General features: G+C 36.3%; 2 protein-coding genes across 5 annotated transcripts; both read left to right on the forward strand.

The window, feature by feature from the left end:
- Positions 1 to 11401: 11401 nt before the first annotated feature.
- Positions 11402 to 231859, forward strand: TMEM196 (transmembrane protein 196). Of its 4 annotated transcripts, none has more exons than XM_061197709.1 (5): positions 11402 to 11487; positions 125604 to 125688; positions 223383 to 223439; positions 227455 to 227709; positions 231756 to 231859. In XM_061197709.1, the coding sequence occupies exons 1-5, from the start codon at positions 11468 to 11470 to the stop codon at positions 231813 to 231815; spliced, it is 477 nt and encodes a 158-aa protein (XP_061053692.1). In that variant the 5' UTR covers positions 11402 to 11467; the 3' UTR covers positions 231816 to 231859. The 4 variants fall into 4 exon arrangements, with proteins under 4 accessions (XP_061053692.1, XP_061053693.1, XP_061053690.1 ...); XM_061197710.1 differs by having other exon boundaries at positions 227515 to 227709; XM_061197707.1 differs by lacking the exons at positions 11402 to 11487; positions 125604 to 125688 and adding an exon at positions 181344 to 181508.
- A 13094-nt stretch (positions 231860 to 244953) lies between these two features.
- On the forward strand, positions 244954 to 266318 carry POLR1F (RNA polymerase I subunit F). The gene is made up of 4 exons (XM_061197711.1): positions 244954 to 245245; positions 249832 to 249973; positions 262636 to 262844; positions 264163 to 266318. Exons 1-4 carry the CDS (start codon positions 244992 to 244994, stop codon positions 264551 to 264553), a joined length of 996 nt encoding a protein of 331 aa, XP_061053694.1. The 5' UTR covers positions 244954 to 244991; the 3' UTR covers positions 264554 to 266318.
- Positions 266319 to 288358: the final 22040 nt, after the last annotated feature.

Genomic DNA, 288358 nt, shown 5'->3' on the forward strand with positions numbered 1-288358 from the left:
CTGTGAGTTTGAGGAAGTGTTGAAGGGACTCTAGTTAATCTGACCAAGATTTTAATTTTAATTTAACCTCTTATCTACCTATGTGACATGTGGCAACTCATTTTCTTCCTGCAAAAAAAATGAGATAGTAGCACCCATCTCAGTGTGCTGTTGTAAGGGTTCAGTTATTAGCAAAATACCTAGCCCAAAGGTCACAATAAAAGGTCATGTGATTAAATAGTAAGATAAAGGTAAATTACTCTTGCCTTCTTTTCCATCATTGCCTCCAACCCAGTGAAGCAAATGATCGCCTTAATAAGAGCCTCACACAGAATCCTCTCCTACCCCATTCTGCAGTCATTTTTCATACAGTTCAACTAACCCACTCAACGCTGCATCAAGAAATCTCGTATATTAAGAAAAATTTCCCTTCAGCATTTCTATTTTTTCCAAGCCATCTTCGCATCTTTTTCACCTCTTTGACAAAACTAGCTCTCCAGTTTTTCTTTGTTTTCTCTTTTGATAACCAATAGAGCTCTTCTAGCTCTTCTGACTCACAGGGAAAAGAACAGTGTCTTCTTTGCTGCCTGTGGCAATGTTTAGCTCTCTACCCTCTCTTTGCAACAGCCCCTGCTATGAAACTGACAGGATTTGCTCCTCTGACCTTCCTTTATTTTAATACCATGAAATTCAAAGACCTTGCCTATACTCTTTCATGTTTCTATCTTAATGTTTCTATTCACTGTCATTCTGCTCTGTGATTTCAATAGCTATATGATAATCAATTAATACATATGTACCTTATAAGTAAGCAAATCTTGTTGTATTTTGTTTTTTTGTTTGTTTATGAACATTAGAACATTTTCAGAACCACACAATAGCGGAGATGGGCTGTCAGCAGCCATTTCCTCTTCTTGGGCATGCAGGTAGACGATATTTTCCAGCCTCCTTTACTGTATGGCCACATGGCTGAGTTTTGTCCAATGCAAAGTGAGTGATGCATGCCATGTAGAGGCCTAGATCATCAAAACCTCCTATATATTATTCTGCACGCTTTTACCCATCCACCCATTTAATGCTGATGAACACACTGAAATTAGAAGCCAAGAAGGCAGAAGTATAAAATAGAAGGTGCCTGGAACTCTAAATCACTACTGGGAAGGGGGAGTTCTTACTAATCTTGTATTTGGGTTTTATGTGAGTGAACAAGAAACTTGTGCGGTGCTTGTGCTATTGTACATTTGGGGGGTTGTTGATTACAGTACCTGGCATTACCTTAACTAATACATTTATCAGTTGTTTATATGATGAATATATATTATTCAAAATTTAGTAAGAATGGACTGATATTTAGGGGCCATTTTATTCATTTTTAATTGTTTCCTGCTTTATTGAATTTTGGAGCTTGGTTTTGGAAATTAGTCATTAATTCCTTGCGAGGACAAGGTAGAGAAGTTCAAGAGGAAAGAACAGTATGTGCAACAAATAGAGAATTAAAGTGACGAGTGTTCAAAAAATCACAAATTGTAAAGTGGAAGAAGCTAACAGGACATAAAGTTGCAAGGGTAGTTTGTGGCAAGATCATGAAGAGTCTTTTATATTAGCCAAAAAATTAGTAATGTGACAGTCAGACAGTCAAGGAAAATGGCTCGTGTCCCCAAGTACTTCCTGCCCACCTCTATAACTACATTACTCACATTATATCATAATTTTATATGTCAAACATTACTTTCTAAGGCTTAGCTCTAATATGTCAGTGGTTCTAAATTGACCACAGAATGAATTCAAAATCTTTGTTTAAGTTGCCCTTGTTCCTGTTTCACCCTGCTTCACAGCTGTTATCCTAGGACTGGGTTTCTTAACTTCCTTGGCACTACTGATATTTTGAGCTGGATGGTTATTTGTTGTAGGTAGCTGTCCTGTACACTGTAAAATGTTTAGCAGCATCTCTGGCCTCTATCCACTAGATGACAGTAGCACTCTGCCCACTGCCCCACTTGTTATATTACATTGTCTCCAGACATTGTCAAATGTCCCCTGGGAGACAAAATCACTCTCAGTTGAGAAAAAGTGTCCTAGATGTCCCATCACCATATTTGGGGGAATTCTTTTCAGTTTTGTTTTGTAGGGAATCTTTTTTATGGATCTTTTGTTTTTTGGATCCCCTCCTTTCTTCTTTCTTAGTTAACCTCTTCATCTTAGTTGATTATATTCTCCTGCACCTTTCTGAGATAGAATGCATGGGTGGGTGGTAAGATTACTGCAAATTTGCATGTCTTTAACTTGGGATAGTCTACCTCATTTAATATCTTGACTGGATATACAATTCTTAGTTGAAAATTCTCTGAGAATTTTGAAGGCATTCCTCCACTGTGTTCTAGCTTCCAGCATTTCTATTGAGAAAACTGATATTCTGATTCCTGAATGTAGGCTCTTTTTACTCCTCTTGGAAAGGTTCTAGAATCTTCTCTTTGTCCCCATGTGTTCTGAAATTTCACAGTGATATGCTTTTGTGTAGTTCTTATGTAACCTTGTGCTGAGCACTTGATGAGCCCTCTCAATGTGGAAATTCATATGGTTCAACCTGGAAAATTTTTTAAACATTTTCTCTGATAAATTTCTTTTCTTCATCTTGTTTTGTTTTTCTTTCTGAAATTCTAAATGTACAATGTTTTAAGTCCTGGAATTATATTCTAGTCTTTTCTATTCCTTTTTGTCCCCTGCTTTCTGAGAGGTTTCTTCAACTTTGTCTCTAACCTTTCTATTGGACTTTCTTATACTGTCATAATTTTACTTTCCAAGATTTTAGTTTTTCTGTGCGTGACATTTTAAAAAATTACCTCATGTTCTCATTTTATGAGTACAATAACCCTAACCTATCTGAAGATCTAAAGTGCCAGTTTAAAAAAAAAAAAGTCTTCTGCTCTTCTGCTTCTTTGCTGAGATCCTTTTGTTTTTGTTTTGTTTGTTTTTAACTTTTTATTTTATATTGGAGTATAGTTGACTAACAATGTTGTGTTAGTTTCAGGTGTACAGCAAAGTGAATCAGTTATACATATACATGTATCTATTCTTTTTCAAATTCTTTTCCCATTTAGGTTGTTACATAATATTGAGCAGAGTTCCCTATGCTATACAGTAGGTTCTTGTTGGTTATCCATTTTAAATATAGCAGTTGTTACTTTTGTTTACTTCCATCTTTATTCTTTATGTTAGAGGCTTTCTTCAAATGCCTGGTTTTATATGACTTTACATTCAGATTTAAGAAATATATATTAAAAATTGATTGAAGGTATGTATGAATATGTGGGTCTTATCCAATGGTAGAATTGACTGTGTAGTACTTAATTTGGTTTTACTGGAAGATCTGCATTTGTCAATATCTGCTGTTCTATTCTTGTATATTTCTTCAGAGAATATTCATTCATCCTCCTGCCTGGGATGTATCAACCTGTGAATAAGTGTTTTTAGAGCCAACTGGGAAAAGTTTTCTGGGTTTCAGTGATAATTAATGAATACTCTTTATTTTCCATGTAGTGTCATTTCCTTAGCAATGTTCAGTGTCCCTGAGCCCACCACATTAGAGGAGGAGCTGTGATCTGACTGCCAATGTTTGGGAAGATGATCTGAGGAAACTCATGATTTCTCCCATGGCTAACCAATTCTCTTGATTTCCACCCCACCAAATAGCCCCATTGTCAAGGTACCTGAGAATAAGTGTGTGTTGTTTTAAGCCATCAAGTTTGTTGTAATTGTTCAAAGCAGTCATAGGAAACAAACACACTAGCCATCCACCTGCTTCCTAGTTTCCAAAACCATGTTGTAGTCACTTCCTTATCATATTGTCTTTTTTTTTTTTATTGAAGTATAATTGCTTTACAATGGTGTGTTAGCTTCTGCTTTATAACAAAGTGAATCAGTTATACATATACATATGTTCCCATATCTCTTCCCTCTTGCATCTCCCTCCCTCCCACCCTCCCTATCCCACCCCTCTAGGTGGTCACAAAGCACCGAGCTGATCTCCCTGTGCTATGCGGCTGCTTCCCACTAGCTATCTATTTTACATTTGGTAGTGTATATATGTCCATGACACTCTCTCACCCTGTCACATCTCACCCCTCCCCCTCCCCATATCCTCAAGTCCATTCTCTAGTAGTTCTGCAACTTTATTCCCGTCTTGCCCCTAGGTTCTTCTGACCATTTTCTTCTTTTTTTTTTTTTTTTTTGATTCCATATATATGTGTTAGCATACGGTATTTGTTTAATTTCTTTCATCAGTGTCTCATAATTTTCTGCATACAGGTATTTTATCTCCTTAGGTAGGTTTTTTCCTAGATATTTTATTCTTTTTGTTGCAATGGTAAATGGGAGTGTTTTCTTAATTTCACTTTCAGATTTTTCGTCATTAGTATATAGGAATGCAAGAGATTTCTGTGCATTAGTTTTGTATCCTGCTACTTTATCAAATTCATTGCTTAGCTCTAGTAGTTTTCTGGTAGCATCATTAGGATTCTCTATGTATAGTATCATGTCATCTGCAAACAGTGACAGCTTTACTTCTTCTTTTCTGACTTGGATTCCTTTTATTTCTTTTTCTTCTCTGATTGCTGTGGCTAAAACTTCCAAAACTATGTTGAGTAATAGTGGTGAGAGTGGGCAACCTTGTCTTGTTCCTGATCTTAGTGGAAATGGTTTCAGTTTTTCACCATTGAGGACGATGTTGGCTGTGGGTTTGTCATATATGGCCTTTATTATGTTGAGGTAAGTTCCCTCTATGACTACTTTCTGGAGGGTTTTTTTCATAAATGGGTGTTGAATTTTGTCGAAAGCTTTCTCTGCATCTATTGAGATGATCATATGGTTTTTCTCCTTCAATTTGTTAATATGGTGTATCACGTTGATTGATTTGCATATATTGAAGAATCCTTGCATTCCTGGGATAAACCCCGCTTGATCATGGTGTATGATCCTTTTAATGTGCTGTTGGATTCTGTTTGCTAGTATTTCGTTGAGGATTTTTGCATCTATGTTCATCAGTGATATTGGCCTGTAGTTTTCTTTTCTTTGTGACATCTTTGTCTGGTTTTGGTATCAGAGTGATGGTGGCGTCGTAGAATGAATTGGGGAGTGTTCCTCCCTCTGCTGTATTTTGGAAGAGTTTGAGAAGGATAGGTGTTAGCTCTTCTCTAAATGTTTGATAGAATTCACCTGTGAAGCCATCTGGTCCTGGGCTTTTGTTTGTTGGAAGATTTTTAATCACAGTTTCAATTCCAGTGCTTGTGATTGGTCTGTTCATATTTTCTATTTCTTCCTGGTTCAGTCTCGGCAGGTTGTGCATTTCTAAGAATCTGTCCATATCTTCCAGGTTGTCCATTTTATTGGCATAGAGTTGCTTGTAGTAATCTCTCATGATCCTTTGTATTTCTGCAGTGTCATTTGTTACTTCTCCTTTTTCATTTCTAACTCTTTTGATTTGAGTCTTCTCCCTTTTTTTCTTTGTAAGTATGGCTAATGGTTTATCAATTTTGTTTATCTTCTCAAGGAACCAACTTTTAGTTTTATTGATCTTTTCTATTGTTTTCTTCATTTCTTTTTCATTTATTTCTGATCTGATATTTATGATTTCTTTCCTTCTGCTAACTTTGGGGGTTTTTTGTTCTTTTTTCTCTAATTGCTTTATGTGTAAGGTTAGGTTGTTTATTTGAGATGTTTCTTGTTTCTTAAGGTAGGCTTGTATAGCTATAAACTTCCCTCTTAGACTGCTTTTGCTGCATCCCATAGGTTTTGGGTCGTTGTTTCTAGGTCTTTTTTGATTTCCTCTTTGATTTCTTCAGTGATCTCTTGGTTATTAAGTAGTTTGTTGTTTAGCCTCCATGTGTTTGTATTTCTTACAGATTTTTTCCTGTAATTGATATCTAGTCTCAAAGCATTGTCGTAGGAAAAGATACTTGATACGATTTCAATTTTCTTAAATTTACCTCTAATAGTATTTTAAACAGAGAGAATAAGGAGAAAAAGGAGAAGCAGCATTAGAAGAGAAAAATAGTGAAATTTTATAGAATTTATGAAAGACAAAGACACTTATATTTAGAATGTCCAATGAATCCCTAAATATGAAAATGCAATCCAGAGAAGAACAAATCAGGGAAATGGAAATCTAAATTAAAATGAGATATTATTATACCTACCAAACTGTTACAAAATGTAAAAGCCTGAACATACCAAATGTTGGTAAGACAGGAGTGATGAGAACCCTCAAACTGCTGGCACACTCTAAGTTGATATGACTGTTCTGGAAAGCAGTTGGGCAGTATCAGTAAAAATTAGAACTATATGGACACGTTGGCTTCAAAATCCTACTTTTAGAATGTAACCTACAGAAATGATAGCACCAGTATGCAATATTCATATGTAATGTTACTTCAACTTTGCTTATAGAGGCAAAAATTGAAGGAAGAAGAGAGGGAGGAAGGAAATGTTGTGATGATGAAAACATCATTTATAATATGGTCCCATTAATGTAGATTCATATGAATGCATGAAGAGATTCATGAAAAGACTATCACAAAATATTAATGGTGGTTATCTCAGGGCACTGGATTTCCTTTATGTTTTACTTTATCCTTTTATGTATTATTGAAAGCTTGTCAACAGACATGCATTGTAAAAACATAAAAATAATAAAGCCATTTTTCCTTGTGGAAAAATAAGGAAAAAAACAAAAAAGGTGAATATTTTATCAGGCCTATTTTTGCTATGTTGATGTGCAGTAAGTTTAATTCTGTTCAGCCCTTTGTATAATTAAAACTGGATCTAATCTTATAAAATGAGTAAGCAACCTTTAACTTGATTAACAAATACAGTCATCAATCACCTTTCAAGGTCAAAAAGAACAGAAACAAAATTTTTAAAGTAGTTGCATACCTAGTGATGGTTTTACTTATTTGACAAAGAAAAAGCTACTTCAGAAAGAAGGTTACAATCACATTCTTTGGCATCCGCATAGCCATTGATAAATTCATTCATCAATTCAAATTTAACCTCCGTTACACTGTAAGTGCCGTAAAGACAAAGGTTTCATTTGTCTTATTCTCGGTGTTTTACCCGGTATCTAGCACAGTGGCTGCCTCATCATAGAAGTTCAATCAGTATTTACTAAAGGAGTGAATATATTCACACATTCATACAAGACATAATTTTGTGCTTTTGTTATTCTTTTGTTATTTAATATTCATTCTAAATTCTTCCCACTAGTATTTGTTTAGTAATTACAATGTTCAGAGGAACTAAAAATAAATATTAGAGTTAGTAATAAGAACAAATGCTAAATTAATATTTCTGTGTGTCATGTTGTTCTAAAGGGTTTATGTATATTCACTCATTTAATCCTCTCAGCCAGCCATTATTACTCCCATTTTACAGATGGTATCACTGAAGCACTTAATTTGTATAGGTTCCATAGCTACTGAGTTGCAGATGCTGGGTTTAAGTCCAGGTGGTCTAGCTCCGGAGTCCAGCTTTCCCTACAGTCATGTATCTCATCTCTGACAATATAGAAATGTCAACAATTCAAGATCAACTCATTGATAACCGATACACCTAATTTTCTCTGCTAAGATGTGTTTCATTTCCTACTTAGGTAGCACCAGAGCTGTGCAGTGCATGGAGGTGGTTGGTTTGGGCAGGGTACAGAACTGATGTGAACAATATGCCATGGAAACCAGATGTGTAAAGATAATTAACAAGAGAAAAACCAAATGATGCCATGAATCTAGGGAGGCAAAGGGCAAAGGCCAGAACAGAAGGCCAGAGGACAGGTGTGAGGATAAATTTGTGAGGACGAAGATTGACTGTGGTCAGGAGGAGCAGGCAGACATGTAGGTCCATGTACACATAAATGCAAATCAGAATAATGAGAGAAAGAAAGAGCTCAGCCCAGGAAGATTGCTGGGACTTAAGTATCGGTTCAGGGTGATAGCAAGAACGAGAACAGCAGGAGACTGGCGATAGGTGTGCGGGTCCAGCAGCAGCAAAGAGACTGATGCAGAACCAAAGGTTTTCTGAGGTACAACATACTGTACCCATTTAGCCCGAGGTAAGAATTGGCTTTGGCAGGCAAGTAGGTTTGAGAGAGAAGGTGGCACTGTCAACAACACTTGGATGGAGTACAGAATTGAGGAAACAGCAAGCAAAGCGTGTTTTTCTGTAGATTTAATTTTTGTTCATTTTTATTTTTTAAATATTTACTGAGTAATATGTGTTCACTGATAAGCAAAAAAGAGTGAAGAAATGTCACAATACCACCACTCAAAGATATTACTGTTAAAAAGTAGCATGAAATCTTGTGTGTTTAAAAAAAAAATGCTCTGAAAACTTTTCAAACGCACAAAAGTAGAAGGATGAGTGTGATGCACTGTCATGAACCCATCACTCAGCTTCAGCATGCCACCATTCTTGTTCTTCTGTCCCCTCCCACATTTTAATACGTTCACACACACAGAAACAGAAAAGACTGTCATGCCACTCAAATGTCATAAATGTCCTTTTTCTTAATACTATAATCATCAATAAATTGCCATGTTAATAAAAATAAATTTAAATGATTATTTTTTTCTAGCTTCATAACACTGTAGTCTTTGGATATATCATGCATAACCACATTTATTTATGCTTAGTTTGTTCCCAGTCTTAAAAATAAAGTGCTGCCTTGATATATACACATATATATGTACACACACAATATATATATGATATACATATACAAACATAATAAAGCGCTTACCTTTCTGCATATATATGCAAGATATATATGTATATGTGTATATATATGTATATGTGTGTGTGTATATATATATACATATATATATATATAAAACATTTGTACACTATTCCAATTATGTCCTTAGAATAAACTATTAGACATGAAAATTTCTGGGTCAAAGAGTAAGTCTATTTTTAAGTGTTTTTATATTTATTATCAAATAACACTCCAGAAATTTCCTACTGTTTTACGCTCTTAGCAACAGTGTATAGATATGCATATATTTCAATTGCCTCGGTAATACTGAGTAATTGAAATTCTTTGTAATTTTTTCAAGTTGATTATTTTAGGAGGTATCATTGTATAGCTGTATAATTCTTTGAATATTACTAATATTAGATATTTTAGTGTTTATAAGCCAAAACACACTTGCCAAAAGTAAAAGGCTGATTTCATAAACTACACATTTCTTTTTTTCATATATTGATTAACCTTATATGTGTATTTTTCTAGATATACTTCCCAAAGAAAAAATCTGCATTCCAAAAATAATATATGTAATAGTGTATTTAATTTTCTGAGAAGGTATAGATTGCTTTAAAGGAGATTGCTAGTAAATTAGATTAACTATATTTAGCATTCAATTCCAAAACCATTGAGGTTTATATCCATTAAATATGAATTTGTACCTGAATACATTTTGTTGCTCTGTATTGTTGTCACTTCATGATTGGCTGTTTTCCATTTTAGAAGGTTTAGTATTTGAGTAGGTCAGATAATGGTTTTGTAGCTTACAAAACTTTAGAAACCAGCCACTGAAGCACTGAGTAAATTACATCTATATATAACCTCATTTCAAAAAATAAGACTATGTGATAGTAAAATGAAGTATGTAAAATATCATTTGGTCTAATGACTGTGTTTTTATTTTTCCAAAGATAATTTATCCGTGACTGTTAATGCTTTGAAAAGCTTTGCTGTCAAAGTCAATTGGTGGAGGGGGAGTCAGCATGCTCAACTATTTTTCTGAATAATAAAAATGCCCAAAATAGAATCTAGCAATGAAAGTCAACAGGGAGTGATGGAAAGAGGGGAATCTAGGCAAATTGTTTTATATTTTGCATAACTGAAGAGCCAGATGGTTTAACTGGATTTTTATTTTCAGAACCACCCACTGCAGCATTTTAACTAAGTCTCAAGTCAAATACGTTACAGTACTGCCAAATTGAGTTTAACACTGTAGACCAGAGCCCATTACCTTATCCAGGCATTCCCAGCTTCCTTTTCCTTGTGGTGCTGCCAGACCTATCTGCCCTCTTTATACTGGTTTAGAAACAATTTTACACTAACTCACTACCTCTTCCAGGTAGAGATGAGATAAAGCAATAGGTATGGCACATGCTCAGGAAATGTTCACGGTTCTGCTTTTGACTTTTCTTGTCTAATATCAATCTGGCAGTAATATTTAATCAGTCTTATCCAGTTGTCATTTTTATTCCATTTTGAAGAATCTTATAATGAGCATCTTGCTCATCAAAGAGAAGCAAGAAAATTGTTCCGACATGTCAAACATACACTAGTGTCATATTTCATTGTTCAATTTCAGGGAATATTTGCTCTCATATTGTTTTTAATCATCAATTTTAATCAGTAACCTAAATTAAAGTATATAAATTTTGTAAAACATATTGCTTACAAAACTTTTATTTTCTTGCTGTTGTCTTTTTAAGGTCTTCACTTGATACACCAAAAGAATTCAATTGTCCCTTTCCTAGTTTTAAAAATTTCTGCTATTTCTTTTTTTCACTTTTTGCATCCCGTTTATCCCTATCTTTAACATGCTTAAATTCTGGCAAAGAATCGGAAGCTAAATGGCCAAATTCCTCAGGAAAGTCTGTACTTTTGGTATTTCCTGACCAACAAAAAACATGTTGGACCATGAGTCTAGCCAGAAAAAACAAATAGCTGTTGAAAATGATCCAGTCCGATTTTGTAGGTCCAGTCTAGAAAGGGATTTTGAGCTTCAGGTTAATATCCAAACTTTGTATGTCAGAATGAAAGCAAGTCTACTAGGGTTTGATCATCATCAGTTAAACCCAAAGAGCTGACTGGTGAAATATATGCATACTTTCATTCCAAATGGCTAACACTAAATGTTTTTATGAGGTTGAGTCACTTTTCTAAAGAATGTTGCAGTAAACCAGTTTTATGTCAGAACGTCATGAAGGAATGGACTTTGGCATCTGCTCGTTTGGGCTTCTATCTCGTCTCATATCTACTTTAAGGAATCTAGATTAGATTTGTCCTACTAGCTTCTCTGCTTCAATCTTCTTTTTATAGTTCATTGGCTGCTTGAGTCCCTGGCTCAATTGGGAGCATCAGACAACACTATCCTGCTCTGGCCTCCCCGTTTGGGTACCTTCCAGTGTAGCCAAATTCCCCCTGGAATACAACTATAACAGCATTAAACATGTCAGGCTTGGAATAATTTTGCTGACTCAGTTCAGAATTGGATTGAATGAACCATAGCTGCCATTAACAAAATATTTTATGTTCTATTACACTTAGGGATGAGAACAATGCAAAAACACAGGAGCTTAGACTAACCATGTGTATCATTTTACATACAGGAAGAAGAACCCTTTGAGCCTGAGATACTGGTGTGCCTAAATCATAAAGGAATTAGCTTTTGGCTTCTGAGTATCAGCCCGGGCACTGCACTGCATGATCCTGTTGAACAGAAGGTAAGTGTGACAATTTCATCTCCTGATAATTCAGCCGTGAATTACTTTAAGCACATTTTTTAGTTCTGTATATTCAGAAAAAAAAATTTTTTTTCAAACTTATATTTGGCTATATCTAACTTTTAAGAGGAGCAATCATGAAAAATCAAGTGGGATAATCCTGGGTTACAAACTTACTGGTTAAGAAATTAGGCTGTGAAGTAACAGAATTGAAATTAATATGCCATTTCCACCACGTGCTAGCTGTGTGATTTGGGCCAAATTACTTAATCTCTCTTAATTTCAATTTATCTATTGACAAAATGAGTATAGCAGTAGAACTTAATTGTTGTGAGTATTAAAGAAAGTAATCCATCTGAAGACTCAAGAGCATGGCATTATGTGCTATGTAAGGGATCACTGTCAGTTTTAGTAGAGTTTATAGGGTGGGGGAATTGGAATGAATCACAATTACCTTATCTTACTCCACCATTTTGGCCTCCATGTGCCATCCCTGGTTTCATTAGACACACGTGAATTGTCAAGAGTGGGTCCTGAACTGTAGTTTTGTAAGTCTCTTAACTTGGATCTTTCATTCTAATTCAGTTTGTTGAGAATACTTTAAACTTTTATGTAACACCTCAGAATGCTGTCAAATGCTTCAAGTTTTCACTTTCTTTTGGAGCTTGCCAGTATTTGGTGAACATGCTCTTTGTTTCTTTCTTTTTCTTTTTCTTTCCAGAATGTGTCTTCTCCTTCTATGGGATCAATCTCTTATACTTATTGTTACATTCTTTTCTTTCTCCTTTTCCTGTCATCATTCTCTATCCTTTATTCTCTTGGTGAAAGTTTAAGTTCCCTTCCTCCTTCTCAGAGTCATATAACTTCATCCTTCCTTTCCAATATAATTCTATGCACTGTATTTAAAAATTTTCATTTTCTGCAATAAATCTTATTAAACATTTCTTAATTCTCTTCATCTTCTCCCTGACTATGGCTATTAGCTAGAAAGAAGTTCTTATTCTCAAAAGGAAAAAGACAGCATATCTCACAAACTATAGACTAATAACTTTATCTCAGCAAGATTCTAGAGTACATTTTAAACGAATAGTTTTTGAGCACCTAGGGAAAAAACAATCATGAAGTATCAGCATGTATTCATTTAGAACAAGTCATGATGGGTATAGTTTATTTCTTTCCTTGATAGGATTACTAAACAGATGGTCAGTAAATATATTAAGCATGACATATCTAGGCTTCAGCAAGTGATTTAGAAAGATTTCTTGAAGAGTTCTTTTTTTTAAAAAAACACTACTTTTTAGAGCAGTTTAGGTTTACAATAAAGTTGAGAGAAAGGTACAGGATTTCTCATTCCCTGCTTATAGACATAAATATCCTCCCCCCTTATCAATATCACTCACCAGAATGGTACATTTTTTACCAAGGATGATCCCACATTGACAAATCATAATCACTCAGTGCATAGTTTACCTTTAAGTTCACTCTTGGTGTCCTACATTCTTTGGGCAAATGTACAATGACATATCCATAATCATATACCATACAAAGCATTTTCACTGCCCAAAAAATTCTCTGTGCTCTGACTGTTTGGGCAAATGCACAATGGGCAAATGTACAATGACATATATCCATAATCATATATCATACAAAGCATTTTCACTGCCCAAAAAATTCTCTGTGCTCTGATTGTTCATCTCCACTGTGTCCCTCCACCCTCCCCCAATCCCCCAGTGGCAAACACTAATCTTTTTATTACCTCCACAATTCTTACTTTTCCAGAATCTTATATAATTGGAAACATACAGTATGTAGCTTTTTAAGATTGGCCTCTTTCACTTAGTAATATGTATTTATGTTTCTTTCATGTCATTTCATAGCTTGATAGGTCATTTCTTTTTAGTGCTGAATAATATTCCATTGTTTAGATGTATCACAGTTTATTCATCCATTCAGGTGCTGAAGGATTTGGTTGCTTCCGAGTTTAGACAATTATAAGTGAAGCTTCTATAAACATCTGTGTGCAGGTTTTTGTGTGGACAAAAGTTTTCAGTTCCTTTGAGTAAATACCAGAGCACAATTGCTGAATCATATGGTAAGAATATATTTGCTTTTGTAAGCAACTTCCAAGTGTCTTCTGAAATGGCTGTACCATTTTGCATTCCCACCAGCATTATATGAGATCTCCTGTTGCTCCACATCCTTGTCAGCATTTGGTGTTGTCAGTGTCCTGGATTTTGCCCATGCTATTAGTTGTATCTCATTGTTATTTCATTGTTGTTTTAATTTTCATTTCTCTGGTGACTTATGATATGGAGCACCTATTTATATGCTTATTTGCCATCTGTGTATCTTTTTTTGGTGAAGAGTTTGTTAAGGTCTTTGGCCCATTTTTTTTTTTTTCCTTTAGCATGGCCCATTTTTTAAGTGGGTTGTTTGTTTTCATATTGTTGAATTTTAAGATTTCTTTATATATGTTGGATAACAGTTTTTTAATCAGATGTATCTTTTGCAAGTATTTTCTCCCAATCTGTGACTTGTCTTTTCATTCTCTTAATATTCTCTCACGGAGCAGAAGTTTTATATTTTAATGAAGTCCAAATTACCAATTATTTCTTTCATGCGTTGTATATTTGGTGTTTTATCTAAAAAGGCATCACCATAGCCAAGGTCATCTAGGTTTTCTATTATGTTGTCTTCTAGGAGTTTAACATTTTTGTGTTTTACAGTTAGGTCTATGATCCACTTTGAGTTAATTTTTGTGAAGGGTTTAAGGTCTGTGTCTAGATTTATTTTTTTGCAGGTGGATTTCCAGTTGTTCCAATACCACTTGTTGAAGAGATTTTCTTTGCTCCATTGTGTTGCCTTTGCTGTTTTGTCAAGGACCAGTTGACTATATTTATGTAGGTCTATTTTGGGGCTCTCTATTCTGTTCCATTGATTTGTCTGTTCTTTCATCAATACCACACTGTCTTGAATACCATAGTTTTTAAGTAAGTCTTGAAATCAGGTAGTATCAGTCCTCCAATTTCCTTCTTCTCCTTCAGTATTGTGTTGGCTATTCTGGCCTCTCCATCTAAACTTTAGAATTAGTTTATAGATATTAGAAAGTAATTCAGATTATTTATAGATCATTGGAAAATCCAACCAGAGAATTACGTAAATTTGACATCTTTAAAATAACTGGAAACAGATTCATGAAATCCTTTCTGAACCTTGAATCAGTTCTGCAAGGTTGTAAAATACGCAGTCAACACACAAAAGTCAGTTGTGTTTCTATACATAAGAAATGAAAAAAAGGAAGTAGAGTTGGAGAGAAAGAAGTAAACGTATACATATGTGCTTAACTGATTTTTGACAAGTGCCAAGATCATCAGCAGTTAAAAAAGTTTCTTCAACATGTGATGCTGGGACAACTGTATATCCACATACAAAACAATGAAGTTAGGTCCTTACCTCACACTGTATAAAAAATTAACTCAAAAAAGTTGAGTAAGCTAAATATAAGTGATAAAATTATAAAACTCTTATACGAAAACATAGGGGTAAATCTCCATGGCCTTGCATCTGGTAATGAATTCTTAGCTATGACAACAAAAGTAAAAATATATTGGATTTTATCAAAATTAAAAACTTTTGTGCATCAGGGCACTATCAAGAAAATGAGAACACAAGCTAACACAACATTGTGAATAAACTATACTTGAATAAAATGTTGTTTGTTTTGGGAAAAAAAGAAAGTACAAACACAACCTACAGAATGAGATAAAATATTTGTGAGCCATATATCTGATAATGGTCAGGAATCCAAAATATATAAAGACTTCCTACAGCACAACAAAAAATTAAACCACCCAATTTAAAAATGGGAAAAGAACTTAAATAGACGTCTATACAAAGAAGATATAGATGCCCAATAAGCACATGAAAAGATTCTCAGCATCATTAGTCATTAAAGAAATGCAAATCAAAACTATAATGAGATACAACTTCACATCCACAAGGATGGCTACAATAAGTATGAAAGAAAAATAACAAGTGTTGACAGGGATGTGGAGAAATTGGAACCCTGTACGTTGGTGTTGGGAATGCAAAGTGGTTCATCCGTGGAAAACAGTTTTGTGGTTCCTCAGCAAGTTAAATACAGAATAACCATGTAATCCAGCATATTCCACTTCTCAATATATGTCCAAAAGAATTAAAAACATATACGCAAACAGGTTTTTGAACATGAATGTTCATGTACCATTCACAATAGCCAAAATGTTGGAAACAACCCAAATGTCCATCAATGGATAAATGGGAAAAAAATTGTGGTATATATCTATATATCAATACACAATGGAATATTATTCAGTTGTAAAAAAAAAAATGAAGTACTGATACATTGTAAAATGTGGATATACCTAGAAAACATTATGCTAAGTGGAAGAATCGAGACACAAAATGTCACATAGTGTAAGATTCCACTTATATGAAATGTCCAGAATAGATAAATCTGTATAAACAGTGAGCAGATTGGTGGTTGCCAAGGTCTGAAATGGGGGAGAAGGGTCAAATGGGGAATAATTGCTTAATGTGTATAAGGTTTTATTTTGGAGTAATGGAAATATTTTGGCACTAGATAAAGGTAGTGGTTGCACAACATTGTGGATGTACTAAATGTCACTGAATTGTTCATTTTAAAACAATTTTATGTTACCTGATTTCACCTCAATAAAAAAATAAAATTTAAACTAACAATATGGAGTTACAGTCATCCCTCAGTATCTTTGTGAGATTCTTTCCAGGAAACCTCTTGGATACCAAAATCCAAGGATGTTCAAGTTCCTATATAAAAGGGCATAGTATTTGCATGTAGCCTATGCACATTCCATATACTTTAAATCATCTCTAGATTATTATAATACCTAATACAATGTAAATGCTATGTAAATAGTTGGTGGTGTGTGTCAAATTCAAGTTTTGCCTTTTGAAACTTTCTGGAATTTTTTTCCCAATATTTTTGATTGGTGGTTGGTTGAGTCCTAGGATGTGGAATCCAAGAATTCAGAGGGCCAACTGTGTACTCATTTTACACTAGGATTTCCATTGCAATGTTGAATGGCACTGGTGAGTGGGGATATTTTTGCCTTTTTCCTGATATGAAGGGGGTTAAGCATCCAGTCTCCCATTATTAAGTATCATGTTACCTATAGATTTTTTGTAGAAATTCTTTTTCAAGTTGACATCGTTATTGGAGTATAATTGCTTTACAATGGTGTGTTAGTTTCTGCCTTATAACAAAGTGAATCAGCTATACATATACATATATCCCCATATCGCTTCCCTCTTGTGTCTCCCTCCCTCCCACCCTCCCTATCCCACCCCTCTAGGTGGTCACAAAGCACCGAGCTGATCTCCCTGTGCTATGCGTCTGCTTCCCACTAGCTATCTATTCTATATTTGGTAGTGTATATATGTCCATGCCACTCTCTCACTTTGTCCCAGCTTACCCTTCCCCCTCCCCATATCCTCAAGTCCATTCTCCAGTAGGTCTGCGTCTTTATTCCCGTCTTGCCCCTAGGTTCTTCATGACCATTTTTTTTCTCTCTTAGATTCCATATATATGTGTTAGCATACGGTATTTGTTTTTCTCTTTCTGACTTAGTTCACTCTGTGTGACAGACTCTAGGTCCATCCACCTCACTACAAATAACTCAGTTTCATTTCTGTTTATGGCTGAGTAATATTCCATTGTATATATGTGCCACATTCATCTGTTGATGGACACTTAGGTTGCTTCCATGTCCTGGCTATTGGAAATAGAGCTGCAATGAACATTGTGCTACATGACTTTTTTGGATTATCGTTTTCTCAGGGTATATGCCCAGTAGTGGGATTGCTGGATCATATGGTAATTCTATTTTTAGTTTTTTAAGGGACCTCCATACTGTTCTCCATAGTGGCTGTATCAATTTACATTCCTACCAACAGTGCAAGAGTGTTCCCTTTTCTCCACACCCTCTCCAGCATTTATTGTTTCTAGATTTTTTGATGATGGCCTTTCTGACCGGTGTGAGATGATATCTCATTGTAGTTTTGATTTGCATTTCTCTAATGATTAATGATGTTGAGCATTCTTTCATGTGTCTGTTGGCAATCTTTATATCTTCTTTGGAGAAATGTCTATTTAGGTCTTCTGCCCATTTTTGGATTGGGTTGTTTGTTTTTTTGATATTGAGATGCATGAGCTTCTTGTAAATTTTGGAGATTGATCCTTTGTCAGTTGCTTCATTTGCAAATATTTTCTCCCATTCTGAGGGTTGTCTTTTTGTCTTGTTTATGGTTTCCTTTGCTGTGCAAAAGCTTTTAAGTTTCATTAGGTCCCATGTGTTTATTTTTGTTTTTATTTCCATTTCTCTAGGAGGTGGGTCAAAAAGGATCTTGCTGTGACTTATGTCATACAGTGTTCTGCCTATGTTTTCCTCTAAGAGTTTGATGGTATCTGCCCTTACATTTAGGTCTTTAATCCATTTTGAGTTTATTTTTGTGTATGGTGTTAGGGAGTGTTCTAATTTCATTCTTTTACATGTACCTGTCCAGTTTTCCCAGCACCACTTATTGAAGAGGCTGTCTTTTCTCCACTGTATATTCTTGCCTCCTTTATCAAAGATAAGGTGAGCGTATGTGCGTGGGTTTAACTCTGGGCTTTCTATCCTGTTCCTTTGATCTATATTTCTGTTTTTGTGCCAGTACCATACTGTCTTGATTACTGTAGCTTTGTAGTATAGTCTGAAGTCAGGGAGCCTGATTCCTCCAGCTCCGTTTTTCTTTCTCAAGATTGCTTTGGCTATTCCGGATCTTTTGTGTTTCCATACAGATTGTGAGATTTTTTTTGTTCAAGTTCTGTGAAAAATGCCAGTGGTAGTTTGATAGGGATTGCATTGAATCTGTAGATTGCTTTGGGTAGTAGAGTCATTTTCACAATGTTGATTCTTCCAATCCACAAACATGGTATATCTCTCCAACTATTTGTATCATCTCTAATTTCTTTCATCACTGTCTCATAATTTTCTGCATACAGGTCTTCTGTCTCCTTAGGTAGGTTTATTCCTAGATATTTTATTCTTTTTGTTGCAATGGTAAATGGGAGTGTTTTCTTAATTTCACTTTCAGATTTTTCGTCATTAGTGTATAGGAATGCAAGAGATTTCTGTGCATTAATTCTGTATCCTGCAACTTTACCAAGTGAATTGATTAGCTCTAGTAGTTTTCTGGTAGCATCTTTAGGATTCTCTATGTATAGTATCATGTCATCTGCAAACAGTGACAGCTTTACTTCTTCTTTTCTGACTTGGATTCCTTTTATTTCTTTTTCTTCTCTGATTGCTGTGGCTAAAACTTCCAAAACTATGTTGAATAATAGTGGTGAGATTGGGCAACCTTGTCTCGTTCCTGATCTTAGTGGAAATGGTTTCAGTTTTTCACCATTGAGGACGATGTTGGCTGTGGGTTTGTCATATATGGCCTTTATTATGTTGAGGTAAGTTCCCTCTATGCCTACTTTCTGCAGGGCTTTTATCATAAATGGGTGTTGAATTTTGTCGAAAGCTTCCTCTGCATCTATTGAGATGATCATATGGTTTTTCTCCTTCAATTTGTTACTATGGTGTATCACATTGATTGATTTGCATATATTGAAGAATCCTTGCATTCCTGGGATAAACCCCACTTGATGATGGTGTATGATCCTTTTAATGTGCTGTTGGATTCTGTTTGCTGGTATTTTATTGAGGATTTTTGCATCTATGTTCATCAGTGATATTGGCCTGTAGCTTTCTTTCTTTGTGACATCTTTGTCTGGTTTTGGTATCAGGGTAATGGTGGCCTCTTAGAATGAGTTTGGGAGTGTTCCTCCCACTGCTATATTATGGAAGAGTTTGAGAAGGATAGGTGATTAGCTCTTCTCTAAATGTTTGATAGAATTCGCCTGTGAAGCCGTCTGGTCCTGGGCTTTTGTTTATTGGAAGATTTTTTTTTTTTTTTTTTTAACATCTTTATTGAAGTATAATTGCTTTACAATGGTGTGCTAGCTTCTGCTTTACAACAAAGTGAATCAGTTACACATATACATATGTTGCCATATCTCTTCCCTCTTGCATCTCCCTCCCTCCCACCCTCCCTATCCCACCCCTCTAGGTGGTCACAAAGCACCGAGCTGATCTCCCTGTGCTATGCGGCTGCTTCCCACTAGTTATCTATTTTACATTTTGGAAGATTTTTAATCACAGTTTCAATTTCAGTGATTGTGATTGGTCTGTTCATATTTTCTATTTCTTCCTGGTTCAGTCTCGGAAGGTTGTGCATTTCTAAGAGTTTGTCCATTTCTTCCAGGTTGTCCATTTTATTGGCATATAGTTGCTTGTAGTAATCTCTCATGATCCTTTGTATTTCTGCAGTGTCAGTTGTTACTTCTCCTTTTCCATTTCTGATTCTATTGATTTGAGTCTTCTCCCTGTTTTTCTACATGAGTCTGGCTAATGGTTTATCCTTTGTGTTTATCTTCTCAAAGAACCAGCTTTTAGTTTTATTGATCTTTGCAGTCGTTTCCTTCATTTCTTTTTCATTTATTTCTGATCTGATCTTTATGATTTCTTTCCTTCTGCTAACTTTGGGGTTTTTTTGTTCTTCTTTCTTTAATTGCTTTAGGTGTAAGGTTAGGTTGTTTATTTGAGATGTTTCTTGTTTCTTAAGGTAAGATTGTATTGCTATAAACTTCCCTCTTAGAACTGCTTTTGCTGCATCCCATAGGTTTTGGGTCATCGTGTTTTCATTGTCATTTGTTTCTAGGTCTTTTTTGATTTCCTCTTTGATTTCTTCAGTGATCTCTTGGTTATTAAGTAGTGTATTGTTTAGCCTCCATGTGTTTGTATTTTTTACAGATTTTTGTCCTGTAATTGATATCTAGTCTCATAGCGTTGTAGTCAGAAAAGATACTTGATAGGATTTCAATTTTCTTAAATTTACTAAGGCTTGATTTGTGACCCAAAATATGATCTATCCTGGAGAATGTTCCATGAGCATTTGAGAAGAAAGTGTATTCTGTTGTTTTTGGATGGAATGTCCTACCAATATCAATTAAGTCCCTCTTGTTAATGTATCATTTAAAGCTTGTGTTTCCTTATTTATTTTCATTTTGGATGATCTGTCCATTGGTGAAAGTGGGGTGTTAAAGTCCCCTACTATGATTGTGTTACTGTCGATTTCCCTTTTATGGCTGTTAGTATTTGCCTTATGTATTAAGATGCTCCTATGTTGGGTGCATAAATATTTACAATTGTTATATCTTCTTCTTGGATTGATCCCTTGATCATTATGTAGAGTCCTTCTTTGTCTCTTATAATAGTCTTTAAAGTCGATTTTGTCTGATATGAGAATTGCTACTCCAGCTTTCTTTTGATTTCCATTTGCATGGAATATCTTTTTCCATCCCCTCACTTTCAGTCTGTATGTGTCCCTAGGTCTGAAGTGGGTCTCTTGTAGACAGCATATATATGGGTCTTGTTTTTGTATCCATTCAGCCAGTCTATGTCTTTTGGTTGGAGCATTTAATCCATTTCATTTAAGGTAATTATTGATATGTATGTTCCTATTACCATTTTCTTAATTGTTTTGGGTTTGTCATTGTAGGTCTTTTCCTTCTCTGGTGTTTCCTGCCTAGAGAAGTTTCTTTAGCATTTGTTGTAGAGCTGGTTTGGTGGTGCTGAATTCTCTTAGCTTTTGCTTGTTTGTAAAAGTTTTAATTTCTCCATCAAATCTGAGATCCTTGCTGGGTAGAGTAATCTTGGTTGTAGGTTTTTCCCCTTCATCACTTTAAATATGTCCTGCCACTCTCTTCTGGCTTGGAAAATTTCTGCTGAAAGATCAGCTGTTAACCTTATGGGAATTCCCTTGTATGTTACTTGTTGTTTTTCCCTTGCTGCTTTTAATATTTTTTGTTTGTATTTAATTTTTGATAGTTTGATTAATATGTGTCTTGATGTGTTTCTTGGGTTTATACTGTATGGCATTCTCTGTGCTTCCTGGACTTGATTAACTATTTCTTTTCCCATATTAAGGAAGTTTTCAACTATAATCTCTTCAAATATTTTCTCAGTCCCTTTTTCTCTTCTTCTTCTGGGACCCCTATAATTTGAATTTTGGTGCGTTTAGTGTTGTCCCAGAGGTCTCTGAGACTGTCCTCAATTCTTTTATTTTTTTTTTTTTCTTTATTCTGCTCTGCAGTAGTTATTTCCACTATTTTATCTTCCAGGTCACTTATCCGTTCTTCTGCCTTAGTTTTTCTGGTATTGATCCCTTCTAGAGAATTTTTAATTTCATTTATTGTGCTGTTCATCATTGTTTGTTTGCTCTTTAGTTCTTCTAGGTCCTTGTTAAACGTTTCTTGTATTTTCTCCATTCTATTTCCAAGATTTTGGATCATCTTTACTATCATTATTCTGAATTCTTTTTCAGGTAGACTGCCTATTTCCTCTTCATTTGTTTGGTCAGGTGGGTTTTTACCTTGCTCCTTCATCTCCTGTGTGCTTCTCTATCGTCTCATTTTGCTTAACTTACTGTGTTTGGGGTCTCTTTTTCACAGGCTGCAGGTTCATAGTTCCCGTTGTTTTTGGTGTGTGCCCCCAGTGGCTAAGATTGGTTCAGTGGGTTGTGTAGGCTTCCTGGTGGAGGGGACTAGTGCCTGTGTTCTGGTGGATGAGGCTGGATTTTGTCTTTCTGGTGGGCAGGTCCATGTCTGGTGGTGTGTTTTGGGGTGTCTTTGGCCTTATTATGGTTTTAGGCAGCCTCTCTGCTAATGGGTGGGGTTGTGTTCCTGTTGGTAGTTGTTTGGCATAGGGTGTCCAGCACTGGAGCTTACTGGTCGTTGAGTGGAGCTGGGTCTTGGCATTGAGATGGAGAGCTCTGGGAGATTTTCACCATTTGATATTACGTGGAGCTGTGAGGCCTCTTGTGGACCAGTGTCCTGAACTCGGCTCTCCCACCTCAGAGGCACAGCCCTGATGCCTGGCTGGAGCACCAAGAGCCAGAATAAAAGGAAGGAAGGAAGGAAGGAGATAAATAAAATAAAATAATTATTAAAATTAAAAATAATTATTAAAAAAATTTTTTTAAATAATAAAATGTAAAAAGAAGAAAGAAAGAAGAGAGCAACCAAACCAAAAAACAAATCCACCAATGATAAGAAGCACTAAAAACTATACTAAAAACTAACAAACACACAAACAAAAAACGGACAGACAGAACCCTAGGACAGATGGTAAAAGCAAAGCTATACAGACAAAATCACACACAGAAGCATACACTCACAAAAAAAAAAAAAAGAAACAAATATACATATATCGTTGCTCCCAAAGTCCCCCTCCTCAATTTGGGATGATTCGTTGTCAATTCAGGTATTCCACAGATGCACGGTACATCAAGTTGATTGTGGAGATTTAATCCGCTGCTCCTGAGGCTGCTGGAAGAGATTTCCCTTTCTCTTCTTTGTTCGCACAGCTCCTTTGGACCCGCCTCTGTGTGTAGGTCGCCTTAGGGCATCTGTTCCCCGCCCAGACAGGACGGGGTTAAAGGAGCAGCTGCTTCGGGGGCTCTGGCTCACTCAGGCCGGGGGGAGGGAGGGGTATGGATGCGGGGCGAGCCTGTGGCGGCAGAGGCCGGCGTGACGTTGCAACAGCCTGAGGTGTGCCGTGCGTTCTCCCTGGGAAGTTGTCCCTGGATCACGGGACCCTGGCAGTGGTGGGCTGCACAGGCTCCCGGGTGGGGAGGTGTGGAGAGTGACCTGTGCTTGCACACAGGCTTCTTGGTGGCTGCAGCAGCAGCGTTAGCGTCTCATGCCCCTCTCTGTTGTCCGCACTGATAGCCGCAGCTCGCGCCCGTCTCTGGAGCTCCTTTAAGTGGTGCTCTGAAGCCCCTCCCCTCGCACACCAGGAAACAAAGAGTCAAGAAAAGTCTCGCTTCTTTGGCAGCTCCAGACTTTTTCCCGGACTCCCTCCCCGCTAGCCGTGGCGCACTAGCCCCTTCAGGCTGTGTTCATGCAGCCAACCCCAGTCCTCTCCCTGGGATCCGACCGAAGCCCGAGCCTCAGCTCCCAGCCCCCGCCCGCCCCGGCGGGTGAGCAGACAAGCCTCGCGGGCTGGTGAGTGCTGCTCGGCGCCGATCCTCTGTGCGGGAATCTCTCCGCTTTGCCCTCCGCACCCCTGTTGCTGCGCTCTCCTCCGTGGCCCCGAAGCTTCCCCCTCCGCCACCCGCAGTCTCCGCCCGCGAAGGGGCTTCCTAGTGTGTGGAAACCTTTCCTCCTTCACAGCTCCCTCCCACTGGTGCAGGTCCCATCCGTATTCTTTTGTGTCTGTTTTTTCTTTTTTCTTTTGCCCTACCCAGGTACGTGGGGAGTTTCTTGCGTTTTGGGAGGTCTGAGGTCTTCTGCCAGCGTTCAGTATGTGTTCTGTAGGAGTTGTTCCACATGTAGATGTATTTCTGATGTATTTGTGTGGAGGAAGGTGATCTCCACATCTTACTCTTCTGCCATCTTGAAGCTCAGAGCTCCATTATTGTTAAATTGTCTTCTCTGTTTTTTTCTTGGTTATTCTAGCTAAAGGTTTTCCAATTTTATTGGTATTTGCAAAAACCAGTTTTTGTATTCATTGCTTTTCTTCATTGTTTTCCTGTTTTCAATTCCATTGGTTTCCGCTCTAATTTTTAATATTAATTTTCTTCTGCTTTCTTTATTTTTAATCTGCTTTTCTTCTCTAGTTTCCTAAGGAAGAGTATAGATTTTTTAAATTTTAGATCTTTATTCTTTTACAGTTATACTTTTAATGTTATAAATTTCCTTCTAAGTACTACGTTTGCTGCATCCTACCATTTTTGATAAGTTGTTTTTTGTTTTCAATTAATTAAAAATATTTTTTAAATTGCTCATGAGCCTTCTTCTTTGACTCATGTTATTTAGACATTTGCTATTTAAACTCCAAGTTAGGGTTCTTCCAGCTATCTTTCTATTATGAATTTCCATTTTATTATCATCTGAAAACAAACTTTGTATTGTATCTATTTTGTAAAATTTGTTAAGGTATGTTTTATGACCCCAAATGTGGTCTATTTTAGTGAATACTCCACTTTCACTTGAAACAAATGTATATTCTGCTGTTGTTTAATGGCATATTCCATAAATGTCAATTATATAGAGTTGATTGATAGTGCTGTTCAGATCATCTATATCCTTACTGATTTTCTGCCTGCTTGATATTTCAACTATTGACAGAAGGGCTTTGAAGTAACTTTAATCATGGATTTATCTATTTCTCTTTTCAATTCTATCAGTTATAGCCTCATGTATTTTGGCACTTACACTCTTAGATGAATACGAAGTTAGGGTTATTATGTCTGCTTGGCAAATGGACACCTTTATTACCATCTTGTCTGAAGTTAATATGGCTACTTAAGCTAGCTTTTGATTAGTGTTAAAACATATAGTATTTCTTTCTCCATTACTTTATTGTTAACCTATCTGAGTATTTACATTTAAAGTGAGAAATTGTAGGTAATATATGAGTGAGTCATGTTTTTGTTTTAATCCACTCTGACAATCTCTGTCTTTGTGTTGATGTAGTTAGATCATTCACATTTAAAGTGATTATTGATAGATTTGGGTGTTCGTAAATGGTTTTCTATTTGTTGCATTTGTTACTTGTTTCCCTCCCGCCTTGCTATTTTTACACCTTCCCTTGTTTCAAGTGAGACTTTAATATGATTCCGTTTTATCTCTTCTTTTAGTGTATCAGTTACACTTCTTTAAAATTTTTAAAATGTTGTCCTACAGTATACAATATATGTTTTTAACTAATCTATTTTCAAACACTATACCAGTTCACATGCTGTGCAGTTACCTTATAATGGAGTATTTCCAACTCCTTCTTCCCACCATTATGACACTGTGTCATTCATTTAATTTATCTGTGTTCTATAATCACCCAATACTTAATATTTTTGCTTTAACCAATAGTTATCTTTTAGATCAATTATAAATAAGAAAAGTATAACATTTTGTTTTAGCTTTCTTTATTATTTCTCTGATGTCCTGCCTTTCTTTATGTAGATCTGATTTTCTAACCCATATCCTTTTCCTTCTGCCTATATTACTTCTTTTAATGTTTCTTGCAAGGATGGTCTGTTTGTGATGAATTTCATTTTTGGAGGGGTGCACTTGTGAAGGGCAATTTTACTAATATAGAATTCCACATTGATGTTTTTCTTTTCCTTCAACACTTAAAATATTTCACTTTACTCTCATGCTGTTTACATAGTTTCTTATGATAAGTAGCTGTTATTCTTGTCCATGTTCTTCTATAGATAATGCGGCTTTTGTTTTCTGTATTACCTTTCTCTTTGTATTTGTTTTCTTGCAGTTTTAATCTGACATGCAATTGTGTGGTTATTTGGTATTTATCCTGCTTGCTGCTCTTTGAGCTCTTAGGTATGTAGTTTGGCATCTATGATTAATTTTGGAGAGTTATTGACCATCATAACTTCCAATATTTCTTCTGCTCCATCTACAATTTCTTCTCATTCTAATTTTGTATATTCAAATTACGTGTATGTTACACCTTTAATATTGTCCCACAGTTCTTGCATCATCTGTTATGTTTCTTTCTTTATATTTTGTCCTCACATTCCAGTTTAGGAAATTTCTATTGACTTATCTTCAGGCTTCACTGATTCTTTTCTCAGCCATGTCATATCTACTGATGAGCCCATTGAAAGCATTGTTCATTTTTGTTACAGTGTTTAAAAATTGTCTAACATTTCATTTTGATCATTTCTTAGTGTTTCCATCTCTTTACTAAAATTATCCATCTATTCTTTCATGTTGTCTACTTTTTACATTAAACCTCTTAATATATTAATCACAGTTATTTTAAATTCCTTGTCTAATAATTCCAAAGTCTGTGTTGTATCTGAGTCTGGCTTTGATGATTGGTTTATTTCATTGCCTTCTAACATATCTTGTAATTTTGGGTTGAAAGCAGTACATGTCATGTTGAATAATAGAAACTGGTAAGTAGGCTTTTAATACAAGGATTTATGTTAATCTGTCTAGGAGTTGGGCTGTGTTTAAATTTTTCTGAAACTATAGGTTCCAGAGACTTGAAATACCTCTATTGTCCTTGTTTTTTCCTCCTCTTGATGTTAGGATTCCCCAAATACTCTTCCTCAAAGAGAGTCTATGTCTTGCAGCTCTTTCAGCTATAATTCACTGTGATTATACTGGAAACGTGTTATTGGGTGGTACAGTATGAAACAAGGTTTGACTCATAATTGTCTTATGATTAAATCACCATCTGTTAGTAGTATTATGTCTCATGGATGCAACCTTCATGAGTGTTTCTCCAGTACTATAGCTTTTCCTCTCTGCCTCATGTTCCTTTCCCAGTTGCAAAATTTCCAATCCATTTCCTTGAAGCCCTGCTTCCTGTTGATTATATTTTGTTTCGTGTTGTGTTCCCTGTAGGTGAGAATTAGCTCTGGCAAAGTGTTTTCCCTTATATACTAGACTAGGCATTTTTTATGTAGAACTTTCTGGGTGAATTTTACGATGATTACCTTCTTTCCTTTCTCCTAACCCCCATTCTGTACAAGACCCATGAGGGTATCTTTCCTGTATCATCACCATGACAATCTGGTGAGGTCCTGGAGGCAAATCCTACAAAAACTTGGAACCCTTCTGAGACTGAGCTGCAGGAGCTTCTCACACTCAAGCTGGTTCACACTCAGCCTCCCATGATATATCAAAATTACCATGTAAGAATGCCTACTAGTTTTTTACTCCAGTGGTTTCTGCTCCAGTTCTTTGTCTCTCTAGATATACCTTTCTTTACTGATTTCAAGGTAGCAATTTGCCCTGCAAACTCTGTGTTCTGTTGAATCCAAGAAAAGTCATTGATTATCAGTTTGTCTAGTGTTTTCTGTTTGTAAGTATGAGAGCTTATAAATTCTCTTCATGTTAGACATGAAACAAGAAGTCCTTAAAACGCAAGTTTAAAAAAAAGTTATAATACACATACTGTGAAAACATTTGAAAATATACTAGCTAATGAAATACAAATGAAAACATGAAGAGGTGCTGTTTTTGATAAAAAAAGGCAAGTTGAAAAATATGAATAATATGATTTTAATATTGAAAAATGATATATGTATGAACAAATATCTTTGTGAAAGAAAGTGCTACATTCTATTTCTCTCAAAGAACTAAACATTGAATCTGAGCAGAATGGGTGGATCAGGTTCCCCCTTCATGCCTCGTACGATGAGTAACCAAGGGCTGCTACTGGCTCCCAGAAATAATAACTATCAACTTGATGTTTGGCCAGGATCAGTCAAAAGAAAGGGAATTTCCCAACTATAGCATGCCATGACATTTTATTGTGATATTTGTTGCAAATGATAATAAAAAATACTTTATACATGTAAGAGTTCAAATAAAATGCAATTAAGTGATGAACTATATCAATCACAACACAGCCTGTAAATGTTAGGAACCTAATCATCTTTGCTTGAAATCTGAAGAAATATGGAGGGCTCTTGGGAGTATCCACAAAACAATAACAGGTCTTTTGTTTCTCCTATATTTATTTTTATTTGTTTGAGTGAATTTTTTGTTAATGGCTATGAAAAGAGGAAATTTTCTGAATCAGAAAGGGGTCATATTCTATAGCCACAAGCATGGATTACAACCTCATTAATTTTACCTCTTACTCTTGAGGATAGTACTGATTGATGGAGGATGATGAGTATCTCTGAAACTTGAAAATTTTAACTGCGTAACAACCTTGAAATATCAGGGAAAGCCCTTGGGGTCGTACTAAATTTAAGAACTAAAATGACACTTGAAGAATTTTTGAAATCTTTTTTTTCGTTGTTTATTTAATGAGGGATCTTTCACACTGAAAGCAGTCCAGAGGTCAGGATGAAGGGACGATATTGCTTGAGAAACAAGAACGTTTGTTAAATCTCGAATTGTTCTTATTTTATTATTCCGATTTTCATGTTGCATAGCTTAATTTAGTGGACTAGGTAACTAGTCAAAATGGGAGACTTTGAGAGAATATTACACAAATCAGGTAAATTCAGTGAAAGCTGTATCACCAAGTAACTAGAATATGAAGTATTTGTGGGAAAGGTAGAGACAAGGTTGTCACCACCAGGTACCTCTTGTTATTACCTTTATTCACTTGTGCAACATTGGGTATAGATGACCACTCCCTTCGTTTTAAGAACTTTTCCTCTTGTGGCTTCTGCAATACCACACTCCCCCAGTTTCCTCTAATATCATCAGTTGCCCAATTTCAGTTTTCTTCCCATGCTCTTTCTCTGTACCCATACCATTTTCTGTTCTGGATTCATACATTCTACGTCATCATGTCCCATACTTTTCAGTTCTGTCTTTGTGCCCTGACATCAAAACCTCTATCTCCATCTCTGACTTTCTAAAAAAACACCAGACTGTATTTTCTACATGAGTATGTAGTGATCTGTAAAAAAAAAAAAAAAAAAAAAAAGTAATTATTTTTTGTAATTTTTTGTAAGATTTTTCAAGAACTCTTGATTTCTCAACCCTAAATCTGCTTTTCCCTCAGTATTCCATATCTCAGCCTATCACATCACTCACGCTAACTTAGGTCCAAAATCTGAGAGTCATCTTTTATTTCTCTCTTTTCTTCATCTAATTCTTCAGTTTATTCTTTTGGCTCTACCTCCATATTATGTGAAAAACTCTTAAGTTCTCTCTGTTTACACTATATACTCCTGATATTGTACAAGTTATCATCCTTTCTATCTGTATTATAGCACTAACTTTTTAATTGGTCTTCCTGCTTCTGTTCTATCTTTGCTGTAATATACTACGCGTAGAACAACCAGAGTGATATTTTTAAAACACAAATTGGATCTTGTCAATGTCTTGCTTAAAACTCTCCAATGTCTTACTGTTGTACCTATTTATTACCATACTTCTTCCTCTGGCTTACAAAGCCTTTCATATTTAGGTCTTCAACTACCCCCTTTAAATTTATCTCCCTCCACTCTTCACAGAGCCCTTCTCTCTGCTACTTGAGCTCACAGGCTTGTCTCTGTAGGGTGGTGAAATTTATATGAAATATTCTTCTGCATGATGACTCAGTGGCAACCTCCCTTTTATCCTTAAAATCTCAGTTTAAAAGTTATGTCTTCAGTGAGGCCATCCTTTACCACCCAAACCAAGGTAATCATTTGATCTCATCCTATCATGTCACCTGTTTTAGTTAGCTGCTTAGCTTTTTCACTATATGATATGTAGTCTTATTAGAGCAGAGAATATGTCTATCTTATTCACTGCTGGTTGTTTAGCATACAGAATAGTCTCTAGTTATAGAAGTTGGTCAGTAAATCCTTGCTTGGGAATTCCCTGGTGGTCCAGTGGTTAGACCTCAGTGATTTCACTGTCATGGCCTGGGTTCAGTCCCTGGTGGGGAACTAAGATCCCACAAGCCACGCAGTGCTACCAAAAATAAAAAATAAATCCTTGTTTAATAAGGCAGATAGGAGCAATATTAATTCATTGAACAAATTGTAAGGGCTGTCAAGATAAGGGGAGGACATTGGGGAAAGATGGAGAGGTTAGGGTAGAAAGTTGAAAATTTTGCTTAGTTCTCAGTTTAGCCTAAACTTAACACTATGTACTGTTAGCATTTCTTTGTTATGTACAATATTCTGTTCTCACTCTCATTCTGTTCAAAACTCTTTCCATCCATACCCTCCATTTTAATTCCCACCTCTATCAAGATAACTCACAGTTTTGTATTTCTAGCCAACATCTTTCATCTGTTCTCCAAGTCTCTATATGCAAATGCTTACTTGGTATTTCTTCTTGAATATCTCAAACTCATTTCAGATCCAACATGTCCCATATATACTCATGATCTTTTCCTCTCAAATCTGATTGTCTTCCTGTATTCCTGTGACTGATGCCTCTCTCTATCCCATTATGCAAGGCACAATCCAGAAATCTTTCTTGAAAGTTTACCCTTAAGCCTAAAAGCCAATCTAGCAAGTAGTCTTGCTTACTCATCCTAAATATATGCTGATTTTCCATTGCATCCCCACCTCTACCTCCTTAAAAGAAATAGCTCAAATTAACAGAGCACTTACTGTGTGCCAGCACTCTTCTAAGAGCTTTTTATTTATTAACCCAATTAATCATCTCAAACACTCTGTGAAGGAGATTCTGTCATTATTTCCATTTTACAGATAAGGAATCTTGACATAAGGTGTTTATGTAAGTTGCTGGAAAGGAGTAAAGCCATGTGCAAACCTGAGCAGTTTGGAGCTAGAATCCATGTGTTTAAACATGGCACTCTCTGATTCCAAGAACCCAGTTACCTTTAGCCTTAACATGCAATAATCTTTTATGGGATGTACCGTCATTGGCTCCAGCTCCAATTGGATTTCTAATTGGATTTCTAATCTGCAGCCTGATTAATGTTTTCAAGATACATATCTCTTCATTTCACCTATTGTTGAAAACATTTTAATATTTTACATTGTTTTTGGTGTAAAAATGAGTGTTCTCATTGTTACTTTCAATGTTTCTCCCTTGGCAAATCCTTCCTTGGCCTTCCTGACCAGATCAAATTCCCTATCTCATGTATTGTTAACTCATGATCCCAGCCTCCTCCGAGTTCACCTGTACCTGCGATGTACAGTTTCTGTGCACACTGATCTTCTCCCATCTCAGGTGTTTGCATCTTTGTTTCTCTGCTCAAGGGCTTGCTTGGATGCCACTGGCAAAACCCTGAAGTTGCCTAGAATTTAATGTCCCTAGAGGCAAACCTCATCCAGTGAGGAACAATAGTTTGTTGATAAATACCCCATGTCCCCCATATATTAGTGGGGTACTTCTGACTTGTGTTCCAGAGTCTTTTAACCCTTTAAAGCATCTCTAACAGAAATGAGTCTCAGTTGTCCACAGAGGTAGCTCATTCATGAAAGCACTCTTTATTAATTTTTTCCCTCCCTACGTCACTTTCTCTACTACCTCACTTGTGCTTCTGGGGTTAATTCCCAAATAAACCACCTGCATTGAGTTCTTATTTCAGGGTAAGCTTTTGGAGAAACCTAAAATATGGCATCCCCATAGTTTACCCTTTAACATTACCACGTACCTTTGCTTCATAGCACATGTAGAGTTTGTTCAGATGCATAGAAGGAGGCCTGGAATAGTGTTCACCAAATGGTCATTTTTTTGGAGGATGGAATTTTTTACTTTCAGTATTGCTTTTTTATTTTATAGGCATTATAATTTTAATAAACTCAATGGCATAAAAAATTTCCAGAGCCATAAATATTAATAAAATGATATACTTTGCTTTTAGTAAGACTGTCTATAGAATACAAACTTCCAACTTAAATAAACTTATTCTGCATGACATACATGTTCACTTTATTATTCATATACTGACTGAAGGAAATAGCTTCAACTTCAGTGGTGAGAATATTTAATTACCACAGCCTAGAAAGGGTCCCCTTATTATGCTTTGTATGAGGTTTTGCTGAAGTAAAAATTGAAAAATGCAGGTGGCTAAAGAGATAGTATTTTGTCATACTTGAATTTTTCTTAAAATAGACTTAATATGTCATTTTGTCTCTATTATGTAGTCTAAATTAAAAAGAAACTATCTTGGTGTCTATATTTCATAGTTAAACCATTAGCTTTGCTGCTATAAACAAACATTTTAAAGAGGAATGAATGCAGCTATATTTAGACAAAGTAGTATTGAAGTCTGGCCCTCAAGCTAATATGAGATTAATGGCTTTTCCTCCTTCTTTTTAACTGAAGGTAAAGTAAAAATAGAAAATGGAAAGAATTTAATCCACTCAGTATGACCCCAACAGAAACTCAAAATACCATTAAGGCTAAATTATCTACTTGGAAATATGTTTTGTTCACCACCAATAAGGCCATCACACATAAATCCTGCTTTTTAAAATAAAATGTTTGAAGAAAATAGGGTCCATGGGAGCTTCAGAGAATAGATATTTACAGATCACAGATTTTTAAAATGGCTTTGTAGTCAATAGAAAGCACAAGCCTTCTTTGGTTAATAAAAATGTTTCACTGAAGCCATGGAAAACTTTTTTGTTTGTTGTGACCCTAAAAGATTAATTCATAATAAGTCACTGAAAATATTATATTATGGAAATACAAGGTCCTAGAGGAGCCTCTGGAGTCAGAAGATATGGGTCTAGTAATAAATCAAATGTGTTTTTCCTCTATTCAATTTTTAAAGATTAAAAATATTAATATTTTATGTTGGGAGAGGTTGGGACAGTGAAGACACTCACGAATTTCCAAGGGCCTTATACAGCTGGAAAATCTTAATGTGCATCTCCTTCTACTTAAAAGTATTTTCCTATGGAAGGGAAATGGAAAAATGCTCAAAGACCTAGAGAGAAGAATGTTTTCATAATATGGCTTATTACAACCAGCATTTTTTTTCTTAAAGAAAATCACTCAAATGTACAATCACGAAAGAGTTAAATAAATAATTATACATCTGTGTAATGAAAGATTTGCTAGCCTTTAGAAATAATAAACAAATAGTCATTGACAGGAAAAATGTTCACGATCTATTGTTAAGTGAAAAAAGTATGTTTCCAAATATGTAAGATATAAAGTCATGTTTAACAAGGACATATGTCTTCATATTTGAATATGTAGACAAAATCTGAATGAAACACAGTAGTCACCCCTTACTAGTGGGGGATACATTCCAAGATGTATCTGCCTGAAACTGCAGATAGTGCAGAACCCTATATATACTGTTTTTTCCTATACTAATGAGGGGTAGCATATACAGTGTGGCTACATGGGACAAAGGGATGATTCACGTTCCAGGCGGGAGAAGAGTAGGATGGCGTGAGATTTCATAACACTATTCAGAATGGCCCACCATTTAGAACTTATGAATTTTTTATTTCTGGAATTTTCCATTTAATATTTCAGACTTGGTTGACCATGTGTAACTAAAACCAAGGAAAGCAAAACAGCAGATAAGGGGGGACGAATATATACAATATTGTAAATCATGATTGATTTAGTATAAGATTGCAGCCTTCTTTTTTACTCTATTTTTAACTATCTATATTTTCTAATTTTTCTGCAATGACTATTACTTCTATAATAACAGGTAAATAAAAGTTACAAAAATAAGACGTAACTCGACTATTTATATCTGAGACATTGGACAAGGCACTTAATTCTCTCTTTTTGTATTATAGTGAAAATTAACTGAGAAACACGTGTGAAACCTTGGCAGAGACTGAGCACTTAATAAATTTGACTTTCATGGAATCTGAAAGTCATGCCTCTGCCACAATTTAGGAACGTGACCTTGAGCAAATTATTTAACTTCTTCAAGTTTTATTTAACCTAATGGATAGTATTAAGGAGCTACACTGATTTTAAGGCTTCTCTTCCAATCATTTTATTTTAGAGAGAATCTAGTGTAACAAAATGGATGTAGCAATATTATTTTCAATATATTAAAAAAGTATATATGTTTATACAACCAGAGGAGGGGAAAATGAAATACGAGGAGTGGGCTTTTGTCAATCTGTAGAAATGTTTATGCTAGAATCAACAACACATCGCACCTAAAGCCCACATGAATATAATTCAGAGCGTAAAGTATGGGAAAGTTGAGAGGAGCAAGGGAGATGAAGTAATAAGTTTGCCAGGCTATCCTAGAAAAGAACTAAGCCAAGACAACTCAACTATTGCAGCCACTTAAAAGGTGGCTGCACTGCTGGCCACTTCCATGGGTCTAAAGGAATAGCATTAAAGAGAGAGATTTCAAAATTTAACCTTTATGATATTCAGAAATAGACGTAAAGTCCAACATTCCATGGTAAGATCCCAAGCAAGAACCCCAAGGCAGCCACCCCAATTATTCTTCTCAAGGGATGAGCCAGGCAGGTTGACAATTAAAAATCTCCCAGTCTTGAGTAGCTTGGGTATGCCTTCTGTTCCTGGTTCCTGAATTGATTTTAAAAGGAAACAATGGGAAATATATTGGATCATTGGTTTCAAACATCCCCAGCTCTTTGGTAGGAGCTAGATGAATACTACATCCTATTCAACATAAAACTATTTAAGTGAGAATAGATTGTTGGTGAAGGAGAATATTAGTTCTAGGAGTTTCAATGGAAAAGGTCACGGGTGCCTCTATTTGTGCCCAAATGAAATGTGAAAAAGAAGTGATGATATAGTGAATGAAATATTCTTAAATTGGCAGTGCAGAAACTTGGTTTTTAGCCCTAGTTTTTCTACTAACTATGCAATTTTATATGAGTTATATCACCTTCATGAACTTCGGTTTCCTTCTCTAGATAAACAGACTTCATACTATGTATTTGTTTCCTATGGCTTCCATAACAAATACCACTGGCTTATAATTACAGAACTTCAGTCTCTCATAGTTCTGAAGGCCGCAAGTCTGAGATCAGTTTTACTGGGTCAAAATTAAAGCAGAAACTAACACACCATTGTAAAGCAATTATACTCCAATAAAGATGTTAAAAAATAAACAAATAAATAAAATATTGGTAATGACAAAAAAAAAAAAAATTAAGTTAGCAGAGCCACACTCCCTCTGCAGGCTATAGGGGAGAATCTATTCTTGTCTCTTCAGCTTCTGGTGGCTTTTAGTATTCCTTGGCTTATGGCTACATGACTCCAATCTCTGCCTCTGTCTTCACATTGACTTCTTGTGTGTGTGTGTGTGTGTGTGTGTGTGTGGTATGGAATCTTACTCTATGTCCTTTTTATAAAGATATATAGGGAACTTAGGGCCCACCCAGATAACTGGACCCTCCAATCTGAAGATCCTTAACATAATCAGATCTGTGAAGACATTTCATAAAAGGTAACAGAAGTTCTTGGAATTAGGATGTGGATATTTTTTAGGAGGCCATTTTTTGACCTACTATCACCACTTGGTTGACAAGGTCCAGTTTTATAATTCAGTAACTCTTTAGGGAGAAGCACTTTGTTTTTTAAAAATTCCGTGGAGTCCTAGCGACAGAATGAGAAGTCAAACAGAGCTTCTTGGCTCCATTCTACTTCTCTTTCCACCCCAAACTATCTATTTCTGAAAAAAGGCACAAATGTGGGGGGGTGGTAAAAATTAAATTCCTCCTTTAGCTATATCACAGAATATTTTAAAGTAGCATTCTAAAACCCAATCTTGCAGAGGAAGCTGTGTAGACAGCCCATCAAGTATCTAAGTCAAAAAAGTATTTAAAAAAAAATCTTAAATGAGATTTTTTTGCCATCTTTGCTAGCAGATCTGAAACTCATGAGGGTACAAAATATATTTATAGGCCATTTTCACAGTAAGTTAGAAAGAATAATAAATGGAAACTTCGGTTGCAGAGTATAATTTCAAGATCAATTTCTCTCCAAGGTTAACCGGAGGGATCTAGAACTCCTGAAAGTGATTTCCTGTGACTTTTCCAGACAACATGACTGATGGACAAGGTTGGATTCAATGCAGATTCAGTAGAGCATTCAAAAATATAGTGCAAGTGGAGTAAGGATGCCATTAATCATCCAGCTGGGCTCTGAATTCAGGGTAAAGGAACTGAGGTCTAAGACTTAGCAGCATTCGGTCTTAGACTTTGGAATGTTTTAAAGTGACTGCTATGAAATATGAAATATATTAACTAAATAGCGTACCATCACCATCATCACAAATTTGAAATGATGGACCATTATTCTGATGATAATTCTGGAGTGTGGTGAGTGAAGAAAAACATCTAACATTCTATTCCCTTCCACCCCCACTACAGGCTCTTTTCGAAGCCTTAAACAATAAATATGCATTCATTTATTCGTTCAATATTTATAAAATGACAGCTCTACGATATGGAAAACACTGGGAATAGTTTGACTTCATCTTTGTCCTTAGAAATTTCCAACTAATCAAGGTAGACAAACTAAAAAACTGAGATTCTGAGGATTGTAAACGGTTTTGAACAGAGAGACAGGGTTGATTAAGTCTGCTGGGGAAAAGTAACTTATATGTGTATGGGGAGAATGTCCCAAATAAGGTGTGATAGAATGTGAATAAGCATAGAGTTTAGAGATGTAGGGTAGCAAGGCAACAATATGCTTCTTCCTTGAATATTGGAGTTAAGGAAGAGATGAAGGGGGCGAGGTTTCAATGTTAAGGAAGAATTTTGAAAATTTCACATCAAATGATCATAATAAAATAAAATATGAAGTTGTCTACTGAACACAATGGAAAAGGAAATTGATGTTTAGAGAAACATAGAAATGATTTTAAACAGAGCACAGTGGAATCCACAGACAATGGAAACACGAACAACAAAATCCATGACGTGTTTAAAAAAAAAAAAAAGGAATACTAAGTAGTAATGAGGAGCCAACTTGAGAATTTTAATTATGTAGTGGAAAATTGTAGAATTATTAGAATAGAAAACATAACTGGCCAATAAATTAGAACAGATGAAATAAGTATTGGAGATTTCCTGGTGCTAGTGGTTGGAAAGGTTAGAAACCTAAAGGTCTGCTAAAGGATGAATAAACCAGGGGCAGTAATATGGGCAGTCATTATCAAAATGATTGTAGAACCCATTCTGTGAGAGAAGGGGCTGAATGGGAAGGAAGGGTAAGAAATGGAATAATAGCCTGGGAGACCAGGTTGAGGTTAAGTAACCAGGAATCATAATCAAGATAGTGACAAGTGCAGTTGGTTAAAAGGATGGGGACAAGTGAGAATGCAAGGAGTTGTATTCAGAAAAGGGAATTGCAGAGCTGGGAGGAGTTTTAAGTACAGCTTTTTCATTAAATAGTTTGAGACACTGAAGATAATGGAACCTGTGTGGCTAAGGTAAGCAGATGTGTTGCTATTTAAATCATCGAAGGTAACAGAGGCCAGAGTTGAAAGGAAAATGAAGAGCCTGGCACTGAATTCATTGAAGATAGTGAAATGCTTTCATGGAGGTCAATGGCTATTTGTGAACACTGGGCTAGGGCAGGGCATTATTGCACAAATACTTATTGCCTACTCTGTGCCTGGCATGCTTCAGTAGTGAACAAAACTATATCAATACAAAGTCCCTGCTCTCATATAATACACATTCTAGTTGGAAAGACAGAAAATAAATAAATGAGCAAACAAAGTAATGTCAGGTGGTGGTAAGGCATATGAAGAAAAATAAAGCAGGGTTATTATACTGTGATATATAAGCTTAGGGAAGAACTCAAATAGGGGATAACATTTGACATTAGAGGTGTGAGACCTGATGAAAGAAAGTCAGATGGATATCTTCAGGAAGGGTGGTTCAGACAAATAAGAAAGCAAATACAAAAACCCGGGGGCAGAAACATGATTGGAACATATGACTAACAGCAAAGAGGCAAATGTGACTCATGTACAGGATGCTTAGGTGTGGAGGCAGAGGCAGAAGTAAGGGAGAATCCAGAGGAAGAGTGTGTTGGGCTTTATAAGCCAAAATAGCGACTTTGGATTTTACTGTGGGTGAAATGGAAAGTTGGCAGTCTAATTAATAAACTGTAGGGAGGGGAAGGGTGAGACTAGGGGAAATTATTAGGAAAGCAATTTAATACCTGTTGGCCAGTTTTGGTTGCTTGGGCTCTGGTGGCCTGGTGAAGATGATGAGAAGTGGTTGGAAACTGGATACATATTACTGAAGAATTGGATGTAGGGGGCGGGGAGTGGTTAATGTTGACTCTAAGGTTTTTAGCCCAAATAAATTACCACTGGACTGGAGAATACTGGGTGATGGGCAGGTTAGAGGGTGAAGAAAAATCAGTGATTCATTTTTGGTCAGGTTAAGTATGAGATGTGACCAAGACAACCTTAAAATTCCCCTCAGATTGACTAAGCTTTAGGCAGATTTCTTCCTGACTGTAGGCCCCTGACATCCCTTTTTAAAGAGCATTTATTTTAGAAGTATGCAAGAGAAAACTTCCTCTGCCCCTTTGAGATGCGAATCTTCTACAATCCAGAAGTCTTTCTCAAGGACCTGGGAAAAATCTCTTTGAAATAATCAAGGAAGCAACCTTATCTCACAGTTTCTGTGGGAGGTTTGGAGCCTATCTACAATAAGCACAAATTACCACAACTGATGGCCTAGTCACCTTGACCAACCTCACCCCAGTCCTTACCTACTCTTGCTTTTGTTTCAGCAGAAATGAGTTCAGTCTCTCTCCCCTATTGCAATAGTCTTGAATGAAGTCTTCCTTGTCTAACTGGTCTAATGTGATTTTTCTTTTATATATGTTTATTAGATATCTAAATCAAGATATCAATATATGAAGGCATATAAGTCTGGAGTTCCAGGGAGCGGTTCAGGACAGAAATATAAATTTAGAAACTTTCAGGGTAGCAATCATATTTAAATCTGTGAGACAGAGGCAGATCACTTGGGTTAGAGGATGGAGTTCTGCAATATTCCAGTATTTAGAGATATGGGATATGGAAAGGATTAACCAAAGGAAACTGAGAAGGGACAGCTAGTTTGGTACTCCAAAGGTCAAGTACAGAAATCGATCCAAGTAACAATGATCAACTGTATCGAACAATTCTGATTGACCCAATTGGATAACTGATAAATGACCACTTGATTGTATAATACAGAGGTCTTTTGTGCCCTTGGCAAGAGCAGCCTCAGTGGAGTGGCAAGTATACAAGTCTGAATGTAGTGGGAACAAGAGGGCATGGGAGGAGAGGAAGGAGAAACTGCCCTCAAAAACTCTTTTTGAGAAATGTTGCTTAAAAATAGCAGAGAAATGGGACAGAAACTTTTAAGGAATATAGAATCAAGGAAGATTTCTTTAAGATGGTATGTATTTGTATACTAATAGAAATAAACCATGAAATAAATAAAATAGAAAATAGGCCATAGCGAGAGCAGTGACCTTGGGTATACTGAAGTGGATGGGTTCTAGTACTTAAGTGAATGGGTTGGCCTTAGATAGAAAAAAAAAGGGTAATTTTTTCCTTGACTTTCAGGCAGAGTATATGGGTCTTGATGTTGGTAGACATGGTGGTACGGGCATCTGGGAATCTTCTAATTGCTTCCACTTCCTCAATGAAATCAGAAGCACACTCATTCGTTGAAAGTGTGGTAGGGGGAGAAGGTGGTGGAAGTTTTAGGAGAGAAAATTATGTTAATGATGAGATTTAGGTATGACCATAACTGAGGTGGGATAGAGGCAATAGCACTGGATAGTGAGGCCATGTATTGGAGTAATAAATTTGTGGCTATTGAAATCAATAAGAAGTATGAGAGGAAGAGTCATGGAGAATAGATAACTGGGAACTAAAATCTCCAGAGAATTACGACAGGCAATTCAGAGGCCTGTAGATGGCTGAGTCAAAGAGAATTACTGGGTGTTAAATGTGTTGGACAGCATCACATTCATAGAAATGGGGAGTTTTAGGGAGAAGGGAGGGGTCGTCAAATGAAAAAGCAATGAGTAGGAAGGAGGATACCCTATCTTCAGTGACAGTGATGTAAGACATATGAAAAGATATTGGCAGATATCTCTTCAGATGGGCAATAGATGGCTTTCAGCAGGGACTTGTTTTACAGTTCATTATCTGTATTTATTCAGTGTTCTGTGAAATGTTAAAATTTGATATGGTACTTTGAAAATTAGTGGATATAAGAAACATCCAAGGAACTTGCTTTAAAACGCAGATAGATACTCAGTCAGGTGATCAACTTTAACACCATAAGTGATGTCTTGTTGATCATGTGTACCATTGCTACCTATGACGTGATGAGCGTGGCACTTCACTTCAGTGGTCTTCCTCCCCCAAACCCATAACCACGTTACAATGATAAGAAAAATGTCACACAAACTCCAATTGAGGAACATACTACAAAATACCTGATCAGCGTTCTTCAAAATTGTCAGGGTCATCAAAAATAAGGAAAATCTGAGGAACTGTCACAGCCAAGAGGAGCCAGAGGAGACCTGATGATTAAATACAATGTGGTATCCTGAAACAGAAAATGACATTGGGTTGAGGGGGGACTAAAGAAATCTCAATAAATTATGAGGTTCAGTTAATAATAATATGTTAATATTGGTTTACTGGTTATGACAAATGTACCATAGTAGTGTAATATATTGACAATGGAGGAGATTAGGTATGGAGAATACAGGGACTCTATGTATTACTTTAGAACTTTTCTATAAATCTAAAACAATTCTGAAATTAAAAGTTTATTTTGATAAATGCAGATGCTTGGGTGGTAAGACACAAGAACATACCTTTTAAAAAAATTGAAGTATAGTTTACATGCAGTGAAATGCTAAGTTCTTCTTCCATTTAATCAGTTTTTATGAATGCATATCAAGATATAGAGCATCTCTATCACCCAAGAAATCTTCCCATGCCCCTTCCCAGTCAGTATCTCCCTCCCAGAAGCAACCACTGATCTGGTATCTATAAACACAACTTAGCTTTTCCTAGTCTACAAAGCCATATAAGTGTATCACATACTGTGTACTTTTTTGCATCAACTTCTTTCTCTCAGTACATTTGTGAAATTTATCTTTGTTTTTAAGTGTGTCAGTTGTTTGTTCTTTTTATTGCTAAGTAGATTTCTATTGTGTGAATGTGCTCCAATTTATTTAAAAATCCTTCTATTGATAAAGAATTATTTTTAATAACCACAGAAGTTATTTTGAGGCAGGTGGTCCACAGATACCTTTTGCAGAAACCTTACTGTAAAAAGTAGATGCTCACTCCATTGTCTCTTCATTAATAAACTTTTCCAAGCATGAAAAGATAACTGAATATCTGAGGACCTTAATACACCTGCAAAATAAAGTGTCAAGCCTGTCTTACTAGCCAGATAAAGCTGAAAAATTAGCAACAGTAGTCTCATAATGAAAAAGCAAGATATATTAGAATGTCTACATAGGCAACAGAAAGAATTTGCACTCTACGAGGTCTCATTTGTCTTTAGTCAGTGGATGGTGTTGATTTGTTTATCGGTCTTCAGAGGCTGATGAGAACAAAGGATGAATGCAGGCAGTGTGCTTCTGATGAGGTAGTAAACATCACTGGCAAGGGTTGGGTGGTCGGGCCAACACCAATGACAAGGTAACCTTCTGAGTCTCTGCAACACCATGTATTAGACATAATATGCACACTGCGCTGAGTCTTTACATGAATGATGTGGGAAAGGAAACAGCCTGATAAACTGCAGGGAAGAAAAAAAGACAAACAGTTGGAAATAATACACATCTTAATTCAAAAGACAGGAAGAAACAAGGAGTTAAGGGTGCAAACTTGTTACTTATAGCTCTCTGGGGTGCAATAATTGAGACTAAGAACACAAATAAATATTCTGAATAGGAAAAGAAAGCCCTTGCTGAAACTCTTGTTTAGAACGTATATTACTGTGGCAGTAAGCTTCTTCTGTTCCCATAGAGACCCAGATTCTCCAGCCTCAGACTAACTAAGCATTTGGGACTATCTTCATCAGCTTCATGAGAAATGCAAGAATGAATTGAAATCTGTTTGTACTCTTTCCATATCCAGTGGCTGCAATTTTTCCCTCATGTGTATTTTCTCTTTTGTTCATTCTCATTATCTCTTTTTTCTCTTCTTTTGTTTGGATGTTTTATCTTGTGTATATCCTTTTAATTTTAAATTTTTACTTTGTCGATAATATTTCTAAAGCTTATGTTGGTATTTAAATGAAAATTATATTTAGTATTTTGAAGTAGATTTGGAGGAATTAGGAAGTCCAAAAACCTAAGCCATCAAAGAAATGATCTGTATGGCTTTAAAAGAACATTTGTTTCCTCCTGTAGTATAGCAGCATGAATCTGAAATGGTGATGCCTTGTAAATGACCTCAATCCCTAGGGAAAAACCTAAGGGCCTTCCCTAAATTTCACAAGGAAGTCAGTTGATGAGAATCAGCCAGGATTAGCCAACCTTGCTTTCCAGAAGCAAGCATGATCTCATTTGATTAGCTGTTTAGATAGGCTGCAAAATGCCCCCAAGATTATGTGATGGTTTAATGCTTGGCCTTGTTACACAGTAATAATTTGGTTTTCTAATGATCTGTGGCTATTTCGTATACAGCCTGACTTTGGCACACTAGATTCAAGGGTAATTCTTACACAGCTGGAAGTAAAAATCTCCAAATCCTGGAGTTTGTGTGGACAACTGAGGTAATTTTAATTATCAGCAGAATCAAGAATAATGTGCTGAAGGATTATGAACCATGTCTAGAGTCAAACTTTTCAATGACTTCTCATTCAGCTCAACAAATTCTTACTTCTTGGATATAATGCTTCTTTATGTCTGCATGCACATCGTTACTATGGTGATGGGTGTGTCAGGCTCAGGATTTCTTAAAATCTCTGACCATACAATGACTGCAAAGTAGGCCACAAGACTATGCCTTACCTTGGAATTTTCTTGTTTTCTTTAGCCTCTATGCTGCAGTTAGGGCATATTTCCTCCTTTGCTACAGCTAGCTGGTCAGGGTTTAGTTAAGAGGCTGTATCTCATGCTTAAAAATGAATAGTCAGGAGCCAAACTTGTGTTGGGTTCAAATCTCTCTCTGCTATTATCTCTTCAAGTGCCCTGGGAAAGTTGTTTAAGCTCTCTGTGTCTCATTTGCTCCATCTTTAAACCAGGAGATTAAAATAATATACACAAGTAGTGTACAACATTCATTTGATGATTGAATGAGTTATTACAAAGCACTTGGAACAGTCATAGCGTGTAGGAGGGGGTTACCACATGCTAGCCATTAGTGTTTTTGTTGCTTTAATGTTTTTTTTCTTTCTATCACTTCTATCTTAGTTGGCAGGATGCCTTTGATTGGTGATTTTTGTCCTACTCAGAATGCATCCCATTAAATAAACATGTGTACACATCTCAGGATTTACATAGAGCTTACTGCAGCATTCTTAAGTTGCTCATGGTCATGGTGATGTTTACTAGATTGCTTACTACAACTCTCTGTGGTGTATCAACATTAGAGCCTCCATTTCAGAGACGTGTGAGCTATAGCCAGAGAGGTAATATATACTGAGCAAGGTTGCCCAATTGGTTACAAGAACTCGTCTCGTAGCTAACATTTTCAGACCCCTTGGGGAAAGACTTTAGACTAATCCATGAAGAACCTAATTTGCTAAAGAATACTCTGAAAGAAAAGAGCTTGTTTGTTTGAATGGTGTACTTATGGCCAATTTTTATAATTTATTTCTGACACTGCAATGATGTCATTTGTACAATATAATTTTTCAACAAGAAATAGTGCTATTTTCTAATATCTATAATGACAATAAAGGAGGTCAGTTAATTCTGTCTGTCTTTTTCTATTTATTTGTTTGTATGTTAGTCAGCTCAGGGTTGCCATAACAAAATACCATTGACTGTGTGGCTTAAACAACATGAATTTATTTTCTACAGTTCTGGAAGCCAGGAAGCCCAAGATCAAGTTACAGGCTGATTTAGTTCTTCAGTGAAGGCTCTCTTCCTGGCTTGCAGATGGCTGCCTTCTTGCTGTGTCCTCACGTGGCAGAGGGGGGTGGAGAGAGAGAGAGAGAGAGGTAGTTAAGTTTATATGAGGTCATGAGGGTGGAGCCTTCATAAAGAGATCAGTGCCCTTATAAGAAGAGACACCAGAGAGTTAAAGGATCCTATGTTTTTAAGCCTAAAAATACAGTATAAATATGAGCATCAATTTTACTGAGAGAGGTTTAATAAAAGCTAAGCTATTTGAATGTGAGAAGTCTCAAAATATTTGTATTAAGGGGCAGACACATAAGGTAGACACCTTCCACATCAGATACAATCATAGTAAAAGTTGGCAGGTGCCTAGATGATATTATAAATCATGAGTTTCTTAAATTCCCTCTGTCTTTCTCAAAGCCAGTCAATTGCTAGAGTCTGAAATTACCACTGTGTGAGGGTCAAGATTGCAGTGTGAATATGTTCCCTGGAGAGTAGGAGATCGTAACTCCTAAGCACAGGAAATTTCTCCTTCACAAGAGAGAATCAGAGAGAAGGGAACTAGGGAATGGGGTATAGTATTTCTAAGTTTGGAAATGGAGGGAGAAGAGAAGGGTAGGGGCGTGACCCTGGGGTGTTCCATTAGAATCCCGTGGCAGGCCAGGAATAGGACAGACAGAATGAGATCCTCTAGATGCAGAATGGTGCCTAAAAGATATCAAGGGCCCGTATTGGTATGGTTGGTTTATTAATGTTTCACATATAAAAATAACCTGATGACCATCGGGAAACCATCATAATATCACATTTCATGACTATTGCTGTTTTTTTCAGATAGGCAAAAAGTTAGAGATGTGGAACTTCAGTTCTCTTTAGCAGGTAATTAAGTATGTGACAATCAGATGAGGAAAGGCTTTAAAACTGAAAAGTGTACACTTTGGTTTTCTTAGAAGGAACTCTTTGGGTTTATGTTCACTTGAAATGCTGAGCAGCTTAAATGGTATTTTATAATAACAATAATGAGAGACTCTCTGTAAATCTTTAGTTGTTTCCAACAAAAGGGAGGGCCTAATTAACTATCACTCAGTTAATTTACAATTAATAATTCATATTTTAAAATAGGCTTAATATGGGAAAATACTAAAAGTGAAAAGCTCCATTCCAATTTTATTGTGAAGTTGCATCATAATTAGAATTTCACCAGAAGTTATGTTGTAGCATTAGCAAACTGAGGCATGAAATAGTAAATAACAGCTGTAAGGATTTTGGTAACTTCCTAAACTCTTAGTGATTAACCATTCATAAAAATTATGTATAATGTTATTTTTATTATGTCACCAAGTAGTTAATATTTCAACATGGTTATAACCCAACTAAAAATGTGAGTTTTCCAGTTAAAATCAGAGCAGCAAAAATACCTTTTCAGTTAGTAGCAGTATCGCCCAATAGAGTTCCTGTAAAGCAAGGTTTCTCCACCATGGAATTATTGACATTTAAGAGTGGGTCATTTTTTGTTGTGTGGGCTGTCCTATGATGGTAGGATTTTTAGCCGCATCTCCAGGCTCTACCCACTAGATGCCAGTAGCAGCATCTTTTCAGTTGTGACAACCAAAAATGTTTCCAGAGACTGCCATTTGTCCCCCAGCCTGGGCCAGGGGGAAGGGAGATGGCCCCTGGTTAAGCACTGCTATAAGGGGGTAAATATTCCTGGTTTTTACATGGTGAAAGGCTTAGTCTTTGGTGGTTGGCCCAAGAATAGACTTAGATTTTATGGCCCTGAGTCACACTTCACGTAGAATTATCTCATCTGACTCATTCTGAACCTAAGCTAGTAGAGAGCAATGTGCGCAGTTCTCAGGATTACTAATTTTGATGACTAAGTGCTTTAATGGTTCCATAATTCATACTGTCTCTGTTGCTCGCTATATATGCACCTTAAGGAAATTACGAAATTTGAAATGACATTTCTTCTAAGCATCATGAAGAGTGACAGAGACAGCATGATTACAACAAATATACAAGGATTTTTAAAGGTGTTTTTGTTCGTACATCTTTTTGGCACATTGGGCTAGTATCTTTCTGGACCTCTTTCATTGGCCCAGCTTCTTTCTTTAGTCTGATTCATTTTCTCAGGGATGTATCTATGAAAACAAAAACACACAGGCGTTTCCAATTTTACTGAAGGTTCATTACACTGAAGATGGGGTCTAATGGATCAAGTGATGGATTTCTGTCTCTATCTCACACACACATACACACACACACACACACACACACACACACATTCCTGTGGGTGATGGAAAGCAAACATATAAAATTTGAAAGAAAAATCTGAAAAACTATTTAAAGGTTTTGGTTTTTTTAAAATGACAAAGGGAAAAGCAGTATGGAATTCTTTCTATAATAGCACTAACCAGATGTGAGTACACACAAAATGGCCGAATCTAGGAATAAAGTGCTCCCAAAGATAAACTCTACTGGAATAGCATTACTCTTTACCAATCGCTATTTTTCTAAAAAATTGCCCTTTATATTAGACTAAAACTTTTCACTGTAGGGTTTTAATATGTTGTGTTTTAATGTTAGCAATAAATGAAGAATGCATGGGTGGTGTAGATTTGCTTAAAGACAATTATTTTAAAACTCTAGTCTGTCAACAGTGAAAGAGCATGTGAGATCCTTTAAGGTCTTTAGTGTACCTACTTTTAGAGCACCAATGGTGGAGGAGTAGAAGGCAAGGCTGGGAAAGGAAACAGAATAATTTTTGAGAGCCTTCACCCAACATAGGAGCACCTCAATACATAAAGCAAATGCTAACAACCATGAAAGGAGAAATCGACAGTAGCACAGTAATAGTAGGGGACTTTAACACCCCACTTACACCAATGGACAGATCATCCAAACAGAAGATAAATAAGGAAACACAAGCTTTAAATGACACAATAGACCAGATAGATTTAATTGATATTTATAAAACATTCCACCGAAAAGTGACAGAATACACTTTCTTCTCAAGCGCACATGGAACATTCTCCAGGATAGGTCACGTCTTGGGTCACAAATCAAGCCTCGGAAAATTTAAGAAAATTGATATCATATCAAGCATATTTTCTGACCATAACGCTATGAGATTGGAAATCAAAGACAGGAAAAATAGTGTAAAAAACAGAAATACATGGAGGCTAAACAGTGTGCTACTAAATAACCAAGAGATCACTGAAGAAATCAAAGAAGATATAAAAAAATACCTAGAAACAAATGACAACAAAAACATAACGACCCAAAACCTATGGGACGCAGCAAAAGCAGTTCTAAGAGGGAAGTTTATAGAAATTCAATCTCACCTCAAGAAACAAGAAAAATCTCAATCTAACCCTAGGCTTAAAACAACTAGAGAAAGAAGAACAAGGAAAACCCAAAGTCAGTAGAAGGAAAGAAATCATAAAGATCAGAGCAGAAATAAATGAAACTGGAACAAAGAAATCAATAGCAAAGATCAATAAAACTAAAAGCTGGTTCTTTGAAAAGATAAACAAAATTGATAAACCCTTAGCCAGACTCATCAAGAAAAAAGGAAGAGGACGCAAATCAATAAAATTAGAAATGAAAAAAGAGAAATCACAACTGACACTGCAGAAATACAAATGATCATAAGAGACTACTACAAACAACTATATGTCAATAAAATGGACAACCACGAAGAAATGGACAAATCTTGGAAACGTACAATTTTCCAAGACTGAGCCAGGAAGAATTAGAAAATATAAACAGACCTATCACAAGTAATGAAATTGAAACCGTAATTAAAAATCTTCCAACAAACAAAAGTCCAGGACCAGATGGCTTCACAGGTGAATTCTATCAAACGTTTAGAGAAGAGCTAACACTGATCCTTCTCAAACTCTTCCAAAAAATTGCAGAGGGAGAAACACTCCCAAATTCATTCTATGAAGCCAACATCACCCTGATACCAAAACCAGAAAAAGATATCACAAAAAAAGAAAATTATAGACCAATATCACTGATGAACATAGATGCAAAAATCCTCAACAAAATACTAGCAAACAGAATCCAACAGCACATTAAAAGGATACACCATGATCAAGTGGGGTTTATCCCAGGGATGCAATGATCCTTCAATATACACAAATCAATCAATGTGATACACCACATTAACAAATTAAGGAATAAAAATCATGTGATCATCTCAGTAGATGCAGAAAAAGCTTCTGGCAAAATTCAACACCCATTTATGATTAAAAACTCTCCAGAAAATGGGCATAGAAGGAACCTACCTCAACATGATAAAGACCATATATGACAAACCCACAGCAAGCATCATACTCAATGGTGAAAAACTGAAAGCATTTCCTCTAAGATCAGGAACAAGATAAGGATGTCCACTCTCACCACTCTTATTCAACAGAGTTTAGGAAGTCCTAGCTACAGCAATCAGAGAAGAAAAAGAAATCAAAGGAATACAAATTGAAAAAGAAATAAAACTGTCACTGTTTGCCGATGATATGATACTATACATAGAAAATCCTAAAGACGCCACCAAAAAACTACTAGAACTAATCAATGAATTTGGTAAGGTTGCCGGATACAAAATTAATGCACAGAAATCTCTGGCATTCCTATACACCAACAACAAAAAATCAGAAAGAGAAATTAAGGAAACACTCCCATTTACCATGGCAACACAAAAAGAATAAAATACCTAGGAATAAACCTGCCTAAGGAGGTAAAAGACCTGTACTCAGAAAACTATAAAACACTGATGAAAGAAATCAAAGATGACATAAACAGATGGAGAAATATACCATGTTCTTGGATTGGAAGAATCAATACTGTGAAAATGACTATACTACCCAAAGCAATCTACAGATTCAATGCAATCCCTATCAAACTACCAATGGCATTCTTCACAGAATTAGAACAAAAAATTTTACAATTCGTATGGAATCCAAAAAGACCCTGAGTAGCCAAAGCAATCTTGAGAAAGAAAAATGGAGTTGGAGGAATCAGTCACCCTGACTTCAAACTATACCACAAAGCTACAGTAATCAAGACAGTATGGTACTGGCACAAAAACAGACATATAGATCAATGATACAGGATAGAAAGCCCGGAGATAAACCCACGCACACATGGTCACCTAATTTATGACAAAGGAGGCAAGAACATACAGTGGAGAAAAGACAGCCTCTTCAATAAGTGGTGCTGGGAAAACTGGACAGCTACATGTAAAAGAATGAAATTAGAACATTCCCTAACACCATACACAAAAATAAACTCCAAATGAATTAAAGACTTAAATGTAAGATGAGACACTATAAAACTCTTAGAGGAAAACATAGGGAAAAACACTCTTTGACATAAACCACAGCAAGATCTTTTTTGACCCACCTACTAGAGTAACGGAAATAAAAACAAAAATAACCAAATGGAACTTAATTAAACTTAAAAGCTTTTGCACAACAAAGGAAACCATAAGCAAGACAAAAAGACGTCCCTCACAATGGGAGAAAATATTTGCAAATGAAACAACAGACAAAGGATTAATCTCCAAAATATACAAATAGCTCATGGAGCTCAATATCAAAAAAAAAAAAAAACAGTCCAGTTAAAAAATGGGCAGAAGACCTAAACAGACATTTCACCAAGGAAGACATACAGATGGCCAAGAGGCACATGAAAAGATGCTCAACATCACTAATTATTAGAGAAATGCAAATCAAAACTACAATGAGGTATCACCTCATGCTGGTCAGAATGGCCATTATCAAAAAATCTAGAAACAATAAAAGATGGAAAGGGTGTGGTGAAAAGGGAACCCTCCTGCACTGTTGGTGGGAATGTAAATTGATACAACCACTATGGAAAACAGTATGTAGGTTCCTTAAAAAACTAAAAAATAGAAAAGCTTCCTTAAAAAACTAAAGAAAGAACTACTGTATGATACAGCAATCCCACTACTGGGCATATACCCTGAGAAAACCATAATTCCTAAAGAGACATGTACCGCAATGTTCATTGCAGCACTATTTACGATAGCCAGGACATGGAACCAACCTAAATGTCCATCAACAGATGAATGGATAAAGAAGATGTGGCACGTATATACAATGGAATATATTACTCAGCCATAAAAAGAAACGAAATTGAGTTATTTGTAGTGAGGTGGATGGACCTAGAGACTGTCATACAGAGTGAAGTTAAGTCAGAAAGAGAAAAACAAATACCGTATGCTAACACGTATATATGGAATCTAAAAAAAATAAAAATAAAAAATATGGTACTGTTGAACCTAGTGGCAGGACAGGAATAAAGAGGTAGACATAGAGAATGGACTTGAGGACACGGGGAGGGGGAAGGGTAAGCTGGGATGAAGTGAGAGTAGCATCGACATATATACACTACCAAATGTAAAATAGATAGCTAGTGGGAAGCAGCCACATAGCACAGGGAGATCAGCTCAGTGCTTTGCGACGACCTAGAGGGGTGGGATAGGGAGGATGGGAGGGAGACTCAAGAGGGAGGGGATATGGGGACATATGTATGCATATGGCTGATTTACTTTGTTGTACAACAGAAAGTAACACAGTATTGTGAAGCACTTATACTCCAATAAAGGTCTATTAAAAAAAAAATAACATGCCTTGTGAGGAGATGCCCTAACTATGTACTATGCACTGTATCTTTCTGACTAATTCCTTTTGGTCATTGCTCATAAAACTGACTTACACGTACAGTGGTTTACGGGTTAAAATTACCTCCACACTCTTCCTAACATTTGTTTCTCACTACAACCCTAATTTGTGTAAGAGTAAACTCCCTTAGAGGGGTTAAGTTACTTAGTTTGCTAGTAACATGTAATGGTAGGATTTGAACACAAGTCCTCTTGACACCAAACCCCACTACCCTTGTGTTCTCTCATCATTTATTTTGAAGAAATGTCACCCCTTTGGAGCCAGGAAAAGGAGAGAGCTCATTATTTCTCAAAGCACGCGAGCGAGGAAGAGAGTGAGTCAGGCATGCATGTTTAGGAAGTTTTCTCTCAGAGGTTTATCATAATCAAACTTTTAGCCTTTGCTTAGGAAATAGACTGATTAATATTGTGCAGCTGAAATTCTAAATTTAATATGTTAAAAAAGAAAATAAAAGCCATATAAAAAGAAAAGTAATGAGAGGACTATACATTATATATATAAAGATATGCATTTGTAATACACTATAAAATTCATTAATTGGTGTATAGTAATTAGTTACACCAATTAAAACAGTTTATTATTTATGAACGAACAGATCAATGGAATCAAGTAGAAACTCCAGAGACAGTCCTAAAGATATCAGAATTTAGTATATGTTAAAGGAAATACTTCAAATCAGGGTGAAAAGATTAAATTTAATAAGTATTAGGAAAACTGGGCATTCATCAAGGAAAAAGAAAGTGAAGGGCAAGATAAGGGAAGGGTATTAAGAGGTACAAACTATTTGGTATGAAATAAATAAGATATAGGATGTATTATACAGCACAGGGAGTATAGTCAATATTTTATAATAACTTTAAATGGAACATAATCTATAAAAATATTGAATCTCTATGTTACACAGCTGAAACTAATATATTGTAAATCTAATACTAATAGATATTACTATACTATTAGATAGTTACTAATATATTGTAACTATCCTTGACTAAAAAATAATAATAAAGAAACCATAAAAGTATTTGAAGAAACCATGAAAGAATTCTTTATAATTTTAAATGAGAAAAACCTTTCTAAATATGGCATGTAACCCAGATGCCATAAAAGAAAGAAATATTTTGACAAATTCAACTACCAAACACAAACACACACACTCATACTCACACACACACACATCTTCATTCATTGAAAAATATACTATGAAGAAAGAAAAACACAGGCAAAACCAGTAAAAAGTATTTACAACTAATACTAGACCAAAGGCTAATTTCTTGATTAAAAATAAGAGTTCCAATAATTGATAAGAAAAAGACCAACAAACCCAATGGAGAAAAGAACACATTTTATAGAAAATAAAATGGGAGTGGCTTATAAGCATGTAGAAACTTGCCCAACCTCACTCATAATAAGAGAATTACAATTTAAAACTATATTGAAGTACCATTTTACTCTTTGAAAATATTTTAAAGCATGTTGGATCATGCATTGGTTTTTTTCTAGGACGTGGGGAAATATGAATTCTCATGGAAATGTAACTTATTACAACTTCTGTGGAAAGCCATTAGGCAATATCTATGAGAATTACAAACACATGTGTCCTTTGACCCAGAATTGCCCTTCTGAAAAATATTAAGTATATAAACTTTGTGTATGCAAGATGACTTGGGTACAAGGTTACTTATTGCAGTTTTGCATGTAAAATCCAAAAATGGGAAATAACCCAATGTGCCTCAGGATGGGACTGGCTAGATATACTAGGTTGTATCTGCTGCCATAGGAAAGAATAAGGAAGTTCTTTATGTACTGACATAAATTAGTTTCCATGATTTAGTGATAAAAGTGTGTGTGTACACATACATGCACGCTCACATATACATTTATTCACATACTGTACACACAAAATTACTCTAGAACCAGATGTGGACAAGTGATTCATAGTTGTTGCCTCTGTGTAAAAACTGGGTACTCAGGGACTGGTGTGGGAGGGAGATTTTTTTTTTTTTTTTTTACTATAAACACTTTTGTACCTTTGGAATTTTGTGCCACGTGAATGCATTGACTTTTAAAAAGTCAATTCTGAATTTTTAAAAAAGGATTTGAAGTTGGGCCTCAGAAGACTTGAAATCCCTTCAGAGCCCACCGTTGCTCAGGTGACTGCAGTAGCTCCGAGTCTGCTGGCGTAAGAGCATTTTGATGGTCCTTCCAGTCGCTGTGAGCAATTAAAGTCACTAAGTTACGTTATCTGGCTCTGCTTGATTCCTTGTGTTCTTGAGCTTCTTCTCTTCTTCTCAGTTCCTTCTGATTCAGTGTTTCTGATTCAAATCCTTCTAGAAAAACTGCAATGTTGGCCCAGTTATTTACCACTATCTCTGTAAGTCAGTTCTTTTTTTTGTCAGATCATTATTTGCTATATTGGTAAGTCTATATATTGTCTAACCTTGGGTCAGTGGCTCATTCTTTTTTTTTTTTTTAACATCTTTATTGGAGTATAATTGCTTTACAGTGGTGTGTTAGTTTCTGCTGTATAACAAAGTGAATCAGCTATACATATACATTTATCCCCGTATCTCCTCCCTCTTGCGTCTCCCTCCCACCCTCCCTATACCACCCCTCCAGGCGGTCACAAAGCACTGAGCTGATCTCCCTGTGCTATGCGGCTGCTTCCCACTAGCTATCTATTTTACATTTGGTAGTGTATATATGTCCAGGCCACTCTCTCACTTCGTCCCAGCTTACCCTTCCCCTCCCCGTGTCCTCAAGTCCATTCTCTACATCTGCGTCTTTAATTTCAGTCATATGTGGTTGGAATCCTTTAGAGAGTGATTGCTATCAACTCCATTTCTCCTGCCAACAATCACCCCATTTGTTTGCTTCCCTTGCAGCAAACCTTCTCAAAAAACAAATAAATGAAAAAACAAAACTACTTAATCTCTCAGTTTCTTTCTTCTCAACTGTTATTAAATCTATTCTAATCAAGTTTTAGCCCCTACTAGTATATTCATACTGCTTATCTCACAGTCACCACAGACCTTTGCTAAATTGCTAAATTCAAAGAAAACCGTCAGTCATTTTATTAGACTTCTCAGCTGTCTTCACTGACTATTTGGCAGGCTAGCATTTGGAAAGAGGGACAGATAGGACTGTCTCTAGAAATTCTACTTTATCTGTATTACTTGAATATTTTAGGAGAATATATGTATATATTATTTGTAAAATTTTTTTAACTTTAAAAACAAAATACTTTTTTGTTAAGTCTTAGAATATTAATTTAGAGCATGGCTGCATTCAGGGATTTAATAAAAATCCTAATTACTAGTCTCTCATTCTTAGTTCTACTCTTCTTTGTTTTAATTCATTTTCATATTGTCCCTACTTTATTGCAGTATGTCTGCCATTTACCCCAAAATTGTTACCTATTCTCAGCAGTTCTGCTTTCCTCAACTAAGAGGTTCAGAAGAGTCCTGGAAATGAGTCTCATTGAGTTATGACTGGGTAATAACCAAGCAGGAGATAATTACTTTAGTCAGGTGTGTTACTCTGATTGGCCAGGGCAGATCATATGCTTCAGTAACACCACATGAATTAGGAGAAACAGAGAAACCATTTTCAGAAAAAAAATCAGGGTGCTGGCACTAGAAGAAGTGTAGGATGTTTTAACTACTACCAAACCTATCTATTTTCCTTTAACTTATTAATAACATGTGTTTTTTTTTTCTGAACTTGTAAGGCTCAGCTTAAATCAGTGTAAAAGGCCTTCATCTACATTCCTACCAACAGTTTATAAATAAATGTTACACTCTAAGGCTGTACTCAGCCTTTAAGAAACGTATCTGTTTTTTTCTTATATGATTTTCAGGTATCGTCTGCCAATAAATTGACAGTGAAATGTCTGATTCCTAGGGCACCATTGGTCAATGGGAAGAAGCAGAGTAATTTATTCACCAGCATTACCTTCTGAATAAAAATGCAAGATACTAATTTGACTGATCTTAAAGAAGAAAGTGTAATTGTGTTTTTATTTTATAAAGAATTTTTACTTTCAGGTCAAATATGCCTAGATTTTAAGCAATGTGGATAAGAGTATTATTTGGGTAATTCCTCTTAATTGGTGGGAGGTAAATCCCCAGCCTGTCTCATCCCAATAAACTCTACATCTGTGTATCTTAATTGAAATTGGAATGAGTGCAAAGGGAAGAATGTGATGTGAAAGATAAACTGCTAGAAGCCATTAGCATTTATTATGACCATCCCTACACATTGGCCAACAGATATTTTTAGAAAAACATAAATTAATGAATACAGGATCAGGCTGCCATGATTTAATGAAACATATCATTTTTCTTTCCCTGCTGGTTTTATGTTAGTGTGGAGGGAATTGTTTGGCAGAGCCTCTGTTTATCTCATGGAGCCAGCCAAAGTAATCTCATGTGCAGCTTTTATGCAATTTCTGCAGTAAGTCAGGTGAATAAGAAGGTTACTGAAAATTACACCAAAAACACCAGTACCACCACAACAAATCTATGCTGAGCACCTCTTATGTTGAAGGCCTTGGGGATACAATAGTGGGACAAGAAAAAACAGTCATGACCACAAGAAGCTGACGGTTTAGGGCTACTGAAGAAATAAAATTAGGGCAGAATGAGGCCAACTCAGAGGACTCTTCAGTCTTACTTCAGGAAATCATGGAATAAATTCTTAGACAAATTGTGGATTTATCTTCTTCTCTGCCTTTTCATCCTCAGCAAGCATTGAGATGATTTTATATGAACAAAATTGCTGGTGATTTCCCGGTGCCAATATAAGTGCGTAAGTCAAACTCCCAAGTGCCACAGCAGGTGGAGAAGGAGAAAGGATCCTTAGGCAGACCCAAGTTAACCCTAGAATCAGTCAGAAGGGATTCTTCTGCATCTGTCCACTCACACACACCTATATAACTTGTCATAACCTCAGCCTGAAAAAGCCACAGGGTGCTGGTGAAAACAGAACAGAAAAATGCTTGCTTCCTGTAGATGCAAAGCCTATGGAAATAAAATCCTTAAGATGATATTGGACTTCAGGTCTCATATCATGTGGATGGAAGGAGTAAGGCATGCATTTGCAAAGGAACAATCCTTCCTTTTTATTATCTCACCTAAAACCTCTTAAAATTGAAACATATCGACTGGCAGTCTCCCCAAACAAACCAAAACAAAGTTAAATTTAAAAACTTTGTGTAAAGTATTGGTTGATGCACAGACTCCCTGAGACTTCTGCAAAAACCTGGCCTAAGAAACCCTGCTCTAGACCTAGGGTGCTCCTCCTTCCTGAAAAGCAGAAGAATAAGGACTGTTGGAATGGGGAGATGAGGAAAGTAAATGGGATCAACGTTTAAACTCATATTTGTTTTAAAAATAAGAATTGTAAAAAATTTTTTTCAACACTAAAATACTAAGGTTTTAAAATAATAGCTTTATTGAAATGTAAGCTATGCATTCATAAAATTCACTCTTTTAATATATACCATTTAGTGTTCTTTTAGTATATTCAGAGTTGTACAACCATCACTTCTATTTAATTTTGAACTATTTCCATCACCCTCAAAAGAAACCCTGTATGCCTTAGTGGTCACACTCCCCATTCCACCCACCCCTTAATCTCTCAAAGTAAATCTACTTATCTACTTTCTGCCTCTCCGTATTTATTCCTCTATGTATTTCTTTTTTTTTTTTTTTTTTTTTAAACATCTTTATTGAAGTATAATTGCTTTACAATGGTGTGCTAGCTTCTGCTTTACAACAAAGTGAATCAGTTACACATATACATATGTTGCCATATCTCTTCCCTCTTGCATCTCCCTCCCTCCCATCCTCCCTATCCCACCCCTCTAGGTGGTCACAAAGCACCGAGCTGATCTCCCTGTGCTATGCGGCTGCTTCCCACTAGTTATCTATTTTACATTTGGTAGTGTATATATGTCCATGACACTCTCTCACCCTGTCACATCTCACCCCTCCCCCTCCCCATATCCTCAAGTCCATTCTCTAGTAGGTCTGTGTCTTTATTCCCATCTTGCCACTAGGTTCTTCATGTCCTCTTTTTTTTTTTTTTTTTTTCCCTTAGATTCCATATATATGTGTTAGCATACTGTATTTGTTTTTCTCTTTCTGACTTACTTCACTCTGTATGACAGACTCTAACTCCATCCACCTCATTACAAACACCTCCATTTCATTTCTTTTTATGGCTGAGTAATATTCCATTGTATATATGTGCCACATCTTCTTTATCCATTCATCCGATGATGGACACCTAGGTTGCTTCCATGTCCTGGCTATTGTAAACAGAGCTGCAATGAATATTTTGGTACATGACTCTTTCTGAATTATGGTTTTCTCAGGGTATATGCCCAGTAGTGGGATTGCTGGGTCATATGGTAGTTCTATTTTTAGTTTTTTAAGGAACCTCCATACTGTTCTCCATAGTGGCTGTATCAATTTACATTCCCACCAACAGTGCAAGAGTGTTCCCTTTTCTCCACACCCTCTCCAGCATTTATTGTTTCTAGATTTTTTGATGATGGCCATTCTGACCGGTGTGAGATGATACCTCATTGTAGTTTTGATTTGCATTTCTCTAATGATTAATGATGTTGAGCATTCTTTCATGTGTCTGTTGGCAATCTGTATCTCTTCTTTGGAGAAATGTCTATTTAGGTCTTCTGCCCATTTTTGGATTGGGTTGTTTGTTTTTTTGTTATTGAGCTGCATGAGCTGCTTGTAAATCTTGGAGATTAATCCTTTGTCCGTTGCTTCATTTGCAAATATTTTCTCCCATTCTGAGGGTTGTCTTTTGGTCTTGTTTATGGTTTCCTTTGCTGTGCAAAAGCTTTTAAGTTTCATTAGGTCCCATTTGTTTATTTGTGTTTTTATTTCCATTTCTCTAGGACCTGGGTCAAAAAGGATCTTGCTGTGACTTATGTCATACAGTGTTCTGCCTATGTTTTCCTCTAAGAGTTTGATAGTGTCTGGCCTTACACTTAGGTCTTTAATCCATTTTGAGTTTATTTTTGTGTATGGTGTTAGGGAGTGTTCTAATTTCATACTTTTACATGTACCTGTCCAATTTTCCCAGCACCACTTATTGAAGAGGCTGTCTTTTCTCCACTGTATATGCTTGCCTCCTTTATCAAAGATAAGGTGACCATATGTGCGTGGGCTTATCTCTGGGCTTTCTATCCTGTTCCATTGATCTATATTTCTGTTTTTGTGCCAGTACCAAACTGTCTTGATTACTGTAGCTTTGTAATATAGTCTGAAGTCAGGGAGCCTGATTCCTCCAGCTCCATTTTTCGTTCTCAAGATTGCTTTGGCTATTCGGGGTCTTTTATGTTTCCATACAAATTGTGAAATTTTTTGTTCTAGTTCTGTGAAAAATGCCAGTGGTAGTTTGATAGGGATTGCATTGAATCTGTAGATTGCTTCGGGTAGCAGAGTCATTTTCACAATGTTTATTCTTCCAATCCAAGAACATGGTATATCTCTCCATCTATTTGTATCATCTTTAATTTCTTTCATCAGTGTCCTATAATTTTCTGCATACAGGTCTTTTGTCTCCTTAGGTAGGTTTATTCCTAGGTATTTTATTCTTTTTGTTGCAATGGTAAACGGGAGTGTTTTCTTAATTTCACTTTCAGATTTTTCATCATTAGTATACAGGAATGCAAGAGATTTCTGTGCATTAATTTTGTATCCTGCTACTTTACCAAATTCATTGATTAGCTCTAGTAGTTTTCTGGTAGCATCTTTTGGATTCTCTATGTATAGTATCATGTCATCTGCAAACAGTGACAGCTTTACTTCTTCTTTTCCGATTTGGATTCCTTTTATTTCTTTTTCGTCTCTGATTGCTGTGGCTAACACTTCCAAAACTATGTTGAATAATAGTGGTGAGAGTGGGCAACCTTGTCTTGTTCCTGATCTTAGTGGAAATGGTTTCAGTTTTTCACCATTGAGGACAATGTTGGCTGTGGGTTTGTCATATACGGCCTTTATTATGTTGAGGAAAGTTCCCTCTATGCCTACTTTCTGCAGGACTTTTATCATAAATGGGTGTTGAATTTTGTCGAAAGCTTTCTCTGCATCTATTGAGATGATCATATGGTTTTTCTCCTTCAATTTGTTAATATGATGTATCACGTTGATTGATTTGCGTATATTGAAGAATCCTTGCATTCCTGGAATAAACCCCACTTGATCATGGTGTATGATCCTTTTAATGTGCTGTTGGATTCTGTTTGCTAGTATTTTGTTGAGGATTTTTGCATCTATGTTCATCAGTGATATTGGCCTGTAGTTTTCTTTCTTTGTGACATCTTTGCCTGGTTTTGGTATCAGGGTGATGGTGGCCTCGTAGAATGAGTTGGGGAGTGTTCCTCCCTCTGCAATATTTTGGAAGAGTTTGAGAAGGATAGGTGTTAGCTCTTCTCTAAATGTTTGATAGAATTCGCCTGTGAAGCCATCTGGTCCTGGGCTTTTGTGTGTTGGAAGATTTTTAATCACAGTTTCAATTTCAGTGCTTGTGATTGGTCTGTTCATATTTTCTATTTCTTCCTGGTTCAGTCTCGGCAGGTTGTGCATTTCTAAGAATCTGTCCATTTCTTCCAGGTTGTCCATTTTATTAGCATAGAGTTGCTTGTAGTAATCTCTTATGATCGTTTGTATTTCTGCAGTGTCAGTGGTTACTTCTCCTTTTTCATTTCTAATTCTATTAATTTGAGTCTTCTCCTTTTTTCTCTTGATGAGTCTGGCTAATGGTTTATCAATTTTGTTTATCTTCTCAAAGAACCAGCTTTTAGTTTCATTGATTTTTGCTATTGTTTCCTTCATTTCTTTTTCATTTATTTCTGATCTGATCTTTATGATTTCTTTCCTTCTGCTAGCTTTGGGGTTTTTTTGTTCTTCTTTCTCTAATTGCTTTAGGTGCAAGGTTAGGTTGTTTATTCGAGATGTTTCCTGTTTCTTGATGTAGGCTTGTATTGCTATAAACTTCCCTCTTAGAACTGCTTTTGCTGCATCCCATAGGTTTTGGATCGTCGTGTCTCCATTGTCATTTGTTTCTAGGTATTTTTTGATTTCCCCTTTGATTTCTTCAGTGATCACTTCGTTATTAAGTAGTGTATTGTGTAGCCTCCATGTGTTTGTAGTTTTTACAGATCTTTTCCTGTAATTGATATCTAGTCTCATAGCGTTGTGGTCGGAAAAGATACTTGATACGATTTCAATTTTTTTAAATTTACCAAGGCTTGATTTGTGACCCAAGATATGATCTATCCTGGAGAATGTTCCATGAGCACTTGAGAAAAATGTGTATTCTGTTGTTTTTGGGTGGAATGTCCTATAAATATCAATTAAGTCCATCTTGTTTAATGTATCATTTAAAGCTTGTGTTTCCTTATTTATTTTCATTTTGGATGATCTGTCCATTGGTGAAAGTGGGGTGTTAAAGTCCCCTACTATGATTGTGTTACTGTCGATTTCCCCTTTTATGGCTGTTAGTATTTGCCTTATGTATTGAGGTGCTCCTATGTTGGGTGCATAAATATTTACAATTGTTATACCTTCCTCTTGGATCGATCCCTTGATCATTATATAGTGTCCGTCTTTGTCTCTTGTAATTGTCTTTATTTTAAAGTCTATTTTGTCTGATATGAGAATTGCTACTCCAGCTTTCTTTTGATTTCCATTTGCATGGAATATCTTTTTCCATCCCCTCACTTTCAGTCTGTATGTGTCTCTAGGTCTGAAGTGGGTCTCTTGTAGACAGCATATATATGGGTCTTGTTTTTGTATCCATTCAGCCAGTCTGTGTCTTTTGGTGGGAGCATTTAATCCATTTACATTTAAGGTAATTATCGATATGTATGTTCCTATTCCCATTTTCTTAAATGTTTTGGGTTTGTTATTGTAGGTGTTTTCCTTCTCTTGTGTTTCTTGCCTAGAGAAGTTCCTTTAGCATTTGTTGTAAAGCTGGTTTGGTGGTGCTGAACTCTCTCAGCTTTTGCTTGTCTGTAAAGGTTTTAATTTCTCCATCAAATCTGAATGAGATCCTTGCTGGGTAGAGTAATCTTGGTTGTAGGTTTTTCTCCTTCATCACTTTAAGTATATCCTGCCACTCCCTTCTGGCTTGCAGCGTTTCTGCTGAAAGATCAGCTGTTAACCTTATGGGGATGCCCTTGTGTGTTATCTGTTGTTTTTCCCTTCCTGCTTTTAATATGTTTTCTTTATATTTAATTTTTGATAGTTTGATTAATATGTGTCTTGGTGTGTTTCTCCTTGGATTTATCCTGTATGGGACTCTCTGTGCTTCCAGGACTTGATTAACTATTTCCTTTCCCATATTAGGGAAGTTTTCAACTATAATCTCTTCAAATATTTTCTCAGTCCCTTTCTTTTTCTCTTCTTCTTCTGGGACCCCTATAATTCGAATGTTGGTGCGTTTAATGTTGTCCCAGAGGTCTCTGAGACTGTCCTCAGTTCTTTTCATTCTTTTTTCTTTATTCTGGTCTGCAGTAGTTATTTCCACCATTTTATCTTCCAGGTCACTTATCCGTTCTTCTGCCTCAGTTATTCTGCTATTGATCCCATCTAGAGTATTTTTAATTTCATTTATTGTGCTTGTCATCGTTTCTTGGTTCCTCTTTAGTTCTTCTACGTCCTTGTTAAATGTTTCTTGCATTTTGTCTATTCTATTTCCAAGACTTTGGATCATCCTTACTATCATTATTCTGAATTCTTTTTCAGGTAGACTACCTATTTCCTCTTCATTTGTTAGGTCTGGTGTGTTTTGACCCTGCTCCTTCATCTGCTGTGTGTTTTTCTGTCTTCTCATTTTGCTTATCTTACTGTGTTTGGGGTCTCCTTTTCACAGGCTGCAGGTTCGTAGTTCCCGTTGTTTTTGGTATCTGTCCCCAGTGGCTAAGGTTGGTTCAGTGGGTTGTGTAGGTTTCCTGGTGGAGGAAACTAGTGCCTGTGTTCTGGTGGATGAGGCTGGATGTTGTCTTTCTGGTGAGTTCGTCCACGTCTGGTGGTGTGTTTTGGGGTGTCTGTGGCCTTATTATGATTTTAGGCAGCCTCTCTGTTAATGGATGGGGCTGTGTTCCTCTCTTGCTAGTTGTTTGGCATAGGGTGTCCAGCACTGTAGCTTGCTGGTCGTTGAGTGAAGCTGGGTCTTGATGTTGAGATGGAGATCTGTGAGAGATTTTCGCCGTTTGGTATTACGTGGAGCTGGGAGGTCTCTTGTGGACCAGTGTCCTGAAGTTGGCTCTCCCACCTCAGAGGCACAGCCCTGATGCCTGGCTGGAGCACCAAGAGCCTTTCATCCACACGGCTCAGAATAAAAGGGAGAAAAAATGGAAAGAAAGAAAAAAAGAGGATAAAATAAAATAAAATAAAGCAATTATAATAAAAAATAAGAAAAAAAATTATTAAGAGTAAATTTATTAAGAAAAAAATTTTTTTAATTTTTAAAAATAGATTTATTAATTTTTTATACTAAAAATAAGAAAAAAATTATTTAGAAAAAATTTATTAAGAAAAAAATTTTTTAATTTTTTAAAATAAAAAATATGAAAAAACTTATTAAAAATTTTTTTAAAAATAGAAAATAAGGAAAAAATTATTAAGAAAACATTTATTAGGGAAAAAAAATTTTTTTAAGCCAAAAAAAAAAAAAAAAAAAAAACGGACGGACCTAACCCTAGGACTAACGGTGAGAGCAAAGCTATACAGACAAAATCTCACCCAGAAGCATACACATCTACACTCACAAAAAAAAGGAAAAGGGGAAAAGTTAATATATCCTGCTCCCAAAGTCCATCTCCTAAATTTGGGATGATTCGTTGTCTATTCAGGTATTCAACAGATGCAGGCACATCAAGTTGTTTGTGGAGCTTTAATCCGCTGCTTCTGAGGCTGCTGGGAGAGATTTCCCTTTCTCTTCTTTGTTCGTACAGCTCCCGGGGTTCAGCTTTGGATTTGGACCCGCCTCTGCATGTAGGTCCCCTGAGGGCGTCTGTTCCCCGCCCAGACAGAACGGGGTTAAAGGAGCAGTTGATTGGGGGGCTCTGGCTCAGTCAGGCCGGGGGGGGGGGGGGGAGCGGTACGGAGGAGGCGGGGCGAGCCTGCGGCGGCAGAAGCCGGCGTGACGTTGCAGCAGCCTGAGGCGCGCCGTGCGCTCTCCCGGGGAAGTTGTCCCCAGATTACGGGAGCCTGGCCGTGGCGGGCTGCACAGGCTCCCGGGAGGGGCGGTGTGGAGAATGACCTGTGCTCGCCCACAGGCTGTTTGGTGGTGGCAGCAGCAGCCTTAGCGTCTCATGCCCGTCTCTGGGGTCCGCGCTGATAGCCGCGGCTCGCGCCCGTCTCTGGAGTTCGTTTAAGTGGCGCTCTGAATCCCCTCTCCTTGCACGCCGCGAAACAAAGAGGCAAGAGAAAGTCTCCCGCCTCTTCGGCAGCTGCAGACTTTTTCTCGTGCACCCTCCCGGCTAGTTGTGGTGCGCTAGACCCTTCAGGCTGTGTTCACGCAGCCAACCCCAGTCCTCTCCCTGGGATCCGACCGAAGCCCGCGCCTCAGCTCCCAGCCCCCGCCCGCCCCGGCGGGTGAGCAGACAAGCCTCTCGGGCTGGTGAGTGCTGCTCGGCGCCGAGCCTCTGTGCGGGAATCTCTCCGTTTTTCCCTCTGCGTCCCTGTTGCTGTGGGATCCGCGCTGATAGCCGCGGCTCGCGCCCGTCTCTGGAGCTCGTTTAGGCGGCGCTCTGAATCCCCTCTCCTTGCGCGCCGCGAAACAAAGAGGCAAGAAAAATTCTCTTGCCTCTTTGGCAGCTGCAGTCTTTTTCCCGGACTCCCTCCCGGCTAGCACCGAAGCCCGAGCCCCAGCTCCCAGGCCCCGCCCGCCCCGGCGGCTGAGCAGACAAGCCTCTCGGGCTGGTGAGTGCTGGTCGGCACCGCTCCTCTGTGCGGGAATCTCCGCTTTGCCCTCCGCACCACTGTGGCTGCGCTCTCCTCCGTGGCTCCGAAGCTTCCCCCCTCTGCTACCCGCAGTCTCTGCCCACGAAGGGGCTTCCTAGTGTGTGGAAACCTTTCCTCCTTCACAGCTCCCTCCCACGGGTGCAGGTCCCGTCCCTATTCTTTTGTCTCTGTTATTTCTTTTTTCTTTTGCCCTACCCAAGTACATGGGGATTTTCTTGCCTTTTGGGAGGTCTGACGTCTTCTGCCAGCGTTCAGTGGGTGTTCTGTAGGAGCAGTTCCACGTGTAGATGTATTTCTCATGTATCTGTGGGGAGGAAGGTGATCTCCGCGTCTTACTCTTCCGCCATCTTGCCCCTCCCCCTCTCTATGTATTTCTTGACATTCCATATAATGGAATCACAGAATACATGCTCTTTTGTGCCTGGCTTCTTTAACATGTTTTCCAGGTTCATGCATATTATAAGATATAGCAGTACTTCATTCCATTTTGTGGCAAAATAATATTCTAGCTTATCAGTTGATGGGTATTTGGGTGTTTTGACTTTTAGGTGATTATAAATAATACTGCTTTGAACATCTGTATAGAAGTTTTTGTGTGAATGTATGTTTTTAATTCCCTTAGGTGTACAGCTAGGAGTGGAATTGCTTGGTCATATTGTATCTCTACATTTAAATTTTGAGGCTATCAGCCCGGGTCACCTTTGAGGTTGTCTCTATTAATTGTCTTTTCTCTTGAGAATGGATCACATTGTCCACATTCTTTGTATGCCAAGTACTTTTGAATTACAGTCTAAGGTGTTTGCCACCCATATAATAAATAGGCAGAATACATACTGTGCATTTGATTGCTGTGCTGTAGAACAACATGTTGGCATATTGGGTCGAGATCAGATTTTCTTATACTTCTTTGAAGAGTATTGGTTATTTTTCAAGCAGGATTTGGACTCAAGCAGGTTTCTTTTGATTGGACTCAAATAGCAAAATCTGGCTCTTAAATGGCAGCTCAAATCTCATTGCAGATCCTTTTCCTTTATTTGGCTTCTGTTCCGTATATGCACGGGTCAGGGATTAGCAAGACACTTAGGGAGTGTTTATATGCAAAATTTGATTTCAAATTTATCTTTGGTCTTCTTTTAAAATTTTTTATTGGAGTGTAGTTGATTTACAATGTTGTGTTAGTTTCAGGTATACAGCAAAGTGAATCAGTTATAGATATATCGCTTTTCAGATTCTTTTCCCATATAGGTTATTGCAGGATATTGAGCAGAGAGTGTACTTCCTTGTCTTCTTCCTGATCTTAGAGGAAATCCTTTCAGTTTTTCACCATTGAGAATGATGTTAGCTGTGGGTTTGTAAATATATGGCCTTTATTATGTTGATCTAATATTTTTAAAGACAGTGTCCCAAGAGTTCTATCAGATGAAGAGCTTTAAAGAGAAGTCATCTTGTCTTGAGTTTATCCATGTGCCTGTTCTCTCTCAAGCGTGTGTGTGTGTGTATATATATATATATATATATATATATATATATATATATATGCTTAGGGGGTCTCTCTCACATACGTTATCTCTAATATGTAGAAAGAGGTGGATATTCCAATTGCACTAGTGCTCTAGAGGTTTTCTCTAAAACACTAAAGCACTTGAAATATCTAATTTTCAAACACATTTGTAGAATCGAAATTAGCTCACTTAATGTAACAGTCAGTAACAAATTCTGAAGTGGTTTTTGCATTGTGATTTTTTTTCTAATAGATTTAGAGCTATAGCTTCCTTCCTTGAATCTTCTATGGCCAATGTTCTTAGAGGCTCTGATTTGATCAAGCCACTATAAAGCAAACTTTCTCTTGAGTTTACCTTCCTCTTATGTATCTAAATGGTCTTATTCATTTTCCAACTTTATTTTTTAAGTTGGTTCTTTCTCAGCTATTTCCAACTCTTCCAGGGTATTAGTATTATGAAAGGAAGCCTATGCAGTGACGGAAAAATTGTTTATCCTCATTAGGTTGAGATTGCAGTGGTGTATAAATTTGTTAAAAATCAACTGAATGTATACTTGAAGACTGGCAAACTTTATTGTGTGTAAATTAAACATTTTGATTTAAGCAAAGATACCCAGAAATATTACAGGTCTTAAAGAGATTAAACTATGCCAATAAGTAGTTTGAGAATAAAAATTAATGAAGTAACCGTGTCCACCTCAGCTCTAGAATAGTAGAAATTGACTTCTGGTGTAAGGACAGTGGTGTTGCCTGGATAAGACTGCAGAGCCACTGAGACCTCTTAGAGCTGCTTGATATTTGCCTGCTCTGAGTCTTGTTCTCCAGTCTCTTGTTCTGTGAAGCTCCCCATATCCAGCCACATCCTTGTAATACTTTCCATTTCAGTCAGAGTCTGTGTCTGTTGCTCTCAGCCGAAGCACACTATAACAATCTACCTTAAAGAAAACATTAGTTAGAAGTGAAGCTTCAGTAGTTGATAATGAGTTGCCAAATTCTCTCAACTTGGACATTCATAGATACCAGCATTAATTAATTTTTGTAAGAATTTCATTTCTGTTTTGTGGGGTGGAAAAAGAATTATTAAGTACCAGTTCAGTTTTGTTTTTAGTGCTTAGTGAAGTATCTGGCAAATAGTAGGTGTTCAATGTGTATTTGTGGACTCTATGAACAAGCCAAAAATATTCCTGATACAAGGGGTATCAATAATCAATGAACAAGGAAAGGACAATTTAAAACACTGGTGGAGAATTCTGGTGAATAACTTAATTTTTGAACAAAAGGAAGAATTGTCAAATGAAGCCATAAGGTTACAAAGCATTTGGACATTTGTTTATGACTTGATTTCTTTGTTTAAATGTGGGAAGCAATGGCAATTGTCTTTGAATTCTTTTTCACCATCCCATTTTCTGCTTACAAAAATTTAAGTGACATTTCAAAATCATCAGTACATTGTCACTGTCTTTTTGTACCTTGTAGGTATGAGCAAAGCTAATTTAGGAAGGAAACCACTGTCCTCCTGAGGGTTTGGTTTTAACCAATGATAGATATAATTTTTTTTAATCATTGTCTCTTGCTCAGACTCTTGGCTCCAGACCTATGTGGTTATCCACCTGCAAACCTCCATTGCAGCACTGCTGACTCTGCACTCAACTATGCTGAGAAATAAGCTTCTTTGACATTTAGGGGCCTAAGGCTTCTTTTCTCTTTGCAATAATTATGTAAATTAGCTACAAGCGGTTTTGTCTGCTCATATGGTTTTAAAGCAGGTGGTAAATTCTCACCTCAGCTGGACGGTGAGGCCCTCAAAACATTTAGCAGTATCTATTGGTTGAATTTTAACTGCTTGTGCTTGGGGGGCCTTTGAGAACATATGATTAACAATCACAGATATCTAAATCTAGGTAGTGGACAATATCAACTTCAAAACTAAAGCAAACCAATAACTCATGGTTCTGTTCCTGATTTAAATCAAAGCCACATAATTTATCCTAAGCAGATGTAACAAAATCTCATTTAACTGAAATGTATCAAGCAGGAGATCCCTGGGACTCCCTTTCCTTGCAATTGTTTTACTCCTGACCCTTTGCAAGCTGTGGTAATATGACTTCACTCTGGTTGTGTTCACCAAGGTTATCTCACCTTTAGCTTTTTTATTGCTTATATTCTATTGGAAATTAGTTTAGTGTAGGAGTAATAGCTGCTGTGGACTTCATATCTTTTCACTTACAAGATTTGTATTTTTATCCATGCCCTGACGATACCATTTCATAACTCCTAGGAGATGGGGACAGCTTTTCTTTGCTGCAATGCAATCTAGAGGGTGTGAATATTTCTATAATAAATGTACACCTGATGTACACCATAGTTGTTTGCACAATCACTATTCTTAGTGAACAAAGAAAAAACACATTGTAACCCCTTTCACCTCTTCCTTCATTCTTAATTCTAACAGTCATATTATTCTTAATTATAACTGGTGTGTATTATCAGTCTAATCAGTCGCCAGTAAAGATGACAATGTGATTTCTATTTAAGGTTTTATTTTGATATTTTGATACTTACTTGAAGTGAATCAGGACCATGTGGTGCCTGCATTGGTCTGTAGTCGCATTTGTGATTTTTTTTTTTTAAACAATGAGGACATGAATCAATCCTAAATGAGAGAATGTTTATGTCTGGAGTTAGTGAAGTCCCATAGTTCGTGTCTTTAGAATGTTTCTAACGAATTTATATATTTAAAGATTGTCTTCTAACAGCAACAGCAGAGTGGATATAGAAGGAATATGCTGAGAAGTTCAGGAAGTGCTGTTAGAAAACTGCCTCTACTGTTGAAGAACATCTGTCTTAACGTGCTGTAGGTCTTCCATACAAAGTTTTGCAGATGGCCTCTTGTAGAATGATTTTTTAAAAATAAGACTTAATATTAAAAATTTATCCCTATAAAAAGCAAAGATTAATGAGGAAAATTGTATTCATTTCACACATGGCAAATTTTCAGTTCTCAATCAGCTTATTATTACTTGACACAACTGACCATTCCCCTTTTTAACATGAATTCTTCCCTTGGCCTCTGAGACACCATTATGCCAATTTTCTCCTACTTTAACGGTTATTTCTTAGTCTTCTGCACTTGCTTCTCCTTCCCTTCCCAACTTCTACAAACTGAAATGTCCCAAGATTCAGTCCTTGGGTATCTCTTTCCTGTCTATACTTACTCCCTTTGTGATCTCCATTAACTATTCAGTTGTGAATACCATATGTGTGTTGATAATATTCAAATTTCTATTATAAGCTCCAACCTCTTTTATGACCTTCAGGCTTTTTATATTAAATTACTTACTAAAAATTTCTTCTTAGATGTTCAACAAATATCTCATATTAAATATTACCCACAGTGAACTCTTGATTACCACACTCACCTCAAATCTGCCGATGTCTCAGACTCCCTAATCTCAAATAAATGTCACACTGCCATTTACTTAGTTATTGAAACAGAACCTTGAAATCACTCTCGACCCCTGCTTTTATTTTAGAGTAGTACATTCAAATAATCAGTTAATCCTTGTTAGTTCTTTGGCTCCAGTATATTTTTGGAATTGAATAACTTCTCATTTCCTTCAATGTGAATACTCTAAACCACCATCATTTCCTACCCAGTTTACAATGGCTTGTTAACTGGTCACAGGGCTTCCATTCTCGCCCACTGATTCTCCATACAGCAGCCAGATGAAATTTTTAAAAATGTAAATTGGACCATGTCATTTCATTACTCAAACCCTAAAAAGGCTTCCAATATTTCTTAGAACAAAATTCAAATTTACCATGCTTTTAATACACACACACTGGACATTGCCCATAACCAACCTCATTTCTTACTAATCTTCCTCTTTCTTATTCTATTCTAGCCATGTGGCCCTCCTTGGGCTTTCTTGAATCTGTCAAGAAGGTTCCCACCTGAGAGACTTTGTTTTTTCTATTTCCTATGTCTAGAATGCATTGCCTCAGGTATTATCATGGGTCATTCCTCACTGCCTTTCGGTATGTACTCAAGTATCACCTCCTCAGAAGAGTCTTCCTTGAAACTATTTGAAATAACATCTGCCACCCCATCACTTTATCCCCTCACGTCCCCTTATATTTCTTCTTAACAATGGTCATTTCCTGGTATATTTCATGTATATTTGTATATGTATATATGTAGGTATGTTATTGGACTTCCATACTAGAATTTAACCTCATTGAAGGCAAGGACATTATCAGTTTTGTTCATTTCTGTTCCCAATGCCAAGAATTGTACCTGACCTATAGTAGATATTGAATAAGTAATTGTTGAATGACTTAAATGCCAAAAATGCAGTGAGAACACTACAATTATTGTCTACTACGTAGAGCCTTCAAGTGACCATGCAGAGGTGCTTTTCACGCTGAGGAAAGTGCCCTCTGGCCTTTAGCAGAGTCCTCACATTGTGATCGACTGTTGAATCCACCTACCTAGAAGAGCATAGTCTAAAGAAACTTGCTGTGATAATGGAAATGTTCTGTACTACCCATTTTAGTAGCCACCAGCAACTGTTTTAGCACTTGAAATGTGGCTAGTGCAACTGAAGAATAGAATTTTTAATTAATTTAAATTTTTCAAATTTAAATTTAAATAACCATATTTGACTACCCAATTGGACAGCACAGGTCCAGATCATAGAAAGCAAGTGATTGCCTGCCTCAGACAACCTTGAGCTGGGTCTTTTTCAGTCAATGTTAAATGAACCTAAATTTCCTGGTTCCATTGTCTTATTCTTTGCAGCTTGTGTGTGCTTAGCTCATACGAGCAATACAAAAGGAGAAAATAAAACATAAGTCTTTTTAAATGTGCTCAGAGCAGAAGGCCAGTTCCCCAGCATGAGAAAGATGATGCTGGCAGAAGGCTCCCTTGCAAATACGGATTAGGCAAGAAAACACAGGGCACAATTGCTTTCAGTAGAGCCAGTCAGCAGAGCCATGGGCTTTTGTAGATTCCCGCTTAATTATACATTGCTTTCTTCCTCTGCAGCCAGTGCTGGTTTGAATCTGTGGATATACATGCATTTACTGAGCGTTCCTGGTTAGAAAAGGATATACAAAAATGAATATTTATTTAACATCTCCCTTACAGTAGTACATGGTTGCCAAAATTTGACACAATATAATTTAAAATATATGATCCTTACAGCTAAAGGGGCTAATCATTATAACAGAAATAGTTCCACTCCTTCTCCTAATAAGAAATAAATTAAAAAACAGTATTAAAAACATGTACAATGGAAAAGGAGAAACGGATATCTATGTAACTTACTTTCATATAGAGTGAACACAGGGTAGAGAAAAGACACATGCTTCTCTTTAAGTCCTCTCCTCCATCCAACCTCCTACAGCCTGATCTGCCTTCTGAGGAAACAGATCAGAGGCTGTCCCAGATTGGTGGAATAAATGTCAAACATCCTAACTTTCTCCCTTTAAATCAAGCTGATCTACCGTTTACCAGATGACTACCCTACATTAAGCTGGGTTTCTCAACCTCAGCACTCTTGACAATTTGGGTGGGATAATTCTTTGTTGTGGGAGGCTGTCCTGTGCATGGTAGAATGTCTAGCAGTGTCACTAGCCTCTACCTAACAGATGTGAAGAGGAGCCACCCTCTAACGCCCAGTGTGATTACCAAAAGTGTCTCCAGATATTGCCAAATGTCCCCCAGGGGTCAAAATCATCCCAGGTTGAGAACCAGTGAAGAAGAAGACAGTCTAGGGCATCAAAGCCTACTCTTTTCCTGTCTTTACCTGGGTCTTGACCTTTTAAGCTTCATCTGCTCTCAACCCCATGTTATTCTCTTGGACCTGAAAACATCTTTTCCTTTAATTGTTTGACCTTGGCATTCTCTTAGATGCAATTTTGGACTTGCCTACAGATGTTGCTGCCCCAAACACCTTTACCTCAAGATTTAACCAACCCTTAACATTTGCAGGACCTATCCTCAGGGTGGGCTTTCCTGATTTGTGTCTCTAACGGATCTGCTTGGGATATCAAAGGCAGATTATACAACCCTCTGGGAGAAAACTGATCTAATTGCTGGTGACCTCAGTTCTAGTTTCAGCTGGTTATTGCCTTGTTTCTGTATCACTTTATATCAGTTATGTAAATTCCTTGGGCCTCAATTTATCAATACTTATCTTCAAAATGGAAGTACTGATTTTGATTCCAATTGCCTCAAAGGTTTGCAAAGTCTAAATAAAATAACCAATATTAAAATGGTTTGGAAAAATAAAAAACCTTTTTCTGCAAATATAACTGAGGGTAACGGCAGTAAGCTTCCTTACTCCATGGAAGCTTACAGCAAGGTAAAGATAGATGAAGACTGGTAGCTCTCAAACATACTGCGCTATCAGTACACATTTTAAAGTGAACATGAGCTTGCTCCCGTCTTTTCTCACATTATAACAGTGTGCTGGAATTTTATGGAATGGTAATGGTGGGGGGTTTCTCTTTTACTGCCTTGCCAGCACCAAACTCGACTGGCAAAGTTCAGCTTATCAACCCAAGTACCAAGGTCAAATGGGGTTTGTAGTCCGCCTCAGGGAGAAAAATATTTTGGGTATCCACTCGGCGCTGGATTTTAAAGGACTGCAGACCTCTCTCTGCTGTCTTCTTAACTCCCTCAGCTCCTAAAAAATGGAGGAACACTCCCATTTCCTCTCATGGTCATGGGATATAACATGAGGAATGCTTGGTAGAGGCATCATGGGGTATATTCCAACATGTGGTTCTGTGGTGGCTTTCTAAGCGGACATAATATTGATATATTTGACTTGAGGGAGTCACCACATTCTTACCCCTAACCTTTAAAGCAGCTCCACTAGACCCCTGTGCACGATGTGTGTGTGTGCTTCTGTGTGCATTTATATATGGACACACTCAGAATCAAGATTCCTTTAGGCATTTGGGGAATGCAGAACCGGAAGATCAAGCATTCCTAGAACACATCCTTGATTTTATAAAAAAGGAAGAGGAGAAGGTGACTTGCATTTAAGGGTCTCTTTCCCTGTGAATGATGTTTGAGAAGTGCCTTCTAGAACCACTGCGCATATGAAGCAGGACTAGACTTCTCCAGTCAAGAGGCACCACTAGCACAACAGGAAAAGTAAACTCCACAAGCCACGTCTGAGCTTGCCAAGAGGCTAAGCCTTTATTTCAGGGTCATTAGCCACCTTCTTTTACCCAACTTGGTAATGAAGAAAATATCTGCATAGTATTCAGATGACTCATCCTGAGGAATGTGAACATTGAAGATAACCAAGCAAGGGGAAATAGATCAAAAGATATTGCACATAGTTAAAAATAGCCACCACAGAAAATGTGTTAGTATTTGGCATCATGCCTCTTCACATTCACTTTAATTGGCCGTTTGGCTCACTGTACAAAGCAGACAGATTTTCACACCTCTGTGACATGGGGGTTATGGATCTCTGCTGGCTGCCTCAAACCACACAAATTAGAGACTATGGCAATTATTTCTACAATTGACACTAAAATTGTTTTCCTTTCATGTCAATAATAGTCCATTTCCAATGCAAAAAAGATCACACCTTCTCTGCCGATCACTGTCTGCAGAGGAATCATTCTCTGTTAAAGGTTCCCCTCCCTACTTTCTAGACCCCTTCTTGCATGGTGTCAGATGATGTCACATGTCTAACCTTCTATTACACTCTGGCTGAGCCAACACAGCTGGATTCTCAGTCAACTATGAAGTTTAAATTGGTAACTTCAAATCTGTTCTATAAATTCCAGCAATAGCTGATTTGGCCAGAATTTCAATATCTTTTAATTGAAGTATAGTTGATTTACAATGTTGTGTTAACTTCTGCTGTACAGAAAAGTGATTCAGTTATACCAGTGTATACATTTTTTTTTTTTATATTCTTTTCCATTATAGTTTATCATAGGAGATTGAATATAGTTCTCTGTGCTATACAGAAGGACCTTGTTGTTTATCCATTCTATATATAAAAGTGTAAATCTGCTAACTCCAAACTCCCACTCCGTTCCTCCCCCACCCCCCTCCCCCTTGGCAACCACCAGTCTGTTCTCTATGTCCATGATTCTGTTCCTGTTTCATAGATCGGTTCATTTGTGTCATAATTTAGATTCTGCATATAAGTGATATCATATGGCATTTGTTTTTCTCTTTCTGACTTACTTGGCTTACTGTGATAATCTCTAAGTCCAACCATGTTGCTGCAAATGGCATTATTTCATCCTTTTTATGGCTGAGTAGCATTCCATTATATGTATGTACCATGTCTTCTTTATCCATTCATCTGTCAGTGGACATTTAGGTTGTTTCCATGTCTTGCCTATTGTGAATAGTGTTGCTATGAACATAGGGGTGCATGTATCTTTTTGAATTACAGTTTTGTCCAGGTATATGCCCAGGAGTGGGATTGCTGGATCATATGGTAATTCTATTTTTAGTTCATAATTTCAGTATTATCTTAATGTCTGAGTTAAGTCTCAATGACTTACCTAAGAGAACGTACAAACCATCACATTCAGCTCTTTTTGTTTCAAAAGAACTTTCCCATATATTTTGGGTCCCTCTTGCATATTCTGTAATTTATTATAAGTATAGAGCCAACAAACTTTGCCAATGGCTTAGGAAACTGTGTAACTGTGTATTTATAACTAGACAAGTACATAATGTGACTATACCGTTTTTTAAAAAAATAATTTTATATTAGAGTTTTGAACTCAAAAAATAAAGGATGTTATTTTGCTTGTAGCAGAGCCATAAATCAGCATACGCTTAAGTAATCTGGAGGGAACAGCACTGTTTGGGGGAAATGATCTATCTACGATAACTAGTGAACAGAGCTTTTTAGGAACTAGGAGTTTGGGGGCTTTATAAAAAGCACTTCAGAGGACATTCTGGCATTTGTCCAAAAGGACATGACTGTTCTAAGGATAGCTATAGGGTGTCAGTTGTTTTAAATTACTAAACTCTCCCTCTGGACTCCTTCTCTACCTCTCCAAAGATAACATTAGGCTATAGCCCTATATGTTTGAAAACACATTTCATAGCATATCCATCCCTGGGTTGCTATAGACGCCTGCCTGGTTACTTGAGTATTAGTGGACCCCATGGAATGAGGTGGTGGGACCCAGCTGCAAGCAATTACTAAAGGGTTTTGAAAAGCAATAACTCCAAATTATGTTGATTTGAGGATTATGTGAGGAGAACTATTGTAAAACTGGCAATGGAATAAGAAGAGAAACAAGCTGTCTGCTGGTCTGTTAATTTTCTTGTTTGGAAATAGGGAATACCTTGAGGATTTCCTTAAAAATAGAACTTGTATATTTAAGGGACAAAAATAATGCATGAGTATAAATAATATTCCCTTCCTCGTGGTCAAAACAGATACCTTGTTTACAAGGTATTTCAGGATCTCTACACCACTAGAGATCCTGGAAATGGATGACTTTTCTTGTTATGTTCGCTTCTCTTAGTCATTTCACACATTTTCTGGTAATATATGCTTAAATTTATCTATTTGTTCTTGGGTATCCTAAAAACAATTTTGACCTTTTTTCATCATAGAGGCCTATTTTTCCAGCATTTAATAAAATTACATTTGATTCATGTAGTAAGAAAAAGTGAAATAAGTGAGGAGAGATTAAGGAAATATGAAACATAGGGTACCCAGAGAGTTAAAGGATGCTAAACTTTCAAACAGAATGTAATATGGCTAATTTTTCAAAGAGAAGCAATTGCAAAGTTTACATAGATATTGCATCTTTTTATGAGTTTTGAGTCACAAACTAATTGTATAAAAGCACTCTTCTCAGGATAATCCATTAATCATTAGTGGTTTGGGAGGGAATAGTTTGTCAGAGATGCTGTTTTAAGACTGACTGTATCATATTGGCTTAGAATGTAATTAATATGACTAAGAATATGACTTGGTTGGTCACTGCTTAGGCTGAAGGGTTGAGAGCAAGGAGAGTGAATTGCACTGTATCAGAAAAACAAGATATTCAAGAGATGAAGTATGGGTTGGAATCAAATAAGCAACTAGGAATAATAGTATTGACAACATTAATAATCATAATAGCTAATATTACTGCCTGCTTTATCTATGCTAGGCGCTGTGCTAAGTTACTGAATTATCACCACACATCTTATGAATTAGGACCTTTTGTACTATCCAAATTTTATACATAAATGAACTGAGGTGTAGAATATACTTAGTTTTGCACTTTTAGGGCTTAAGTTTCTATAATACATCCAAATGGAGGCATCCAGTAGGCATTTGGAATATGAGCTAGAACCTCGGTAGAAAAATCTGGTCTGGAGATAGAGTAATAGGAGCTATTGAATTATAAATGATAATTCAGGTCACAGAAGTAAATGAGAGAGAGTTTCATGCCACTGGATGATAAAATAAAATAGGATGGGAAATTATCTTTGGTTATTAATGATTATAATAAAAACTATTTGGAAGAGTGGAAGGATCACAAGCCATATTGTGCTGGACTAAAGAATGAACTGTACTCTTCTGAGATGTTTACCAACCAATAAAAGGAGAGAAATAAATTAATGACTCTTGGGTTTTAATAAAATATCTGACTGTGGAAAGAGAGATTTCAAAGAGACACTTTGACTGAGAGTATGTTTCAAGTGCCATCATCTCATTTTTTGTTAACCCAAGGCCTTAATTAACTTTTGAAAGTAGTAGAAATACAGAATTAAGGAACTGTTATTTAAAATTGAGCTGATTCTTGCAAGTCTCATGTTAGCTTAGGAAATACATACCACTGAACAACCCTGTGATGAAGTATATTATTAGCAGACCCTGGAGTCTTTTTACCTAGACCCTAGCCAAAACAGTTATGAATTCTCCAAATCAGATGTTAACAGTGAGTACTGACAGATGGAATTCTGAAGAACTATGTTTATTATATAGAGATCATCACTTGAAAATCTCATTATTTATGAGAACTTACCCCTTTATTTGTTTGCTTTTTTGAGTTTTATGACAGTCTCAATTTAGTCAATTTGAGATTCAAGTACTAAGCAATACTGTAATCATATTAGAAAATAATTCTTTCGAAAATGACTATACTACCCAAAGCAATCTACAGATTCAGTGCAATCCCTATCAAACTACCAATGGCATTTTTCACAGAACTAGAACAAAAAATTTCACAATTTGTATGGAAACACAAAAGACCCCGAATAGCCAAAGCAATCTTGAGAACGAAAAATGGAGCTGGAGGAATCAGGCTCCCTGACTTCAGACTATATTACAAAGCTACAGTAATCAAGACAGTTTGGTACTGGCACAAAAACAGAAATATAGATCAATGGAACAGGATAGAAAGCCCAGAGATAAACCCACGCACATATGGTCACCTTATCTTCGATAAAGGAGGCAAGCATATACAGTGGAGAAAAGACAGCCTCTTCAATAAGTGGTGCTGGGAAAATTGGACAGGTACATGTAAAAGTATGAAATTAGAACACTCCCTGACACCATACACAAAAATAAACTCAAAATGGATTAAAGACCTAAGTGTAAGGCCAGACACTATCAAACTCTTAGAGGAAAACATAGGCAGAACACTCTATGACATAAATCACAGCAAGATCCTTTTTGACCCAGCCCCTAGAGAAATGGAAATAAAAACACAAATAAACAAATGAGACCTAATGAAACTTAAAAGCTTCTGCACAGCAAAGGAAACCATAAACAAGACCAAAAGACAACCCTCAGAATGGGAGAAAATAGTTGCAAATGAAGCAACTGACAAAGGATTAATCTCCAAGATTTATAAGCAGCTCATGCAGCTCAATAACAAAAAAACAAACAACCCAATCCAAAAATGGGCAGAAGACCTAAATAGACATTTCTCCAAAGAAGATATACAGATGGCCAACAGACACATGAAAGAATGCTCAACATCATTAATCATTAGAGAAATGCAAATCAAAACTACAATGAGATATCATCTCACACCGGTCAGATTGGCCATCATCAAAAAATCTAGAAACAATAAATGCTGGAGAGGGTGTGGAGAAAAGGGAACACTCTTGCACTGTTGGAGGGAATGTAAATTGATACAACCACTATGGAGAACAGTATGGAGGTTCCTTAAAAAACTAAAAATAGAACTACCATACGACCCGGCAATCCCACTACTGGGCATATACCCTGAGAAAACCATAGTTCAAAAAGAGTCATGTACCAAAATGTTCATTGCAGCTCTATTTACAATAGCCAGGACCTGGAAGCAACCTAAGTGTCCAACATCGGATGAATGGATAAAGAAGATGTGGCACATACATACAATGGAATATTACTCAGCCATAAAAAGAAATGAAATGGAGGTATTTGTAATGAGGTGGATGGAGTTAGAGTCTGTCATACAGAGTGAAGTAAGTCAGAAAGAGAAAAACAAATACAGTATGCTAACACATATATATGGAACCTAAGGGAGAAAAAAAAAAAAGGCCATGAAGAAACTAGTGCAAGACGGGAATAAAGACACAGACCTACTAGAGAATGGACTTGAGGATATGGGGAGGGGGAAGGGTGAGATGTGACAGGGTGAGAGAGTGTCATGGACATATATACACTACCAGATGTACAATAGATAGGTAGTGGGAAGCAGCCGCATAGCACAGGGAGATCAGCTCGGTGCTTTGTGACCACCTAGAGGGGTGGGATGGGGAGGGTGGGAGGGAGGGAGATGCAAGAGGGAAGAGCTATGGGAACATATGTATATGTATAACTGATTCACTTTGTTATAAAGCAGAAACTAACACACCATTGTAAAGCAATTATACTTCAATAAAGATGTTTAAAAAAAAAAAAAGATATGCAAACTTATGTTTATTGTAGCATTACTTACAATAGCCAAGATATGGAAGCAACCTAAGTGTCCATCATAGATGAATGGATAAAGAAGATATTGTGTGTTTACACACACACACACACACACACACACAATGGAATATTACTCAGCCATAAAAAAGAATGAAATAATACCATTTGCAAAAACATGGATGGACTAGAGGATATCATGCTAAGTGAAATAATTCAGACAGAGAAAGATAAATACTGTATGATTTCACTTATATGTGGAATTTAAAAAACAAAATAAATGAACAAACAAAACAGAAACAGAATCATAAATATAGAGAACAAAGAGGTGGTTGCCAGAGGGGAGAGGGGTAAAGGGAGGAGAGAAATAGGCAAGGGAGATTAAGAGGTACTGACTTCCAGCTACAAAATAAATGAGTCATTGGTATGAAATGTATAGTGTGGGGAATATAGTCAATAATTATGTAATATATTTGTATGGTGACATATGGTAACTAGACTTATTGTGGTGAGCATTTTGAAACACATAGAAATATTGAATCACTATGTTGTATAATAGGAACTAATGTAGGGTTGTAGGTCAGTTATACTTCAAAACCCACCAACCAACCAACCAACCAAACTCATAGAGAAAAAGATCAGATTCTGGTTGCCAGAGGCTGTGGGTGGGGGAGAGGGAACTGCATGAAGGCTGTCAAAAGGTACAAACTTCCAGTTATAAGATACGTAAGTACTAGGGGTATAATATACAACATTATAAGATGATTAACACTGCTGTATGTTACATATGAAAGTTGTTGAGAGTAAATCCTAAGAGTACTTACTCTTCACAAAGAAAAAAAACCTTTTTTTCCTATGTCTTTAATTTTATATTTATATGAGATGATGGATGCTCACTAAACTTATTTGGTAATCGTTTCATGATGGATGTAAGTCACATCATTATGCTGTACCCCTTAAACTTATGCAGTGATGACATATACAGTATGTCACTTGTATCTCAAAACTGGAAGGAAAAAAAGAATCGATTTGCAGATTGAGTTTAATGTGTCAACATTAGAGTTAGTGCTTGTTAGGGGAGCATAGAAAACAGGATTATGAAAAGGAAGAACATTATTGTGTAAAAAAATATAAGATTATTTGGAGGGTTGGAGCTTTTGGCCCAACCAAATGCTTATCTCTGAAATTATTGATATCTGTGATTATGCTAGTTTGGGCAAAAGAATGGAGGGGAAGTGACAAAAGAGATCCGTATGAACTGGTGATCAGATACCCACTAATAAAAGCTAGAGGAGATTGTATGTGTATATTTATATAAATATTTAAAATAATATTTTAGCTATTGCCAATAAGTAGATGTTCTGATTGCAACTGTGTAAAGCTAACTTCACAGACATAACAATAACAAACCGTCTTTAACTTTTCAGGCTCATGGTAGAAATACATTTATATTTTTAAAAGGGTCCAGGGAATGCTGAAAAAACAGTACCATAGAGAAAAATGTTAAGCAAACTGATAGAAAACAAAAATCATTATTTAACAGAGATAGTAGGACACATATGCTAACAAATAGAGATTTATCTTGAGTTATAGTATATAGGAAGGTATTTAAGGTAATCAAAAAGAGCTTCCATGAATTGTTCCTGGCATCTCAGCACAGACTGTCTGACAAGAGCCTTTTGTGAATGTAGCTGCTCATAAGGGACCAACTTGTTGACAATGCCTAGCAACAAGTCTCCTCAAATACCTTCTGTTGACAATGCCGTCTTGTCCAGGATGTGTTGCCAGCAAGACCTATTAATCAGTGTTCATCAGTTCGCTCTCTCCTGTATATCAGAAATAGGTTTTTGTTAGATTATTTCATTTTTTCAGTACTAAATAAACCTTGGAGTTTTCTTTATTTGATTTTTGTATTAATTGTTCAATGGCCTATGCCATTTTATTTAAAATTTTTAAAAATTTTTTATATTTTATTTATTTATTTATTTATTTTTGGCTGCACTGAGTCTTTGTTGCTGTGCGCAGGTTCCCTCTAGTTGTGGCGAGCGGGGGCTACTCTTCGTTGTGGTGCATGGGCTTCTCATTGCGGTGGCCTCTTGTTGCGGAGCGTGGGCTCCAGGCATGCGGGCTTCAGTAGTTGCGGCACACGGGCTCAGTAGTTGTGGCTTGCGGGCTCTAGAGTGCAGGCTCAGTAGTTGTGGTGCACAGGCTTAGTTGCTCTGCGGCATGTGGGATCTTCCCAGACCAGGGCTCGAACCTGTGTCCCCTGCATTGGCAGGCGGATTCTTAACCACTGTGCCACCAGGGAAGTCCCATGGCCTATGCATTTTAAAAACAGATATGCCTATGTAAAATATTTCATTTTAGTTTATTAACTCCATGAAAAACAGGAGCCATTGAACTGGCATAGTCATGGACATATTCTGAATAAAAATAGTGGTAAATAGAATGTTGCAATGAATACTTATCATTAGTTACCTTAGTTAATATATCCTCTCACTGAGCACCATCTGTAAGCCAGGAACCAAATTTAATCCACCTAAAACTCTATTGTATACTCATTATTAGACATATATAGATAAGAAACAAGATCTCAGAGAAACTGTGAAACTTACTCAACTTCTCAAGGACAGTAATAAAAGATTAGGACTCAATCCATGGCCTTCTAACCCCACCCCCCAAATCCTAATAAAATAAAGTTTTATTTCTTGTTTATTTTACAGTCTAATGTGAGTTTTTGGTGGCAAGTGCTTGGTTCCACATAGACATTCAGGTAACCAGGCTTCTTTCATCTAGAAACTCCACTCAGATCTTCCTTGGGCCTGAAAGACTATTTAGAACGCAGCAAACAACAATAAACAATAAAGTATATACATACTTTATAAAAAATCTTTTTTATTGAAGTACAGTTGACATACAATGTTGTGTTAGTTTCAGGTGTACAGCAAAGTGATTCAGTTATATATATATAATATATGTATAATATATATGTATTATATATATATATTCCTTTTCAGCTTCTTTTCAATTATAGGTTATTACAAAGTATTGAGTAGAGTTCCTTGTGCTATACAGTAGGTCTGTGTTGTTTATCTATTTTATATATAATAGTTTGTATCTGCTAATCCCAAAATCCTAATTTTTCCCTCCCCCACCCCCTGCCGTTTCCCCTTTGGTAACCATAGTTGTAAATCCCCCATCAAATTTTCACACACACAGAAAAAATCCTCTGTTTATTCTAGGGCTTGAAGAAAATTTCAACAGCTTTAAAGGACTGATGTCCTAGAAAACATTTTCTCTACTATAATGAAATTAAGCTAGAAATTATTCTGAATTGAGAGATAATGCAAATAACATGTGCCAAAATTGTGAAAACAATAAAAAACATTTCTTTGATGAAATGTACAAATGTAAATGTTTTTAATAAGATCATTTAATTATTAGTGAACTCAGTATCTATCTTAAAGTTTAAAAAGATGTAAACCTAAGAAAAATAGAAGAAAATAATGGATCAAGGTGAGTTATCACAGAAGTTCAAGGTTGTTTTAACACTAAAATAATTAACTAATACAAAACAGTAATAGATTAAAGAGAAAAATTATATGATTGTCTTGATAAAATGATGAAAAAGCATTTGCTGTAATTCAACATCAGTAAATGCCTTTAAAAAACTTTATAAAATGTATTTTCAAAAACTCTATGATAAACATTATAGTAAATGGTAAAATTACAAATCATTTTCTTTAAGGAACAATTTAAGGTACTATTTATCATTATTTCTCTTCAACATTGGAGATTGTAGCTAACAAAGTAAGATTAAAAAAAGAAATAAGAAGTCTAAATGATGGAAAAAAAGAGACAAAACTATTATTCATAATGACATAATTATATTTAAAATATTATTAGATTTACTAAAAGGGTTTAGCAACTTTTCTAGATGAAAATCAGTATTAAAAATTAATTCAATTTCTGTACTTCAACAAGTTATAAAATAATATGTTATTAAATATTAAAATATTTCAAAAGGTATAACTTTTACAAAAAAAGCATCAAAAATGTAAAGTGCAATTTTGTGAGTAGGACCTTAAGGGAGAAAAGTATAGGACTTTATTTAACACATTAAAGATAAAAACAAATACAGAGAAGTACAGTGTTCATGTACTGACAGCTCAATAGTTTAAAGTTGCCAGTTCTTTTCAATAATTTTTGTGTCTGTGTGTGTGTGAGTGTGCAAATTGAAAAGATATACTCTTTCCATTTTCTAAGGCTGTTCACTATACAAAAATCCTTGAAAAGATAGTGTGCACCAGGTCTTTCAGAATATGTGCAGAAACAGGCCTATGAACTGTCTCCCAACAAAGGGAAATAAATGATTCTTGGACAACTCACTAACCACATGCAGAGAAATACAACTGAACCCTTAACTCACAATATTAATATAATTACTTTAAAGAACTAAATATGAAGGGTAATATTATTAAATTTTTAGAGAAAATATAATATCATTATAATGTCAGATATAAAGGATATCTTAAACAGGATGCAAAAATCTGTAAATTATTATGTTGAACTACATGAAGTTGTAGACATTCAATAGTTTTTGGACAAGAAAAATGAAAATCTGTGGTTCTTAATAACAGAAAATGTAATTTGGGGTTTAAACTAATGTAAATGAAAAAGATTGATAAATTTGACTACAATAAAATGAATAATTTTTGTTCCTCAATATCCACCATATAGAGAATTAAAAACAAGCTATAAAGTAGGAGCAAATATTTGTTACACATATACAAAGTTGGTAAGTATCCAGAATCTATGAAGAATTGCTACAAATCATTAAAGGGTAAATTTGCAATAGAAAATTGAGCAAAGACTTGAATGGGAAAGGGAAACACGGTGGTCAATATCCATATGAAAAGATGCTCAACCTCATTAATAACCAAGGGATTGCATGTTTAAACAACAGTGAGTTGTTTACATGCACTAGATTAGTAAAAATTTAAGTCTGTCTATATAGTGGGTTGACCACAATATCAAGTAATAGGAGTTCCCGTACATTGGCTAGTAGAAGTCTAAATCAATGCAACCACCCTAATTATCACTACTAGATAAATAATAGTATACTGATACAACAAAATACTATATAGTGGTGAAATAAACTTCAATTTCCCACCTCAAAATGTATGGAACTAAAAAAGCTTAATATTGTGCCAAAGAAGTAACTCTCAGTGGAATAATGAAGTCTGATTCCATTTATAGAAAATGAACAAGCAATCAAAATAAAGCAATATATTGCCTAAGGAAACATACATCAGTAGTGAAACTATGCATTTTTTCAAAAAAGCACGGGAAAGATTAGTAAAACTTCTGGAGAGTCACTGGTTGGTGGAGAGAGAGGAAGAGGTAAATGAAGGAAGAACCCAAGGGGACTTAGCTTATAGGAATACTCTATTTCTTCACTCAGCTGGTGAATGCACAGATGTACACTTCTATTATTTCAGTTTTTTCATGTTTTTTATATTCTTCAAACCATATTTCATTGAAAAAACAAAAATTTTTAAGGTCAAAGGCCTTTGACCTACTAGTGAAATGGTCATCATCTTGAAGATCCCATGAAGGCCTAAGTAATCCCATCACTGACGTATAACCATTTCAGTGTGCAATGAGCTAGTAAAAATTTTTTAAACTCTCAACTATGAAGCCCCTTGAAAATAAATTAAGAACCAGTAAGCAATACTATATCAGAAATTATGAAGTGCCTTAGTCACTATACAGATTAACCAAAGAGAAGATGTGGACACTACATATAGTGTCCAGTCACTCAGCTCTGACTGATCTTAGGAGTCCCTGACTCAGGAGATCCTGACTTTCTCCTCTATATGTTTTCTTCGTTATTTCCACTGTTTGTTTCAAATAGTGTCTATGTTTTAGTGAACTAAGTGGGCAAGCTAGTGACTCAGGATATGATTGCCATGGCAGCCATATGTTTTGGACCAAGGACTAGTGAAAGGTCAGTACTCCAAACTAACCATCTACCCCCTCTTCCTCCTGTGGGACTCTTAAGGTAGCCTACTCCTACTTCTCAGGATTCCCAGTCTTGAGAAGTCACCAGGAGCAAAGCAAAAAGAGCAGAGCTGAAAGTCAAAAGTCTTGGTCTTTGTTCAAGAGTTGCTCATGACTTGCTTTGAGAAGCCATTCATCTTCTCTGGGCTTCAGTTTCCTTATCAGTTAAAAAAAAAAAAAACTGTCCATTGGCTTAAATGATCTCTTTCTATGCCTCTAGGGATTCTGAAATAGTTTTTTGAAGTCCAATATCATATGGCCTATGGGAGCATATGGCAGGATTAAAGACATGTAGATTTCTTCGAAATGATCCTAATCCAAAAATGTTCAGGTATCTTGCTTAATATAGTGTTAAAGCCACAGCTGGGTTTTGACCAAATCCCTCCTCGTGTGTTTTATCCCACTGGAAAATTCAAAACCAGGTTTGTTTTTTGTTTGTTTTTTTTTTAATTGCTGTCCCCTTCTGGGAGAGGACACTTTAAGACAGAATAAGACCAGCTGTTCTGCTGTGTGACTAATCCTAACACTATTTGCTGTTTCTGAGTAAATCTTTTCTGTTCCAAAGGAGGGTATCTGAAGAAGGACAGTATAAATTGCTCACTGTAGCGTTACCTTTTATAGTCTCTACATGCCCTCAAGGATGTATTCAGACTCAAAGATTCAATTTACACCCCCTTGGCAGAAGACATAGCAAGGTCTGGATGATTTTTATTCTCTTGAGAGAAGAAGGTTTATTAGAACAAAATTAGAAGATGATTATAACAAGAGATTTTTTTAAAAGGTAAATCATAATGTCCCCAAACTGGAATCCATGAGTTACTTTATTTTTTATTTTTATTTTTTTTAACATCTTTATTTGAGTATAATTGCTTTACAATGGTGTGTTAGTTTCTGCTTTATAACAAAGTGAATCAGTTATACATATACATATGTTCCCATATCTCTTCCCTCTTGCATCTCCCTCCCTCCCACCCTCCCTATCCCACCCCTCTAGGTGGTCACAAAGCACAGAGCTGATCTCCCTGTGCTATGCGGTTGCTTCCCACTAGCTATCTATTTTACATTTGGTAGTGTATATATGTCCATGCCACTCTCTCACTTTGTCACAGCTTACCCTTCCCCCTCCCCATATCCTCAAGTCCATGCTCTAGTAGGTCTGTGTCTTTATTCCCGTCTTGCCACTAGGTTCTTCATGACCTTTCTTTTTTTTCCCCTTAGATTCCATATATATGTGTTAGCATACGGTATTTGTTTTTCTCTTTCTGACTTAACTTCACTCTGTATGACAGTCTCTAAGTCCATCCACCTCACTACAAATAACTCCATTTCATTTCTTTTTATGGCTGAGTAATAGTCCATTGTATATATGTGCCACATCTTCTTTATCCATTCATCCGATGATGGACACTTAGGTTGCTTCCATGTCCTGGCTATTGTAAATAGAGCTGCAATGAACATTTTGGTACATGACTCTTTTTGAATTATGGTTTTCTCAGGGTTACTTTAAAATGAAACTGAATGATTTGTTAGTAGGTTTGTTCCCTCTTTAAGACCATATCATTGAGTCAGAAATTTGTCAAATTTCCATCAAGCCGTTCTTTTCTTGAGGGAGACTCAGAAAAACAAGGATTGAGAAAAAACCAGCTGACAATCATTAACTACAAGCCTGCATTTTTGTAAGCCTCTGCAATCCTAAATTACAGAACAAAGTAGAGGTCATACAATGTGTCAGCACCAATTTCCACTTTGTCCCTGACTTGCTTTCCCAAAACATAGTTTGGCTTACATAAGCATTCTGTGATTTGTTATCAGACTCAAGTAAGTTTGGAATAAAAGCTAAACTTAATTATTGAGAGTCTGAAAATAAATAATCTGGTACCCAATTTTCCTCATGTCATTAGAGTAAAGGCTGCATTTCCTAGCCAATAACCAATGATCTGTACCTCCTGGCCCCCTCAGTTAATAATTTCCCAGTTTCCACAATGCAGTAATGGCCATAGCAAAAGGTGATACTCTTCGTGTCCTTAAAACGCTCTGCTACATAACTTTCAAAAAAGAAAAAGACCAACTTTTTCATACACATAATATGTGATAGAAGTCAAGATATTTTGGGTACAACCAATTAAGTTAGAACAGGTTGCAGGACTTAGAAGAAAATTCAAAAGATAGGAAACCTAATGGTGATAGGATCAGATCTTAAGTTCATTTAGTGGGATGTCTTAAGACAATAGAAAAGAAGACTTCACATTTTTCCCCTTGTGGAAAATTTTTACATAGAATTTATTTTATTTTTAACGTGCTTGAAGCATGAGAAGTCATACATATTGTATACACCTTAATATAAAATGTGTTTTATATATATTTTCAAAAATATGCCTCCTGGGTTAGACTTACCTTATATTTAAGTCATTTTGAAGTCTTGCCCTTTCATTTTTGAATTTAGTTTGAACAGCAAAGTTCGATTTGGACAGAATGCTAACTTGAATTCTGAGCCTGACTGGATTAATGCTAATTTTGCTGTCACAGAGTTCACCAAACAAAACTTGCGTTTTTTTAATCTTAAAAAAAAAAAGGTGTGGAAGAGGGGGTTTTAACAAAGATTGAATAATTCTTCCTGAAGGATAACCTCACAATTGCATGTTTCAATGTTCCTGTAAACTAGCCTTTTAAAGATCGTTTTCAAAAGCAATAAAAGACATACTTTGATTATGGAGAGCATAGACAATCTAGCTACAGGCTCAGCTGACTTTTTACCTACATGCACCACTACAGATGAAGCAGTGGTCAAAATATGGCAAAAAATTCTGTGGTTCATAAATACCTATTGCTCAGAGCCCCAGTCCTGCCCTGGTTCCTCCCCTAGAACCCCACGGACCACCACATGACCCAGAAACAAAGGAAAGGATGGTGCCTGGCACGAGGTTGGCAGGGAGGGGGCAGGGTCCAGAACTCTACTTCAGCACTGTGGTCATTTCTATCCTTACAGGGCATGAAAATACCAATATTCTGAATGCAACCTTTAGCTGTAGACCATGAAGTAAACAAAGATGATGATGATGATGGTGGTGGTGGTGTAGTTGGGTACTTGTAGTATAAAATATCCAGTGAAAGTATCAAGTATGAACTTAAGAGCTTCTGAATTTCAAACAACTTAGAATGAGCATGATAGGCTGTTTAGAAATGTGTTCGATGAATTCAGAAATGGCTTCACTGATTATTAATATTCCAGAGTTGAAGATGTGTAAGAAAATTTGAAATAAAATTGATTTATGAATGTAAAGGGTAGAAAATTGATATTTTAATTAATTAAATTAATTAATAAATGAATGTTTCCAATCCCTTATCTCAAATCTTTGAGATGAGTAATATTTTGAAATTCAGACTTTAGAAAGTGCATATACTTTATATTATGTTATAATATAATATAATATATAATATAATATAATTATAATACATATGATATTATATATATTGCAGCAGGTCTGGGAAAAACACTCTATAGTCTAATAATCAATGCTTATGGAAATAAATTTATGAATATTCATATCAAATGAGTTATAAAAATCTTCATTCTCATATCCTTATACAATTTGGATAGACAGATAAGGAGTTATAGAGTCATATGTTATTTTATATATTTAATATGTTTTAAAATATGTATATGTATGAACTAATTAAATATTACAAATCAATGTTTGAGTATTTCATTTGAATTTCTAATGATTTTTATATCTATATTAGCCACTATTATTTTGCTAGGTTGGTTTTCGTTAGGAAACTAGAACAGTTGCCTTACATTTTTGTATATATTTCTTGCATATATCATTGAATTAACTCTTATTTTGTAACTTCTATGTGCAAACAGTGTTAGAAAGTGGGAAAATAGACATGAATAAGAAATGGTGATGTTTTTTAAGCTACTGAGGCATAGAGCAAGCATAATGTCATGTGATAGGACTTTAAGAACAGATCCCCTGTCTATGTTTGTGCATATATTTTCATTCACACGATAGGAACACAAATGTTTGATGATTTCATTTAAATACAAGAAATATGAGCAGAGTACTGGGAGGACTCAAAAAATAGCAATTAATCTACTTTGGAGGACGTAATACTTAAACTGCATCTTAGAAATTTAAGTAGGAGCCCTCTTCAGAAAAATAAGGAATGGCATTCTGGGAAGGGGAATATCATGTGCAAAGGCAGGATATTCATGATCAGCTGTACTTCGCTGAGACAAAATAAAACAAATAGACTGCTAGTTATTTCCACAGAAAGAAAAAAAAAAAAGGTTTATTTGAGATCAGCAAAGAATTGCACTCTGGGGTCTGCAACCATAGCAAGTCAGGTGCAAGTCCTCGCAGGCAAGGGAAGTCTCTTATAGAGGGGAAAAGGAAGTTGCGGGTGGCAGATATATTAAACAGAGTCTTGGCTGTTCATTGGTTGAGTTGTTGCCAGAAAAGTAGCCTCTCTTCTTCCTGTTGGACTCTGGTATCATCGCAGGGCATGAGAGCTCCCTCTTCTGGTTTCCCAATCCTATTTAATTAAGGTTTCTTGTTCATAAATGTTTTACCTGTGCTTGGAATACCTGGGAATTCAGGGCGGGATGGATGTCAGTATGAGAAGGAGTTGGGAGGACAAAGAAGTACTTTTTCTCTAGATCCTCAGACCTTATTCATCTTACAGGTGAAAGTCTCCACGCTTGTACCAACCTCTTACTATTTCTCCTACCCTCCAGCCCCTGCAAACACTTTTCTCCTCTGTTCCATGAGTTTGACTGTTTTTGTTGTTTTATCTCTTAGATTTCACATATAAGTGATACCATACAGCATTTGTCCTTCTCTGTCTGGTTTATGTCACTTAGCATAACGCCTTAAATTTCATCTGTGTTGTTGCAAATGGAAAGATTTCCTTCTTTCTCAATGGGCTGAATAATATCCCATTGTGTGTATGTGTGTGTGTGTGTGTGTATGTATATATATATATATATATACACCACATCTTCTTTATCCATTTATGTGTTCATAGACACGTTGTTTTCACATCTTGGCTATTGTGAATAGTGCTGCAATAAGCATAGGAGTCCAGATATCTCTTCCATATCCTGTTTTCATTTCCTTTGGATATAAGTGTGAAAGTGGGATTGCTGAATCATATGGTAGTTCTATTTTTAATTTTTTGAGGAACCTCCATACTGTCTTACATGGTGGCTGTATCAACTTACATTCCCACCATCAGTGCACAGGGGTTCCCTTTTCTCCAGATCCTTGCCAACATTTGTTATCTTGTCTTTTTTTTTTTTTTTGCCACACTGCACGGCATGTGGGATCTTAGTTCCCTGACCAGGGCTCGAACCCATACCTACTGCAGTGGAAGCTCAGAATCTTAACCACTGGACGTCCAGGGAAGTCCCTATCTCTTGTCTTTTTGATGATAGCCATTCTAACAGGTATGAGTGGTATCTCATTGTGGTTTGGATTTGCGTTTCTCTGATGATTAGTGATTGTAAACACCTTTTCATGTCCCTGTTGGTCATTTGTTTGTCTCCTTTGGAAAAATGTTTATTCAGTTCCTCTTCCCATTATTTAATTAGATAGTCTGATTTTGTTTGTTTTTTTGCTATTGAGTTGCATGAGTTCTTTATATGTTTTGTATGTTAACCCCTTATCAGACGTACAATTTGGAAATATTTTCTCCCATTCCATAGGTTGCCTTTTCATTTTGTTGGTGGTTCATTTTCTGTACTGAAGCTGTACTGTCCCACTTTTTTTTTTTTTTGCTCATTGCCTTTGCTTTTGGTGTCAAATCCAAAAAAAGTCATTGCCAAGACCAATGTCAAGGAGCTTCTTCCCTACTTTTTTTTCTAGGCATTTTAAAGTTTCAGGTCTTACATTCAAGTCTTTAATCCACTTTGAAGTAATTTTTGTGTATGGTATAAGATAGGGGTCTAGTTTCATTCTTTGCATGTGGCTGTCCAGTTTCCCCAGAACCATTTATTGAAGAGACTGTCCTTTCCTCATTGTATATACTTGGCTCCTTTGTCACAAATTAATTGACTTTTGAGCCCCTTGGTTTTAAACTTTGCCCTTTAGGATCTCCACATACATAGGTTGGGAGAGTAATGACTTAACTTTCAACACATGCTTTTGCCATGATGTATATATTTCAAAGAAAGAATTAATAGTAGAGCAGATAAATCCAGTACAGTTTTATTTTATTTTTATCAGTTGAAAGTCTTATGGGCTATATAAGGATGATTTCTCCAGATAATGCTCCAAGTGATTTTTACATCCTATTTTAGTCTCTGTCATATATATATATAGTTCAGGTTTGGTAAGAGTCCCTAATTGCTTTCGTCACATATGTTAACTCAATTCCAAATTACCTAAAAGGTTTCAATGATGGAGAAACACATTTTAAAGGCAAAACATTATGGATAGGCAGACTGTTTATAGTTCCTAGTTTATGCTTGGCAAAAACAAAAAGTAAAATCACACACACATGCAACCCAAACAATTTTTGCAGTGCATTTAAATACTGAAACTGTTTTAAAAATGAAAATAACAAAATTACAATTTGGCTCACTTCTAGAAATTTAAATACATTGTGATTTAAACGCATATACTCTATAAGTTACCCCCAAATAATTTAGAACTATCTTCATAGATATTTTTCTGGGTTCTATATAACATGAACACTAAACAAGAGGTTATTACTAAGAAGCCACACACACATGAAACATCATATATGATCATTGTCAATAGCGGTTATAGCTGTCACTGTGTTCTCTGTAGTGCCTAGCTCTCTTATTGGTGTTAATTTCATTGTGGGTTTTGAAACCAAAATAATTACTGGAACTAAGTTTTAGGAAATCAAAATACCAAAAATCTAGCAAAATGATCAGTGCCATAAGCAAAAAGGAAACATGTATCCTGCTTTGCTTAATATACTCTCAATGGAGAAGAGAATGTGTAAAAGGGCCTGATAACTACAAACTCATTCATATTTGTGAAAAAAAAATGTGCTTTCATGGTATTTACTTTTTTCTCTAATTCAAAGATAACATTACAGAAAAGAAACATGGGATTGATTTGTGAAATACTACAAGTCACAAAAGAGTAGTCCTTTACTCTTTTTTCTTTTGAAAATAGAGTTGAAGACAGCTTAGCTGCAATCATGGACTTGTTGATAATTAGAAAGAGAATAAGAAGGTTATTCAAAATTTTCATATAGCACAAAGAGGAAACACAAGAGATTATAATATCTGGTATTTTTTTTAAAAGAGCCAGCTTCAGTATAGAAATTATAAGGGAGAATATTATGGGTAGATTAGTATAAAAATAATAAATAATTATATTAACTAGATCCTTAAAGAAGATGATAAGGAAGCTTTGACTAAGATATTGGTATCTAAGATTATGTATTCACATCATATAACATTATATGTTTTAGAGTACACTGACCATGAAAAATCTGTTCTTATAACTTACAGAGAACATTCAGGAAAATAGCTATTAGAGAGGAACCAGAAAATAGCTCTGTGGTGGTAGTCTCCAATATTATACAAAAGATGTGTGTCTAAGAAAATCCTATTGTTAATCAGATCTATAAATCAAACTCCTAGGTATCCATGTGATTCTTTTTTTTTTCTTTTCTTTTCTTTTTTTAATATAATGCCTCTGCTGAACTTTAGCTTAATGGGACAAACACTGTTGCCCAATTCCCTATGAGACTTTTGCTAGACCACTTTCTATAGCTCAGTACCAAAATATTACAATGTAGAACCACTGAGAGTTTCCATGGTAACATTTGTATGTTCCCATCTGAATATGCCATGGCTACAGACACTTAATCATCTGTCAGCTGATTCAGAAGACCCAGAGCTTCTAGGGAGTCCCACTGCCTTGGAAGAGGTACTAGATAAAGGTATGAAAAGGCAAGTTTTTCAATAGTACTTGAAGACATGGCCTTGCGTAAAATGGTGTACAGGTACACTCATAGGATCCATATATATAATCAAAATTTCCCTATTTTCCTTCTTATTATTGTTTTAAACCCAAGAGTGTCAGTTTTAGGTTTGTTAGAATAGCCAGCAAACCCTGCATTTAGTTTAGTAAAATTCTGTGGATTCAGCAGAGAGGCAAAAAGAGTATGGCCCACTACACACATTAATTACTTTTCTTCAATTGTATATTGAGAACTGTCATAGGAAAACTGTGAAGAGGAAACCCTCACTTTCCTCTTCCCACTTCTTGTGATGTTTTTAGAGCCCTTACCTATTGCCCTGAAAGGCTAATGTCTTAAGTGTTGCTTCATTCTCCTTTTCATAAAACCTATTTCCCCAAAACAATATGGACCTATTATGCCAAGAAGTGAATGACTGATAATGTTAGTTCTTACTTCTCCCTAGATTTCAAGAATTTCTGATTCAGTGGTCTTTGCCTAGTTTGCTGCCCTCCTATTGCGTAATTGTGAAATAGTTAAAGGAGACATTCTAAGCTTCTGCACTTTGATAACTTTCAAGGGAAGTGACTTATACCTGCTTGTGGACACAGGTGGCTCCTCTTGAGCTCAAACTTGGTTTAGAAGTTGCCAACATTCAAAGTAGTAAATTTACCTGCTATTTTGACGTGTGGCAGAAAAAAAGAAACAACTGAGGAAATTAAAAGGGACACAGGATTGAGTGATGGAACAAGGAATCCTTCCGTAGAAATTCTTCCTTTCCAATGAATAAAGGAGCAGCATTAGTGGACCATGGCCTCCTCAGCCATCATTTAATAATTTCTCTGTATTTGGGGTGGAGGTATAGGACCAGCCAAGAATGATGATACCCTATAGTTTTTAACGTGCAAACATTCCATTAAAGACCAGGACAGGTCAGAACCCAAGGGGCACCAAGATGGGGAGCAAAAGAGATGAAAACTTTGGATTGAGCCATCTATGAATATGTCCTTATTCTACCTGGCTAATTTTTAACCAATTTGTGGACAAGAAGAATTAAACATTTGCATCAAAGCTCTTCTAAATGTCCATTTTATTGTTCTTGTATATAATGTTATATTTACAGTGTGATAATCTATGAAATTCTAAATCTATTAGATTTAGAGGGACAAGCAGACTAAATGAATCTTTTCATTATTTTACAAAATCCCAAGTTGTGGAAACCTTAAGTACTGTTATTGATAGTCTTATTTTGTTTTGTTTTTTGCTTTTGTCATTGTTTTTCAGTTGAGTATGCCCCAGTTTACTAATGCTATCAAAGCGCTGGTGTCCAGAATGGGCAGTCCAGGCAAACATCCCACCTGGAAAAATGTTCCTTAAGCTATTTACTTCTATGTGGTTCCTCATTATAGACACACACGCTGAAGGAACAAACTTTAATTTTGGGATATCAGGGATGAGTGAGGAAGCAAGGAGATAAAAGGGTTTCCTAGGAGAACAATTCCCTCCTTTGCCACAGAATAAAACTAATCAATTAGTATGCCCCAATTTTAATATTCTTAGCTAATTGAATAGAATACTTATTTCCCTGTACGAGAAACATAAAAAGTACATTAAAACAAATGAGCAAATCCAACTTCAGGCTTAGAGATATACTTTTAGTCAGGACTGTGGTTGCAATTGACAGAAAGTTAACTTAAACTAAATCAGAGAAATAGGAAAATGTATTGCTTCTTGCAAGTAAACTGCAGGAATTTCTGGCTACAGCTAACCTCAAGGTCAGTCAGTACCAGGACCTAGAATCCAGAATGATTCTCTCTGCAGCCTTTAATTTCTGATTCTCTTTGTGGGTTGCTTCTACTTTCTTCAGTTTTTCTCACATTGTTGGAACAGCCACCAACAACTCCAGGTTCATATATTCTCCACAGAGAATGACTAAACTCACTTTAAATGTTCCCAAGTTTAAAAATACCGAGGAAAGGATCTGATTAATCCTACTTCAAACAGGTACCCATACCTGGATCAATCAATTGTGGCCATAGGTGCAGGGTCTGAAAGTGGGACCACACACTCCTGAACCATACTGTTAGCAGGATCATTTCTCAGAAGAAGGAAGGTAGGAAAGAAATAATGTCCACTACAGGTTATGATGTTCCATACATGGATAATGCCCCATACATATCAATAAGGTTTTTGAAGATAAGTTATAACAAACTAATGAACCAAGAATTGGAAACTTGGGAAATTCTGTCTGTCCAGATGTAAGTATCTGTGCACATGTGAGTGTGTGTGTGTGTGTGTGTGTGTGTGTTGGCAGATGAATGACAGGAATAGGGTGAAAGAGAGAAAAGAAAGGGGGAGGGTAGATGAGAGGAGAGTAGATCAATAATGGCATTGGAGAAAGCCCATATTCAGCACAGCCTAGTAATATAAATGTTGAGGAATCATGTGTGAGTTATACTTACTGAGAGATAGATCATTAAGCAGTATGGAATTCAAGCAGATTCCTCTAGTAAATGGAATAAATTCCATTATGAGGTGATGAAATATAAGAAGTACAGATTTCAGTTCATCTCTTGTAGACGTAAGGCGCAGTCCAAAAATGAAAATAATCTAACATGAATCCATTCATCTGTAGGTGTTTGCATTTGAATTTTTATCTTTCGGATAGAAGTATAAAATGACAGACCATGGTTTATATGGCACCGTAGACTATACTTTTGGAATTGTTTTATAGTTGTAGAAGAGAAATTGTTTCTAAATCTTGCTATCTCAATTTTTAAAAATAGCCCTTTTCTAAACATACTGTTGCTGCTTCTCTACCCCCTTACCCAAACACAAAATAATTAAAATATAGTTTTCTAGATTGGTTCAAGATGGCGGGGTAGAAGGAGGTGCATTCACTCCCTCTTGTGAGAGCACCGGAATCACAACTAACTGCTGAACAATCATTGACAGGAAGACACTGGAACTCACCAGAAAAGATACCCCACATCCAAAGACAAACAAGAAGCCGCAATGAGATGGTAGGAGGGGCGCAATCACAATAAAATCAAATCCCGTAACTGCTGATTGGGTTACTCACAAACTGGAGAACAATTATACCACAGAAGTCCACCCACTGGAGTGAAGGTTCTGAGCCCCACATCAGGCTTCCCAACCTGGGGGTCCGGCAACAGGAGGAGGAATTCCCAGAGAATCCGACTTTGAAGGCTAGCGGGATTTGACTCCAGGACTTCAACAGGACTGGGGGAAACAGAGATTCCACTCTTGGAGGGCACACACAAAGTACTGTGCACATCAGGACCCATGGGGAAGGAGCAGTGACCCCACAGGAGACAGAACCAGACCTACCTGCTAGTGTTGGAGGGTCTCCTGCAGAGGTGGGGGATGGCTATGGTTCACTGCGGGGAGAAGGACACTGCCAGCAGAAGTTCTGGGAAGTACTCCTTGGCATGAGCCCTCCTGGAGTCCGCCATTACCCCAACCAAAAGGGCCTGTAGCCTCCAGTGTTGGGTTGCCTCAGGCCAAACAACCAACAGGGAGGGAACTCAGCCCCACCCATCAACAAGCAAGTGGATTAAAGTTTTACTGAGCTCTGCCCACCAGAGCAACACCCAGCTCTACCCACCACCAGTCCCTCCCATCAGGAAGCTTGCAGAAGCCTCTTAGATAGCCTCATCCACCAGAGGGCAGACAACAGAAGCAAGAAGAACTACAGTCCTGCAGCCTGTGGAACAAAAACCACATTCACAGAAAGATAGACAAAATGAAAAGGCAGAGGACTATGCACCAGATGAAGTAACAAGATAAAACCCCAGAAAAAGAACTAAATGAAGTGGAGATAGGCAACCTTCCAGAAAAAAGAATCAGAATAATGATAGTGAAGATGATCCAGGACCTCGGAAAAAGAATGGAGGCAAAGATCGAGAAGATGTAAGAAATGTTTAACAAAGACCTAGAAGAATTAAAGAACAAACAAACAGAGATGAACAATACAATAACTGAAACGAAGAATACACTAGAAGGAATCAATAGCAGAATAACTGAGGCAGAAGAACGGATAAGTGACCTGGAGGACAGAATGGTGGAATTCACTGCCATGGAAAGAATAAAGAGAAAATAATGAAAAGAAATGAAGACAGCCTAAGAGATCTCTGGGACAACATTAAATACACCAACATTCACGTTATAGGGGTCGCAGAAGGAGAAGAGAGAGAGAAAGGACCTGAGAAAATATTTGAAGAGATTATGGTGGAAAACTTCCCTAACATGGGAAAGGAAATAGCCACCCGAGTCCAGGAAGCGCAGAGTCCCAGGCAGGACAAACACAAGGAGAAACACACCAAAACACAGAGTAATCAAACTGACAAATATCAAAGAAAAAATTTTAAAAGCAACAAGGGAAAAACGACAAATAACATACAAGGGAACTCCCATAAGGTTAGCAGCTGATTTCTCAGCAGAAACTCTACAAGCCAGAAGGGAGTGGCACAATATATTTAAAGTGATGAAAGGGTAGACTCTACAACGAAGATTACTCTACCCGGCAAGGATCTCATTCAGATTCAATGGAGAAATCAAAAGCTTTACAGACAAGCAAAAGCTAAGAGAATTCAGCCCCACCAAACCAGCTCTACAGCAAATGCTAAAGGAACTTCTCTAAGTGGGAAACACAAGAGAAGAAAAGAACCTACAAAAACAAACCCAAAGCAATTAAGAAAATGGTCATAGGAACATACATATCGATAATTACCTTAAATGTGAATGGATTAAATGCTCCAACCGAAAGACACAGGCTTGCTGAATGGATACAAAAACAAGACCCATATATATGCTGTCTACAAGAGACCCACCTCAGACCTAGGGATACATACAGACTGAAAGTGAGGGGATGGAAAAAGATATTCCATGCAAATGGAAATCAAAAGAAAGCTGGAGTAGCAATACTCATATCAGATAAAATAGACTTTAAAATAAAGAATGTTACAAGAGACAAGGAAGGACACTACATAATGATCAAGGGATCAATCCAAGAAGAAGATATAGCAATTATAAATGTATATGCACCCAACATAGGAGCACCTCAATACATAAGGCAACTGCTAACAGCTATAAAAGAGGAAATCGACAGTAACACAATAATAGTGGGGGACTTTAACACCTCACTTACACCAATGGACAGATCAGACAGAAAATTAATAAGGAAACCAAGCTTTCAATGACACAATAGCCCAGATAGATTTAATTGATATATATAGGACATTCCATCTGAAAACAACAGATTACACTTTCTTCTCAAGTGTGCACGGAACATTCTCCAGGATAGATCACATCTTGGTTCAAACATCAAGCCTCAGTAAATTTAAGAAAATTGAAATCATATCAAGCATCTTTTCTGACCACAAAGCTATGAGATTAAAAATAAATTACAGGGAAGAAAACATAAAAAACACAAACACATGGAGGCTAAACAGTACGTTACTAAATAACCAAGAGATCACTGAATAAATCAAAGAAGAAATAAAAAAATACCTAGTGACAAATAACAACAAAAACATGATGATCCAAAACCTATGGGGTGCAGCGAAAGCAGTTCTAAGAGGGAAGTTTATAACAATACAATCCTACCTCAAGAAACAAGAAAAATCTCAGATAAACAACCTAACCTTACACCTAAAGGAACTAGAGAAAAAAGAACAAACAAAACCCAAAGCTAGTAGACGGAAAGAAATCATAAAGATCAGAGCAGAAATAAATGAAATAGAAACAAAGAAAACAATAACAAAGATCAATAAAACTAAAAGCAGGTTCTTTGAGAACATAAAGAAAATTGATAAACGTTTAGCCAGAATCATGAAGAAAATGAGGGAGAGGACTGAAATCAATAGAATTAGAAATGAAAAAGGAGAAGTTACAACGGACACCGCAGAAATACAAAGTATCATAAGAGACTACTACAAGCAACTCTGTGCCAATAAATGGAGAACCTGGAAGAAATGGACAAATTCTTAGAAAGGTATAACCTTCCAAGACTGAACCAGGAAGAAACAGAAAATATGAACAGACCAATCACAAGTAATGAAATTGAAACTGTGATTAAAAATCTTCCAACAGACAAAAGTCCAGGACAAGATGGCTTCACAGGTAAATTCTATCAAACATTTAAAAAAGACCTAACACTCATCCTTCTCAAACTCTTCCAAAAAAGTGTAGAGGAAGGAACACTCCCAAACTCATTCTACGAGGCCACCTTCACCCTGATACGAAAACCAGACAAAGATACTACAGAAAAAGAAAATTACAGACCAGTATCACTGATGAATGTAGATGCAAAACTCAACAAAATACTAGCAAACGGAATCCAACAACACATTAAAAGGATCATACACCATGATCAAGTGGGATTTATCTCAGGGATGCAAGGATTCTTCAATATACCCAAGTCAATCAATGTAATACACCATATTAACAAATGGAAGAATAAAAGCCATATGATCATCTTAGCAGGTGCAGAAAAAGCTTTTGACAAAATTCAACACCCGTTTATGATAAAAACTCTCCAGAGAGTGGGCATAGAGGGAACCTACCTCAACATAATAAAGGCAGTATACGACAAACCCACAGTCAACATCGTTTTCAATGGTGAAAAACTGAAATCATTTCCTCTAAGATCAGGAACGAGACAAGGATGTCCACTCTCACCACTATTATTCAACATAGCTTTGGAAGTCCTAGCCACGGCAATCAGAGAAGAAAAAGAAATAAAAGGAATACAAATTGGAACAGAAGTAAAACTGTCACTGTTTGCAGATGACATGATACTATATGTAGATAATCCTAAAGATGCCACCAGAAAACTACTAGCACTAATCAATGAATTTAGTAAAGTTGCAGGATACAAAATGAATGCACAGAAATCTCTTGCATTCCTATACACTAACAGCAAAAGATCAGAAAGAGAAATTAAGGAAACACTCCCATTCACTATTGCAACAAAAAGAATAAAATACCTAGGAATAAACCTACCTAAGGAGACAAAAGACCTGTATGCAGAAAACTATAAGACACTGATGAAAGAAATCAAAGATGACACAAACAGATGGAGAGATATACCATGTTCTTGGATTGGAAGAATCAATATTGTGAAAATGACTATACTACCCAAAGCAATCTACAGATTCAATGCAATCCCTATCAAATTACCAATGGCATGTTTTACAGAACTAGAACAAAAAATCTTAAAATTTGTATGGAGACAAAAAAGACTCCAAATAGCCAAAGCAATCTTGAGGGGAAGAAGCGGAGCTGGAGGAATCAGACTTCCTGACTTCAAACTATACTACAAAGCTACAGTAATCAAGGCAATATGGTACTGGCACAAAAAACAGAAATATAGATTAATGGAACAGGATAGAAAGCCCAGAGATAAACCCATGCATCTATGGTCAACTAATCTATGACAAAGGAAGCAAGGATATGCAATGGAGAATAGAGAGTCTTTTCAATAGTGGTGCTGGGAAAACTGGACAGGTACATGTAAAAGAATGAAATTAGAACACTCCCTAACACCATACACAAAAATAAACTCAAAATGGGTTAAAGACCTAAATGTAAGACTGGACACTGTAAAACTCTTAGAGGAAAACATAGGAAGAACACTCTTTGACATAAATCACAGCAAGATCTTTTCTGACCCACCTCCTAGAGTAATGGAAATAAAAACAAAAATAAATAAATGGGACCTAATGAAACTTAAAAACTTTTGCACAGTAAAGGAAACTATAAACAAGACGAAAAGACAACCCTCAGAATGGGATAAAATATTTGCAAACAAATCAACGGACAAAGGATTAATCTCCAAAATATATAAACAGCTCATGCAGCTCAATATTAAAAAAAGAAACAACCCAATCAAAAAACGAGCAGAAGTCCTAAATAGACATTTCTCCAAAGAAGACATACAGATGGCCAAGAGGCACATGAAGAGCTGCTCAACATCACTAATTATTAGAGAACTTCAAATCAAAACTGCAATGAGGTATCACCTCACACTGGTTAGAATGGGCATCATCAGAAAATCTACAAACAGCAAATGCTGGAGGGCGTGTGGAGAAAAGGGAACCCTCTTGCACTGTTGGTGGGAGTATAAATTGATACAGCCACTATGGAGAACAGTATGGAGGTTCCTTAAGAAACTAAAAATAGAATTACCATATGACCCAGCAATCCCAGTACTGGGCATATACCCAGAGAAAACCATAATTCAAAAAGACACATGCACCCCAATGTTCATTGCAGCATAATTTACAGTAGCCAGGTCATGAAAGCAACCTAAATGCCCATCAACAGACAAATGGATAAAAAAGATGTGGTACATATGTACAATGGAATATTACTAAGCCATAAAAAGGAGCCAAAATGGCTCCTTAGCTCACATATCTGGTGTCTCCACTAAGATGGCTGAGATGCTTTAGGGCTGACTGCAGCATTTCAACTGGGGTCATATATCTAGGGGTCTCAGTTCTTGGTGTCAGCTGAGCTGACTTCTATGCAGACTCATCAGGGTGGGTGGAGTTCTTATATGATGGCTTAGTACCCACAAACCACAAAAGCAGAAGCTTGCAGGTCTCTTCAAGGCTTAGGCCTGAAACTGGCAATTATCACTTCTACCTTACTCTTTTAGTTTTAGCAAGCCACAGGCCCAGCCCAGATGTAAGGGATGAGGGCTATACAAGTGCGGGGATTTGAGGAGATGAGTTTCGTTAGGGACCACTGCTGGCATTACCAGGTAAAATACAAGACACTTAGTTAACTTTGGATTTCAGATAAACAACAGAAATTGTTTTAGTATAAGTATGTTCCATGCAATATATAGAACACCTATTCCGAAACATTATTCCTTGTTAATCTGAAATTAAAATTTAACCACGTACCCTGAATTTTTATTGTCTAAATCTCCAATTTTTATTGGCTAATCATAGTATCTACCAGTGCAACAGACTATCAATGAATATAGACTGATATCTCCTTAGACTCTCTAGGAGCACATCTATAATGTGTAGTTTAATGAGACCATTCGCCAGCCCCACCTGTATCTCCTAGTTCATTCAGTGTGTACATAGGTACTTAGCTCCATCTCTGAGTTCAGTAAAAGTGATCATGGTAGTCAGATGAATTAATCAATGAAATGGGGTTGAGCTACTGGGAGGAAAGGTGTTGCACTCATAAAGCCATAAAGAAACTAGAAAGATAATTTAATATAGGTTTCATACCTGGAGTCTTCTGAAAAGTTTGCTTATGCCCACTGGTTATTTTTCTGGTAGCTTTTGTGTAGGTATTAGGTAGCATTGCAAGAGAATGATATTTTTTATTGTTGCTCTTTCATTTAAAGTGAATGAGATTATTTGAAAGTAGTAACATCATAACTGCATGAGGCTTGTAGTTCTTATTAAAGAATCTCTTAAAACATTTATATAAATAATTTAATGCCTTTGTTGCTATTACTGAGGAAGAGCTCCTAATCCAAAGGGTTTATTTTTTTTTATTATACTTCTAATAAATCATGAGTTAGAAATGCTGCTTTCAAAGATTTCCAGAAGAGAATAACTAATCTGCCAGGAATGTGATCTAATCAACACTGTTTAAATCACCAGTGGTCATTAGAAATCTTCCCACCTCTGCCGGGAGCCTCTTCTCCATGTGATGTTATAAGGTCAGATGCCTTAACAATTATGTGGGAGACTGTATATAATTTTCTGGCACTTGCATTAATTTCACCAGTTATTTGGCGTTTTTCAATTTAAAATATAATCGCCACCCATTGGGTTAACACTTATTTATCCAATATTTATCAATTACCCGCCACACTTGACTCAGTTTTATAACCACATTTTCAAAAGACAGACACAGTATTACATAAAAAAGAATAAAGAAGGAGCTTGAGCCAGCCTAAAGTCTTTTCTAGGCCCAAAATCTTTTTAAAATCTTCTACTCTTACTACATCTCCTGTCCTTCCTGTTATAAGTTGATATATCTAGCTAAGCTTGATATTTAAGAATACTTAGGATTGGCTATTGGGCCTATGCATGGGAATGACCCACTATGTGCAGTACAGTCTCCCTAATAAATATGGAACCTCCCCAACACTCAGAGGATTTGGGAGTAAGAACATACTGCTGTATAGTATTTGATTCTGAAGGAATTCTTTGTGAATCTTTCTCAGCTTGCTGAAGACATGATCTCCCAAAGATATGAATGAGAACAATTTAAGTGCAATGATACAAGAAGTTATACAATTTTTGATAGCAGTAAGTTCTGAAAGATTATCTGACCTAGCTGCATGATTTTTCCAATGAGGACCATGTCACTCAAAGAAATTCAGGGACTTGTCCAAAATCATGGCAACACTGAGACCAGAAGGCAGGGCTTCTTTAAACAAGTGCTCTTCTAATTAAAGCATGTCCCACAATCACTAAAACAGTACCTGCTCGCTGAAATCAATACTTCTAAAAGTTCTTTTGTTTTAATGTCTACATGTTTTGTGCCTTCATGGAAAATGTCTGAGAAACACTCCTGAAACCCTTGTATTGATAATTTTGCATTCCTTTAAGGTCTTTGGCACAAGGCTGAGGTTTGAAGCTTGTGGCTTCAGTTAAAATTTCTAATCAAGCATGAGCATACAATGATCTGTTTCCACAATGGGATTTCATTGTAAACATATGCTAATTTTTATTTAAACAAGGTTCCATAGGTGATCATTTAGGTTTTTCCAGTCTTTTGCTATTAAGTATATTGTTTAACTTATGTGGAAATATATCAACAGATAAATTCCGAGAAAGGGAGCTTACTCTAAATTAATTAATAATTAATTTAACCTGCTGAGCATGATTTTTGGAATACTTAAGCAATTAATAACTCAAGTAGTGATGATGATCATTATTAGTTGCCAGCTTTTCTACTTGAAAAGTGAAATGATCGGGCTTCCCTGGTGGTGCAGTGGTTGAGAATCTGCTTGCCAATGCAGGGGACGCGGGTTCGAGCCCTGGTCCGGGAAGATCCCACATGCCGCAGAGCAACTCGGCCCGTGAGCCACAACTACTGAGCCTGCGCGTCTGGAGCCTGTGCTCGGCAACGAGAGCCCGCGATAGTGAGAGGCCCGCGCACCGCGATGAAGAGTGGCCCCCGCTTGCCACAACTAGAGAAAGCCCTCGCACAGAAACGAAGACCCAACACAGCCATACATACATACATACATAAAAAGAATGTAAGCAGACAAGAATAGCATTAAAAAAATAAAAAATAAAAATAAAAAAGTGAAATGATCAATTGTCTTCATTTTTTTTTCCCTGGATAGATGACTAACATTTAAGCACATTTCTTGTTTGAATTACCATCTCCATTTGGTCCTAATTATTCAAGCGGTAAACCAGCTTCACATGGAGGTAGAGCTGTGAATTTTCATAGCTCATGAAATATGGAAAAAGGGCCACCAGTGACGGTACAAAGACACATTAGTTTCAGAACTGATTTTGGGTAGGAACTCATTGAGTTCTCAGCTCAAATTAAGTGACATAGCAGTTAAAATCAATTTAAGAGCTTCCTGGAATACCATTTAGAGCAAGTATGCAGACATCTTCTTATTTAAAACCTGGAACACTGACAAACTCCAGCAGATTGGGTCTCATAGGCATTGAAACTGTGGGAACAGGCACAGTAACAGTAAATCTGCTTCTCATTTTCTAGATTCCTAATGATTTAGCCATGAATATAATGCAGCCATATGCTTAGTTGAATCTATTGGTTAAAATAAAGCTTTGGATTAACTGGGGATTTCAGTTAACTGTTCTATCCTTACTTCTTTAATTGAAAATCTCATTTGTCTTGATTATAGCCCTATTTGCCAAGTATTTTACAAAATGAGGAATATAATAAAAGAGGACAAGTCAGCATACGTTGGCACATGTTAGAAATTTTAAATTATTTAACCACAAGATAAATTTTTTTGAAAAACTAGATTTCAACCTTAGTTACTTCAAAGAATTAATTCATCCATTTAATATAAATGTTTTTATTTATTTATTTTTTAACATCTTTATTGGAGTATAATTGCTTTACAATGGTGTGTTAGTTTCTGCTGTATAACAAAGTGAATCAGCTATACATATACATATATCCCCATATCCCTTCCCTCTTGTGTCTCCCTCCCACTCTCCCTATCCCAACCCTCTAGGTGGTCACAAAACACCGAGCTGATCTCCCTGTGCTATGCGGCTGCTTCCCAATAGCTATCTGTTTTACATGTGGTAGTGTATATATGTCCATGCCACTCTCTCACTTCGTCCCATCTTACCTTTCCCCCTCCCCGTGTCCTCAAGTCCATTCTCTACATCTGTGTCTTTATTCCTGTCCTTCCCCTACGTTCTTCAGAACCATGTTTTTTTTTTTTTTTTAGATTCCATATATATGTGTTAGCATATGGTATTTGTTTTTCTCTTTCTGACTTACTTCACTCTGTATGACAAACTCTAGGTCCATCCACCTCACTACAAATAACTCAGTTTCATTTCTTTATATGGCTGAGTAGTATTCCATTGTATATATGTGCCACATTGTGTTTATCCATTCATCTGTCGATGGACACTTAGGTTGCTTCCATGTCCTGGCTATTGTAAATAGAGCTGCAATGAACATTGAATGTATTTATTTTTAAAAGTAATGGCCTTATTTCTTCATGTGCTTTTCAATTGTATGCCTTTTTGTTTGGCTAAAGGAAAGGAAATATCATTAGGTATAATTTTGGACTGCATCCCAGTTCAAACAGCATTCTCTAAAGCTCTGTTTTATTGAGAGTATTTCATAGAACATAAGCCTGAAGCGATGCCTGTGTAAAAAAGAAAAGTTTCTGTGGCTCAGTGTGTTTGGGGAACTGCACATAATACTAAAATCAAGGAAATTCTCAGTATCCATTAGATTTGAACTCCTAACAATTTCCCAGGTGATGCTTATGCAGCTGGTGCAGGGTCTGTACTTTGAGGACGATTATCTACAGGCTTCCCCCTCAGAAAGGTACTAGACCTCTAGAAGCTCCATGGAAACAAGTACCAATTAAATAGGTAAGATGAGCAAACCTGGTGAAGTGTGGAAGTGGTGGATCAGAAAGATAGGCTGCTCGTCCCCTGTGCCAAACAGTTGCTATCTATAGAATCAGACCTCATTATTTCTATCATGCTGGAGGAAGGTCTGATCTTCTCCATTCATAAATCCTGAGTGCCAAAATAGGGCTGGAAGCAAGGTTTCCATTATGTCATGGCCAGAGCTTTAAGGCTTGCATCCCAGTCTCACATAAACCAGGAGGGGGTAAGTTGTTTTCCAACAATAAATTCTGAGGTGGAAAAATTGGGTTGGAGGCAAGGTTTTCTTTACTTCGTGCTTTCATCTGTTGGCTGCCAGCTCCTGACCATGTCACATAGCCATAGGCTAAAGTCTCTTGCTTAGTCTAATATCCAGTTCTACTAAATGATGTATCTCATGGTAGCTCAATCCTGTTTTATAAAAAATACTTGGACATGGGAATGTGCACCCCACAAACATCAAAGGGATGAATGTAATCCAACTGTACATAAAACAAGAAGAATATTAAGGGGCATATCATCAAAAGTTGAAGGCAGTTTCAAACCCACCATTTTATTCCTTCGCTATGAAATTAGAATAGCAAAGAAGTTAATTAGATGGAGTTGCTCCCAGGGCAATCAGCAACCAACTGACCCTGTAATCTGAGAACTATGTGATAATTCAGCTCATAAGTAAAAGATATTGTTTTTCCAAAGGCAGGTGTCTCCTACATAGATTAATCAGTAAATTCATGATTTCACTTACTATTTGCATTTAAGGTATTACCCAAATAGAATATGAAATTTTCTATGCAATTGTGTTGATCATTCAAGCAGATGTGTTTCACATAACCAATATATCCTATAGAATATGAATTAACCAAAAAGGTAGAACAGTTGTCTCCTGCATGCAGGATATGTAATATAATTTCCTGAGGCTTTCAGTGTCATTCTTGCCCTCCCTTGCCCATTTTTTATACTAATCATCCTTCAGCGTTGTTGACAGTGATATTAGCAGCTATAATCTCAGATATTAAGTATTGAAATGATATAAGTTGATCAAAGAGTAGAGCATAGTGTCCAACCCTTGGGTCAGGAGAGTGATATGAGAGGTAAGGGTTGATTTGATTGATTCATTGCAAGTAGGACTCAAAGTTGACTTTTGTGTTAATATTTATAGAACTATACACAAATGTGTCTATTTTACTGTATAATAATTTAATAAGTTTGTTGAGCTTTAGTGTTTTTCTTCCTGATTTTTATGTGCTTTATTTCTTTTTCTTGACTTACTAACAATGGCTAAAACCTCCAATACAATATTGACTAGAAGGTGTAGAAGTAGGCATTATTGTCTTTTTCTTGATCCTAGTGTGGGGAGGTGAATACTTTAGTCTTTCATGAGTAAGTTTAATATTAGCTTTAGGTTTTTTGTTAGAGGCAATTTATCAGATTGAGAATACTCTCTACTACTCTTTTTTTTTTTTAAAGATTTTATTGATTGATTGATTGCTATGTTGGGTCTTCGTTTCTGTGCGAGGGCTTTCTCTAGTTGCGGCAAGTGGGGGCCACTCTTCATCGCGGTGGGCGGGCCTTTCATTATCGTGGCCTCTCTTGTTGCGGAGCACAGGCTCAGACGCGCAGGCTCAGTAGTTGTGGCTCACGGACGCAGTTGCTCCGCGGCATGTGGGATCCTCCCAGACCAGGGCTCGAACCTGTGTCCCCTGCATTAGCAGGCAGATTCTCAACCACTGCGCCACCAGGGAAGCCCCTCTACTACTCTTTATTTATCATGTATTGCTAAACATTTTTATGCATCCATTAAAATTATCATATGGGATTTATCCTTTTTCCTCTTAGTTTTGTGAATTAAATTTTTGATTTTCAAATGGTAAGTCAACCTTGCATTCCTGGAATAAACACAATTTGGGTTTATAATCCCTTTCATGTATTGTTGAATTTGATATGGTAATATTTTGTCAAGTATATATTTAAGTAAATATTGTATTTGTTTATATTAAGGAGGGATATCTGTTCATATTTTTAAATGCCTGTTTGTGGTTTTATTGAAGTAAACTTTACATATGGTGAAGTGCACAGATTTAGACGACGATTAAATATTTTGATATATGATTATACCCATGAGCCTACACTCCAGTAAAGACATAGACCATTTCTTTAATTCCATAAAATTTACTTATGCCACCTATACAACCAGTCCCTACCCCCCATAGATTAGCCTGTCATAATCAATTTCTATTAAGCTAAATGTGTTTTGCCTTTTCTTGATCTTCATATAGATAATATAGCACTCTTATGTACCTGACTTCTTTTGCCCAACACATGGTTTTTGAGATTCATCTATGTTGTTGCATACATCAGTGGTTCATTCATTTTTATTGCTGAGTAGTATTTTATTGAGTGAATATATTACAATGCTTTTAAAATCTTTTATCCTGATGGACATTTGTATTGTTTCCAGTTTGGCAATACTGGAAATACAGGTGACAAGCATTTTTGTGTAAGTCTTCCATGGATAAATTGCTTCCTTTTTTGGAGTAAATACCTAGGAGAGAATTACTGAATCATAGAGTAGGTATATGTTTAAATACATAAGGAAATATCAAGTGGGACTAATGGAGATGAAGGTCAAGAAGCTAAAAGATTCTAATGAAAGTCACCCCCTCACCTGATAAAGGTGTGGTAAAGAGGAAGGCTGGAAAATATAGCCCATGGACTAAATCTGATATTCTACCTATTTTTGTATGGCCTGTAAATGAAGAATTTTTTTAACCTATTAAAATGTAAAGTGTAAAAGGACTATTAGCTCTTTGGCAATAACAGTTGCTTAATTTTGCTTCTTGGGCCCCAAAGACATAAATACTTGCCATTTGGTTCTTAGAGAAAAATTTTCTGACCACTGGGCATAGCTACAGTAGTAATACAATGAATATTTTTTTAAAAATTCTAAGAATGATAATGTAGATTGTCTAAAATAAACAATACAGTTTTGAAGCAAAGAAAAAAATGATCGTGGATCAGCTATATTGATCCAGAAATAATAAATGACAAAATTATATTCAAAGATAAACTAGATGGTCTACCATCACCAACAATACCAGAATTATTAGTCATTATGGAAAATTAAACATAGAAAATGATAAAGAAATAAAAATAATTAGAAAGAGGAGAGTGAAACAGAAAGACCACACCCAACTAAAAATACTGTATCCAGAGCAACACTGGGCAAAAAAATAAAGGAGGTTTTAGACAAATAATGATGATGATGATGATGATTAGGAGGAGGAGGAAGAAGATGAGTATTCCTCAGAATAAAAATAATTAGGATTTCAGATGGAAAACCATCTGGCAGTCACCAGGTTATAGTCATGTCAGGGGCAATTGCAACTCTCCTATAGTGATCATTTGTATATAAACACACTAAACAGTTTAAATAAATCCCAAAATATATAGAATCAATAGATACAAGATGTCCACTAATCATAATCATAGGTGAATTTAGTCATCAGGAAAAACCTCATGAGCACAGCAGAGAAAGGTTGGAAGAATCTATAATAAAAAGGAGCATGTAATATCTTTACTAGATTGAGCTGCGATTATTAATAACTCAGTACATAACTTATGTTGATAAAATGTTAGTAATGGGCTTCCCTGGTGGCGCAGTGGTTGAGAATCTGCCTGCCAATGCAGGGGACACGGGTTCGAGCCCTGGTCTGGGAAGATCCCACATGCCGCGGAGCAACTAGACCTGTGTGCCACAACTACTGAGCCTGCGCGTCTGGAGCCTGTGCTCCACAACAAAAGAGGCCACGATAGTGAGAGGCCTGCGCACCGCGATGAAGAGTGGCCCCCGCTTGCTGCAACTAGAGAAAGCCCTCGCACAGAAACGAAGACCCAACACAGCCAAAAATAAATAAATAAATAAATAAATAAAAGGAATTCCTTTAAAAAAAAATGTTAGTAATGTTTACAAGTAAGTAATTTTTACTTACAATAATGTACTACATATAATTATCATGATCATGGGAAACATAGTATTTGCAAAGTGGGGAATGGTCATTAGCATGAGAAAAAGTACAATAGGCAGGAATCTCAATACATTTCTTAAGAATAATTTGATTATTCAAGAAAGGAAAAATATCCTCATCCATTAAGCAGAAAACAATGGAAATGGCTATTCTAAAAGATGAAAAGGAACTTGAAGTTGTGCCATCTATTTGTTGTTGTAAAAATAAATTCTTACTTGGGAATCCTTATATAAGATAATAAGAAAATCCCAATATTTTAAATGCATAAAAAGGGATGAAAGAATATTGCAGAGAGTCAAGCATATGTTACAGTTTTTCTATGGCTCTGATCCTTACACCAAAGTATAATGACTTTAAATTAAAGGAAGTAACCTTAAAAAAGAATGGATCCTGGTCTTCACAGCTGCAACCATTAGGATTCAGGCTTGAACTATGTCGATCAATTGGTTTTTTGAAGTAAAAAAAGTGATTGACATAATAGCTTGGTACTCTCTGTTAGAAAAATTGGCACCAGTCATTCATAATGCCTAAATAACCACTGAGTTCTTAACTGGCTCTACCTCTGTTAATTTTAGAACTCAAGTGCCAGTCATACAGTAGGCCAAATAGCAAGATAACAAAAGAAATGGCTCAGCAGAATACCCATATTAAAATGTAAAGGGGACATCTTAGGATGAGACAAATCCAACCCTTCACGTGTCTAAGACTTGCATCGTGAGATTGCTACTGTTGAGATTGCTTTGCTGAATTCGGATTAGATCTGAAGGCTTCACCCTGGTCTGAATTCACAAATGACCAAGAGAAAGAATCTAGCTCTTGGATAGAGGAGCTGTGCTTACAGTGGAAGGCATGAAAGGCAAAGCGGATTCCTTCATCAATGGGTAGATATTCAGACTCAGATAATATATTCTATCTCTTCTACAGTTGACTGGAGCTAAGATATCTGCTCAGCTTTTTCACATTTCCAGCTGTTGTTTTCCACTAGACTTCTTGGAATTTTCCTTGTGCATTCATTCAAAGATCAACCAAAGATTTGAGGAAAGTGTGTATGCTGAGTTGGTAACTCTTTCCCTCTGGTGCTTTGCTTCTCAGGATTTCCCCCTTCTATTTATAGCTCCTCTGGTAGCCCAAACTCTGTTCTCTGACACCTCAACCTGATAAAACAGCAGATTTCTGCTTGAATTATAGCTCCCCTATGCTATATGAAGTGGGAATTGCCTTCGGAGAAAAGTCAAATAAGTGTGGATCTGACTCAGTGGCCATTTATTCTTTCAAAAGTTGAAATATTCCATGATTGCTGCCTGCCTTTGGACATTCTAAAAGTGCCTTCAACTTGGTTTATAAATTATTTTTTAATAATTATTTGTAGGAGAGTTACCCTTATATAAGCTACTTATCTTTACCACAGCCTGCCTTTGGACATTCTAAAAGTGCCTTCAATTTGGTTTATAAATTATTTTTTAATAATTATTTGTAGGAGAGTTACCCTTATATAAGCTACTTATCTTTACCACAGTCTGAACTCATTTTTCTTTCCAAAGGCATCTCTCCATTGCCTTCCAACATTGAAAGTTCCTTTGAATTTGAACCCAGGTTAATTTTTGTCCCCTATCGTAGTTAACTTTGTCTTTTTGCCTTGACTTCAAAAGGATTCTCTCTTGATACTGAAGGAGAGTGACTTGATATCTCTCGCACATACTACCACATACCAGTTCATTCATTCTGCCAATATTTATCACCTACTGTGTGCCAGCTATTAAAAAAATTGTTGGGGATACAGCAGTGAACAAAACAACAAATTATAATAGGAGACCTGTTTTATAGTGAGAAGAGAGGAAAATAAACAAAAAAGTGTAAATGATCTTAGCAATAATAAAGTATAAGGATATAAATGCTATGGAGGGGATATTTTAGAATATGTTTTAATATTTCTTCTACTTTTTTCTTACTCTCACTATCAGTTTATACATACATCTTAACTGATAATAATTCAAAGTAACATGCCATTTCCTTCTTTATGTTTATCTAAAAGAATCCTAATTTACCAATGACAAATATATCATTCGCTTCTGTGGTGTTGGGGTTTTTATAGGTTTGTTTTTTTTTTTTTTTTGAGTAATATAATTGCCTTCCACAAAAATTTTTATCCCATGACTTTTAGGAAAGTTGGTATTTCATATTTTATATTCTTCAATCCATGCATGAATATTCATCAGTATTCCTTGAATAAAATTCCCATGCTTGAATCTACATTTTTTACTGTGCTAAAAAAAAAGTCTGCCTTTTTAGAAAAACAAATAAGATGATCTTGTTCCGTGCTTACAATGGAACAAAGTGGAATTTAAAACCAAGTAGAGCCTGTCCTCCACACTCTACTTGGTTTTAAATTCCACTTTGTTCCGTTGTAAGCACGGAACAAAATCATCTTATTTGTTTTTCTAAAGAAAAACAGGTAAATAGAAAAATAGACCATGCTCCTAACTAGTAAAGCTAAGTAAAATAAAACACTTTCTAATTCAACATATAGGTTTCATATAAAGCCAATTTAAATCTTTATGGGATAGTCTCAAAGTATCTCCCCCAAGACAGTTATTACTTAACAACAACAACAAAAAAAACTAAGTAGAAACAACTACTTCCAAAGTTACCAGGACTGACTGATGCATGAATATAAATGGTCAGATATCAGTGCTAAAAGAATGCCATAAAGAAATTTCCCTTGGCTTTGGAATAGACTGCATATTTACACATGTGTGTGTGTGTGGGGGGGGGTGTGTTTGTGATATTAGCACATTTTCCAACAATTCAGCTTTCTTTCTGCTTTATGTTAAAAGTTAGTATTGATATATACATGAAACTTCACAGAATCAAAATTAATTTTACATAGTGACAGGTAAGATTATCTTACTGTTAGTGATGAATAATATATTAATTGCTATAGTTTTCATTTTTTAGTCTTAAATTAGCCTCTCCTTCTATCTGCCTCATATCATCTCTGTTCAACGTTTCTTCATTTTAAAATAACTTTTAAAATAGAGAGAATTTCCCTTGAAATCAAGTATTATATCTGGGGCTTCTATGTAGGCTACTGATTGCTCTCCTGCTGATTCTTCCTCTACCCATCATTCTCTTGCATTTTGCATGCCTCCTGCTTCTTTTGCTTTTTCTATCTCTGGACAAGGAAAAGCAAAGTTCTGTCACCTTTCACGAACTCTCAGGCTGTGTCCACATTATCCTAGAAAGAGCTGGTCAATTCAGTCACACCGTAAGTTTAAAAGATGTCTGTTCTAACTCTATTGATTGGTTACTGTAGAAGTGATAACACAGAATAGATATAAACAGTCTGACTCAGTCTGAGCTTGAGCCAGTTAGGAGCACAGACCTGTTAGCCCAGGGCTTCCAGTTTCAGCCTCTTGTTCATTGTCCTGTTTCAGTCTTTCCCGGTTTACCTCCACCACAATGCTCTGAAGCTGAGAAGGGACTCTTTAATCCTATTCTTTTCATTTATTTGTCTCAGCTTTCAAAAAGTGATGGGTGAAGATAGGAATGTAGGGTCTTTTGAATCTCAGAATCACAATATCATAGAATATTAAGGCAAGAGTGGAACTCTGGTGTTCATCCTATCCATTTCCAAACTTTGGTGAGTGGATTTCTAGCATTCTCTCAGGGTTGTCTCACAGGCTAATAGGTTTGTGTTCATGATCAAGGTGGGTGGGAGTAGGAGGTGGGAGGTGTGACTCAAAGGATGCTTGATAGACTGTATTTTCTGCCTCTCTTGGGGGCACAAACGCCCACTCCCATACACACATAGACAAGTAGGCCCATTTCATGCACCTGTTCTGGTTTTATCAGTTTTTTCTAGTGGAGTTCCATAAGATTATTTTTGAGAATATTTCTTCTAAGAAAATATTTTAGCACCAATGATTTAGTTCAAATCTGTCATTTTACAGACTGAGATACTTAAAATCACAGGGATGTGACTATCCCAGCGTCATGCTGCTATTTAATGTTCATACTATACCTTCCAACACTGAAGAAAAGCTTGCTCACTCAGTCACTGAACCAAATCATAAGAATTTTCTCGGGCACAGATCTCTATATAAACAGGAAAACTAAAGAAAAGATGAAGATGTTCATTTAAGTCGTGTGCTCACTGGAGTGTCAGAAATTGCTCTTGTTACCTGTTCGACTTCCACCAGATACGCATTTCATTAGGTCTAAATCCTCATTCATCCATTCAAAAAGGTTGATCATGTATATACCACATGTCAGATGTTGAGGACATAAATATGAGAGAAAAAAATGACATAGTCTCTACCTTTACAGAGACTATGTCATTTTTTTCTGTCATATTTATAGAGACTGTCATACCTTACATTTTACATAAAATTATATGTATATGTACTGTAAGGCATAATTTTTTGTAATTTAAGCAGTAATAAAAATAGCTACTATTTTTTGAAGGTCCAGCTATATAAGATATATAAGATATACATATTTTATTATTCTACAAGATAGTTATTATTTCCATTTTACAGGCACTTGGAGGGTTAAGTAATGTATCCAAGACCATACAACTAATTGAATGCTACATCTAGGAGTGAAATTCAGGTTGGTCCACTTCTAAACTCTCAGCTGGATGTAAGGGATTTTCTGTCTTTAAGAATCTCTAATAAAAATTCTTTATAAGGGGAACATTTTAGTCTTTAATTGACACATTGGGGAAGGTAAGGGGAAAGCGTAAATGGTTGCAGTGTTATGCCTGGATCTGAACATTTAAAAAAGCAATAGGAATGTTAGAAACATAACATTTTACCTAATTCATGTTTTTACCAGCAAATTATGCCTTAAAAAGCAAAGTTCTGATTAATAATTAAATGTCTTTCAAATATGCCAAAGTATGTAACGTATGTAAATCTGTAATGAACCAAGCCCCTAATTTCAACTTCTGGAAATTAAATATTAATGGAAAAGGTTTGCTCCACAAATGCATTAAATCCTCTGGAGATGCTGCACACATTTGCAAGCTGTAGTTGAATAATGGCCCTTTGAACACATTAACACTTTTATTTCCCTTTGCTGTCAATTCTTGGTGTTCAGTATTCTCAACAGGAAACAATTATGGATGATTAGTTAAGCTTGTATCCCCAGGCACCTAAAATAACTCCTGTGTCTATAAAGGCAAAGCCTGTAGCAGGCAGCTAGAAAGAAAAAAATATTTTAAGGACTGATGAGAAGATTTTCTAGATTCCTTTTTTTTTTTTTTTTAAACCTTGATCCGAAAACAGCTTAATCTAACGTTAACATTAGGATGACATTAACCTAGCCTCTAAATTTTCTTAATAATTTTGCTTTTGTAAGGATATGAGTCCATCTTCCATACAGCCTTGATATACTTACTATGATAATTGGTACAATTTATATCTTATAATTATACATTTTTGTTCATATGAAATAACATTTTTATTATCAGTGGTATGATATTTAAACAGATCTCAATTATACATTTGGTAATAATGTATTTTATCAAATCTAAGATATTATTGACTGTAGACAAATTATTATTTTATATATTACTAAAAAACAAAAAAAGCACTGCTGCTTCAACTATAATTCTGTTATCTCTTAGCGTTTTATATTATCCTTAAAAAAACTATTTTGGATGTATTTAGACATGAATTTTTAATCACCTGTCACTCTTATGTGTATATGAAGAGATAAATATAAGCAAATAAGTTGTTTATAGTATTTCTAAAATTTTTCTCAATCAGAAGTATTTGATGCTTCTGAATCACTTTTTAACTCAGAATCATTAACGTCCAGATTTTTCTCCCAATATCATCTTCTTGAAATGAAGAGCAGTGGTGATGCAGCATCTCTTAAAATAATGGAATTTATTCTAAGCCAAACATCACACATTGCACCAATATTAATGGTAGAGCTTCCTTATCTTGCAAAATGTGTTAACAATTTTTTTTCCAACATGTTGCTGGTATCTTGCTGTATTAGGCCCTACAAAGTACTTCGTCTTTGCAAAAAATTATGGAATTGTAATTACTTCTACAGTTGATATCTGCTTCACTGATGCTAGCACCCTGTTGTTCTATTTCTGTAATTGAATGAGTATATAATAACTTTCTGTTTCAGTGACCAAAGATTGTGTATAATCATTTTAATGACATTTAAGATGTTAATTAAATTCAATATATGTAGTACTGATGGTGTCAATAATTATTCTAAAATTTCATCAATATGAATGGCTTTGACCACATTCATGTATGTGCAGGCCACGACAGCAATTTTTTTTATTAAAGTATAGTTGATTATAATATCATGTTAGTTTCTGGTGTACAGCAAAGTGATTCAGTTATATGTGTATATTTTTTCATATTATTTTCCATTATAGGTTATTACAAGATACTGACTATAGCTCCTTGTGCTATACAGTAAATCCCTGTTGCCTATCCATTTTATGTATAGTAGTTTGTATCTGTTAATTCCATATGCACAATTTATCCCTCCCCCCTTCCCTTTCCCCTTTGGTAGCCCTAAGTTTGTTTTCTATGTTTGTAAATCTGTTTCTGTCTGGTATGTAGATTCATTTGTATTATTTTTTAGATTTCTGTATTTATAAGTGATGCCATATAATATTTGTCTTTCTCTGTCTCATTTCACTTAGTATGACGTTCTCTAGGTCCATCCACATTGCTGCAAATGGCAATGTTTCATTTTTCTTTATGGCTGAGTAATATTCCATTGTATTCAATATATAGATATGCCACATCTTCTTAAGCCAATCTTCTGTTGATGGGCACTTGGGTTGTTTCCAGTCTTGGCTATTGTAAATAGTGTTGCTATGAACATTGGGGTGCATATATCTTTTCAAATTAGAGTTTTCATCCTTTCCAGATATAAGTCCAGGAGTGGGATTGCTGGATCATATGGTACCTCTATTTTTAGCTTTTTTAAGGAACCTCCATACTGTTCTCCAAAGTGGCTGCACCAGTTTACATTCCCACCAACAGTGTAAGAGGGTTCCCTTTTCTCCACACCGTCTCCAACATTTACTATTTGTAGACTTTTGATGATAGCCATTCTGACCGCTGTGACGTGATACCTCATTGTACTTTCGATTTGCATTTCTCTAATGATTAGCGATGTTGAGCATCTTTTCATGGGCTGGTTGGCCATCTGTATGTCTTCTTTGGAGAAATGTCTATTAGGTCTTCTGCTCATTTTTTTGATTGGGTTTTTTTGTTTTGATATTGAGCTGTATGAGCTGTTTGTATATTTTGGATATTAACCCCTTGTTGGTTGCATCATTTGCAAATATTTTCTCCCATTCAGTAGGTTGTCTTTTCGTTTTGTTGATGGTTTTCTTTGTTGTGCAAAAGCCTTTATGTTGGGTTAGGTCCCATTTGTTTATTTTTGCTTTTATTTCTTTTGCCTTGGGAGAATGATCTAAGAAAATATTCGTGCAATTTATGTCCAGGAATGTTTTGCCTCTGTTTTCTTCTAGGTATCATGTCTTATATTTAGGTCTTTAAACCATTTTGAGTTTATTTTTGTATATGGTGTGAGGGAGTGTTCTAATTTCATTGCTTTACATGTAGCTGTTCAGCTTTTCACACCACTTGCTGAAGAGACTGTGTTTTCTCCATTGTACATTCTTGCCTCATTTGTTGTAGATTAATTGGCCATAGGTGTGCGGATTTATTTCTGGGCTCTCTATCCTGTTCCATTGAGCTATATGTCTGTTTTTTGTGCTTATACCACGCTGTTTTGATGACTGTAGCTTTGTAGTATTGTCTGAAGTCTGGAAGGGTTATGCCTCAAGCTTTGTTCTTTTTTTATTGCTTTGGCATTTCTGGGTCGTTTGTGGTTCCATACAAATTTTAGGATTATTTGTTCTAGTTCTGTGAAAAATGCATGACAGCAATTTTAAGATGCCATAAACTGTTTCACAGATAGATTTCAGAGATGCTAAAAAGGAGGGAGGGAGAGTGTATCCTAGAATCAATGAAACAAGATAATGGAACTTTATATTTTCAAGTAGACTATATCTGAATAAAAGATTTATATGTGAAATAGAGTATTTATATAATCTCTGACAATTGGAAATAATTAATTTTTGATGCCCCTACAATAATTTCCAGAAACAAGTATAAAAATTCTTAGTCATAAACAAAGCACCCATAAAATTTTGTTCTTAATAATGCCAACTATCAAACAGGGTTCTCCTGATATTGCAGGATATCATGAAGCAAAGGTAATGGAAGGATCACAAACTTTGGGATCATAAATAGCCAGCATAAAATATTGCTCTATGCATGACAAAGAAAATATTAATTAACCTCTCTGACATTCACCATCTTCGTTTTTAAAATAAGTGTGATAACACCTGTTTTTTGCGAGTATTAAGGATCATGTGAGGCCTATTGCACTGTGCCTGGTACATGGCAGGCACTTAATATATTTCTAATGCTAATATTAGGAGAAATAGGAATACTTTGCCAGTGAGTAGAAAAAGTTATGCAAGCTGTTTTGAGTTTTGAGATTGTAGTAGATTGCAGCTTTACTTTTCTCTTCTAAGTTTAGCCACTATACTTCCTCAAATTTATTTTAATTCTATTCCAAAAGGAGCACCTTATTCAAAGGAGAGGCAGAGACTTCAACCCTGCTTAGCAGAGTCTAGTTTTGGCTGTTACCTCCAAGCACACAAAGCTGTGCAGAAGCCTGAGTGCAGTGCCTTCGGATCATGCCCATAGTGCATATGGGAAGCACATAGGATAAAACAGGCCTGTGGCATAAGTATCACAGTTTACAATGAAGAGATTCAGAAGAGCTTTTTTCCCAACTTCCCAAACAGGTACAGCTCGCCCTTCATATTCACAGGTTATGCATCCATGGATTCAACCAACCATGGAACGAAAATAATAAAAAAAAAAAATTCCAGAAAGTTCCAAAATGCAAAATTTGAATTTACTGTGTGCTGGCAACTATTTACATAGCATTTTCATTGCGCTATGTTTTGTAAGTAATCTAGAGATGATTTAAAATATACAGGAAGACGTATGTAGATTATATACAAATACTACTCATTTTATATAAGGGACTTGAGTACTCTCAGATTTCAGTATCTGAGGGGGGTCCTGGAACCAATCCCTCACAGATACCAAAGGATGGCTATACTATATTTTGACATTCTTGTTTGGTCAAATTTTACATGCATTTTATAAATTATTTTTTTCAACACCTTAAACTTATACAGTGCTGTATATCAATTCTATCTCAATAAAACTGGAAGAAAAAAATGTATGAAAAATCAGGCTTTGGCAATTAATTTTTATCTCTTTAATTCCCTCCTTTTACTTATTTCTCACAACATTACCCTGTAGTAGTTTGGAGTCTGTCGTAGATTGGATTGAAAGATAGCCATGCAATTCCTTACAACTCCATTAGAGAATGAACAATTACAATGTTAAGGGTGAAGACTTTGTGGCACAGGATCTCACAAATTGGTGTCTGAGATAATCTATTACCTCACACATAAATGCCTGAGGTAGAGTTGGTTTGTTGGACAACAAACCTATTTTCTCTTCTTCCTAAGCACACAGCTAGGTAATATCTTCTCATCCTGCTCCCAGGAAGACAGGGCCATAAGTCAGAATTGTAATCAGTCGAATGGGAATTGAGGTGATGGGTGCCTCTCTAAGCCATAAAATCTCCCTCACAGTCACCCTTGCTCTTTCCCTGTCCACTGGCTCACAGAAGATGATCAGGTTGAATGTGGAAACCACATGATGAAGATGGTAGAGCCCAAGATGGAAGGATCCTGGATCTCTGAATTATCACTTAGAGGAAAGTTGCTCTGAGATCAGGAATATCTCAGAACTTTTGTGAGTGAGCTGTAAACTTCTATTTGAGACACTATACATTTTTTTGTATGTTTATGCAGGGTTAAAAGTGATATTTGTTGTGTCATTTTGGTAAATTGTCTACCTATAATTAAATATTTTACCTACTTGAACGCACTGGTAAGAGACATTATTTTACTTCAAGTGTCATTTTGCAGCTAAAAAGATGGATGAAAAATCATAAACGGTGTGCTAGAGGCATTGTTTAATACTGCTATATATGTAATAAAGTTCTAGGTTGTGGGACTTAGAGCATGCATCTCAAACCAAATCTGTGCATTTGAATAAATGAAGGATTTTGTTAAAACCACATTCTGATTAGGTAGGTCTGGGGTAAGGCCTGAGATTCTGCATTTCTAATAAGTTCTCAGGTTCCCCCATGCTGCTGGTCTGCAAACCACACTATATATAAGGAGCAAGGCTGTAACTAGAGCATTCTCTTTCCCTCACTGGATATGAAACCTCTAGTCTTCTCTACATGTTTAACTCTTCTGGTCAAGTCTTTTGTTATGGATTGAATTGTGTCGCTCCCCCACCTCGCCACCCCCCAAAAGAGTTGTTGCTGACCTAACTACCAGTACCTGTGAGTGCGACCGTATATGGAAATAGGGTCTTTGCAGATGTAATCAAGTTACGATGAGGTTATTAGGGTGCACCGTAATCCACACGACTGGTGCCCTAATAAGAAGAGGGAAATTTGGACACAAAATCTAGCAGTGAGAACACCATGTGAAGACTGATGGGGAGACTGGAGTAATGCATCTACAAACCAGAGAATGCCAAGGATTTCTGGCTGTCCCCAGAAGCTGAGAAGCATGGGACAAATTCTCAGAGTTCTCAGATGGAACCAACCCTGCTGACACCTTGGTTTTGGACTTCTGGCTTTCAGAGCTGTGTGACAAATTTCTGTAGTTTTAAGCCATTTAATTCTGAAATACTTTGTTACAAAAGACCTAGGAAACTAATACACTTTTGTATGCTGTAATGTCAAATTGCTGTGATATTTAGCATGATACTTATCAATGAGAGGATGAAAGGAGATGGATGAATATCTTTTTTTCCTTATCTTTATAAATAATAAAGGAATTTAAAATGATTCATATCTTCTCATTACCCACACCAAAAGTTTTTTCTTTTTTTTTTTGTCAGTGAATCATTGATTACTCAGGATATCAGGAATGTTTAACTGCTTTGTGAAAGTTAAGCATGAGAAGTCTTTGTGGGGTTTTGTTTTGTTTTTTTTCCTGACATACAGTTTACTTAGTGCATTTTCTACCGGACTGCCTCCTCTGCATGGAAAATAGCAAAATGACCTAAAACTGCCCTGGGGGCTACAGAACTGTTACGCTTCTGAGAAACTGAGCCCTCAAACTAATTTTCCTCAGATTCCCAAGTGATAAAAATGTTAAGTGTATTTTCCCCTTTTTTGGTAATGAGTCAAATGGATGTCAGTTCATTAACACTCTCTATTCCTCTTGTCTTCCTGCTGTTTCCTGGAGCTCTTCACACAGATATAGCTAGGCAAAGGAGGGTGGGATCGTTTTTCCTCTGTCAGCTGTATGAAGGGAAATTACTGTCTACTTCTCTATAGAAAGGGGGACATTTGGTGGAACTAAATAAGGAATCCAGGGTAATATAGCATTAAGAATATTTTCCCTTTATTATCCAAATAACCATCCTGAAGGAAAGATGATAACACATTTTCATAATTTAAATACAGGTGAGTAATTGCAACAGTGAAAGTGATATTTGTTGTTCTTATTGCTTTGGGAAAGTGCCTATCATTAAATACTTTATCTAATTATACATATAAGCACTGGTAAGAGACATCATTTTATTTCAAGTGGCACTTTTGCAGCTTGAAAAATAAAAGAGAAAAAAAAAATAAACACTGTGCCTGTGGGGATAGATTATACCAAGGCAGAACAAGAAACTATGTTAAACTTAATCTGTGGATGCTGGGTTCTCTTGCTCTTTGGTGAATATATTTAACTCAAAGTATTTTCCCCTGGATTTTCTGATAATGAAGAATAATGGCATAAAGCATGGCCCAGTGTTCTGCTCTTGAATTGACTTAGTTTGTGTGTGGATGCTGTGCAGCACCCTTTCAGGATGGAGGCACTCATTCCCTCAGGTGCTAGAAATTTTCGTCACTCAGGGCCATCAAAGCCCAAGATTTCTTTCTCAAGGTGAGACAACTCTGGAGGACCTCCACAGCTCCCTGTGGGATTGTCCAAGACCTTGGCTGTAATTGTATCACAGTTCAACATGTATCCTATGATCTTCACTCACTGACTGGCGTTGATCCTAGGAATGCTCCTAGCAAAATCTCAGAATCTCAGTCTGTTTTTCAGGTAACCAAGTTTCAAAAGCTTATAAATTAAAGCAATGTGAGATAAATAGTCAAGGCTACTGAATGGTGATAGTGAATACTGGTACTGGTAGTGATATTGAATATTGATAGTGAAGGACTCTGATACTTGATCTAGTAGATATGTTAGATAAAATAATGATCTCCCAAAAGATATCCATGCTCTAATCCCTGGAACCTGTAAATATGTTACCTTACATGTCAAAAGGGACTTGGGAGATGTGATTATCATTAGGATCTCCAGATGGGTAAATTATACTGGATTATCCAGAGGGGCCCAATGTAATCTCAAGGGGCGTTAAAACTGCAGAAAGGAGACAGAAGAACTCAGAGAAAGATATGTGACAATGGAAACAAGGTCAGAATGATAAATATGAGAAGGTCTCAAACCACTGCTGCTGGCCTTTAAGATGGAGAAAGGAGATCACAAACCAAGGAATGCAGGGCAGCCTCTAGAAACTGGAGAGTCAGAGCCTACAGCCTCCACAGAGAAATGGAGCTGACACTTTGATTTTAGGACTTCTAACCCAAAGAACTGTAAGGTAATAAATTTGTGTTGTTTTAAGCCACCAAGTTTGTGGTCTTTTGTTAGAGCAGCAATAGAAAAGTGATACAGTATATTTCTTATGCATGTTCAATTATGTAAACTGTAAAATCAGTGTCATCATTTCATAATCACTGACATTGGATAAAATGGCCTGCCTGGGGTACTGAACTTGCTCTGAGTCCGTTCTTCACTGCCTGCCCCGTTCTGGTGATCACATTTTATTCTCAACCCTATATGCTTACAGTGTGATTTACAGCCAGCTGGACCATACCTGGCTGTGTCTTGACAAAACACCACAGGTTCAAAAATGCTGTTCGGATGACAGTGTCATAGGACAGTCTTTGTAGTTCTTTGGACCTAGGTCCAAATCCCAGCACCATAATTTACTAGCTGTGTGGCCCTAGTCAATTGCCCAACTTCTCTGAGCTACCTTTCCTCATTTACCAAATTGGGGTAATATATAACTTACAGAGTTGTTATGAGTATTAAATTACATCATGTTCTAACACATTGTCTGGTATAGAACAGGCACTTAATAAACATTAGTTATTTATGTTATTACAACATGGTTCAATGATTCATTCATTCAAGAAATATTGTATGAGCCCTTACTGTGTGCTAAGAATTGTTTTCCCAAGTTGCTTAATGACCACGTAGAGATAGAACTGAAATTGGTCTTCAGGATTTGAGAATCGTAGGTCACAGGTACAATACCCATTACTGTATCCACAATTAACTGATTTAATGTTTAATTAATTAATTAATTAACAAATGGCTTTGATCATTTTTATTCAGTGTGGACGGACTTAATGTTATCCAGTGGAGGCCGTATGAAAATACCTTGCATCAGCCCAAAACACGTAAACCACACACGGAGTATCTAAAGAAAACAGCATTTTCCCTACAGTTCTTGAAAAAATGTGATTGTGGTAGACTTCACTGAAAATGGAGGAGAAACTTCAGAGCTGAGAAACTCTGAGAAATACTGAGAAACTTCAGTATTTCATTAAAAAAGCACATTCCTGCTCAGAGACATAACAGATATATTTGCAGTGAAAGAATTTTATTTATTTTCCTATTACAAACTCTGCTAGAACCACATGGAAAAAGACCAAAGGATTTAATACCTTTAAAACCCATTCATCTAGTTTTGAAAGACTTTTTCTAAATACTAGTTGAAATGATTGTATTACTTTCAGTTCTTACTGAAGTGTTTATAAAGTCATCAAAGAAACAATTATCAAAATATAAGACAAAGAGGAGTATAACTATATAGGCTCAATAAATCAAATGCAACGAAATGCCTTTTATTAATCAAAATTGTTGAAAAATAAAAGGAAAATTGTAGAAACTATTTTGTGAAACCTAAAGAGTCATTATAGGGGTGAATTTAAGTTTAGTGTTTGATTATAAGTAAACCTTTAAACATCCATTTATTTCATTTACAAAGAAAGGGCCCAGTGAAATCAAACACACAAGAGGAAAGAAATAGTAGGAAATGTTTTCCTTAGTGGGCTTGTATTATGATGGTTAAAGTCTCTATTCTCAGGGGAGAATAGTGCCATTAATAGATTTGAACATGGCGAACATAATTCTTTAGGTATTTCAGCAGATTCCAAAACCAATTCCACAATCTTATACCATTAAGGCTAATGTGAAATTATTAACAAAATTACAAAGAGAACTGAAGGAGCCTTCAAAATATGCTAGTAGAAACTTCTCATTTTATAGAAAAGGGAATTGAAGCCTGAAGAGATATACTACAATCCAATTAATGAGTCACCCAAAATTAGAAGATCCAATATTTAGTTGTGGAACCTTGTTTTTGACCGCCAGTGTGTTGTCCAATTTTATCACCACCTCACTTAACAGACTGTTCAAAATGCCTTTTGACTATTTTCCAAGATCCAGTCCACAGTCAAGTGAGATTTGCTTCTAAAGTTTCCTAGGTATGTGCCCCAAGGTTTTGAAAGTAATTCTAAATAAAAGTAACAAATTGTTTCCAAGGGAAGTTAGTATTGTCTAGAGCAGCACAATCCAATAAAAATATTTTCTAATACATTGAAAAAGTAAAAAGTAACAGATGAATAAATTTTAGTAATACATTTTATTATTTAACTCAACATATCAATGATTTCAACATGTAATAAATGTTTTAAAAATTAAGTAGATATTTTATATTCTTGTTTTATACTCAGTCTTCAAAATCAGTGTGGATTTTACATTTACTGCACATATCAATTTAGACTAGACGTATTTCAAGTGCTCAGTTGCTAATCATGGCATGTGGCTACCATATTGGACAATATGTATCTAGAGTGACAACCATTATTCAAATCCTTCATTAAAATTAAATTACTTTAGTCTAATTATAAGCATGAATAACTGTTGAATAAATAATGGAACTGGCAATTTTGGATTCCCTAAATATTAGAAATTATATTTATATTCTGGACTTCATATTACATGTATATTGAATATCTTGTCTTTTCTCTTTTTTTCCTTTTGTTTCTCTCTTTCTTCTTTTCTGCTGTGTTCTGGGAGAATTCCTCTAACTGCCCTTCTAATTCATGGCCTTAATTTTCCGTAGTATCTTATCAGTTCTTCAAGGTCTCCATTGCACATTTAAATTTGATAATTTGGTTTTTTGACAGGCTCTATTTCTTGATCTTGGATGATTCTCTTTGATAGATTTAATTTACCCTTCGCTCTCCCTGATATTATAAAGTGTTTATTATTAATTTTCTCCCTTCTTTGGATTTATTTCATTTGATTACTGAGAATACATTTCTCCTCTTTTATACTGTGTAATCTTTGTATAATAAATATTATATTGGTCATTTATTTCAAAGTTCTGTGGCAAAACAGTGGAGTACATGTGTGGAGGCCCAGGTAGTTAAGGTTTGAAGCAACTAAGCACACGGCTTCACCAGCAAGGGGTTTCAAATGACATTATTTAAATGTACCCCAGAGGGAACAGCACAATAAAGATTGTTGGAAATTAGTTTGCTGAATTTTAGTGACACTCAAGATATGCAGGTCATCGGAATGGCAACACATCTCTGGCATGAACAATATGTAAATATCCTGTTTTTTCAAATAGGATACTATCCAGTATCCCAGGTGCTGAACATCTTTGGAGTAAAACATGATACTAGACACACTGTGCAAGGTCTCTGTTACAAAGAGGACTGTGTAGTCAAACTCAACTAAAACTAGGCTCATTCTGCTGTCACATGTGTTTGCATTCTTGTCAGTGTGCCTGAGGACAGAAGATACATCCCCACGTTTGCAAGAACTTGTATGATGTTTTGTATCTTCCTGTTAATAAATGTGGTTCATTGGCATATTTGGTCTAAACTTACTTTTACTTTAACAGACCACCTGATAACCAGATGCCATGCAGTATACACTCAACTCTAATCTCCAAAGGCCACCGAATGTTGAATAGCCAGCTGGATCAGGTCAGTTTAAAATGATTGGTTTGGTCTTTTTTTCCCGTTGCTTTCTTAATCCTCATGAAGAAAAGTCTGAAATTTTGTCGTTGTCATGTAAGTACCTGTTAGATGTTATGTGGGTTTCTGTTAAAGAATAGTTCTTAACAAAAGGGAAAGAGGAAAATTTCTCCTTTCTCTAGTTTTATTTGGTAGTTTGTATTACTTGTGTGGTGCGGAGAGGGAGTATATAGTTAGGACAGCTAAGAAGCAGCAAGCTAAAAAGCCAATCACCATCTCTGATTGGCTTGCCTGACTATGCAGGTCGTATACCTGAGGCAGACAGGTATTCTTCTTCCAGGACTGGGGCAATCCCCACAATCTTACGTGTAGTCAAGATTGTCTGTGTCCCCTGCATCCTGCAAAAGTTGCTCACAGTTTCTGCCCCTCACTGTTTTCTCCTACCTGTGCATGTAGCAACGACTGCTTGGTGTTCCATGATATTGTGAACCAGATACAGACAAGTAAACTCTAAGGGTTTTTATTGATCACATGGTAATTTTCATCCCATGAGGGAAAGGCAAGAAAAGATTTTTAAAGTCTTGATATTACAAAATACTTTCCAGCATCATTTCAATGTTGGCTCTTCCTATCACACTACAGTCCAACGAGATTCCATTAAATAAGGTCAAAGGTGTATAACTTTCCTTTTATCTGGTCCTTCTGTAGTCTCCATCCTTGGCCTACAAGCACAGCATTATATTTGAGATGACCTAGGATTATATTGATTCTACAGATCCCAGGGGATGAGTTCCTTCAGAAAGCCATAAATAAAACATCTATAACTCCACTCTTGTTACCTTCTGAGGCATAACTGAGATAGCAGAAATAATCTAAAATGTTTATTAGTTTCCAATAAGGGAAAGTCATTAAACAAATGTAGGGCCATTCACAGCAAATATTCATCTTAAAAACACGGGGCAAATTAGATCAGTTCTTTGCAAAAAAAAAAACAACACACACACAAAGGATTTATATTTTGTACTTGCATTTACATGTTTGCTAATTCATTCCAGTTATGTTTTAATTGTAAGCATCTTTATAATCAATACTTTATCTTCATCATTTCAGGCCTTCAAAGTTTTGTTAGTCTTCTACACTTTCAAATATGACTGTTATTCTTTTATTTCACATTTATATGATAAGTATAAGGGAATTTAGGAAGGAGGAAAGTTCAATGTCAAATGGAATTAAAATCCTAACTTGAAAAACGTGCTAGAGAGCACTCACAATTCTTGACTTTTTCATCAACTCCAATTTCAAATATTTGTTGTACGATGACTTTACTTTTTCCTTTCTCTGCCCTGGAAGAAAAGCCGGCAATATTTTAATATTATGAAGCGTTATATTTGCTCTTTTGGTTGATTCTCAGAAAATGCCTGCACAGTCTCACTGTATGCCCAATGCACAGAATTTTTTAAAGGCGTTGTTTTTCTTCAGGCATGTACTTGATAATATGAAAACTGCTTGATTACTAAAAGACTCAACTCAAAGGAAACTGATTTCATCTTCTCACGTCTATGGTTTCATTTGTAAAAGGCTGAAAATGTGTACTCCCTATATGCATGAAAAAGAGCCCAACACGTAATCTTTTATTTACTCCACACAGCGTTTCCTATTTTGAATCTGTGGATTCTAATAGGATCAAATTGTTTTCCCTTGTGATGATTTTGTAATGAGGATGCTGCATAATTGGAGGAGTAATTGATTCAAAAGAACTGGGAGTTGGGGAAAATAAGTAAAAAAAATTCCTGGAACTATTTACCCTAAATGACTCCAAAAATGATACTTTACATTCTAAATGAACATAAAAACAAAACACAATGCTGTTTTTTGCTCAAAATATTTTAAAGCATTGTATTTGAGGCCCAGTGAACGCAGAGCTGTTTGAAAGCTATTTGCGAGCATTGCAGCAACAGAAACAGAAGCATGTAGTTCAGGTAGAATGAACATGAATGTCACAAAGGCTTCTGTCAGAAGGAAAATTCTGAACCTTGATAGTTCTCACTTCCAATTATAGTAGCAGATACAGTATCAAGAAAAGACTGCAATGAAATTCAAGTGCTGTACTCAGCTGATGGCTATTCTTGTGTTGCTTTCTCTTTTAGCAAATTAGTCCTTCCAGGACCTATCTATTGTGTAAAAGTCTTGCATTTACGTATATTGATTTTCCCTCTTCTACAGTATGTTATTATATGTGATCAGCTGATTTCTCCCTGAGTCTTTTTTGTATGACAAGGTAGGATTTCGGACATTCAAAATCAAATGTCTAGCTGTTACATTTCCGGTAACTTCAGAACAAGCTTGAAATATGAGAAATATTGGTAAAACTATCTGAAGGTTGATGAATCTCCATAGAGACAAAAATAATGCAGAAATAGATCAACAAATATCATTAATACTCCACCCTAGTAAACAAAAGGAAAAGTCATTAAGATAAAACTCAGCAGAAGATGAATAGACATTTTCCCTTCAATCTAAGTATGTAATTATTCTAGAACTGTAGGTATATAAAGTATATGCTATTATTTTGTTTGCAGTTACGTATGCCAATGTACTCAAACTCAGTGACCAAGGAACCTTACTGAAATGGTTTTTAGCTTTAATTTTAGGTCAAAGGGACAAATGTAAAAGAAACAAATTAATACAATAATTTATTTTTTTTAAATACAGGCATTTATAGGTGTAATGAAAGTTTACCTGTGCCCTTTATGAGTTACATGAGAGTAACTCCATAAAACTATAGCATAATGACACTAAGTCCTCAATTAGTTAATAAAAGTTAATTATGTTTAATATTTAATTTTCGTTACTATGACAAGAAAGCAATAAAATAGCTGATAGATCATTTTAATCACAAGGTTTGAAACCAAAGGGTAGTATGGAATTAATCAACAAAATTAAACTAAGCGCTCTACTCACCTGAAGTTTAAAATGGTGCTGGACTTTGAGACCTATTTTATTATCATTTAGGATTATTTTTGTTAAATTACATGAAGATAACTATGTATTTGAGAATATGAAAATTTTTTCAACCAAAATTATGTAAAGGATAAACACATGAGCTCATAGCTGATGAGTATAATAAAATATTTTTCCCTTGACCTTTTCTATTTTATCTAGTTTGATCATCTATTTGAGGAAAAGCTCTTGAAAAGCTATTTAATAAGTAATAAAGTATCCCTTTCCAAAAGGCATAGTCCTAAGGATTTAGAAATGTAGTCCTGAGGATTAGAAAGAATTTACTTAGGAGGGAAATTATATAGCGATTAAAGAACACTACTGCTACAAATTATACCAGGGATTTTACAGAGGGATTCTATTTAACTCCTTGAATACTGCAGCATTAAAGCTTAGCGTATGATGTTACCAAAGTGATTATATTATTAAAAAGATTGGTAAAACCCAGTTACCAGTATGCGAGAATGACACTGTTGTTTTAAAGGATAGCCAGGTTGTTCAATATTATTAAAGTCAATAATAAACAGAGTAGAAAGTAAGCAAAGGAATTCATTTATCTTGTACAGCTGGAAAAATACCTTTATATTTTGAATTACAGAACTTACACACACACCTACACACACATATTCTTTTTTTTTTTTTTTTTTTTTGAGGCCCACAGAAATTTTATTCATTAAATTCCCAGGAATTTGTTTTACAATGAATTCAACAACTGAGGGTGTAGCCCTTTCCCTTCTCATTGTCTGAGCTCTTATATGTTTTAATAACTCACACATCATTCCCCATACCGGTTATTAGAGATTCAGCTCTTCAGCAGGGGCAATCTCATTAAAAATTAAAGCTAAACCCAGGGGAAAGACTAGGAGCACAGCTGGTACTTCCAGTGTGGCTGTCTGGTTACCCCACAGACCCTGCTCTCTGACGTTGCTCAAACATCACACTATCACAGAGGTGCAAAGTAACAGCACTGAAATGCAATTAATAACATCCATGAAGACTGAGGCATATCAAAGATTCAACTGGTATTATAACTAATAACATCCAAATCTGATTTATTTGATCAAAAATTTTTCCAAATGGAAGATTCCAGATTATCCTAAATACTGCTTAGTATTATTACTGCCATACATGTTCTGCCCACAACTCCAGTGAGGACCTGGACAATGACACCTGTCCTGACATTGGGCATCCCTCCATCCCCCTCAGTACACACATAGCCCATGCATCTTTTAGAGGTCATTGGACTTCCCTAAGGTTAAACGTGGGGCATATATTCTTTTTTTTTTTTTTTCACACACACACACTGTACTTAATTTTACAAGAGATAAATAGACTGACACCAAGCATTGTACATGGATGACCACAACAAAAGCAACAATGATTGCAATTACCAAACATGAAACACACTCATACTATGTCATAATATTGACATTCAGTCCAGTAATCCTCCACTGTAACAGCTCCTTTACTTTGCAGTGAAAATTGATTTGTATATTCTTTGCCTCTGAGTCCTTGTGGGATTTTTTCTTTTTTTAAATTCAAACAGAAAGTCACAAAAATTATACTCATCCTCATCAGTTCACTCAGTCCCATGTAATTAATTTTTTTTTTTCATCTTGATCTTTTGTTAGCACTTTTATGAGCTCATCAGTTTTTCATTAGAGTTCTGAAAATGCTTATTCATTCAGTTCAGCAGTACAGTCAGGTACCAGAAACCTGTACTTGTCAGAGTCTTTTCCATGAATTTCCTGAAGGTGAAACCCTTTTATAGGAACATATTTACAAAAGCATCAGAGTACACCCAGAACTGTCTGTAAATGACAAAAGACTTAAAAATGACCATGGTTAAAGATTTGATGAAAGTTCATAATAATGCAGTTGACAAGAAAATTAGTTATTTCTGAGATATACATTTTAAAGTAATAACTAGGATTATGACTTATAACATTATACCAGAACATATAAGATTTTTAGAAATTTCATGTAATGTCTGAAACATTTATATTAACATATTTCCATACAAATAACCCAATGAAAGTTTAGTATTAGTTGTTTTGTTTGTTTGTTTATACTGCAGGTTCTTATTAGTCGTCAATTTTATACACATCAGTGTATACACGTCAATCCCAATCGCCCAATTCAGCACACCACCATCCCCACCCCACCGCAGTTTTCCCCCCTTGGTGTCCATATGTCCGTTCTCTACATCTGTGTCTCAACTTCTGCCCTGCAAACCGGCTCATCTGTACCATTTTTCTAGGTTCCACATACATGCGTTAATATACAATATTTGTTTTTCTCTTTCTGACTTACTTCACTCTGTATGACAGTCTCTAGATCCATCCACGTCTCAACAGATGACTCAATTTCGTTCCTTTTTATGGCTGAGTAATATTCCATTGTATATATGTACCACAACTTCTTTATCCATTCGTCTGTTGATGGGCATTTAGGTTGCTTCCATGACCTGGCTATTGTAAAGAGTGCTGCAATGAACATTCGGCTGCATGTGTCTTTTTGAATTACGGTTTTCTCTGGGTATATGCCCAGTAGTGGGATTGCTGGGTCATATGGTAATTCTATTTTTAGTTTTTTAAGGAACCTCCATACTGTTCTCCATAGTGGCTGTATTAATTTACATTCCCACCAACAGTGCAAGAGGGTTCCCTTTTCTCCACACCCTCTCCAGCATTTGTTGTTTGTAGATTTTCTGATGATGCCCATTCTAACTGGTGTGAGGTGATACCTCATTGTAGTTTTGATTTGCATTTCTCTAATAGTTAGTGATGTTGAGCATCTTTTCATGTGCTTCGTGGCCATCTGTATGTCTTCTTTGGAGAAATGTCTATTTAGGTCTTCTGCCCATTTTTGGATTGGGGTGTTTGTTTCTTTAATATTGAGCTGAATGAGCTGTTTATATATTTTGGAGATTAATCCTTTGTCCATTGATTCGTTTGCAAATATTTTCTCCCATTCTGAGGGTTGTCTTTTCGTCTTGTTTATGGTTTCCTTTGCTGTGCAAAAGCTTTGAAGTTTCATTAGGTCCCATTTGTTTATTTTTGTTTTTACTTCCATTACTCTAGGAGGTGGATCAAAAAAGATCTTGCTGTGATTTATGTCAAAGAGTGTTCTTCCTATGTTTTCCTCTAAGAGTTTTATAGTGTCCAGTCTTACAATTAGGTCTCTAATCCATTTTGAGTTTATTTTTCTGTATGGTGTTAGGGAGTGCTCTAATTTCATTCAGCTGGAAAAATATCTTTATATTTTGAATTACAGAACTTACACACACACCTACACACACATATTCTTTTAATTAACTCATTCACAGAGACTAATTAATATGTCAGAAAATTAGCACTAGTTATAGTGTCAATAACTCAGCTCTATTGAATTTTAATCCTAGCATAAAGAGGAATCATTTCCAGGGAAAAAATAATACTTTTAAATTAAAATTCCTTGCATTTTCAAAATTTAATAAGACAGTAAGATGGAATTTGGATTCTTCAGTAATTCAGATAAATCCAAACATCTTTAAAAGACTAAATGATTTCAATCTAGGAACCAGCCTAAACAAGTTTTGACCTTTGATATCTGAAAGTTGTTATATCAGCCTTGTTTATAGAAAATAAGAAAGTACTTGAAAATTAGGACATTATAAAGAGAACAAAACTGTATTTAGTCTATTGAAGCAGCTTATCAAAAAATTAACATGAAAAGCATTTTTGTTATAAAATTTTTAAATAATACAAAGCTTCATGTTCCATAAGGAGCACACTCAACCAAACCTGTTTATGACTTCATATCTTATAGTTTCCACTGGAAAATCATCTCTATAATTATAGGCTTGGTCTTTCATAATATATAACTATAAATATACAATATATATTCATCTATCTCCAATATGCAACTTGGAAAACAAGAGTGCTTTGACTCTTTGAAATAGAGGGATATTAAATTAAAAAATCAGGAATTCCCACACCTGCCAGAGATGTAACTCTTCTTTGTTGTTACATGTCATAGATTTGGAAAAGTTTCTGACAAGAGTATGGATGTCAAGGGAATAGGCTACTAATTTCATTTCCATACTGATTGATAAAAGGTTATGAGTTGAGTCACATTTGTCAAGTAACATAGATCCTTTTTTGATTTTCCTTTTCTTCAGTGCCTGGAGCTTGGTAATAGGTGCTTTAAAAACATTTATTTAAATTTTAAAAAAAGGTAGAAAGACTATTTCTCATTAATCTGGAGGAATAACACAACCTAAAAAAAAACAAAAACAAAAACAAAAGAGGAAGAGGCATCCTGTTTCACCCAAGGTCATGGTGATGATACCTTTGTAAGAGCAGAAGACATTACTGACCTCAGCCTGGTTTGTATTTGAGAATATTCTATATATTCCTTATGACAGTTCAAATTCAATAAAAACCACCCCTCTAGGGAGGTATAGAAATGTACTGAAATGTGGTTATTATACCTGGCTCCATTATTGCAATTCATGCCTGTCTTCAGCTTTAGTACTATTGAGGAGATCAGGGATACTGGGCTTATCTTTTGTATTTTCATACTATGAGATGACTCTCAAGTCAATATAGCTAGCTGTACTTTTCCTTTTAAATCAAGAGTTGAATTCTCCATTGGACATCGGTACACCTGACCAATATCAATTGTATATTCCCTAAGACCAACAGCGTACCATGTTCAGTTTATCCAAAAGTAAATACATTAACTCCTCCTCTCCCCTACTCTATCCCACACCTAATATTCTTTCACTATATACTTTTTCTTGTTGGTTACAAGACACTTGTAAAGAAAGTAATTGTCCTTCTAATACCCATTTCTCCTTCTTGTTTGGTAACCCAACATTAAATATATGCAGAGTGGCAAAGTGTTCAGATAAAGTACACTTCCCAGCCACCCTTGCCACTGGGTTTGACCATGTTACTAAGTTCTGGCCAAAGAAATAAATGTGGAAGTTGTTAGGTGAGTATTCTGTGAGCCTTTTAAAAGGGAGGGAAAAGGCTGTGCTGTGCTCATTTTGGCTCTTTCACTTTCTGCTCCCTGCGTGGTATATGGAAATGGTACTTGAGCTGCAGCAACCACCCTGGACGATGCAAAATCTAACGAAGAAGAAACACAGATGGTGGAGCAGCAGGTTGAAGGAGCCTGAGTCTCTGTTAACACTGCATGGCTATCATCTAGGCCGAGAATGCTTCCCGCATTCTGCTCATTGCAGAGAAATAAACTGCTGCTTATTTTAGCCACTGTTATTTCTGCTATCTGTTACTAACAGTAGAAAGCGATTCCTTACTAACACAGTACACAGAGCTCCCAAGAGTCCTTCTAGAATTTCTCTCTCCTCTGTAATCCACCCCAACAACCAGTTAATCACCAAGTCCTGTCACTTTAATTTCTTAAATTTATTTCAAATTTTCTGCTTTCTCTACATCTCCACTTTCATTGCTTTAGTTCATCTGTCATCTGATACCACACCATTAGTTCACTTGTCATCTGATACCACACCATTGCTGTGGGCTCTAATTTACCTGCTTTCGGCCTTACTTCCCTAGGGCATAGCATCCCCACTGCTGCCAGAGCGTTCTCTGAAATGATGATCTGATCATAATCCTCTCTGCTCCCCCTCAGGTTCAGATACCTTCCGTGACTAATTTCCAACCAGGTAATGATTTTTTAGAGTGCCAAAAAAATATGAATCTTGAGTGTTGGCCTTGTCTCTGGTCTTATGCTCTAGAAGTACCAAAACACTGGTAGTTCCCTGAATACCCCTCCAATTCCTTGTCAGTGCTGTTTATTCTCTGGAATACCTATTCTCAGGCTGTTGGTTATAAAACTGTTATCAATTTAAAACATGTTTAAGTTTCTCTTTGAAGATTTCGTGACTCCTGACTTGATAAACACAATCTTCACTCGTAAAGTTCATTGTACACAATTCTATTGTTTTATATCACACTATCATTATTATTTTTTTACATGCCTGTTTCATTTACAAGACTATGGGCAATCTAAGGACAGATAGAATGTATTTCTCATTTTCATACCTTGTACCTCCAGTTTCTGTCTCAGTGTCTGGGGAATAGTTGTACAGGCCACTCAGGAAGTATTTGAGGAATCTGGATTGTAGTATAGCTCCTTTCTGAGATACTATTAGTTAACAAACTCCCAAGAGATGATGGCATCATAGGTCACCCTAATGGAAGCCAAAATCATTCAGGATTATTATCTACATTAAATGACCATTGGGACTATCTTGCACTAAGCTACTGTTATGTTTGGGCTAGTCAAAGAGCAAGGGTCTTGGAAAGTTAGAAGAAAAACAGGTGGTGGCATAATGATGTAAAGACTATTTTGCTACTGTAAATGATAGCGACATTAGCTCCCCTTTGCAAGTAAATAGAACAGGTTAATTATGAATTAATATTTTACTAAAATTCTTCTCTATCAAGCTTCATTAAAGAGAATTCATCACTCAGCCCGTTTTCATAGGTTTAGTTCTTCTCCATATCATTTGGTTGTGGTTATCTTATCATTCAGGCCCAGCTAATAGATAACAATCATTTCTATTTTTTGAAATTCAGCAAATTTAGCTACTCTTAGTACTTAATATGTTTAAATGTCTTAATGTTTAGGAAATACTTAAAACAAGCTTTACTGCTCTGAAATACAATCTCCTTACCAGACACATTTAAAAAATTATTTTAAGAGGAATAAGTTAGTTTAAGTACATTAGATAAAATCTTTGGCATTCAGTCTTCAGAATTTAGTGGTTAGTAGAAAAGCAATCATTTTCTGCTAATGCTTTACTTATTAGAATTGGGTATTTGATTTCCCCCATTCTAGTCTATGATAATCACTATCAGAGGGGCCCAATTTGGAGAACAACCCATTATTTCCACAGTACTATTGGTGTCCTCTCTGTATAGTAAATCAGAAAAACAAAAAATTTAATTTGGAACCTTACTCAACAAATAACCTTGCTGACTGATCTACTTATTGCTCTGCTCTTGCAGAAATACTGCTGTGTGAACTCTGATGTAGGTAAAGTCAAATAAAACATTATTTCTTGCACCCTCAAAGACTCCAGGCTGTCTATGTACTTTTCGTTGTAAATAAAATAGATTTTTTAAAGTCTATAGAGATGCATGTTTCACATTTGTGGTAGAATTTTTTTCCTCTGTGCTTCAATATTGGCTTTAATAGCACGAAAATTACTGGTAGAGAAAAAAAAATTCTAGTCTTACTCCCCAAAGAAAATGAAATTTGAGTAAACAGGCATGAGGATTATTTGATATTTCGTGATATTTGAACCTGCTTTTTAACCGTATGCCATGGCAGTTTCCCTAGCTGAATTTTAAGTTACTTTCCTAGGGTCATAGAGCAAGTAACTATTGGAGGTAGGATTCACTTCTAGGTGAGCTGGTTCTGGAGTTTCCACATTAAACATTTTTTTCTGTAGTGTCTCCAATGGACATTATATTGATATTTAACAAAGCATGTTCAATTCAATTCAAAATGATTCAAAAGAATTTATTGAGAACCTACTATGATCTAGGCCCAAGATGCCTAACTCTGTAGAGCTCAAATCTGAATAAGGAGGTACGATGGACAATTAACCTAATAAATAAATAAATAGGTAATCTACTCTTTTAGAAGATTGTAAGCACACTATGGGGGAAAAAAAAGACGAAAACAAAAACATAAAGAAGAGCAGGTGTAAGGGAGACTGAAATATTTGGGAATGGATTATTTCTGAATTGTTTCTTATTTGTTAACCTGTATCCTCTCTGAGTGACAACTTTATCAACCAGAGAGCAGTGCTTGTATACAGTTTATATAGATATAATAAAATGAAGTCTTCCAGCCTCCACTCATTTCCAAAGTTATTTAGGTTAGCATCTTTTCTCCTACCCCTTCAGTGAGGTTATGCCATATATTGTATATAATCAGATGTTTTAAATCACAGTCTGCATTCCGTCCTGGGATCTGATTTCCTAAGCGATTTTGGTTTAAAACAAAGTTTTTCCACTAAGGTACACTTTTTCTGCTATAAAGTTCTATGAGTTTTGACAAATGCACACTGTCCTGTAGCCATCACTACAGTATCATACAAAATACATTTTCCCCACAGCTTATGGGCAGGCTTCCTGCTGGAATCCAGAATGCAGTCAGCAGGAACCACATCCTTTTACTGCATGGGCTCTTCTTGTATCTTAAGTCTGCCGGCTTTCAGACTGGAACCTATACCATTGGTTCTCCTAGTTTCAGGCCCTTGGACTCAGACTTGACCTAAACTTTGATTTTCTTGAGCTTGCCAACTGCAAATCTAAGGACTTCTGAGCCTTCATAATTGTTTGAACCAATTCTACCTTCTGTTATATATTCTTCTGAATATATATATATATGTATATATACACACACACACATATATGTATACATCCTATTGATACCCTATTTTTATCTGGAAAACCCTAACTACTAATACGATAACTTGTTTCTTTTTGTATTTATATTATATTGTATGGATGTACTCATTTGTTTATCCATTCACCTATTGAAGAACATCTTGGTTGCTCCCAGCTTTTAGCAATTATGAATAAAGCTGCTGTAGACACTCATGTGTAGGTTTTTGTGTGGACATAAGTTTTCAGCTCGTTTGAGTAAATACCTAGGAGCACAGTTGCTGGATTGCATGCTGAGACTTTGTTCAGCTTCCTAAGAGACGATCTTCTGAAGTGGCTATACAGTTTTGCATTCCCACCGGCAATGGATGAGCTCTCTGCAATCCTCACTTCACCTGGTATCGATTTTTTTGCATTTAACCATTCCAGTAGGTGTGTGGTGGCATCTCATTGTTGTTTTACTTTACATTTCCTTAAAAACAAATTATTTTGAGCATTTTTTCATATAGCTATTTACCATCTGTCTATCTTCTTTGGGGAAATCTTTGTTTATATCTTTAATTATTTCCTTATTGTTGAATTTTAAGAGTTCCTTGTATATTTTGGATACAAGTCCTTTATCAGATATATGATTTTGATATTTTAAAAATACTTAAATATTTTGATATCATATTACACATTCAGTTCTCTGTCTTTGGTTTATCTTTTCATAACATATTTTTTTAAATGGTTAACCTCCTAGTTTCCAGGATTGTAATAGTTTGAAGCAGCCAGGAAGCAACAGCACTGAGATCTCAGTGGACTTGTTGACAATAACTTTATGGAGGTAATTTTTTCCGAGGATGAGAGCTCTGGTCCAAGGCCCAAGTGATACAGCTGCTCAGCCCCCTGGTGGTATGTTTAACATTTCTACAATGTTATTATCCCACCAAGTGCATGGGGAACAGTAATTCCAGGTCAAGCTAAGTCAGGTATCACAGTAGGGGAAGGATGTTATGATCCATCGGTCCTGGAGGAGGAGAACAGGCCCTTTTCTGCTGATTCAGAATTGTGGTCTTTTCAGGTGATAGATGATACAAAGAGAAGTCATTTCGATGTTATAATAGTGAAAATCATGATAATGAGTCAGAAATGCATCATCTTAAATACTTCAGTGGGAAAAACATAGAGCCTCAGAGTCTCACTTCAAGCCTCGAATAAATTTCAATCTTTTCCTATTCTCAAGAAACAACTGAGATAAGAATAATTTAGGGAGCCTCAAAACTAGTATGAAGAAATACATCTCCAGTAAGACAGAGATCCTTCTTTACTATCTCCATTCCTTGCCTGTGTAAGGAATAAGAGCCATGACTCACCCTCACACACACTCACAGAGGCAAATCATTAGATATATAATAGTCTCAGGGTGTAGGGGTTAAGCATTACCTCTGGAGGGACGGAGCCTAGACCTCTTACCATCCTAAACAAAGGCAGTCATTCTTCCTCCTCAATCCTCTTAAAATTTTACATTTAAATGATCAGAAACAAGATGGAATGCAAAGTGTCTTTGCTCAGTATCTGTTCAGACTTATCCTCTAGAACTCATGAGGTGATAATTTCCATACCCTCACTGCCCCATCTGAGAAGATAAGAACTTTGCTGCTAAGATGTTAGGGATGTTAAGGAATCTGCAATACAGCTAGAAAATAAGTAGCTCATATTCATTTCCTATTCCCTGCTTTTTCCCTATGAAATACGAACCAAATCCATGACACTAGCCACTGCCATTATTTAGAAACAGGTTTTCTGACTTACAGCTGAAGCCTCATGGACAGCTATGACACCTTCATTTGTGGCTTACATTTCTCTTTTGTGGGGTGGGTAGAGGGGAGGCGCTCTATTTTGTTAAAACAACTAAAAAACAAAAAAAGAACTTCGTTCGTTATTTAGATGCTTTCTATCATAATATATAATCTAATTCTTAAGCTCACCAAGACAAACAAAAATTAATGTATAAGAATTATTACCTTAACTAGAAACTGCTGCAAGGAACACAGTATTATGAAGTGTGTCTAAAGAAAGTTGAAAATCAGACAATATAAACAACTTGAATGCCAGAGACTAAACTGACATCCTAAAACCCTCAGTAATGTGCCCCAAAATGCAGCTGAGCTAGCCAGATCCTGATGAGACACACATGATTCCATAGTCAGCATGCTCATGGTGTGAGTTTTCCCCAAGTGTCCAAGCCCAAGCATCCAAGTCCAAAGGAGCAAACTTGGAATCTTTGGCAAAAAGATTCCAAGGAGAATCTTGGAATCTTTTTGTCTAGGATCTGGCTGCTGTCCCATTAAGATTTCAATTTATCTTGCCCATTCTGTGAATGCCATTTAGCAGCTCTTCTTAATTTAGATGTTAACAAAGTTTCCTTAGCACAGTTTCCTTGTGCTGAACAGAAAGAAGAGAATGCAAATACTTGGAATTCAGAAACTGTTTTCAGACTTGCCAATCAGGTCTCCAACTCCCAGGAGAGTAGCCACCGTCTCCACACCTGGATGTCATTAAATTTCATATTGTTGTTTATGCCAAGATGGAACCTGAGCTGAATTTGGACACTCAAGATTTAGTAAGCACCTGGGACAACATTGCTGAAAAAGTAAATTTTGGAAATTTTGTTCTCTAAGTTTATACCACTATCTTTTCACATAAGGAAATAAAGAACACTGCCTGTTGCCACTGCTTAAGTGACAACACTTTTAATTCAGAAAGAGGAGGTACGTTCTCCCATTGTCTTTAATAAATGAAGTCTTTAATAAATGAAGTCTTTAATAAAGTGAAAATTAAATAATCATCTTATGAATTTGATCACAGTAGGCATGAAAACTTCTAGCTAAACAGTACCTCCAATGAGTTGGGCAGGAACATTGTCCTTGACCGGTATTTTAAGTTTACTGACAACATTTGCCTGGAGGGGGAAAAAAAAAAGCATGTACATAAATTAGTGTTTACTTTTCAGTTTCCCTCCCACATTGTCTGTATGACAGTGTTTCCAATCAGGAAAAATTACTCCCTCCGGGGAAAGTATCAGAATCTTGAAGAGAAGCAAGTATAGCTTGTTCAATAAGGTACATTCAAATTAAACTATTATAAATTTGGAAAAAAATAACTCTTGCTCTTTTAAATGTGAACACATAGTAATACTCCACAAAACATGCCCTAGGCCCTACACAAGGGAATACATCAAAATCTCCTGGGGGAAAAAAACATGATATTTTTATATTATAATAATAACATGCAGCCAAGGGCTTAAAAGGTTTTAAAATAATTTACTGCAAGGTATGACTCTTTAAATAACACTCTTTTTAAAATAGACATATCGCATTTTACATGTTTTCAAGGACCTTCAAAGTTTCCAAAGGACTATGACCTAAATGTTACCATTACAATGTTGCTCAAAACAGTTGCAAATTTTCGTCTGGAAAAGTCTAATGTAACTGATACACAAGACAGGAAAATCCATCTCATTCCATTATAGCCATATATACCTATTACCCATTTTTGTGTAACTTTGCAGGGCCATTGATTTGTCCCTGCCGCATTCTCTGTTTACCAAATCATCTTGTATTTAATATAGTAGTTTACTAAGAACTTGAAAAGCCTACAAAATGCAAATCCCTGTGCCCTAACCTCAGAAATTCCTATTCATCTAGGTATTTTGGATAATTCTGAGGTAGTTTATGGGGAACTTTGGTAAATATTACATTAATGGATGGAAATCTGCTTCCATTAAGGAAAGCTAGATGATCATGCCAAAGGTTCTGAAGACTTTTCCAAAAAAATTCCCAAGTGGTTTTGGGCAATGACACCATTCCAACAAGTGCATGGTCTCCCTTGTTAACAACCTTCAAAGGCGAAATTTCCCTGGATCTATGAATTGTTACAAGTTTATTTTTCTAAGAAATCCACAGTGTAGTCACTTATGCTATAGTCTGTGGTATGCTATTTCTGGCTAGCCTGCTGGTTGCCTCTTTTCTCTCTGCCAGAAAACTTCTGGACCTAGCTTGTCATCCCTACATGAACTACTGTCTTCTGTGATTTTTGCTACCTGCGCTCTGCCTGGCCTTCTTCCACAGCTCCATAGGAATGATGGATTACCTCCACCCCAGCTCCCCCACACCCCTTATTTGGAGATTCCAAGCTAGCATTAGAGTCAGACTACTATGAGCAATGACCACCATCCACTGAGTAACAAGCAGGGGAGCAACTAGATGATAATCACTAAGTACACAACATCTTCCTGAGTATAGCATGTTGCCTGGAGATAGAAAAAGAGGAAGTAGCTCTAATGATTTTTGTCAGTTAAGCACTTGCTTTAGATGTAGAAAAACTTTTGGCACTAAGGATCATAAAACCCTGAATGTGTAATAGCTTTCTCCAGAAGTCTCTAGGGTGGTTAACATGAAATTCTACTGGAAGTCACAGAGATAAGTTAGAGTTATGAGAGTTTTGTTTTCTTCTTATTATTTCTTTTTACCAACTGAGAATGATTCCATTAACCTGGACTTCTCCTGCTTATCAATAAAGGCTAAATATCTTTGGGTTCCTTAGAGTGAGAGTTAAGGATCAGGGAGAAGGAAGAAATGAGGAATGTGGTTTCTTAACTCTAAAATTTTTCAGACATCCCATTGATATTCAAGATTAAAAACAGTGTAGTGCACGCTCGAAAATATATACAGTGCTACCTTCAAATTGGAAAAAGTTTATGCTTCTTAATGTACATTTTGGGGACACATAATTTATCATTTAGTTTATTTAAATTATAGCATCACTGAATTCAACAAAGTCATAATCTGAAATTGATTTTTAATTCATCGCTCTAAAGAATATTGTCAATTACCTCTAAAAATATTTGTGCATTTTGTTTATACAGAGAATAAGAGTTTATTTCTAGATGTGTTTTAGAATATCAACTTTGGTATATTAAAAAAGGTAATGTCAGCTTATTCTTTTCATTAATTTAAAAATAAAGCTTTTATATTTCATAGAGTTTTACAGCTAACAACACGTTGAATTATTTCTAGCGTCTTCGATGCTAATTAACATACTCCTGATAAGTTTTGATAATCATCTTTATCGTGTTATAGAGCCACCTTCAGAGCATTGACTCTTAATTAGGAACTTAAGACTCTAAAAACCACTCCCCAGGTTTAGATTAAAGTAAATTAGACACAGCATACTGTTTATTCTACAGCATTTTAAAATAAATCACTATACAAACAATATAACACATTCTAAGAACGTCAGCTAATTAAATATAAATTCTAGAATAACAGCTATTTGATATTTTAAAATTTAAGTGTCACCAGAGAAATCTTCAGATTATTATCAGATAATTACTGAATATTATTATTTGGATTTTGAAGTATATACGATTATTTTAGTTCAATTATAAAGTGTTCATTCTACTTCAAGAGACAAAAATGTTTAAATGAATAAAAATGTTTATAAAATTGAAATTATAAAAATTAAAAATAAAATGATATCTCTAGTCAGAACTTAATAGTAACATAATGGTATTGATAATAAAAATAATAATGATAATAATTTACCATTATTATAATCACCTATGTTTTTACTGGTGGTAGATTTTGATAAATAAGATACTAAATATAACATATCTTACAGATCATATTTTATTTAACCTCTTAATAATTAACTGATGCCCACTCCATCCTTCTTGAAGTGTATTTTAACTTGTATTATAGAATCCCATGTTGTCCTGGTTTTCCTTTCCTTGGATTTCCGGTTACTACTACTCAGTCTTCATTGTAGTCAGTGCTTCTTCTGCCAATTCATTACATATCTGTGATTCTCTGGGTTCTTTCTGTCCAGGGCCCTCTTCTCTCATTGGGTGTTTTATCCACTTCTAAGTCTTCAACTGCTATCTATATGACTCCCAAATCAAAATTCCTACCCCAAATGTAAGTCTGACTACCCATCTGTCCATCCGTCAACTTACTTGAGTGTTCTATAACAACTCCAACTCTACATGTCCCAAACCAGCCAACCCTGTACTTTAGTTTTCAGGGATCAAGGCACTGACATAGGCATTATATTTAATTCTTTCCTCCCCATCACCTCACACATCAGCCATTTCCAAAATACATCGATTCTAACACCTAAACGTAGGAATCCATTCCCCCTTTCCATTCTCAAAGATACTCTCCTAGTCTTAGGAAGCCAATATTTCTCCACAGGGTTTCCATAGTATCCTGCTAAATAAGCTCCCTGCATCTAATATAATCTCTCAGAATTACACTGCATTGCCAGAAACCTCTCTAAATAGAAATCTCATCCTGTCACTCATTCTTGAGCCACTTTAACCACCTTTGCATAGGTCCTGAGGTCTAAGGACCTCCATGACCTCATCTCTGCTTAATTCTCTGGCCTTGAGCATCATCACTTCTTAGTTCATTCTTTGTTTATTTAAAAATTTTTCCAGATTTATTGAGATATAATTGACATATAACATTGTGTAAGTTTGTGTACAACATGATGATTTGATATATGTATATATTGCGAAATTATTACACAATATGGTTAGTTAACACATCTATCACCTCACATAATCATATTTTGTGTGTGTGGTGAGAATATTTAAGATCTACTCTTTTAGAAACTTTCAAGTGTATAATACACTATTGTTAACTATAGTCACCATGCTGTACACTAGATCCCCAGAACCTATTCATCTTGTGACTGGAAGTTTGTGTGCTTTGATCAGCATCTCCCCATTTCCTCCATCCCTAGTCCCTGGTAACCACCGTACTGTCTGTTTCTGTGAGTTTGGCTTTTTTTTTTTTTTTTTAAAGATTCCACACATACATGAGTGAGAATAGGCAGTATTTATCTTTCTCTGTCTGACTGATTTCTCTTAGAAAAATGCCTTCAAGGTCCATCCATGGCTTGATTGCTCATTTATTTTTAGTGATGAATAACATGCCATTGTCTGCATGTACTACAGTTTATGAATCCATTCACTCACTGGAGGACATCTTGGCTGGCTTCCAAGTTTTGGCAATTATGAATAAAGCTGCTATAAACATTCATATGCAGGCTTTTCTGTGGACCTAAGCTTTCATCTCCTTTGGGTAAATATCAAGGAGCACAATTGCTGGGTCATTTGTATGGCAAGAATATAAATAGTTTTGTAAGCAGCTGCCGAAGTGCCTTCCAAGGTGGCTGTACCATTTTGCATTCCCACCAGCAATAAATGAGACTTCCTATTGCTCCACATTGTAGCCAACGTTTGGTATGTCAGTGTTCTGGCTTTGGCCATTCTAATAGGTGTGTAGCGGAATAGTTCATTTTAAGAATCAGTTTATAGTTTATAAAACCTGCCTCTTCTCATTTGATAATAATACATGGATTATACATTAAATGTATAAATAGCAACCAATGTAATTCTGTCTGAAATAAGACTTGAGATGACTAAATAAGTCAAAATATGTCATGCTCTTCAACATAAAGATAATATTCATATATTAGTATGAATATTTTTATATTCCTCATAAATTTTCAGATTGAAGCTTCAAATGTAAAAGTGTAATTTGATTGCATTAGAGGGATAGTGAGCCACTAGCCCCCTTGAAACACATAAGGATTGTTTTTTAAATACATCTATAACATAGTCAAACATAGGATTTTTTATCAAAAAATACTGAAATGTGTGAAGAAGAAAAAGCAATATAGGAAATATTAATACGTTTTGAAAGAAAAGTTTTTAAAGAAAACTTAGCATTTTCAAAACTGTAGGTTATTTCTTATAATACTGAGAAAGGGCTTACTCCCAATATTACAAAAGAGAAACCAAATTTCAGCCAAAGTAATCAAGGACTTGAAAATCCCTCAGTATCAGTTTAATTCAGGTGATAGTTGAAAAGTCAATATGCCTCTTTAAGATTCTATGACATAGAAATTGAATAACTCTCCAAAACGTGTCCACATTTATTACATGTCCTGAGGGAAACAGGTGACCTCAAAGTCCAAGACAGCATATACAATGAAACCTAGATAAATTATTTCTTCCACTTATTTATTTATTTACCGTATAGCATCCAGGCCCCATGTTAAACATTGTAGGAGTGCAAAAGTGAATCAGCTACAGTTCTGCCCCTCAAGGTGCTAATGTCTCACAGAGAAGCTAAAAATACTTAAATATAATCTAATAAAGTGGCAAAGGTCATCAGAGGGATAAAGGCAAAATATTAGATTAATTTAGAGCAGGAGGATTACTTCTGCTTGTAGGAAGTCTTTGTGGATCGCGGCTCATAAGCAGGAAAGGAAACAACTTGAACAAAGAAAAAGGAATAAAAGTGGGAAAGTGTGGGATGTAGATTACAAAGAGCACCCGCTTCAGTTGATTTAGAGCATAGAATGATTGAAATGCAATAGTAGATAATGTTTGGAAATACATACTGGGTCCAGTCTTTAGAGGACCTTGAATAGCATTGTAAGTGTAGTTCTGTAATTCAGGAACAGTGGCTAAAATATGAATCATATAATGTATTTCATTGAGAGATACCCTTAAGAGTAGATGAGAATATAATACTTCAGATCAGTATAAGGGCCAGTTCTCTTTTAAATATGTAGCAGTTCTCTTCAGAGGAGCACCAAAGATTGATGCTTCTCAAGCCAGCTTTAGAAAGGGCATGGAATATTTGCACGACCCTTTATTCTCATTTCCTATTTATCTTAGTTTACTAAAAGAAGAATGTATCACCTTCAATTATTTGGCATTTCTTCTCTTGTAAGAGGAATTTGTTTATATGCCCATGCCAAAATTTCTGCCTTTCAAAAAAATGATTTCAACTATTAATAATATTTTTAAAAGTGTGATTCATTGTAATATCTCAGATGCTATGACTAGCCTATTACAATATATCATTTATTTCTCATAACAAGTCTACTACAAGTATGGTATTATTGTACTAATTTTACACATAGTGAAACTGAGGATCTGAGAGACAAAATCACTCTTTCACTGTCTTAAAACTAGCATGTTAAGAAAGATAAGATTTGCACACAGGATACTTTGACTGCAAAATAAGCGTAGTCTATCCACTATGACAGTGATTGAAAATGCGGTAAATTCAACCTCTGGTTTTTCTTTCATAAAAAGCCTGTAAATTTTATTAGTCTGGATTGCATCTTCCAATCAATTCCGTCATCTGAATTTCCATAATAGAGATCTTAGACAAAATTTCTCCTTATCTCTTTCTTCTCTACATATAACATGCATCTTTTATCAAGATCGATTGCTTGTAAATATTTATGCACCCAACATAGGAGCACCTCAATACATAAGGCAAATACTAACAGCCATAAAAGGGGAAATCGACAGTAACACAATCATAGTAGGGGACTTTAACACCCCACTTTCACCAATGGACAGATCATCCAAAATGAAAATAAATAAGGAAACACAAGCTTTAAATGATACATTAAACAAGATGGACTTAATTGATATTTATAGGACATTCCACCCAAAAACAACAGAATACACATTTTTCTCAAGTGCTCATGGAACATTCTCCAGGATAGATCATATCTTGGGTCACAAATCAAGCCTTGGTAAATTTAAAAAAATTGAAATCGTATCAAGTATCTTTTCCGACCACAACGCTATGAGACTAGATATCAATTACAGGAAAAGATCTGTAAAAAATACAAACACATGGAGGCTACACAATACACTACTTAATAACGAAGTGATCACTGAAGAAATCAAAGGGGAAATCAAAAAATACCTAGAAACAAATGACAATGGAGACACGATGATCCAAAACCTATGGGATGCAGCAAAAGCAGTTCTAAGAGGGAAGTTTATAGCAATACAAGCCTACATCAAGAAACAGGAAACATCTCGAATAAACAACCTAACCTTGCACCTAAAGCAATTAGAGAAAGAAGAACAAAAAAACCCCAAAGCTAGCAGAAGGAAAGAAATCATAAAGATCAGATCAGAAATAAATGAAAAAGAAATGAAGGAAACAATAGCAAAAATCAATGAAACTAAAAGCTGGTTCTTTGAGAAGATAAACAAAATTGATAAACCATTAGCCAGACTCATCAAGAGAAAAAAGGAGAAGACTCAAATTAATAGAATTAGAAATGAAAAAGGAGAAGTAACCACTGACACTGCAGAAATACAAACGATCATAAGAGATTACTACAAGCAACTCTATGCTAATAAAATGGACAACCTGGAAGAAATGGACAGATTCTTAGAAATGCACAACCTGCCGAGACTGAACCAGGAAGAAATAGAAAATATGAACAGACCAATCACAAGCACTGAAATTGAAACTGTGATTAAAAATCTTCCAACACACAAAAGCCCAGGACCAGATGGCTTCACAGGAGAATTCTATCAAACATTTAGAGAAGAGCTAACACCTATCCTTCTCAAACTCTTCCAAAATATTGCAGAGGGAGGAACACTCCCCAACTCATTCTACGAGGCCACCATCACCCTGATACCAAAACCAGGCAAAGATGTCACAAAGAAAGAAAACTACAGGCCAATATCACTGATGAACATAGATGCAAAAATCCTCAACAAAATACTAGCAAACAGAATCCAACAGCACATTAAAAGGATCATACACCATGATCAAGTGGGGTTTATTCCAGGAATGCAAGGATTCTTCAATATACGCAAATCAATCAAGGTGATACATCATATTAACAAATTGAAGGAGAAAAACCATATGATCATCTCAATAGATGCAGAGAAAGCTTTCGACAAAATTCAACACCCATTTATGATAAAAGTCCTGCAGAAAGTAGGCATAGAGGGAACTTTCCTCAACATAATAAAGGCCATATATGACAAACCCACAGCCAACATTGTCCTCAATGGTGAAAAACTGAAACCATTTCCACTAAGATCAGGAACAAGACAAGGTTGCCCACTCTCACCACTATTATTCAACATAGTTTTGGAAGTGTTAGCCACAGCAATCAGAGACGAAAAAGAAATAAAAGGAATCCAAATCGGAAAAGAAGAAGTAAAGATGTCACTGTTTGCAGATGACATGATACTATACATAGAGAATCCAAAAGATGCTACCAGAAAACTACTAGAGCTAATCAATGAATTTGGTAAAGTAGCAGGATACAAAATTAATGCACAGAAATCTCTTGCATTCCTGTATACTAACGATGAAAAATCTGAAAGTGAAATTAAGAAAACACTCCCGTTTACCATTGCAACAAAAAGAATAAAATACCTAGGAATAAACCTACCTAAGGAGACAAAAGACCTGTATGCAGAAAATTATAGGACACTGATGAAAGAAATTAAAGATGATACAAATAGATGGAGAGATATACCATGTTCTTGGATTGGAAGAATAAACATTGTGAAAATGACTCTGCTACCCAAAGCAATCTACAGATTCAATGCAATCCCTATCAAACTACCACTGGCATTTTTCACAGAACTAGAACAAAAAATTTCACAATTTGTATGGAAACACAAAAGACCCCGAATAGCCAAAGCAATCTTGAGAACGAAAAATGGAGCTGGAGGAATCAGGCTCCCTGACTTCAGACTATATTACAAAGCTACAGTAATCAAGACAGTTTGGTACTGGCACAAAAACAGAAATATAGATCAATGGAACAGGATAGAAAGCCCAGAGATAAGCCCACGCACATATGGTCACCTTATCTTTGATAAAGGAGGCAAGCATATACAGTGGAGAAAAGACAGCCTCTTCAATAAGTGGTGCTGGGAAAATTGGACAGGTACATGTAAAAGTATGAAATTAGAACACTCCCTAACACCATACACAAAAATAAACTCAAAATGGATTAAAGACCTAAGTGTAAGGCCAGACACTATCAAACTCTTAGAGGAAAACATAGGCAGAACACTGTATGACATAAGTCACAGCAAGATCCTTTTTGACCCAGGTCCTAGAGAAATGGAAATAAAAACACAAATAAACAAATGGGACCTAATGAAACTTAAAAGCTTTTGCACAGCAAAGGAAACCATAAACAAGACCAAAAGACAACCCTCAGAATGGGAGAAAATATTTGCAAATGAAGCAACGGACAAAGGATTAATCTCCAAGATTTACAAGCAGCTCATGCAGCTCAATAACAAAAAAACAAACAACCCAATCCAAAAATGGGCAGAAGACCTAAATAGACATTTCTCCAAAGAAGAGATACAGATTGCCAACAGACACATGAAAGAATGCTCAACATCATTAATCATTAGAGAAATGCAAATCAAAACTACAATGAGGTATCATCTCACACCGGTCAGAATGGCCATCATCAAAAAATCTAGAAACAATAAATGCTGGAGAGGGTGTGGAGAAAAGGGAACACTCTTGCACTGTTGGTGGGAATGTAAATTGATACAGCCACTATGGAGAACAGTGTGGAGGTTCCTTAAAAAACTAAAAATAGAACTACCATATGACCCAGCAATCCCACTACTGGGCATATACCCTGAGAAAACCATAATTCAGAAAGAGTCATGTACCAAAATATTCATTGCAGCTCTGTTTACAATAGCCAGGACATGGAAGCAACCTAGGTGTCCATCATCGGATGAATGGATAAAGAAGATGTGGCACATATATACAATGGAATATTACTCAGCCATAAAAAGAAATGAAATGGAGGTGTTTGTAATGAGGTGGATGGAGTTAGAGTCTGTCATACAGAGTGAAGTAAGTCAGAAAGAGAAAAACAAATACAGTATGCTAACACATATATATGGAATCTAAGGGAAAAAAAAAAAAAGAGGTCATGAAGAACCTAGTGGCAAGATGGGAATAAAGACACAGACCTACTAGAGAATGGACTTGAGGATATGGGGAGGGGGAGGGGTGAGATGTGACAGGGTGAGAGAGTGTCATGGACATATATACACTACCAAATGTAAAATAGATAACTAGTGGGAAGCAGCCGCATAGCACAGGGAGATCAGCTCGGTGCTTTGTGACCACCTAGAGGGGTGGGATAGGGAGGGTGGGAGGGAGGGAGATGCAAGAGGGAAGAGATATGGCAACATATGTATATGTGTAACTGATTCACTTTGTTGTAAAGCAGAAGCTAGCACACCATTGTAAAGCAATTATACTTCAATAAAGATGTTTAAAAAAAAAAAAAAAACATAGGCTCACATAGACACACTTCATATAATTTCATATAACCTTAAACAAGAGTGCCTTTTCTAAACATTTGCTATACATAAGGATTGGTTATTTTGTATATAGCATGATTGTTTTGTGTTACTTTCTTGTGTAAATATTTTCATGTGTTAGGTGTAAACATTTAAAATATGCTGTATTTTCTGTTAAAAATAAATGTTTTGCTAGAATAAGTTCCAAAAATATATATATATATATAATCCCCTGTGTGTGCAAGAAGCATATAGACCTCTTCATGTCGCTCATGGGAACTGGGCTCAAGAAACTGCTGCAAAAATGCTAATCCGCTGGCTACTGCTATTGCTGTGAGTAATAAACCGTCCTTCTTCAAAAAAAAAAAAAAAAAAAAAGATCGATTGCTTAAGACTCAGTACCTTACATGATATTCATGATTCCCAGAGGAAATGTTCAAAATACTTACTGATAAGGCATGGCAGCCACCAGTCAGAACAGACCACCAAACAAGTAGGCTCAGGCATAAACTAATAGAATGGCAGCGCTGATACAGACCAGCTGAAATATCTCTCTTGTCAATATTCCACTGGAATTGATAAACAGCATTGCCATCCAAACAAATTCCCAATTGAATGTATGCAATTATATTGAATTGTCTTAAAGTTTGACTCTTGAAAGATTCATTCAGGGAGTAGTGGAGGGACTTTGGCGAGAGCTACACTTCATGCTCCCTGCTTAGAGCTACAAGTCTTAAGGGTAATCCCTCAGCTGTCATAGTCTGTTTTCACCAGTGGAAACAGGGATCACAACACCTACTCTTCAGTTGTTTATAAGGATGAAATTAATGTATGTCTAGGGACTCATAGCTGCTGACACAGAGAGGCACAATCCTGGATGCTGTCCTTCACTTCTTGTAGTTCCTGCACTGGGTTTCCTCTTGTTGTTTCTCCAGCCTCTACCTCTTAAATGGACTGATCTAAAGACATGGTCCAAAGGGGAAAAAAGAATCTCTGCTCCAAAATAAACAGATGAGCAATATATTTTCTCTGTAATTCTTTTTTATTCACCTTATTCTAAATTCTGGTTTTTGCTCTTGTCTGAACTCTGTAATTGTGGCTGATTTTCATCATGCTTATATATACAAAACCTTGAGGAAAAAATGGGCCAAAATGTCTTTAGACAGTGGCTCAGGAGCCTTTGTCTTATAAAACTAAACTTGCAGTGGAATTCTTTGAAAGACCTTTTCTTGTAATATCCAGCCCTTAAAGAATCGTTCCCAAAGGATATGTTCTTAGCTATCTTTTCTCGCTTAATGATTTTTGTGAAGCTCAGACTAGACAAATATGTAAAAATTGTGCAGCACTCTATTCTACCTTTTGTTGTAGTTTGTTTTGTGTACGTCTATTTTTTTCCCTCTGGATTGTAAATGAAGGAACCATGTGTCATTCATCTTAGCAGAGTGTCCGTGACTTAGTCCATGATTAAGAAATGTTCATTGAATTAAAAGTGAGATGGAACAAATGCTGAAGTGAAAAAATAACCAGATATGCTAAATAATCTCCCTTGAGATACACATACACAAATTTTTCACTTCAGGTGTCTAAAAGTAAATTGTAAGCTATTAATAATCCATCCTGCTGTATTTTTAAGTATTCATGAATGGGGTAAAGCAAGGGTTTAAGGACACAGTGTTTCACTGAGGAAGAGTCAAGGACAGTGAGCTAAAATATGCCTTGAATCCCACCTAGTTTGGGAAAGAGTGAAATACTCCCTCTCAATATTCGTACACTTCCCTAACTGGGTTATTTTTAATGGCGCCTCTCCCCTATGATGTGTCCTGGATTTACTCCTAAAAGGCATCATAGTCATCAAGTAGCTGAGAGCAAGGCCATGACCTATGTATATCCCACAATACTAGCTTCCTAGAAACGTGGCTTCCCAGAGAACGGAAAGAAACTACTTTGTGGTCACAACAGGGTAGGACGGTTATTTGCCCAAGCATAAGGCTCACACCTGGCTCCGGGGAAGAATAGCTAATGAGATAAAAGAATTACTTCTCCATTCTTTGCACCTGACAGGATATATTATTATTGTCTTTTTAAACATGAGGTATCAGTATGGACAAAGAGTTGAAATAACGCCAAGGGAAAAAATAATATGTGTGTTCCATTTCAGATCACTGCTGATGTGTAAACTGTTCTGTAACCTTATTGCTTTCTGGTTTGTCATAAAAATAGCACGTTCAGTGTGTTCTCCCTCCTAAGGATACTGGAGTAGCTCAGTAAGAGAGAAGGGGATGGAATGAGTAATGAAATGTTTACCATGCAAATTTCAGCTCAAATAATGTGATATTTCATCTGTTGACTAATTCACATTTTATGAGAGCTATTTTTAAACATGTGCCTCCTTCTCTCTTGACTTTGTCTATGTTCAAAAGAGTCTGCCACACACCAAAAACATTGGTACTCATATTTCGAAAATGAACTTATTCATTTGATAGAGTATTTCTAATTCATTTGTATCTGCTCCTGTGTAGTAACACTACTTTGATGAGATATTAGTTGCCTACTCTTTCCTCTACTATGCTTAGAAACTTTACTTATGATTGTTTATTAAGGAGGGAATATGCTCATCATGCTTCCTCCAAAGATTAATAGCTTAAGTTAAACATGCACAGCAAAATGTGTCAGACATAGAAAGACAAATACTGTATGATCTCACATGTGGAATCTTAAACTCACACACTCATAGATACAGAAAACAGATTGGTGGTTGCTAGAGACAGAGGCTGTGGAAAGGGGGTGGGAAAAATGGGTGACGGTGGTCAAAAGGTAACAAAACTTCAGTTTTAAGATAAATAAGTCCTGGGGTTGTAACGTACAGCATGGTGACTGAAGTTAACAATACTGTATTGTATATTTGAAAGTTGCTAAGAGAGTAGATCTTAAAAGTTCTAATCACAAGAAAAAATAATGTGTAACAATGTGTAGTGAAGAATGTTAACTAAGTTTATTGTGGTAATCATTTTGCAGTATATATATATATATATATAATATATATAAAATCAGTATGTCACGCATCTAAAACTAATATAATGTTATATGTCAGTTATATATCAATTAAAAAACCCTCATACCTCATCTACTCTACTGGAATAATAATTATACATAATGAATGTAAATATGGATATTTACTACCAAATCCAAGTCTAAGCCATAACTTTAAAAATTCAAGAGCCCAAATTTTGTATAGTCTTTTAAAGTTGAATAAATTAGAGCCTCATTATATAAATTAGCTCTATTTCCTTCATCTGAGCTCCAGATTTTTCACATTAGCTAATACTCATTTGTTAAGCTTTTATTTCTCTTGGAAAATTTCTAAAGGCAAATTGTCAGAAAAGGCAGGGCTGTGAATCAGAAATTAATCATATGCAGGTAGAAATCTCAGATCATATTTTTAATGATAATTGGATCAATTAAGAATAGAAATCTGACAAACCACTTGTTTATTGTCCTATAGATTAACCACCACAGTAACATTTTCCCTCTTTTCAACCACTTATTTATTCTTTGTATGGGTATAATCCAAATCTCTTTACTATAAAAAATGAAACAAAACAAAACAAATATACATGTTTAGGTTTTGACTAGATGTCAAACTTCCCCACTCTAGTAGACTCTTGTCTGGCCAGCATCAATAATCCCCTACCCCATTTCAGGTAACTTCAGTTTTCCTTTGGAGAACCAGTCTTCTCCATTCTCAGTCTATGTGGTCATAATGAGACTGACCTCATCCTCTAGCTTCATTGGCTGATAAGAGTAACTATGATTTGTCCATAATGGGCACAGGATACAGCTTGGGCTCAAGAGTCCGACCCTAAACTTTCACTGATTGGAAAAAGCATCTCTTTCTCCCCATGTTGCTAAACTTCTTGAAAATAAGTGGATATTCCAAGGTCATTCTTGGAGAGAGCCAATCTGAGAAAAGAGCCAGTGCAAAAGAACATAGAATTCAAAAATGGAAAAAGAGACGTTTTCCCAAGGTCATTGCTGAGTTCCAAGATCTACCTGTGACCAGAGCTGCAGAAAACTGTACAACTCTGATGAAAAGAATCACAGATACTAATAAATGAAAAGATATTCCATGATCATGGGCTGAAAGATTCAACTGATTTGAAGATTCAACTGATTCAAAATCCTTCCACACAAAAGCCTGCACATAAATGTTTATAACAGTGTTGCTTATGATTGCTTGAAGATAGATGCAACCACTAACAGGTGAATGGATAAAAAAACCGGTACATCCATAAAATGGAATAATCATTGATAAGAGAAATGAGCTATCAAGACATGGATGAATTTTGAATGCATGTTGCTAAATGAAAGAAGCCAGTCTAAAAGACTGTATAATTATATAATTACAATTATATGACATTCTGAAAGAGGCAAAACTATAGAGATAGTAAATAGATCAGTGGTAGCTACAGGTTTGGGGGAAGGGTTGAACAGGTGAAACATGGGGGGTTTGTTGGGAGCAGTAAAGCTATTCTGTATGATATTCCAATGGTAGATACATGAATTTGTCAACCCATAGAATTGTACAGCAAAAAGAGCTAACACCATTTGTAAGCTTTAAAAAAATCATTTAGGAGGCTGGGGATCCCAGGGAGGAATGCAAGTTGTCACAAGAAAATGTAACTGTATTACAAATGTATGAAACAACCTCACTAAATGATGTGGAGGGAAAGGTGCTGACCTAAATAACTTTGAAAATGAGTGGATTCTTTCTGTAAGACTAAAGGCAAAAGGAACTGCACATAAGTACTGTACTTTAGTTGATAAAGTTCACTCCCACAAAAGTACTGGATTAACATTTTTGATACTGCTATACATACGTATATACTAGAAGTGAATAATTATGTAAATGGATGGAGCTTGGTGGGAGTCATGTTTTTCCACTGCTGTAGGAATTTATGGATCAAGATGGGGAGGCTATAATGGTCCATGTGGAAATGGATTAGAGTTAAATATCAGTATTAACTCATGTTTAAATTAATATAGGTATTGAAAGTCAGTTATAGACATATTTATAGATGTACATATACACAGGTTAGTTGGTGTGCACACCACATAGTTATTTGTTCTGTCAGCTGAGAGGACTTACAAGCAATGATACCCCAGTAGCAACTAGCGCACCAAGCATCCAGAACTTGGTTTCTAACACCATACTTACAAAGAAAGAACCAAGAATCCTTGGATAAATAGCTGATTCTAGGTCTAGGGCTGGAACCACTGAAGGAGATCCTAATAGCCAAAGCAAGAACAACTTGAGCATCAGAATAAATAGTAATGTATTATAATGCAAAATATAAATATCCATAAGTTTATATTGATGTAAATGAATGATTGAATGAATAAATAAATAGGGAGAAGAGACAAATCTCTTATGCAGAATAATTTCAAAGAATTTATGTAGATACTCCACCCTCAAGGATGAGTATCTGTTTCAACCTCAAGGAGTATAACTGTATTATAGTTGCTATGTATAATACAAATATATATGTATGTATATATATGTATATACATATATAATATAGTGCTTATATTTTATTTCTATTTTAACATAGTATGTACATATGTATATGATATAGTGCTTTTGTATAATATATTTATATGTACCATATATATTAACTATATGTTATAAATATCATATATGTAATATATTTATAATTTTTAATATATATAATGCTTAGCACAGTGCCTGGCTCATAATCATTACTCAGAGAATGATAGTGGTGATGGTAAGAGTCATAATTGAACAAATAATCAGTGACAGTAATTATTTAGTAATAACAATGGAAGATACACCCTGTAGAACCATTTTGGAAACCTGTTGGGCAGAATCTATCAAAGCTGAATATTTGTACAACCTATGCCTCAGCAATCCCATTCCTAGGAGGTGTGTGTATGGGTGTGTCTCTGAAATGAGTACATATTTTACCAAATGGCATATACCAGAATGTTCATAATAGTGCTATTTGTAATAGTCCAAAATTAGAAATTCCCAAATACCCATCAACAGTGGAGTGGGTAAATAAATTGTGATATATTTAAATTTTATGGAGTGGCATATAGCAATTAGAATAATGATATAGAACTACATGCCACAATATGGATGAATCATGAATATAATGTTAAGTTAGAGAAGTCAAATATATAAGAGTATAATATATGATTCCCCTGATGTAAACTACAATAGTAGGCAAAAATGTGTGTTGTTAGAAGTCAGGGTTCTGGTTACTTTTGGAGTTTGGTAGGGTGAATAGTTACTACAAATGGGCATAGGGGAGCTTCTGAGGCTCTTGATCTGGGTACTGGTTACATGTGTGTTCAATTTGCAAAACCCTATCGGCCTATACACTTAAGTGCACTTTTCTCTTTGTATATTACACTACAAAAATGTTAAAAACATAGAGGACACTATGATGTCATATAAAGGTCATTGCATTTATGGAAGCTGTCAGTAACTAGCTGTAAGAGCCTGAGCTACTTCTGAAACAGAATTTATCCATTTACAATATACTACAGGGTCATTGTGAAGATTAAATAAAACTAAAGTATGTGAAAGCATCACAAAAAACTCAATCAGTATTGACCATGCCTACCTACATAATAGGTTTCAGACTGCTGAATTGTCAGTGTCAGTGATGTGGTGAAATGAGTGGTATATTATTCATTTTCAATTACTTTCCATATTCTTTATTCAGAGAACGATTATCTCAAACTCAGTCATCAAGGGAGTTCTGTTTTTATGAGCTTGTGTCACATGACATGACTGCCAAGTGGACATAAAATGAAATAAGATAAAATAAAATTTGCTTTCTCATGGTGTCAAAGGATGCCAATGCTATTTTGGGCAGTGTGTCATGGTAAGAGGATTATTATCACTTTCAACATGACTGTATTAAGATTGCACCTGAAAACTATTTTTTTCTTTTGGTACCTCAGGAGCCTCCAGCAGTAGAGCAAGTGGTGGGAGGCTTAGGAACTTTCCATGCCTGTAAGAAAAAGAAAAAAAAGAAAGAAAGATGATGGGTTAAAATGCATATAGTTTTGCTTTGTCAGTGAGAATGAACATAATAGCTCATAAATATGGGAAAGGTGTAATTCTAAAATAAGATAAGGGTAAATGATTACAGTCAAGTATAAGAAGGTATATCTATGAGTGGTAGGATATAATTCTTTTTAAAGAACAATTTAGGTTAAACATCAGAAAGAAAAGTCTCCTCAGAGTAACAACAATTCAACTATGGAGCATTCATTTAAGAGAGGCAATGAGAGCCCCATTTCTCAAGACAGCGCAAACAGAAGCAGGCTAAGCAGGCAGACGATAAGTTACAGGGAGTAATATTTTGCTGATGAGAGGTTAGTTTGGTTTAGCATCTTTTTTCCCCCCTTATCAAAAGATTATTTATTAAAATATTTATGGATGAATTGGGAGATTGGGATTGACATATATACCCTATTATGTATAAAATGGATAACCAATGAGAACCTACTGTATAGCACAGGGAACTCTACTCAGTACTCTGTGGTGACCTAAATGGGAAGGAAATCCAAAAAAGAGGGGATATATGTATAGGTATAACTGATTCACTTTGCTGTACAGCAGAAGCTGACACAGCAGAGTAAAGCAACTATACTCCAATGGAAAAAAAAAATTATGGAACTTAGATCTTTTTAATTTTTTTTAAAAATTTTATTGGAGTATAGTTGATTTACAATGTTGTGTTAGTTTCAGGTGTACAGCAAAGTGAATCAGTTATACATACACATATATCCACTCTTTTTTTGTAAATAAATTTATTTATTTATTTATTTTTGGCTGTGTTGGGTCTTCGTTTCTGTGCGAGGGCTTTCTCCAGTTGCGGCAAGCGGGGGCCACTCTTCATTGCGGTGCGCGGGCCTCTCACTATCGCGACCTCTCTTGTTGCGGGGCACAGGCTCCAGACGTGCAGGCTCAGTAGTTGTGGCTCACGGGCCTAGTTGCTCCGTGGCATGTGGGATCTTCCCAGACCAGGGCTCGAACCCGTCTCCCCTGCATTGGCAGGCAGATTCTTAACTACTGCGCCACCAGGGAAGCCCCTGTCCCCTCTTTTTTAGATTCTTTTCCCATATAAGTCATTACAGAGTATTGAGAACAGTTCCCTGTACTCTACAGTAGGTCCTTATTAGTTATCTGTTTTATATACAGTAGTGTGTATATGTCAATCCTAATCTCCCAGTTTATCCCTCCCAGCCCCCCTTAACCCTCTGGTAATCATAATTTTGGGTCTAGCATATTAAATACTGAAATTGGTCTCATTTAAAAATATACTAAGAGAGAGAGGACCTTCAAGAGGGCAGAGGAGTGAGACATGGAGATCACCTTCCTCCCCACAAATACATCAAAAATATATCTACATGTGGAACAGCTCCTACAGAACATCTACTAAACACTTGTAGAAGACCTCAGACTTCCCAAAAGGGAAGAAACTCCCCACGTACTTGGCTGTGTGGCTGACAGGGTCTTGGTGCTCCAGCCAGCTGTAAGGCCTGAGCCTCTGAGGTGGAAGAGCCGAGTTCAGGACATTGGACCACCAGAGACCTCCCGCCCCCACATAATATCAAACAGCGAAAGCTCTCCCAGAGATCTCCATCTCAAGGCTAAGACCCAGCTCTACTCAACGACCAGCAAGCTTCAGTGCTGGACACCACATGCCAAACAACTAGCAAGACAGGAACACAACCACACCCATTGGCAGAGAGGCTGCCTAAAATCATAATAAGTTCACAGACATCCTGAAACAGACCACCAGACACGGTCCTACCCACCAGAAAGCCAAGATGCAGCCTCATCCACCAGAACACAGGCACCAGTCACCTCCACCAGGAAGCCTGCACAACCCACTGAACCAACCTTACCCACTGGGGGGCAGACACCAAAAACAAGGGAACTACAAACCAGGAGCCTGCTAAAAGGAGACCCCAAACACAGTAAGTTAAGCAAAATGAGAAGACAGAGAAATATGCAGCAGATGAAGGAGCAAGGTGAAAACCCACCAGGCCAAACAAATGAGGAAGAAATAGGCAGTCTACCTGGAAAAGAATTCAGAATGATGATAATAAAGATGATCCAAAATCTTGGAAATAGAATGGAGAAAATACAAGAAACATTTAACAAGGACCTAGAAGAATTAAAGAGCAAACAAACAATGATGAACAACACAATAAATGAAATTAAAAATTCTTTAGAAGGAATCAATAGCAGAATAACTGAGGTAGAAAAACGGATAAGTGACCTGGAAGATAAAATGGTGGAAATAACTACTGCAGAGCAGAATAAAGAAAAAAGAGTGAGAAGAATGGAGGACAATCTAAGAGACTTGTGGGACAACATTAAATGCATAAACATTCGAATTATTGGGGTCCCAAAAGAAGAAGAGAAAAAGAAAGGGACTGAGAAAATATTTGAAGAGATTACAGTTGAAAACTTCCCTAACATAGGAAAGGAAATAGTCAATCAAGTCCAGGAAGCACAGAGAGTCCCATACAGGATAAATCCAAGGAGAAACACGCCAAGACATATAATAATGAAACTATCAAAAATTAAAAACAAAGAAAAAATATTAAAAGCAGCAAGGTAAAAGCAACAAATAACATACAAGGGAATCCCCATAAGGTTAACAGCTTACCTTTCAGCAGAAACTCTGAAAGCCAAAAGGGCGTGGCAGGACATATTTAGGTGATGAAAGGGATAAACCTACAACCAAAATTATTCTACCCAGTAAAGATCTCATTCAGATTTGACGGAGAAATTAAAACATTTACATACAAGCAAAGGCTAAGAGAATTCACCACCACTAAACCAGCTTTACAACAAATGCTAAAGGAACTTCTCTAGGCAGGAAACACAAGAGAACGAAAAGACCTACAATAACAAACCCAAAAGAACGAAGAAAATGGTAATAGGAACATACATATCGATAATTACCTTAAATGTAAATGGATTTAAAGCTCCCACCAAAAGACGTAGACTAGCTGAATGGATACAAAAACAAGTCCCATATATATGCTGTCTAGAAGAGACCCTCTTCAGACCTAGGGACACATACAGACTGAAAGTGAGGGGATGGAAAAAGTTATTCCATGCAAATGGAAATCAAAAGAAAGCTGGAGTAGCAATACTTGTATAAAATAAAATAGACTTTAAAATAAAGACTATTACAAGAGACAAAGAAGTATGCTACATAATGATCAAGGGATCAATCCAAGAAGAAGATATAACAATTGTAAATATTTATGCACCCAACATAGGAGTACCTCAATACATAAGACAAATGCTAACAGGCATAAAAGGGGAAATCGACAGTAACACAATCATAGTAGGGGACTTTAACACCCCACTTTCACCAATGGACAGATCATCCAAAATGAAAATAAATAAGGAAACACAAGCTTTAAATGACACATTAACAAGATGGACTTAATTGATATTTATAGGACATTCCATCCCAAAAAAACAGAATACAGTTTCTTTTCAAGTGCTCATGGAACATTCTCCAGGATAGGTCATATCTTGGGTCACAAATGAGGCCTTGGTAAATTTAAGAAAATTGAAATATCAAGTATCTTTTCTGACCACAATGCTATGAGACTAGATATCAATTATAGGGAAAAAACTGTAAAAAATACAAACACATGGAGGCTAAACAATATGCTACTAAATAACCAAGAGATCACTGAAGAAATCAAAGTGGAAATCAAAAAATACCTAGAAACAAATGACAATGAAAACACGACGACCAGAACCTATGGGATGCAGCAAAAGCAGTTCTAAGAGGGAAGTGTATAGCAATACAATCCTACCTCAAGAAACAAGAAACATCTCAAATAAACAACCTAACCTTACACCTAAAGCAATTAGAGAAAGAAGAACCAAAAAAAAACCCAAGTTAGCAGAAGGAAAGAAATCATAAAATCAGATCAGAAATACATGAAAAAGAAATGAAGAAAACAGCACCAAAGATCAATAAAGCTAAAAGCTATTTCTTTGAGAAGATAAACAAAATTGATAAACCATTAGCAGGACTCATGAAGAAAAAAAGGGAAAAGACTCAAATCAACAGAATTAGAAATGAAAAAGGAGAAGTAACAACTGACACTGCAAAAATGCAAAGGATCATAAGAGATTATTAAAAGCAACTATATGCCAACAAAATGGACAACCTGTAAGAAATGGACAAATTCTTAGAAAAGCACGACCTTCTGATACTAAACCAGGAAGAAATGGAAAATATAAACAGACCAATCACAACCACTGAAATTGAAACTGATTAGAAATCTTCCAACAAACAAAAGCCCAGGACCAGATGGCTTCACAGGCGAATTTTATCAAACAGTTAGAGAAAGCTAACATGCATCCTTCTCAAACTCTTCCAAAATATAGCAGAGGGAGGAACACTCCCAAACTCATTCTACAAGGCCACCATCACCCTGATACCAAAACCAAAGATGTCATGAAAAAAGAAAACTACAGGCTAATATCACTGATGAACATGGATGCAAAAATCCTCAACAAAATACTAGCAAACAGAATCCAACAGCACATTAAAAGGATCATACACCATGATCAAGTGGGGTTTCTCCCAGGAATACAAGGATTCTTCAATATACACAGATCAATCAATGTGATACACCATATTAATGAACTGAAGGATAAAAACCATATGATCATCTCAATAGATGCAGAAAAAGTTTTTGACAAAATTCAACACCCATTTATGATAAAAACTCTCCAGAAAGTGGGCATAGAGGGAACTTACCTCAACATAATAAAGGCCATATATGACAAACCCACAGCCAACATTGTTCTCAGTGGTGAAAAACTGAGACGATTTCCACTAAGATCAGAAACAAGACAAGGGTGCACACTCTCACCACTTTATTCAACATAGTTTTTGAAGTTTTCGCCACAGCAATCATAGAAGAAAAAGAAATAAAAGGAATCCAAGTCGGAAAAGAAGAAATAAAGATGTCACTGTTTGCAGATGCCGTGATACTATACATAGAGAATCCTAAAGATGCTACCAGAAAACTACTAGAGCCAATCAATGAATTTGGTAAAGTAGCAGGATACAAAATTAATGCACAGAAATCTCTTGCATTCCTATACACTAATGATGAAAAATTTGTAAGAGAAATTAAGGAAACACTCCCATTTACCACTGCAACAAAAAGAATAAAATATCTAGGAATAAACCTACCTAAGGAGACAAAAGACCTGTATGCAGAAAACTATAAGATGCTGATGAAAATAATTAAAGACGATACACACAGATGGAGAGATATACCATGTTCTTGGATTGGAAGAATCAACATTGTGAAAATAATTCTAAAACTCAAAACAATCTACAGATTCAGTGCAATCCTTATTAAGCTACCAATGGCATTTTTCACAGAAGTAGAACAAAATATTTCAGAATTTGTATGGAAACACAAAAGACCCCGAATAGCCAAAGCACTTTTGAGAAAGAAAAACAGAGCTTGAGGAATCAGGCTCCTTGACTTCAGACTATACTACAAAGCTACAGTAATCAAGACAGTATGGTACTGGCACAAAAACAGAAATATAGATCAGTGGAACAGGATAGAAAGCCAGAGATAATCCCACGCTCATATGGTCTCCTTGTCTTTGATAAAGGAGGCAAGAATATACAATGGAGAAAGGACAACCTCTTCAGTAAGTGATGCTGGGAAAACTGGACAGCTACATGTAAAAGAATGAAATTAGAACACTCCCTAACACCATACACAAAAATAAATTCAAAATGGATTACAGACCTAAATGTAAGGCCAGACACTCTAAAGCTCTTACAGGGAAACATAGGCAGATCACTCTATGACATAAATCACAGCAAGATCCTTTTGGACCCACCTCCTAGAGAAATGGCAATAAAAACAGAAATAAACACATGGGACCTAATGAAACTTAAAAGCTTTTGCACAGGAAAGGAAACCATAAACAAGACGAAAGGACAACCCTCAGAATGGGAGAAAATATTTGCAAATGTAGCAACGGACAAAGGCTTAATCTCCAAAATATACAAGCAGCTCATGCAGCTCAATATCAAAAAAACAAGCAGTCCAGTCCAAAAATGGGCAGAAGACCTAAATGGACATCTCTCCAAAGAAGATATACAGATTGCCAACAAACACATGAAACAATGCTCAACATCACTAATCATTAGAGAAATGCAAATCAAAGCTACAATGAGGTATCACCTCACACCAGTCAGAATGGCCATCATCAAAAAATCTAGAAACAATAAATGCTGGAGAGGGTGTGGAGAAAAGGGAACCCTCTTGCACTGTTGATGGGAATGTAAATTGATACAGCCACTATGGAGAACAGTGTGGAGGGTCCTTAAAAAACTAAAAATAGAATTACCATATGACCCAGCAATCCCACTATTGGACATATACCCTGAGAAAACCATAATTCAAAAAGAGTCATGTACCACAATGTTCATTGCAGCACGATTTACAATAGCCAGGACCTGGAAGCAACCTAAGTGTCCATCGACAGATGAATGGATAAAGAACATGTGGCACATATATACAATACTGAGTTATTTGTAATGAGGTGGATGGACCTAGAGTCTATCATACAGAGTAAAGTAAGTCAGAAAGAGAAAACCAAATATCGTATGCTAACACATATATATGGAATCTAAAAAAAAATGGTTCTGAAGAACCTAGGGGCAGGGCAGGAATAAAGACGCAGAAGTAGAGAATGGACTTGAGGACACAGGGAGGGGGAAGAGCAAGCTGGGACAAAGTGAGAGAGTGGCATTGACACATATACACTTCGAAATGTAAAACAGATAGCTAGGGGGAAGCAGCCGCATAGTATAGGGAGATCAGCTCCGTCCTTTGTGACCACCTAGAGGGGTGGGATAGGGAGGGTGGGAGGGAGACACAAGAGGGAGGGAATATGGGGATATATGTATACGTATAACTGATTCACTTTGTTATACAGCAGAAAGTAACACAACATTGTAAAGCAATTATATCCAATAAAGATGTTAAAATATATATACATATATATATATATATATACACACACACACTAAGAGATGCCTAAGTTTGGATATATTTATTTTTGCCTTTAATTTGTCTTATTACCTATTGTTTGTCTCTGAGTAGATAAGAAAGATAAAAGATCGGTATTATGGAATATGTTAATGTACCTCTGTTGTGTCATTAAAACTAATGATATTTTTAAAGTTTTGAACAAAACAAAAAATGCAGGTCTTTCTCTTCTATTCTCAGCTCATCAAACAGTGCCTTGTAGGCAGGCATTAATTATTTTTTGGCTAAATGATGAAAGATTGAACATAGTGGAAAATACACATACCTCAATTAGGCTCAGTATTTAAATAGAAAATGGACAAATTATTAGGCCTTGCCAAATCCAATTTTCAGTACCATATTGAATCCTAGATTCTGTTTGGGTATTTAAGTGCCATGGAATAAGTTCAATCCTTATATATTTGGAAATCAATTATTTAATCTTTTCTTATTCCTTAAATCTCTTTGAAGTTCAAAAAGTAGTACAGTATTAGATTTCCTATGTAGAAGTAAAAGTATAATAAGAATTTCTGATTCTAGCAAGCTCTACTTACCAAATCTTTTTGTAAATATCATTGTTTATTTAGAAAAATAAAACCATACGGGGTGAAATGGACAAGTTACTATTTTGCTGGGATACCTCACGGAGGAAACATGTTTTGTCAGGTTTTTTCTAAATCTCCTGTAAACAGGTGTCATACATACAATGCAAAGTATCATGGTAAGACTCTAAGACCAATTAATACCTTATGGGACAATTGTATTCTCATAAAAGAAGCATTAGTTCACCCTTTTTCTGTCTTCTGGTTTATAAATTGTCTATTCATAAGATAGGTATAATCATTCTCCTCAAAACTTATATATGAGAAATATCACACTGTGTTTTAATTTACATACTTTGACTTGAATCACCATTTCCAGAGTTTCTAATAAAAGTCATTACGATGGAGGCCCGGGGAGACATTTTTGTTTTGCCCAAGAATTGTTGTATAAGAGTTCAAGAGATCATAAACAATTCAGAAAGTTGAAAAATGATTTTGTCCTTGATTTATCGTGGTCCACCCTGAGAAGGTCATTATCCAAATCAACCCCTCCCCAACCAACTGTTCAATAAAAGTTAAGTCCATAGCCCTAAATATTTCATTGTATATAATGATTAACTTTTTTCTTTTGCTCCAAGAATGGGACTACCTATAATTCATTCGTGGGAGAACTGACAAAGTATTCATTTCTTGTTAAGGAAATATTCATTTCCGGTTAACTTTCTTGTAGAACCTTGGTTGGGAAAGGGTGGTCTGAATCCATGTGATCCATTTTAAGCCTATTCGTTGACTACTTACAACATGCATTCATCTCCTCTCAGCCACTGGGACTTTTTAACATTTCCAAGGCCCCTGTACCAGCAATCACGTGTACCAGTTCCATCAGGTCTCTTTCCACCTCCCAGGCCCCTTAATGAGCATGAGGACCAGATTTCATAACCCAGAGAGAAATTATTTCCTTCACTATTCTTAATCCTCATAAATCCAGTCTTCCCCAACCTCTCTTCAACCCTTCCAAGAGTTCTCCAATTCTTCCCCCCTATCGAAACAAAGCCTCCTGGCTCTCTATTGGAGCAAAGGAAGTCTTAAGATCAACTTGCTCTTTTGAAAGAGGAAATAGAAATTACCTCTTATTCTTTCTTGAAGAGCCTCAGAAGCAATAGAGCAAGATAATTTCTCAGTTAGTCTGTTTAGACATGAATATCTGAACTGGCTTCACGCTCTTAACTGTTCCTCCCTGAGGTGCAGTATTTCTTAAGCTTCACGACCTTCTTCAAGTCATGGCACATAGAGGAAATCATGGGAGATGTATGGCCCTTTGGAGAAAGATGGAGAGAATTTGGGGACATCTCTATGGGATTTTATTTTTTAAAAATCATTTCATTTCCTTTTTACAGCATAATTTTGATTAAAAACCATTTAAAGTATTAGGGAAAATATTACATTTTGAATTTGTATAAAATTTCTAGATATACTCTAACAAAAATTTTATGGAAAATAATATTATATCAAGGTTTTTTTCCATGAAATGGATACATAATCCCTGATCAAAATTTTGCTAAAATTCAAATTCTTGACAAGAAACTTTTTTTGGGTCAGTAGTTGGTAATAATTTTTTTATTTTGTTTTTTTTTTTATGTGCTTCTAATACATTTTTTGTTGAAGTATAGTTGACTTACAATATTATATTAGTTTCAGGTGTACAACCTGGTGATTTGCTATTTTTACAGATTATACTCCATATAAAGTTATCATAAAATATTGGCTATATTCCCTATGCTATACATTACATCCCTGTATCTTATATATTGAAAAGATATATGTACCCCAATGTTTATAGCAGCATTATTTACAATAGCCAAGATATGGAAGCAACCTAAGTGGTCATCAGTAGATGAATGGATAAAGAAGATGTGGTATATATATACAATGCAATATTAGCCATCAGAAAAAGAATGAAATTTTGCCATTTGCAACAGCATGGATGGAACTAGAGGGTATTATGCTTATTGAAATACGTCAGACAGTCAAAGACAAATACTGTTTGTTTTCACTTATGTGTGAAATCCAAAAAATAAAACAAATGAATATAACAAAACAGAAACAGACTCACAGATACAGAGAACATACTAGCAGTTACTGGAGGGGAGAGGGTGGCAGGAGGGAAAAAGTAGGGGAAGGGAATTAAGAGGTACAAGCTACTAGATATAAAATAAAGCAGATAATAATTTTAAATCATTACTATAAATCATCATAAATGATAACATTTGAAATGTAAAAATTCTAGCAGCAATTTTTTTTCTGTAATTTACAAATGTACTTTTGAAATTTTTTATGGTAGTGTGAATGCTCTTCAAATTCAAGTAGATTTTTTTATATCAAGTGTTTCCTAATAACCATCTGTAATTGTAAAACTGTTTGCACCTGGCTTACATAGAACTAAAAGGACCCAAGAGCCACGAAAGGAATTTTCCAATAAACATGAAGACTCTACTACCTAAAGCTGCACCTTTCAGAAGCTTCCGCTTGGCCACCATTCCTTTTCACTGACTCTATCACCTTGTACTACTCCGTTGATCCTTAGGTACCTGGAGTAGGGTTCCTCCATGAGCCACCTTATCCAGGGAATATGTTTGCACCTGGCTAATTAAGCAGATGTCCAAAAGATAGAGCACCTCCTTGGCAATGTTCACTATCACATACCATACCAGCAAGTACTGGATGGTACTGAATAGTCTACTGCCTGCAATGATTGCAGATTCACCCAGCACTGAGAAGTATCCAGCAGTGGGTATGGGGAGTGATGAGGGTAAGGAGGAAGGGTTCCATCCACCCAACACCCTACCCTACCAAGCACTCTAAAGCCTGACAAGCCAGATATTTCTTGGCACATATGTAATACATTTTACCGTGCTGCCAAGTGGTGAAATACCAGTACCAACCGCTGACTTAGGCAATTTTACAGGATTCACTCTTCCTGATTGTCTCCTCTTTGATTCCTTGGCCTTGTTTCAATTTCTCAGTCCAGCACTATAAAATAAGATTGCAGTTGAATGTTCTACCTTTTAAAAAACTTCAGATTTCTCCCTTTTGTGATATTGTCAAAATGTACTTCTCACCACCTCTAACACTACCTTTCTAGTTCAAGCTTTTATTTACAATTGCAATAGACTCCAACTGCTTCCATCCCTCAGTGGATTGTATCTGGAGTCAGCAGATTAGGAAATTGATTTTATTAAAATGTAAATCATATCATGTCACTTCTTTTCTCAAAAACCCTCAATCTATCCACTTAGAATTAAATACAAAATATTACCACAGTCAAGCAGGCTTAAATAATCTAGTCCCTGGCTACCCCTTCAACTTCATTTCCACCCACTTTCCCCCTAACTCACTAGGTGTTAGCCATTCTAAAAACACTTAATACTCACTTCTTCCCTTTGTCTGCTATGCTTTTTCTCCAGTTCTTCTTTGAGCTCACATGCTCACTTTATTCAGTATCTCTGATCGTGCGTCACGTACTGGACACTATCTAAACTACCCTTTTATCACTTCATTCCCATAACTTGACTTAATTTACTTCACTATTTGAAATTATGTCATATAATTATTTGTTGACTTGTTTGTTGTTTGAATCCCCCACGGAATGTAAGCTGTTTTAGGGCAGATATTCTGTCTTGTTTATGGGATATCTTCAGTAGCTAAACTAGTGTCTGGTATACAGTAAGCACTCCATAAATATTAGCCATTATTCATCTTCAATATTATCTCATGAATCAATATTACCTTGTCCTTTTGCCCAGAAAATGTTTCCAGAGTCTGAGTCCATACCTAGAACCCCAAGTCAAGACCTAGAACCCCAAGTCAAGATCTGGTGTGAGGGTGAGGTTAAACTAATTAGAATAATTCAGAATGAAAATTAATTTAATCAAACTTCAAAAATTATTATGTAATATCTCTCTTCCTAACTCAAGGCCCTCATAATAAAGTTTGATCTACTTCTTTAAATCTTCTTCTGTTATAGACAATGCCATTGTGACTGTCCAGCCAATCAGTAAACCTATAATTTTTAGTTAACTGTTGGGTATGTACAGAGTTCTGAACTAAGAACCATTCATAAGTTATCAAGGAAATGTAAAAGCTACTTTTATTACTTGAGATTTTTCTGATTGAAGATAACAGGAAGTGAAATTAAATAGTAATTTTATTGGTGTCTACGTGGCCTGAAAATGGAACAGAACTTTCTATCTTTCGTGTTTATTCCCAATAATTGGCATATTTGCTAAGAGAATATAGTGTTGACTGAGTAGAAAGGGTTTCCTTTGAAATCTCAGAAACTTTATGCTTATTCAGCACCTGTGGCATAATGATCTACTACAGTTATGGCCTATCAACCCTTTCATATTATTGGATATTTCATATTCCCTTATCATTACTTAAGGGCAGAGGAATATGCTTTTTTACAGCTTAAAGATTTCTGATTAAAAAAAAAGACCTGTTTAAAACTTGTAATTTATTCCCCTGGCTTCTTAAGCTGATAATATTTAACATAACTTCAATTTCCAAACATTATCATTATTAACTTTAATTTCTAAATTAAAGTATCATAAAATGATGTTCTCTGGAGGTTTTGAGATTCATATGCATTTTCCCACCCATGTTAAGTGACCCCAGACTGCTGTGCTTTTTAGTTCCTGTTTCTTATTGTATGACTTTTCCTGATTAAAAATTAATACAAGTTTTTGTTCCCAAATTGAAAAGTACAAAAAGCATAAGGGAGAAAATAATAAACATCTAATAAACATTAGAGTACTAATAAAATGATTGTGTAATTCCTTACAGTGTTCTTTATATTCATACTTTTAAAGAAAACTAGGATTGTTTTGTTTATTTATATGATTTTTAAAGTATAGTTTCAAATCGTATTTATAGCTAGAAAATATATGATTTTAATATAATTTTAACACTATGAATTGTTCTATCTTATAACTTTACAATTCTTTATTTCACTGTTAGACTTTATGTGGAAAATTGGGCTGATTTTAACTTTTTTCCTACAATAATACTGTTGTTAACATTCTTATATGTAAATCCTTTTGATCATCAATGAGTATTTTATTAGAGTAAAATGCAAAGGTTATTACCGAGTCAAAGTGTATAAGCGTTTTCAATACTCGATATGTATTGCTAAATATCTCTTTAAAATATCGTACCCATTTATATTTCCACAGTATTTATGAGAAGAATCATTTAACTTTACTCCAGTAACAATAATTATTATTTTAAAATAATTTTTTGCCAGTCCAATAGGAGAATTAACGACCAGCTGCACATTTTGTTTGCTCCTGAGTCTGAACATTTTTTTAACGTGTTAACTAGCCATTTGTAATATTTTGTTTGGGTGTGAAAATTGCCTACTCATACACTGTGACCTTTTAAATCAGGTTGTTTTCTTTTTGTTTGAAATAGTTATTTATATGTGAAGACTAAAACTTTATCATAAATGTTTCACATTTTTTCCAAGTATTTATTTTAATTTTATCTAAATGAATCAGTGAAGGAAGCAAGGAGAGGCAGTCACCATGCTGATCTGATTTTTTGTAATTAAATATAACTAGCTGAAGAAGTTGAAGTGGATAGTCTTAGAAAAATAACATCGTTATCTCTCAGTTTTTCATCAATTCTTTTTTCTTTAATTTTTCACATATTTGTTAAACAGGTATTTATTAAGTATTTTTTCAGTAAGTTTACAAGTTAGTGTCAACTCAAAAAGCAGGAAACAAGCACTGACATAGTAAAATATACACCCAAATCTCTAGAATACATAAGATGAGGCACTGACCAGACACACTAGTTGTAAGATAGCTGAACTGGACAGGATTCTCTTAAAACCAAAATTGTGATTATAACTACAAATTCCTCATTTGGGGGAAAATAAAAAGATAAAAACTATTAAGTCTTGTGCCTGCCCAGGAACTACTCAGCCGTGTATTTTGAGGGAAATACGAAAAGCTAAAAGCGGGGGCATATACATGATGATAAACCTTTGAGTGACAGGAATCTGGAAATATAGAGGCAGAAAAGCAAGAGGCATAAATGAGCAGAGGCTTGTTAAAAATGCCAAAGACAGTAAAAATGACATTTTTAGAAATGTTCAGAACAAGAAGAATGAGGCCAGAATAGGCCCACTGCTTGGGGGGAATATGACATACATAATTCTGGAAGGAACAGCTAAAGCATGGGATGACAAAAAGAAGATTCAAAAAGACCTCTACAGGAAAGCATGAAGGGCCGAAGCTAACAAGGTGAAATTAGATAGTGTTAAATAAATCACCCTGTCCTTATGTTAAAAAAAAATCAACTGAACAAGTGCAAGATTGGGGAAACAGGACGGTCTACAGGAAAAATACTCTGGATTTTTCATTGATTGAAAACTCAATATGAATTTGTCATTCAGAGTGCAGCCAAAAATGGCCACAATCATTATAGAGCACATTTACAAAAATAAAGAATTACAGAGATAATTATGCTGCAGTATTTGGCCCTTATCAGAACACACCTGTTACACTTTACACAGCTATAAATGTTTTTACTTTAGAGAAACAGGAGCAAGTTAAGACTCACTACTATCAATGACCTGGACCATTTTGAATAATCTTTGAGAGACTCAGAAATTTCTCCTGTAAATGTTGAACATGACACAAGGCATGAAAATTGTAAACTATTTGAACGACTGTGATAACAAAAATAGGTTTTACTTGTTCTCTGTTGCTCCAGAAGATAGAACTGAGTGCAGTGGATGGAATTCACAAAAAATCTAGATGTTGGTCTAATATTCAGACTTTTTTTAATGCATTGTGTTCCTAGTCACTGGAATAGTTGAAGAAGAGGTCAGGAATATGGTAGAAAGGATTTAAATATAGGATGAAATCTAACAAGAGGGATTTTCATGACCCTATCAACTCTACCATTCTATGCTAACCTACTTTTCATATTTGTTAATGTAACCTAATAGCTTTTTCTCATCAGTTAATCTGTTTCTAAAATAATTATATAAATAGTTGCTCAGTTAATAAATGCATAACAAAATGATTATTAAATATCTTAGCACTCATTTTTTAAAGTGTTTAAGAGAGTATCAGAAATCAGAAATAGGTGTGAAAACTGTCTCTTTTTGGCAGCAAAAATTTGAGCAGAACACTGCATTTCACTGAACCTCAGTAGTCAAGCAGCTGGTTCTTTTTAAGGTAAAAAGCAAGTCTCAGCAGAAATTATTATCCCTGGTTTATTGATTAGGACAGTTGATGGATAGTTTTGTTTATTTCTTCTACATACTTGCTGATTTTTTTCTCTAGTTGTTCTAGCAGTTGGGTATTTAAAATCTCCAAATATAGTGGAATTTTCCATTTCTCTTTTAAATTCTATCAATTTGCCTCATATGTTTTTACATTTTCTTTTTGGGATTTTTTACATTTATGATTGTTATGCCTTTGTATTAGTTAGTTTATTGCTCTGTAAAAAAAAAAAATTATGCCAGAATTTAGTGGCTTGAAACAACATTTATTATCTCACAGTTCTGGAAATTGGAAATCTGAGTGCATCTTAGGTGGGTCCTCTCTTGCAGTCATGGTGTTGGCTAGGTATTCAGTCATCTCAAGGCTTCCATGGTCAAGGATCTGCTTCCAAACTCACTCATGTTGTTGGCAGGATTCAGTCCCTCCTCCTGTTGTTGGACCGAGAGTGTTAATTCCTCATTGACCATTGCTCTGAGGCTGCCCTCAATTCTTTGTCTGTGGGCCTCCTAACATATTAGCATATTACCATCAGAGAAGGTAATAGAGATGACCATAAGATGGTAGTCAGAGTCTTTTGTAACCTAGCTACAGAGGTGACATCCATCACTTTTATCAAATTCTGTTAGTTAGAAGTAAGTCACTAGGTCTGGTCCACATTCAAGGGGAGGGAATTATACAAGGGTTTGAGTACCAGTAGGCAGAAATCATTGTGAGACATTGTCACAAGATAACTACCACAATCTATTTGTTAACTTAAATTTTTATCCTTTTATTATGTCCATTGCTATCTCTGGTAATAATTTTGTTTTGAAGTATATTTTATCTTTTATTAATATAGCCACTGTTTGCATGGAATATCTTTTTCCTTCCATTCACTTTCTATCTATCTTTTTTTTCTTTAAAGTGTATATCTTGTGTACAACATATGGTTGTTTTGTTTTCCTTCTATTGTTTCTGATAATCTCTGCCTTTTAGTTGTAATTTTTATTTCATTAATGTTTAATACAGTTTTTTAATATCATTGAATACTGTTGTGCCATTTTATTTTTTGATTTCCACTTGTCTCCTCTATGTTTGTTCCTGTGTTTCTCCTTTCCTGCCTTTTATTTGGATTCTAAAATATTTTTTAGAATTGAATTTAAGTTTCCTATTTTACTTCTTGGCTATATTTCTGTGCTTAGTTATATATTGTGCATTTCCTTTTGGTTACATCAGGAATTACAATACATCCTTAACTTGTCATAATACACTCAGAGTCAATTATGTACTACTTCATTTAAATATGAAAATCTTGTAAACATAAAGAATCATAGTTCCCACCCTTTTCATTATAATTTATTGTATATAACAATCTACATACATTATAAACCCCACAAGACAATGTTATGATTTTGCTTTAAACAGTTAAATGGTTTATAAAGATATAAAGAGGAAAAAGTCAAAAAGAAAAAAGTAACCTTTGTATTAAACCAGATATTGACTATTTCTGATGTTCTTTATTCCTTTCTTAGGATCTGAGTATCATTTTCCTCACTTTGAAGAACTTGTGATTTCTTACATTTCAGGGCTGAAGGGCATGGATTTTTAGTCTTCTTTTATCTGAAAATATTTTTATTTTGCCTTTATTTTAAAGGACATTTTAGCTGTATATAGAATTCTGTTTTTTTTGTCGTTTGTTTTTTCTTATTTAAGCACTTAAAGTAAGTTATTCGGGAGGGTGGGAAGGAGGGAGATGCAAGAGGGAAGAGATATGGCAACATATGTATATGTGTAACTGATTCACTTTGTTGTAAAGCAGAAGCTAGCACACCATTGTAAAGCAATTATACTTCAATAAAGATGTTTAAAAAAAAAAAAAAAAAGTAATTCCACTGTCTTCTGGTTTCCATGGTTTCTGATGAGAAGTCATTGGTGATGACACATATGCCTCTTTTCTCTTTTTGCTTTTAAGAGATGCTCTTTATCTTTAGATTTCAACAATTTGACTTGGCCTTGTGCTTTGTTGTTAGCCTCTTTATATTTTCTCTGCTTGGTGTTGATTTAGAAACTCAAATATGTGAATTTCTCCCTTTCATAGATTTGTGAAATTTTAGCCATTATATTCTGAAATATTTTTCTGTCCAGTCCTCTTTCCCTTTCTTCTTCTATTCCAGTTGTACCTATCTTTGACCATTTGATATCATTTAAGATGTTCCTGTGCCACCACTCATTTTAAAAACATTTATATTGTTTACTATAATTATTATTTATCTATATTTAAATTAGCCTATGCTGTCATGTTCATTGAACTAAGTCCTTCCAGTTTTATTTATTTCAAAATTGTATTTTTTACTTCTAGAATTTCGATTTTAAACTGATTTTATCTTTGTTAAAAATTTCCCATTTCTCTACTAAAATATTCATTTGTTGAAAAAAATGTTCTCTTTTAGATCATTGGGGATAATTGTAAGTACTGTCTTAAAATCCTAATCGGTTAGTTCCAACATCTGATTTATTTTATGGTCAGACTTGCTTGATTTTTTCTCTCTCATGAGAGAAAATGTATTTTATTTTTTGGTTCTTCATATGTTGGATAATTTTTTATTACATCTAGGATATTAGGAATATTAAGTTGTAAAGATTCTGGATTCTGTTATTTTTCTTTAGTAAGCATTATATCCTTTGTTTCAGCTGTTAATTTTTTGGGCTGTGCTGGAACTGTAAACTCTGTTTCTTGCACAGCAGCTCTGGTTTCTGTGCATATTTTTAGTCTGTTTGAGACAAAAACCGAAAAAAAGCTTTTGTTCACAGTTACCCATCTATGTACCATTATGATGCTCAGAATTTCTTTGTGTAGATCCAAGTTTCCTTCTGATATATTTTAATTCTGTTTGAAGAATATTTCTTTTAATATTTCTTAAAGTGAAGATCTCATGTCTTCACTTAGTAAATTTACTAAGTAAATTGTCTCAGCTTTTGTTGGTCTGATGGATCTGTTTCCTTTACATTTTTCAAGGTATTTTTGCTGGGAATATAATTCCAGATTAATAGGTTTTTCTGATTCTTTTTAAGTTTCAGTAATTTAAATTGTCATTCACTTGTCCTCTGGATTGAATAACTTTAGATGGGAAGTCTGGAATTCTTGCCTCTTTTCCTCTACACATAATGCATCCTTTTTCCTCTGGCTGCTTTTAATTTTTAATCCTTATCACTGTTTTCCAGCAATTTGATTGTGGTATGCCTTGTTGTGTTTATTCTATTTGTATTTTACTGAACCTCTTGGATATGTGGGTTTGTAATTTTCACCAAACCTGGGAAATAATTGGTCATTTTTACTTAAAATATTTTCACATACCTATTCTTCTAGAATTTATATTATGTCCGTATATCATTTCTTAATTGTTCTACAGTAATTGAGTCTCTCTTAATATTTTTTCAGTCTTTTTTTTTTCCTCTGTGATTTAATTTGTATTGAGATTTTTCTCTGTGTAATTTAATTTCTATTGTTGTGTCAATGTTCACTAATTTTTTCTTCTTCGGTGTCTAATCTAATAAATCAGTGCACTATTTTTCATTTCAGATATATAATTTTTCATCTATAGGAATTATATTTTGTTTTCTGCTATAAATTCAGTTTATGTCTTTATTACATTAATGTTTTTTCTCTTCATCTTTGAACGTATTTCTAATACTTATAATAGAAGTCTTCAAGTGTTAACAAATTCCATCATCTCTGAAATCCTGGCTATGGATCACAGTTTCCTGGTTGTTCATATTTCAGGTATTAATTAGTATAGATTGTGAGTGTTACATTGTTGAATGATAGTTTTTGTCATTTTATTTAAGATGTGTTAGACTTTGTTAAGTTACTTACCAAACAGATTGACACTTTAGAAGCCTGTTTTAAAGCATTTTTATGTCAGATATAGAGTTGCCTTTATGCATAGTTTAGCCCCACTGCTTATGTGTGCTCTACCTGTTTTCTCCACCAAAGGCTGAGTATTCAACAAGAACTCTCACTGGCTATTGTGAACCTGAAAATTTTCCCAGACATCTTGTGAGCTTCAGATGTTAGTTCTCTGGTCATTCCATTTCTAGCCTTGTGTAGTTGCACCCCCTGATTTTGTGGCTTAGATTTAACAAGAGACTCAAGGGAGCCCTATGGAGATTTACGGATCTCTTTCTCTATTAAACACCCTCCTCTCTAGTACTCTGTCCTGAAAATACTGGGTACCTCAGCCTCCAAGAATTCTGCAGTTTATCCCGTGAATTCTGTAAGATTACTGTGCTCTGCTTGGTACCCCTCTTGTAACACAGCTTGTTAGTTGCCTATAGTCAAAAGACCAGGAGAGAAAACCTTGCTTGTTTCTCTTCTCGCAGGGATTAAAATTCTGCTCTGCCTGTCGTATGGTATCCTAACACTGTTTATTTGAATATATTGTATATAGTAGGAGAGTAAATCCAGTCCCAATTACTCCATAAAGGCTGGGAGTGTAAATAATCACACTCTTTATTAAAAAATAGATGTCAGTATAAAATACATAATTTGGGTTTTTTACACGCTTAAGTCATTAATAATCAAAAGATATTTCAGACATAAATGGAAAATTGTGATAAATACAATACTGAGTACTATACTTATTCTAATTAATTTTCATAAGCACTGATGTTACTATTAGATAATGACTTCTAAGCTATATTATCACTAGAAGACAAAAAAGGCAAAAGATAAATTCAGGATTAATTATCTCTTCTTCTTAAGCTTTAAATAAGGAAAAAAAGGTCCTCACAATGTTATTTCCTTTTTTCTTTTTTTAGCAGAATTACTTTATAAAGTCCTAGCTAAGTCTTAGGTATCATCATTTCTAGACACACTGACAAGAGTATTGAAATATTAAATAGACTTGTAGCACTTAAAAACTGCTATATGATTTGGAATAATTTTGTGATTTTTATTTTTCTTCATCTTCTATACTACACTGGTCATTCAGTGCAGTTCCTAAGATCACCATACAAATTTAGTTTATAATAGCTTGAACAATTTAAATCAATTCTCAAAATTAATCAGTTTAAAACTTTGACCTTTTCATTTACTAACCTTATATTAGTGACTGAATTGATTATTTCACCAACTTACTTGACTATATTAAGACAGGTGGTATTTGTTTACCAGCTCCTGGATTTTCCTTTTTCCATGTATTAAAATTTCTATATATGGCATAGGGAATATAGTCAATAATATTTTAATAACTTTGTATGGTGAAAGATGATTACTAGACTTATTGTGGTGATCAATTCATAATGTAGATAAATATCAAATCACTATGTTGTATACCTGAAACAAATATAATATTGTATGTTGACTATACTTTAATAAAAAAATTCTATAAATCTTATTTGGGTAAATGGATGTATGAAGATCTCAGAACTCTTAGATACATATTGGCAGAACTTAGGTCCGTAAAGAAAGCAATTACAGAGGATTTTCTTCTGATTCGCTAGTAAGTTTAATAAAAATTATTTTGAGATTACCTATACATTCATATTCACTGTATCCTACATAAACCAGCAGGTGGCAAACTTGAGATTTTTTATACTATTGCTCCTATTGAGGAAGTACAAGTATTGAACCATATATCTATCAATGGATCTTATGAATAGCTTTTTTGTTGTACTGTAACATAAGAAAAATTAAACCCTCTAATTGTAGAGCCACTGGTGTTTAGATACCAATGTATCAATACTTTATTGGTGTTTCTCTTGATTTATTGTTTTATCCTGTAATTCTTTCTCTAACAAATAATTTTGAGAGATAGAGGATGCCAATTGAGCCCCCCCTTTTTTTGTCATGATTTCCACGATTAAGAGTAAAATTTAGTGTTGCTGTATTTAATTGGGAGTGGGGATCTTTCCATCATTTAAAAGGGCATGGAAAATACACTTTGTTTCCCAGAACAAGTAATGTAAGATATTTTTGAAAGTCCTAACAACATTGATCTTCATGTTGTTAAATACAAACAGTAACTTGTTCATGGTAACGATTGTTTTTATTTTATTCCTATAAATATTTCTGTTTTGGTGTGACTCATTGGTAGTCATTTATAAGTGAGGATGGATTTAATTTCTTATTATTTTAAATTTTTATTGGAATATAGTTGATTTACAACATTTTGTCAGTTTCAGGTGTACAGCAAAGTGAATCAGTTATATGTATACTTGTATTCATTCTTTTTTAGATTCTTTTAGTATTGAGTAGAGTTCCCTGTGCTATACATTAGGTCCTTATTCGTTATCTATTTTATATATAGTATTGTGTATATGTCAATCCCAATCTTCCAATTTATCCCTCCCTCTCCCCACCCCCTGGTAACCATAAGTTTGTTTTCTACATCTGTAAATCTATTTCTGTTTTGGAGATAAGTTCATTTGTATCCTTTTGTTAGATTCCACGTATAAGTGATATCATACATGTATATTTGTTTTTCAAAAAATGAAGATTGGTTATAGTCAAGCATATGATTAGGCCTTGGGTTTATAAGAAAACACATTTCTAGCCATTGCATTCAGAGATGAAAATTCAATCATAATAATTTACTCGTTTCTTTCTCTCTGGGAAATTCATCCATTGTTAACACTACCTCTAAAAATTAATTTTCCATCCTGTAAGTTACACTCCTTTTTATATGGTTGCATTAAGCAGTCTATTTTAACACTTACTATAACTTTCTCTTCCAATGGGGAAGAATATAAAAAGAAAAAAAAAAAAGGAAAACAGTGACTAAAGACAAACAAAAAGTTAGGCAACATAGTTACTCCATTATTTCTACATATAAATTGGATCATTTAAATGACTTTTACAAGATTTAAATAAAATAAACTATCCTTTATTAAAGCCAAAAACTATATGAAGGATTCTAATGATTGGCTGTTTGGTGGACTAAGTTTTCAAGAAGTGGAAGGTGAATTCACTAATTATTGAAAATAAATGTTTGAGTTTTTCTCCAAATATCACAGTAGCTGAAGACTCTTTAAGACTTATTAAGACTCTAATAATTCATAATTCTTCCTTCCTTGCTTTTTTTTAAGGGACGAAGACTCAATTTTTCTAAAATGTGGAATATAAATACATCAAAAGGAAAATAAATTATACTGTACATTTGAGTTTAAACTCTGAAAGAAGCTCTGAAACCTAAGAAAACTAAAATGGGCACTTATGATATAGATTGTATATCATTCCACTTTAGTGTTCTCAGCACTGGGGCCTTAAAAAAAAAAAAAGAAGCTTCTAATCAGAGGAAGCTGCTCTGCTCTAGTCAGCATGCATTCAGAGGTCAAGATGCCCTGGTCTTGTGCAATGTGTTCTAACTCAATCCTCCTTTCTTCTATTTTCCTTCAATCCATCTCCAAGTTCCCCAGAAACCAGTTTTTGAGAAAGATGACCCATAAACATCTTCTCATCCTCCCCACTCCCTGGATCTTCCTGGTGGAATACCTTGGGATTTTTCATGAAGTAAAATCAGGGACATGAAACTGGGCCCAGACTCAGTGATACCCAAACTTCTAGAGTCCCACGTGCATCAGACTACAACACAAAAATACCTGAGCCATAGTTGGCCCTTGCTCTAAGGATTCTGACGAGGTCAAACTGTCATAAACAGTTGTGCAGTGAGCCAGATTTTTGTTTTTAATAATTCCCTTTCCAATGTAGTACTTAAATATACACATCTCTTGAATATGAGTGAGAACACGCAGTCCCAGGCATGTGGTCTGGTGATGCTACCCAGAACGCGTAGCTGCGCTGCTAGGAGAGAGCTGGGGAGGAACCGCGGCCACTTCCCCCGCAGGGGTGAGGCCCCAGCCAATTGCATCTTCCCAACCTTCGGACATGGAAGGTGACAGGTTGTGACAGCAGGGAGTGGCCAACTCCTTAAAGCAGGCTTGAGTGTAACTCTTCTTGAGAGAGGAGTTCCTTGGTGAGCGTCCTTTGGAGTCCTAGTGAATTTAGGTGTCTGTATTTTCTCCATCCTCTGTGCTCTCTCTGCCTTTCTTTATACACTGTGCTCCCACGTCACCCCGTGTACACGCAGAAGAAAGTTTTATACAGAATGAGCCCCGTGTTGACGTAGGCATCACCTCCTCTCCCATCTGGACAGAAGCCCAGAAGGGAGCGAGAGGGGGGTTGGGGGAATGCGAAGGTAGGGATCGCTTGGATCCCTGTGGTAAGCGTCCCGAGGCGGGGCCGATCAAGGGCCAGACAAGAGTATTGGTTCTGGACCCACAAATAGATCAAGCTTTTCCCTCCTCCATCACCCTCTTAAATCCCAATGAGGTCACTGCAATGAGAGAGAATCAGATCAAGAGAGAAGGGGAGGAAGAGGACGACGACGAGGGAGAAGAAACCCAGGCGGAAAAAGGCCATCAGACAAGGTCGCTTTTTCTGGCGACGCAGTTAACTGTGAGGAGTGTGGTGCTGAATATCATCTGCCCGCTCAGCCTGGGGACCAAGGGACTCGTAGAAGCACTTTGTGTTACCACGAAAACAAAGGAAAGGAGACGTAGCGGGAGAGAGAAGCTCTGAGCAGTTCCGCCTTGGATCTGGGGAAGCAACGCTCATCTACTTGGCAAGGAAAGAAAGGGGAGCCTGAAAGGGTTTGGGAGGCTGAGGAGGGAACGGGATTTCCCTGCGGAGACTTGGGACGCGGCAGAACTCTGGACAGCGCCTCCCGAGCCGGATTCCAGGCTCGGGGCTCCGGAGCTCCGTGGCTCCTCCAGGGTTCCAGCTCCTTATTGAAAGCCCTTTCTCCCGGTGTGCTCTCCTCTCCTGGACTCCGACCACCGAACCGAACCGGGAAAATCCTTCTACGATCCCTGTCTGAACGTGCCAGGGGGTGGAGCGACTCTGCCTCTGACCCGGTCAGGGAAGAGGGTCTCCAGTTCTGGAAGTCCAGTCCTTGTGGATAATGCTTCGCTGGTGAAGAAGAAAAGTTTTGGGGTCTGGTAGGGGGCAGAAGGGGTAAGGAGGATAGTGGAAGAAAGAAGGTGGATGGTTGGCTTCCCTCTCTGATCTGGAAGGAATGATGACCAAGGAAGGATGTGCACCAGCGGCCAGATTATTGGGAGCCTCTTGGTTCTCTCTGTGCTGGAGATAGGGCTGGGGGTGTCCAGCGTGGCCGTAGGAGCGGTCAGCTTCAGCCTGGCCCTCCGAGAGCACAAGCCGCAGCTTGGAGACTCGTCCCCGGTATGGAGCGGGGTGTGTGTACGTTGAGCCATTTCACTCTCTCTTTACCTCTTTACGGTGATGGTCAGTGTGCGTGCGTTAGTCACTCCCTCCCTGGGGAAGAAAATTATAAATCTCCTCTGGCTTGCATGTAGGTTCATGTTGGCAGGCTATACTTCTTTATGTTGTCCTTTATTTATTAGTGTTTTGGTTTTTTTTTTCTTAACTTGACTTGATACCAAATTAAATGGCTTTGTTTAAAGTTGGGGGGAGGGCAGTTTCCACTGGCTGAATCTGCAAAAGCCTGCGGAGTGGTGCTGATTAGGGGCATCACACCTGTCAAGGGCAGACCCACTTAGCTTAGTTTCTTTTACAAGGAAAATCAAAATGAAAGTGTCATTTCATTTTCTTATACCAGGAACGAGCAAGGATAGAATTGTGCATTTATTTCTGGGTAACAGTGCCCAAAGTACACTAAAGGCAACACCGGTATCACAAAAAGAGAAATGGGGTGTGAGTGTGAAAGGAGCATTTTATCCCAGAAAACACTGCTCTTAATTTTCCCTTGTTAGCGTCTATAGAACTCTTTTGTAAGTTCTAGGCAATAAGTTAAACAACAGATTATGATATGTAACATTCTAATTGAAGAATAACTCAGCTTAAAGAGTACCTAATGCTCAGAGAAAATGTCATAATTTTCTCTAGGTCAGAGGACAGACCCAGTGAGCTTTTTTTTTATCTTGTGAATCTCCAGGAAAGCTTTAGAGACCCATTCCTTCCACCAAGGATCAATAAAATAACTCAGCACTATTCGTAGTGTGAACCTAATTGTGAAAATCAGCTTTTCTTCTCCTTTAAGTTATATAGCTACTATATTCATATCCTTCTGGGTCTCTGGCTCGATTCTATTTTCTCAGATAATTTAGTAGGATGTTATTCTGTCACAGATAATCAGTGAGTATAATTAACAATCATGGCTTAGTCATGCTCTAGGTCACTGAGGAAAAAATTATTTAGAGTTCAAGAATAATTGTGAAGCAATTTATTTTTGAGAGAAGTTCTAGCATTCTTAAAACTGGCATACTTGTGGTTTAGAAAATTAGTTTTTATATTTTAACTTTATAGAGTGAAGTGTTTTTAAATTGCAGAAGTTAAAAAAAAAAGAAAAATATTGTTCAATTCTAACATTGAATTTTTCTAGGAATCCTTGTTCTGAATTCAATAAGTTACCACTAACCTCAAATAATTACCTTTTTCTTTATTATGTAATTTTATCAATGTATATTTTCAATTTAAGTATGAAAGACTAAAAGGCAAATCTTCAACCTAGTAATTTTACATCTTATATGTAGTAGTGATTATTTTGAGATTTGTAGTATTATTTATTGTTATTATTATTTAAATAGAAACTGTTAGACTTTAAAACTTCTATCAGACAGTTGTCAAAATTAACTGTCAAAATTAACTGTAATGTCAACATTTAAATCACGGGAAGAAAATGTGATCTTTTGGTGGCTTATGAGGAAGAAGCCTCAAATAGTCTTCAAATCAATTCCCCTCTGTAATTCAAGAAACTGAGTAAATAAGTGTAGGTTATCTCTAAGTAGCATTAAAGTATCCAGTTTACCTTCAAGAATAAAAAAAGTGGTTACATTTGCTTAGTGTCAAGTAAGAAAAATAATTAAATGATTTTTTTCTTTCTTTCCCAACTATTTACTATTATCTAGGTGAGTCGACATATGTGTATGTACAGAAAATGAAAATTCTGAAGCAGCTCAGTGAAAAGCAAATAAAATAATTATACAGTCATTATCATAAAGAATTATTTCCAGCTTTAACATTTTGTTTCCTTAGAGTAACCAAAATTCACCTAGGATTCTCAGATAATAGTTTCAAATTCTATTGTCTGATTCAGTTTAAAAAAAAAAAATCCGTATGATTGAATGAATGGATTTAAAACTTGAGTGACCAAAGAGTTGGTCACTTTTATAAACTCAACATAAAAAATCAAATTTGTGAAGATATAAATATCCAAATTTGATCTTTGTTTATCACATTATAGGCATGCTAAATTGATTTTTTGAAATAATTTTTCAGAGGTCATTTGTGATACAGTCTGAATTATCTCTTAATTCTGGCAATGATGAATTCATATAACCAATATTTATAGAGGGCTTACCATATGCAAGGTGTTTTACTATTTAACACAAAGCCTATTAAGGTGAATCAGAATGCCTAGCAGAGGAAACAAGATGGGTATGTCGCAAACTATCAGTAGTGAGAAATTAGTTTGACTTCAGGGAGTTACAGGAGTAGATAAAGGGGAGAGAGGAAATACCCATGGGAGAACTATTATTTTTTTCTTGATCTTTAATGTTTATTGAAACTTGGAATTAATGTATCACAGTGTTAAGTAATGTGTCACAGTATGAAATCTGGAGTTTGCCTGGGTACAAATCCCAGCTCAGCCATTAGCCATTTACTATCCGGATGACTAGCCAAAGTTGCCTCATACTCTGTAAAATAGGGTTGCTAGAAGTCGCAAATGAAATAATGCTCTTAGTAGAATGCATGGTATGCACTAAGCACTGAATAAATGCAAACAGCTAGTACTGGGTGCATAGACTAACAGTGAAGGGCATGAAAAAGAGAAACTTTTAGGCAGCAAGGATGAAGACAAAAAACTGGGACAGGATGGGTTGTGTTTCAGGTAGAATAGACTCTTCTGTTTTTCTGGGGCTTAGGTGTGTGAGGGAGAGATAAGGATGGAAAGAGTGGAAGGGACCAGACCATGGGAGGCTGTGTGCCAGTCTAAGGCAATAGATTTATTTCCTCACAGTTTTAATATAATAATAATAATAATACCAATTCTTAGTTCCCAAAGAGACTGCAGGAATATGCAGCAGAAAACTAGATTGAAAACTACTAATCTCTTTGGTTTTTGGTGAATTAAAAATCTGTGTTATTTATAAACACTGGATGGGATTTTATATTAATTAACCTTTCAGGTCATAGTGTATAATCAGAGTGTGTTTTGATTGGTGCCATGAAGTTTTTTTTCAACACATAAATATCATTATTGCCAGATTTTGAATTAAATTTTAGAAGCCAATGGAAATAAAAACTGCACTACGAAGGGATTACTTATTATAATGGACCTCAACATCATAAGCTTTTTTCTAGGTCAAATGCACTAAGAGTTCAGGCAACTATTTGATTATTTGGACTTAAATTATTATTGGATATTTTTGGATTATTGGAAAAATTATTGGACCAAATTTTTTAAGTGGCTTAAAAAAAGAAAAAGGGCTTAAAATCCACAAGGTGGATGCTTATACAGACTATCTCCAGTCACTATTTCACACTCAGGCAAAGGGTACATCCTGGGACCAGTCTAAAAGATGTGGACAATTGGAAGGAACAATTACTTAACTATAATTTCATAGTGAAAGAAAGCTATAAATGCCTTATAGGATTTTGGCCGCCTCCTGATTCTTTGTTACAGTTTATATAGACACCTCATTGAGAGCATGAAAGAATACATTATTACTAGATAACAATAAATGAACCATTGAGTAAACTGCTTTGGAAAAGAGATAGGCATGGTGAAGTATAATTGATGTGTAAGGTATATTGACAGGGAGTTAAATAGACAGGGCTATGTTTCCAAGCTGCTGTGGGATAGTCATTTTTCTCAGTCTCATTTTTCCAGTGAATCATCATTTTTCCAGTGAATCATCTATAATGGAAGTGGATTATATTTAGTGGTACACAGATCCAAGAGAATTTTATTTTGTTGCTCTGAGTTGGTACTTGAAAAATCTAAAGATTCAAATGGTGGTGTCCAGAGAAGCATCTGATACTGAGTTTTATTTGATACATACCATGCTGAATTCCATCCATCTATATCTGATATTCATTCTATAAATTATATTAAAATAACTTTTCTTAGGCTCCTTACCACACATGTAAAATAGTCTTTTAAAATAGTCAAAGTTTTTCTGATCAAAATCATATACAGTTTGAGTGATTTTTATTGCTTATTTTTCTGAAGCATACTTGATTTGTACATCATAACTTCATCTGCTTAAAAAATCCTATACTTTAGGTGAGTGAAATTTATAGCATAATCAAGTCACATACTTAGTATGTAGACTCCTGATTCACCATGGCAACAACTCAGCCAGTGGTAAGATTGTGTTGAAATTCACCTACTGTACATTCTGACCCATACCATAGCACCACAAATGAGGTGTTGTGTATAAATGATACTTGCTAAAAAATGTTATTTCTAATATTTAAGTCTGTTTAGTTCATTTAAGGAAAAACAAAATAAAGTGAAAGAAACCCCTCAAACAGTTACTTCAACTGTACAAAATTTGAAGGTAGTGTGTCTCTGGCCAGATAATACATCATTTTTCTCCAAAGTTAAAATATATGATATAAAGGACGCATATAATTTGTCATGAGATGAAAACACTGCCCCTATCCTCAGAAAAAATTACAAATGTACATTTATATCCAATTTTTAAATTTTAATTATATAAGTAATTCATAAATATTGTTTCAAAGGGTTAAAAAAAAGATCAAAACTGAAGTTCTCTTCCCTACCACCTCATCAAGATTAGCCACCATTATAAATTTAGTGTGTAATCTCAAGATATTTCTTTATGCATAAATAGTATTGTTTGAACATATAGACTAATTTTAATATCAAGTTTCTGGATATAATAAAGCCCCTTCATGCACTCTCTCTAGAGCCCAGGTAAAGAATATCTTCCTTATCTGAGTCACACTCTTATACTCAAGTGCTACTTGTTATCTACTCAAGTCAGGGCAATTAGATAACTGGCAATTAGATAAGTTAGACAAGCTAAACAGTTGGAAAATGTAGTTATTATTCAAGGAATCATACTCTGTGTCAAAAAAAATAAAATGCCGATTTCTGGTGTTGATTGATAATGGTAAGATGGAAGAAAAATGGTGAGTTTTGCCATTATCCGATGATATTTTTTTGTTTTAGTCTGTATTTCACCCACATGTAAGTGACATGTGTTGAAATTTCTATCCAATGGCCATGAAAAATTCTGCTTCAGGATTTTGGCCCTTATTCAAGGGTATAACTGGTCTTGAAGAATTTGCCATAGAAACGTTAGGGAATAAGTGATAATAATAGCATCAGTCACCTATTTGTTGACAATTTGCTGCATACAACATGATCTAGACAAAGTCACACCTTTTCATTTGGATGTTTTTGTGTAAAATGTTCAAGTTGGCTCTCTATATTGACTTAATTATTAGCCAGATCATCCAATATGTGCTTTGAATATGGCTAAGCAATTTAACTTTCCTGTATATTCACTTAGCCCTCAGATAATACTTAATTTTATTAGTAGATGGGAGGCATAACCCAGCCATCCAAACTTCATCCAAACCTATCTTTAAAATTCAGTAAAAATTAGAATAGATTTTGTTGTGTGTGTGTGTGTTTACACACCCACCAAAGGGGAAAAACCCCAACAATTTTCTGTTCAAATGATGCTGGCTCATTCACTTATGAAGTGAACAAAATTTCATCCTACTACTGCATTATATATATATTGATACATAATTCTATTCATTCAAATGGCATTTCTATACCTAAATGAGCCAAGAGTTGTTCAAAATACTTAACTTTATTGTCCTAATAATTTAGTCAAATTACAAGGTGGTTACTCTGCAGATAGGTGTCCATGTTGAAATACATGGACAATGGCAGAATAATTAGAGGATAGTATATAAACACTCTCACTGAGCATCATTCTAGGAGAAAAAGAGAGAAAGAAAAGACACTATGTGACTACTTTCCTCTGTGATGTATAAAGCCATGCAATCCTTGTCATGAATGCAGATCTAATCTATATATACTTTACTCATATTGAATGACAGATGGGATTCATACATCTCACTCAATATTACTGTAGCTCTGGATAACTTATGTTTCTTCACTGAGTCAAGGAGTACCTATTTTACAGGTTGCTGTGAAGCTAAGACAATGCTTATAAAGCTGTCAGTAACGAGCCTGGCACAAAGTAAGCGCTCAGTGAGCATTAGCTGCTCCTTTCTTCTACTGCCCTGTTCGGCTCCATGACTGCCTGGGACCATTAACCCACTAGTGGTGCACTGGTTCTCAACATTTGTCCAACACCCTTAATCAACTCTAGTTTGACTCATCATTTTTGTTTTTGTTTTTTGTTTTTTCTTTTCATGTATAGTATCTAGTTAGCTTTTGATTTAATCCAGGTATATACATGAACAACTACAAAAATGTACCAGAATATCTACATTAGAGAAGTCATGTAAATATTCAGCTTAAATACGAATGGGGAAACAGCTGCTGCTGTAAGACACCTCTCTCTTTGTTTTTCTGTTGGAGGTGGAGAGGGTGGTAGAAACCCTGTGATAAAAATATTTGATAATCAGATAAGTTAGACAATTATCTAAGTTAGGCAAGTCAAACAGGGGGGATATGGTAACTACTTTTTATACCATAAAACAAAGTCCTCGAAACACATATAAAACTATATGTTACTGTCATAAAGTCAGAATAAAAGTACAAATTAATACTTCTGAGAGAGATACTCAATATCTTGGAAATTCGTATGGTTTTGCCCTAACTACCCAAATAGCTTTTGAAGCAATGTTGATTTCATGTTGTACTATTAATAGATTCATCAATGAAATATCTAGATTTCAACAATGACTCTTATAATGTTAATTAGTGATCATGATTTTTAACGCCAATATTACAACTCAAGAAGCAATTGAAAGTTCCATTAGTTCATGATCTGTTATTAAATATTGGAAAAAATTAAGGCAAAAATAAAATATTAGTGGTTAAGTATATCACCTTGGGGGAGAGGGTGCCTTGAGCTATTTATCCTATAGAAATAATACTAGACATGATTTATTAATGGTTAACTATGGTCCATATGCTTTCTTATACATTTTATTTCTAATTTTAACAACTTTGTGAACAATGTAGTGTTTTATAAAATTTATGTAGGAAAAAGAACTTACCTAGGGTCCACCATTATTTAATCAGCTGAGTTAGTATTTAAAGCCAGAGCAGTCTTATTTCAAAATCTGTACTTCTTTGATTGCATTGTGTGGAACATGGGATATTTTCATGAAAAAGTCATTCACTGAGGCCTGACCTCATTATTTGCTCCCATCCCTGTATCTATGAGTCAGGCAGGATGGCATAAAAGCCGGGCCCCGATCACTGTTTGTATCTATTTTCTGGAAGAGACTGATATAGTCAACTGATCAAGAACACAACCCCGATGTTCTCAAAAGAGTGTGAGATAATAGATTAAATTGTTCCTATCCATAAAACTTAAGCTTTAGCCTTGAAAAATAAAGCTAAATTATGCATCTCAAATAATCATTAAACATTATGAGGACAAATCAGAAAGACACAAGATAACATATTTGTTTAAATATGTTCAGAAGGAGAGGTATCAATGAAGGATCAAGGGTATTCTTCCTCATGGAGGGAGAACTGTACCCAGGCCTTGGAGATCGGGCAGATTTCCAGTGGGCAGAGGAAAGAAGATGATGTGCTAAGCAGTTATTAGTATGTGTAAAGTCATGGAAGGGATAATAAAATGGAGAGTTTGTGGAGGATTGAGGAGACTAAACTTGTTAGAGCAAAGACATGTTCACAGAAAAACTGGTAAGTGAAGATCTACCTCACCTGAATAGGGTGGGTCCAGCTTCAAAAGGGTCCTGAAAGAATGGTAAGACTAGTCTGCTCTTGATTCCCAACTAAGCTTGGTGAGTTCTGCTCAGTAGAACTTGGCGGTCATGAGGCCAAGGCAGTGGGGCCAGGCACTGCTGCTCAATTTCAAGGCAAAACACCAACCCTTGTTTCCAAGATGTGTATGCAGGATCAAGAGAAAGACTTGAGGGAAATCTTGAGACTTGAGGGAAGTGAAAATCTTTCATCACAAACCTAACTCCAACTTCACATGGCTTTCCTATTATTGACGGTAGATTTGTAAGATCATAAGTTCCTTTTGTTCAGTTATTCTTACGGCTGCCTGACATACAAAAGTAAGAGTTCATTTGTGTAATTGGAAATATTGGCATGACACACAGAAATGAAAACAGGTTTTGGAGGTATGAAGACTTGGGTTCACATTCTAGCTCTAGTATTTTCTAGTTTTTTAGTTTGAATGATTTGAATTATCTCACTGAGCAGTCAGCTAACTCATTGGTAAAATAGCAATCCTACTACCTATCTCATGGAGTTTTCTAAAAATTAAAGTAGTACTTCCATAAAGGGCTTGATAAATGCAGTAACTGTGACTGGTCCACAACAATGACTGCACGCTTTTGCCCTGTTTCTGGAAAAATCCATTTTCTGTGTGTGGTTTCTATTGTGCATTATAGACATTTCTATACATTTCTGAAGGGGAGCTTATTGTAAGACCATTGATGAAACTGACCTTGGACTCAAGACTTAGCAACATTTAGGTCATATATCCTCTCTTAGAAAATATGTACTAGTCATAACCGATTTTGGGCATTAGTAGTGGTGATTTAGTGTGCTTGTCCCAGGGTCCCAGGAATATTTTCTAGGTCAATATTGAGATAAAGAGGTATAATTTTTGTTTGTTCTATCAAATACAGATTTGTTCTTGATTTTCTCATTAATTTTGCTGGGATGTTGGAATTTTTAGTTCTTTCTCTACTTGTTTTCTGCCAATTAATCTCCTACATAGATTACTCTGAAGAATTAAAATAATAATTAATGATAATAATGATGACATAAATAATAACCGCAATGGCAGCTTATGTTTATAATATACTACATTGCCTAAGAATTCCACCTACTTTTGTTATACCACTTAGCAGGTGAGTTTCTTCACTTAAGGGATGAGAACCTAAAGGGTTTAGGATTCAGTGATTTAAGATCGAAAAGCAAAATTAGTTACAGGTGTAGGGTAGAAACCTAAATCACCTGAAGAAAGAATGTATATGTATGTGTGTGTCAGTGTGTGTGCATGCGCCCATGCAGGTGCTCATACATGTACAATGGAGTTGGAGAGACAAGTAATTCCTAGGAGGAAGTCGATAATTATCACTGATACGCAATATTAGCTACATTTAGGCTGCTAGTGCCCTGATTTGGGGGCAAGTTCACAACGTCGTGACCCTCTATCAGCTGCCTCTCATCTCCGTAACTGGCAGGCTTTCAGAAACTGCCAGGCATGTTGGATGGACATTCATTCGTGGTGTTGACAGTTCTTAGGAAGAGTATAACTTCTACCCTCCAGTCCCCTGTAGCCCCTGGATATTTTCAACTCTGAGAGGACAGGCCACAAATCATAGAATCAAAGCTGGCATATACCCAAGGAAGTATCTCTTTTCCTTTCCTCTTCACCAAAGCTATCTTCTACAATTTTAACTTTATTAGATCTTCCACGTGTATCAAGTCGTGAGCTTGATATTTGAATATTGCCCAAATATATTATAGTATTTAAGTTAATATTATTTATATGACACGAAGGAATCTTAAACATAAAAATACAAGTGAAAACATTGCAAATTGGGATAGCCCACATTAATGTAAAACTACCTTAATTTACATAAAAATACTTATTAAGTTGTTATTATGAAATATATAGAGCTCCTGTAAAATGTATATATATAAAAAGTTGATGCTACTTTAATAAGTAGAATGTCACGGACAGCATTATCTATATCTGGATGTTGAATATTGATTGCATCTTCCTTTACTTCCCTCCAGAACTAATCATTTTTTAAAATTTTAAGTAAGTTTGAAGTTTAAAATTCATTTATATGTTATATTTGGCTAAAATAAAACTTTGGACTCAGGAGGTAAACTCTTCTGATTTTTTCCTATCTATGAAATAGTTTTATTTTGTTTTGTTTTAATAACGAACATGAATAATGACTATACCTAAGATTTACTTGGACAATTGCCACTTAAATATACTGCAAATTCAAAGTCCCTCTTGATGAAAATTTACAAGTTTAGTTAAAATTTTCCTTGCTACTTTTGGAGCAGAAATAGCTCGAACATCAAAAAGCCTTATTTACTTAGCATACTCAAAATATTCAACAGATTATTTTTTACAAAGAAAAACTATCACAAAGAGTAGTTGTAACAGAACACAATGCATAATTCATTAAATACAAGAAAGATTGCATTACCTAAACCCTGAGTGGGGGTGTGAAGGAATGAATGGCATTCTGAGCATCAAGGCTGATTCTTTCTGAAGAAAGAAAGAATTCCACACTGAAGGATTTGGGTCCCAGGCCAGTAAGAAGTTTCTGAGATTTTTGGACTTGGGTTCATTTAGAAGAGCTTGGCCTGCCGATCAGCCTTATGCTATGTTTGATGCTTTCTTCTGAAATTCATTCTTGCGTGTTGATAGTTTCATTCAGTTACTTTGCAGTCTCTGCAAAGGTTTCTTTCACTACTTGCTGTGCATCCCCATTTACTACTGTGGGGTTTTTCTTTCCATTTCTCCCTTGAGTGCTTTTGGTTTAATTTCTTTATTTGCTCTGGTTGCCTCTTACCCCATGCTGTCTGCTAGGCTACCAAGATGGCCTGGTGCTAATGGAGGACCGCTTGCTTATCACATCGGCATAGCTCTTGTACACTTTATCCTCTTGGTATTTTATTTTCCTGTGAAGGTGATTATATTTGTGAGAGGTAATGGCTCTATTGATAAAAAATGTACATTTACCCTTTCCCAGTTGAACTTTAAAATTTTTTTAAGTTTCAAATTTTCCTGGAGTGGAAGAAACATAGTATATGGATCAATGTGTATAAAATGCCTTACTTTATTTCAGTGTTCTGTTTTGGGATGGAAAACAAGAAATTAGATCTAGCTTAAGGGAAAAAAAGAACACTGCATATTAGCAGGATCTTCCATAGACTAAGAAAAGAAAGGAATATAAATAGGAAAGTAGAAAAGTGACTTATTTTAAAAATGAACACTTGGCTAAAAATGCAGAATAGTTGGGAGAGGGGAAAGCAGAGGCCATTGAGAAGATCTCTAAATCTAATAAAGGCAGAAAAAGCCCAGGAAACTGGGTTGTTAGATAGCATGGTCAGGGCCTGGGAACCCTCCAGGGGTTAGGCTTATGAAAATGGGGCCAAATCAACGTTGAAGTCAGTGACAAAGACACTTGATCAGCCTGAGCTACATGGTCTACACTGGGTTGGGATGAGTCAAGAAGAGGAATGACAGCATGGTATGGAGGAAGAGCTATGGAAAATGAGGAGAGTCAAGTTCCTGTTCCCATTCTCATAAGCCAGATGCTATTCTCCTCAATTCACTTTCTTATAAGATTTCGTTAACAAGTATTGATTCCACAGCTACGACATTCTATGCTCTGAGTTAGGTTCTGAGGATTTAGCAGTGAATAAAATTATCATGATCCCTGGTCTTCTGAAGCTTAATTTAAAAAGGAATATAGACGATGAACAAATAATGCACAACTTAACAATTAAAGGTTGTACCTGTTAAATAGGAGAAGTATAGGCTTATGAAGACTATAACAGTTGTCAATAATGGGAGAATAAGAAAATGCATCTCTAAGGAAGCAATATTTTCTGAAGGATGATGAGGCATTACCCAGATAAAGAGGGAAAAAAGCATTGTTCCAACCAAAGGGAATACCGTGTGTAAAGACTCTGAGATAGAAAAAGATCCATGTGTTTGAGAAACTGAAAGAAGGCCAGGGTAACTGGAGTTAAGACTAGTGAGCAGGAGGAGATATAAGGCACTGGGTGAGGTGAAGAGACAAATGGGGGGACGAAAATCACTTTAGGCTTTATACATATGGTACAATGTTTTTATTTTCTCCTAATTATAATAGGAGCCACCAAAAGATTTTAAGCAGGAAAGTAACACGATTATACCTGCGTTTAAAGAAGCTCATTTGGGGCTGCATTTAAAAAAATTTTTTTGGAGTCAGACAAGTTCTTAACTTGTCACAAATTAAGTCACAAGTCTAGTTAGGAGGCTGCTGGGGTGTATGAAGCAATAGTTACATGGATGAGAGTTAAAGAATAAAATAAAAATAGAAGAAGACACCGTGATGAAGAGTGGCCCCCACTTGCCACAACTAGAGAAAGCCCTCGCAAAAAAAAAAAAAAAAAAAAAAAAAAAATAGAAGAAGAACAGATATTTGAGATACAGAGTTGACAAGACTTTGTGTTTCATTAGATGCCATTGTAAAGTATTAAGAATGAGTCTCAGATTTCAGGACTGAGCAACTGATAGGGTCCTATTTACTCTTGAGATTAGAGGATTAGAGAAGGAAAAACTGTGTGTGTGTGTGTGTGTGTGTGTGTGTGTGTGTATGTGTAGGGGATAATTGTGTATGGTGGGAAGAGATCAAGGATTTATTTGTGATTTGTTAAGTTGGAGGTGCCTGTGAGACATCCAAAGGGAGAGATGCTGTGGGCTATTAGATGGGTCTAGAGTTCAGGGCTGGAAATCTAAAAATGGGAGTAGACTGTAAATACATTAAATATATTTAAAGGTATTTAAAACCACATGACTTGTAGAAACCACCCAAAACAATGCCTTCAGTTACTGTTATATTCAGAAGCTGGACATTCAGAATTTACTATAATACTCAGAAGTACAAAAAAGAGACTGAGAAGTTGTGACCAGAAGAATATGCTAAAGACCAGGAGAGTGTGTTATCAGAGAAGCCCAAAGGAGAGAGGTTCCTTGTAAGATGAGGAGTGAAATGTGGAAGTCATTACTTACTTTAGCAAGAGAAGATGAAATAAAACAGGGTGTAGAAGGCAGTCTGAAGTCTGAGAGAGAACGGGAAGTAAGAATGCAGAAATAGTAAGTGTAGAAGCTTGGCAGTAAAGGGAAGATGGAGTAGGGAGAAAGAACAATCAATGTAAAAAGATTTGGAGTCAAGGAAGGCTTTCATTTTTAAGGGAGATTTTGGAACACTTTGGCATGCTGATGTGAATAATGGAGTAGAATGGGAGAGTTATAAAGGGGGAGAAAGAAAGTCTTTGAGTAAGTGAAGGGTGATTGAATTTAGAGCTAAAATGGAGGCTTTGTGTTGATAAGTTTTATCTTTGTTTCATGTAATAAAGCAAGATAATATGAGTTAAGATGCAGAGCTTGTCACATCTAATGGTGAATAGAGAGAGGATTCTCTGATAGCTTTTGTGTTTTCTGTCTAATTTGATATCTGTCAATAGCTAAGGGTAAAGAAGAAACAAATGTCTGGTTTGACTCTGAGAACATGATTAAAATGTCTTCTCTCCCTCTTGATTGAGAATTATAATTAAGTCATACAATATGAACAGGATAGAGACATAAAAATAATTTATTCCAATTGCATCATTTTACAGATAACTAAACAAACCCAGAGAATTAGCACTGGTGGCTAACTACAGAACCAGGACAAGAGTCCAAGTCATCTAATTCTTGGTCTAACACTATTTGCCCAGATGCCTCAAAACATTAAATATTCTTAAAATAAGTGTTCAACCAAAAGGATAATGAAATTATGTGGCTATGCCCCAAACTGAACAGGAATGATCTCAAATTATTGGCACTGCTAACTATCATGGAGATGTAATAATTATTTTAACAGATTTCAGGGGTTTCCTCCCAGTTGGGAGTTTCAGGGAAACAGCTTTCCAAAGAAATTGTGAAATTGTGACGTGTTCTCCATGGTGCTTTTCCAAACTGACTGAGATAAGCTAATTTTTTTTTTTTTTTTTCCACATTGGGTCTTCGTTGCTGTACGTGGGCTTTCTCTGGTTGCGGAGAGCAGGGGCTACTCTTTGTTGCGGTGCATGGGCTCCTCATTGCAGTGGCTTCTCTTGTTGAGGAGCACTGGCTCTAGGCACATGGGCTTCAGTAGTTGCAGCGCACGGGCTCAGTAGTTGTGGCTGGCGGGCTGTAGAGGGCAGGCTCAGTAGTTGTGGCTCACGGGCCTAGTTGCTCCGCGGCATGTGAGATATTCCTGGACCAGGGATTGAACCTGTGTCCCCTGCATTGGCCAGCAGATTCTTAACCACTGCGCCACCAGGGAAGTCCCAAAGCCAATTTTTAAAAGTTACTAATGTTTCCAAACCCACAAAAGCTAGTGATCAATTTAGGTAAGTAAGTAGATTGCCTTCAAGAAGGCTTTAAAAACCAATTCCAAAGCTCATTTATCAAGCTTTATGCATTTGTAGAGCTTGGACAGGGAATGTCAAAGTCCTGTAGTTCTGAATATTTTCTGTCTGAGGCTATTCTTTTTAATTTAAACATCTAGAAATCAAAATTAAGTCAGATTTAGTACAGTTTGCCTAAAGTGGCTAGAAACAAATATGCGTATGCTTATATATATATGTATATATATGTATGTATGTAAAATGCCCTTATCCAACACTGTTGTAAAAATTGTCAAAATATTTTATAATGATAAATTTCTTTAAAGGGCCACACTAAAAAAAAAGGTGCTCTTTTCCATAAATGTATCTTTGGCCATGAATATAGCAGAGTGTACTTACTAGTGATGGGATGAGCTGAGTTTTCTAGTGTGACATTACGAAATTAAAATATCATTATGAAAGGTTAGCAATTTTCACCACCTTTGTACCCCAATTACTTGTAGTTGAAGGAAAGGATTTTTCTCAAAGGAACTGTTCATTTGGCGAAAGAGGTGTAACTTCAACTTGTAATTTTTGCTAATGTCTTTTCAGCTCTAGCCAAGGGGTATCATCAAACATCTTCGGCTCTCAGACCTTCAGAATAGTCTCTTAGAGGGATACTTGAGGAGTTACTGAAATATCGAGTTGAAAGTATCTACTGCGTTAAACGATGCAAGTTTGGCAGACATCATGCAATGGGTTATCAGGAAACTTAGGCCTATAGAGAACAAGTTGCATCTAGAGCTCTCACGTAACTGAAATTAACTAATTTAGGAAATCATTGTATCTCTTGGGTGATATTTGGTGGTTGGGGGGGGGCACTTGTTTTTCTTTGACTTGTGACCATAACTAGGATTAGGTATTCTCTAGATTTGCACAAATAGAGTAGCCACTAGCCACATGTGGCCACTGAGCACTTTAAATGTGGCTAGTCTGAGTTAAGATATAAGTATAAAATGCACACGGATTTCAAGGACTGAGTAGGAAAAAAGGACATATAGTACCTCAAGTTTTTTAATGTTGATTTCATGGAAAAATGATAATAGTGTGAATATATTGAGGTAAATAAAATATATTCTTAAAATTTTCACCTTTTTCTTTTTAATGTGACTCCCAGAAAATACAAAGTTATACATGTGGCTCACATCTGTGGCTTAGGTTAAATTTCTATTAGACAGCTCTCATCTAGATACGTTTCTCTCATCAAAAAAAAGTAGTCAGCTGGTCAAGAAAATTGTCAAGCTTTGTTTACCTAAGACATGAACTATAGATGAGGAAAGCCTTTTAGACAATTTGAGTTCTTTGCGAGCTGGGAAGGCTGTGTTGGCTTAGTCAGCCGGTAGAGACACTAGAAGCAGCTACGTGTTACAGTACAGCATTTCCCAGAATCGATACCTAAGGAGCCTGCTCCCATGACACGAGCCTTTCAACCTCTGTTTTTTAAATGGTGAAATCAAAGACTCTGTGTGACTTTTTGTTAGAGGGATTTCAAATATTATTTGGCAAGTATCAAAAGTGTTTTGGGAGAGGAGAAGCTTTTTCCCCACTTCTTTTACTAACCTGAAATTAATTAATTCATTTATCCATTCATCAACATATATTCAGTGAACTTTTTGTATGTGTGAGGTCCTGTGTTAGTGCTAAAGTTTTAAAGATTAAAATACGTAACACCTGACAAGAAGGAGTTCAAGAACTTTTAGAATGACAGCTATATAGTGAATAATTACCATAAAAAATGATCAGTGCATCAGTGTTATAATAGACATGAATATAATATATTTTGTTAGGTTCTGACTAGGAGTACATAGAGAGATTGAAAATGCTTCACAAATAATGGATCTTGATATTTAAAAAATAATTTTCCAAATAGAGGGAGAAAATAAACATTTATTGGCACCTGCCATGTCCCACAGTCAAGGCTGAGCACTATCACGTGGGTTGTCTCTTTTAATTCCATAATCATGTGATATTAGTATTAGTCTCCTCATTCTTATAAAAGGAATGGAGAATATCATTTTATTATAAATGATAGAATGTGTCAGAGAGCTGTGATACATGTCATGGTAGATACTGGAGAAATATTTGGTACATATGGTCAGTACTGGAGAAGTGTCTGCTGAAGATGAGTGGAGAAAAAATAGGGTTGCTTGGTTTACGGATCAGAGAATGTCAGAGCAGGGAGAACGTCACAAATCCCATCCAGTTCAAATCCCTCCTTTTAAAGATGAAGCCCAGAGAATTCAGTTGACTCACCTAATATAATTAAATGACAAAGGAAGACTGAATGAGAGCCTTTTTTCTTCTTTCTCAGTAGTGCATGGCCACAACTTGTTAAGCCCATGACTACAGAAAGTAATTCTATCACAAGCTGCACTTTGGTAACAACACATTATTTACTGCTCATCATTTGCTGCAAGCTTTCAGCTTATTTGTACAAGATTCCTTTCTGTATTCTACTATTTAGAGTTGCAATTACAATAGTATTGCTAATTTTTCACATAATTTCTCCTGTTTTGAAATTCTGATGATTTTCCCTCCTCTTTCCTTGCTTTCCTAAATATGTGTTCCTTTAACAAGACGCATCTTGTTGAGATAGTTATGGTAATCTAAAGCTTCAGGATATACACAGGACCCTAGAGCTTCCCAATAAAGCAATTTGACAGATAATTACTGGTCTTTAAATGAAGTGCTTTGCTGAGAATTTGAAGATAGATAATTATCTGGACTCTGGATTTAAGGGTTTTATAGCTGGTGGGGGAAATACATGTAAACAATAACAGATATTGAACATGAATTCCTCTAAGTGCTTTATACCTATTATTTTATCTAATATTTATAGCAATTCTATGAAGTGTGTTCTCCTATGTATTTAATTAAAGGGAAAACTGTAGCAAATTATTTAAGTAACTTTCTCAAAGTCACACAGCTGGAAAATGATGGAGCCATGATTCAAACTCAGCCAATTCGATTCTAGAGCAGTCATTCTTAATCACTAAACTATTGATATATTGACTCCTACTAATCCAAATAAGTAGAGTTAAATACAGAATGCAGTGTATGAAAATCCTGCGAAAGGAAAGTGAAGAGGGAGACAGATGGCGCAAAGGAAAGTGAAGGGGGAGACAGATGACTTCATGGAGGATGTGTTTTAGTGGCAAGTCTGGAAGAAAATGAAGTAGGGAGGGCTTGATGGGAGGTGAGGAAAGAAAGGCATTTCAGGTTGGTGGAGACATGATCCGTGGAGAGCTTGAGAATGGTAGAGGATATTGGTTTCAGAGCACAGAATATGAAGAAAGAAGAGAATCTGAAGAGGTAGGGTTGAGCTAACTGTTAGAAACTTGAGTACTATACTATGGGATTTGAACTTACACTTTTTAAGAAATGGACAGGTACTAAAAACGTTTTAAAGGTTTTGAGGATATAAGTAACAAGAGTCAGTGTATTTTAGGAATAATCACCTAGGAAGCAGTGTGAAGAATTAGAGCCAGGGGCATTATGAATATCTTTCATATTAAAATTTAGAATCAGAATGAAGGTAACTCCAGTAGGAATGGACATTAAAAGGGCATATGTGAGCAACTCTATGGAGATAGATTCAACAAGACATGGTGGGAAGCAGGTTATGAGAAATGAGGGTGGAAGAGACTGGAAATTAAGGCTGCCTTTCTGCCTGGGTTAAAGAGAATGAGAGAGTTTCACTGAGATCAGGAAATCAAAAATGGAGGTATGTGCGGAGGGCAAGAAAACAAATTAAGTTTAGACAAGTTGTGCTTTGTTAAGTCATTTATTCACAAAATATTCATGCGTCAATTTATAACAGACTTTATGTTATATACTGGGAATACAATAAAGAACAAATGATGAGGTCCCAACCTCAAGACAACTACAGTCTATGGTAGGGAGGCAAACATTAAACAAATAAGTATAGAAATAAGTATTTAATTACAGTGCTACAAAGGAAAAAGTCAGGATGCCATCAGAGCTTAAAATGGGAACTCAATCCAGAAAGTTAAGGAATTCTTCCATGAAGAAGTAGTATTTAGGCAGTCATATTTAGATCCTATTTAGATCAGGGATAGTACTTAGCCAATCAGAGAAGAATAGGACCATTTCAGGCTAAGGAAACAGCATATTCCAAGTCCTTTCCTTGAGTGGGATGAATTCCAAGAAGTTAAGAGAGAGATCGGTGAATGTTGAGGTTGTAGAAGAAGGCAGATCATGAAACGGTTTATAAACCATGTAAAGATTTTGGATTTTTTTCTTAAAGATAACGGGATAACATTAAAAGATGTAAAATGTGGAAGTAACAAGTTCAGACAAGAGTGGATTTGATGAAGGCAAGGGTGGTAAGAACAATTTGAAAGCTTTTGCTGTAATGCTGATGAGAGAGATGTTAGCGGTTTGGAAGAGCGTGGAAACAATGGAAGTGAACAGAAGCAGGTAGATTTCAGCTATGTTCTGGAGACAAAAAGAAGAACACTGTGTGGTTCACTGCCTGTGGTAGATGAGGGTAGGAAGGAGGTGTCAGTAAGCCGTTCCGGATGTCAAGAATGAGAACTGGGTGTATGACTGTGCTATTTCTGGGAGTGAGAAATGCTGGAGGAGCAAAATATTTTCGGGGGGAAGATGACTATTTTCAGGCGAATACGCTCACAATATTTTCAGGGGTAGAAGATGAGGACATTCTGAGTGTAAAGTACTTCTGTGAGGCACCTCAGTGCCTGGTCCCCTTAGTTGGCTTCATTCTTAGTTTTCACACTGTGGCCCCCAGCAGTTCTCAGGTCATATCATCACTGGACCAAGGCCAGTAGAAAAGACAGTCTGCTTCCTGGCTGATGAAACAAAATTTCTAAAATATATTCTCTTTCCCTAGCTTGACCTTAACTGTATCTTGTGGTCACATCTGAAGCCATCACTGTGACAAGGGGACAGAACATCCTAATTTATTATAGCTGGCTCACAGGTCTGTGGGGGATGAGAAGGACATGCCTGAGAGTGAGGGATGGGTGGTTTTCTAGCAGAAAAATGAGGTACAAATTGCCAGATAAATACATTCGGAAGAGCAAAAAATAGCTTTCTACCACCACGCGCAATCAGTGATGCCACAGAAGTGAATAAAAGAAAGAGAAAAATGTATAGTGTGAAATTTGGGGAGGACATCGTTGTGAAAAAGACAGTTGGCATTCTGTTTCAGAGTTTAGATAACGGTCAGTACGTGATGTACAAGATGTGAGAAGTTGTTGGCAGAGAATAATAGTTCTTCTACCAAGAACACAGAGTGAGAAGAGAACTGAAACTTCAGGAATAGCAACCTATAGCATAAGACGGAAAAAGAATCCAACAATGGAGACTGAGGAGGCCTGGGCAGAGAAGTAGGAGGGCAGCCGGGGGAGTTCAGTGCCATGGAATCCAGTGAGGAGACTATTTCAAAAATAAAGGAATGGCCAATACAGTGTCACTGATAATCTTTGAACGGGCAATTTTAGTGAAGTGTGGGAGTAAAAACTGTATGTATCACTGTATTTACTCAACAAATAATTACTGAGAACTTACTGACTGTGAAGTCCTGTGACCAAGAACCTTACTCTTCCATTCCAAAAATTTAGTAAGTGTGCCCTATAAACCAGGCACCATGCTAAGTTTTCTGGGTGGGGATAAAAACTAGAGTAAAAAAGAGTCTCTTTCTAAAGAGCTTACTGTCTAATGATATAGATAATAAACACATGAATAAGTGTAATACAAGGGAAATATAATAAGGACCATTAAAAACAGGCACCTAAGATACTATGAGAATTCAGAAAAAAAGATGGGATCACACCTGGTGTGATTTGAGATGGACCCTGGAGAATAGGTAAGAATAAGAATGAAATTTTGTAAGCAGAGAAGTGAATATAGGCAAAGATGATAAACTGAGCGTGTACAGGGATTATTAAGTCCACTTTGGCTGTAGGATATCAGCAAGAGACCAGTTCACAAATTAGGTTGGAACTACCCATCTGGGCCCTGATGACAAGCCAAGAAGTTTGCTGAGCCATTGGGAAAAAACTTGTATGAGGCACTAAAAATCATGCTTAGAAAGAACTTAGGATGACACTGGAGAAACGGAAGGCAGAGAGATGCTCTAGAAAGATCTTAGATAATCCAGGGGAGGACTGGTGAGAGCCTGAACGAAATAAGAGGTTCATTGTGGATGTAGAATTAATAGCACATAGTCATTGATTTGATGAAAATGATATGGAAAGGGGGAAAAATCTAAAATGCCTCTGAGTTTTGAAAGAACAGTAGTAAAAAGTGATAGAAATAGTAAAGTTATGAGTGAAAGTAGATCCAGGACTCATTTTGTGAGTGTCCCTAGTGGACCTCTTTCTTTGACTTCCATGCATCTGGCTGTGAGCACCCTGAATTGCAGAATGATTGTAGGCTGAGTTAAAAATAGATGAAGCTTTCATGACGACCAGCATCCTTTGTTATTCTCCGGTCCCTTGGAACGTGGGCCCACTTTAGACATAACATTTTGCTTTGAAACATCACGTTCAGAAGCAAATATTATTGGCAACATTTAGAAGACTTCCCTTGCATCAAATAGAAATTAACACATTTGATAATTACTTTCTAGAAGGTAGTCCACTTATAAACCTTGAAGTGTTCATTGCAGCTCAGCATATCAGGGCTAGAAGTTTGAGAGAATAGTAGTGCCCAAATCCCTGAGTACATATTGTTTTGATGTGGGACAACCCACATCCACAAAGGAGCAAATATATATACAGTTTTGGTATAAGACAAGATTTTGTGAATGAGAACAAAATAACAAAGAATGCACGCACAAAATATTTTTATAATTCATGTCAGGAATTCAGACACTGGTCTATACTCATCAGATACTCAAAAATATTATATAGTTTTTAAAATTATTATGAATAGCTCCATTTGCTTATGGTTCATTGGGTATTAGAAATTATACCGAGCACATCATAAGCATTATCTCATTAATCATTTTAATAGCACTGTAAGATAAGTATTAGGATACCTGTAGTAGTGTATCCATTTCACAGATGAGGAAACTGAGGTTCAGAGAATTTAAGTAGCTGCTGTAAGTCCTGCTACTATGTGGCATAGCCACATTTAAAGCCCAGGTTTTCCTGACTCCGAAGTCTGTACTCTTAACCATTACGCTGTACTCCATCCATTTTTTCAAGCCCTGGCTGTGAAGAGTAGCACTGGTTCTATAACCCAGACCTTAGTCAACAGCGCCCATTGATTCATCTTTTCCCAGAGTGAGAAATGTCCTAGAGCATAAATAAGGCTTCTCTGATTCCTCAGAGTACCCAGCAGCCCAGTGTGAAAAGAAATTGCAGATACCTTTCTCCCACTTGTAATTCCATTCTTCTATGCTGAAGCCATCATCACAGCATAGCCATCATGATGTCTATCTTGTCAGGGGAAAGAGGTTATTTTCTCTTCCAATATTTGTGTTTCTTCTTCATGTCGATTAACAGAAAAACCATGCCAACCTGCTTCTTCCTAGTTATGTACTTAAACAAAATAACACGACATCCTTTTCCTGTAATTAGATGCTCTTGTTATTTTTTCCTCCAGAAATCAGGGTCAAACTTAAAATTGCATTCCATTTTTCACCATCCCCCTCAATTTGTCCCAAGTATTACAGTTACTTCTCACAGACACCTTTGGAAACAAAACACTATTCAAGGAAATGAGCACTGGGAAATTATAACCTCTATAACAAATATTTAAAAAGAGCATAATACACAATTTGTTCTCCTTCAGAGATTCTGAAACTGTATTTTGGCTATAAATTGTGCAGGCCTCACTTTATTTCTGAGGGAATGATGTTACTTTTATTGAGTTCTGTAAAGTATAGAACTATCCGTAACGGAAAAGAACTAGATAATGGATCGTGTTTGTTTATAGACTTCTAAACATTGTAGACCCCATATATTTTAATCTCTGTTGCCCTGTTTGAAAGTAGAGAATGGCCTGGAATAGCCAAAGAACACCAGAGGGGCACTGTTTGAAAGTATCTATCACCCAACAGCAAGTTTCCACCAGTTTAAGACTGATATGTGTTAATTCTTCTGAGATAGAAATATCTGTAGGGGGGGTGGACCAGACATAATAATGATTAGAGACATCAACGATCTGAAAATCTGCTAGAAAGAAATCTTCTCCTGGCTAAAAGAAGGTCTGCCAATTTATTGATTTGCTTTTCACGCAGTTCCATTGCTGACAGAGGACACCAGAGCATTCAGGAGAGAGTGATCGTGAAGATGGCTGAGAAACCAGGGCATGTTTGCCCTAGAGAAAACACAGGGTTAATGGTGTCCTTGTCCTAAATGGTGGATGATGGGTAGATACCACAGGATTAAGGCTTCAGGCTTAATGAAAGGAAGAACTCTCTGACAATCAGAGTTACTTAAAGATGAAGAAGGCTGACTCTTTTGATGGAGCAGATTGAACCAAAACTGTAAACACTCCTGTCAAGCAAGGAAAACAAGTAGTAGGGTGATATTGGTTGGGCACGTTATGACTATATGATTCACTAACATCCTAATTTTCAGTGCAACAGGCTGAGCTTAGCCCCAGTAAGTTGGAGAATTGTTTGTAAGTGTTGTTTACTTGGAAGCAGGAGGATAAATGAAAGAAGAATTTGGAGGAGTTGTTAAGGAACACAAGGCTAACTCACAAAAAGCCGTGACCTTCCCTTTCACCAAAAACAGAACTCTCTGTTTTATTACCAAGGGTCTGACATATACATAAAACAAGAAAATGGTGTTAAGTCCTTCTCTTAAAAACAGAGAAGTTTCTACTTATAAAGTATAATATGGAAAGAGCTAATCAAAACATTTCCCTCCTTGGCTTTAAGTTCCCACCATGTGAATGACACTGCTCTGGATTATTACCAAGGGTTCTGACATATACATAAAACAAGAAAATGGTGTTTTGCCCATATGGATACTAATTTTTGCATGTAAAACCCACCCAAGTTGTAAGTTAGAATTTAAATGGATGCCCTTTGGGATTTTGTAACTTAATTCAAATACGTCATTCACATGGTGGGAACTTAAAGCCAAGGAGGGAAGTATTTTGATTAGCTCTTTCCATATTGTACTTTATAAGTAGATCCTTCTCTGTTTTCAAGAAGGGTTGCCTCTGCTGTCTTATTTTCCGTCTTTTTCATATTCATTAACTCCTCTAAATGCTAAAGCCATAGGCTAAGCCTTATGTGGTGTGATCAGAACAAAGTTCTGGAAATACTAAGTGAAATATCCTATCATTTTGCATAAGTTTGCTGTAGAGAATTGGGAAAATACAAAAGAGCAAAAATGCCATTGAAATCACCAATGATTCCACCACTCAGAGATAGTCAGTGTTTATATTGTGGTATATTGCCTTAACTTTGTATGAAACTAATAATTTTTGCAATATAAAGTGTGCATGAAGTTTTGCATTCCACTGTTTTGTTAAAATAGTATTATAAGCATTTCATCATGACCTAACATATTCAAAGTAAACACAATTTTAAAGACTAAATTTTAGCTCTTTGGTCCAGTCCTCTGCTTTTCAATAGTTTCATACAGTTACTAAAGATTAATATTATCTATACCTCGTAAAATAGATTTGCCTTTAGTAGACTGCTCCAACTTTCTACCTGACTTCAAATTGTCTTCTTTATCCGATAAACTGATTTCTTCTTATCTCTACATCAGAGAGTTGAGCGTCCTTAGAATTTTGATATTCCCTTTTGAGCTTGAAAATTAGAAGTCTTTCATAACTGCTTCTTTCCTTGGACATGATAATACCATTATCAGAGTCAGCATGAGACAGTGGAGAGTATGCATGCTGCAGAGGCAGCCGGTTCTGGATTTGAATCCTGATGCTGCCATTCAATAACTTTATATACCATCCAAGCATATCTTGGACAAGATCACTTATATTTTTCTCAACCTCAGTTTCTTCTTCTGTAAAATGGACTGGTTTTGTGGATCGAAACAACATGCTTGAAGTTTCTTGATTATTTTAAATGTGGATAAGTTAATCCTCAATAAGTCAATGATTATAAGTCTCCTTCTACTTATGTTTTGACAAGCCCTCCTATGCATTCTTACCTAGCTCTGTCATCACCCTGTTTTGGCCAGCTACACGATAAATACCTTGAAAATCATAAGGCTGAATGGACAAAACTTCTCTATAGTAATTACGTATAGCCTTTACTCTAAAGGGAATCAAAGGACTTTAACTTAGGAGAGGCAGGAGGGCATCCAAATAACATCCAAGACATCATCATCATTATCATAAAGCTACATGGGAGAAGAACTGGTAGAAGTAAATGCATTACATGAAAAGGTTAATTACTTGAAGGGAGAAATTTTTAAGAAATCACTCCCAGCTAAAGACCAGTATTTCTGTTGTAAATTGAAAAACAACCCTGTAAATTAATTGGTAGCTACTGCCATCAAGTGGTAGAAAAATATTTCTTCAGAGACAAGAATCCAATAGCCTTTAGGGGGGAAAGCTCCGTTATCACAATTTAGTAATTCCCCGTGGACCTGAATTTATTTCGTCCCTTCCTATTGCATCATAACCACCCAAAAACTGATCTTCATTAAATGCCCAGCTGTCTTTGATTTCTATTACCACACTACCAAAATATCTTCCTGTCCAAAGAGAAAACTTAAGGCTTATTTTGATGGCTGTCCCAGGGGCTTTCTTCAATACAGAAAGAAAAAAGAAATATAACTGCAATGAATGCTGACAGAGTTGGGGTAAAATCATGATTGGAAAATCCTAATGTAGTTCGGTCTCTAGAGTTAGAAAGATAGGTGTTTGAGTTCTGCCACATACCAGCTGTGTGATGTGGGAGAAAAAAAGTTGGTCATAGGATCAGTTTTCTTAGTTGACTGTGAGGATTCAATTAGATGATGGATGTAAAATGTTTAGCCCAGAGGCTGGTATCCAACAAGTGCTCAATAAATGTTAGCCTGTTCTTTTATTACTATGACTATTATACTACATTTCCCTTCCCTAATCCTAAATAAATATTTATTGTCCTAGCAATTAGTACTAATATCATTCAACCCAACCCTAAAGAGGTTCAAGCTAAGAAGGTAAAATCCCTACAACAACAAACTTTGCCGACCATGCATGATAGGGACATTCTATGATTTGTCTAGCTCCACAGAGAACTAGGCTGAGAACACAGGAATGAAGAAACCCTCTAAATTCTAAATCTAGATCTGGCAGTCATTCTTTCCTGGGAGCCTAAAATGTCTTCTCTTTCATCAGAGATAGATAGCATGGTGCCACATGTTTGTCACTGAACTCCAATTCTTTGCAAATTGATCATCTAGCCATGTGGTATACTACTCTCAACTAAAATGTCAGTATATTTCATAGGATCCTGCTTCAGCCCCTTGTCAAAACTGTACCAACCTGTCGTCTGCATCCCAAGAGGTGATCATTCAGTCACTCCCAAACATTTCCAAAGGGGCCGCATTAATTTTATGAGGAAGCCTAAGCTACTTTGTGGACAGGTCTGTTCATTGGAAAAATTTTTCTGGTAATGAGTGGAAATCTCCATTCATGTTAACTCCTATCCGTTATTCTTGGTTCTAGAATTTAAATCTAAAAATAATAGGCAACATTTTAGGCTATGCCCATTTCCCACATAGGCCAAAGACCAGAATTTTGGATAATACTAGCTTCACCCTATGAATACGTGTATACTGCAGCACAAAATGTACCTGTTCATTTAAGTTCAAATAAGCTAAAAAACAATAGCTTATTTTTCAGCAATCATGCAATGTCATGGACAGATATTTTAGTGGTCTCAGCACTTTAAAAGAAATAAAAATAAAGATCCTCTGAGTTATTTGATTTTTTAAAATCTGAATAGAAATCAGAATGAAATGCAAAAGAGTCACCATTTTTATTAAATCAATTCACAGAATACTCCAAAGAATGATTTCAGTTGGGAGCAGATGACCACAGAAGTGGCCTCTGGCCCCTTGTCTCCTAAGACTTGATATCCTTTTGGAATCATCAGTATGGGGTCCTTCAAACAGGATATGGGATGGAACACAGCCTGCATATTAAATGAGTAATGCACCAGGAAGGGGACCATTTCCATGCATCTTACAATTGCTTTGTTAATTTTGCTTTTGTATCCCTTTGTTTTTTTATCAAGTTCCTTTGAAAACATCAGCTTATTTTAGTTGTGTTGAGGGGATAATAGAAAGGAATTTATTTTATGCTAGGTTTTATTTACAACTGAGCTGCAGATGTAGCTGGGAACCTCAGGCTAAGTATGATAGTGGCTTTGAGGAAAAAGATAAAAAATTTCCAGGGGAAGGTTAAAGCTAAGGTGATAGTCATACTTATATAGCTGTCCTTCCTACCAAGGAGATTTTCCTAAAAAAGCTTTCCACTGGGGACATTTTATGACTTGTCTATTAAAAAGAACCTTTTTGACAAGGTGCTTCTAATATACTTAGAGCTAACATGAAGCAGGGTGGAATGCACAAAAAGCAATGATATGGGAACCCCAATTTTCAGTTTTCATTGAACTTCTGCCACTGACTTGCTATGTGATTTTTTTTTTTTTTTGACATCTTAGTTCCTCCATCCACAAAGTGGAAATATTAAGGAGTTTTTTCAGCCTTGCCAGAGATACTGGGAGAGAGAACCCAAATAGTAAGTGTTGCGAACTTCTGAAAAAGTAAACTATGGAAATTTGAGAATTTATACCAACAGAATACTTGAGAAACTGTTTCCATTCGGGGTTCTTTAACAGGAATCAAAATAAAGAGACTGGATGATGAGGATAAAGGTTCATCTGCTAAGACATCTTGTAAACTTTCTTCCAATAAGGCAAATAGTCTTTGAGCTGAAGAATATTGATGGAGAGTGCAGCATTTAATATTTTCTCCAAAGCCTATAACCCAAGTGTTTTTTTATGCTCCACAATTATTTCTTTTTGCCACATTATTATTTCTTCCTGTAATCTTTGTGGGGTTTTCAGTAAAAGCACACCTTAACTCCAGGAAATAGAAAATCTGTCAGGCTTAATTTTTCTGCTTCTTTAAGAGCCAACACTTATTGTCTGGCTGTGTTGAGAGTTTAAGTTATTTTTTATTCACAGTCGTATCATCTTATAATACTACAAAGATGTGTAAGTGTCTGTGCCACTACTGGCATAATAAAGTTCCTGAGTGATAAAGAAATGAATCAATGGAAGGCTGGAATAAGGGTTCAAAATTATTTTATGATGGTCTTCCTTATCCAGAGAAAGCTGAAAGCCATCCCATTTATAGCATAAATCAATGAAGCTCAGAAACCATCATTCAGAGCTATTCTGAAACAATTCAGAAACTCAGCATCTTCCCTGGGTTTTTTATTAGCTTAAGTTTATAAATCTTCTTCACCACTATTGCACTTCGATTACAATGATTCCTTCCAAAATTTGGTCTTCAAAAATCTCACTCTTCAGATTCATTTCCTAGAATCCACTAGTTTTAACAGCCTGATTTATGTTCTTGTAAGATCGTACTTAAAATTTTTTAGGCAATGAGAAATTTATAATCGATTTTCAATTTTATGTTTTCTAATGACCTCTTTTGAGAATTGACGTATTTACCTTATCAAGGTTTTAGGGCTCTCTGCGAATCAAACTGAACCAGGTACAGGAAAGATGGTTGCCGGCATTTAAAACCAGTTTAAAGTTAATTAAATAGGTATGTGGAGAGAAGGGACGCTTCACCCTTAGAAATGTCAGGTGAGTTATAAATAGTGCTCTGCAACTCATTGGTTAACCATGGTTTATAGAAACACCTTATTCTAGTTCACTCTTTCCAATCTTGTGGTTTTCATAGTCCTATTATGTATACTGACAAGCTCTGGCATAAATATATTCAGGAAGAAAACTGTAATTTCCTTCCTGATCCAAAATATTCATTATAAGAACTGTAGCAAACAGAGAAACCCTGGCTAAGTAATATAAATTATAATACTGAACCACAGAGTGAAAATAAAATTTTCTGTGTTTATTTCACAAGACTAATCAACTGCTCCAGACTCTATTAAAAGAGATAGGGAGACAGAGAAAGTTGGGCAAGAAAACTTCCCTTTTGGTAATGCCCTGTAAAAAAGCAATTCTCTCATTTCTGAGAGGCTCTATGTGGAATACTGATAGCCCCACCTTCGCTTCAGTCCAGGTGTTCTGATCACCAGAAATGATCCATCATCATGGGAAACAGAGAAAAAAAAAAAAGCTTAAAAGACCTTAAAAGCCCCAATATACCACCATTTCTTGATGGGAGAAGTGAATCTGCCAAAGATAAGCAAAGGCATAAAGTATCTACAATAGGATCCAGAGAAAGCAACATCAACTTCTTTTCCTCTGTGGCTGATGATATGTATGACTAAAACACTCTTACTTCTGCTAGAGTTCTTCTGACAACTGACTTAACACCTGGGAATGGAAACAGACATGTTTTCTATGAGAGTTTAAACCCTTCAGGAAAGAGAAGAAGATTGGTTGACCATATAAGCCTAGGGAGTCTTCAGAGTCTTATATTAGACATCCATTCCTGCTCCCTTTGGGACTACTACTCCTATGCTAGGTTCCATAGGTGGCCAGTTCCTGGTAGGGCCAGCTCATCTAAGCCAAAGTAGAGAGTTAAATCATTCCTTTGATTCTACAGCTAAGGTTCTCAAATTATAGGAAGCATTAACAGTTACCTTGGAATTTATCCAAGATGCAGATTCTTGAACCCTACACCACGAACATTTGATTCAAGAGGGGCTCATGACTGCACTTATAACAATTATCTCCATGTCATTATGATAAGAATGGTTTGTGGTTGTTATTCTTGGAAAAATTCTAGTCAGTGCTTTGTAACTCAGTCATTTCGGCTACAGGGGGTCCAATTGTTAAGACCACCAAAAGCGTATTCTCAAAAACTGTTCTTGGAGAAGAAGAAGGGATGTAGCGTGAGCAACTTTTATACACTGCCTAAATCGGAAGAGTGTTGGGGGAAATCTTGTTACTTGAAACTGGCTGGATACATATTCAGACGGGACTATTATGTGAAACATATGTCCTCAGATGGGGAGAGCTCCCTTTATTTTGAGAGAGATCTTAACAAAGAATTTTAAGTAGAGGACATAAAGTCAGGATTATTTTAATTGTGGCATAAGCCCTAAGGTTTGATGGAGCTGTTTTTATGGATGCTACTGTGCCTGCCATAGTATTCTCTTTTTCCCCAGAAGGAACACATGAAGATAATAATTACCTCCATTTAGTCATAGCCATTTCAGGACATCCCACTGCTTATAATCAGAAAATGAGGTACTCTCCTTGTTAGAATGTCTGTTTTCAGACGTGCTCGGCTTGCCAGGTGTAGTACAAGAAGACTTAAAAGAACCACAGAGGAACAAAACAATTGACCTATATTTAAAAAAAAAAAACTGTATTCTCATAATTTGATGTCCTGAAGCTTTTTGTGATGTCCTTTGATTGTGTTTACATTATTTGATTTTGACTGAATGAAAAGCGTCTGGATTTTGTCCAGGAGCAAATTTCTGAATGGGACTGGAATAGTGTGCATCAAGGTTAAAGTGTGATTAAAGGGGAGATTACATTATTATCACTCAGAACAGTTTACTGTAGATCAGACCAGCAGATAGTAGGTAATAGCATTCAGATGAGAGTACTAAGACACTGCCCAACTTCTAATTTCACCAAAGGGGAAAAAACTATTCTGGGTCTATTCTGAAGCCAAGCTTGGGGTTCTGAGAGAAAATGAATCAACACCTGGGATATATACTCATTGGTTACTTTCCCAGATCATTTTCTCTCTCACAGAACTAAGAACACAAACTCATGTAATGTTATACGTCAATTATACCACAGTAAAAAAAGTTAAACATTTTTTAAAAAAAGAGCACAACGTTTTCTAGTTTGGGAGGCTACTTCTCATCTTTAAAAAGAAACTTCTGGCAATTATCACTCAGTGCCAAGGTACTATCTTTTTCAGTGTTTTTGTTTGTTTGTTTTGTTTTGTTGTTGTTGAAATGTCTACTTATGCTGACATCTCAAGAGCATCTGAGGTTTGTGAAGGAAATTTTTGAAACCCACAGAGCTACAATTGTGACACTTAAAAGGTCAACACATCGAAATTATTTTCAAATGCTACCATTGATAAGAGAATTAACCTAATCTGATCAATCATGAGTGTTTCATAAAAACAAAAATTAGTTCGATTTTATTCAGTGAAAAGACTAATTGCACCCAGTTATATGTCTTGGAATTGGCTAAATTTCGTTAATTTCTGCCCTTCCCCATGCATACTGTAAATACATTAATGCATCCACCTACTAATTCATTCATTCAGTTCGAAATTCCATTGTGTCATCTAGAAACTTTATTTCAACAGCACAGCTTTGTCTGAGGAGATATGGCAAAGTTGGATATAAAAATAGATGATCTCTCACCCTAAGAGTCCCAGTAATGGCAAATGAAGTAACACATTGAATTCCATTTTTGTAGTAATATGAGGTTCAAAACTGTTCTTTTGCTCCGTTATTTCTTTTCTTCATTTACTTGTCCAACACGGAGCAAAATTCCCTTTTTTCAATCCATTTTTCTTCTGGAGGGTTGAGAGACTATCAAAATGCTTTGCAAAATAAAAGGTTTATTCCCGCTACTATTATGAATGTGTAGAACTACAAAACCTTTTCTAAATAAAGATGAAATATGATGGTCGTTGAAGGTGAAGCTGCATCTACTTTAATATGTAGTGGTTTATGATTTGTTATACTTAACTGAGAATAAAACCACATTCAGCCTTCAATCACAATTATCCATGATCGGCTCCATTAATTTCAAAAGGACTGAACCCAATTCTTGTAAATTATTCTGTGGCACTTTTGGATTTGTGCCTGAAAGCTCCAAACTTAGCAGGTTCCAAACTCAGTTCACCAGGCAAAACCAGCCTTGCGTAAAAGCAAGCAAATGATGGCCTTAGTGTTGTGATTGAAGAGAGACTAGCACAGCTCCTTGACTCCAGAATATGGGCTGCCATCCTCCTTTCCAAATACGCATTCTGAAAACATATAGATTGGAGAGTTTTTATTAGTTTTTGTTTTTTTTTTTTAATACAAGAGGCATGGAACTTTGAGTCATTCACCAATCTATATATCTATTTATCTTGCCTGCTTAGCCACAAGACGGAAGTCATTCTCTAGTAAGGATGAATCTTCATGGGCTATTCTTTCCTAATACCTCACTAATAATTTTGCCTTGAGTAAATAGGGGGCTACTCATTTAACTTTTTGAATAGGTAACACCTGTACATGGCTTAAAAATAAATAACCGAAAGTATTCAACGAAAAGTCTAGTTCCCTTTATCCAGCTGGCATCAGTTCTCCAGGCCACATAATCACAGCTACTCTACTATATGTTTCTTACATGTTTTTCCAGAATTACCTTATGTGTGTAAGGGCAAATATGTACATAGATTATTAATATTTCTTGTCTTTTTATAAAAAAGTAGTTTATTACATACACCATGTTGCATCTTGCTTTTTTCGTTTAACTATATATGGTAGAGAACTTTCCATGTCAGTGTATAGAGAACATTCTCACATGTTTTTAATAGATGCAGAGAAGTCCATTGAATTTAATCAACTCTCTACTGACTGACAATTGAGATTGCTCCTCTTGTATTGTTACTAACAATGCTAAAATAAATAATTTGACACATAGATCGTTTTGCACACTTGCAGCTATATCTGATAAATTCTCAAATGCAGGATTACAGAGGCAAATGAGACATACAGATATGCTTGTATATCTATATGTGTGTGTGTGTGTGTGTAATATATATGCATATATATATAAAATTTTGATAATTGTTGACAAGTTCCTCCCAGTAGAGTCTGTATCAATTTCTTTCCACAAGCAATGTATGACAATCTGGTTTCCCATATCTTTGCCAAGAGTATCAAACTTTAGGATTCTCACCAATCTGATGGATTGAAAAAAATGTGTCTGAGTTCATTTGAAATTACATTTCTCTCACTATAGATGAAGTTAAGCATTTTCACGTTTAGCAGTCATTTGTATTTTAGGGAAGTATCTTTTCATATGCTTTGCCTGTTTTTCTGTCAGATTGTTAAATCTTTTTCTTACTGATTTCCAGGAGTTCACTTTAATTTAGGGAGATTAGTCTTTTGTTTATAAACTGCAAATATTTTTCCCAGTTTGTCACTTTAAACTTGTTTATAATTTTCTGCCATGTAGCAATTTTTTCTTATTTTCTTGCTTTAATTTTTGAACAAATCAGTCTTTTATTTCATTGACTTTAATCATAATTAAAAGGTCTTTGTAACTTCAAAGTAATAAAAGAATTCCTCTTTCTTCTAGTATTTTTATGATTTAGTTTTAAATTTAAATCATTAGTACATTAGGCTATTACCCTGTCATATGGTGTAAAGTGTATATATCTAGTTACATTTCTTTTTCCAGATGAATACACGGATGTCCAAACACCACTTACAAAATAATTTGTTTTTTCATAAATGTTTAGAGATGACATTTTATTATATACTAAATTTCATATACATTCTATTTCTAGGCTTTATAATTCTATTCTTCTGTTCAGTTTTTCTGTTCATGTGTCAATGTCATTCTGTTTTAATTATTGAGGGTTTATAATATGTTTTGATATCTGATGCTAACATTCACCCTCATTGCTCATCTTTGCCAGAGTTTTACTGACAAAGTTTAGGTATTTATTCTTTTATATTAATTTTTGGATCATGTTTCCAGTTAAAAAATTGATCCTTTTGTTGTTTTTATTGAATTATGTTAAATTAAAAAATTAGATTAGAAAGTACTAGCATAATTTTTATGTTAAAGCTTTTTATCCAAGATCATGTATTTTTCCATTTGTAAAAATATTCCATTACCTTATTTATTAATGTTTTTAGGGTTTATTTTATTCATTAAAACTTGTATTATAAATGTATTTTTAAGAATTTTATTATTTCTTATTGAAAATGGGATTTCTTCCCTTACAGCCTCCAGTAGAATGTTGTTTGTCTACCTTAATTTATTAGTTTCCATATATTAATTTGTGCCTTGCTACCTTACTAAATCATCTTATTTTTTGTAGTGAATGTTAGAGTTGATTCTCTTGGAAATTTCATGTGTTAATCATACTGTCTTCAAACAATGATATTTTTAACTCCTCTTTTCCAATTTTAATACCTTTAATTTTGTTCTACTATCCAATTGCATTGTTTAGTTGTGTAGTAGCTCCATTCCAATATTCAACAAAAGTAGTGATACTGGGCATACTGATTATCTACGTGACTTATTGCTGCTGGTGTTGACCATGGTCACCTGGCCGAGGTAGTGTTTGTTAGATCTCTCCTCTAAGTTACTCTTTTTTTCCCCCTTTTCATATGATACTCTTTGGAAGGAAGTCTTTATGTGTGGACCACACTTAGGGAGTGGACCACACCTCTCTGAGAGTGAGGTATCTACATAAAATATTTGGAATTTTTCTGCATAGGTTTGTCTCTTCTCCATAGTTATTTATGTATTTATTTATCCAATCATTTATTTATATCAGTACGGCCCCATGAATATTTATTGTACTCATTGGTCACAATCTAATACTATTTTTTTTATTTTGTTGCTCAAATTGTTCCAGCTTGAATCATTGGGAGCTCTTTCAATTGGCCTCTGTATCCCTCTGACAAACCTCAATCAGTGTGGGTTTTTTGTTTGTTTTTGAGCAACTCCATACTTTCTGACACTATAGTATGCTCCTAGCCCATATCATATATTTTCTGCTGCATTCCAAGGAACAGACATTTCTTTAAGGATTTGTGATTCCTTTTACTGGAGGACAGTTTTAGAAACCAAGAGCTGAGTGATAGGTGTGTTCTTTGCTACTAGTATCATTACATGTAGGCCCTCTCAGCTGACAGCAAGAAAACGTGTGTATACTAATGTGTATATGTACAGACCTATAAATAGTTCTATATGTAGCTATATTTATAAATATTAAGTTAAAAATTACTTCACACTGCTATCTACAATGCTAATCTGTTACCATATGGATCATTCTAGGCTGTTCCTCATGCTTATCTATAAACTCGCGCTCCAATACTAAGAAACCTGTCTCCCACCGTCCATCATCCATTTAATTTAATTGTTCAATTTTAGTATACATATATAGTAGGATCAGAATTGTTAATCAGTAACCCTGTAGGAAACAACTTTGTCCGACAGAGTGTGGTGCTTATGTACAGTTTCTTTTGCCTTTACTTACTCAGGTCAGTATCTTTTCCCTCACCTCCTTCAGGGAAACGATTTCATACATTCGTTGTTATACCGTAGATTGCTTTGTCACATTCTGCATTCTATCCTGTGATTCCATGACCCTCGAAATGATTTTTTAAATTTGCGTGCATTAAGGTTTATTCTTTGTGCTGTGAAGTTCTGTGAGTTTTGACAAATGTGTAGTGTCATGTAACCATAATTACAATGTAATACAGAAGAGTTTCACTGCCTTAAAAATATCCCCTAGTCACCTATTCAACTTCCTCTACCTTCCCCCAAACGCTGGAAACTACTGAGCTTTTCACTGTCTCTTTTGTTTACTTTTTTCAGGATGTCATATAATTGGAATCATATGGTATGCAGACTTTTTAGACTGGCTTTTTTCATTTAGCGATATACATTTAAATTTCATACATGTCTTTGCGTATCTTGATACCTCATTTATTTTTTATCGCTGAATAGTATTTCATTGTATGGATATACCTGGTTTATCCATTCACCTATTGAAGGACACCTTGGTTGCTTCCAGTTTTTGTCAGTGATGAACAAAACTGCTATAACGTGGCAAATTAGATGAGTAAATACCTAAAGGCACAATTGTTAGAACATATGGAAAGACTATGTTTAGCTTTGTAAGGACTGCCATGCCGTCTTCCAAAGTAGCTGTACCATTTTCCACTCCTATAAGGAATGAATGAACATTTCTATTGTTCCACACTACCAGCAACTGGTATTTCCAGTTTATTTTAAATTTTAGCTATTCTAATAGCTGTGTAGTGGTATATCATTGTTGTTTAAATGCATGATTTTTTAACAGTAAATGATGTTGAATATCTTTTCATACGTGCCATCCTTAGATCTTCTTTGGATAGATGTCTGTTAAGATCTTTTCCCCAAGTGTTAATTCAGTTGTTTGTTTTTTATTGCTGATCATGTTTTTATTTCAACCTATTTCCTTCCAATATTTTTCCAATGATGATTATTTGCATCAATGTCTTTATTATGCCTATTTTCTTAATTCCTAACACAAAATTAGTCAGATTCTTCCAGATAATAGTGTATCATGCTCAATTCTAGATCTAGTTAACTAAAACAAAACACAGAAAATTTAGGGAAGATTAGGATTTCTCTTAAGAGAAAAATCTATTAGCAATGACAAAAGACACTGGGTAGAATAAGCTTAAAAATTATGAAATAGTGATCTCTATTTCTGTGAACCATTAGAGACCAAACAGCCCTGACACTTTGAACTTATGTTATGAACAAGGACTTTGTGTTTCTCCCTTGAAGAGCACTTTATTTGACTTCGTATTTGTTGGTATCTCACTGAGAGTAATTAAGGGGAATATCACTGCTTCAATGAAGAGCTCCAAAATGAGTAGGCCTGCTGGCAAAGCACCGGTGAACATATTGAGTGCAATTCCAGACCATAAGAGCACATTGGAGTCACCTGCGAAGATTAAAATATTGATGCCTGAGTCCCAGCCTGGAGATCCTGATTCTTAATTGGCCACGGAATCAGGAATTTTAAAAGCTAATAAGCAGCCAGGTCTGAGAATCACTGCTTTTGGACAGGCTTTCCAACTTGATAAACTGTCCTCATTTTACACATATAATTGATACTGATACTGGAGTCACTAGAGAAATGGGATCCCAAAAGAAAAGAAGCCCATGACAGAGAGGACATCCTTAGGAGTCTAGCCAGGTGTCATATAAGAAAGTCAAAATCACATCAGCACAGTGTCAGGAAGACTATGAACTACGTTGGCATACTAGCATTTTGTGAGCTAAACTACAAAATAATCCTGTTAGAGACTTCAGTTATTATTCTTTAACAGGTGATTGAAGTAGAGTAAAAATATTCAAGAACTGATGGTAACAAAACAAATCATCAAACTTTTAATCCAGGTACAAGGAGAAATATACCATTTTAATCAGATTTCTTTTGAATCAATTTCTCAACACTTATTATTTTTTTGTGTGTTTTCCTAATAGTTTTTCTATACGTTTTAAAGAAACTGATTAATTTTGATGAAACTGTATAAATCAGTAAATGTTACCAAAGCATTAAGTTCAATTTGCGGTTCATCTCATTATCTTGAAGGGGAGAAAAGTACCATTCCTATTTTTGAATGTGTATATCTTCTGTAATGGCTAGTGAATTTCAGTGAAAATTAATTCACCTGAGGTGGTTAAATGTTACGTGAGAAAAATTTTAATAAGCTGTGTTAAAATAAGATTGGCCCACTGTCTTTCGTAATCCCATCTGCCCAGCACTTGCTTGTTCTCCTAGCCAGCTGGTAGAACCATTGCTTTTATCTGCTTCCATTGCAACCATGGTTCCCAAATTTTCGATTACATAATTTAAATAGAAATTCTACAATAGACTTTTTTCTCTCAGTCCTTTCGCAAAATAAGCTTCTTGGACAGAAAGAAATAGTAATAAGGAAGTCATTAACTAGCATCTAGGTCAGGGCTGAAGGAGGAAAAGAGAGAGATTGAGAGAAAGGGAAAACCAGTGAGAGAGAGAGAAAGAGAAAACCAGTAAGGAAAGAGGTTTTCATTCATTTTAGGAAAGTTTTAACAAATCTTTTCCTCTTTACCTAGCAGAGTGTCTCTCCCTCTCTCTATTCTCCCTATTATTAGAGAAATTGAATACATTCACATATGTTCTGATTGCTTTACATTACTGAAATTATTTACACCAACTTATTTTATAGTTTCACTTTATTTCCATTCATTTTTCAAACTTCCCTGACATCTGTTGGTTCAGTGTTTATTGTCGTTGTTGTATTTTTTTCTCCTTACTTTTATTTTTCTGGTCTTTGATATTCTAATGCACAAATTTAAACTTCTACTTTTCCATCAATATCTGGCACGTTAGTGCCTCTAGTAGTCTGCCAAATGATACAAGAATCTTAGAACATTTTACTTATATCGTCTTTACCTCTAACCCACCATCTCTCATGCCAACATCACCTAGGATATTCATTCTAAACTGATATTATTTTTTCTAATCAATACATTTCTATTTAAAATATTTCCTGTTTTGCTTTGTTTTGTGCTCTTGCTACTATATTTCTTTCTTAACTCATGTCTTCCCCTGTTTGTTTTCCTGAAGAACAACTTCTAGTTCTTTTCACAGCTTCTAATTCTTTTAGACACTGTCATGTGAAATAATGTTTTGGAGCCTGTATTAGTTTCCTATTGCTGCTAGAACAAATTACCATAAACTTAGTGGCTTAAAATAACAGAAATTTGTTCTGTCACAGTGCTGGGAGGCAGAAGTCTAAAATGGGTCTGCAGGGCTGCATTCTTTCTGGAGGCTCCAGGGGAGAATCCCATTTCCTTACCTTTCCAGTTTACAGAGGCTACCTACGTCGTTTGCCTCATGGCTCTCTTCCCCCATCTTCAAAGCCAGCAGTGTAACCTCTTCAAATACCTTTGTCTCTGTGTCTTCATATAACTTTCTTTTGACCTTGTGTTCCTCTTAAGGGACCTGTGATTACATTCAGCACCTACCTGATCCTACATTTAGCACAATGATCTCCTCATCTTGAGCTTCTTAATTTAATCACATCTGCCCAAGGCTTTTTTGCCATATAAGGTAACATTCATGGATTCTGGGGATTAGGATGTGTGTATATTGGGAGCCATTATTCAGCCTACCACAGTTCTTTTGCCCAAATGAGCACATCTCTTTGTAATCTCTTGTGTAATTGAGAGATTGGCTGAATGTACAGCACAAATTCAAGTTATTCTTTCAAAATCTTGTATTTTATCTTAATATCTTCTTTTAGGCTGTTAGTGTGAAAGGTGGAGTCATCCTTGTGAGGAATTGATTTTACTGTTACAATGATTATCTCTGGTGCATCAAGTCTTCAAATTCCATTAATGGGGGGGCTGTGGTTACCTGAACTTTTTCAGTGTCAGTGCCTCACCCTCAGCTTTCCATTGTCCCTGCTCACTTCTAGAAAAGTTATCAGTCTGTAGTTTATTCACTTTTTCTTACTGTTAAGGTGGTATTGCTTTAGCCTTTCTACGTCCTAAGCAACAGCGGAAGGCTCCATGGATCTTTCATTAAGAAAATCCACTCAAAATATAGAATGCTGTTTCCATAACAGCCCCATTTCATGCTACAATGAGTCGCAGCCTTAGTTATCTATTGAATTTAATCTAAATTGAAATCAAACAAATTCCACTTGGAGGACTTAACTAGTTTTATTACATAGTTGCCCTTGATGCCCTATCATTAGATTGCTTCATTTATTATAACTTCCTAGTAAGAGCAAAGCAAATAATTCTCCCTGGATTAAAATTAAAATTAAGCAAATAATTCTCCCTACCTTCTCAGAAATAAAATTATATTTTCTCATGTAAAGTTGTATATCTAATTCAGGATAGAGATAGAGATAGAGATAGAGATAGAGATAGAGATAGAGATAGAGATAGAGATATCCAGCTATCAGTTTTACTTTTTTTTAAAAACTAATTTGTTTTTCACTTGTTCCATAATTTCTGTAATGTGGGTCAGTGTTCTGCATCCTGGATAAAGTTATGTTGAACAAAAATAGTATCTTGAAATACTATAACAGACTCCTTATATAGTAAGGTACACTTAATTTTAGACTGTGATCCAATCAACTAATCTTATAATTACTTTTATTACAACAAAAATTAACAAATGGCAAGGGTAAAGAGTGCAATTATAGATGATGAAGTGTCATTGAATGCTTATGGTCGGATCTGCTAGCATAATGCAGTCTGCACTAACACTGAAAAATCCTTTTGAAAAGCATTCCCATTATGTAATTAGAAATAAATTAACTTAGACACTTAATCAAGCCTGAGATTTTATGTGTGATTTGTGACCTTGGTGTGTGACCTTGAGTAAGTCACTAAACCTGTCTGGACCACTCGTTTCCCATGTGCAAACTGCGAGGGCTGAATTAAGTCATCTTTTAAGATCCCTTGTGGTGCTATGACTTGGGGTAAAGTTAGCCAGTAAAATAAAAGATTATTTACTGCTTTTTTGTGCTTTTACTCTTTTCTGTAAACTGTGATGGCTAAACTCAAGCCAGGATCCCTTAAAGCCTCCTCAGAATTGCATGATTTTGTATACTTCCCATTACATGGGTCTACTTTTTCTCAGGTTACAGTTTTCTCTAAGGAGTGTGGATTTTGGATACCCAACAGAAGTATTTACACTGCAGGCCTGCTTTAGAGTGGAAAAACATTGTTGGATTCCCTTCCTACTCTACCTTCCCCCTCCCCAAATTTCTTAGAGGTACAATAGGGAGAAGCAATTTTATTGCGCTTAGTTTTTCCAACCAAGTGAATGGAGAGTTAGGTTGGAGAGCTCTGCTTATGGTCCTGAGGTCCCCTTGGGCTTTGTTGTGAATAAATAATTGCAATGTTTATAGATTTCAAAAAGATCCAAGGAACACAAAACTGCACTGCTTTCAAATTATTTCAAGAATGAGTTCTGGGTGAATGGACTTTCAGGGTGAATAATGGGTTAGTTAGGGAAGCAGGAGTAAGACATGCTGAAGCTTTGATTTGGAGCTTGGAAGCACTGAGAGGCACGGAACTGGTCCAAACGGGAATGACTTGAGCATAACCTTGAAAGGTCTGAGATGGGATCAGTAAGAAAGAGTCCATATGAGGACAAGGTCATCTAGACTTAGAACACAGAGAGGGGTGAGAAGTAGTCACTCAGAAGTTGCTTTTTAAGGCTTCTGAAAATTCTGCACGTATTCACATTTTATAAAGTTCTGACTTTCTATCTGCTCATGGTTTTATGGTACGAAAATTATTCTGTTAGATCTATTTATACAGTATGTCAACCCTTTGTCTGTTATATACTTTCTGAATATAATCCCAATTTAATTTTTTGCCTTTGAGAGTTATGATATTTTTTACTATCAAAATTATAATTGTATGTGTTAGTATTTGTAAGTATTTTCCATTTTGGTCTGAGACTTTGCTGCTATGTTTAGAAAATCCTTCCCACTTCTCTAAAATCCTATAAATCTTTTACTTTATCATCTCCTACCACATTTTTTTTAATACATTTAAATGTTCAAACTGCTTTGTAGGCATTTGGTGTATGATGTTAGGGAAGATTAACAAATTGTCCCAATTACATTTATTGAATAAATAGTTCTGATCTTTTCCCCATGAATTTGAAAGGTCATCTATATTATATACCAAATTCTTATATATCTTTGTGGTCCCTTATCTGTCTTTCTGCATCATTGCTTGCTTTCTAATCATTTTGTTCCCCTGTATGGAAAGTTCCCTGCAAAGGTAAATTTTTCTTACCTATTATTTTTAATCAAATTTTGTTGGTGCTTCCCACAAGCATATTACTTATTTCAGATAATCTTTAGAGTATTTTGATGTGTATATTTTAAAATGTATTCATGTGTAAAATACTCAGTTAAAACCACTTATATTATTAGTTCTGACTTGAGATAGCAACATTTAAAAGAAAAATCAAATGAAAACAAGCTTAACCATATTCAGTTTTCTTTGCTAATCTGAAAGTCCTTATTAATGAGTTTATTATTTTATGTATATGGTTTACTTCCAGCAAAAGTATGCACAAATGGCCCTAAACGTTTCTCTCCAAATTAAACAATTTAGCCCTTTCTGATAACCAAACTGTGTAATAGTGTGGAACTGGTAGATGATTTCATGCAGCTGCTTTTGCAAAGCAATTATGTCACCAATGTGCTTATTTACAAGCAATTACATACCACTGATAGCTTCATCCCATTGTGTTCTTCTGACATTTCTGGTAGAATGAGGAGGCAGCTATTTTACCTGACACAGTTTAGAAGTACAAAGGATATCTCTACGGAAAAAACATCTCCCTGTCTGATGCCTTCCCTTTTTATGTGTGTTATATTCCCTTCCTGTAGCAGAGCCCATTGATTTCTAATTACTTAGTATGAATGAATGTACAGTACAGCCAAACCAATGAATGTACCATACCACTTTTCTCCTGAGAAAATAGGAAGGGATAAGAAGACAGTGAAAGTAGACCGCAAAACTCTAAATTCATCTACTTCATCATTTTGCCTGGCGGTAAAACAGATTCAAGTTTTGCTTAAATTCCACAATCACCTATATCAACTTTGCACAAAACTTTCTTTAGAGTTTGCATTTTTATCCCTTACTATTCTAGAATCAGGTATTTTCCTTTTCAGCTTTTGATGGGAATGTAAAATTTTCAAGCTTCCCTGGAGAAAGTGTCATGAGTGAACTATAAACTAAAAACTAGGAGTTCTCTTATCTTTGGATATGAAATAATTGTTATTCTTTTCCTTTTCAGTTTCTTCTGTGTGGCATATGTGGAATATTGTGCGCCAAAAAAAAATCTGGACTTGTCGTAAGTTTTTGCCTTGTTTGTATTGTGCATTGAAGTGTTTGAAATGTAAGAACTCAAAAAGGGAAATGATGACTAGCCAACTTTCATATCCTGAATGTTACTCATTTAGGATAAAAAGAAGACTGACAAATAAATCCTGGCTTTTTTCTTTTCAAAGAAAACCATCAAGATTATTATAGACTATGACAAAAGAAAAAGAAGGAGAAGCTTTGATATACTCTTTAAATACATGAATCTGCAACCCTTAATGACTTCTGTGGATGGCAGTCTCCACTTTTCGTTTATAGATTCCCAGACACTCACAGGAATCCTTCATTGAGCTGAAAAAGACAGAGCTTGAGTTCATGGGAAATTTAACTGTTTAGATATGGAACTGGGCCTAAAGATTACTAGCCTTGACTGTGAAGTTAATTTTGCAAAGCAGCAAAACAGCTGTGTTGTTATTGTTGTAGTTAATTCCCAAAGTTTTTTTATTTAATTTTATTTTATGACTGTGAATGCAAATGTAAGCGTTCTCAGAAGTTTTATGGTACTGCTGTGGGTTTTGGGGGTTGCGGAATACACTCCCAGTTCACTCTGATATTGGCTGGAGGAGGATTTCTGCGTGCTGCAGTGTGGATTCCCTACTGTCTTTCATGACATTTTTTGAGAGTTAGAAAGTAGGAAAAAGCATGTTTATTTTATTGAGGACAATAGGAAATATCACAGACCTTTATAAGTTGGCAAAATTAATATTGTACATGGACCGTAGAAAGTGGTCTTTGAGACTGAAAAAAGGAGACGGGGACCAGGATACCAGGGAAGGGGAAGTATTGCAGTCATTTGTTCAACTCCTTTTCCTAATCACAATTTTCTTTGTGAGAATACTTATTGTGACAAAAAGGATGAAGCCCCCATTGCTTTAGATATGTGAGATGTAATTTTTAAAAATTACATTAAGGGAAACCTTTGGATAAAAATTTTTTTGGAGGCTTGTAATTTGCATTTGTGATTCTCCCATCACTCATTACTATGGTTTGCTTTCTTTCTTTCTACACTTTTCCTCTATCAAGACTCTTCATGGCTATATAGTAACAATTTCTTGGAACATGGATGAAAGAAAAGGAAAGGAATAATGGAGAGAAGGAACAAAAGAAGGAAGGAAGGAAAGAAAGGGGGAGGGAGGGAGGGAGGGGAAGTAATGAAAAGGGAGGGAGAGGAGAGAGAGAAAGGGAGAAAGGAGGAAGGGGGAGGGGAGGGCCGGGGAGGGGAGACATCTAAGTCAGTCTGGGCTGCTGTAACAAAGTACCATAGACTGGGTGGCTTACAAACAACAGAAATTTATTTCTCACAGTTCTGGAGGCTGGAAGTCCCAGATCAGGGTGCCAGCATAGTTGGGTTCTAATAAGACTCTCTTCTGGGTTGCAAATTTCTGGCTGTGTTCTTTCGTGGCAAAAGAGGGAAGTGGGCTCTCTAGAATCTCTTATAAAAACAGGGACCCCATTCATGAGGGCTCCACTCTCATGACCTAATTATCTCCCAAAGGTTCTGCCTCCAAATACTATAATATTGGGGATTAGGCTTCAAATATGAATTTTGGAGGGACACAAACATTCAGTTCATAGAAGAAGGGAAGGGAAGGGATTTTTTAAAGGCCACTAGTGTCTTTTCTGTTTTCCTAATTCTCTTATAAGTTATAAAAAAAAAATTATAAGATCTAAGCTTTTTAGAAACTACCATCCACTTTATCCTCCTGTACCATCTGAGGTTCCCATAGATGACATTAACTGTCTAAGATTCTCTACCCTTTAATCAAATTGTGTTAAAATTTCTCCACTCCAAATATCTCTAAAGTCTAGAATCTCTAGTCTGGTAAGATTTTAAAATAGTATATGGTTATAAACTTGGTACAGATTTTAAAGTTTTAATTCCTGGGTGAGAATGTTCTGTCTGCACATGTTAATGAAGTATCATGCCATTAAGGAATTAATGGCAATAACATCAGGAGAGATAGTGTTTTCCTGTAATAGTCTATTAAATTTGTTATTTATTTTATTAATTAACTGTAATTCATTATTTGAAGGCTAGAATGTAATATCTTTCCATATTTTCTGGGAATGAGTAAACACCAAAATATATTCCCAAGAAACAGCATGTCATTTGAATATACTTTAAAAGGAAATATAACTGATTGATTCTATTTGAAATTGGGAGCTACAGTTTCCCACTTGGCATGATTCGTTGATTTGGTAATTGACATTCAATGCTATATTTCATCAACCATTAGAAGATTATACTCATCCATCACTGGGTTTTCAGTTTTGGTGATAAGTACAGAAAGACAGACACAATCAGGAATGCTGAATTAAGTTAGAGAAACAAAACAAACTACCTGTAGTTCTTTCTGCCCATTGTTCTATTTCATACATCCATGGCCTTACCCTTTGCTGGGAACTACATGCTACTTAGCCTAGATGAACTGTTGTCAAGGAGGCCTTGTCTGAAACCCCTGGTTGGGCTACATTCCCCTCCTCTGTACTCCAAGGGCTACCTTTCATCCTTCTTTCTTAATATTTGCCATAACATGTTGGAACGTTGGATCTTCTCTCACACAAGGCTGCACTGTTCTCAAGGGGAATGACTATCAGCTGTTCTTTTTTTGTAATGACAACTGCTGCCTCACTCATGGCCTAACAGATGCTAGGTGCTCATTTAGTGTTTGCTAAATTCAACTAACTGTCAACAGAAAATAATACCTAATAAAGTAAAATTAAATGCTAAAGTAAGTTATGTAGCTGTTTGCCCTGTGGACTTATGCCAAAGGAGATCAGTCAAGTCCAGGAATGCTTTCTGAGGAAGTAAGGACTAGATTTGAGTCAGTCTTCCATCTAGGGAGCCAAGAAAGAAGCAAAATAATTTCCAGGAAATGAAAATATCATTGAAATGGGAATGAACAAGCTATACTGAGGGACAAGGGAGGTGATTAGAATAGAGACAGTGTTCCAGAGAAAAATGGAAATAGGGTTGGATAATTAAATTAGTATCACACTATAAAGTATCATCAAAGCTCATGGGAGAATTTAGACTAGATACAAATACAGAATAAAATTATTAAAGCTATTGGAATATTCAATTAAATTTATTAAACATGCATAGAACATTTACTGCACAAAAGGCATTGTGCCTGGTTCTGCTAGAGATCCTATGATATTTAGGTTGAATAAAAACCCCTAGCTCTATTAACAGAGACCCGGATCAAGCGAAGAGTAGGATCAAAAGCAAAGCCACATCCTGCGTTTCTCCATAACAGTCAACCAAACAGTGGTTTTGAACTATCTATTGTGTGGTGTCACAGAGTAACAAAAGATTTGTAACATAAAGCACCAGTTCATAGAGGGTCCCTAAACTATCTGTTGGGAAAATAGATACTAAAACAAGAAAATTCTTGTTTTAGTAATGAAAAAAAAAAAGGAGTTAACTAAATTCCCTAAGCTCACACAGCTAGAGAAGTACAGAGTTTTGAAGCTCACTGGAACTAATGACAGTTCAGGGAGAAGACATTTAAATATTGGGGGTGAGGGGGTGGGAATTAACAGTGAAACCGTAATTTGAGTCAAAAAAATCTGGATTCAATTCCTAAATTTGAGTGTTAACTGATCATCATTCGTTTTCCAAATGTATCTCACCTCTCATAGGATAGCTTGGTGGGTTAATTGAAATGCATAGCAGCATGCAACAGATATTAAATATTATTTAAATCTGAATCTACCTAGAAGATAAATTTTGCTTACTTCAGAGTTTTCATAAGATGTATCCCTGGCCTTTATATAGTCAACTATTAATTCCTGAAACACTGTGGTCTACGCCCTCTCCACTGAGTCAGAGTGCGGGGAATCTTGGTGGAACGAGAGCCCCTGTCCTCTAAGAAGCACCAAAAGCACCATCTCTTTATTGTAACTCAGCCATCCTTGATGTGCAGCAGGACGGTGCCGTGTGTTCCAGTCAGCTTTAACTCCCCCTCTCTTTTTCGTATCAGATGATCCTCTTTTCTGCCTGCTGCATCTGTGGACTCATTGGGGGCATCTTGAATTTTCAGTTCCTTCGGGCGGTGACAAAGAAGACCTCTTCCCTCTATCCCCTGCATCTCGCGTCCATGTCTCTTGCGTGCATTGGGATCGGGGGCTGCACCCTCTCTTCCTGGCTCACTTGTCGACTAGCCAGCTATGAACAGAGGAGGATGTTCTCAGAGAGGGAGCATTCTCTGCATCACTCTCATGAAATGGCTGAGAAAGTGAGTTTGTCCCTCTACCTCTCATTGCTGTCACACGATGAAGACTGCAGCCAAATCTAGGTGAATCAACTTGCAGCTTTAGATGAGAATTTGAGGAATTGGATTTTATAAAAATGTGGCCTTATTGGACTAAGAATAGGAATTTTAAATTATTTTTTCCCTGTAATTCTGGGCACACCTATTTTTGACATAATTTTCTCTATCTATACAAAAACACAGCTCCTAAAATAGAACTAATAAAATATTGAATGTCTTATAAATATGGATTTTTTACGTATTGTATTGAGGAAAAACATAAACTAAAAATACTCTCAACTCAATAATGTCAGTTTTAGAAATCCGATGGATTCTCCTTTCTAGCTCACCCCTTGTGCTTGTAAGTAGATGCATTTGATTATGTAAATTAGATTTTCACCCATAAAGGGGCCTTTTAATAAGGCAACAAAAAGCCCTGCCTATCCGTGCAGATATTACAATACACATAAAGCTTCATTTAATTCTCATCTAAGCTTCATGCATATTTGGGTAGCTTTGCCTGTGTTTTAAATAATGTTCCTTGCATAATTGTTTCATGATGCCCATTCAAACAAGAAGTTACATTTATTGCATCAAAGGACAAATGATATAGGGAGCTGTCTGTGTTTCTTCTACATTTTGTCTGTATTTCTTAATTCAGCTCCTGCTACTGGATCTGTTAAGGAAAAGATAAAACATTTGTAAAATAAACTCACTAAGATAATGGCCACATCACATTTTACTTGATATCATGGAAATAAAATTGCATAACAACAGAATAGAAGAAAGAGCAAGAGTTACAACTGCATACTTCTTTACAATGTGATTTTGAGACAAAATATTCTGTAGTTTATGTGTTTCCCTTTCATATACAATCTATACACTCAAATAAGGAGAGTAGATGCTCTTAAATTGTTCCAAGAAAGCAATTTTAAACAGATCTACATGTATCCTTCAAAAAAGAATAGTACAAATAGCAGGACTGGTAATTTAAAGAAATGGATTGTTAAAAGTAGGTTATCATTATATATTTGGATAATGGCTCTTTTGTGCTCTATTTTTATACTAGTGTGATTTAGGTTTCTGTGTATATGCTTGTGCAATATTTATTGTATGATTGTTATATTTATATTAGAGATTGAGGGCTATTGAAATAACCGACTTGCCCAGCTGCCCGGTGGTGCCCCCGACACCAGAGTTACCTACAAGGTACGCTGATTTCTAGGGAGTTACCCTGTTGTAATGTCACTGCAGGAAGCACTGCCTCTTCTAGGAAGCCATGATGTCAGCAGATCAGTCTGGACTGATGCTGTGACATTGTTCCTCAAAGTATTGCTTTTGTGAGAACTACTTTGAGGACCTGACATAAACCAACATGGCAAAGTCTTGCAGCTTGAAAGTTGGTTGAGTATCTAAAATATTCAGCCTGCCTGTAAGCATCCAAACACATTTCTGCTTGGATGATTTGTGACTCCTTTATTCACTGCTACATCATGATTCTGACTCAATATCATTCACAGACCAGAGTTCTGTTTTTAATAATACATGTGTCTGATAAAGGCAAACTTTGTATCGTTCTCATGCTAAAGCTGCATGAGTAGATAACTGAAGTTTGACACTAATACAGTAAAAATTCTGTATAAAAGCTTTCTTCTTATAAACCTATCTGATATGATACATTTCAAATTTATTTCCCATATTTTATATTTCTGAAAATAAATAGTCACCATTCTTGCTTTGGTTAAAAAATATAATAAGAAATACAGGGAGTCACACAGATATTATGGCCCAATTGCAGAAAGTATGTCCATTTGCAAACAGTCACATTTGGTCCTGCCCAAATTTAAAGTATAATCTTTTGCTAAATTGGACATGACTATCTGCAAATAAACTGAAGATACTTGACCACTTAAAAACTAATTTTCACTGTTTTTTCCTACCAGTGATTTTTCTATGTCCATATTAGGGTGACTTTAGTTAAGAAAATTCTTTATTTTTGTAAGGTTTTTAAAAACTGGATTTTTTTTCTTAATCCCACAATAAAAGTTTATACCTTAATTTTTTATGATTATTTTAAAGCTACTTTTCGAATGCAAACTTATATTAGAAGAAAAGGCATCTATGAATCTTACTTCTATAAATTCCTTAGAAAATTGTTTTTGTCCTACCAGAAGGAATAGAAATAGATGGATAAGTAAATTTTATTAAAGATCATTTTGGAGAGATCATTTCTATTTTTCTTGCCACCAGTAGTGAGTTTTTAAATGAACCTCAAATTAGGTATCTTATCAATAAACTTACCCTCAGCCCAATAACCCCAATGTATTATCAGACCTACTTTCACAGTATATGTCTAGCAGAGACAGCCTCTCAGTTATAGTGAACCATTGCCAGACAGTAGAGGCAGGCTATTGGCGCCCAAAGTACTTCTCCACTTTTTGTCAGAGCTTTTACCCTAAACTGGTTTGAGTTTTTAGGCCTTAGGCAATCCCTCAGCACCTTATTAGGGTAGATACAGTGGATACCCACATACAAGACTACCCTTATGGCCTGGAAGGGGCCAGGCACTTTGCATGGAGAGATGGGTCTTGATGTGAGAAGAGGAAGAGTCTTCCTTGCATATTGTCTTCTTCCTCAGCATTTTCTCAACTGTAGCTCTACCCCGTCTTCTAAAAGACACCAAAGTTTTCAAAAGCAAAGTTGCAAAATCAGACCAATTCCTACGTTCCAGTCCCTCACTGATTCTCCTAAGCAACTTTCAAAACCACCAAATCCAAGAAGTAAGCATCTGTATTTTACTCCATCTCCTATATTGAGTTTTCAAAGAGAAGATACTAAAAATGAGGCATGTGATATCTTTTCATTTTTGAAATAAAGATTTGGAAGAATCTCTAAAGTTTACAGAAGCAAACACATTACTTTTTACTTTTAATTCACCCAAACAGAAATTAGATATACCTGATAGGCTTAAGATCATTGAGAAAATAATTTATTTCAATTGGAGTCGTCTTTACAGCTCTTTTGCAAATAGGCTTGTTCAAGTGTGGAAAGATGTTTTCATCTATTTTTAGATAGTTTTGCCTAAATATTATTTATAATATGGTGCACTAACCATGATAAATGTGAATGGGCCTCACATGTCCTCATTACCTTTTATTGTGTAGGGAAGAGTTTAACGTTTAACAAAACATATGAATTCAAAGCATCTGAATTTTTCTTAAATTAACATATTTTCTAAAATTGCAAGTGAAACTTTTTATGTAAGTTCATTCTTGATATCAAAATTTCTGTTGCCTTCCCATGTAGTTTTCCTTATTAACTACTTAGTAATTGATCTCTTAAAAAACATGTTAAGAGCTTTTTTTAAAATTTCTTTTTAATTTTTATTTTTTAAATTTATTTTGTGTGTGTGTGGTTTTTTTTTTTAACATCTTTATTGGAGTATAATTGCTTTACAATGGTGTGTTAGTTTCAGCTTTTACGGTTTGTTTTTTACTGTATGAGTGAAGTGTCGTGAAAAGCAATCTGTCCTACTATGAATTACTAGTGATCTTCAGTTACAGATAGGCAATCCCCTGGTGGACATTTTTCAGTTCTTCACAAAAAGCCCACACATTTTTCTATAGAGCAAAGGTAACCCCTAGAATCTGTTGGCATTTTGTTGACATGCTCAACAGAGGAACCTTTACATTGAAAAAACTTGAGTATTTAACCATCTTCTTTCTAGGTGAGGTCTTTCCAAAACAGAGTTGAGGGCGGAGAGGGGAGACTAAGGGGGCTGGGGAGAGGTTGAACTGTTGCTGTGGGTAGAAGACTTCGGTCTAACAGACTGTCACTTCAGCGTTTCATGGGTTCCAAGATGCCATGAAATTTCATTTCCTCAAATTCAGCAACAACACTAATCCTTGTCCTCCCCCAAAAGTCAGCAAGTTTTTCAATGGCTTGAAATTTCTGTTTTGTAAACTCATTAATCAAATTAATGTCTTACTCTGAAAGTGAATTTTAATTAATTCATGTTATTTTCCTAACAGGAAATGACAGACAACATGAGCAATGGAGGACCACAGCTGATATTCAATGGAAGAGTATAATCAATATTTTAAAGAACTGAACATTTTTAAAGATTTTCATGAGGCAAAGAAATACCAAAGGACTAGGAGATAAGTTAAAACAGTTCTTGCATTTGCTGTTATCTCTCCTGAGTACTTACTAAAATTATTCTTCCTCAATTTTGCCTCACTTTACTTCTTCAGCTTTTTTTTTACTGGTGAAAAACTTTCCAGAAATGTTCTAGTACAGTAATTTCAACCAACTTTCCAGATTGTTCTAAAAAAGACTTTTCAGGAAAAAAAAAAAAGAATAGATAAAATAGAAAGATTCACATTCTACACAAACACTATTTGACTAGCATGAGTGTTAGATTTGTAATGACATATTTCATATAAGTAATTAAAAAGTGCAAATATCAAGAAATAACAATAATTTATTGATGTCTTTGTTCTGAAAGACAATGGCTTCAAAGAATGCCACAATTTAAAACCTCAGCAATGCCTTGTTATAAAAACATTGTAATTATTTTCAATTTGTGAATGACCTATATTTCATAATTTATTTGTAAATTACCAAAAAACCTAAAACATAAAAAAGAGGTTTTTTTAAGAGAGACAGTATTAATCTGTATGATATTTTTGCATTTTTCCACAGAGCGAAAAGTTATAAATGAATATGTTTTGATTATACTGTGTAGATTGATGGGCATGTTTATGAATGAGCCTAAGAATAAAATAAAGTATGTGTGTGTGTGTGTGTGTGTATGTGTGTGTATATATACTGTAAATATAGAAAAATATATATGGGACATACTTATAGCATTCATGAATGTAAATAAGTAGTAGAAAGGAAATTGTGGTGTTGTGGGGATATTGTCAAGATTCTATTCCCACAGAAATGGGAAAGCAATTGTTCAAGGCTTTTCTATGCCCACAAAGTCACATTTAATTTCTACTAAATTTTTTCAGTTTTATTTCTTTATTATGTCTGCTGTGTGTAAATAACATTGTGGCTGATGTTATGGAGTTAAGTGATCTGAATAGTGTAGTATCAAGATAGATTGCTTAATTATTTGGCCATTTTACTATTATTATGATATTTATGTAAAAACAATTATTAATATTGATTTATGAGCATAACAACTTTAATTCAAATACTTTCACATTTATAAATATAGACAGAATGACTTGCAATTATTCATGTTATTTATATTTCAAACACTTTACAGCCCAATTAAATTATATAAAAGGACAGATGATGTACGCCCAAAAGATGCAGGTACAATTAGCTTTGTTAGAATTTAATTTAGGTTTTTTTGTTTTGTTTTACAATTCACATGGAAAAATACAGACCATTTTTAAAGAATGCCTATATCCAAAGAACCTGAAAGAATTCTCTGTAGAAGGAAATTAAAAGAAAGGCTTATATTTACACAGCTAAATTCAACCCTCTCTTCCATAACGGAATGTTAAAATAGTAACCTACGACACTACATATAGGCGAGAAAATAGCTTGGTCTTTGAAAATATTTATGAGAATATAACTTGTGGCAACAGATAAAGAAAGTATATATTTTAAAATATATAACTCTCATTGTATTGTACACTTCTATTATTCCCCAAAGCTAATCAGTTTTCAAGTCATTTTTTATGAGTTACTTACTGAATGATAGGTAAATTAACACCTTTAATATCCAGTATGAGAACATGTTATAATTTAGAAGCAAAATATAGGTTTTAGTTGTGCTAACAAAATAAAAATAATGCCAGTTAATGGAAATCCGAAGGTCTTTTAGATTTATAACAACTTGATCATCACCTACCCTATTTAAATCACCTTATAAAAAATCTGTTTGTATATGTTCAAAAGAAATGACGGGACTGTGGTTGTCTGGTGTAGTTTTTTAAGTCTCCCAACTCGTATGAATAACTTCACTAGCCAGCAGATTTACGGAAGTGGCCCACAAATGCAGCCTCAAATAATGAATCAACTTCATTTCTGTTTATTTGATGCCATAAATAGGCATGATCTTTGTCACTGAAAATCTATACTATATAATGCAGGTATTTTGTGTGTATATGGTTCTACTGATTTTATGCAAGGATGTAGTTTTGTACTGAAAGAATAACCACTGACTCTAATTTTAGGTGGCATTTCTTTGTAGACATGTTTGTACAATACAGAGTTATAATACATCAGTAAGATGTTTTAATTCCTTTTGAAATGATATATGAAATCACCCATTAAAAGACAAAAGTAGGCATATCACTGCTTAGACATAGAGTTAAGAAGAGATGCCATCATCACAGTTATTCCAGTAGTCTACGGTGTATTTAACCAAGTATAGATATATCTTTAATGTAATTATTTTAACTCAGTAGTTTCAGGACTCAGTTATTTAGAGTGTTTTATTTGGGATGTGTAGTGATTCTTTTTGAGATAAGTAGGGGAAGTTAGGAAGACATTGTTCAAGTACTTAAAAATTTAATTTTCATAAAACATTGAACTATGAACTAGAATATTTTAAGTGACCACATTACAGTTTTAGCATGAGCCCACACTTGGGAAAAAGTAATGTGATACTAAATTAGAAAAAAATATGTGAAACTAATGTGGTGGTGTGCTATAGAGACTAGCTACAGAAAGGTGCAGTAATTATAAGCATAAAACAATAAAAGCGGACTCTGCCTGAAAAATTTTCAACATATGTGTGTGTGTCTCTACACATACATATATATAATATGAGTTGCTTAGAAGTGGGACATAGTATGATGACTCTATTGATATGTCTATATAATAAATGGTGTGTTTTGAAACTACATATGGTGTGAGCTTTCTTTCCATCACGATACAAAAAATAATTTCCCCAATAACTTGATGAATAGATGTGCGGTTCTGAGATTGGCAGGGGACAGGATGCTGTGAATGAGGAGAGGACATGGGAGTAAGAAAGGGCATTTAATCTTTCCCGTTTGAGCAAATGGGAAAGATTAAAGTACGCTCTAATGTAGACAGGAAGTGGTTGAAGATACAGGATAAAATGAGCATGATAAAAGAAGGTGAGATCCCTAAAGAGGCAGGAGGAAATAGGATAGAGATCATAGGAGATAGAATTAACTAGAGATAGGAGATCTCACAAATGATATCTTTACCTGAAATATTTAGAGAACTCTGCTGACCTATTTGGATTTGTCAGATTGGTTGCTACTGGCATTTAGGGTGGACAATAATTCATTGTGCAGACTGTACTATGCATTTCAAGCCATTAAGCATCTCTGGCCCCCGCCCACTAAATGCCAGGAGGACATTTCAGTTGTGACAATAAAAACTATCCAACAAATTTGCACCTATATCTTTGGTAGGGAAGTTTTGCCCCCTAATTTAGAACCACTGAGGAAAACCCTTGAACATGATCCAGAGCAACCAATGTTAGGGCTACCCACAAGTGTAGATGTGAATTGCTCAGGGTCATAAATTCACTGTTCTAAGGTCTACTATATTATCTGATACAGTAGTCACAATCCTATCCACATGTGATTATTTAAATTTAAATATAAGTTAATTAAAACAAAATCAAATATTCAGTTTCCCAGTTGAGCTAGTCATGGTCCAAGTGCTGAACAGCCACATATGGACAACAGTTATAGAATATTTTGCATCATCTCAGAAAGTCCTATTGGACAATGCTAGTCAAAAGCACATCGAAGAGAATGGTTCCTCACCCTCAGTACTTATAAAACTTCTTCCACAGTCAGCCAATTATCATTATAACAGAATGTGTGAAAAGAGTTGGTAAACACTCCATGGAATTTGAAGTTGATGAACCAGTTAAATCCAAGGACTGAACGAAACTAGCAAAAATACGGTGTAGGTCAAACACGTAGTAAAGTTAAGTTGCTTTAGAGATTTCATGTTTAAAAACAAAATCTGTTCTTGCAAAGATTCCACTAAATTATTAAATATTTTATGTTTGACAGATAAAATGAGAGGTATGACTCCTATTTTCGAAGAAATTTATTCAGCTTATCACCATGTGTCAATGGAAAATTCTGCATTTCTTGGGCTTGAGAAGGTGAGAACAGTATGCTGCCCTCTACTTTTTTCATTGACTTAGCTTGAAAGTGGCATGTTTAGAACTACATTTTCAGATTATTTAGCAAATACATTTCAGAAACTTAGAGAGAGCATCTTAAGTACCATTTGGTTAGAACACCGTTTCCAAATAAAGTTTCAGAACTTGGCATCACTTGATTCTTTTCTCCCTTAAATCATTTTTCTGGAAACATATGTAATATTTCTTACTCAATGTATATGACAGCCAAGAAATGCAATTATTCCAAGTCCATAAATCACACGTCATCAGTTACTCACAGCAGAGGAAACCAATTCAGAAATTGCTGGAATGTGGATGCCTAGTAAAGTTATACAAAAGGATTTTTTAAAACTCTTTTTGTCAGGAAAATTATCTACTGAATACAAAATCTTTTACTAGCAATGTATTTCCCAAGAAATATATTGTGAAAAGTCAAATTCTAGATCTAAAATAATTTATTTCACTATTTTAACAGTTCAGTATCATCTACATCAATTAACTATAGGCAGAACTAGGAGCATCTTCACTTTCCTTCACATCAGCTAAAGACTACTGATTTCAAAGCTTTTCCTGCCTTAACATCCAAAGGCTGTGCTTCTTTAGCCACACAAGGCATCGCAAACCTTACCCCCAAAGCCAAAATGTACTGTGTTACTGAAAATTGCTAAAGAGACTCTAGGAGCTTCACAGAAAAACCTAAAATCTTGTCAAATTTGCATTGTCTTTTATTGACTACAGTGATCGCTCCTTGTTATTAATCAATCAGGATATTGGTCCCCACCTACTCACTAAGGCACGGGACCTCAAACATCGTTCCACAACATCTGGGGCTGAGGCTAGAAGAAATCCCTTGGGCCCTCCAAGCTTACTGCCGAGGCAAGAAAGCCACAGCCCTTTGCGGGTGGCTATACAAGCCAACACTGTCCTTCACTCTGTCCCTTACTGTGAATCAGCAAGGAAAGAGGTAACACTCAACCTTATTCACATAAATGGACTGGAAGGGCCCTATGCTGCTAGATGTCCACTGTCCCATTGCTATCCCAAAAGTCTTTCAAGATTTGGACATATCTGTCTTTTCTGTCTTCTAAGTGTATTAATACTTTTACATCAATATCTAAGCAAAATACAATAAAGGCTCTGGGTCGTTTATGACAAAACAAATTGCAGGAAAGAATATCAAGTTTTCAAGTCATGATAGAGAGGCAATATCAGCCTATTGCCATCTGTCAGCAAAACCTATGGTGGTGCAGCAGGTAAAAGACAACCATTTATTAAGTGCTATTCTAATGTACATTGTCTATAAATGTGACTATTCCTCTATCATATGAATAGCATTTATTTTATTTGAAATAAAGAAAAGGTGGCAAGACATCAGTATTTCACCCAAAAGGTGAGGTCATTTCTGGCTGTAACCGTGACTCTTAAAGTCATTCAACCAAATCATGCAACTTATATACACTTAGGTCTAAAACCCAAACCACAACTCCACTGCATATGAAGCACTCCCCTTGACTTGTTCTGCTTCTTCTGATTTCAGATCCAAAATCTGCTCTGTGGTGCTACCTTGATTTTGGTGTCTGGCCCCTGAACTTGAACCTGAAACTTTATCTCTCTGGTTGTCAGTCTTTGACTGCCACAGCCACAGCCACGTGCTTCACTCTAAGCCAACAGGACTTCACCAACATTAGTTACCTGGCAAACAGGCATGTGCTCAAATTGAAAACAAGAATTCAAAGGAAGGATCTCAGGTGACTAAAGGGAAAGCTTGAGCTCTCTATACCTTGAATGTAAAAAGGCTGAAAAATCTAGGGGGTCATTGGAGACAGCCAGGGAGCTGTAAGTCAGAAACCAAGGCAAGATCATTTTTCCTTTTTTTCTTTCTTTTTTTAAATTGGGGTATAATTGCTTTACAACGTTGTGTTAGTTTCTGCTGTACAACAGAGTGAATCAGCTACAGGTATACGTATATCCCCTCCCTCTTGGACCTCCCTCCCACCCCACCCCCATCCCATCCATCGAGGTCACCACAGAGCACCAAGCTGAGCTCCCTGTGCTATACAGCAGGTTCCCACCAGCTATCTGTTTTACACATGGTGGTGCATATACGTCAGTCCCAATCTCCCAATTCATCCCATCCCCCATCCACCCCCCGCCCCATGTCCACATGCCCGTTCTCTGCGTCTGCGTCTCTATTCCTGCCCTGCAAATAGGTTCATCTGTACTATTTTTCTAGATTCCACATATATGCGTTAATATACAGTATTTTTCTCTTTCTGACTTCACTCTGTATGACAGACTCTAGGTCCATCCACGTCTCTACAAATGACCCAATTTCATTCTTTGTATGGCTGAGTAATATTCCACTGTACATATGTACCACATCTTCTCTATCCATTCATCTGTCGATGGACATTTAGGTTGCTTCCATGTCCTGGCTATTGTAAATAGTGCTTCAATGAACATTGGGGTACATGTGTCTTTGGGCTTCATAAGGGGATTGGACCAGTAAGCTATAAAGAAAACTAATTTTATAATGAACAAAATTCCGCTTTTATATGTTAGAAATGGTCATTTCTTGTAGTATCTGTCTTTTTCTTCTTTTAAATCTCTAGTTTAGCCTACTCACCTGCACCAAAAACCATCAGATGAAGAGGTTTTATTCAAGCAGAGATAACACTGTCAGTAAGTATCATTCTAAAGCCGATACGGTGCATGACAGCAGGAATCACACCAAGACATGTCATGGGAAAGTGGGACACAAGGGGATAGAGTTGCTTTCATTTAGTCATTGGTCCTCCTCACCCAGAAATACCCATTTCAGTGTGAATTTCGGAGTTCCAGAGTTTTATTTGACTGACAAATGTGCCTTTTATGTAGTGTCTTCCCTTGTAAATTCTGCACACTGTTGCATTCTTTCACAAGTGAGAAAGTCCATTTTGCCACTGGATAAAGATAAATTCATTATTGCAATCATTTCCGAAGCATAGAAGTATTAAGAGCATCTTGTAGCCATAAGAGGAAGTGGAGAATACGACCATTAGTATGCATTCTGTGTAATTACTTGAGAGTAAATTCTAGGTCAAAATGCACCATGTCTAAACTCCATGTTTATCTGCTTTCCACTCTCAAACTTTCCATACCATGTTCTTTGGAATATATTTAATGTCAAAGATCTGCGAGTTCACACCTACATGAACTCTGCAGCCAGCAAGTGGTTTATTAAACTACAGCTTTAAAGTAATATTCAAAAAATAGAAAAGGAAACAGTTTTCTCTTTTTGTTCTGAAGTGAGCTAAAGACAGATGGAAGTAGATGAGAATATCCATAGACACCCTTGCAAGCACCATGTTTAATTTTATTGGCCAGATTCCTCGGATTTGAAAACCTTGAAAGAGGGGTGTTGAAACTCTGTTGCAGAGACATCTAGTTGAGAAGAATATAGGGCCTTAGGAAAAATACTGGCCCTAGTTTTCATCAAAGGACAGGAAGTTATATAAAGATGGCACCAAATCCTCAGAAAGTAACCCAACCCTTCTGATACCTTCTTAACCTCTTTCCAACCATCACCAGTGCATACAGCTACACGTGTACACCCACATACACAAACACACACCCCAAATGAAATTTATTATTTAAGCCAATTCTTTTCACCTAGAATCTTTCATCCAAAAGGGCTATGAAGTTGCCTTCCTGGTAATGACTGATAGATACCTAGGTAGATACTTGCAACCTCAGGTAGGTGAAGCTAACCCATTGATATGATTCTATGATTTTATCTAAGTCCATATTTTAAAGTTCAGGTTTAAACAAATACACACACACACACACACACACACACACACACACATATATATACATGTAGGGAGAGACAGAGAATTCTAACACACACATTCCTAGGTAATAGTCAGAACATCTGAACTATGGCCAGGAGATAAACATAAAGCATAAAGATCAGGATGTTTCAACACTATTATATCTGGTTACCACGGAAGTCAGACACAAATAATTACATATCTAGAGAGTGAAAATACAATGAATACTTAAGATTTGTGCCCTTGTTATTACCCTCATAAGCACCTAATGTGATTTACCAATAGTCTATTTATTAAAACTGTGTGAAAACTGTATTTATATATTAAAGATGAGAAAAAAGGTTGCCGCCCTACTGAAGAAGTTGAGTAAACACTGACTCTTCATGGGAACTGGCAATTTATGTACCCTTTGAGAAATTTTGAATTAATAAAAATATTCAAATAGTAAGATAATTGAAGCATAGTAGTGTTTAAGATAACATCATCGCATTAGATAAACAATTTTTGTACACCTCTTTTTTACAAATGAAAGTGTGTCCGGGTGTATTTGTTGTTAATTTAAAATGGCTGTGCCTCTTATTTCAGTGACAGAAGAATTGCAGGAGGATTTGGCTATGCCTTAGAGAAAACAGAACATGTACGTGTGTTAATACAATAAGAATAACACATGTCTTGTAGACGACTGTTTGCTTTCATGAAGATTATTCTCTACTCCTTGGAAATAATCCTATTTTGACTTAGTTTGAATTTGTTTCAATAGATAGGTTGTAATGCAAAATTTACCATAATGTTATCCCTTTCAATATAATGCAAAGGGGAACATAAACTGAAATTCTTCTTTCAGTATAAGAAATGCATGGAAATTATGTAATGGCTTCTACCCTTCTGAGTCAATGTAAATTGGGTACTATTTTATGTTCCTTATTTTACAGACGTTATAGTGTTTGAACACTAAACCATATGAAAGAAGTAATTAACTACATTGTTGATTATCACTGTATTTACATCAGTTATACCTGAACAGAAATCATAAATTCAGAGCCTCTCTTCTGTATTTCAAGCCTCTTTACAGCCCCTGGTTCTCAAACTTCAGCGGGTTTTATAATCACCTAGAGCACTTGGTATAATGTATTGCTGGGCTCCATCCCAGAGGTGTGATTTAGTAAGCCTGGGTGGGGCCTAAGAATCTGCATTTCTAACTACTTCCCAGGTGATGCACCTGTTGCTGGTCCAGGGACCTGACTTTGAGGACCACCAATAAAATATAACCTCATTAAAGCAGTCAGGTCTTAACTTATAGACAGATACATTTGAATAATTTCATTTCTATGTATTTTCAGCAATAGCTATAGCTTGCAAAATATAAAATCTATTACATCCAATAAAATGTAATATAGTGTGCTTTATTATTTCTTTTTCTTCAGTGCAAGCACGGTGTACATCTGTTAGTTCAACAATCTAAGAAGCCAGTAGGAAGGGCTTTCAGAGTCAAAACTTGATCCTATGTCCTTTATTGAAGGATTATAGGTAAAAAAAAAACAAAAAACCAGCTGTCAATGAATAGTTGCCTTGGTTTTTGCCATTCCTACAGTACTTTGGGCTAAAGCAAAACTTTATAAATTTAAAGCTCATGTTTGCCATCTGCTGACACATTTGTGAATTACAAGTAGTCTGCATGGTTGGTATATATTGTGTTCAGATTTTTGTGTTTTGTTTCTTCATTTCCAAAACCCATTAGGTAAATTTTATACATGTATTTTCCCCCAAAGCACTGTATTTCACAATTTATTGAACAACTAAATACAACTGTTTCCCAAACTGAACACATTTATTTCAAACAGCTAGTTTGTATTGAAGCTATTTTAATATTTCCTACTGAGAAATGAAATTGCAAATTTGTCAGTAGGAAATTGTAAAATCTTCAGTAACGGGAATCCTTTTGCTGATTTTCTGATTTTTTATTTTTAGTATAAAACAATGCACGCTCAATATAATAATATATGAAAATTCGCTCAAAGTAAAAAAAGCCATAAACCAACCCACCCTCAAGAGATAACTAATATTAACACATGGTATTTATATATCCATCTTCTTTTCTAATCACATAAGTGTGCATATTTCCTGTAAAAATCAAAGCATACAGCTCAAATTACTTTGTAATTTATTTTGGCCAAGCCACCAATTATCGCATATTTATATTGCTCCAGGGATTCTTTGATTGAAAGAAATAGAAACAGACTCACATAATACAGTGTATGTGTGTGCATGTTGGAGAGGGAAGGATCAGTGGTTAAAAAAAAGTATAGCAAGTTGCAGGAACACTTTTCTCTCTTTCTTTGGGGTCAGTGGACATGAGGTCAAAGTCATTTCTAACCTCCTCTCTTCTTGAAAAAAGGGAGATTTTCCTAGCACAGACTTGCCTTTGGCTTGACAGGGCTTTTCATGAGACAGGGACCATCATTGCCTGACTTCCTATTACACTTTGATCAAATTTTAGAGAAAAAGAAAATGGTGCAGACCAAATATAGGTCTGTCACAGTGAAATAAACTTTGTGTATGTGTGTGGGATGGGAGATAGGTAGGAGGGATCTCATTGTACTTCTGTTTTCTTCTTCCCTGGAGTGGTAGGTGGAATAGGTTAATTTGGGAAAGTCACTCCATAATGCTGAACATTTACACGCAGGCTGAATCAACCTTTCACTCTTTGAAATCATGCAGAGTGTGGATAGTGGCTAACAATCAAACCAGATTTAAAAGATTAAAAAGTAGAAAACAATTCTCAAAATCAAACAAGCAAATTGCCTTTGAACATCCAAAGAGTTACAAAACTACTTCATATTTTAAATTTGTGTATAATCATTACTGGAGTAATTGATTTCAGGTAAGTTTTGTTTTGACTGAATTGTCCTGATGTCCAGCTTGTTTTTTACTAAATTGTGTTTGGACAAATTGTTTTCATTCATGTTTTATCATCTGCAGACAGCCTAGATGCATCTTGACTCCAAGGAGAGGTTTTGATTTAATTGGTCTGGAGTGCCCTCTAGGCATCAGGACAAGTTAAAGCTCCTCAGGGCATTCTGATGTTCAGCCAAGGTTGAGAACACTGAACAAAGGGGTCCAGCACAGGGCGGCTGCAGGGCTTTGCAACAAAATCAAGGTAAAGTCTGTTACATTTCCCATTTATGGACTTAACATGTCACCATTGGGCTTTGGGAGCGGTTTCTTCCAATTCTCATCTCTTGCTAAATTTGAAGTCAATTAAAGAATACTAAAGAAAATGCTTTTTACTTACCTTATTTGAACCTTTTATCATCTCTATAGTAGGCAGGTCAAGTATTATTATCCCTATTTTACAAGTGGGAAACAGGTATAGAAGAGAGTTTTTTCACAGTACCTAGGGGACGTGGGAGGGTGTTAGTACTCATACCACTAATTGATATACATTTCTCTTGGCACTTATGCAGTCTAATACATGTTACATGTTTATGTCTAGATCCTATTTCCTCACTTAGACTGTAAGCTCTTTATCACGTTATTTTATTCATTCATTTAAGATGCATTGTGTTGACAAAAAATTTAATCAATTGTCGATCTAAGAAAGAAATGGAAAATTTTATTCGAGCCAACCTGAGGTTTATAACGTGGGAGATAGCCTTTCAGAAAGCTTTGAGAACTGTTCTGCCCGTTAGATGGCAAAGCACACTTATACACGTTCTTGAGACAAAGGGTTATACATCAAATGAGGCATCAACAGTTTATACAATCCAGATATGCACTTAACGAAGTGAGTAGTGGTCATCATGACCCCTTACAGGATGAAGAAGGAAGGTTATCTCCTAAGGAGGTCTTGTTACTGCAGATGCACAATACACACTAACGGGGAGGGAGGAGGCCCACATCGGCAGAGACAATTCTTACGTTTAAATTTTTCTTGTCTTGCCATAAAGTGTGAACTTTATTTCATCTTTATTTTATTTTTGAGTCATATGGGGGTTGCAGTGGTGAACTAGACTGATATCATGGTCCCAGCCTTAGTGACCCTGGAGTTTAGGTAAGGAAGGAAGGGGGGGGGAGGGGAGACAAACAGGCAATTAACATAAAATTTATATAAAACCAGTGCTTGATGGTGGTAATTTACAAAGATGGGGGAACTACCTTATCATTAGGTGGGGAAGAGAAGTAGGGTGGTAGTAAACTACTCAGAGGAAAAGGGTATAAATCTGAGCTAAAATTTGACACAGGAGTAGAATTTTCCCATGTGAGAGAAGCTGCCCTATTCCCAGATAGAAGGAATAGCATAAGACTGAAGAGAAAGGGAGAGGAAGATTGGGGGTGGCGGGGGGGAGGGAAGGGAGGGGAGAGGGAGTGGGGAGGGGCAGAAGGTGGGCTGAAAGTGGCTCACTGAGCATGCTGGGGCTAGCAGCTAGTGTAAAGTGAGGAGTGGTAAATGAAAATACTGGGCGCAAATTATAAAATGGTTTGGTAATTTAAGAGCCGGATTAAGGAGTCTGTGTCGTCCTGAGGGAAATGGGGTGCCTGTGTGAGGCTTTAAACAGGGCAAGCTCATGGAGATCTGGCTGCTCCAGAGTATCCTCTTCACCATAAAACTAAGCTTCCACAGGCAATTTTGAAGTTTCGGAAGCAAGGACGGAAAGAAATGTCCGAATAGAGTGATGTTTCGGCTTTGGGTCCCACAGGCCTTGGGGCTGATGTGATGTTTGGGGGTACAAGAGAGGCCCTTGGGATGACAGACTGAGCCATTTGGAAAGTGGTGGTACGATTTCCTGAATTAGTGATACACAGTGAGAAGAGAAGCCGGGCTGGAGAGGGATGATGGTTTCGTTTTCAGAAGTGTTACATCTGAGGCATCTGGGCTGTTTTTCAGGATTGGGTTCTCTGCACAAAATATATTCCATAAATATTTTAAAATTTATGTATTGTACCGTCCAAGCTTGTAAACCTACCAAACCCCCTTACTACTGGATATGATCAAAGTGTGAACCCCTAATAAATCGACGTTCTAAATCCAATGAGGACGTAGCGAAAATACGGGTTTGCGCTGTCTTAAGCGACGGGGGCGATGGTTGGCCTTTGAGCATGCTCAATGCTTAACCACAGGCTCCTAGCTCCACAGGCGTCCAAGTGCGAAAAAGCGGTTGCCCCCTGCTGGTCAGAACTGAGTACTTCAGCGCCAGGAGAGGAAATTTCCTAGGGGCGTGGTAGCTGGTGGATGACGTAGAAACCCGGCGTCCGGAGAGAGGCGGTTATTGACTGCGTAAGCAGTGCGTGCCGTGGGAAATCTGACCAGCCGCATGGCTGCGGGTTGCTCAGCGTCTCCGCGGCCGAAGGCGGCCTCAGAAGGGCCGGTGGTGGGACCGGCCGGCGTCTTGCCTTGCCTAGAATTGCCTACCTACGCGGCCGCTTGTGCACTCGTGAATAGCCGCTACTCCTGCCTGGTGGGGGGGCCGCACCGAAGACACATCGCACTGTCGCCGCGCTACCTTAACAGGAAACGCACCGGTATCCGAGAACAGCTCGATGCCGAGCTCCTGCGCTATTCCGAGAGGTACCAGTCTCTTATACTTTTCTTTCCCAGAGCGGACAACGTCATAACGTTGCTTACTGCTCCTTCTTTGGGGCACGGGAGGGGGCAGCGGGTGGACGTCCAAATGGCGCAGCAGAAAAGGGGCGAATGGGAGGTCGCACCGGCCTCGGCGAGCTTACCCCGAGGCATTCTGGAGTGGCAGTCCACCTCGAGAGGCTAGTGCCTCCCTGGTCAAGATCTGTACAGAGTCCCTTTCATAGGCAAAAAAGAAAACGTTAAGGTGAAATGAATTGTGTCGGCGGAAGGGGTGAAGAAGCTCGCTCCACGAGAGGTAGAGGTAAGAATAGACCAGGGGTCTGGAGACCGGTTAGTTCTGTATGTTTTCTCATTTGACAGTGTGGAATGCAGTACTTCAAAAGATTCTCTCTCACTGTATAGAAAGTTATACATGAAGCATTAATACTTCGTTTAGTCGTTTATTTATAAACCACGAAGGGCGGTTTTTATTGTTTTGGCCCTGGTACTTTCCCTGGGTTCTTTTCTCTTGGACCTGATCAGGGATGAGAGAAATACTATTACTTTGTTTCCTTTTTAAGAGTAGGAAAAGGAAAGCCTATTGCTCTTGAAGGTGAAAAAAACCTTTTGATGCATTTAAAGTAAGATATTCGAAAATCACTTGAAAACTCTTAGAATTACAAGCGTGGAGGGTCAAGGGGAGGGGGCAGATATACCTTAATATTCCTCTAGACCACTTAGCTGGAAAGTAAGGATTATAAAACTAGAGTGAGTGGATTCCCTGGGGATTCATTATTACCCTTCAGGAATTTAATGAACCCATGGAAATTGCAGTTTTCCTATGTCAGTTTTCTTGGGTAAAGCATCCAAGGTTTTCACTACTTTCTCCAGGGATCCTGAACACTACACAGGTTAAGCATCTAGAATTTGCAGCTTCCTCCGAGCACCAGCACACACTTGTGTGTCTATTTTGTATACTAGAGACTTGGGATATAAAACAAAACAAAACAAAAACAAGATCCCTGTTTCAAGGAGCTTTCAGCGCTAGTAAAGATATAGATGTAAGCCAGATAAATCAATGAAATATTAAAATTTGACAGAAATCTAAATTAAGTTATAGTAAGAAGAAGTGAATTGGATCTTAGGACCTTTGAGAACAACTTGATAGGAGGAGGGTACTTTTGAGATAGCAGCATTCTGGGCAGAAAGAGTGGCATAAACAAATGGATAGTAGTTGTGAAGTAGAATACTTTGCCCAGATAATTGTAAGCACTTTATAACTGAAGTAAAGTTTATATCAGGGGAAAGACATTGGGTACAGCTGGAGAGGAGGGCAGTGGCTCAAAGATGGGGTGGAGGATAATTCAGAAAGGATGGCCATTTTGCTCTTCCCTTCCTGCCTTTGCCAGGTGTTTTTTGTTTGTTTTTTCTGTTTGCTTAAGCAGGAAGCAGGGTTACCACTTTGTCCTCTCAATAACCTCCAACTCTGAAACTTGGCACACTCTTGAGACAGTGGTACCTGTGATGTCTGGGACATAAGCAGATTTGCAGTTTAAGAAACCACGTGATAGCATTATGTGATGGTTTAAGGAGGGTGAGACAGTAAATATGAAGAAAAATTAAGAGCTTGTTATACTTGTCCAAGAGAAAATTGATTAGAGAGGATGCATTTGGGAGATTTAAGGATATGTAAGGTGGTCATAAAATCTGGAAACATAGACAGATGTTTGATCTGTAGCTAATTAATGCCTCCACTTTGACAGGCTAGAGGAATAGGAACCATTACACCAGAGAGATGAGGAACTGACTGGATAATGATAATTTCTGTAACTGAATTGGACAGTGTGACCATGTGGCCTAAGTTGCACTCTGAACAGATCTGAACTCCCCACCCTACCCCCATTATTTTTGGGGTGTGCTTAAAAACTCCAGTTTATTCTGTGCAAATGGGGCACCATACATTAAACTGTGCATTAATAATGAGGGACAAAACATTGAATATATCAAGAATTGTAGTATCGATCCACCACTTATCATATATAGTTTATGTTTCCAGACTTTGCGGCCATCTGATACGATCAGGAGGACATGCTTCTCTTTGTTTAAGAAATAAGGAAAAGGGGAGAATTGAGAATGGCTCTCATATTAGTTATCTCAACAGCATCCCCTACGTGACACACTATCCACCTTTTTTTCCCCAGTGACAGAATTTTTTAAAGATAATACCATTTCAGTTTTGAAAAGTCTGCTTAGAGAAAATGAGTAGTTTTCCAAAATCACATTACAATTTCTAAGTTATATCTTTGAGAGGTCATTAAGAAAAAAAAATTCTTATCCCTTTTGTATATGACAGCTCTTGAGTTATTTGAAGGTGGCAAATATGTTCCCTCCCAGTAGTTCCAGAAAAGTCTTAAGTGTGCATGCAGTCTAATCATCCCTTACACTTGATTTAATTGTTTTCTAAATATCTCAAGTGAGGCTACCACTCTGCCCTGAAACCTACTTAGGATGGTTTCAGAAAAGCAAAGGTAAAAGAGGGAAAGATATAATGTTGAGGTGTCTGTCTCTGTCTGATGATTTCTAGTAAATTTTATGCAGTGAGTTGCTTCCCAGAAGGTTTGCTGGATTTACACAAATTCTTTTGGGTTTAGGCTCTATGGTCACATTCCCTAGTCAGCAGTTCTGAACCCTGCAGAACTCAGTACGCCCTCTTATAAGAAATATTTTGCAGTACTACCTTTACTGTCATTGGAAACACACTTTAGTGTACTGAAATGAAACTTAAAGATAGTATAATCTACCTACACAATTGAAAAAACGTTCATATAGTGCTCTAATACAATACAATAAAATGTATTTCAGTGTGGTAATGCTCAAGCATGACTACCTGGAAAGAATAAAGCCTCCTTAACCTATACCTTGAATCATTGTGAATGTATCAGTTGCAAATGTAGATTGGTGCAGGGATCTTGAGTTGACAACTCACATAACATGCAGTGTCTATAGTGGTAAAATGCTATTCTGAAATAATGTGTACATTCTCAGTAAAGTTCCATGCAAAACAATCTACTCTTGAATTTATATATTAGTTATATTCCTGGAAATTTTAATTTATATTGAAACCATGCAAAGATTTTATGTTCATACACACACACACGCATATATGTATATAGTTAGGTACTATGACCGACTGTTTATAAATGTTTATAAAATGAGGTTTGTCCGCTCATTTAAATCATGTAGAGCTAGGGACAGTTTTCATTGTGTAGGACTGTTTTGTACATGGCAGAATGTTTCCCATCCCTGGCCTTTGCAGTGTGACAACTATGATTAGTACCACAAACTCCCAAATGCCCCTTAGGGGACAACAGTTTTTCCCACTTGAAACTCTTTAATTGTTGATTAGGGGAAACAGAGTGTTAATTTTGTTTTTCTTTCTCATGTGGCGGTTACTTTTTTTTTTAACCCCTCCTTTCTGTTTTCTGGGCCCCTAATATTCTCTTTGTGATGGTATAGTTCCTGCTTAGGAAAGCCACATGCAGAAATTAGTAATTCAAAAGGGTGCTTTCTGGAGTAAGTCTCTGAGTTTATGGATTTCCTAATTTGGTATTTAATTAAGTTCCGTTCCAGTGACTCCTGGCTGTTTTAAACAACTGCTACTAGGTATAAATTCTTACTTTTATTCTCTGTGAACCATTCTAGAAGTTTGAGTTCACCAAAAATGTTCTCTGCTCTCAAAGGCCTTAGACTCCTGTCTGGAATCCAAACATGTAAACAAAGAGGTGAGGGAAATAAGAACAGTGCTCAGAGTCCTATAGGAGTAGAGGCAGCATGATTTCAGCCTTGCCTGGGGGAGTCAGGAAAGTTTTCAGAAACATGTAGGTAGTGGCTGTGGCAGTGAAGCCACCAGCTCAGCCGCCTTAGTAGTTGTAATTTTTTAAGAACTTGGAAATGACATTTGGAAATAGTAGTTGTCCCCTAATCCTGTATGTTTAATCAACATACAGTTTAAAGTGTCAGAATCAGTTCTCAAAAAATGAAATAGTTGTATTTGTTAACATTTTCTTACACTAGCAACAGTTGCAGTTTGGGGATTTTTCTCCATTAAGTCATTGGCTTTAATATTCAGGGGCTTCAGCTTTGACCCTAATACTTCTCTTGCTATATGCCATCTAGTACAGAAATTCGGTAATGGTGGATAACACCAAAATTGCCTTGATTCAGTAATATTCACAGAAATAGACATTTTTCTTGCTAAGTCCCGTTTTTTCCTCTCATTCTAGCATGACTAGAATTCAAATGAATAGCAAATAGGGAAGAAGTGTCAACTTATTGCTCTCGCATAATTGGACATTTTGTTTCTGGCTACCTATCTTGAATAACTGTTTTTAACTTAGCCATTATTTTGGAACCCTTTGGCGAAATTGAACTTCTAAAGTTGTTGCAGACTAATCATATACTATTGTGCTTTTGCCATGGGTGATTATATTAGGAGATGTATACTCTTTGGACTCAGAATATCTAATCAATTAAAAGGGGATAAACAAATATCGTTTTTCTTTTCTTCTTTTTTTTTTTTTTTTTTTTTACAGCCTTTTAGGTGTACCCATTGCTTATGATAACATCAAAGTAGTGGGTGAATTAGGAGATATTTATGATGATCAAGGACACATTCATCTTAACATTGAAGCAGATTTTGTTATTTTCTGCCCTGAACCAGGGCAAAAACTTATGGTATGTATCTTTTTTTTTTCTATCTTTCTTTGTATAGTTATTTAGTTATGTAATTAGGAAAATTTTAAGAGACTGTACACCTTGGAATTCACAAGGATTGCTTTTGTAGGTAACTAAAAATCATTTTTAAGGAAACAATAAAAGTTATTTTCCATCAGTTTAATCTAGGTAAGTTTTTTTAATTTTTATTTTTATTGAAGTATAGTTGATTTACAGCGTTCTGTTAGTTTAAACTGTACAGCAAAGTGATTCAAGTGATATATATTCATATATACATATATATATTCTTCTTCAGACTCTTTTCCATTATAGGTTATTACAAGACATTGAATAAGTTCCCTGTGCTATACAGTAGGTTCTTGTTGTTTATTTTATATATAATAGTGTGTATCTGTTAACCCAACCTCCTAAATTTATCCTCCTTCCCCTTCCCCTTTGGTAACCATAAGTTTGTCCTTTATGTTTGTGAATCTATTTCTGTTCTGTAAATAAGTTTATTTGTATCATTTTTTTAAATTCCACGTGTAAGTGGTATCATATGATACTTGTCCTTCTCTGACTTACTTCACTTAGTATGATAATCTCTAGGTCCATCCATGTTGCTGCAAATGGCATTATTTCATCCTTTTTATGGCTGAGTAATATTCCAGTGTGTGTGTGTGTGTGTGTGTGTGTGTGTGTGTGTGTGTGTGTGTGTACACCACATCTTCTTTATCCATTCTTCTGTCCATGGAAACTTAGGTTGCTTCCATGTCTTGGCTATTGTAAATAGTGCAGCTGTGAACATTGGAAGCATGTATCTTTTAGAATTAGTTTTTGTCTTTTCTGGATATATGCCCAGGAGTGCAATTGCTGGACAATATGGTGACTCTATTTTTAATTTTTTAAGGAACCTCCATACTGTTCTCCACAGTGGCTGCATCAGTTTACATTCCCACCAACAGTGTAGGAGGGTTCCATTTTCTCCACACCCTCTCCAGTATTTATTGTTTGTAGACTTTTTGATGATGGCTGTTCTGAAAGGTGAGGTGATACCTCATTGTGGTTCTGATGTGCATTTCTCTAGTAATTAGTGATGTTGAGCATCTTTTCATCTGTATGTCTTCTTTGGGGAAATGTCTGTTTAGGTCTTCTGCCCATTTTTTGATTGGGTTGTTTGGTTTTTTTGATGCTGAGCTCTATGAGTTCTTTGTATATATTGGAAATTAATCCCTTGTCAGTCACATTGTTTGCAAATATTTTCTCCCGGTCCATAGGTTGTCTTTTCATTTTGTTTATGGTTTCCTTTGCTGTGCAAAAGCTTTTAAGTTTAATTAGATCCCATTTGTTTAGTTTTGCTTTTATTTCCATTACTCTAGGAGATGGATTCAAAAAAATATTGCTGTGTCAAAGAGTGTTCTGCCTATGTTTTACTCCAGGAGTTTTAGAGTATCTGGTCTTACATTTAGATTTTTAATCCATTTTTAGTTTATTTTTGTATGTGGCATTAGAAAATGTTCTAATTTCATTCTTTTACATGTAGCTGTCCAGTTTTCCCAGCACCGCTTACTGAAGAGATTGTCTTTTCTCCATTAAATATTCTTGCCTCCTTTGTCATAGATTAATTGACCATTAAGTGCATGGGTTTACTTCTGGGCTTTCTATCCTGTTCCACTCATCTATGTGTCCTTTTTTGTGCCAGTACCATGCTGTTTTGATGACTGTAGCTTTGTAGTATAGTCTGAAGTCTGGGAGCTTAATTACTCCAGCTCCCTTATTCTTTCTCAAGATTGTTTTGGCTATTTGGGGTTTTTTGTGTTTCCATACAAATTTTAAAATTATTTGTTTTAGTTCTCTGAAACTGCCATCGGTAATTTGATAGCGATTGCATTGAATCTGTAGATTGCCTTGGGTAGTATGGTTATTTTAACAATACTGATTTTTCCAATCCAAGAACACGGTATATCTTTCCATCTGTTTATGCTGTCTTCAATTTCTTTTCAGTTTTTGGAGTACAGGTCTTTTGCCCCCTTTGGTAGGTTTATTTGCAGGTGTTTAATTATTTTTGACATGATGGTTAATGGGATTGTTTCCGTAATTTCTCTTTCTGATAGTTTGTTTTTAGCGTATAGAAATACAACCGATTTCTATATACAGTAAGTCTCCTACACATGAACCTTCAAGTTGCGAACTTTCAAAGATGGAAACATGCATTCCATCAACGTCAGGCGTGAGTGAAATCACAGCTTGCCTTCTGTCTCCTCTTGCTGACGATCCTTCAGCTCTACCATCTCCCACCTCCTCTCCCTCCTCCAGTCAGTAACTCTTCTTGCCTCTTCACTTGATGCCAGCCCTGGTATGCCAGCTGTTGTACTGTACTACTGTACTTTTTAAGGTATTGTACTGTAAGATTAAAAATGTTTTATTTTTTTGTTTGTTTTTTATGTATTATTTGTGTGAAAAGTATTATATACCTATTACAGTACAGTAATGTACAGCCGATTGTGTTAGTTGGGTACCTAGGCTAACTTTGTTGGACTTACAAACAAATTGGACTTATAAATATGTTCTCAGAATGGAACTCGTTCAAATGTAGGGGACTAACTGTATTAATTTTGAATCCTGCAACTTTACCAAATTCATTGATGAGCTCTACTTGGTTTTTGGTGGCGTCTTTAGGATTTTCTATGTATAGTATCATGATCCGCAAACAGTGACAGTTTTACTTCTTCCTTTCCAATTTGGATTCCTTTTCTTTCTTTTTCTTCTATGATTGCTGTGATAAGACTTCCAAAACTATGTTGAATAAAAGTGCTGAAAGTGCTCATCTTTGCCTTGTTCCTGAACTTAGAGGGAATACTTTCAGCTTTTCACCACTGAGCTTGATATTAGCTGTCGGTTTGTCATACATGGCCTTTACTATGTTGACATATGTTCCCTCTATGCCCACTTTCTGGAGCGTTTTTACTGTAAATAGATGTTAAATTTTATCAAAAGCTTTTTCTGCTTTTATTGAGATGATCATATGATTTTTACTCTTCACTTTGTTGATGTGTTATATCACATTGATTGATTTGCGTATTTTGAAGAATCCTTGCATCCCTGGGATAAATCCCACTTGATCATGGTGTATGATCATTTTAATGTATTTTTGGATTTTGTTTGCTAGTATTTTGTTGAGTATTTTTGCATCTATGTTCATCAGTGATATTGGCCTGTAATTTTTCTTTTTTGGTATCTTTGTCTGGCTTTGGTATCAGGGTGATGGTGGCCTTATAGAATGAGCTTGGGAGTGTTCCTTCCTCTGCAATTTTTTAGAATAATTTCAGAAGGATGGGTGTTAACTGTTCTCTAAATGTTTGATAGAAATCACCTGTGAAGCCATCTGGTCCTGGACTTTTGTTTGGGGGAAGTTTTTAAATCACTGTTTCAATTTCAGTACTTCTGATTAGTCTGTTCAATTTTCTTTTCTTCCTGGTTCAGTTGTATCTTTCTAAGAATTTCTCCATTTCTTCTAGGTTGTCCATTTTATTGGTGTATAGTTGTTTTGTTGTAGTCTTTTATTATCCTTTGTATTTCTGTGGTGTCAGGTGCAACTTCTCTTTCATTTCTAACTTTATTTTTTTTTTTTTTTTTTTTTTTTTTTTTTTTTTTTTTAGAAATTCATTTGACAATTTTTTTTTTTTTTTTAATAGTAATCTTTTTTTATTTATCTATTTATTTTTATATTTATTTTTGGCTGCGTTGGGTCTTCATTTCGTGCGAGGGCTTTCTCTAGTTGCGGCAAGCGGGGGCCACTCTTCATCGCGGTGCGCGGGCCTCTCACCGTCGCGGCCTCTCCCGTTGCGGAGCACAGGCTCCAGACGCGCAGGCTCAGCAGTTGTGGCTCACGGGCCTAGCCGCTCCGCGGCATGTGGGATCCTCCCAGACCAGGGCTCGAACCCGTGTCCCCCGCACCGGCAGGCAGACTCTCAACCACTGCGCCACCAGGGAAGCCCTCTAACTTTATTGATTTGAGTCCTCTCCTTTTTTTCTTGACGAGTCTGGCTAAACTTTTATCAATTTTCTTTATCTTTTCAAAGAAATAACTTTTAGTTGCATTGATCTTTTCAATTTTTTTGTTTATTTCATTTATTTCTGCTCTGATCTTTTGATTTCTTTCCTTCTACTAACTTTGGGTTTTGTTTGTTCTTCTTTCTTTCATTGTTTTAGGTGTAAGGTTAGGTTGTTTATTTGGGATTGTTCTTGTTTCCTCAGGTAAGATTGTATTGCTGTAAACTTCCCTCTTAGAACCGCTTTTGCTGCGTCCCAAAGGTTTTGGACCATCGTGTTTTCGTTGTCATTTGTCTCTAGGTGTTTTTTGATTTCCTCTTTGATTTCCTCAGTGTTCCATTGGTTTAGTAATATATTGTTTAGCATCCACATGTTTGTGTTTTTTACAGTTTATTTCCTGTGGTTGATTTTTAATCGCATAGCGTTGTGGTCAGAAAAGATGCTTGATATGATTTCAGTTTTCTTAAATTGACTGAGGTATGTATTGTGGCCCCAGATGTGATCTATCCTGGAGAATGTTCCATGTGCACTTGAGAAGAAAGTGTATTTTGGTGCTTTCAGATGGAGTGTTCTAAAAATAGCAATTAAGTCCATCTTTGTGTCATTTAAGGCCTGTGTTTCTGTATTGATTTTCTGTCTGGATGATCTGCCCATTGATGAAAGTAGGGTGTTAAAGTCCCCCACTGTTATTGTGTTAATGTTGGTTTCTCCTTTTATGTCTGTTAGCATTTGCCTTATATACTGAGGTGCTCCTATGTTGGGTGCATATATATTTACAATTGTTATATCTTCTTCTTTGATTGTTCCCTTGATCGTTACGTAGTTTCTTTCTTTGTCTCTTGTACCATTCTTTATTTTAAAGTCTATTTTGTTTGATGTAAGTATTGCTACTCCAGCTTTCTTTTGATTTCCATTTGCATCGAATGCCTTTCTCCATCCCCTCACATTCAGTCTGTATGTGTCCCTAGATGTGAAGTAGATCTCTTGTAGACAGCATATATACAGGTCTTGTTTTTGTATCCATTGAGCAAGTCTATGTCTTTTGTTGGAAGAGTTTATTTACATTTAAGGGAATTATCAATACAAATGTTTTTATTGCCATTTTGTTAATTGTTTTGGATTTGTTTTTTAAGGTCTTTTTTCTTCCCTTCCTCTTTTGTTCTCTACTCTGGTGATTTGATGTCTATCTTTAATGATGTGTTTGGATTGCTTTTTTTGTGTATCTATTATAGATTATTAGTTTGTGGTTCCCATGAGGTTTTGATACAGAAGTCCATATATGTACAAGATTGTTTGAAGTTGCTGATCTTTTAATTTCCAATATCCTGCATTTGTACTTTCCTCTTCTCACGATTGCTGGTTTGTGTGTGGACGATTTCCTGCTTTTACTTTATGTTTGCCTTTACTGGTGACCTTCCCCATTTGTAATTTTCTTGATTCTAGTTGTGGCCTTTTCTTTTCCACCTAGAGAAGTTCCTTCAGGATTTGTTATAATGCTTGTTTGGTGGTGCTGAAATCTCTTAGTTTTTGCTTGTCTGTAATACTTGATTTCTCTGTCAAATGTGAACAAGAGCCTTGCTGGGTAGAGTATTCCTTGTTTTAAATTTTTCCCTTTCATTAGTTTAAATGTATTGCGCCTCTCCCTTCTGGTCTGCAGAGTTTCTGTTGAAAAATCAGCTGATAAACTTACGGGGGTTCCCTTATATGTTATTTGTTGCTTTTCTCTTGTTTTAATATTTTTTCTTTGTCTTTAATTTTTGTCAGTCTGGTTAATATGTGTCTTGGTGTGTTCCTCCTTGGGTTTATCTTGTATGGGACTCTGTGCTTCCTGGACTTGAGTGTTTCCTTTCTCACGTTAGAGAAGTTTTTGGCTATAATCTCTTCACATATTTTCTCAGGCCCTTTCTCTCTCTTCTCCTTCTGGGACCCATATAATGCAAATGGTGGTGCATTTAATGTTGCCTCAGAGGTCTCTGACACTGTCCTCATTTCTTTTCATTCTTTTTTCTTTAGTCTGTTCCATGGCAGTGATTTCCACCATTCTGTCTTTGAGCTAACTTATTTGTTCTTCCTGCTTCAGTTATTCTGCTATTGATTCTTCTACTGTATCTTTCATTCCAGTTATTGTATTGTTCATCTGTTTGTCCTTTAAAAACACCTCATGCAACTTCTTGGTCTGTGCTGCCATTTTTTCCCCCAAGATCTTAGATTATCTTTACTATCATTACTTTAAATTCTTTTTCAGGTAAGTTGCCTATCTCCACTTCATTTAGTTGTTCTTGTAGGTTTTTATCTTGTTCCTTCATCTGGAACGTATTTCTTTGCCATCTCATTTTGTGTAACTTTGTGTTTGTGGTCTCCTTTCCGCTGGCTGGAGGATCATAGCTCCTCTTGCTTCTGGTGTCTGCCCTCCTGTTGGTGACGCTGGTCCTGAGGCTTGTGCGGGCTTCTCGGTGGAAGGTACTGGTGCTTGCCCACTGATGGGTGGAGCTGGGTCTTGTCCATCTGGTGGGCAGGGCCATGTCAAGGGGTGTGTTTATAGGTGGCTGTGAGCTCAGTGTGGCTTTAAGTACCCTGTCTGCTGATGGGTGGGGCTGTTTTCCTATCCTGCTGGTTGTTTGGCCTGAGGCTTTTCATCACTGGAGCCTGCAGGCTGTTGGGTAGGGCCAGGTCTTGATGCCAAAATGGCAACCTTTAGGAGAGCTCACACTGATCAGTATTCTCTGGGGCCTCTGCCACCAGTGTTCTTGCCCCCGCCATGAGCCACAGCTGACCCCCACCTCCCCCACCAGAAATCCTCCAAGACCCATAGGTAGTACGGCCCCGGCTCCTATGGAGTTACTGCATTATGCTGAGTCCCAGTGTATGTGAAGCCTTGTGTGCGCCCTCCATGAGTGGAGTCTGTTTCCCCCAGTCCTGTGGCGCTCCTACACTCAAGCCCCACTGGCTTTCAAAGCCAAGTGCTTTTAGGGATTCCTTCTCCTGATGCCAGACCCTCTGGCTGGGGAGCCTGACATGGGGCTCACTCTTGTGAGAGAACCTTTGCAATATAATTAATTTTCCAGTTTGTGGGTTGCCCATCTGGTGGGTGTGGGATTTGATTATGTCGCAAAAACGCCCCTCCTACCGTCTCACTTTGTTTTCTTCTTTGTCTTTGAATATAAAATATCTCTTTTGGTGGGTTCCAGTCTTCTTTATCGATGATTGTTCAGCAGTTAGTTGTGATTTTGGTGTTTCTGCAAGAGGAGGTTAGCTCAAGTCCGTCTACTCTGCTGTGTTTTCTGGAATTGAGAAGCTGCTTTTAGTTTGGATGCTTGCTGTCTCTTTCCTCAGTGTGTGCTTGCCATTATCCCCTTGATATGGGGTGTGTAGGTACAGCCTTCCTTACATGTTCCCCGGACAGTAGGGGCAGCACATGGCACCTGGTGAAAGGTCTTGTGTGGGTGGCCGCTCTCCACTCCTGGGACACCGGGGGCAGGGCGTGTTGCCTGCTGTTGGGTCTCGTATGGATGGCTGTTCTCACGCCCTCCTGGGACAGCAGGGGCAGGGCCTAGCACCTGCTCATGGGTGTTCTATGGGCAACTACTCTCCACACCCTCCTGGGACAGTGGGGGCTGTGCTTGATACCTGTTCATGAGTCTCGTATGGGCTGGTGCTATCTGCGCACTCCCGGGACAGCAGGGGCAGAGCTTCTTGCCCGCTTGAAGGGTCTCGTATGGGTGGCTGCTCTCCATGCACTCCTGGGACTGGGACAGGGCAGGGCCTGGCGCCTGCTTGCGGGTCTTTTAGCGGCGGTCCATGCCAGCCTCAGGAGCCTGCCATGGTGGCAGTGACTCAGCACACCGCTGGAGCTCCAGTAGCGGTGTCCTGTTGTCTGGGAGCACTCACAGGGGAAAGAAACTCGTGGTGGTCCTAGTCCTTTCCCTGGGTCTGACCTCTGAAGCCTGAGCTTCAGCACCCAGCCCCCACCCACACCAACAGAGGAGTGTCTCAGGCTGGGGAATGCAGTGTGGCAGTGCTGATCTTCTGTGCATGTTATTCTCTGTTTTGCCTTCCGCACACCAGTTGCTGCGCTCTCCTCTTAGGCTATGAAGCTACCCCTCCATACATTCTGATCTCCCTGTTGGTGAGGAGACTTCCCAGGGTGTGGGAACCTTTCCTCCTTCACAGCTCCTTCTTTGGGGTACAGGACCCATTGCAATTCCTTCTTTTTCATTTTCCTTTTATCCTACCCGGCTATGGGGAGGTTTTCTTGTGATCGGAAGTCTGAGGTCTTATTTTGGCGTTTAGTAGATGTTCTATGTGAATCGTTCCACTAGTAGATGTATTTTTAATATTTTTGTGGGAGAAGGTGAGCTCCATGTCATACTCCTCTGCCATCCTGATCCCCTCCAGCCAGTCTGTGAACTTTGGTTGGCGCATTTAGTCCATTTACATTTAAGGTAATTACCAATATGTATGTTGTTATTGCCATTTTTTAAAATTGTTTTAGACTTGTTTTTGTAGGTCTTATTTTTTTCCCCTTTTTAAATTTTATTCTCTTGTGAGTGGGTGATTATCTTTAGTGTTATGTTTGGATTCCTTTTGTTTTTCGTGTGTGTATATCTATTATAGATTTTCGGTTGTGGTTACCATGAGGTTTTTGTAGAGCAGTCTATATATATGTTTATATATATATATAAAACACATATATATATATGTGATTGCTTTTAAGGTGTTAATCTCTTAATTTCAAATGCATTTTAAATGCCCTGCATTTGTACTCTTCTCCTGTCATGATTACTATTTTTGATACCATGTTTTACATCTAATTGTTTTGTTTCCCTTAATTGCTTACTGTGGATGTAGGTGATTTTTACCACTTTAGTGTTTTCCCCTCCCTACTAGCTTTGAATGTGGGTGATTTCCTACCTTTACTATGTTTGCTTTTACTGGTGAGTTTTTGCATTTGGTAATTTCCTTGTTTCTAGTTGTGGCATTTTCTTTTTTGCCTGGAGAAGTTCTTTTAACATTTGTTGTAAAGCTCATGTTGTGGTGCTTAATTCTTTTAGCTGTTGCTTATCTGTGAAGGTTTTAACTTCTCCATCAAATCTTATGAGACCCTTGCTGGGTAGAGTATTTATTCTTGGTTGTAGGTTTTTCCCTTTCATCACTTTAAATATATATATCTTGCTACTCCCTTCTGGCTTGTGGAGTTTCTGCTGAAATATTAGCTGGTAGCCTTATGGGAGTTACCTTGTAGGTTATCTGTTGCTTTTCAGTGTGTCTTGGCATGTTCTTTGAGTTCATCCTGTATGGGACTCTGCACTTCCTGGACTTGAGTGCCTCTTTCCTTTCCCAGGTTAGGGAAGTTTTCAGCTATTATCTCTTCAAATATTTTCTCAGGCCCTTTCTCTCTTAACCTTCTGTGTCCCCTATCATGTGAATCTTACTGCACTTGATATTGTCCTAGAGGTGTCTTAAACAATGTCCTCATTTTTTTTCATTCTTTTTTCTTTTTTCTGTTCAGTGGCAGTCTAGGCAAGTTTTTAAACTCCATGCTACTAAAACTGACATGCATGTACAGAGTATATGCCCCATCCAATTTATTCTCTGTATACCATCAGAATGATTTTAAAGGGTTAAAAAAATTTTTTTATGATTTTATAACTTCTCAAATATATACAAGTATAGTTTGTTTATATAGGATTCAGATGGTATAGCAATATATAAAACTGGAGTTGCAAATCCAAATAGCTGTGGGACCAGGCAGGTAATGGAAATGAATGATAGGGGTCAGGGCATCCATACTGTGCTGTGGAAATGAAGGGCCTGTGGGGAAGGTCTTTCAGTTTTGTTTTTTTTTTTTAAGAGAAGGTGAAAATGCAGAAATTGATGTGAAATCTACTGAAATGTATACATTTATCCACATCACTTGATCCTTTCCCACCAGCAGTTCTCTGTGTTCATATGTACTTGTATATATATGTATTTTTTCCTTTAACTAAAATAAATGTCTAGAGGAATTGTTTAGTCCATGAGAACTGTTAACTAGCCCTTGATACTGTTAATTAAAATGTAGGTCAGATTTCACTATAACAAAATTGCAAGGCCTTTCTAATTTAAAAATGTTTTTCAATGTCATTTGAACTGCTAGAAATAGTACCCTCGCCCTCCAAACTGGGATCCTATAACCTCCATACTATTAAAGTTGGTGGTAGATTTGTACTTTAAAATTCCCAAATTAAACTGTCATCTGCTTTTTGTAAATTATCATAAATGTAAATATGTGCATGGAAATAACATTCAAATTGTACAGAAAGTGAAATGAAGTTTAATTATCCCTTTTACTCTAGCCCCTACAATAAGATCCAGTCCTCAAATACATTTGACCATTTTTTTTTCCATTTAATATGAGATATAGTTTACATACAATATAATGTATCAGGTTTAATTTACATACAGTAAAGTGCAATAGATCATCCTGTGCAGCTCAGTGAATTTTGACAAGTGCATATACCATTCTCTCTCCTTAGAAGTGACTCTCATGCCCTTTCCTGGTCAACCCCCTTTATCCTAGATACAAACACTATTCTGATTTCATTATCATAAATTAGTTTCACTTGTTCTGTAATTCCTTATTAGTGGAATTTTTCATTATACACTCACAGTCTGGCCTCTTCTGGTCATGTTTTTGAGTAATAGCCATGCTATTGGGTATATTGGTGGATTTTGTCTTCTAATTGTCCATGGTATTCAGTTATATGAGTATATATGTACTTTGATTATCAATTTGATTATCCATCCTCATTGATGGACATTTGGGTTGTTTCCAGTCTGGACCTGTTATGAACAGAGCTATTGTGAACATGTATTTTCATTTCTCCTAAGTAGAAACTTGAAGCAGTATTGCTAGGTCACAGGGTAAACGTGTGTTTAACTTTATGGAGAACTAATTTCCCCTTCAGTACTTCCAGTTGCTCTGCATTCTTGCCAACAATTGGTGTTGTCTTTTGATTTTACTGGTGGGCATATGGTAGTTTTTCCTTACGGTTTTAATTTGTATTTCCCTCATGAGCTCTTTTTCATGTGTTTCGGTAAGAAGGGCCTGTTCAAGTACTTTACCCCTTTTTAACTGGGGTTTTATATTGTTCTTTTCATAGTTTTGATACAAATCCTTTTCAGGTAACTGTATTGTGAGTATTCTTTCCCAGTCTGTGTCTTATTTATTAACTTTTAATGGTATCATTTGACAAGCAGAAGCTTTTAATTTTGATGCAGTCTAATTTATCATACTTTCTAGATCCTATCTAAGAAACTTGGCTACCCCTCAGTTGCAAGGATATTCTTCTATAAGATTCTAGAATTTTTATAGTTTTAGCTTTTCTGTGTAGGTCTGTGATCAATCTTGGTTTTTTGTGTGTAGTACTTCCTAGGTCCTTGAGCTCCATTCTCTTGCCCATATTCAGTGTTCTCAACCCATACATTGAAAAGACTTTCCTTTGCTCATTGAGTATTTTTTAATTGAAAACTTTGTCTTTTGTAACAGTTTTAGAAAAATTGAATGGGAAGTATAGCATTCTCATATACATCACCTCCTTCCACACCCCTCCCCCCCCAAAAAAACTCACATAAACATACTATTTCAGTTATTATTGACATGCATACAGATGTGGTACATTTGTTACAATTGTTGAGCCAATATCAATACATTATTAAAGTCTGTAGTTTACAGTAGAGTTCACTCTTTGTATTGTACATTCTATGAGTTTTGACAAAGGTATAATGACATGTATCCAACATTACAGTATCCTATGGAATAATTGGTCACTCCTCTAAAAATCCTCTGTGCTCTACCTATTCATTGCTCCCTCCCTCCCTTGGAAACCATGGCAACTACTTTTTTTTTTAACTGTCTCCATAGTTTTGCCTTTTCCAGAATGTCATATAGTGGAATCACAGAGTATGTAACCTTTTCAGATTGGCTTCTTTCATGTACAGATAATGTGTTTAAGGTTCCTCCATGTCTTTTTCTTTGCTTGATAGCTTATTTCTTTTTATTGCTGAATAATATTCTAATGTATAGATGTAGCACAGATTCTTCAGACCATCCAGAAGGTACCATTCTGGACTCCAGACTCCTTATAAGGAGACAAGTAAGTTTTATTCTGTCACATGTGGAAGGAGGTACTGCCATTGAACAACACTGTATATGTGTTAATATTTCTTATAGTTTTATAATTCAAAACATGTGATTTTTAAAAAATGCTTCAGTTTTTCATTCATATGCTTTATATATGTTGATTCCTAGGGGAATAGAAAACTAAGTTTCTTGGAAATTTTAATTTTAACCTTAAAATCATATAGTATTGTTATTTTATTGTTACTTAGTTTTAAAGCTTCTAGTATTGTTATGGTTTAGTTAAAATAGCCATGCTCAAGGTGAGCTTTCTAAAAACTCTACAGTGTTCCTAAAGTGGTATTTTAGTGTAATGTGGTAAGTTTTAAATGAGGATCAACTTTTTCGATATTGAATTATACCATTATTTTGATATTTTCTATTTGAAGATCACTTTGAAGATTGTAAAGTTTGTTTCACCTTTTAACTCTTTGGCTTTCTTCTTGATGTAATATTTTTTCCTTCTTCTCAGGGTACAGTTAATAAAGTGTCTTCCAGCCACATTGGCTGTTTAGTACACGGGTGCTTCAATGCCTCCATTCCTAAACCTGAGCAGATGCCAGCCGAGCAGTGGCAGACTCTGGAGATAAACGTGGGTGATGAACTAGAATTTGAAGTATTTCGTTTAGACTCAGATGCTGCTGGAGTATTCTGCATTCGGGGAAAACTAAATATCGCTAGGTCAGTTCCTAATCACATTATTATCATTTTGATACTTAATCATTTCTATTAATTCTGAATTTAGGGAACATAAGTCCTGCTTTTAAAAAGTTAATTTTTTTACTGGAATATTTGTACTTTCAAACCATAAAGTCAATGTAAATATGAATCATAAGTGCTGTGACAGTGCATTGAATATTCTAAAGCTCTGCATCTAACTTATTAATTCAATTTTTTATTGTCTAGTTTAGTTTGTTGGTAATCTTTTTAAAAGTTGATCCCTGAACTTGAAACTACTAGAAGCTTAATCATATTGCATCACTATTACCCTTTTGTTTTTACACAGTTGAAACAGAAATAATAATTTATTTTATTATTGTCACTATACCAGGTAGATCATTTAATTTCTGTATTTTTCTTGTTTGGAATTCTTGTAAGAATTACTTTGATCCTGAGCCTGGGTTCATGGGAGCCAAGTTAATGGCGGGGGGGGGGGGGGGAACTCTTGGCATCCTGTGTTAGCAACTTTTTCTAGATTCTGCCTTGATAAGGCCTTGATAAGTAACAAGAGTATGGGTTAAAGTTCTAGAGCAGCTGTCCAAAAGAACTTTCTGTGATGATAGAAATGTGCTATATTTGTGCAATATAGCTTGTTGCTCAAGCCTCACTCACTCTTGAGCAACTGAAATGTGACTAGTGTGACTGAGGAAGTGAATTTTTTAAGTTATCTTATTGAAATTTCTTAAATTTAAATAGTTATAGGTGGCTAGTGCTACTGTATGGGACAGCAGTTCTATAGAGAGAGGGCTACTTCATTGATCCTTGTTTTTATAAAATATTCACAACTTTGAAGTCATATTGCTTCAGCATAGGTTAAGAAGAACAATGAACTATTACTTGAAACAAGGATTGAGGTAGTAGATGGGGAACTCCAATACTTTGATAGATACAAGAAGTTTTTTCCTTTTTTTCCTATCAAATGTCACTGGTTTGGCTGATAAGGCTGGGTATGGTGATGTTTAGTGTTCAGTTTGGTTTTCTGAACCAAGCTAAAATTTAGAAGCAATGTTTTTGACAAAAGTTTGTCATTTTTATGTGTGAAACAAACAGTCTGGGAAAAGTACTTGGGAAACAAAAAATTTAACATTTCCAAGACATGTCAATGTGCTGGGAGATAATAGGATAGAATATTTGAAATTTGTGTCCTGGGTATGTTATCTTGTACTACTGTCAGTCATTATTTAGAAAAACCTTAGCATGTAGGGAATATTCTTGATCTTATTTTGTTCTTTCATTTTTGCTTAATGTTCTGTAAATTTTTTAAATTGTTAATTTATAGTTTACAAACCAAGTGCTCTGCAGTTTCTGAAGAAGTAACAGAAACTGGCACTGAAGAAGCTACTGAAAAACCTCGAAAGAAGAAAAAGAAAAAGAAGAAAGACCCAGAGCCATATGAAGTGGAAGGTGGTACCACAGAGCTACCAGATTTTGCAGATGTTACCATGAAGGAAGAGACAGACCTGCCGATTAATAACAATGTGAATGGCCTCTGGGAGGAAGAGCCAAAGAAGAAGAAGAAGAAGAAAAAGCACCAGGACCCTGTTTTCCAAGGCAGTGACTCTAGTGGTTACCAAAGTGACCATAAAAAGAAAAAAAAGAAAAAGCACAGTGAGGAGGCTGAATTTACACCACTTTTGGAACATGCACCTAAAAAGAAAAGGGAAAAGTAATTTTCTTTAGTGCATTTTTAAATACAAGTTGGTTTTTTAAAAATTGATTTACACAAAACAGATGACTGACTAAAGTTTGAACTATGAAATGTTTTGTATTCCAATACTTTGCAAAACAGGGAACATTTGATTAGGAGTTGTTGAGTTTTTGGTGCTAAAATTACAAAACTGATTATTTGGGAAATGCCAGTATTATTAAAGTGCCATTTTACTGTATACAGACTAGAAGGGTAAGAGCTGCCCTCAATCTCAACTCCTTCATTCTTCCAGTGTATACATTCTAAATAAAATGATTTCTACAGTCCACAAAAGGACTTTTAAAATACAATGTTATTTCATACAGAATGAGTTTTGAGCTTGGTTTTTGGTTTTTTTTGTTGTTGTTAGTTAGTTACAGGTTTCACATTTCGTCATGATGTTACATGACTGACGTGCTATTTTGCTTTGTTTAAATTACCAGTTTTAGGATTTCTTTTATCATGGCTACTACAGTATTTCTACTGTTTGTTTAACTTAGAATGGTTTGCCAAAGGAGTTTCTGAAGTTTCCAGAGCTCTTAAGAACCTTGCCACTACTGACTGTGTGGTAGGAAACAATATTCACTATCTCTTCTTCTAGGTGCATGTATGTTGTTTTCCTTTTTCTCTCAGTCTAAGAGGTTGAGGGAGAGGCTGTTTTCTGACACTTGTTCATTTGTGCCTCAACCATTCTGCTTTTGTTGTGTGTTGGAGAGGAGGAGAGTCTGCTGAAGACAGGAAAAATGTGATTCTGACTAGTGAGGAATTTCCCTATTTTTAACATTTGAGTTAAGCTACTAGAAATTATTAGGAAGAGAAAACAGCTATTCACTGCTTTCACTGAGAAAATGTGGAATATGTCTTAACTATTGGAAAACAATGAAGAATGAAATGACAAGCTGGTTCAGCCTGATAATGCAAGGTCGTAATTTAACAGGTATTTGATGATCTGTGTGTAAAACACATTCTACTAAGGTCCAGGGGTATAATGGCAAACAAGGTAGAAATAATTCCTTCCCTCATGGAATGTCATAGGAAAAACAGATGCACATACACAATTTAAGTAAGAAAATACAGAAAATTACTAATTGTGGTAAGTGCTACAAAGAAAAAGAAGATTGTCTACTCACTGTTAGTTGTGATCCATGGCAGCCACTGTCATTGCCATTTATCTAGTATCAGACATAGTACTGGTCTTAGATTGTTTAATGTTTGTTAATGTATGGGTTCCCATAGTAGTAGATCCAAATCTGTAATGATTGATATAGAATATAGAATTTGGAGAGTGGCAGTCATTCACAGTGATTGTCTACAAGCACATGTGCCAGACAGTGGAAATGTGCAGGCCAGTGTCTTTCCTTATCATTAGGTTCATGTGGGTATTTAGCCCTCAAAATGTAGCTAGTCCAAATAGAGATGAGGTATCAGTATAAAGTACACATCAGATTTTGAAGATGTACAAAGAAAGAATGTAAAATATCAATTTTGTATATTGGTGAGATTATAATATTTTGGTACAGTGGGGTAAATAAAATGTTACAATTAAATCAGCTTTTTTCATTTTTTTTAAAAGATTAAAAATTGCATCTGAGGGGCCCACCTTATCTTTGTTTTGGACAGCACTGGTTTAAAGGAAGGATGAATTGGAAAAAGATTTAAAACAAGCTATACCATATTCTCAAGAGTTTAATGTAGTACCATACCCAGAAAATGTCTTATAAATGTCTTATACTTTCTTTAAATTTTTAAATTTAAATACATAATTATAATCATGTCTGACTTAATGTGAAAAATTAATGTTTAGTGAAACAATTCTAAATCCCTTCTGGTAAATACCAAGGAAGCTGTTAAATTAATGCTATTCATGGAAAAATACTTTATGGCTTAGTAAAATACATTCCCGCATATTTATTGTATTTTGCTTCAGTTACTGCTTCTGTTAATCAATGTTGTATTTTAAAATAATTTGCATCTTTGAAGAAAAACGTATGCTGAACTTGAAACTAGATTTATTCATGGTTTTTCACAATGTCAGTAGCTTTGAAAAGGCAGATCTGGTCATTTGCCTTGCCTAGAATAAAGTGACAATGACAGTTGTTTTTATCTGATACAGAAACCTCTGATGATGGTATCTTCCATATAGCCTTCAAAACACTTCTCACATACTACACTAATCTAGGTTTTTCCTTTTTATCTTGGAATTTGCTCATTAAAATCCTCTAGCCTAGACTAGACCCCTTATCCTCTCTTCAGTTCCTATTAATCATTAATCATTGGGAATAAACATAAGTTTGAAATGTTTTCAGGGCTCTGGTCACCACACCACCAATCACACCCTCTATCAAGGGGATAATGGCCAGCACATACTGAGGAAAAATGTGGCAGGCATCCATACTGAAAACAGCCCTCCAAAAATATTAGACTTATACAGGCTACACAGGGATGCTCCCACATAAAAACAGCCCTTCACAGTAGATAAGTTTCTCCTAAATTCACAGAGAAATATAAGTAAAATGAAGAAGCAGAGGAGCCACTCCCAATAAAAGAACAAGAGAAAGCCCCTGAAAGAAATAATAAACAGACCTCTCCAGTCTACCAGATCCTGAATTTAAAAAGGAGGTAATAAAAATACTGAAGAAATTAAAGGCTATCAATAGAAATGCACTAGAACTAGAAACTATAAAGAGGAGCCCATTAAAATTAGAAAACTCATTTGCCAAGATGAAAGCTGAGCTAAAGGCAATGAATAGCAAACTAAATAATGCAGAAGAATTAATATGTGATCTGGAAGATATAATAGAAATCAATCAGAACAGCAGACAAATGAAAAAAAATGAAAGCAATATATGAGGCCTATGGGATAATATGAAGTCTTCCAATCTACACATAATTGGGATGCCAGAAGGAGAAGGAAGAGAAACAGGAATGGAAAATGTATTTGAAGAAATTACGGCTGAAAACTTCTCAAAATTAAAGAGATATCCAGGTACAGGAAGCACAGAGGGTCTCAAACAAGATGAACCCAAACAGACCTACACCAAGACATATAATTAAAATGGCAAAAGTTAAAGAGAGGATTCTAAAGGCAGCAAGAGAAAAAGAGCTAGTTAAAAGGGAACCACCTTAAGGCTATCAGCTAGTTTCTCTACAGAAACATTGCAGGTTAGAAGGGAGTCTCAAGATATATTCAAAGTCCTGAAAAGGAAAAACCTGCAACCTAGGATACTCTACCCAGCAAGATTATAATTTAGAATAGGAGAGAGAATTTCTCAGACAAGCAAATTTTAAAAAATAAAGCAATACTAAACTTATTCTGAAAGAAATATTGAAAGGTCTTCTCTAAATAGAAAAGAAGCAAAAATCTACAGGAAAGAAATCACAATTGTAAATTACTTAAATAAGACAGTACATAGATTTTTTTTTAAATCAAGAAAATTTGTGAAAGTGAAAATACAATGAATAGCAAAAGGATAAACATGAAAATGTAAAAGAGGACAGAAAAGTCATAAAATATGGGGAAGGGGAGTAAGAAAATGTAGTTTTTCTTTTTAGAATGTGTTTGATCCTATATGATTACAAGTCTAAAGCAAGTAGATATAGTAATGGGTTAACATACTTGAAAAGCTGGGTAACCACAAATCAAAAACATACAATAGATTCACAAAAACCAAAAATGGGAGAACTCAGGCATAATATAAAAGAAAACCATCAAACCACACAAGGAAAAACAGAAAGAAAGGAAGAAAGAAAAAATCAACTGGAAAACTAGGTTTAAAATGGCAATAAATACATGTCTATAAATAACTACCTTAAATGTCAATAGAGTAAATGCTCCAAGCAAAAGACAGAGTGGCAGATTAGATGATAAAACAAGAGCATACAATATGCTACCTACAAGAGACCCACATTAGGGCGAAGGACACACACAAACTGAAAGTGAGGGGATGAAAAAAGATATTTCATGCAAACGGAAATGAAAGCAGTGGTAGCAATAATCGTATCAGACAAAATAGACTATAAAACAGAGGCTACAAAGAAAGATAAAGAAAGGACTCTATATAATGATAAAATTATCAATACAAGAAGAGGATATTACACTTGTTAGCATTTATAAGAGCACCTAAATACATAAAACAAATACTAACAGGCATAAAGAGAGAAATTGATGGGAATACAATAGTAGAAGACTTTAATACCCCACTGACATCAATAGATCGTCCAGACAGAAAATCAATAAGGCAACAGAGATCCTAAATGACAGAACAGTCAGACTTGATATTTTCAGTACATTATATTCATAAAAACTAGAATATACATTCTTTTCAAGTGCACATGGAACCTTCTCTAGGATAGACCACATACTAGGAAAGAAAACAAGCCTCAAATTTAAGACGATAGAAATTATTTCAAGCATCTCTTCTAACCACAATGGCATGAAACTAGAAATCAACTACAGAAAGAGAAATGAGAAAAAATGATTATATGGAGACTAAACAACATGCTACTAAATAAACCAATGGGTCAACAATGAAATCAAAGAGGAAGTTTAAAAAATACTTTGAGACAAATGACAATGGAAACACAACCATACAAAATCTATGGGATGCAGTAGAAAGCAGGCCTACGAGGGCTGTTCATAGTAAGACAAGCCTTCCTCAAAAAAATAGAAACATTTGAAATAAACAACCTAACCTACCCCCTAAAAGAATTAGAAAAAGAAGAGCAAACAAAACCTAAAGTTAGCAAAAGGAAGGAAATAAAGATTAGAGAGGAAGTAAGTATTTTTTAAAAAACAATAGAAAAAGTCAATAAAACCAAGAGCTGATTTTTTGAAAGGGTAAACAAAATCAAACCTCTGGTCAGGTTCACCAGGAAGAAAAGAGAGAGGACCCAAATAAACAAAATAAGAAATGAAAGAGGAGAAATAACCACCGATACTGCAGAAATACAAAAAAAAAATTATAAGAGAATACTATGAACATTATATAAAATTATATGCTAACAAAATTGGATAACTGGAAAAAATGGACAAGTTTCTAGAAACATTCAGCCCACAAAAATCTGAATCAAGAAGGAATAGATAATTTGAACAAACCGATATGTGAAGTAGAATCTGTAATTAAAAAAACAAAGCAAACAAACAAATAAAACCTCCCAACAAACAAAAGTCTAGGACTGGATGGCTTCACTGGGGAAATCTACCAAACGTTCAAAGAAGAACTTACACTGATCCTTCTCAAACTCTTCCAAAAGATTAAAGAGGAAGGAACATTCCCAAAATCATTCTAGGAAGACACCATCACCCTGATACCAAAACCAGGCAAAGCCATGACCAGAAAAGAAAATTAAAGACCAATATCTTTGATGAGTATAGATGTAAAATTCTTCAACAATATATTAGCGGACCAAATCCAACAACACATAAAAAACATCATAAACCACAGTCAAGTTGTATTCATCCCAGGGTCATAAGGATGGTTCAACATACACAAGTCAATCAATGTGATACAAAAGAAAAGAACATCAACAAAAGAAAAGACAAAAACCATGTGATCATATCAATAGATGCAAGAAAAGCATTCGATAAAATTCAACATCCATTCATGATAAAAACTCATCAAAGTGGGTAGAGAGGGAACATATCTCAACATCATAAAACCTATTTATGACAAACCCACAGCCAGCGTAATGCACAACAGTGAAAAGCTGAAAGCCATCCCACTAAAATCTGGAACAAGACAAGGATGCCCAGTCTCACCACTTTTCAGCATAGTATTGGTAGTCCTAGCTACAGCAATCAGACAAGGAAAAGAAATGAAAGGTATCCAAATAGGAAGGGAAGAGGTAAAACTGTCATTATATGCAGATGAAATGATACACTGTAGAAAATTCTAAAGACTCTACACAAAAACTACTAGAACTGATAAATTCAGCAAAGTAGCAGGATACAAGAATAACATACAGAAATCTGTTGCATTTTTTTACACTAATGATGAAATGTCAGAAAGGGAAAAATTTTTTTTAAATCCCTCTTAAAATTGCATCAAGAAAATAAAAAACTTTAGAACAAACCTGACCAAGGAGGTGAAAGACATATTATATATGCTGAGAACTATAAAACACTGATAAAGGAAATTTTAGGTCATTTAAACAAATGGCAAGATATCTCATGCTCTTGGATTGGAAGAATTAATGTTGTTAAAACGGCCACGCTACCCAAAGCAATCTACAGACTTAATGCGATCCTTATCAAATTACCCATGACATTTTTCACAAAACTAGAACAAATAATCCTAAAATTTTTATGGACCCATAAAAGACCCAGAATTGCCAAAGCAATCCTGAGGAAAAAGAACAAAGCTGGATGCATAACCCTCCAAACTTCAGACATACTACAAAGCTACAGTAATCAAAACAGCATGATACTGGCACAGAAACAGACATATGGATCAATGGAAAGATTAGAGAGCACAGAAATAAAATCACACACCTATGGTCACCTAATCTAAGACAAAGGGGGCAAGAATATATAATGGAGAAAAGACGGTCTCTTCAGCAAGTGGTGTTGGGGAAAGCTGGACAGCTGTCTGTCAATCAATGAAGTTAAAATACTCCCTCACTCCTACACAAAAATAAAGTCAAAATGGTTTAAAGACTCAAATATAAGACTTGACACTAGATTACAACATTGGCAGAACATTCTCTGACATAAATTGTAGCAATGTTTTCTTAGGTCAGTATCCCAAGGCAATAGAAATAAAAGCAAAAATAAACAAATGGGACCTAATCAAACTTATAAGCTTTTGCACAGCAAAGGAAAACGTAAAGAAAATGAAAAGACAACCGGCGGACTGGGAGGAAATATTTGCAAATGATGTGACCGACAAGGGACTAATTTCCAATCTATACAAAGAGCTCATACAGCTCAACATAAAAAAAACCCAAACAGGGACTTCCCGAGTGGCACAGTGGTTAAGAATCTGCCTGCCAATGCAGGGGACACAGGTTCGATCCTGGTCCAGGAAGATCCTACATGCCTCGAAGCAACTAAGCCCGTGTGCCACAACTACTGAGCACACATGCCGCAACTACTGAAGCCCACATGCTCTAGGGCCCATGTGCCGTAACTGCTGAGCCCATGTGTTGCAACTACCGAAGCCTGAGTGCCTAGAGCCTGTGCTCTGCAACAAGAGAAGCCACTGCAATGAGAAGCCCACACGCTCTAACTAGAGAAAGCCCACGAGCAGCAACAAAGACCCAATGCAGCTGAAAATAAATAAGTAAATACATCAATTTAATCACTAAAACAAACAAACAGCCGAATCAAAAAATGGGCAGAAGACCTAAAAGACATTTCTCCAAAGAAGACATACAGATGACCAACAGGCCCATGAAAAGATGCTCAACATCACTATTAGAGAAATGCAAATGAAAATCACAGTGAAGTATCACCTCACATAGGTCAGAATGGCCATTGTTTAAAAGTCTACAAATAATAAATGCTGGAGAGGGTGTGGAGAGAAGGGAACCCTCCTACACTGTTGGTGGGAATGTAAATTGATACAGCCACTATGGAGAACAGTATGGAGGTTCCTTAAAAAACTAAAAATAGAACTACCATATGATCCAGCAATCCCATTCTTGGGCATATATCTGGAGAAAACCATAATTCAAAAAGATACATGCACCCCAGTGTTCACTGCAGCACTATTTACAATAGCCAAGGCATGGAAGCAACCTAAGTGTCCATCAATAGATGAATGGATAAAGAAGATGTGGTACATATACATAATGGAATACTACTCAGCAATAAAAAGAATGCAATAATGCCATTTGCAGCAACATGGAAGGACTTAGAGATTATCATAAGTGAAGTCAGACAGAGGAAAACATATCATAAGATATCACTTATATGTGGAATCTAAAATATGATAAAAATGAAATTATTTACAAAGCAGAAACAGACTTATAGACATAGAAAACAAACTTATGGTTACCAAAGGGGAAGGAGGGGAGGGATAAATTAGGAGTTTGGGATTAGCAGATACAAACTACTATATTAAATAAACAACAAGGTCCTATAGCACAGGGAACTATATTCAATATCTTATAATAAACTATAATGGGAAAGAATATGTAAAAGAATATATCTATCTGAATATAATTATATATCTGAATCACTTTGCTGTACACCAGAAGCTAACCCAACATTGTAAATCAACTATACTTCAGTTAAAAATTTTTTTAGCAAAAGTAAGTGTTGGTCAGAATGTGGAGAAATTTTACTGATGGGAATGTAAAATGGTATAGCCACAGTTCCTCAAAAAGTTAAACATAGTTACCATAAGTCCCAGCAATTCCACTCTTAGATATTGAATATATACCCAAGAAAAGTGAAAACATATGTCCATACAAAAAATGTACGTGAATGCTAATAGCAATATTCACAATAGCCAAAAAGTGGAGACCACCCAAACGTCTATCGACTGATGAGTTGTGTATGCATACAATGAAATATTACTCAGCCATGGAAAGGAATGATGTACTGATTCATGCTACAACATTGATGAACCTTAAAAACATGCTAAGAGAAAGAAGCCAGACACCAAAGACTATATGTTGTATGATTCCATTTACACAAAATGTTCCCAATAGGCAAATCCATAGAGACAGAAAGCAACTTAGCGGTTGCCAGGGAGTGGGAAGAGGAGAGAATTGGGACTGACAGCTAATGGGTGCAAAATTTCTTTTTGGGGTGATAGAAATGTTCTAGACTAGGTCATGGTTACACAAAATCTGAACATACAAAAAAACAACTATTTTTTAAGTGATGAATTTAGTTATGTGAATTTCATCTCTAAGATGTTTTTAAATAAAATAAAAATAACAAACACTAAAAAAAAAAAAAAAAGCTCAGATAGTTGGTCTAAACTGTTTTCTCTCTCAGACCTTTGCCTTGGCAACAGTAAATAACTTCTTGGTATTGTTTTGTCTTCTTCTTTCAAATAAATATTTAGTACACTGGATCATCTTAAAGGCCAGTTGCCTTTCCTCAGACATTAGACTGATAAACTTGTTCCTACTTATGTTAATTTAGTAACTTGCCCTGAACTTATTTGAAAGTTTTTGTAAGGCAAAAATTTAGTAAATTATAAAATGTAGTAATTAAGAATAGAAGCAAAATCAGAAAAAATATATATGTGCAACCAGGATTTCAATAGCAAATAAGCTGCAGTCTCAGCAGTTGTAAGTAATTAGTTCCACATTTATTGGACATAATTAGAAAATGCTCTGGTACTTGTTGACTCAAGGAGAACCGGGACAAATGAAATGCCAATGCTTGCCTTAGTAAACAGAGATACAAGGTAATACATCCATTAAAAAGGACCATAATTTAGAATTTAAAATTAGAATGTATTAGTAAATATAATGATCTACAAATTTATGAGATTATGAGCAAGAAAGGAAAGAAATTTAAACACAATGTGTCTAATACATGAAAGAAGTTCCTGTTAATCCTACGTCCCACCATACTTTGTTACAGTCTAATGTCTTTCAGATTTGGTTGTCTGTAGCCCAGATCACCAGTTAAGGAAGATTCTTATATCTAAAAACATATTTTGTGTGAGTATTCATGCATATGTGCAAGGAAGCCTGAAAGAATACTAATCCTCCAAAATGAATGATTATATAAAAATATTTCAATACCTCATGTTCTAAGATATTCATACCCACTTTTTATTCATTGCTTTTAAATAACCTTTGCATATTAAATGACAGTGATTTAACCTCATGAGGGTTGAGTAAAGCAAACTTGACCCTGAAGCAGTTCCTGATTCTTATCTATTTGTTACTTTGAACAATTTCACTTATTTCCCTAGGGTGTGGCCCTTTACCTGTAAAATGAGAACACTGAATTGGGAGCTAGATGATCTATAGGTTCCTTTCAGTTATAAAGTCCTGAATGACAATGATAATGCTGTCTTTGTAAATAGTTTATTATGTACTTGAAATCTCATTTACTTACTTGCATCTGTTAAGAACTATAAAGAGTCTGAGATTTTAACCTATTTGCAAGCTAACAAGTTAGTCTGCCACAGTTTCATGGATGCTGACGTAAGACATCAGACTCCTAGGTCAGAGACCTAGGGATTTTATTACTCATGGCACATCAAGAAGCATGATATTATATATGGAATGGATAAACGACAAGGTCCTACTGTACAGCACAGAGAACTATATTCAGTATCCTATGATAAACCATAATAGAAAAGAATATATAAAAAAGGAATATGTATATATGTATAACTGAATCACTTTGCTGTACAGTGGAAATTGACACAACATTGTAAATCAACTATACTTCAATAAAAAGAATAAAATTTTTTTAAAAAGTAGCATGAGCTTCTTCTTTGTGTCAGTTCCCCTTGCCCAGCAAGTCCCCTGGGGACAGTGCTGAGGGCCCTATTTGGATGCTGTATGTGAAGAAAGCTTGTGTCACAGCTAAGAAATGCTATGCTTAGTGACTAGTCATTTATAAGGGTTGCAAGCAAACCTGCCCAACTTTTGCTGCAGTGGGAGACGTTATCTTTATTACACTGGACGATAAACAAACCTGGCCTCTGCTGTTGAGGGAGACACTGTTTTTATTTTCTAAGGCTTTAGCTATTTAAACATCCTTGAAAAGCTAGTCTGGAGCAAAAGCTGTGAGTGCCACTTGTTCACAAGATGCGCAGAAATGCAAGAGACTTGTGGAAAACTGTCTTCTGCTACCAGCTCATCCCAAAAGATAAGGTCAATTATTATCTTCTAATTTAATATATACTATATATCATTATAGATTGATACAATTTATGCAAATATATATTATATACTCAATAATAGAATCCACGGTTTCAACTTTAATATGAAACTAATCACTGATTCTTTTTATTTAATGGATTTATCTTTAGAAAACATCAGGTGCTTACTCTTAATGTATTTTTTCCTTATTTTAAAACTAATGCATGTCAAAATGCTAACATCTTGGTACATTACACACACATTTATACATACATGCACTCACACATACCAGTGGATATACGCTAATTTTTCTTACATCCTTTTTAGAAACCACCTCACCTCTACATGGATTCACAGAGGGTTGTGAAATCATGGGACCCAGTACTGGGGCCCCATCTGATCCCCATCCCATGAATCATGGGCTCTGAAATAACGATGTGATTATGCAAACAGCAGGGGAGATTTGGGAGTACTAATTTTGATCCTGTAGGAGAGAAGGTTGTGTTCTTATCTCCGGGATCATTCAACCTCCATGGGAATATACCTCACAGACCTCCTAAACAGGGAGCTTAATTAGCTACATGCCCTCTCTGCTTCACTGTGAAATCCAAATCCATCACACATGCATCAAGGCTGTGCTCTCTACTGCTGCTCTCAGCCAAAGGTAGCTTGTGACGTGAATATGAAGGCAGACTCATTCCTTGCAGACACTAACTTCTCCTACAACCAACTTTGACTTGAAAACAACCCGGTGGCCCTTCCCTGAACCCCCTTTAGATTACACAGCAACCTGGAACCCTTCTGCCTAACCATGCGTCCCTCTCTCTTTCCTTTTGGCTCAGTTACATTGTGGTCTGACAGCTTACCCTGTCTTCCCCAGTTCCCTCCTCATTTTCTCTCACAGGCATTTTTCCTAACAAAATCCTTGCATATTTAATCATGTTTAGGTGTCTTTTTCTTGGAAGACCTAACTAGATCACTAGCTGTTAGTAGGATCTAAAGGTGATGGTGACTATTTTGACTGTCATGTGGAATAAGCCTATTGAGAATCAGGAAAACACAGAGCCAGAGAGATGGAGAGAAGTGATAAAGTTCTTTCAGTTCCTACAACCAGTCAATCTGAAGCCAGAACTGTCTTCTTGGACTTATGTAGTCTATAAACCAGGAAGTCCCCTCCCTCTCCTTTCTCTCCCTCTCCTTTTCCATGAGAGCAGGAACGTTACCTATCTCCCTCCAAGAGAGCAAAAACATGGTTGTTCCAGACTGCCTCTCAATTCTGAGCACTAGTATTTTGCTGGTCACCTGCTAGGAATCCAATACATATTTGTTGAATGAATGAAAAAATTACACTCTAATTTCTCTCTTTGTAATCTCTAGCCACTTTAAGGCTGGATTATTATGGAAATACAGTGGACAGCCATGGAACCAAGTGTACTTTAGTTCAGGAGATCCACTGAGCAGAATCTTTGTTCTATTCCACTTTGAATGCAGAAAAGGGTCTGAGTAATCCACCCTCAGGAAAGAAGAGCACTTATTAAGTCTACTTTAATATTATATATTTCAGGCTTTACTCTCTAGAGCTATATGCCCATAATAATGACAACTTTTTTGTTTTGCTTTGTTTTTTAGAGCCACATTGTCTTGTCCCATTAAATTAGCATTTTCCACCTTGACAGGCTCTGTTGGAGCAAACAAGAATTTCACAAACAATATGTTGACTGCTCTCCCCATAATCCTATATTATAATTTAGAATTATTTTTTTCCCAAGCAAATGAAAACTACTAGAATTTACATAAGCTTAAAGAAAAGTGGGAATGAACGAGAGCTGCTATAATAATTCAGGGGTGCCACTGAAATTCCAGGATAAGAATGCCGCAAGACTTCAAGAAAGATTAGATGAAGTTACTGGAAAGTACCAAGAGTTTCTCTTGATCTTTCGTAGGCATTCCCTACATTTTGCAGTCCCAACCGTATGGAGAGTGATTCCTTGGCTGTCAGTCCCAATGGCAAATTCTGAGAAGAAAGAATCTGGCCCACTTTGGGGATGATGTCCTACTACTCCTGGGAGTACTAACACGGTTGCCTGGCTCCCAGACTTGTGAGAATTTGTAGGGATTTATGAGGGCTTTTAAGAACAAGCCCTCCCAAAAGGGGGATCATTATTATCTGGCAGATACTCCAAAGGGTGACTTCCCCACATGGTATCCAATAAACATATTCATCTTAATAAGCATTTTGAAATGGTGAAATTTTCTTTTTGTATTTTTTCTTTCCCCATGAAGTTCTTAACAGAGTTGCATCTTCTTTTCAGTGAAAAAGACATGAGATAGAAGTAGCAACATTATAGAGTCATGGAGAATCATTCTAATCCATATATTATTGGCATCTGAGTCTACCAGAAAATTGCAGGCTCAGGCTCTTGCTAACTGAATCAGTCAAGTTGGGAACATACAGCTTTGAGAAGATGTATGCTATGTTTTTATAACCCAGAGGTAATATGCCTGTGTCATCACAAGGGGTCATAAGTGGTGGGAGGATTAAGAGAGGCATTTATAAATTTATTAAGCTATAGTACTGGAAGTTTGTATTTTATTATATGAAATACACAGCTCATCCATCTCCTCCTTTCAAAAATAATAAAAATTTTAAAATGGGAAAGAAGCTATTTATTTTTAAAATCACTCATTAGTTAGAGCCAGTTCTGGGGCAGAACAGTTTGTTCATCTTCCCATTCAACTGTTTGAATCTGCCTTCATTGCCCTGGAGGCTGTGGTTCGCGATGCTGGCACACTGTTTATTGCTCTGTGAGAGGAAAAAAAATGAAAACATAAAGAAGGCTGCCAAAGTGCCTTTGTGTGTGTATCAGCAGATTAAAGAAAAGCCAAGAGAGGTACTGTTTTCATCCAGCCAAATGTTGGAGACTGTATATTTTACGAATCCACATGTGACAGGGAGAGAGAAATACTATGTGCACAACAGCCTAGATCTGTGTTCCTTTGTTAACTGTCTCTACGAGTTTGATTTATTTCAAAATATGGAAAACCTGTACTGCCAACACATTTAAAAAGCAAATGGTGAAAACTTCTCCTTGGTCGCCAAAATGTCCAAAGAACACTTCAGAGGCAGACTTGGACTAGATATGACTAAAGCTCAAAAAAAAAAAAAAAAAGACAAGACAAGAAAGACTATGAGCAACTTTATTTTTGGACTCCTTTTTTTTTTTTTTAAATGTAGCAAGACAAATTTTTTAAATGTATTTTCTATGCATATATTTCTTTCTCAATCTATTCCACTGGCTATAAGAACATCACTTATGATTTAAAGAGAAGAAAGAAGACTGGAGTAATAAGTAAGACTCCTCCACCTACATTCCAAAATAGACTTCAAATTTTTTCCAAATAGAGTTTATAGACCAAAAAAGTTCAAATCATAAAAGTGACAGCTCTAATCTCCAACAGAGATCAGTATGGTTCTACAAATCACAACAGAGGAGTTTCTGTCAATTTTTCTTAGAAGTATATTTATAATCCCAATAAAATTGAAGTTTTACATTTAACTTATCATGTAAATATATATTTTTTAAACTAACATTTTTATCTTCTGTTAATTTCAGTCTGCATATCCTATTTACCACATGATGTTGTACCTCAAGGCCTAGACTTAGTAGTCTCTGGGGGCCCCAAGTTATTTGATGAGGCTGAATGTGAATATACTCTCACCATAAAAGGCCATTTGCTTTGTTATATTCAGATCATTTTTGCTTTTTTGTTTTTTTCCTCTGAGCCATTCATTCATGCAACCAATATTTAGTGTATGCCTACTATGTGACAGACTCTGATGTAGGCACTGGAATTATATCAGAGAACAAAGCAGACAAAATTACCTGTCAATGGAGGACATATTTTAGTTGTCCTCCATTGACAGATAAATAGGTCGTATCTCAGATAATGATAAATACTATGGAGAAAAATAAGGCAGAAAGACATGTCAGTGTGGTGAGGATTAAGATGACAATTTTAAATAGCATAGTGAATACAGGCCTCATTAGACGGTGAAATTAGAGCAAATACTGATGGAGATGGATTCTGGAGGTAGAGAATTTCAGAGTTAGGGCATAGTCAGTGACGAGGCCCAAAGATGGGATGAGTGTCTTGAGTTTCAGATTTCTGAAAGATTTCCAAATCGAGGATGCCTGTGTGGTTATCACAAAGTGAACAAGGCAGAGAATGAGATGTGATGAGTTCAGAGAAAGATAATTTTTCATTTTAAGTCTTTGTATTTATGACATCATTTTACCTTGGCCAATAATTTAAAGAAACTACTTTGAAGGAATTAATGGTGTTTGCTTAATAATTATTCTAATATCCATTATATCAAAGGTAACTAAAGACCTGTAATTGGAAAAAAATATTCTAACTGTTGTTACATGAAATATACCTTATATGTTTTGATTTCAAATTACAAAAAAATATATTCATGGGTTTTCAATTTGTTTATCTTAATTAGATCAAATAGCCTTACTCCTGTGTAACAAATGATGTAGGAGCTTCCAGATGTCAAATTTTGGCTATTTTATCTTTCACTAAGTTTAAATTATTGATTCAGGTATGCTTTCTTCATATGTTTGGACATATATAATACCTAAAAATATGTAAAAATACCTAGTCTGATAGAGAGTATTGCAATGTACCCATATGACTTAATAGCCTAAAGAAGTATGTAATTTAATATTGTTATCACAAGTAAGTGTTGCGAGAAATACACTTCCAGGTATAACCGGAAATGAAGTTCCTCTCTTCCCATGTACACCCTCTTTAACCCCCCATCAAGTCTGGCCCATAGTCCCAATAAGGGCAGCCTTGTTAATTTCATTGACAATGGATGAACAGTGATCCAAGCTGAAATAATCATGTTCTCTTTCTGAAGAACTTTGGATAGAGAAACAGAGACTGAATCAACATATTATATGGTGATTGGAGTTGTAAATTCATGGAGAGTAGAGATAAGGTCAGGAAAATAACCAGCTAGATTCTGGTGCAAGCTAAAATTACTGACAAGCAAAAATTAGGACCCTGCAAAGAGAGCTGGGTTTCTGTGAGAAGAAGATAGTATGTCCCCAAAAGAAAAGAGTTTAAGAGACTGGCTGCCAGCCAAATTTCTACTTCACGTAAGGCCTTGGCTATATTTCCTGCTGTTGGCTTTCCATGAGAATATTCTCTTTATGATAAACATCCTTTTAATTTGAACTCTTTTGAGGGGGTTCTGTTTCTTGCAACCAAAGAGCCTTTACTATTGTTAGGGTCTGCTTATTGTAAGGACTGAATTTAAGTTAATTAAGTAAGCTTGTTGCATTGTTTAACCAGGCCTTTAAAATACTAAGTATGATAGTGAGACAGGCTGGGACCTGGGACCCTTTGCTGCAGTGCTTGCACCTGGACAAATGTCTCATCAAGCAACAAAATACAAAGAAACTATAAGGGACTAAAAATAGCTACATGCATGTGCAGCTGCGGCAAATTATGGACAAGATAAAAAAAGACCAAAAAAAAAACCAAAACCCACTGCCACTTCTGAAGAACCAAGAGCAAAAAACAGGGTGTTGGGAGCAAAAGCAGGGTGCTGCGCGTGCCCTCTACACACGACACCATCAAAGGGGTGGGCAGACCACCTAAGTCACCCCTCCAGCCCACCCCCTGGACACACCCCATATACGGAACCAGCTTGCACCCTCCCCCGCCCCCCAGGGAGCCAGCAAGGGAACCTATTGCTTATTTCTGCGCTTGCTTATTTTTGCGCCCACCCCCGCTGCAGCAGGGGCCCCAGTAAAGCTTCGGCTGAACTTCTTCTCTGGCCTCTTATCAATTTCTATTGATTAAGGAAGGCCAAGAACCCTGGTTGGTAGCAGATTTATGGCACCCAACATGGGGCAGTCGTCCCCTTCTCAGGAGAGGATCTGGGCACCTCCAGGACCACCGAACGCAGCTTCCCTGTGGGGGACAAGTGGCCACCTGAACCTCTGTTTCAGCGTCACCACGTTTGGTAAGTCTGCCTTCCTGGCCACTGAGGGCTTCAGTACCCTCATTCAGGCAACGCTTTCCCCCTCCCCTTTGTCCCTTTCCCTCTCCTGCAATCCCTCTGCTTCTCCTCTCTCTGTCCTCTCCTACTTCTGTCCTCTCCTTCCAAGAGGGTGGATGTCGGGCAGCTACAGCATCACTCCTCTCAGCTTGTGAGACCTGCTCCCTCTGGCCAGCAACGGCGCACCTTGACAGGTGACAAGCAGAGATGGGAGAGGCTCGCCTCACACCGCACAGATCTTGGTCCAGTGGGCTCTCCCTGATGGGAGATGTATGCGAGTGATAGAGGTTCACACCTCATATCATGTAGTGGCTGGAAGTCCTATCGTCCCAGTATTCTCACCTTTATTTTCCTGCTGTCTCTCTCTTTCAGGCTTTTCTGTCCCTCCTCCCTCTACCTCTCCCTCAGTCCTTATACCTGTACTCCCGTCCCCTTTATCCTGAAAACTTCTTGTTCGTGTCTTTTTTTGTCACTGCTAATCTTTGTTTTATGTAGTTTTGTCTGTCCAACTGCTCCTGCAAGTCTCTGCCGAAACTGTGGGGACGGTGGATGCTTAAGACTTGAAATATACAAACACAGCCCACATTGCCTGAGATTCCAGCCTTGGGTTACTTATTGGGATTCTAAAGGAAAAAAAAAAAAAAAGAGCTTACACTGCCCTCCTCGCCTTTGCAATGTAACTATTCTGCCTGTGCTCTCAGAAACTACTCGATCCATCTGTAGTTCCCCAGACTGAGGAAGAAAAAGAGGCCTTTTTAAATTCAGGTGGGAAAACTATGAGATCTCTAGTTCTGTCTGTCTTTAGTAAAAATTAACTTGTAAATGAGCTGTATTTAATTTGCTTAAAGGAAACTGAGCACTTATATACATTCTCAGAAATATAAAAGAAAATTTGCCAGAATACATTTCAGGTTCATGTGATCTGGGAAATACTCAATATTGAATTAATATCTGGTATTAGAGCTAACTTGAGCTTGTGGGTTTAATTAATACAGACCTGTCTTTACAGTCATCAACATTAAGTATAATACTTTTATTATACCTAGGGTTACTGGAAGTCAATAAATGCATATTGTTTCTGTTATAAAATCTGTCAACAGGGAAAAACACCTGATATGTTTAAGTAAATATAACTGAGATAAAAGCTTTTTGGTAAACTCTATAGGAATAATTATGGTTTGGAAATGGCCATCTAAAATACTCTCTCCAGATTTTGGTGACTTGAAACTAAATTAAGTCAAATGATAGGAATCCATTGAGTATCTAGGCCATTTCAAACAAGATAAAATATGGGAACATTAATTGCTAAACAGGACAGTAAGTGTACTTACTTTTGTCTTCTTATGAGAGGGAAACTAAAGATGTTTGGGTTTATCAGACACATGTCTTGCTCCACATTAAGGAAACAAATTGTGCTTTGGGAAGACACATGTTTCTAGAGGTTACAGGATATTCCAATCAGAGAATACTAATGTAAAAGATAGTTCATGGTTGCGTAAGGGAAGTAGGATGTGTGTTTTCAGGAAAGAAGGTGTGAGAAATGGAAATATATTTTGTTAAAGGAAAAAGGGAAATTTTGCCCTAAAGCTGGTTGTTTCTGAATGTGAAAAGAAACTGGGGCAAAATAATATGGCTACAGAAAGTTGCAGAAGGTCTGTGGAAAAGGAACACTGGGAAAAGAGTTTTGTATGTGGTCAGGACTTTCTAAGGTCAGATTAAATTTAATTAGGTAAGTGGATTTTATCAATAGTAGGCTGATGAAAGACTGGATTTGATTTCTCTCTCTCATAAGAGAAAACAAAGTTTTCCTGGCATGCTGCTTTTGATAACAGATTGTGTGAGTTTCTGTGCCTTTAAGTGATCTGTATTTACTTTTGAAATCTTTTTTTCACTTTAGCTTGAGGAATAAGTATTGTGTCACAGCAACCTATTATCCTATCTGATCAGGTGTTTTAAAACTTTTTGAAATTTTTGACAGACTTCCCAAATATCAAATTCTGATTAAAATTCTTTTGACCTCCAGCTAACTTTGAGATGCTTCAGAGGGCCCCTGGAGCATCCCGAAGAGAGATCCTAAACTAATTGGGTTCATTTGGCATGTTAAGTTACATGGGAAACGTTGTCCAGACTTGCTGTTGCCTGTGTCAGATGGAATCATTAGGCTCTCCCCAGTTTTATCATAGCCGCCAAACAGATGGGGGGAAAGGGTTTGGGTTCTTCTACTGTCTAGTCTCTCACCTCACTCTATGTCCAAAAATCCCCTGTGGAAATACTCTCACCTCTAGGCCCTCAGGTCCTGAAGCCGTGGCATTTTCCTTTGTGCGCAACTCCAATTCCTCCAGGAGTTCCTTTCTGCACTTCTAGGACCCCCTTCACTCCAGGCCTTGGCAGCTTATATATTTTTACAGACTACCTATTGGGCTGGTCACTTCCAAGCAGCCCACATCCTAGGCTTTAAAGATGCTCAATCTTGAGGAATACACCCCAGTATAGGGAAACTTATTATAGGACATAAGCTTTATAGACAACAGATCCCCCTCAAGGAGAGTCCTGCCAACGCACTGGCACAAAGGGGTCCCACCTGGGGACCCCTTGCACAAAGGACTCGGTCGATCACAGTCGTCTGGTTAGGTGATGGGAAAGTAGAGGATGCTCAAAATCCCATTAGGTAAGAAGGGAATTCAGAGGACACTCCGACCCCCTTCCGACAAAAGCCTCCTGGTAAATGTCTCTGGAAGGCCGAACTTCATTTCTAGGAGCGCTCTTTCTCGGTTGCATGTTACTCAACATGGGAGGATCCCCTTCTAAGCCAAAAGAAACACCTCTGGCGTGTATCCTTAAATACTGGAAAATTTTAAAAATAGAGGGGCTGAAAAAGGAAAAACTTAAACTCTACTGTAACACCTCCTGGCCTTTATATAAGTTGGAGAATGGAGAAAAATGGCCTGAAAATGGGTCTCTAAATTAAATACCATCTTGCAATTGGATCTTTACAGTCGCAGGATGGGAAAAGGGACTGAGGTTCCCTGTATTCAAGCCTTCACAGCCCTTTACCAAAATCCTGCTCTATGCAGCGCCTGTAATCAAAAGCCTGGGGAATCAGAAAACACTCCCGACATTTTAGATGACCCCCTTTTAACCTTCCCTAACTCTCAGCAGGGAAACCAAGCCTCCCCTGCTTCTCTGGAGCCACCAACCTCTCCAGAGCCACCTACTTCCCTGGAGGCACCTATTTCTCCAGATGACTCTGACAGATACCAAACTCTGCCTCCCATGTCCCTTTATATCCTCTGTTGCCCCAGAAGGGAAAGACTAGTCCCTCTAGGGTAACTCGTAGTGAACTTCCTATCACCCAGGATCAGGGAAAATATGCCCTCTTAGGGAAGTGGCAAACAGTGAAGGGACAATTAGAGTACACATGCCCTTCTCTTTAACTGGTTTAGCCCAATGCAAACAGAGACTGGGCCGATTTTCTGAAGACCCTAGTAAGTTTGCTGAAGGGTTTCAGGCCCTAACTCTGGCCTTTGATTTAACTTGGAAGGATGTCCAAATAGTCCTATCTACATGCTGTACCCCTGAGAAAAACAGAGGATTTGGGCAGCAACCCAGGGGCATGGCGACCAGCTTGCCAGGGATGAAACCCAATGTTCTGTTATGGGTGGAGACAGTCCCAGATCAGAGGCTCCTTGGAATTATAATTCCCAGGAGGGAACAGAAGCCAGGAACCACATGATCAAATATGTATTAGAAAGGATGAGAAAGTGTAACAAAAAGCCAGTTAACTATGAAAAGGTTAAAGGAGAGACCCAAGAAGAAAAAGAAAACCCAGCCCTCTTTCAGGGATGGCTTGTGGAGGCTTTGAGAAAATTTACTAACATTGATCCCTCTCCCCATGAGGGTCAACCCCTGCTGGGACAACATTCTATCAGGCAGTCCACACTGATATTAGGCGTCAACTCCAAAAGTTACAATTAGGCCCACAAATCCCTATGCCCCACCCAACTCCTAGAGGTGGCCTTTGGGGTATTTAATAATCGAGATCAAGCTGAGGAGGAAGAGAGAACCCAAAATGAAAGCGGGCAGGCCAGGGCTCATGCAAAACTGATGGTCATTGCTGTCAGCCATGCCTTGCAACCTCAGGACAACCCAAGGGAGCCAAAGAAGCTTCACCATCTACTGGAGGTAAAACCAACAAGGGGGAATGCTTCAAATGTAAGTCAACCAGCCACTGGGCCCAAAGTGCCAGAAAGAGCCCCCGGTCCATGCCCAGTCTGCAAACAAACAGACCATTGTAAGTAGAACTGTCCCCAGTCCCAAAGGGGAAGGGGGACTCCCGCTCCTGAGATGGCCATGCTAGATGACTGAGGCGGCACGGGGATTCTGGCAGCTCCCCACCACGAGATGTCTATCTCCATCAAGGAGCTCCAGGTGGTCCTTGACGTGGCAGGTAAGAAAATCAATTTTTTAACTGATACGGGAGCCACTAACTCAGTCCTGATCTTTCACGCTGGGCCTCTTTCCTCCAAAAGCTGTACAGTGACTGGTGTCGACGGAAAGCTTCACACCCATTACTTCACTGGGCCTCTCACTTGCCTATCTGAACAGCGTTTGATCTCACGTGCCTCTTTAGTTGTGCCTGAGTGTCCTACCCACTAGTGGGGAGAGACCTTCTGGGCTCCCTTGAAGCCATATTACCATTAGAAGGCCCTGAGCAACCCCTTTTCTTGACTCTAAGATAAATCAGCTGGAAGAACAAGGGCTTATTCCCAGCCGTATTCTACACGCAGTTAACCCTGCAATTTGAGACAAAGGAATCCCTGGGAAGGCTATAAATGCCCGACCTGTAAAAATTAGCCTTAAGCCAGAAGCCGCTTGCCCTAACAAGAGATAGTACCCCATAAAGTTGGAAGCAAAAAAGGATTTGCAACCCCTCATAGATAAATGCTTAAAACATGGCCTCTTAGTGACCTGTCAGTCTCTGTGCAATACCCCTAATTCTGCCAGTTGTTAAGCCAAATGGGGACTATTGAATGGTACAAGGCCCTAGAGCAGTAAATGATGCAGTGGTCCCTACACATCCCCTTGTGGCCAATCCTTATAATATATTAGTTCAGGTGCCTGGCGATGCCAAATTGTTTACTGTGCTTGACCTCAAGGATGCCTTCTTTTGCATCCCAGTTCATCCCTCATGACAGGATCTGTGTGCCTTCAACTGGATTAACCCCCCCTTGAGCCAAATGCAACAATATACCTGGACAGTGTCACCTCAGGGGTTTTGGGAAAGCCCATACTTGTTCGTCCAGGCCCTAGGAAAAGAACTAAGGGAAATACACCTAAAATAAGGGGCTATTCTACAGTATGTAGATGATATATTAATATGTAGCCCCACCATGGAGGCCTCAGATCAGCATACCATTGAAGTCCTTAATTTCCTTGGGGCCCAGGGCTACAGGGTCTCCCAGAAAAAGGCATAAATCTCAAAACAAGACGTTAAATATCTGGGATATACTGTAAAATCTGGAAGTAGACAGTTATCTCTGGATAGAAAACAAGCTATTTTAGGCCTAAGTGCCCCAAAGACAAAGAAACATCTTCGTACCGTCTTAGGCATGGCAGGATTTTGCAGAATTTAGTTTCCAGGATTCAGACTAATGGCTAAGCCTCTATATGAAGCCCAGATATAGAACCATTACTTTGGACTGGGAAACAAGAAAAGGCTTTTAATAATGTCAAACAGGCCTTCACCAGAGCTCCTTGCTCTGGATCTCCCCAATTTAAAAAAGCCATTCATCTTGTACGTCGCTGAAAAGCAGAGGACAGCTCTGGCGGTCCTTGTACAAAAGCTAGGAGAAGTTCCTCAGCCTATAGGCTATTTTTCCAAATAACTACATTCTGTGGCCCGAGGTTGGCCTGGCTGCCTCCGGGCAGTGGCTGCCACCATGTTATTAGTGGAAGAAGCTAACAAGCTTACCTTTGGATAGCCATTGGAAGTCCAGACCCCCTATCAAGTGCAAGGGATTCTAGAGATTAAAGGCCACCATTGGCTAAGTGGAGGCCGCCTTACTATAAATGCCAGGCTTTACTCCATGCCTCCCCAGAGGTAACCTCAAAACTTGCCACACCCTTAATGCAGCTACACTGATGCCTGCTGAGAGCCCAGGACTAGTACATTCCTGCCTCGAAACTCTTGACCAGGCTTATGCCTGTAGGCCTGATCTAACAGACCAGGCCATAGAAAACCCTAAGGAGCAATGGTTTACTGATGGCAGTAGTTTCGTTAAAGACGGAGTCAGGAGGGCAGGGTATGCTATTGTGAGTGCTCATAGTGTCACAGAAGCAAAACCTTTGCCACCCAACCCTTCAGCCCAGAGGGCTGAACAGATAGCCCTAACCCGAGCTTTAACCTTAAGGGCAGGAAAAATTATAAATATATACACAGACTCAAAATATTCTCTCCTTGTTTTACATGCCTACGCAGCTGGAAAGAAAGAGTACTTTTAAATGCAAAAAAATTCCCCTGTAAAATATGGGGCTGAGATTTTACACCTCATAGGAGCAGCTGAAAAATCAAAACAAGTCTAGATTCCCTGGCCAAGGTGCTACTTGACAACTGACTGGCCCATGATCATCTATTGACAAAATAGGGAGGGCTGTGTGCAATTACCAGTGCCTCTTGTTGCACATACATCAAACCTCTTCCCAGGGAGAAACCAACATGGAGAAAATTCGACCACAAGCCACCTGGTTTCAGCAGACAATCAACAGTTAAGGAAGCCCTTCCGAAGTTAACCTGGTTCCTTCCCTTTCTAGGCCCTTTAATGGCTATTGTTGTTCTTCTGCTTTAGCCCTTGTTTGTTTAACCCTCTGGTCAAGTGTGTGTCTTCTATGCCCCAACAGTTTGAAGTAAGGCTCAGGATGGTTCAAGGAATT

Source organism: Eubalaena glacialis, chromosome 8 (assembly GCF_028564815.1).
Source record: "Eubalaena glacialis isolate mEubGla1 chromosome 8, mEubGla1.1.hap2.+ XY, whole genome shotgun sequence".
NCBI classification, from domain to species: Eukaryota; Metazoa; Chordata; class Mammalia; order Artiodactyla; family Balaenidae; genus Eubalaena; species Eubalaena glacialis.

What these genes read in the sequence shown, in the direction of transcription:
- POLR1F (XM_061197711.1), top strand. Translation starts at nt 244,992, where the DNA reads ATGGCTGCGGGTTGCTCAGCGTCTCCGCGGCCGAAGGCGGCCTCAGAA. An exon ending in AACCAGGGCAAAAACTTATG is followed by an intron (nt 249,974 to 262,635) that starts GTATGTATCTTT and finishes CCTTCTTCTCAG; the next exon opens with GGTACAGTTAATAAAGTGTC. An exon ending in GGAAAACTAAATATCGCTAG is followed by an intron (nt 262,845 to 264,162) that starts GTCAGTTCCTAA and finishes GTTAATTTATAG; the next exon opens with TTTACAAACCAAGTGCTCTG.
- TMEM196 (XM_061197707.1), top strand. Translation starts at nt 181,344, where the DNA reads ATGTGCACCAGCGGCCAGATTATTGGGAGCCTCTTGGTTCTCTCTGTG. An exon ending in CGGTATGGAGCGGGGTGTGT is followed by an intron (nt 181,509 to 223,382) that starts GTACGTTGAGCC and finishes TTTCCTTTTCAG; the next exon opens with TTTCTTCTGTGTGGCATATG. An exon ending in AAAAAAAATCTGGACTTGTC is followed by an intron (nt 223,440 to 227,454) that starts GTAAGTTTTTGC and finishes TTTTCGTATCAG; the next exon opens with ATGATCCTCTTTTCTGCCTG.